This window comes from Podarcis bocagei (assembly GCF_964188305.1).
Source record: "Podarcis bocagei genome assembly, chromosome: 10".
In the NCBI taxonomy this organism is placed as follows: Eukaryota; Metazoa; Chordata; class Lepidosauria; order Squamata; family Lacertidae; genus Podarcis; species Podarcis bocagei.
Genome location: NC_138135.1, coordinates 31,905,002 through 32,187,808, shown reverse-complemented (window position 1 = coordinate 32,187,808; position 282,807 = coordinate 31,905,002). Strand labels below are relative to the sequence as shown.

General features: G+C 46.1%; 10 protein-coding genes, 4 long non-coding RNA genes and 2 pseudogenes across 20 annotated transcripts in view; 7 read left to right on the top strand and 9 right to left on the bottom strand.

Moving 5' to 3' along the window:
* Positions 1 to 19,730: 19,730 nt before the first annotated feature.
* On the bottom strand, positions 19,731 to 28,629 carry GALR3 (galanin receptor 3). 3 transcript variants are annotated; one of them, XM_081211133.1, is made up of 4 exons: positions 27,963 to 28,629; positions 24,766 to 24,809; positions 22,876 to 23,248; positions 19,731 to 21,665 (listed from the first exon to the last, which is right to left on the bottom strand). In XM_081211133.1, the coding sequence occupies exons 3-4, from the start codon at positions 23,223 to 23,225 to the stop codon at positions 20,795 to 20,797; spliced, it is 1,221 nt and encodes a 406-aa protein (XP_081067259.1). In that variant the 5' UTR covers positions 23,226 to 23,248; positions 24,766 to 24,809; positions 27,963 to 28,629; the 3' UTR covers positions 19,731 to 20,794. The 3 variants fall into 3 exon arrangements, with proteins under 3 accessions (XP_081067259.1, XP_081067260.1, XP_081067258.1); XM_081211134.1 differs by lacking the exon at positions 24,766 to 24,809 and having other exon boundaries at positions 22,876 to 22,997; positions 23,082 to 23,248; XM_081211132.1 differs by lacking the exon at positions 24,766 to 24,809.
* A 15,181-nt stretch (positions 28,630 to 43,810) lies between these two features.
* On the top strand, positions 43,811 to 44,885 carry LOC308596897 (noggin-like; annotated as a pseudogene). The gene is made up of 2 exons: positions 43,811 to 43,827; positions 43,935 to 44,885. The product of its transcript is annotated as a noggin-like (transcript).
* Positions 44,886 to 53,864: 8,979 nt separating this feature from the next.
* GCAT (glycine C-acetyltransferase) lies at positions 53,865 to 66,748 on the bottom strand. The gene is made up of 9 exons (XM_081211122.1): positions 66,516 to 66,748; positions 63,710 to 63,840; positions 61,688 to 61,789; positions 60,610 to 60,756; positions 60,319 to 60,473; positions 58,925 to 59,007; positions 57,358 to 57,529; positions 56,738 to 56,859; positions 53,865 to 54,299 (listed from the first exon to the last, which is right to left on the bottom strand). Exons 1-9 carry the CDS (start codon positions 66,715 to 66,717, stop codon positions 54,148 to 54,150), a joined length of 1,266 nt encoding a protein of 421 aa, XP_081067248.1. The 5' UTR covers positions 66,718 to 66,748; the 3' UTR covers positions 53,865 to 54,147.
* A 5,853-nt stretch (positions 66,749 to 72,601) lies between these two features.
* Positions 72,602 to 74,866, bottom strand: H1-0 (H1.0 linker histone). The gene has a single exon (XM_081211152.1). The coding sequence runs from the start codon at positions 74,414 to 74,416 to the stop codon at positions 73,838 to 73,840; it is 579 nt and encodes a 192-aa protein (XP_081067278.1). The 5' UTR covers positions 74,417 to 74,866; the 3' UTR covers positions 72,602 to 73,837.
* Positions 74,867 to 77,286: 2,420 nt separating this feature from the next.
* LOC308596276 lies at positions 77,287 to 79,858 on the top strand. The gene is made up of 3 exons (XR_014012432.1): positions 77,287 to 78,017; positions 78,585 to 78,837; positions 78,980 to 79,858. It is a non-coding gene; the product is annotated as an uncharacterized lncRNA (long non-coding RNA).
* Positions 79,630 to 145,346, bottom strand: TRIOBP (TRIO and F-actin binding protein). 3 transcript variants are annotated; one of them, XM_081211090.1, is made up of 21 exons: positions 145,309 to 145,346; positions 142,909 to 143,100; positions 135,372 to 135,508; positions 134,749 to 134,890; positions 133,379 to 133,553; positions 130,978 to 131,368; positions 130,170 to 130,302; positions 125,028 to 126,404; positions 102,287 to 102,343; positions 101,666 to 101,734; positions 100,480 to 100,569; positions 99,207 to 99,316; positions 96,436 to 96,994; positions 94,765 to 94,860; positions 93,343 to 93,490; positions 91,750 to 91,861; positions 90,401 to 90,560; positions 88,905 to 89,018; positions 88,006 to 88,092; positions 86,722 to 86,920; positions 79,630 to 80,418 (listed from the first exon to the last, which is right to left on the bottom strand). In XM_081211090.1, the coding sequence occupies exons 2-20, from the start codon at positions 143,020 to 143,022 to the stop codon at positions 86,759 to 86,761; spliced, it is 4,233 nt and encodes a 1,410-aa protein (XP_081067216.1). In that variant the 5' UTR covers positions 143,023 to 143,100; positions 145,309 to 145,346; the 3' UTR covers positions 79,630 to 80,418; positions 86,722 to 86,758. The 3 variants fall into 3 exon arrangements, with proteins under 3 accessions (XP_081067216.1, XP_081067215.1, XP_081067217.1); XM_081211089.1 differs by having other exon boundaries at positions 145,247 to 145,335; XM_081211091.1 differs by having other exon boundaries at positions 86,767 to 86,920; positions 145,247 to 145,333.
* An 8,583-nt stretch (positions 145,347 to 153,929) lies between these two features.
* LOC308596282 lies at positions 153,930 to 157,007 on the top strand. Its single transcript, XR_014012439.1, has 2 exons — positions 153,930 to 154,179; positions 154,375 to 157,007. It is a non-coding gene; the product is annotated as an uncharacterized lncRNA (long non-coding RNA).
* Positions 156,659 to 170,873, bottom strand: NOL12 (nucleolar protein 12). The gene is made up of 6 exons (XM_081211146.1): positions 170,716 to 170,873; positions 168,574 to 168,679; positions 161,707 to 161,755; positions 161,050 to 161,192; positions 159,804 to 159,901; positions 156,659 to 157,294 (listed from the first exon to the last, which is right to left on the bottom strand). The coding sequence occupies exons 1-6, from the start codon at positions 170,796 to 170,798 to the stop codon at positions 157,123 to 157,125; spliced, it is 651 nt and encodes a 216-aa protein (XP_081067272.1). The 5' UTR covers positions 170,799 to 170,873; the 3' UTR covers positions 156,659 to 157,122.
* Positions 170,874 to 171,624: 751 nt separating this feature from the next.
* LOC308596250 (arf-GAP with dual PH domain-containing protein 1-like) lies at positions 171,625 to 185,478 on the top strand. Its single transcript, XM_081211131.1, has 12 exons — positions 171,625 to 171,647; positions 172,795 to 172,961; positions 174,045 to 174,175; positions 176,220 to 176,311; positions 176,408 to 176,490; positions 178,441 to 178,553; positions 178,773 to 178,919; positions 179,935 to 180,018; positions 180,767 to 180,829; positions 181,631 to 181,702; positions 183,286 to 183,517; positions 184,917 to 185,478. Exons 1-12 carry the CDS (start codon positions 171,640 to 171,642, stop codon positions 184,943 to 184,945), a joined length of 1,221 nt encoding a protein of 406 aa, XP_081067257.1. The 5' UTR covers positions 171,625 to 171,639; the 3' UTR covers positions 184,946 to 185,478.
* A 1,768-nt stretch (positions 185,479 to 187,246) lies between these two features.
* On the top strand, positions 187,247 to 192,175 carry LOC308596253 (urotensin-2 receptor pseudogene; annotated as a pseudogene). Its single transcript, XR_014013363.1, has 2 exons — positions 187,247 to 188,731; positions 188,785 to 192,175. The product of XR_014013363.1 is annotated as a urotensin-2 receptor pseudogene (transcript).
* A 2,455-nt stretch (positions 192,176 to 194,630) lies between these two features.
* Positions 194,631 to 201,571, bottom strand: LGALS1 (galectin 1). Its single transcript, XM_081211147.1, has 4 exons — positions 201,323 to 201,571; positions 199,686 to 199,765; positions 195,782 to 195,953; positions 194,631 to 194,855 (listed from the first exon to the last, which is right to left on the bottom strand). The coding sequence occupies exons 1-4, from the start codon at positions 201,554 to 201,556 to the stop codon at positions 194,709 to 194,711; spliced, it is 633 nt and encodes a 210-aa protein (XP_081067273.1). The 5' UTR covers positions 201,557 to 201,571; the 3' UTR covers positions 194,631 to 194,708.
* A 14,978-nt stretch (positions 201,572 to 216,549) lies between these two features.
* Positions 216,550 to 221,083, bottom strand: PDXP (pyridoxal phosphatase). Its single transcript, XM_081211140.1, has 2 exons — positions 220,350 to 221,083; positions 216,550 to 218,308 (listed from the first exon to the last, which is right to left on the bottom strand). Exons 1-2 carry the CDS (start codon positions 220,969 to 220,971, stop codon positions 217,983 to 217,985), a joined length of 948 nt encoding a protein of 315 aa, XP_081067266.1. The 5' UTR covers positions 220,972 to 221,083; the 3' UTR covers positions 216,550 to 217,982.
* Positions 221,084 to 222,704: 1,621 nt separating this feature from the next.
* On the top strand, positions 222,705 to 224,025 carry LOC308596277. The gene is made up of 2 exons (XR_014012433.1): positions 222,705 to 223,340; positions 223,625 to 224,025. It is a non-coding gene; the product is annotated as an uncharacterized lncRNA (long non-coding RNA).
* A 21-nt stretch (positions 224,026 to 224,046) lies between these two features.
* SH3BP1 (SH3 domain binding protein 1) lies at positions 224,047 to 261,079 on the bottom strand. The gene is made up of 18 exons (XM_081211109.1): positions 260,383 to 261,079; positions 248,630 to 248,672; positions 246,478 to 246,582; positions 243,935 to 244,011; positions 242,283 to 242,394; positions 239,905 to 239,981; positions 238,039 to 238,174; positions 236,424 to 236,492; positions 235,718 to 235,808; positions 234,514 to 234,656; positions 234,329 to 234,440; positions 233,983 to 234,064; positions 232,100 to 232,180; positions 231,785 to 231,901; positions 229,266 to 229,363; positions 228,659 to 228,788; positions 227,897 to 228,009; positions 224,047 to 226,164 (listed from the first exon to the last, which is right to left on the bottom strand). The coding sequence occupies exons 1-18, from the start codon at positions 260,442 to 260,444 to the stop codon at positions 225,731 to 225,733; spliced, it is 2,082 nt and encodes a 693-aa protein (XP_081067235.1). The 5' UTR covers positions 260,445 to 261,079; the 3' UTR covers positions 224,047 to 225,730.
* Positions 260,761 to 265,060, top strand: LOC308596279. Its single transcript, XR_014012436.1, has 2 exons — positions 260,761 to 260,901; positions 264,473 to 265,060. It is a non-coding gene; the product is annotated as an uncharacterized lncRNA (long non-coding RNA).
* A 2,194-nt stretch (positions 265,061 to 267,254) lies between these two features.
* GGA1 (golgi associated, gamma adaptin ear containing, ARF binding protein 1) overlaps positions 267,255 to 282,807 on the bottom strand; it is an 18,088-nt gene continuing 2,535 nt past the window's right edge. The window contains exons 3-17 of the mRNA XM_081211110.1: positions 281,690 to 281,765; positions 278,845 to 278,943; positions 278,191 to 278,314; positions 277,609 to 277,709; positions 277,041 to 277,121; positions 276,235 to 276,372; positions 275,270 to 275,351; positions 274,778 to 274,885; positions 274,342 to 274,500; positions 273,459 to 273,523; positions 272,230 to 272,408; positions 271,823 to 272,109; positions 270,323 to 270,492; positions 269,122 to 269,232; positions 267,255 to 268,862 (exon numbers count right to left, since the gene is read on the bottom strand). Of these exons, the coding sequence (XP_081067236.1) occupies positions 268,752 to 268,862; positions 269,122 to 269,232; positions 270,323 to 270,492; positions 271,823 to 272,109; positions 272,230 to 272,408; positions 273,459 to 273,523; positions 274,342 to 274,500; positions 274,778 to 274,885; positions 275,270 to 275,351; positions 276,235 to 276,372; positions 277,041 to 277,121; positions 277,609 to 277,709; positions 278,191 to 278,314; positions 278,845 to 278,943; positions 281,690 to 281,765 (1,891 nt within the window). The 3' untranslated portion in view covers positions 267,255 to 268,751. The remainder of the gene's footprint in view (positions 268,863 to 269,121; positions 269,233 to 270,322; positions 270,493 to 271,822; positions 272,110 to 272,229; positions 272,409 to 273,458; positions 273,524 to 274,341; positions 274,501 to 274,777; positions 274,886 to 275,269; positions 275,352 to 276,234; positions 276,373 to 277,040; positions 277,122 to 277,608; positions 277,710 to 278,190; positions 278,315 to 278,844; positions 278,944 to 281,689; positions 281,766 to 282,807) is intronic.

Genomic DNA, 282,807 nt, shown 5'->3' with positions numbered 1-282,807 from the left:
GGCCACACCCACCACCCCTGGCTTTGCATCCTCCTTTATTTTTGCCTCGTTGAAATGTGCCTTTGAACTCTGATTATGGCTTGCTTGCTTGGATGGAGGACAGAATGTCTGTAGAAAGTAGCCCTAGTGCAGCGAGGCCAAATTTACATCCATTGCTCCACCCACTTTCACCTCTGGCGCCTCCTACCTCCTCAGGGTCACCCAGAAGGGGAGTGCAGTTGTCAGGCTGAAAAGCCATTTTCTAACCCCAGGCTATAGCTGCTGTCCTCCCTGAGCATTGGCTTTGCAAGAGCTGCAGCAAAGGCCACAGATCTCCCCTTTCCCTAGCGCAGCATTTCCCCATAGTTATTTGCAGGTTGCTTTGTTAGTGTGGGGCATGCATTTCTTAAGAGCTAGCGAATGAGAGCAGGGATTGTAGTTCTGTGGTGTAATCTATTCCCAGGGATTTAGAGGACACCTGCGTGAACTTCACACTCTGTGCTGGGCAATGATGATACGAAGAGGACCATTGACCCCACAGGGCCACAGGTTCTCCACCCCTTGCTATAGGCCATCAGCATTGTGATAGCTACAAAAATCCAGCTCTGCCGCACTGTTTATCTTCATCTGGGGTGCATCTGCTATCATGAAGAATTCATAAATTCCAGATACTGCGGCAGATGTAGCCATACAACCTAAAATGAGCACCACCAGCTCCTCAGCTACTGAAATATTTAAGCAAGGCCTAGAGACAACTGGCATTTCTAGAATCAAAATATACCTTTGTCTTCCCTTCCTGTTAATTTCATACTCCAATCATTTGTATTCATTATCCCTCATTGGACCTTTGATCCGACTTTTGGGATGACACGTTTCTCGCTACCCGTTCTTTGAACTCTCTTCTTTGTTTATTGCAGAACATGTTTGTAAAACAAGGTTCTTATTCACTGCAATGAGCAAGGCCACTGCGGGGAGAGAGCAGCCATGTCTGTGGAGGAGAAGCATTTGATGAACGTGTGGATAAGTAAGAACTGACAAAGTAGGCTTTCATAACGTCTTTTTAAAATTATTTTTAAGGCCCCTTACAATGATGCTGTTAGTAAAGGGTTCACCAAGCAGCCAACTGGGAAGGTATTACAAAAACATTGAAGACTGAAAAATGCTGATACATATATACATACACATTCTTCGAGGCAGTGGAGTAAACGAAGAGGCAGAATGTATTGCTCATCACATCCCTATGGTTTTAGTAACTACTGGAAGAGAGAATAAGAACTGCAGAACAACTGATACTAATGGCCAGTGAAACTGAACAAAATAAAAAGGTGTCTTTATTACAAACAGCTTTAGTTGGTGGTATAATGTTTTCAGTTCGGACCACGAAGCCCTGGATTCAAATCCCTTCTCAGTCTTCAAGTTTGCTGCATGATCTTGGGTCACTCACTGTTCATCCTCAAAGGGTTGTGAGGATAAAATATGTATCAGAGGTGAAGAGTTTTGCATTCTGAGCTCTTTGGAAGAGGGGAAACAAGTGCCTAAGAAATAATAAACATCTTTCATTGCAAGTTGGACTCAAATTTGATGGTAAAACCACAGGATATTCTATTAACTGAATTGCAAGCCATGTGAATCAACAGTTTTGCTGATAAGAATTGTATTACGACTACGTGGTCCTTTCTGGCTGACTCAGAACAAATCCAAGTTATCATCCGTAGCTATTATGCACAGTACATTTTCACAGTCCTAATGGCACTATGTTAGGTTGACAAACAGGTCAGTTTGACCCAGATTCTTGCTGTTCTTGTTTAAAGCATCCTCTGGTAACAAAGGGCAGGGTGGGGGTACTAGGAAATGGAGAATTATTCAGAGTGTGAATACCCTGCATCAAATATGGCAGTGGTGGTGGTGGTCCAATTCCTCAAGGGTGTTATAGTGATGAACCAGAGAACAAAGACTGCAAAGGACTTCCAGTGGCGAAAAGAGGATAGAGAGCTTGATAAGGCGCACTGGCAAAACATGAAGTCCCAGAAAAATGTTTTGCCCAGTGTCCTCACTGCCTGGCATTGGATTGTGAAAATAGTCAAAGTAAGTAATCTATTTTCACTGTTTAGAACTGTTTGTCGTTATTAGCACGATCCGTTCCATGTCTACTCAGAAGCAAGATCCACTGAGTTCAGTGGGACATACTCCCAGGCCAGCAGGATATAAATAAAATAACAACGACAATAATCCATATAGCTCAGTTGGCAGAGTGTGAGACTCTTAATCTCAGGGTTGTGGGTTCGAGCCCCACGTTGGGCAAAGGATTCCTGCATTGCAGGGGGTTGGACGAGATGAACCTCATGGTCTCTTCCAACTCTACAATTCTGTGATTCTATGCACTCATACAAAAAGGTTGCAGCATTTAAGGCTTTTTAGTTGAGATAAAGGGCAAGGTAGAAGTTTTTAAAGTGATGAACAGCATGGAGAAAGTATTTGTCCCTCATAACACTGGCACTCATAGACATCCAATGAATCCAAATGTTGGGAGATTCAGGACAGAGAAAATAAAGTTATTATTCGCACACCACATGGTGACACCAGGGAACCTACTTCCACAGGAGCCAGTAATGGCCACCAACTTAGATGACTTTAAAAGAGGGTTTGGCAGATTCATGGAGGACAATGCTATCAACAACTACTAGCCATGATTGTTTTGCTCTGTCTTCATGGTTGGAGGCATTATTCCTCCTTTTGCCACTTGTTGGGACTCCCAGATCGGCAGAGTTATGTGGTGCTCTGGTCCTACTTGAGAGTTTCCCATAGGCATCTGGTTGGCCACTGTGAGAACAGGATGCTGGACTACAGTGGACCAACAATCTTGTCTTCTGCTCCTACGTAACCCTGGCACCAGAGGACTCTGCACTGCCGCATTTTGTTGCAGGTCCCTTTTGTATAAGCTAATAGTGAATTCAATTCTCTCAGTGCCAGACCTTAATGCAACCAAAACAGCATCGCCCACACACGCAAAAGAGAGGTATCGGCAGGCTCAGGGAAATCCCCAAGGTTTGCAGGCTTAAAAATAAGATTTATAAAGCCTGTAAAGCTCTGCTATGACTTTCCTGAGTGAAATTTTCCATTCAGACAGATTCAGCAGAAAAGCAAGGTAAAACAACGCATTAAGAACTCCTTGCATTCATCTAGTAAGTGAGCAAACCTCAACCCACAAAGTAAATGATTTTAATTAAAAACAGTGCCCAAGAGCTGAAACTCCAAATTAATTCATTTGGAGGAACCAGCAGAGTTCTCCAGAAGCCAAAGGAAATATTAGAAATGTTCTTTTCCCTGTGAGCAGCTGTGGCAAAGGCAACAACAGCAAAATACCCTTGTGGCGCTTTTTTGCTCCTCTTCCAATGAAACTATCAGCAGCTCAGGAACATGGCTGCCCTTTGCTCGCTAATATTGATTCTCCTCAAATCAAATCCTGTGGGAGAGGGGAGCAGGTTGCATTTGCAGGAAGGGGAAAAAAGGCATCCACCATTTCCCTTTTCACTTCAGTAGTCCAGCTCCTTTTTCTCCACTGCGACCCCGTCTTCCAGTGACAGCCCAATATATTTTGTTGCCTGAAGCGAGGGACAAAATGGCTTCCCCTTCCTCTTCCACATACAGAAGCCAGCTAAACTGGCAGGTTACTTGGATGCTGGCAACAGGACTGTGCCCTCCTCTCACTACACCTGCAAGCAGGCTATATCACAGGCTATATACGAGATCTTATTCAGTACATCTCTGTCACTTCCTGCCACATCTTCTGCCTGAAGTGACTGTCTTAATTTGCCAGTGCAGGGATGGGGATCCTGTGGGCCTCCAGATGTTGGACTACAACTCCTGTCACCTCTGACTATTGGTCATGCTTGCTGCGACCGATGGAGTTGGAGTCCAGCAGTGTCTGGAGAGCATCACATTGACTATCCCAGGCCTAGGGCAAGCAGTGTCGGAAAACCTGAAGTGCATGGGAGATGGTGCTGGGTGATAACAAGAAGTATTGCAGAGGCCCAAGAGGATCCTTCCCCACTGTGGCTGGGACTGATGGGAGTTGTAGTCAAAAACTGTTGCCTGGGACTATACCCATTACACTGCATTGCTTCTCAGAGTAGGATTGTCAACACTGCTGCAGCTGCCAAGACTAGGCAAACAGTGTGCAGTGGGAACTAGAAGATTAGTTAAAGACCATAAACAGAGAACAGATGATGGTATTGGTTCCATAAGAAGCATTGGTGTCCACTGCAAGACAATACAAACATAATTACAGAATGCGAAACCCAATTATGAAGCTCCCAGAAGCTGCAGCAAACAGGAACAAAACAGCCCTGAAGTGACAAAAAAGCAAACAGCTACAGAACAGGGTCAACAAAAGTTCAAACGAACAGTGAACAAACAGGTACCCTATAGAGAATGGCATCCCTACTTGACAGGCTGCAATTGACTCCCACCTGTAAATACAGTGGTACCTTGGTTTACAAACTTAATGCGTTCTCGAAGTCTGTTCTTAAACCAAAACGTTCTTAAACCAAGGCATGCTTTCCCATAGCAGCAGGGGACTCAATTTACAAATGGAACACACTCAACAGGAAGTGGAACATGTTTTGTTTCCAAGGCAAAGTTCATAAACCAAAACACCCACTTCTAGGTTTGCAGTGTTCTTAATCCAAGTTGTTCATAAACTAAGCTGTTCTTAAACCAAGGTACCACTGTAGTGATATTCTAAAAGTGCCCATAGTCTTCCCCACTTTGGTGAGATACATTGTATTTATGTTTAAATTATAGTATTTATTTATAAATTGGCACCTGTACTTATTAATTAGCACGTGAAACCAGAGTACTTTTTTGCATTTCTTCTTTTTTTTGGCAGTGCATAAGTGTGGACACCTTAACTTAGTTGGGAGTAAGTCTCATTAAGTGCACTTCTGAGTAGATATGTATAGGATTGCACTCTAAAAACAATACGGTAATTATAGTGAAAGCACCAAGATTCTTCAGTTGTAATGCAAACTTCAGACCATGGGTCTTCAGCTCAGATGCTGCTGCTCCTGTCATCAGTTGCATAACCAGCTTATTAGTGGCTTTTGTGAAAGTGGGGGAAAAAACAATTGAGGCTGCAGGGGACCCCTTCAGAACATTAAATCCAGGCCACCTCCTTCCTACCAGTCTGCTCTGTGACTGAAAGGATGGTGCTCAGCAGACAAGAGCTGACTATGGGAGACAATGATGTGGGCTGCAATCCTATAATCATTTACCTGGGAGCAAGTTCCATTGAACCCAATGGATCTAGACACATACAGAATTGCACTGTTGGAATAATAACAACAATGGGTTTTATATGTGGCTCATCTGACTGGGTTCCCCAGGCACTCTGGACAACTTCCAACAAACACAGTAACACACCAAGCTTTAACAACTTCCCTAAGCAGGGCTGCCTTCAGATGTCTTCTAAAAGTCAGATATTCCTTGACATCTGATGGGAGGGCGTTCCACAGGGTGAGCGCCACTGCTGAGAAAGCCCTCTACCTAGTTCCCTACAACCTCACTTCTTGCAGTGAGGGAACTGCCAGAAGGCCCTCAGAGCTGGATCTCAGTGCCCAGGCTTAACGGTGGGGGTGGAGATGCTCCTTCAGGTATACAGGAAGCTTCAGGAAGCTTGATAAAAGTCCTGTCCTTCCTTCCTTTCTCAAGAGCTGCAGCCACAAACCTCCATGCTGGCGGCATGCATGTGTGAATAGAGCCATCAACAGCGACTGGGTTAGCATTCTGTTGTAAACAAATTGTGACATCCCTCCGTCAATATCTTTTCCCTCTTTAAAGCAGCAGGGGGCCTGGAGTACACTCTCTTTCAGACTCCTGTACGGAATATAATTTTCTTCTCTTTCTAATTACAGTCACTGCTTCTGCTCTCTATTGCATTAGCTGGAATTATAGATTCTAGCCTGCGGGATCAATGAATTATTCACATGCCCCCCCCCCCCATTTGGTTCCCCACGCTTCTGTTTGCTTACTCCTTGTCTTTGGCATTATTCATATCAAGGCTGGCAGTACAATGTGTGTGATTCCAAAAACCAGTCCTAGTCCTTGGGTAGGCTTTAAAAAAAGCCTATAATATCCACACACAACCCAGGGATTCTGATGTCAGCTCTGTTCTCCTCTCTGATACTCAGTTAATTAGCTGACTGGTGTGCCATCTTTACATAAAACCCAGAACAGTGCATGAACTTTTGCAGTTCTGCAGCTACCGAATTCTCCACAGTCATTTTCTTTGGTTCTCAAAAAAGGTAGAATTTTATTTTAACCAGTGAGGTACCTGGTAAAAAAGTCCAGGGGCTCAACACTGCGGAGTCCATAGCTATACCCCCAAGGTGTGTCCAAAAATGTTGGCAGTTCTGTTGATACATTATTTATACTAATACCCCCCTGAAAAAATCTTCCAGTAGTACATAGCATATTACCCATTTTATTAGGATCAGCTGACAGTTACAGAATTATGAGCTGGCAAAGGGTGATTTGTAGAGATGGGCAAACATGTCAATTTTTGTTACTCTCAGTTTCTCATTTTTCCAATTCAGTTTGCAATTTTTGCGAAAAAAGAAGTTCTCATGAAAATTCATCAGCAATTTTAGTGCAAATTTCTCCTAATAAACATATGCAATTTCCCCAACTATAAAGAATTTTTGCATGTTATTTTCACTAATTATTTTCACTAATATGTGCTTTTATATGTACACTTAACACTAATAAACACACACACTCATTCATATACAGTAAGCCTGCAAGAGTTACATTCCAGGAATCAAACCTAAACCAAAATCATGTATCGTCAAAACCCATTGGACTCAATAGTGGCTGGGATTGCCAAAGTTAGTTTCCCCAGATGCCTGCCCCCTTTCCACCCCCATCCATATATATATATATATATATATATATATATATGCAGGTTTTGGTGTCTTCGGGTGTCTTCCCGTGTAAGAGTTGGGGTGTCTAGGCGACGTTTCGACGTTTCGCCTAGACACCCCAACTCTTACACGGGAAGACACCCGAAGACACCAAAACCTGCATTCCTGTACCCGTGAAAATCTACGAAAGCAAATATATATATATATATATATATATATATATATATATATATATATGCTATACACATAATGCACACAAGTTGAATGCATGTAAGTTGCAGACTTAACTGTACAGTGGTACCTCGGGTTAAGTACTTAATTCATTCTGGAGGTTTGTTCTTAATCTGAAACTGTTCTTAACCTGAAGCACCACTTTAGCTAATGGGGCCTCCTGCTGCCGCCGCGCCGCCAGAGCACGATTTCTGTTCTCATCCTGAAGCAAAGATCTTAACCTGAGGTAATATTTCTGGGTTAGCAGAATCTGTAACCTGAAGCGTATGTAATCTGAAGCGTATGTAACCCAAGGTACCAATATACTGCAAACTCCAAATTAGCATGAATTTTGGAGGAGGGTGGTGTTTAGGTTCACATCTTGTTTTGGAAAGCAAGTTTGCCTTTACGTATGAACTGAATCGGATTTTGCCCCCACCTCTGGAGGTGTCAGGGTTTGCACGTTGGACTTAGGCCAGGTTCACACCCCAATCAACCCTGAAGCTCACTCAGTGACCCTGGATCAGGAGGAGCTGAAGAAGTAGAGCAGAGCTGAAGCAAGAGCCTCCTGGCAGGGATACCACTGCTGCTTACCAGGAAGCTGTGGGGTGAGGCAGCGTTGAGGTTGGGGCTGCCCCAGCAGAGCCAATCCAACATTTCCACTGCTGTGTCTGCACCTCCCTGACTTTTCTGCCACACTCCATCCCTCCACCTCCTGGCGAACATCAGTCACACCAATGTGGGAAGACTTACCACTGCAGCGGCACTCCCTTGCTCCTGGCTACCTGATGAACTTCAGGACTGACCGGGGGGGGGGGGGGAGGAAAACATGTTAAATGCAGCCGCACATACAGGGCCGGATTTAGGTTTGATGAGGCCCTAAGCTACTGGAGGTAATGGGGCCCTTTATATGTCCAGCTGTCCTTTGTCAACAACAAATTATCACTGTTTTTTTGTGTTGAATGTATGCTATATGGTAATTTATGGACCTAATAGGTATCTAAAGCCATTTACGTATGCTGCCATGCAACCAGTCCACGCAGAATGTAGGCACCCTATATATAGAAATGAGCAAACCAGTGATATTTTAGGGAGCAGGCTAGCAGGCGGGGCCCATTACTTATATCACAACACAAAACACTGTTGCTGTATGTAGGTTTTATTTTATTTGTTTTTTATCTTATATTTTGGAAATGTGCATCAAGATTTTTTTTTTCCTTTACATTTTTTGGGGGAGGCCCCAAGAGAGTGGGGCCCTATGCTATAGCTTGTTTAGCTTATGCATAAATCCGGCACTGCATGCATATAACGTATATATGTTTTGAAATTCAGGAAGTCAAAAAATCAGGTAAGACCATTTGTAATTTTACATAGAACCATATAATTGTAGAGTTGAAAGGGAGCCCACGGATCATGTGACCCAACCCCCTGCAGTGCAGGAATATCAGCTGAAGCATCCATGACAGGTGGCCATCCAAAATGGGTTGGGGGGTTTTTGGGGGTGTTTTTTTTTTTTGGTGCACCACTCTTATCTCCTTAGGGAGGAAAAGCACGATAGAAAATTGTAAATTGCAAAAAGTAATAAATGAAAAAGGGCTCGTTTATTCAAAGGGCTGCTGTGCATATCTTTGACCATCCTGGCAATAGCCATGAGTCATGGATAATACCTGTAATAAGATACTTTCTGCTTCTTCCCTTCCTTGCAATCTGAAAATGCTTCACCATGGTGACAACTAGCTACTTTGCAGTTCTGAGACATGTTCCTCCCCAAAGAATTCCATTTGGAGAATGTAAGCAACATTCAGCAACTGCTTTGATTAGGCAAGATCATTAGGAATTGATGATACAAAAGGGCATCTCTTCAGACTGGCAGCCGGATAGATTTAAATTGGTCCGTTTTCCACTTTTTGCCTTAGTTCTATCCAAATGCTAACCCATGCTGATTATTATTTTTATATAGAAAGAAAAACAGCATACATTGAAATGAACTGACATTTGCACATGAACAGGAGCCAGGATTTTTGTTTTGAGTTGCCTAGCTGGGAGGCTGCATATCATCACTGAAGACTTCACAGAGCAGGGAGGAACACATCTTTCCATGGTGGAACCATCACCTGCAAAATGACGTCTAGATCTAAGACCAAAACACTGTGCATGATAACTTGGGAGGACACCCCACGGAACTCAGTGGGGCTTATTTCCAAGTAAACATACAATGTACAGGGCTGTGCAAATCATATTGGCCACAGGATGTTGAAAAAATTGGCTGCAATTTAGAGGAAGACTAGAGGAAATTATTTATTATGGGAGAAGATGAAAGTCTATTTCACATAGGTCTGATAGTCAGAAGGGAAGACTGTACAATAAGTATTCAGAAGCCAAACCAAAACTATCAAAGCCCCTGAAAATAAACATAAATTCATAATTATGTATTTGGAGTAACACCCTTATGCCCAAAGGAGCTGTATACTGACAGGAAAATTGGGGATGAGTAAGGAAGATTCATAATTCATAATTTTGAATTATGGTGCTGGAGGAGACTCTTGAGAGTCCCCTGAACTGCAAGAAGATCAAACCTATCCATTCTTAAGGAAATCAGCCCTGAGTGCTCACTGGAAGGACAGATCCTGAAGCTGAGGCTCCAATACTCATGAGAAGAGAAGACTCCCTGGAAAAGACCCTGATGTTGGGAAAGATGGAGGGCACAAGAAGAAGGGGACAACAGAGGACGAGATGGTTGGACAGTGTTCGCGAAGCTATCAGCATGAGTTTCACCAAACTGTGGGAGGCAGTGGAAGACAGGAGCACCTGGCGTGCTCTGCTCCATGGGGTCACGAAGAGTCGGACACGACTAAATGACTAAACAACAAGGAAGAGCAGGGGGGAAATACATACAATAGGGTTGCACTGTATCTTATTTTGCAGAGTACAGACCTCTGTTTGAACAGCTGTCCAATTTGAAGATAAAGAGCACCAAAAAGCCCTGGAATTGTTTTATCAGCAGTCAGAGCCTGGACAACAGACAGAGGTAAATCCATCACGCGGGCACAGCCCACTACAGTGACAGCCATCTGGAATGAGAGGCAGACACAATCAGGACAGGAGGAGGGCTAGGAGAGAGAGATGCAGCAGGCTGCTGAAGAACCCAGGGAGTCTCTCCCTCTTGCTGTAACCAGTTCCCCTCTCCCCCTGGTCTCCCAGAATCCAAAGGGGTTCGAAGAGGGGAGAGCAACAAGATACAAGGCAACAGAGCTTTGGGTTGCTTGGGAAGGAACCGAGGTGGAATCTACACACATAAAAAAAATGCTGTGAAAATGCTTTAAAAAAATATTTTTTTTGAAAAATACATTGAATTTTGCATAGCTCACTGTCGCCATCTAGCGCCTCATTTGTATATCACACATTAAAACGTTTTATTTGCAGGTGTATAGCTGAGTCCCAGGAGAGGAGCCTTAGAGACCAGTGGGAAGGCAGGGACCTTCAGTCCTCACAACTGCCTCATTGGGGCCAAGGCCTATTGGGAAGAGTTGCTGTTCTCACTAGGCCTATGCTGTTTTGGTTTCTTTGAATAAAGTGTTAAATTCACTGACACTGTTGATTTTATTGCTACTCCTACTCCTGACAGTAATTATTTCTAAATATGCACATTTGCAATTGTGGTACCTATATGCAGGTAGGAACATAAAAATGTTATGCAAATATGAGTCTTCCTATGTTCTTTTAAAAAATATGCATTCCTCTTCTTTACTTCTGTTTCAAAATCTAAATCTATATCTTTGCATATGCAAATTTTAGGTTAATTTGTGTCCTTTTATGATGATTAATTTGTTATTTTTGGTGATATAGAGATAGCCACCCTAATATAAAATGATATGTGTCAGAGCTGCTCGAAGATCCTAGCTCACAGAGGATCACGCTAGCCAGCGATCATTAAGTAAAAGTCTTTATTGAATTACAGTTTCCATTTTCAAGCTGCTGCGTGCAACTCTACGTCTAGTAGCTAGATCGGCGAAGCTCCGTCTGATTCTCCGCCCCTTGTGCACCAACTTAATATCCTAGCCCTGCTCCACCTTTTCCGCCTGACTGTTCTCCTCTGGGTCCCTCTCCCCCCCGGGGTTTCTTCTTTCCGGGATTCTTCTGACGCTGACCCGGACCCTCCTGCCTCCTTGCGCCGGGCTTTAGGACCTGGCTCCCTTTCCGGGCTGCTTACTGCGCCGCCTTCCTCTGCATTTGAACTTGGCGCGCGCGCCCAACCTTCCACTTTCCGCTTAACCGTTTCTTCGCTCCCCGATGGAGGTGTGGCCACTCCTGACTCATGCCCTCCCTCCTGTGGTGAGCTGCCAGCGCTTGCCCCCTGGCTCCCTTCCTCCTCCCTGCTCCCTAGCGGTGACGCTGGTCCCGATTTCCAACTGCTCTCCTCTGAGTCCCCTCTGGCTCTATCTTCCTGGGGTGCCCCCCTAAACTCCCCCCTTGCCCTGGCCACTGGTGCTCCTTTCTGTGAATCCTCTGATTCACTGGAAAGACTCGGAGATCTCGGGTCGTCGTCATCACTCATCTTTTCTTCTGCCTCCTCCCCTTCGCTCTCTGTTTCCTCCCTTGCCCTTGCCTCTGCTCCTAAACCCCTGACAATATGCTACATTTTTCTTTAGCATGCTTGCCTACAAAATGGTGTTTGAACAACTGCACAGAGCCTGTTACCTTCATATGGCTATGCACATACTGTTCTCTGAATGATGAGAGGTCTTGGGGATCCAGTGTCTACCTTGGTTTTGGTTTCCCTGGAATTAAGGTCGCTGCACTGAAAACCAATACCATTTCTTAAGATGTAATGTTTGTTTACACAGACATATAGGCTTAGTGTGAGGTGGAAGGCTCCAGCCAAGAGGTCTTGCTCCTAATCATTTGGGGGGGAGGGGGGAGGAACCCAAGCCATAGCTTTGGTTTATCACGGAGAACAAGCTAAGCCTCTGTGTCACTTTCACTTCCAGTTACAATACTGAATCCCAGACAGCAGGCTGGCTTGCCCACCTCCCACTCCACATAGGCAGAGGATAGAACAGGGGTCGGCGAAGTTTTTGTGGCTTGGGCCAGTTCACGGTCCCGCAGACGCCGCGGTGGGCCAGAGTGTGTGTGCATGCATGCGCAAATGCTGTTTCTGGTGCTCCTTTTGGCGTAGAGGAGGCGTGCGCAGCTTCCCATTGGCTGCAGGAGCTTCTTGCAGCCAATGGGAAGCCAGCCAGCATCGTGGAAGGCGGTCCCCACTCTGCTCCATGCCGGTTTAGCACGGCGCACAGGAGGCGACTGAGCAGGTGTTGGGACTCCCCAATCAGGCGGCGGGGGTCCATGGGCCAGTTAAATGACCCCCATGGGCCTTAGGTTGCCGACCCCTGGGATAGAAGCATGAGTTATCCCTCACCTAGAACCCATCTGCACTGTATATTTAAAGCACTATGATACCACTTTAAACACTCATGGCTTCCCCCAAAGAATTATGGGGGCTGTTCTTTGTTAAGGGTGCTGGGAGCTGTTAGGGAACCCCTATTCCCCTATAGGGGTCCCTGAGGGGGTTTATCAATCAATTGCTCTTTACAAGGAATTCTGGGAATTATAGTCTCCTAACAGCTCCCAGCACCCTTAACAAAGAACAACTCCCACAATTTTGGGGGGGAAGCCACGAGTGTTTAAAGTGGTATCATAGTGCTTTCAAAGTATAGTATGAATGAGGGTCATAGAGGAAGCTCTTCAGTATGTCTAACTGACTTATTTGGTTTCCCTGCTCCTGAACACCTCCCACCAAACTCCTATTCACCTGCACATTGGTGTTTATTTGGGCATTTGCAACAGCTGTCTTAAATGTGCACACCTGGCTCAAATACAAAGCAAAAGAGGCTTAACTTTTCTAGGCAGAGTAATGCTGGTTTGAGGGGGGGGGATGTATCAAACAGCCGTATTTGTCAAGAAACTACAGGGGCAGATGCAGCTTGTCAACTTGGGAAGGTAGCCCATTTAGGAGAAGGAAAACTTTAATCCGAAACCTCCACTGCCTTGCAGGGTATCTTTGGGAGAAGAAAAGGCTAAGGGAGCAAACACTACAGAAATCCCGAGTGGAGTCCCTAAGATGGTTGGATGCTGCTTTGTACGCCTCCTTCCAGCAACTCCTACAAGCCAAGCTGGTGCCAAATGTATTTCTCTGCTTTCATTTAGACCACATCAGTGAGGCCGGGGGGGGGGCAGTTCTTGTCATCTGGGCAGCCCGTATACACCATCTAGGTTTGTGCCCCGGGGGGGGGGGGTCACTTCAGTGCTACTAATGCAGCAGTTTGACTTCACTTGTGGAGGTGCACTCCATTGTCTCTGAAGACAGATGTCAACAACAACAGGAAGAAGAGGTTTGACGTGGATTGTGGCTAACATCATGTGAATGCAACTCCAAAAACTAGCACTGGGAACACACCGGGATGTGGAGTAAGCCAGTGTTTCCCAACCTTTTTTGGGCAAAGGCACACTTGTTTGATGAAAAAAATCTCGAGGCACACCACCATTACAGCCCCGTGACGTCAGCGCGCAGCGTCACGCCGGGAGGGACGCACGAAAGTGTAAGTTTCAATTTTTTCCCCTCCCCCTTGCCGGGGAACCTCCAAGCTTTGGGGGTGGGGGGGGGGAGGAGGCAGCAAAGCGAGGCAGGAAGGAGAGCGCGGCTTGGCTGGGTGAGCTTTGGCAGGGGCAGGGAATGAGAGCCGCGAGGCGGGCGCTGCGGACGGAGGCGCTGCCCGCCGAGCTCGCAGGCAGCCAGGCAGGCAGACGGCGAGAGCCCCGCGCTGGGCGGCCTCTCCTCGCCGCCGCCGCCCCGCCTCTCGCCGCCCGACTCGCCCGCCTCCCTCCAGGCAACATCTCGCGGCACACCAGGCAACATCTCGCGGCACACTAGTGTGCCACGGAACAGTGGTTGGGAAACACTGGAGTAAGCAATATCGTGTGCACAGGAACAGGCTGGGGACATTAAAATGTAGGCAGAGGACAGATGATTACGTTTTCAGCAAACTGAAGGCAATTTGGAAAAGGGATTACAGTGGTACCTCAGGTTACATACGCTTCAGGTTACAGACTCCGCTAACCCAGAAATAGTGCTTCAGGTTAAGAACTTTGCTTCAGAATGAGAACAGAAATTGTACTCCGGCAGCGCGGCGGCAGCAGGAGGCCCCATTAGCTAAAATGGTGCTTCAGGTTAAGAACAGTTTCAGGTTAAGAACAGACCTCCGGAATGAATTAAGTACTTAACCCGAGGTACCACTGTACTTTTCATCCTGCTTTTGCCACAGCAGATTTGGAAAGCTTTTGCGTTGTTTCCAAAACCCGGACAACCTATTTGAACGGCGTCAACGGTGGGACAAAAGAACTAGATGTGTGCAGCTTCAGAACCAAAGTCTCAAGCAACTTCCATCTGACATAAAAATCTTGCCTGCCTCAACGCGGCCCTCAGAATGAATTTGAGCGGGGAGATGGCTGGCGGAAAGGTCAGCCTGATGAGTGATTAGACCTTTTCCGTCTGTAGCTTCTGTTTCCATCAACCAGCAGAGAGTTGGAATGGCAACAACAAAATGTAAGAAAAGCAGGAAGGTTTCCATATCCTCCCTTCCCCTCAAGCTTCAGTTATTCTGTTGAGCCATAGCTCCCGGGGTGAAAATGGAATAATAAGCTATTTATATGAGCTGCCAGCTTTCCTTCTGGTTAGGGCTTAGTAGGAACAGGATTGAAAATGAGGCCCTCCAATACAAAGCAGCAAAACAGAAGAGGCAAAGGATTAACCTCCAAATGAACCATGATCATGCTGCAGTTTTCAGAGAGAAGAGAGAGGAGGCAGGAACTGAATTGCAATGCATATCACTTGCACATATGAAAAGCCTTAGAATAATAGTATCAGAGCTGGAAGGGACCCCAAGGGTCATCTAGTCCAACCCTCTGCAATGCAGGAATCTCAACTAAAGCATCCATGACAGATGGTCATTGAACCTGTGCATGAAAACCTCCAAGGAAGGGAGAGTCCACCACCTCCCAAGGGAGTCTCTTCTACTGTCAAACAGCTCTTACAGTCAGAAAGTTCTTCCTGATATTGGAATCTCCTTTCTTGTAACTTGAAGCCATTGGCTTGTGTCTTACCCTCTTGAGCAGGAGAAAACAAGCTTCCTCCATCTTCCATGTGACTGCCCTTAAGATATTTTTGAAGATGGTTATTATATCAGCTCAATATGGAGGTCAACTGGCCGAAATATTGGGAAATTTTGGAACAAGATGGAGATAGATTGAAATTGCAGAGCTTTGAAAAACTAAAAAACAAAGTGTGTGATTGGCTTCATTATTATCAGATAATGGAGGCATACAATTTGGATAAGAAAATCGGCTTCCAGGTGGAAAAATCAAAATTAGAAACAGAATTGTTAGAACCCAAAACTAAGACTTTGTCAAAGATGTATAACTTGCTGTTGAAATGGAATGCTCAGGATGAAACGGTGAAATCTGCGATGATTAAATGGGCACAAGACGTTGGACATAACATAATGATGGCTGACTGGGAACAGTTATGGGCCACAGGTATGAAGTTTACGGCATGCAATGCCTTAAGAGAGAATATTATGAAAATGATATACAGGTGGTACATAACCCCAGTCAAGCTTGCAAAAATCTACCATTTGCCCGATAACAAATGTTGGAAATGTAAAGAAACTGAAGGTACATTCTTTCACCTTTGGTGGACGTGCCCAAGGATTAAGGCTTTCTGGGAGATGATATATAATGAATTGAAAAAGGTATATAAATATACCTTCTTGAAGAAACCAGAGGCCTTTCTCCTGGGCATAGTCAGCCAATCGGTGTTAAAGAAGGACAGAACTTTCTTTATGTATGCTACAACAGCAGCAAGAATACTTATTGCAAAGTATTGGAAGACACAAGACTTACCCACTCTGGAAGAATGGCAGATGAAAATGATGGACTACATGGAATTGGCGGAAATGACTAGCAGAATCCAAGACCAGGGAGAAGAGTCGGTGGAAGAAGATTGGAAGAAATTTAAAGACTATTTACAGAAATATTGCAAAATTAATGAATGTTAGAATGATGTTTGATTGAAGTTAAGTGGTTTCTAGCTGCAATGGTATAAAAGAATATGGAAAAATTGGATTTTTAATAGGTAAAAATTTAATGCTACAATATATTAAGATTAAAGATCAGGATAATAAGGAGGGAAAGGAATTGCTGAACTAATAAATTGAACTGGAATACAAAAAAGGGAGATATGAGGAGGTCCGGGAAACAAGTAAATGAAAGATAAGTGACGAAAAGATGGAATTATTTTTAACTGTTTTTATTTATTTATTTATTTATTTATTTATTTATCATGTAATACTGTGAAAACTTTAATAAATATTTATATATATATATAAAAGATGGTTATTATATCTCTTGGGACGCGGGTGGCGCTGTGGGTTAAACCACAGAGCCTAGGGCTTGTTGATCAGAAGGTCAGCATTTCAAATCCCTGTGACGGGGTGAGCTCCCGTTCCTCGGTCCCTGCTCCTGCCAACCTAGCAATTCAAAAGCATGTCAAAGTGCAAGTAGATAAATCGGTACTGCTCCAGCGGGAAGGTAAACGGCATTTCCGTGTGCTGCTCTGGTTCGCCAGAAGCGGCTTAGTCATGCTGGCCACATGACCCGGAAGCTGTACGTCGGCTCCCTCGGCCAATAAAGCGAGATGAGCGCCGTAACCCCAGAATCGTCTGCAACTGGACCTAAGGGTCAGGGGTCCCTTTACCTTCACCTTTATTATATCTCTCTGTCTCCTCTTTTCCAGGCTAAACATACCCAGCTCCTTCAACGGTTCCTCGTAAACCTTGGTTTCCAGACCCTTGATTATCTTGGCTGCCCTCCTCTGCACACATTCCAGCTTGTCAACATCCTTCTTAAATTGTGGCGCCCAGAACTGGACACAGCATTCCAGATTTGGTCTGACCAAGGCAGAACAGAGTGGTACTGTTACTTTCCTTGATCTGGATTCTGGACACTATACTTCTGTTGATGCAGCATAGAAAGCATTAGCTTTTTTTTTTTTTTTTTTTTTGCTATTGCATCACACTGTTGACTCATTACAAGTTTGCGGTCCACTAAAACCCCCAGATCCTTTTCACAAGTACTGCTAGTAAGCCAGGTGTCCCCCATCTTATATTTGTGCATCTGGTTCTTTTTGCCTAAGTGCACAACCTTACATTTGTCCCTACTGAAATTCATTTTGTTAGCTTGGGCCCAGTTCTCCAGTCTGTTGATGTCACTTTGAATTCTGATACTGTTTTCTGCGACATGAACTACCCCTCCTAGTTTGGTGTCATCTGCAAATTTTCCTTTGTCCAAGTCAATTATAAAGACGTTGAACAACAGGCCCAGGACAGAACCCTACGGCACCCCACATATCTCTTTTTTCCAGGATGACAAGGAACCATGACAAGTGAGTACTCTTTGGGTTCGATAAGTCAACCAGCTACAAATTCACCTAACAGTTATCTCGTTCAACCCACATTTTACCAGCTTCCTCACAAGAATACCATGGGAGACTTTGTCAAAAGTCAAGATACACTATGACCACAGCTTTCCCCTGATCTACCAATCTTGTTCTAACCATGTCTACTTGGAAGCCAGCTGCATTGATCTGAACCCAAAGCATGATTCTAAACATGCTTACCTAAATGCATACTCCTGAATCTGATAAAAGACTCTACTCCCAAGCAAACATGCTCAGCATGGTACATGCACACATACAGAAGCAAGAGTGGGGAAGACACACTTTCCTTTCCTGTTCCCCTGAAATTTCTCCTTGCCCCCCCCCTCAAATGTTCAAGCTCTGAGCCTGAATCCTTCAGCACCTCTGGGTCCCTCCTGATTGGTGTCTTTCTCGCAGGCTGCAATGCATCACTGGTGAGATAATATTACATTAGTGGTGGGTTTATACTGGACCATCCATCCATCATTCTGCTTTCATAGTTCTTCGGTGATGCTTTCCCCATGTTATTGCATTCTTGCGAACCTGACATTCTTACATTATAGTGCTGCAAAAACAGGACACACAAACCCAGAACGTTTGCAGTATGAAAAGTTACAGGATTTCAGCAGGAAACTATGGGACACAAATCATTTGGAAATGAAGCAGTGTGCCCACCTCAAAACTTTTGCAAGCGTAAACAGTTGGACAGTGGGATCACGTATAACCAGCTTGATTCTGTCATGAGCACAAATAATCACAAATGCACAAGAAAAAGGGCATATGGAGCCCATAGTAGACATATTCCTGTAAGGGACTGGGGGATGCACGCAATGACATTTTTTTGTGGGTCTGTGTTCTGGCTTTCAGCAGGAGCAAGATTTGTGCTATCAGCCATCCCCCGTGTCACTCTGAAAGCCAACTTCCTCACTTCTCAGAACAGCACAAACCTGGTGTTGCAGAGAGTCTTTAAAAATATAAAATAAAAGCACTGAACAAATTTTTGGTTCAATAGACATGTGGTCTCTTGTGGGGAGGGGAGGAAACAAAGCAGACATGTCTGAAGACAGAGGTGGTGGGGCAAAGAGGAAACAGCAGTCCACAGGATGCACATGTATCAGTGCAGGAAGGGGCTGATCAAACAAACAAAAACCTCAACAACCTCTTCTCTTTCCAGGTATTTTTGCTTTTATTATCATTATTTATTGAATTTATCAGTCACTTTCCACAGAACATCTCAAAAGCAACTTACAAAAATAGCAGCACACGGTACAAAAATGTTTAAAACCAGTTATAATACTTGTAGCAACATCAAAAAGTGTTGATGTTCCTCAACAACAACAACCACCCCAAAATAACAAATCCCGCCCCCACTCCATGCTCCCCACCAAAGAATTAACTAGCTAAAATACCATCAACTGCTGCAGAAATTAATACTGCCCAGGAGAAGAAAGACAGCTTCATCTGGCAATGAAAATACATTGGTGTTGATGCCAGGCAAGCCACTCTGGGGAAAGCACCTCACAGATGTGGGAGCCAGTACTGAGAAGACCTGTTCTTACCACTTTCTGGATAACACAGAATAAGGCCTCTGATGATGACCTCAGGCTCCAGTCAGGCTCGTATGGGAAGAGGGGTCTTGTAGAAAATGGGATCCCAATCTGTATAAGGTTTTACAAGTCAGAATCAGCACTTTGAATTGAACCAAGAAACACATTGGTATCCTCTGTAATCAAGCCAGAATTGGTGTTACATGTTCAAAGCACCTGGTCTCTACCAATAAACTGGCTGCTGAATTTTGCCCCAGCTGCAGTTTCCCCAAACCATTGTCAAAGGCAGCTCCACATATAATGCATTGCAGTAATCCAACCATAGGTCATAGCTGGGCTGACAGGTAGAGCTGAAAGAAGGCATTCTATGCCATTTGCATCTCCGGTCACAGCAATGGAACAAGGAGTATCCCCAATCTGCGCATCTGATTATACAGTGGGGAGATCCAGTTGCACATCACCTACCTGGACCAAGGAACCACCTAGTAGCAGTATCTCTGACTTAGCTGGATTGAGTTACAGGTAGGTAGCCATGTTGGTCTGCCATAGTCGGGGGGGGGGGGAATCCTTCCAGCAAAGTGGGTGTCACTGTTTTGCGGCGGTTCCTCTCCTGTTTGGGTGGTCCACTCCAAAAAGTGCACACAAAGGCTCATACCAATAACAAACTTAGTTGGTCTCTAAGGTGCTACTGGAAGGGGGGGAATTATTTTGTTTTAACTGGATTGAGTTTCAGTTGTTTTCCCTCATCCAGTTGTTTACTGCAATCAGGCACTGATTCAGTAAATCCATGGAGGGATATGATGAATCCCTGTGAAACCCCACAGTGAAGGCTCCACAGGACTGAACAATAATTCTAAGCATCACTTTTTGAAGTGGACCTCCCAAACAGGAGAGGAACCACCACAAAACAGTGACACCCACTTTCCATTCTGACAGAAGGTCCAGAAGGATACCATGCTCAATGGTATCAAAAGCAAACCAGAGATCAAGGGGAAGAACAGCATCACCCTTCTACTATCTCTCTCCTGATAAAGGGTAATCACACAGGGTGCCCAATGTTGTTTCAGTGCCTGAAACCTGACTGAATTGGATCCAGAAAAGCAGTCTCATCCAAGCATGCCTGGATTTGGTCAGCAACTACCCGCTGAAGAACTTTGCCGAGAAAGAGGTTGTTTGCCACCAGTTTGTAATTATTCAGCTAGATCTTCCAGATCTAGGGATGGCTTTTTCATGTTTTAGCGCCATCGCCATTAGCTAGTCTGGGACCATCCACTCTTGTCAAGAGACATTAATAAATTCTCTGACCCAACTGACCATCCCTTCACTGCTGGGTACATCTCTATGCACCCCTTATTTCTACAACCATTTGGTGGCTTCATTAATAGTTTTTGTAGCCATTACCCAAGGACAGGGTGTAAATGGAACCATTAAAATGCAGTCTCAGCTGGGAAACGTTGACATTCTCATTGAGAAATTCTGGGTAGTTTGTGTGTTTTGAGAAAAGCTATCTAAAGCCAACCCATTCCACATCTGATGCCGATGGGGATAAGACTGTGATGCTAAGAGGCACTGCCCTCCATTTAAATCATCTGCCATGGATAATTAGTAGGTTACAGTCCTTCGTGTGTTGTCACAGCTGGTAGATTGTTGTCAGTTGCCCCAGAACCTTCTTCATTCATTAGCTCTCTCTGATCCGAGATGGCCGTGTCTTCTAACTGATGAGACCATGCCTCAGGCACCCCCCCTTCAGTTTCTTTCAGCAACAGGCCCTGGTAGCATCGGATATTTTCCTCATGGAGTTGGGTTACCTCAGTGTTCCCTCCACAGAAGCCTGCCGTATGGTTGGCTAAACCATTGTTGACATTGGCTACGTGGACTTTGTTGCCTGCTCGCTTCTTCTTGTTCTTGTCCTGAATGAGGAGGCAGGTGAAGACCTGCTTGAATCTCTTGCGGAAGTGCTTGGAGATGAGAGCGTAGACAATTGGGTTGAGGCAAGAATTGGCGTAGGACAGGCAATGGGAAGCCAAGCGGCAGGCGTAGGTGGCCCGGTTAAAGGGGAAATAGCCAAACCAGAAGCACAAGATCACTAGGTGGTGGGGCAGCCAGCACAGGCAGAAGAGGACAGCCACTGCTATGATCATCTTGGTGACCCTGCGCTTGGCTTTACGGGACTCCGAGATCCTCTCAATGGGATCTACAGCGGTCCACAAGAACTTAATGGTCCTAGCGTAAGCCAGGCTGACGACAAAGACTGGGAGGACGTAGCCAAATACGAAGGTGAGGATGTCCAAGATCTTGCGGCGCTGGTCCTCCCAAATAGGGACACAGATGGGCACCTCCTGGTAGTGGACTATTTGGTAGTAACTGAGATACGGCCCCGCAAAAAGCAGCGACAGCGTCCAGATCATTACAATGGCAAGCGCTGCATTGCGAGAGGTCCGGAGATCCCGGGATTTCAGAGGGTAACGGATAGCCAGATACCTGGAAGCAGAGTGGGTGTGGGGTAAAGGGGTTAGTTTCTTCAACACAATAAATTTTGAGAAGCCCCACAAACATCACCTTCCCTTTCCTACGGTTGCTTCAGTGCCTCACCTCCTTATTCTCATTTCCACATATTATCTCGGGTCACAGCCATACCATATGTTGGGAAAGCACATGACTTCCCCCAAAGAATCTTGGGAAGTGTTGTTTATTGAGTGTGTTAGGAATTGTAGCTCCATGAGGGGGTAAACTACAGTTCCCATGATTCTTTGATGGAAGCTATGTGCTTTAAATGCCTGGTGAGGATGTGACCTTGGTGACAAGCCAACAGAGTTATTTTCTAGGCTCTTCCCAAAACATCTCAAGCTTAAACTGCCAGCGAAAACTCCAAATTGGGGCCCACAACAACTTGTGCAGATCTAGGAAGAGCTTCGATAATTCACAAAGATTTTCATATGTGTACAATGTGTTTCCTTCCTCCATCAATACAGAAAACTGAGTGCAGAAACACATATGCCTGAGGAATGCCAAAAATCCAAGTGAACTGGGAGACTGCATGTTCAGGCACGAGTTTATTAAGGTGCCCCCTATGCAGAAACAGCAAGAGGTGCTAAGTGGGATTAGGTTGCTAAGGACAAAGGAATGGAGAAAACTTGAGAAGGGTATTGAGAAAATGTATGTGGAGCAGGTTTGGAAGGACCTTTCATTTTTCCAGTCTTAAATTCAGCTCTCCACATTTTGTAGCAATTTAAGATTCATTCATTTATTTTAAATTATCATGAAAATTCATCAGCATTTTAGTGAAAATTTCTCCTGCTATAAATATTTTTCTATACAATCTTTTCTTATAACCAATCTTCCCTAATACAATCCATTTTTGTATGCTATTTTTGGTGATGTGTGTTAATAAACACTTTACTTTAGTATATGCATCTTTGTACACTGGAAAACTGACTGCAAAATTCAGAAAAGCGTGACTTTGGAAACAGAGCTGTGTTTCTGTTCCCAAGCGCAAATTTGGTAGGTTCCCCTTTAAATGCAAAGTGGATCAAATTTCTCTCCCATCCCTGAAAGGTATTCAAAGGAGCAACGTCCTTTGCCCTCTACTCCTTCCTATGGAAGAAGTAGGATCCTTCCATTGATCAAGCAATATATTGGTTTGGAGGACAGAGAGGGAGACATGCCAGAGAGGAGGAGTGCTTATATTTACCTGTCCACCGAGACAGCTGCCAGGGTGAAACTGCTGGCATACATGGTGAGGTAGATGAGAAAGTGCACTGCCTTGCAGGCAAAGGCACCAAAGAGCCACCCATCCAGCGTGTAGATGGTGGCCTGGAAGGGGACACAGAAGACAATGAAGCACAGGTCCGCCACCGCCAGGTTAAGGATGAAGAGGTTGGTGGTGTTGTATTTCACCTGTCCATTGCGCAGCAGCACAGCCAGCACCAAGCCGTTCCCTACTGTGCCCACGAAGAAGATGAGGGAGAAGACCACCGGCACAATAATGCCTGCAGTTCGTGCTTCTACGCTGTCTGAAGATGTGTTCCAGCTGTCGGGCATCTCCCCATCTGAGAGAAAGGGGCCTGGAGAAATAGGAAGAGATGAAATGAACAGAGGTAAAAGTAGGAAATCATGGGACAAGCCCTGCCTCAGATCCCTGCACTAGTTTCCTGTCCGCTCCCGGATCCTGCACATGCTTCTTGTCCCTTCAAAGCTCTCCAGGGCCTTGTCTTTCATTGTCTCTTGTATCCCAATTTATCCCTGCTCAGGATATTCACTCCTCCAGCTCTACCTTCTTCACCAGCACACACACACACACAGCAAACATACACATAATTTCATTTTTCTCTCGTATGCGTGCGCGCACACAGAAACACGCACTCATAAAGACACCATCATACCATCATAAAATTGTACCACACACACAAGATTGCTTTCAGTCACGTTTTATTAATAAGTGGGGAAATAGTCCAGATTTATCAATAAGTGAAAAAAGAGTAGCCAACCAAGAGGTTGATGTTGTTTCATATATCATCTGGACCTGTTGATTGCCCCTTCAGGAATACCAGGAGGCAGATATAGCTGCAAGTTATAGGAACCATTTTATAGGAACCTTTTGATGATGGTTAAAGACGGCCTTAAAATGGTTCTCCCAAACCCTGGCAGGTACATGGCAAATAGACCACTCACATTAAGGACTAAAATTCCCGAAGCTAATTGCCCAAAGTTTTCAGAATTTCAAGAATGGGAGGCCATTATCAGTTGATGCTATTAATACAGCCTGAACGGTGAGAATTATAAGGGTCTTGTACTTTTTTGTGGATCATAATAAGAGGTATCAAAAGACTTCTGTCATTCATATGATAATTTATATATCGGGTATGCGATTTACTCCTAAGAATCTCTTTATCAACCAAATCTTGTAAAAATAGCCATTTCGGAAAGCATGCACTGGATTGTCAATCTGAGCATATTTTAGGCACAATGGATTCAAGCCTTAATGTACCGTGCTCAAGTGAAGAGTCTACTATTATTCTGCCTAAGCACTTCTGTATCGTTTCTTGAGAACTGAATCCATATGCCAGCCACAGCTCCAATAAGCAGGGAAGATTACATTAGATCATGATGCATCAAACACAACCAATGTCCCCTCACACACCAATGCAACTCCAGTGAGGGTAAGATACTAGAGTTAGTTCCCAGTTCCTTACTTGCCCGTTAGCCTGGATTGGTCAAATTCTGTGCATTTGAAATTGTATTAAATGGAATATTCAGGAATGGGTTATGGCTGGCAACTTGCACTTATCAGACTCTGTTGGGTACCAGCATGAAACAAGTTAATTTAACAGTGACATCAGGATCTGTAAAGCTCCTCTGTGATGTAAATGGCTCAGATTACATTGGCATGAGACTGGATTAACTCTAGGTCACTCTGGGTGTCTGGGTTCAAGACCCCTTTCTCCTTCAGCAGGCACAAGCCTTAACCCTGACCGCCAATCCATCGTGGAGAAAGCCTCTGCCAAGCACTACTTGACCCTCTTTAGTTCATTACATCCCCAAAGCTCTTAAGCCTCTTGTTTTGGTGAATTAAAATGCCCACCTTTGTTTGACAGGACTCAGCTGCTGCAACCAGCCTGGAAAAAGCTGGAAGGAGGGAACAGAACATTTAAAGAGAATGGTGGTGAAAAGGGAGGGCAGGCCTGGACTGCATTTTGAAGTTGTTGATTAATCATAGACTGGAGTTGAAGTATCTCTTTTAAGGTTGTATTTCCTCCCTCTGCACTTTTAACAGTGCCAGTGTGGTGTAGTGGTTAAGAGCGGTAGTCACGTAATCTGGGTAACCGGGTTCGCGTCTCCGCTCCTCCACATGCAGCTGCTGGGTGACCTTGGGCCAGTCACACTTCTTTGAAGTCTCTCAGCCCCACTCACCTCACAGAGTGTTTGTTGTGGGGGAGGAAGGGAAAGGAGATTGTTAGCCGCTTTGAGACTCCTGAAGGGGAGTGAAAGGCGGGATATCAAATCCAAACTCTTCTTCTTCTTCAAACAGTGGCATGTTGAACAGATGCAAGTTTCCCCACCTGCAGACTGTATCTTCATCCAGGAAATCTGAACCTGCTGAATTCCTGCAGGGTAACCTGTGCTTCCAGGAATGGGATTGGTGGGGCGGGGGTCATGGCAGCCAGAGCGCTCCGTGCACCTAGTGCCTTTGCCTGCCCTCACATTCCATGGGGAAGCGAGTGCCAGACTGCCAGGCAAACTGCGATGAGAGCCTGGTTCCTCTTTCAACCAAAGAGGAATGCAGATAATGAAATTCCCCCATCATTATCTGATTATCTTGGTCTGTCTCGCTCCCGCAGTGTTGGGAGACTCTGTTCCTGGTGCACGGGAAACAGCAAGCCTCCTGCAGATACCATCTTATCAGGAGAACTATCCCACACAAAGTAGGAATTGGGACTTTAGCATGGTAGCACCTACCCTTTGGAATTCCTTCCTTTTGAATATGTTAAGTAGAATTGTTTAATTGTACATTGAAATGGAAAATGACTCTGAATATGTATTGCTAAAGGGAACATTGGGGAAATTCCACTGAAGAGCTTTCTGAGCAATAGGTTGATCATTAACTTAGGATGTATCTCTGCTGCTCTCTCTCGTGGTGTTTAACTGTAGATCACATGGGAGGTTTATTCAGTTACAAATCACCCTTTTGAGGGAGTCTGTGTTCTCAAGCCAAAGGTGAAGACAAAGGTGTTCTAATGTCTCCCCTGGAAAGAAAACAGCCTCCAGGTTAATGGATGTGGGAGAGACAGAGCTCTGTGCGTCAGCTCTGATTATAAATAGTATTTCATATTTGTAAGAAGCTGAACATGTGCTTTTATGTAACTATTTGGATGTATCATTATTTGTTTTTGTGACTGTTTGAACAGAGTTCTGTTAGTAAAGCTTTAAAACCATATTTTGGGTCTGGACAATTTTTATTCCAAGAGTTTTTATTCATCGTATTGCTTCAAGCTGCACAATATTAATATTTGCAATAGAATACTAGATTTGCACCAATTTTGTTGTCTTTTTGATGCCTATAGACCTTCCTTTTTCAGCAAGCTTTTTAAGTTGAAATCTTTCCCAGTCTGCCTCTGTATTGGAATTGTTTTAAAGATATTTTTACTCTTCCCCCCACCTATTGTTTGCTGTCCTGGGCAGGATATAAAATTAATAAATAATAAACAATAAACAAAACGTTATAATCTATTTCCAATCTTAGCATCATTAGGCTGTGGTAGTAAATCATTTACTCTGGACTAGTTTTGGGACTAAAGCTGCACCCCATGCCAGCAGGGGCTGATGGGAATTCTAGTCCAAAACACCTGGAAGGAACAAGTTTGGCAAAGGTTGCAGTATGATCTGATGCACACAACTGCCTTGCCTGTAGCAGCTGCTTTTATATTGCTTTTCCCTGCTCATGTTGAATGAATAATTTTATTTGCTGCAAGCAGAAGCGAATTATTTGAACACTACCAATCAACCCACATGTAAGTGGCTTATGGTGGTGTGCAATATTCCAGGTGCTCTTTGTGACAAAATGAGTCCCACCACCCCATTTGTTGCGAATGTGGGGTTGCACACAAATGGGTGCCCTTGTCCCTAGCTGGGTTGAGTATGGCAGCTTTCTTGAACAGAACACACACAGCTTGGAGATGTGAAGTTTGATCCATCCGAGCAGCCAATAAAATCACATATGTTTTAGTAGTGGATTCAGAATCAGAAAGACTTTGCAATGTTAAGATGCCATTTTCGGAATTTGGGAGGGGGTGGGAATCACTCAGAGCTGGGGTTGGGTGGAACTCACATGGTTTTATAGCATGCTGAAGATTAACATTGAACATGGCTTTTAATTTCTACTGTAGCGCTTGTGTCATGCATCAGCTACACTCATAATTAAAATATAAAACATTAGCAAGCTCTACAAAACTGAGAGTGGGTAGGGGGAAAGGATAGATCATTGCTACAGAAGGAAGAATGCTGTTTTGTTTCAGCTGTGATTTGCTTCTTTAGCCTTTAAGCCTTTCCGCATGTATACCAGAAAGATTGCTGTGTGAGCAAGGTTTGTGCCTTTGCCCCTCCTTCCCAGAATTCTCTTGAGCCCCCTACCCCCGCTTGCTTCCAGGCTGCACTCGTTCTCTCCACAAGATCATTCTTTCTTTAAAAGAATAGTCATTTCCTTATTGCAAAGGGTTGCATACATAATAACCCTTGTAAGCCAAGTATCACAATGAAGAAAATCTATATTTATAAATCATATGGCAGAGCTTATAAAATAGAAGCTACAATATAGCTATAGAACACTCAACATTCAAATACATCGTTAAAGTAAAGCCATAACATATCCACGGCTGTTCATCGCTTGCCCAAAGAGAAGATGCTCAGACTCTGTCCCATTGTGGAAGGTGTCATTTCCCCCCCCCCCCGCCTCCCGTTCCAGCCCATCTGCCTCACACTGAACAGAACTGTCTCTGAGCTGGAATAAAGACGCAGCCCTTTCCAATCTCTTACTTCCCTGCCTCTGAAGAATACAAGAGAGTGAAGCAGCATCTGCTGAAATTCTCCCCTCGGTACAGCGATTAAAAGCAGGCAGGAGCCTTGCCTATTGAATTTGATCACTCTAGGAGGAACTCCACACACACACACACACCCTCCTGAAAAACTCCCTTTGAGCCACATTGGGGGGGAGACAGGGAACCCTCCTCTTGTTTCGATACCATTTCTATTTTTTGTTTTACTTCTCAAAAGCTATGTACTCACTTGTTAGGAAAGAGGCGAGATCCTCCTGGCCTCCTCTGAGTCTTCGCTATCTGGCACCGATGCTTGGGCAACACGAAGAAGCCCTTGCCCTGCTTCTCTCCAGTGCCAAGGGAAAAGAAACTGCCCGGAGGGGACTCTGCAAGTTGAGGTGCTCAGCAGGTCTTCCCTGTGCCTCTTCCTCTAGCTACTTCTCAGTGCATCCACCTTGCTGCATCTGCTTTCTTCTTTCTCTCTCTCTCTCCTCCCTTGATCTCTCTCTCTCTAGATCTCTGCTCCCCCTCTCCTGCTCTTGCTGTGCCAAGCCCATTGATCCTTTTTTTCTTTCCTTGAGGTTTGGTTGGGTGTTAACCCTCCTATGGCCAGATCTCCAGTACTATCTAGCTGCCTATCGATCCACCTACTTACCTTCCTAATCTAAATGTCTATCTGCTTATCTACCTACCTAACCTATTTTATCTGCCTATCTATCTGCCTATCTATCTGCCTATCTATCTGCCTATCTATCTATCTATCTATCTATCTATCTATCTATCTATCTGATCTCTCTGCTAGCCTCCTTTCCTGACACAGCTGGTTCTATTCTTCAGGGATCCACAGGCATGAAGATGCGAATATATATCCATATATCACGGGTTGCCCTCCACACCCTCTCTACAAGCGCTGCATATTTTACCGCCGGCTTTTAAGTGGCAAGATCACTTTTGCAGCTACAGCCAAAAAACGTATTTACAAAACCATCTTGATAGCCAATAGGGAAAGAGCATATTCTGCCCCCCTCCGTCTCTCCCAAGCTGTACAAAAAATGCAGGCATGCCAAGGATCAGGCTGCTAGCAAGCACTGGGGACATCTAAGTTTCTGAGTACTTCTTGGGGTGTGCTGTGTTTCTGCACGTGGCATTGAAAGCCACCAGCTCCCCTTGGACTTAGCATCACCGCACAAAGGCTTTCCCAGAGCTTTTCTCACAGCCTACATGAGCCTGACCGTTGTGTTTCGTTTCTGCCAGGCTCACTGGATCCAGGTGCTGATGGAAGTCATAATCTAAAACATCTGGAAGGCACTAGCTTGGCAAAGGCTGGCATAAATCCTGCAGGGCCCGTTACCAGATTCTGAAATGTGTAGTCTGGAACATCTGGAAGGCACCAGCTTGGCAAAGGCCGACTTCTACAACAGTAGAGCAAACATTTTGCATGCAAAAGATCCCAGATTAAACTCCTGGCACTCTCATTTTAAAAAAGGAATGGGTCGTAGATCCCATTCTACACATCAAGGAGAAAGAGAGCAGTGCATTTGCTACCCAGTGAAACAGATCACATTTTCCCAGGGACACCCCACTCCCACCCAAAAACACACATTTTGAATGCTGGGGAAATGTGACATGTAATAGCTTGAGGAAAGATTCCCAGATCCCTCCTTGTAATTAAGTGATTTATGCACTTATACCATAGCAAAAGCTGATGGGCATGAGTCAGCCAACGATCAATACTATGAAGTCCCATTAACTGCAAGATGGGGATGTTAAGCACATTCTTAATGCTTCCATGGAAATGTATGGTGAAAAGTAGGCATGGCAACCTAAAATCGTACCCTGTGTCCAGAAGGGTCTTGTCTCTCTCATATTGTGAGCTCTCTTTGTTTGTGTGCTGCACATATATACGCATGTACGTACATTTGTAGACTGACTGGAGAGAAACATACCCCTCCAGGTGCAAAAGGCTTTCCTCACCATCTCTATTAACAACTAACTTCCAGCCATCTGAGACTAGGCAGTGTACAGCTTCGAACTAGGCCTCATCAGTTACGGCGCTTCGCTTTCCACAGATTGAACACATCAATATCCCCACTTTAAATCTAAGGTGCTGAAACGAAAAGTAGGCCAATAAAAATTGTGCTGTAAGTCTGCAGCAGGGTTTTTAAACACAGTTCTCCATGTTGCACTGCAATGTACTCTGCAATGCACTCGTGCTCAAAGATGTGCCGCGCGGCTCAGCGACTTGCAAAACTTGCTCGTGGCAGCGGGTAGCAGATGGGGACATATTTCTCTACGTTTTATTTCACAGAATCTGTATACCACTTAATTGTAAATTAAACCTCTAAGCAGTTTACAAGAATGCTAAAAAATACATTCAAACTGTCCATAAAAGTAAAAAAAAAAACAAGTTTAAGAATCAAAACATAAATAAAGTCAACAGATTTAAAGTATACACAATAAGCTTAAAATTTCAGATTAAAGTACTTGCATGTCTGGGTAAGCTTGCTTAATTTTTTTTAATTTTTTTTTAGTAGATGCTGAAAATAATACTGTTTAGTGAAGGCACCTGCCTCATGTCAATAGGCAGGGAGTTCCATAGTGTGGGAGCTGTCACACTAAAAGATGGATTTGTTAACAAGTGCAGAATGAATGGAGCTTGTGAAAGTAGCAGACTCATTAACAAGTAAACAAAGCAAGTGAAGTAGCAGCTATGCCCATAGCCCTGCCCACTAACTTCTCCCAAACACACCCTTAGCAATGCTTCACATACAAGCCTCATTCTCAAACCTTCCAATTATCCACAAAGATAACACTGCTAATCCCCTGCCAACCAGCAAGCATCTGGTCTACAAAAATAGAGCAGCACTAAGCAATATAGTGTCATACAAACAGCAACATATCAACTCTCTATGGGGGGGACACCACTAAAACAAATTGTCCCCGAAGAAGGATCAGCGGCAGTTTTTCCCTTATCACTGTAAAGTTAAGGATATAAAAACCCTACCATACTGCATCAAAATGGTATCGGATATCCATTTACTGCTGTCATGAACTGGTAGGACACTGGGGAGGAGGAAGATCCCAGCAAGGACTGGGACACACTGGGGCAAGCAGGGGAAAGAAGTACAGTGGTACCTTGGGTTACAGGTGCTTCAGGTTACAGACTCCACTAACCCAGAAATAGTACCTCGGGTTAAGAACTTTGCTTCAGGATGAGAACAGAAATCGTGCGGCAGTGGCACGGCGGCAGCAGGAGGCCCCATTAGCTAAAGTGGTACCTCAGGTTAAGAACAGTTTCAGGTCAAGAACGGACCTCCAGAACGAATTAGGTTCTTAACCCGAGGTACCACTGTACTCACAGGGTGACGGAGCATAGTGAGGAGATGGAGGTCAGGACACAGGAACCAGAGCAGCAGGACCCATCACCAGAGTCAGAGAGTCCCCTCTTTTCATGAGCACGGAGGGCTCTGAGGTGTAGGGAGCAGCAGGCTGGGCACTGCAGGAGGCTGAGGCAAGCAAGGGCCCACAGCCCAGCTCCCTAGTTGGCCAGGTGGGTCTTGCTAGCTGTGAGAAGAGGTGTGTGATTCCTCAGCTGGAGGAGGCTTGGAGCAAGTGAGGGTCACATGTCTCATCAAGCCCAGATGCTGCAATCAGCAGGCAAAGTACGGTACAAAAGGGCAGCAGAGCTGCGGGGCTGTGTCTGCTCAACTGCCCATGTTGGTGGACTGTGGCTTGGTTGTTTCTGGAACTCTATGGGACTGTGCTTCTGGTTTGACTCTGGACTGTATCCTGACTGCTGGACTTTAGACTTGGCTACTTGGATTGACCCTGGAATGTGTTTCCTGACCTTTGGACTTTGGATTCGGCATACCGACTTGCTGCCAGGTAGGCCAGGGGTGCAGGACAACAGCAGGTATGGGGAACCCATGGGCTCCCAAGGGATGCTAGGAATTTCTGATGGAAAAGGAAGTGGAAATTGCCACAGTTTGCATGTTCATCTGTGGTCAGGAGCAGAAATCAGTCAAGCAAATATGATCAATATTCACATTGTTCTTGGTGTTTTTTTTTAACCCGCAGAAAGTAATTTGCTTTTTGGTTTTTTCCTTTGCTTGAAATGTGGGTTAGCTGCATAACATAAAGGCAGACAACAAGGCAAATGTAGTATTTGGAGGAAACCGAACTGCAGCAGAATGTAAATAGAGCTGATTGTAATGAGGACAGGTCAGAACAGAACTCACTGCCTTCTTACTCCCCAAGCCCTCCAGATGTTGCTGTGCTCACTTCCATCAGTCCCTGCACCCCGAACCAGCATGCCCAATGGTCATCGACATGTAGACCAACATCTAGAGAGCCACAGATTCCTTATGCCCACTTTACTATCAGCCTTTACCAGCACATCTTCTCCGATATCTTAATGTCAATATTTTCCCAACTTTTAACTGGAGAGAATCAAGACGATCCAATGTGCAATATTTCTGTGGGCCTAAAAGAAATGGGATAGGTGAATCCCATTACATATTGTGAAACCCTCTTAGCTCAACAAAGCAGATAGTCAGTTAGACTTGGGGTGGCAATGCGGAGAAATAGATGTAGCAATGAAGCTAAGCATTATTTAGTTCTGGAGTGAGAAACCTGTGGCCCTCCAGATATCATTAGGCCCAGCCATCATTGCCAATGGTCAGGGATGATGTGAGTTGTGAAGCCCAAACATATTCGGAGAGCCACGGCTTCCCAATGCTTGATTTACTTAATATGTTTTATTACTACAACATTTGTTTTTCCATTTCACCTTGTGCTGAAGGTAGCTTATCTGCTGGTGTGACCCAGCCACGTAGCCAGCTGACTTACAGAAGCATCGTGTGAGTAGGTCTAAGGGTATGACTGTGTAAGATTTTTTTTACAAGGATGATTTGCTGTGGAGGTTTCTTGGACCACTGGGGGAATTAGACATTCTCATGGCTGGGCTCAAGGACTCGTTACATGCGCTTCCAGTGAGGTGGCAGCCTCTAAGGCTCAAACCCAGGTAAGGAGGGAAGACATTGGCAGAAAGAAATGTTCTGGGCCGGGACTTCCGGGTTAGCGCCTCTGGTAATGGCGGATTTCCTCCGATCGGGAGGAACCCGCTCTGTGGAAAACAGGGTCTGAACCACCACGGCGAGGCGGAGACCCATCAAAAACCACAGGCGGGAGAAGCCTGTGGACGTGGGATTCAGCTAGCACCTTTGCGCCCCCTCCACTTGCGGGGAAACCCAGTTTTGGGGATCCGGAGCGACGTGGGGTGAGTGGCGCGGTGCTTTGAATTGACTGCTTTCACGGAGTGAAGCCGCATTGCTGTTGCCAGAGAGCACTGACTTTTTCCTGTGGACAATTGGATTTCAAACAACTGCCCGTGAGTAGAACGGAAAATTGGACTGTGAAATTTCTTAATTAGGCACCGAAAGCGGGAAGGTCTAAACAGGAAGTCCGCCTTCCGCTTTTTGTAGATAGATTGAAGGAAAGACACAGCAAGCTGGAGTTCAGAAAGTCGTTTGTAAAGGACTAAATTTTCATCATTTAAAACTACTGAACCCCCCTTGGAAGCAGGAGAAGAGGGGGGGGGAATCTTTTTTAGACTGTTTAAACCTGCAGAAGAGAGAGTAAAGAAAGGTAATTTTCCACCGTCTTGAACCTGGGAGTGGGGTGTCAAGACAGACATTTTGGAGAAGCCCATTGACTATGGACAAACGTCTTTGACAGATAGTTAAAAGAACAGAAACATATTGATTCCATTGCTCCCTTTCACTTTTAAAAGGAACAAAATATTGACAAAATATCCGAAAAAGGAAAACTTTGTTGCTAAATCTGCTTTAAAAAAAAAAGGAAAAAAAGATGGATACAAATAGAAATTGTTTCCCCTAGAGGGAGCTTGTGAAACTGTTATTAAAGTCGAACTGGGGTGTTTTTGCAGCTGTAAAAGATTAAGATCGTGGGACCAGACTTCGACCTTGAACAAGAATGTGCTCAGAGGCTCTGGTGCTTGCCTTTTGCAAGACAAGTGCTTTATTGGAACAGTTACATGAGAAAATGGATTTAATGACAGTTGCGATAGGAAATTTTGGACAGGCAGTGGGTACCTATATAGAACCCACTCAGGAATTAACCCAGGAATGTGCTTTGACAGATGAGATGAGGAAGGAGGCTGTTGCTGGACCTCGGGTGGCAGAGATGGAGGGAGCTGTGGCCCAGCAGGAACATGAGTCGTTGGATTTGATGAATGAACCTGGAAAAAGTCAGATTTGGAGAGACGGAGATCTGCTTGGTTTGGAGATGGGGAGCTGGATGGACCCCCCTATGCAGAGATGTTTTGATTTTTCTAGTCTGGCTTTAGGCCGGGGGGAGCTCGGAGTTGTGGGGGCCCCAAATTTTGGAGGGGCCTTGAAACATGCTTTTAAATACCACATGAATTTCAGTGTTGACTATGGAAAAGGGGCTGACTTGTCGAGAAGGGACAAAAATATTGTCAAGTTGGAGTCTCCCAGAGTGAAAGGAGCAGAAGACAAAGTAAAGTACAGGTATAAATACGAAGAAGACCTGCGGAAGGGACATGGAAAAGACTTAAGAGCCTCGGATATAAGGTCACCAGGTTGATGGACTAGATGGATGGGATAGAAAGAACTGACAAAACCCGAGACCAGGAGAAGAGACGATGGATGAAGATTGGAAGAAAGTTTTAAAAATTTATTTAGAAAAGTATCTCAAAATTAATGAGTATCAGAAAAATGTTGGAATGAAATTAATTGGCTTTAGCAGAAATGTTAAAAAGAATTATGTAAGAATATGTTATGGTTAAAAGAATTCGGTATAAATAAGTTTTAAGTTTTAAGGTTTTTTATGGTAAGATAAGGTTAAAATAGATCAAGGTAATTTAATGACAGAATATTGTGAAAGATGGAAAGGATTTGCTGAGATAATTAACAACTAGAATACAAAAAAGGTGTGAGGAGGCCGATGAAATAAGTTAATGAAAGTTAAGGATTTGGGAATATTGGATTTGTTTTTAAATTTGTTGTATATTTTTGTTTTTTTATTGTGTTGCATTGTGTGTTTTGTTTTTTCTTTTTGATTTTGGTTTGTATTGATTTGTATTGTTTAATTGTTATTTTTATCTATTCTTTTCTTTCTTTTTCTCTCTTTCTTATTTTTTCCTTCTTTTCTCTTTGTAACTTTAAAATGCTCAATAAATATCTTTTTTTTAAAAAAAAAAAATGTTCTGGGCCAACGTAACGACATCCTTGGATTTTGTTGTTGAGTTCACATTCTGGATCGTTTATGATAGGCTGCTTAGGGCACCAGAAATGATGCATGATTGCTGTGCAAACACAGTTGCTAATCCCTAAGGACAGGTTTCTGTCTGATCATTTCTGGTGCTGGTGATTTTTAAGGGCAATGGGACACACGGAAGGAGCTTTTTCAATTGAGATTCTCAAAGTGAACCAAACCTGCTGTGAGACAGGATCCACAAGGCATCACCCACTCAATGGCTGAGCGCAGACTGTCCCACATACTTTACCTCCGACCAAGGGACCTCCTGTTGCTCTAACCCAGCCTTCTTCATGCTGTGGGCCCACCAGATGTTGTTGTGTTCCAGCTCCCACCAGCCCCAGCCAGCATGACCAACAGACAGTGATGAGAGTTGCAGTCCATCAACATCTGGAAGGCAGCAGTTTGAGGAAGGATGTTCTAGCACAAAATGCTGATGTTTCTGTTATGTGTGAGCTACAGTACAGATATCTATTTTAGTTGCACACCGAGTTACTGACTGATGAAGCTGAAAGGGGGGGGGGAGTGCTCACATCCTCTTGTAAGTGCTTTGTTGCCTTGGAAACAGGAGCATCTAGAGGTATTTGGCCTTGTCAGTGTGCACTGCAAGTGAAGGATTTCTCTCTATTTTTTACTGCCCAATGTGCTTTTCTGATTAAGAGAAATCAATACGTTTTGGATGAAAGTAGGAATGTTTTTCCCCTCATCATGCTCGAAACTGGAAAAAGTATACCTTGCCAGGCAATACCAGTAGTGTAGCACCCTGCTTGTGGTTAACACTTAGCTGGAATGAAATATTCAACGCAGCAACAGAGAAATTAAAATAATAATTTATTTGTCAGACAAATAAATGAGAGGCACAGTGGTATATGGTTACCAAGCTCTGGCCCCTGCCTCCTGCCATTATGGCCAGCCCTTATATTTCCTTAATCCACCCCCCTTTGCTGCTCCTGTGGCTGCCTCTGTTCAATCAGCCTGCTTGAATTTCCTATTGGCTGATTGCTATATCCAATTCTAAAAGATACACTCATATCCTCCTGTCCTTATATGGAACACAAAGAGCTATATATTGTTACATCTATAAATGACAAATAAGTAGTAATATATCTTACATGTGTCTCAACAAGGAATCTTAATTACCAGCTCACCTCTTGCCTTCCTTGCCCTCCAAAACAGATGGTTAATAATTTTAAAATTTTATCTTGAACAGATGTCAGAGACCTTGGGTTCACATAAACATTGAAAGATCTCCTTCATTTGAAGGTTTCTAAACAAATGTTTGACAGCCATATATCAGGATAGCTCGGATGGCGTCTCCTTGTCTAGGAGGAAAACACTGTCAAGGTTCTCTAAGCAGCTGGTCTTGTGCCTGGCATGAAACTTTTGAAAGTCTAAGCCCATTTACCTGATCAAGATATAAGCCAATATATGCCTTGATTAAAAATGCAGTCTATATTCAGATGCCACATTCCCCCCTTTCAAGCTCAAGGACCAAGCGTCCTTGATAGCTTGATCTGCATCATATTCTGAGTTAAAGCTCTGTATAGGGCCATGACATGAGGTAGAGTTTCATTCGAAATCATCTTGCTAATTGTACTTCTAAAACATGAAATGATACATGGCATCATACATAAAACCATCACTACTACTGTCAAGAAAAACAAGCAAGACAATAATATCCCTTTGAGTCCTGTGACATTAGGTAACCATCCCATATCCCATCCTTCCCATGTTTGTACTGGGACATGTGCTATACTCTCCATCTTTGTGGCCAACACACGGATTGCCTCACCATTATCAGAAATGTTAAAGCAACAGGCATTCCCTGTCAAGTTCAAGACTCCACATAGGCAAGTACATAATCCATTCCCATTTTCAGCTGCAAAATGCGGCTCTACTTTCATCCAACTGTTGTGCAATAAGTCTCAAACTCTGGGCCGTTACATTGGTTACAAGTTCCACTACTGCTTGCAATCGAATTATTCTGTTTAGATTATAAATAGGATCCTGTGCCCCTTGTATGAGCTCACCAGGATTCCAGGAGGCAGGATCATAATAGGCTATAATGCGCTCTGGTGGCCAATCATCAGTATCGCTCCAACTTTGGGTACTTCCTCCTGCTATATGAGAAATATCAGCGTTTCTTCGTGTTCGCTTGGCCAAATTAGTGGGCAAAATCCAAATTGGTGGTAATACCCATCCCAGGAAACAAGTCCCACTCCATTTGGAAGGGAGTTTCTTGTATGCCCATTCTCCACATATCCACCACAACCATCGGGTCTGAGGTTTTTGGTACGTGGAGTACAGAAGGCGAAATATCACAAGAGGTAGAGAGTTCACAGTGCAGTATGTTAGATTGCCTTTCTCTGTCACAGTTATGTTCCATACCACTTTCCATGCATGAATAAAAGGGGTTGCACAGGGCAAGGTATTCCGAGTTCGATAGGTAGTACCGTTTGCCCAGGTATGACTATTCTTAATATAATCCCAAGTATAGTGACAATGAGAAGAGCCTATCATGGTAGAATCAGCTGCATCTGATGATTTATGTACACAGAATTCCCCTTGTACAGGTATAACTCGTAATGTTTAGTTGAGTTCCATCCGGGGAAATTCTGTATTTCTGTTTGGTGTAGCATTTCGCTTACCATACCAATGGCATTTATTGGTATCGGTAATAAGGGCACACCTCCCTCTGAATCATCTGGCCCAAGACAGCAAACAAGGCAATTGGTCCTATTTGCACATTGGCTACCATCTCAGCTAAACCTACCCACATATTGTGGTCATAGCGGAATCCATATTTAGCAAATTTGGTCAGATTCAAGGACCCTCCCCTTCCCAAGGGATCAGGATTAATAATAAAATCATGTTGATGTCTAGCATATGCATTCCTTCCACAAAAGATTACCGTATTGTGATAGCATATAAATATTAGTCCCTATATAATTCCCCCAGTGACAGAAATGGGGAACCACCAAGACCAAAACATATATCCCAAGGATCCCCAATGTGTAATATCTCTGATAATTGTTCCACAAGGGGGCAGTCAATCAATTGTATAAGAGAATCTTCCCGCTCACAGTCTCTGGTTCAGACGCTCCTCAAGCTTCAGGCGTGCGCAGGTCAGCCAGCTTCCAGGTTTGTGGCTGCAGCAGGCCGGTCGTCTAATGTTGCCCGAGACCTAGCCCGTTCCCGGTAGGGCTAGATACAGGGGTTTTTGGAGAGAGTCAGTTTAAGAGGATTAGAGGGGTCACCTTTGCACGTCCAACTGCCTTCGGACTTCTTCAAACGGGAGTGATGAATCCAGGGGGGTCACCTCAGCTACCTTCACCGCTGTTGGAGTAGAGAGCAAGACGGTGTAAGGTCCACGCCACTTAGGTGCAAGTGGATCACGTTTCCACTCTTTCACCCATATGCTATGCCAGCCTGAAGCTGATGAATCGGCACGGCAATGCTGCACGGCGTGCGCTCGAGGGCCCACCTGTTAAGATAAAAAGCAAACAAACAAACACGGGAGAGAGACAAAAACACGGGAGAGAGACTGCACTTGTCCCTGTGTCACATGGTCTCTTATTTGTTTGAGGTCAGTTGGACTATCCTGAACAAAGGAGGGCGGCCTCCCATACAGGAGCTCAAAAGGTGACAACTTAAGTCTTTTTGTGGGTGTGCACCGAACACGAAACAGTGTTATGGGTAACACGTCTACCCTCCTGAGACTTTAGACATATTAGTGGGCTTCTGGCATGCCCTGCAGATACCTTGCACAAGCGTCTGGCGATAGGTGGTAAGCCTGGCCAGGTGAATTGCATTGTTTGGATCCCAATTAGGATCTTCCAAGGGAAAGTTGTAAATATTTCCCACTCTGGCCTGCTCACGCAAATATATCTGTGCCTTTTCAATTATGTCTCTCCTTTCCTCAGTGGTGAACAGAGTATTCAGGAGCTGGCGGCAATCTGTCCAAGTAGGACTATGAGTATTTATTATTGAAGTCACCAAGTCCATCATAGCCTGAGGTGGCTGTATTGCTTGCTGACCGATCAAGGTCTCCCTGTAACTTCTGTAATAATTCTCTAGGACTTGGATGTACAGGGGTTTGGGGTGGGCAATTAGTTGTTCCACTAAAGGAGACTGTAGATGGAGTTCTACTGGGACTCACAGGTGGAATAACCACTTCTGCTTGGGCTTCATTATAGAACTTCAATGCCTCCTGAAGATATTTATCATAATCTATCAAGGAATCAAGTTCTGTGACTCCACCCCCATTATTCATTCCACTTTCTTGCCTTGGGGTTACAACTGGTGGAGTGTTTGGATTTATTTGGCAAGATTCCTTTCCTAGCTTTGGCTTTTACAGCCAATAATTTGCATCGTTGGACTTTGCATTCCCTTATCCATGGAGGATTTTTATTTAATGTGCTCAGCCAGGAATCTATATGTGAAAATTGTTCTGGGCACCCTCCAGTCTCTTTGGCGATGTTAGACGAAAGTTTGCTTACTAAATTTATATCAAAGGTTCCTTGAGATGGCCATTCAATATTTTGATTCGGCCACTCTAATTCACATAACGTTCTCAGGCGCTCTGGCGTCAGTTTGACTCCATATGCCCCTGAGAAGGCTTTCTTAAAATTATTTAACATACATTCAAAAGGTGTATTTCCCCCCTTTGAACCCCCAACTCCCATTGTATGGCCCTGTGAAGTATCCACTCAGTCACTCACACACACACCTTACTGGGAAACGAAGTAGTACTCACTCCACACTTAGGTCAGCTACACATTGTACTTTCTCACACATGCAATGCGCCAGATACTTCACCACACACTACCTCCCATTCTTCCCTTTCCCCCCACCAGATCACCATCTGATATACCCAGCCACCTAGCGTACTCAGTTCCCCTTTACTGAGACGCAGAAGTTTGATCAGGACTTCTCTTCCTCCCAATTAATTGGAGGGCCAAAACCCCTTAGTGCACTTACCCTTAGCTGGTTCCCTGTTTATTTCTCTGGTCCCCCCCGGTCCGTCGCCGTCGGTGGGCAGGGTATCAGACAGACGAGACTGCTGCGTTCCCCTGGAAAAAATTTTTCCAGTGCGCGCTGGGTAGGCACAGTTGTCCTCTCTCTTGTACCCCGTCCAGTGAGGCGAAGGCGCTGCGTTCCAGCAGACCACTTATCCGAGTCGCAGGCACCATAAAATGTAGCACCCTGCTTGTGGTTAACACTTAGCTGGAATGAAATATTCAACGCAGCAACAGAGAAATTAAAATAATAATTTATTTGTCAGACAAATAAATGAGAGGCACAGTGGTATATGGTTACCAAGCTCTGGCCCCTGCCTCCTGCCATTATGGCCAGCCCTTATATTTCCTTAATCCACCCCCCTTTGCTGCTCCTGTGGCTGCCTCTGTTCAATCAGCCTGCTTGAATTTCCTATTGGCTGATTGCTATATCCAATTCTAAAAGATACACTCATATCCTCCTGTCCTTATATGGAACACAAAGAGCTATATATTGTTACATCTATAAATGACAAATAAGTAGTAATATATCTTACATGTGTCTCAACAATGAATCTTAATTACCAGCTCACCTCTTGCCTTCCTTGCCCTCCAAAACAGATGGTTAATAATTTTAAAATTTTATCTTGAACAGATGTCAGAGACCTTGGGTTCACATAAACATTGAAAGATCTCCTTCATTTGAAGGTTTCTAAACAAATGTTTGACAGCCATATATCAGGATAGCTCGGATGGCGTCTCCTTGTCTAGGAGGAAAACACTGTCAAGGTTCTCTAAGCAGCTGGTCTTGTGCCTGGCATGAAACTTTTGAAAGTCTAAGCCCATTTACCTGATCAAGATATAAGCCAATATATGCCTTGATTAAAAATGCAGTCTATATTCAGATGCCACATTAGAGGCTTACGGAAGGTCTTATAAATGTTCTTCTGCTTCTGTTGACCTCCTCTATTGCTTTCTCACAAAAACATGCTCTATTGAGATGATACAGGAGCGGAGCCATCCCTGTCTTGAGGCAGATTGAGGCAACCACCTCAGGCAGCAAATGGTGAAGGGCAGGGAATGGAAGCAGCTGCATGTGTCACATGGTCTGACTTGTCCTACCTAAGCAAGCCTGCTGCCCTCAGAGTGGAGTATGCTCCCATTGCCAGTGTCAAAATAAGATCCAACTGCTGTCAATCTGATCAGCTTTTGTACATGAAAAGGGGAAAGTGTCCTTAGGTGGTAAAATGTATTTGGTTGGCCCTGCACAAGAGGTTTAAATGCAATCCAGCTTTCCTGAGTGGGCTGGAGAAGTGCAATTTATTATGCTTGGGAGCTGGGATGGTGGAGAATGTTTACTGGAAACTTGTTTTACTTGAAAATTCAGAGATGCAGAATACTTTTCTTAGTTCTAAGCTTCAACCAAGGGCATTACTAGCTACTTAAGACTCCAGACTAGGGATGTAAGGAGGCCTTGTTTTCCGTTCTGCCCTGTATTTGTCACACGCAGCACTATTCCCATTCTGCTGTATTTAATCTTCTGCCAAAAACTTTGTTTTTCATCTATGTATCTGCTGTGGTAGGCTGTATATTGTCTCCCTGCTTATTTAACTTATATGCAGAATTCATCATGCGAAAGGCTGGGCTGGATGAATCCCAAGCCAGAATTAAGATTGCCGGAAGAAATATCAACAACCTCAGATATGCAGATGACACAACCTTGATGGCAGAAAGTGAGGAGGAATTAAAGAACCTTTTAATGAGGGTGAAAGAGGAGAGCGCAAAAAGTTGTCTAAAGCTCAACATAAAAAAACTAAGGCCACTGGTCCCATCACCTCCTGGCAAATAGAAGGGGAAGAAATGGAGGCAGTGAGTGATTTTACTTTCTTGGGCTCCATGATCACTGCAGATGGTGAGAGCAGTCACAAAATTAAAAGACACCTGCTTCTTGGGAGAAAAGCAATGACAAACCTAGACAGTATCTTCAGTGGCGTAGCGTGGGTTGTCAGCACCCGGGGCAAGGCAAGTAATTTGCGCCCCCTAACCCATGGATTTGCGCCCCCTAACCCGTGGATTTGCGCCCCCTAACCCTAACCCCCAGATGTTGCGCCCGGTGCGGCCGGCCCCCCCTGCACCCCCCACACTACGCCACTGTGTATCTTAAAAAGCAGAGACATCACCTTGCGACAAAGGTCTGTATAGTTAAAGCTATGGTTTTCCCAGTAGTCATGTATGGAAGTAAGAGCTGGACCATAAAGAAGGCTGATCGCCAAAGAATTGATGCTTTTGAATTATGGTGCTGGAGGAGACTCTTGAGAGTCCCATGGACTGCAAGAAGATCAAACCTATCCATTCTTAAGGAAATGAGCCCTGAGTGCTCACTGGAAGGACATATCATGAAGCTAAGGCTCCAATACTTTGGCCACCTCATGAGAAGAGAAGACTCCCTGGAAAAGACCCTGATGTTGGGAAAGATGGAGGGCACAAGGAGAAGGGGACGACAGAGGATGAGATGGTTGGACAGTGTTCTTGAAGCTACCAGCATGAGTTTGACCAAACTGCGGGAGGCAGTGGAAGACAAGAGTGCCTGGCATGCTCTGGTCCATGGGGCCATGAAGAATTGGACATGACTAAATGACTAAACAACAACAATCTGCTGTGGTAAAATTAGGTAACTTATATATTTTATGTACCAGGAATTAGTTATGTAAGTTATATTTTGGGAGGTCAGTTTGGGAGGTCAGTTTGAATGATATCCTTGGATCCCTTCCAGACCTGTGATCCTATATCCAGTAAGAGTTGGAATCTAGTTGAAGCGGCTGTGGAACCTGCCAAACTGGTTCCTTTGTTATGGTAATGGTTTTATCTGGCCACTGAAATGGCCTTATTAGCATCTCAAAGAATGAACTAGATCGCAGCAGCTAAGTCACAGAATCATAGAATTGTAGGGTTAGAAGGAGTCTAACCCTCTGCAATGGAAGGCAAGCCACCCTGGCTTTTAGGCAGAACAACAATAGCCAGAGCTGTGGTGTATGTGAGCGGAAACAGAGTGGGAAACAGAGACATGTGCTGCTCTGGTTTGGACCACCCCCAAACAATGCCCCTGGCTTCAACCCCACAGTTCAACAACTTGTTTTGCAGTTAGGGAAGTGAGAGAATTGCACTGTGTGATGAACAAATCATTGACTACATAAGCAACCCAGGATGGCTGCAGGATGAATGCTCACTGCCACATAATATCCCCACAATCAAATCAGAACAAATGCTCCAGAAGAACTGGACATAATCTAACCTCCATGTAAGCTTTGTGCAGGCAAACCAGGATGAACTCTTAATAAGATGCTGAGTTTGAGATTTTAAACAAAGGTTGGATGGCCATCTGTCAGGGATTCTTTAGCTGTGATGCCTGCATTGCAGGCGGTTGGAATAGACCATTTGGTTCCCTTCCAACTCTCCAATTCTATGATCTGGAGAAGGCCTAAGGTAGACAATAGCATAACATAGAAAAGCATGGGGCCCAGATAGACACTCACTCTAGATATTCATTATTGGCCTCTGCTCATGGTAAAAAAATATTTTAAAAGCCCCCTTCTTGGTTTCTTTTCATCTTTATAATTGTTTGTGTCTGGGAGCAACAGTGCAATCTGATATCAAAGTCTGTAGCAGGGAGAAAGGGAAGCTAGGAGGTTCTTAGCCCAAAGGATCTGCTGATTTAAAAGGGGGGTGGGTTGAGAGACGCATCCCGCATACTTTGTTTGCTGCAGCTGAGAGGCACACAAGTCTTGAAGGCTCTGCGGCAGGCATGGGTGTCAAAGCTTGGTTCATCTGTCTCCTGCTTCTGGAGCCCTGGTCCAGAGAACCGGAGCAATTTCCTCCTCTCAGGAAAGAGACTTTCCCCTTGGAGAAGCTCCCCTGCTTCCTGATAGGATCGGCGAGCAGCACAACCCTGACGTCCATTTCATCTGGAGCGAGCTGGGTGCTCAGGCGAGGCCCTACAGCCTCTCCCTCTCCCTGGATGACTACAACCGCTATTTGCCCAAGCCCAAGCTCCTGCGTGCCACACGGCTGATGAAACTGCTGGGCTCTTTCTACAACCCCTTCTGGATGTCTCTCAAGGACCCCCGAGTATCAACACAAGCCTAAAAGAAGTGGGCGTCCTCAGCCAGGACTTGGGCAAGTGTACAGCACGCTTTAGGAAGAAGCTTCTGCAGCAGGCAAAGGGTTTAGATCTTTCCTAGCGGCTGCCTGTTGTGGGTGGGATCTCCCTCGGCCTGAGCAAAACCCTCCTCCACCGCTTCCATCAGTGGCTTGTAGGTAGTGCTACCTGCTGCCTGACCTCTTCCTGGGTGGACATGGGACCCATCTTCTGGCTACGCTGGGTACGCCATACGGACTACAACCAGACTCGCGTTGGGTGTTCTTGGCCTCCAGGCATGACTTGCCAGCCTGCCCAAGTCACCCAGATCAAACTCCTAGTGTGGCACTGCTGGGCAAGGAAAGACCACATGCTGAGGCCGGGGAAGTCCTCACAGCAATACACTTGGAGGCAAGTCCCTTACCCTGTGGTGGCTACGTGCAAATGTTCCTGCTGATGACAAGGTGATGTGGGTTTCGCATTGCCATGCTACGGATTTCTCAAGGAGTTTGCTGCTGTTTGCTGATGAGTTGAAATCTGCAGAGCTGGTGGTCACCCATAGTCTCAATGGGTCTCTGAACCAGAGGGTAACGGTAGCAAGAGATGCCAGAAAGCAGTGAAGATATTAAAGACTGCGTCTCAGTGAGATGTTTACAGCAAGCAAAGAAAACTAGACTTTGGGGTATTGCTGCCGTCTTTCAGGAAAGGAAGTCAAGGCAGTGGTATCTCGTGGGAAGCAGAGACGGCCAACATCTTTTGTGGACTGACAGGCGTGATGACAAACTGACAGCAGAAATGGAAAGCATTTCACCATTGACCTCCTGGGAGGCAATGTACTTTGGAAAGTCAAGGAATTGTGCTCATCATCACTGTTGGTGAAACCTGTTTTTTTTTTTTTTTTTTGTGGAGAAATAAATGGTTTTAATAAGTGTTTGGAATACTTAGCCTCATTTAATTTTTATCTGGGCAAGAGTAATTGCTATGCTGTTGGGTGTAGAGGGCTGCAGTTTTGCTTGAACATAATTTAGTAAGGTGGGTTTTCTACACTTCCTGTTTTCCATGAGACTTATGCTAGTGAATTGTGCCCCATGATAATCTAGCTGGGTAGCTATAAAGATGGGAAAATATTGGTTTAGTTGACTTTGACCTAGGTCTTTGATTCTAAAGGGTTGCTGTGCAGTTTACTTTTCTCTCCATTAGTTTTTAATATCCATTTGTGGCAGGCATGGGGAACCTGTGGCTTTCCAGATGTTGTTGAACGCCAAGTCCCATCATCCATTACCATTAGCCGTGCTTGTTGGGGCTGACTGGGAGGTCAACAACATTTGGAGGACTTCCTCATCCTTGATTTAAGAAAGTGGATAGAAGACGGCTGCATATGTAAGTTAAATCTAGATAGGGCATGGGTCTCGCAACACTCATTTTGCAACCTCCAAAGAAGCCCACTAGACTCTGAGATACACACCTGGCAACTTCCAAGTTACAAAAACGCCCAATTTCTACTCCCTTTGCACCTCTTGCCTTGTTGTTATTTAGTCGTTTAGTCGTGTCCGACTCTTCGTGACCCCATGGACCAGAGCACGCCAGGCACTTCTGTCCTCCACTGCCTCCTGCAGTTTGATCAAACTTATGCTGGAAGCTTCAAGAACACCATCCAACCATCTCATCCTCTGTCGTCCCCTTCTCCTTGTGCCCTCCATCTTTCCCAACATCAGGGTCTTTTCCAGGGAGTCTTCTCTTCTCATGAGGTGGCCAAAGTATTGGAGCCTCAGCTTCACGATCTGTCCTTCCAGTGACCACTCAGGGCTGATTTCCTTCAGAATGGATAGGTTTGATCTTCTTGCAGTCCATGGGACTCTCAAGAGTCTCCTCCAGCACCATAATTCAAAAGCATCAATTCTTCGGCGATCAGCCTTCTTTATGGTCCAGCTCTCACTTTCATACATCACTACTGGAAAAACCATAGCTTTTATTATACGGACCTTTGTTGGCAAGGTGATGTCTCTCCTTTTTAAGATACTGTCTAGGTTTGTCATTGCTTTTCTCCCAAGAAGCAGGCGTCTTTTAATTTTGTGACTGCTCTCACCATCTGCAGTGATCATGGAGCCCAAGAAAGTAAAATCACTCACTGCCTCCATTTCTTCCCCTTCTATTTGCCAGGAGGTGATGGGACCAGTGGCCTTAGTTTTTTTATGTTGAGCTTTAGACAACTTTTTGCGCTCTCCTCTTTCACCCTCATTAAAAGGTTCTTTAATTCCTCCTCACTTTCTGCCATCAAGGTTGTGTCATCTGCATATCTGAGGTTGTTGATATTTCTTCCGGCAATCTTAATTCTGGCTTGGGATTCATCCAGCCCAGCCTTTCGCATGATGAATTCTGCATATAAGTTAAATAAGCAGGGAGACAATATACAGCCTTGTCGTACTCCTTTCCCAATTTTGAACCAATCAGTTGTTCCATATCCAGTTCTAACTGTAGCTTCTTGTCCCACATAGAGATTTCTCAGGAGACAGATGAGGTGATCAGGCACTCCCATTTCTTTAAGAACTTGCCATAGTTTGCTGTGGTCGACACAGTCAAAGGCTTTTGCATAGTCAATGAAGCAGAAGTAGATGTCTTTCTGGAACTCTCTAGCTTTCTCCATAATCCAGCGCATGTTTGCAATTTGGTCTCTGGTTCCTCTGCCTCTTCTAAATCCAGCTTGCACTTCTGGGAGTTCTCGGTCCACATACTGCTTGAGCCTTCCTTGTAGAATTTTAAGCATAACCTTGCTAGCGTGTGAAATGAGTGAAATTGTGCGGTAGTCGGAGCATTCTTTGGCACTGCCCTTCTTTGGGATTGGGATGTAGACTGATCTTCTCCAATCCTCTGGCCACTGCTGAGTTTTCCAAACTTGCTGGCATATTGAGTGTAGCACCTTAACAGCATCATCTTTTAAAATTTTAAATAGTTCAGCTGGAATACCATCACTTCCACTGGCTTTGTTATTTGCAGTGCTTTCTAAGGCCCATTTGACTTCACTCTCCAGGATGTCTGGCTCAAGGTCAGCAACCACACTACCTGGGGTGTACGAGACATCCATATCTTTCTGGTATAATTCCTCTGTGTATTCTTGCCACCTCTTCTTGATGTCTTCTGCTTCTGTTAGGTCCTTACCACTTTTGTCCTTTATTATGGTAATCTTTGTACGAAATGTTCCTTTCATATTTCCGATTTTCTTGAACAGATCTCTGGTTCTTCCCATTCTGTTGTTTTCCTCTATTTCTTTGCATTGCTTGTTTAAGAAGGCCTTCTTGTCTCTCCTTGCTATTCTTTGGAAATCTGCATTCAATTTCCTGTATCTTTCACTATCTCCCTAGCATTTTGCTTGCCTTCTCTCCCCCACTATTTGTAAGGCCTCGTTGGACAGCCACTTTGCTTTCTTGCATTTCTTTTTCATTGGGATGGTTTTAGTTGCTGCCTCCTGTATAATGTTGCGAGCCTCCACCCATAGTTCTTCAGGTACTCTGTCCAGCAAATCTAAATCCTTAAACCTGTTCCTCACTTTCACTGTATATTCATAAGGGATTTGGTTTAGATTGTATCTTACCGGCCCAGTGGTTTTTCCTACTTTCTTCAGTTTAAGCTTGAATTTTGCTATAAGAAGCTGATGATCTGAGCCACAGTCAGCTCCAGGTCTTGTTTTTGCTGACTGTATAGAGCTTCTCCATCTTTGGCTGCAGAGAATATAATCAATCTGATTTCGATGTTGCCCATCTGGTGATGTCCATGTGTAGAGTCGTCTCTTGTGTTGTTGGAAAAGCGTGTTTGTGATGACCAGCTTGTTCTCTTGACAGAACTCTATTAGTCTTTGCCCTGCTTCGTTTTGATCTCCAAGGCCAAACTTGCCAGTTGTTCCTTTTATCTCTTGATTCCCTACTTTAGCATTCCAATCCCCTATAATGAGAAGATCATCCTTCTTTGGTGTCACGTCTATAAGGTCTTGTAAGTCTTCATAGAATTGGTCAATTTCAGTTTCTTCAGCACCAGTAGTTGGTGCATAAACTTGGATTACTGTGATGTTAAAAGGTCTGCCTTGGATTCGTATAGAGATCATTCTATCATTTTTGAGATTGCATCCCAGTACAGCTTTCGCCACTCTTTTGTTGACTATGAGGGCCACTCCATTTCTTTTACGGGTTTCTTGCCCACAGTAGTAGATATGATAGTCATCCGAACTGAATTCGCCCATTCCCGTCCATTTTAGTTCACTGATGCCCAGGATGTCAATATTTATTCTTGCCATCTCATTTTTGACCACATCCAACTTACCCAGGTTCATGGTTCTTACATTCCAGGTTCCTATGCAATATTTTTCTTTACAGCATTGGACTTTCCTTTTGCTTCCATGCATATCCGCAACTGAGCGTCCTTTCGGCTTTGACCCAGCCGCTTCATCAGCTCTGAATCTACTTGTGCTTGTCCTCCGCTCTTCCCCAGTAGCATGTTGGACACCTTCCGACCTGAGGGGCTCATCTTCCAGCGTCATAACTTTTATATGCCTGTTGTCTTTGTCCATGGAGTTTTCTTGGCAGGGATACTGGAGTGGCTTGCCGGTTCCTCCTCCAGGTGGATCACGTTTGGTCAAAGCTCTCCACTATGACCTGTTCATCTTGGGTGCCCTGCTCGGCATACTTCATAGCTTCTCTGAGTTATTCAAGCCCCTTGGCCACGGCAAGGCAGTGATCCATGAAGGGGCCTCTTGCCTTAGTATTATTAAATTTGTATCCCACCTTTCTTCAATAGAACCCCAGGCAATCCCTATCCAGGTACTGATCAGACCTAGAACGTTTAAGCAAGTGCAAGGCTTCTGCTGCATTTTGTACCTTCATCCCATAACTTCTCTTAAAGATGTGTGCAGGGAAATATTACAAAAGACAACTCAAGGACCTGCTACTTAGTGATAAAATGTGACCTTCCCAAAACAGAATACTTCCTGTACTTCTGTATTTGAGTATATCCACACTACAGGCTTGAACTTGTTCAACAGTTCCTTTTTTCCTGGGACTCCCAGGATTCATAATTTTCCCAGGGACCCCCAGGAACAGTAGTCTTTTGAGGGAGCCCTAGGAACTGATGTTTGGTGAAGGGAGGATGCTAGGAAACCTCTAAGGTCTTAGAATCCAAACCAAACTGAAATTCTTAGCATTGTCTGCTGGAAGTGATGACTGGGGGTATTGATTTAGGTGTGGATGTATGGGATCAGAGTGCTAGTCCTGGGTTCAACTTCTTCCTACTATCGATAGCAAGTCTGAAAGTAAGGTCAGGTCCTGATTTGCACAACTATTGTTTACCTTGCCTGGTTCAGGCAGACTTTTTAATCAAAAGAGCCCCAGGATTTTGTAAAACAATGAGCACCAATTTCTAAATGGAGGCCCGCTAGAGGAGAGCAGGTATGTTGGAAATATAAACAGGACAGCGATGCTTTTAAAGTATTGCTACCTTGAACTCCTTTGTCCTTGCAATTTCAAGGCTGCAATTTGTTTCCATGTTACAACAGGATAAATTGCAGATGAGAGCAACTCTATTGATGGCTCATAATCTCTAAGACAGGAATCATCGGTGACAGGAATGAGACAGGAATTTAGTAATTAAGGAAATTGCAGCCCTGGGATGCACTGATGGATCTGAAAGTGACCGAACCAGAGTAGCAGAAAAGCTGTGGCTGGAGCAACAAAAGGTGTGTGTGTGTGTTGCTTTTGGCAGTGCATTGTGATGGATGGCAAGACAGACGCTGCATATGAATGTGGCAGGTTACATTAAAAGGAAGGGCTGTGGTTCAGTGCTAGAAAACATGCTTTCAACCTGGGCCTCTTTGCATGGAGTCTCTACCACCATCAGGTAAGGATGGGAAAGAGCCACTATTTGTTACTATAGAGAATTGGTGCATCTAGCTCTGTATTATGTGACTTGGTAATCTAGAAGCTATCTTCCTTTGTCCCAGTGTGGTTCAGCTGCAGACCGGCAGCCTGCCGTACATCATGGATGCCGACAAATCAGAAACTAGCCATGACCTTTTTATAAACATGAACATTTTGATCGAAACCAATTGCATTATTCATCTTTCCCCTCTGCCAAATCTTTTGATACTGCAGCCCTTTTTATTTCCCAGCATGCCTCTTGCTGCAGGCCAGTGCAGCACTTGGCTGCCAAAAAATGTGGGAGGTGGGAGCAGAGAAAAGGTGGACAGAGATAAAATATTTGGAAGCAGAAAGTGGAGAAGGGCCATCTATCCTTTTGGAAACCAACGGAATCACTGGAAACTGAGCAACCTTTATTTGAGTGATTTAACCAACCCAAAAAAACACAACAGTTGTTGAATTTCTTGAAGGGCAAACCTGATTGTGAGGTATGGCAGAAACGATATGGTTTGTTTTCAGTAAGGAAATGGAAGGGAACAGCAGCAGTGGGGTTTGCTGGAAGTACCAAGACATTGTTTGCCAGGGCAAATTAGAATTTCCCGAAGTAGCATTTCTGAAACGGGTTCCCCTTGTAAAAAAAATACCCAATTTTGTACCCAGGGCTAGCCCAAGACTTTTTGCTGCTTGAGGCAAAAGATAAGCTGACATTTCACTTGCTTCCCATTCCCTTTACAAGCATGGAGCAGGCAAGCCGTTGAATTTCACTTCAACATTGTAAACAGGGCAGTCCTCCACTCCAATGATCCTGAGAGCAGCAGCTATCTCACGGCAAGCTGCATGGCACACATAGGTCAACATCTTCCCTGTTTGAAGTATGAGTATGCAGAGATCCACACATGCTGTCATATGTACGTGCACAGCCTGTTCTTGTGTATGAGTATCTCTGGACTGGGAAATTAATCCAGCAATCGAAATACAAGGGGGGCTGGGAGAGAAAGAAAAAGCACCCTTGTGTTCCTCTCCCAAAGTTTGTTTATAGTGTAGAATCACAAAACCAGATTGCTGATGGAGGGTTTTTTGTTTGTTTTTTGTTTAGCATTCTGTAGTGCATCATGATGAACACATCAAAATGATGGGTTTTTTACAATGCATTATCATTGACCTCTTGAGACAGTTCTTCCCTTATGCAAGAGCAACTCATTTGGGATTGTTACAAGGATGCCCTCTAGTGAGCAGGCTGAAGCAGCTGTTTAAATAAAGATGACATCTTTTGCTAGTTCATCAATGCATGGCAGGAGAAAGAACAAAGAAACTCGTTGCTAACTCCCCATATTTTTAATAAATTATTATTATTATTATTATTTTATTAATACCCCACCCATCTGGCTGAGTTTCCCCAGACACTCTGGACAGCTCCCAATTGATTATTAAAAACAATGCAGCATTAAATATTAAAAACTTCCCTGAACAGGGCTGCCTTCAGATGTCTTTTAAAGATAAGTAGCTATCTTCTTTCCTTGACATCCGATGGGAGGGTGTTCCACAGGGTGGGCGCCACTACCGAGAAGGCCCTCTGTCTGGTTCCCTGTAACCTCACTTTTCGCAATGAGGGAACCGCCAGAAGGCTCTCGGCACTAGATCTTGGTGTCCAGGCTGAACGATGGGGGTGGAGATGCTCCTTCAGGTATACTGGGCTGAGGCCGTTTAGGGCTTTAAAGGTCAGTACCAACACTTTGAATTGTGCTTGGAAATGTACTGGGAGCCAATGCAGATCTCTCAGGACCGGTGTTACCATGGTCTTGGCAGCCCCTCCCAGTCACCAGTCTAGCTACTGCATTCTGGATTAATTGTAGTTTCCAGTTCAAAGGTAGCCCCACGTAGAGCGCATTGCAGTAGTCCAAACGGGAGATAACTAGAGCATGCACCACTCTGGCAAGACAGTCTATGGGCAGGTAGGGTCTCAGCCTACGTACCAGATGGAGCTGGTAGACAGCTGCCCTGGACACAGAATTGACCTGCGCCTCCATGGACAGCTGAGTCCAAATGACTCCCAGGCTGCTCACCTGGCCCTTCAGGGGCACAGTTACCCCATGCAGGACCAGGGAGTCCCCAACACCTGCCTGCCCCCTGTCCCCCAAAAACAGTACTTCTGTCTTGTCATGATTCAACCTCAATCTGTTAGCCGCCATCTATCCTCCATTTATATCTCAACAATCCTGAAAGGTACGTTATGCTGAGAAAGTGACTGGCCCATGGTCAGCTAGTGAGCTGCATCTATACACACACAAAAGTGTGTATAGATTAGGTATGAACTGCATTGGTAGCAATCACACACATGCCTAACTGTCCAGCTACACAGTAGTTAATTCTGTTTCCCCAGCGTTTCCCTGTTCTATTTTACATTGTGTGAAAACTCAGATAGAATGCAAACATCAGCCTCGCTTTAAGGCATTCGCAATGGCATTCCTAGCCCTGGAAATCTTGCTGAGCCGTGTTCTGACTTCTGAAACTGTGTCGGGTATTCCTTTCACTTGCCCAAAGCTATCCTTGAAGCCCTAAGGCTAAAATCCATGCTTTAAAGAACTTTAAAGAAGAAGCAGAAATCCTCAGTTTCTGCAACCAGTACCAAATGCCAGGCTTGTGTAGCTCAGCCACAGGATCCTACGATATCAGAGAATAAACCATGTCATCTAGGGCAATTGGTCAGGTACTAGGTGCAGCAAAGAAAAAGAAGAGGGCACTAGGACAGGAAAGGAGGTAGTAGCTGGGCCCACATATAAAGCAGTCCAAGGAATGTTTAATCAGGAGTGAGTCCCACTATGATCAGTGGCTCTAGATCCTGGAGATGAGCCTACTGGGTAGTACGACAGACTGTTCTCTCCGGAGAAATGAGGCACAAAATCAGCTACAGGGCCTAGTTAAAGGCATAAAAAAAGCCTGGCTGCAAAGGCCCATCTAGTGAGCCAGTGGTATAGTGGTTAAGAGCAGTGGACTCGTAATCTGGTGAAATGGGATTGCTTCCCCGCTCCTCCACATGCAGCTGCTTGGTGACCTTGGGCTAGTCACACTTCTCTGAAGTCTCTCAGCCCCACTCACCTCACAGAGTGTTTGTTGTGGGGGAGGAAGGGAAAGGAGAATGTTAGCCGCTTTGAGACTCCTTTGGGTAGTGATAAAGCGGGATATCAAATCCAAACTCTTCTTCTTCTAGTCTAGCATCCTGGGTCCCACATCAGACAACCAAATGCTCATGAGAAGCAGGACCTGAAAACAGCACTCTCCCCAGTTATGTTCTCCTGCAACTGGTATTCAGAGCCACACTGCCTCTTATGGCTTTAGCAGAGGAACAGATTCGTGATAGATGGGCTCTCAATAGCTACTAGCCTCCAGAGTTGGAGGGGCTGAACAGCAGCTGCTGGAAACCATGAGAGAGCGGGATGCTCTTCAGCTCAGGACCTGCCTGAGGATTTCTCACAAGCATCTGGCTGGCCACAATGAGAAGAGGATGCTGGAGTAGATGGGCCACTGGCCTGATCCTGCAGCCTCTTCTTAAATTCTTATTCTGGAGGGAGTATATAGTCATCATAACTAATAGCTGTGAATAAGTTCCTCCTCCATGAATTTGTACAATCGCCTTTCAAAGCTACCCAAGTAGGTGGACTTTTGACACTACGGAAATTGGTCCGAAGCCAACTCTTTTCATTGTATTACCCATTCCTGCCTTTAGCGTCATTTCAGGGCAGGGGAGGGGGAAATATCAGCAGATCAAGATATATACAAAGGCAAATATGCATCATTGATGCACAAGATAAAAGTACCAGCACTGTCTCTCCATGAGCAAATTTATTTCAGCAGATGTGTTGTACCAACAAAAAGCTTCCTTCAGACTAGGGTCAGTATCACCTTTATTACTCTCCTCCAGGCACATTGCGGTCCTCCTTAAGCAGAGGTAGAATGCACAGGTTCTAGAGTCTGGCAACAGAGCACCAAAAGTGATGTGAGCAACGCCTCTTTTCAAAGCCACTACCACCTCTCTGAAAAGCAGCACGGTCCACCTGCAGGTTTCAGGGTTCGAAAGGCACCCTACAGCTCACAATCTTCAGCCATTCAAGGCAAGGCTCCATGCTTACGGCCAACTTCCACAAAGGCCTCCACACACCGATCAATATCCTCGTCACTGTGAACAGCCGAGATCTGCACCCGGATGCGAGCTTTTCCCTTGGGCACCACGGGGTAGCTGAATCCAATGACGTAGATGCCTGACAGGTGAGAAAGGGGGGGGGGGAGAGATGAGTGTAGCAGAGGCAGCAGATCAACTGCATAAGCAAGACCTTGTTTTGTTTCTTTAATAAATGAGTAAAATAAATAATAAACAAAGATTCATAAATAAAACTCTTTCACAAGGCAGCACACAAAAATGCATAAATAAATATATCACAAGAATATAAGATTACACAATTTAGGAAAATAATACATTAAAATATCATCATCCATCCCTGTAACTCATATGGGGGCATGCCACATTTGACTAACTTCCACAGTTTCATGAACTTCGCTGCCAGGCTGACCTAGAGAATCTACAACATTTGATGCGGATTGTTAAGCATCACTCGGGAGAAAACCCAACACTGTATCAATGGACTGGTTAAATTCCATCTCCATTGTGCAGATATTTCTGTACAACAGCACATGCAAGCTTCTTGCCAGGCAACTTGCAGGAAGCAGGCGACAGATCCCCACTCCCTGAATCTCTTATTTATGTTCTTAGTGTTTTGCTGAGAATAGCAAATCTCCACATGCTCAGAAACTGCACCAGGGTCCCCAACCCTATTATTATTATTATTATTATTATTATTATTATTATTATTATTATTATTATTACTATTATTATTATTGGAAGTTTTTAATATTTGATGTTTTACCATGTTGGACGCACCCAGAGTCAGAGAAAATAAAGATATCCACATGGTGGCAGAGGGAAAGCTAAGAAGTAAGAGGACTTGGTTTGGCTGCCTTCACTACCCTCTCGCACTGCAGACTATCACCCTAGCTGTCATACAGCCCAGGAGGACCAAAAAGGCAGTTGGCAAGGTGACAATGCTATACTGCTCTGAACTAGCCAGCCACTTCTTGGGTTGCAGACTGTTGTTTAGTACTGCCCAAGATTTATTCCAGTGTGGCAGATGGCGCACCTCTTGGATCAGGTCTTGTCTTAGGCCAGCTCTGGATTGCGACCAAGAGTACAATAAGGGGTGTGTGTTTACCAGTGTCAAACTTCCAGGATGGTTTTCTGGAGACAATGCTGCCCTCTACAGAGCTGCCAGGGAAATTCCTGTTGGAAGATGCAGGAGTGGCTCTGTGACAGCTTAGAGGGACTTCTGCTGCTGTTAAGGTGTGATTGAAACCAAAGCAGAAAGGCAGCTCTGGAGGGACGTCACTTGACTGAGCAAATCTGGGTTGAAGAGGGGGAGAGTAGCACTGAATCAAGGAGCAGGAATCTGCAGGAGGGGAGAGCGCTGGTTGGTCACTGTGAGAACAGTATGCCAGCAGGCTGTTCTTATCCATAATGTTTTTGGATGTGTAGCAAACATCGTTTTAGGAACTTGAGAGAAAAGCAGAAATGCCTCTTAAGACTGGCCAACTGGAGTTTTTTAAAATTGCAATTACTTAGTATTTTTATATGCTTATTTTCAGATGGCAGATTATTATTATTTTTTTAAAAAATGGATCAAACAGATTTGATTCAATGCTGCAGCTTTATGCTGTCCTTGTCAGTCAGCACTATGATGCCCTTCTTATACTTAACAGTGTACAACAAGCAAAAAGTTCGACAAATGGCATTCAACACAGCTTCCGCCCAGGGTGGAGGCACAAGTGGGTATATTGAATTTCTGCCTGTTCTGGAGTAACCCCTCAGAACAGGAAGAGCAAGAAGCAACAGGGGTTGGAGGCATGAGGTCTAGTCTCTACATGTGGCCCATTCTCAAAACAGTCTCTGAAATGAAAGTAGCAGGAGCAGCAACACATATTGGCAGGCAGATTATGGTTCATGACCACTGGTATAGGGGATCGGGGATAATGCCACTGCCAAATCATTAAGAGAAATGCAGGAACACTTAAGAGTCAAGACAGGGAGGAGAAAAACAAAGGAGGTTTAAATAAGTGTCCCATGCTGTGTCTATGGTAAAGCAACTGGTACACAGCATGGAGGTTAGGGATCTGAAGACAGAATTGCCATGCCTTAACCAGGAATAGGGTCTGTATTATTAAATACCTATTTTACAAGAAGTGCTGAGAATGCTAGTTAGTATAGCATAATGCACAATATAAAGCAAAACAAAAAACAGCCCAGCCAATTTTATTAGCTCTGAAATGCAAAACAATATATATATAAAGATGCACTCAGTGTCTTAAAGCAAGAATTAGCTCATCAGCTTTTCCTCCTTTTGTCCTCAGAGGCTGCCTGGGAGTTCCCCTTACTTGCTTCCCTGAGTTACTTGCTGTGCAGAATTGGCTTCACATGAAATGGGGATACAAGGAGAGCCACACCGATTGTGACAGCTTCCAAAGCAAAGAAGAGTCTCTGGGTTTTTCCTCCCAACTCAAAAGTTCTTAAAGCCATCCCAGGGCTTTTCAGGCAGTAACACCCAAAGATATCATAAGCTACGCGAAGAATCCCCTGTCCCACATTGATTACCTCTCTTCAGCATGTCATCAGCCATCAAGGACGCCAGCCGGGCATCACCCAACATCACAGGGCAAATAGGGTGGTCATTCCCTGAAATGGTGAATCCAGCTGCCGCCATCTTGCTTCGGAAACTGCAAGGAAGAGGAACGCCTTCAGCGTGGGACCTGCTTTGCCTGTCCCCTCTACGGAGCACTCCCTCCCTCTCCCATTTACGTCTGTGGAAGGGACTGTGTACTATTTTGCTTCCATTCTGACACAGAAACTCTTCTGACAGCAGAAAACATAACACCCTCTAATAAAGCACTGGTGTGTAGAGTGCCGACAGCTATAAGTCAAAATGTGACCAGTGACAAATGAAAGGAAGACGACAGTATATTTGGAGGAACCAAAAGATGTACAAAAGTACAAATAGTACTTTCGGGGGGAACGGGACTAGCTGAGCAAACTCCCCCCCCAAAAAAAGCCCAATGAGGGTTCAGCATGTTCAGTGGCCAAAGAAGGTGGAAAACCAGGAAGGAAAATGGAGTATCCTAAGAAGGGGCGCGCACTGTGGGTTGTAAACCATCTTGAGGACAATTTGAACAAAAGGTGGGGTATAAATGCTCTAGATAAATGACGGGCTCCCTTACCGTGTGGTCTTGGCAGCCATGGACTGTGCAATGGCATTGCTCTCCATGAGGAGATCCAGAGCCTTGGAGGCACAGCCCACCACGGCAGGAGGCAAACTATTGGAAAAGAGGTAAGGGCGCGAACGTTGGCGCAGAAGGTCAATGAGCGCTTTGGGGCCGGTTGTGTAGCCACCTGCAAAGAGAAGCAAGACAAGGTTAGTTCAAGGCCCCAATGGGCCACCATAGATGACTGTGCTCTTCAAGGGGGCGGAGGGAGACGCTCATTTGTTGTGCTCATCTGCTCTACCCAACGGAGGTGTGGGAAACCTTTGACCCTCCAGAAGTTGCTGCCCTACAACTGCCATCATCCCTGCTTGCTGGGGGTGATGGGAGCTGTCGTTCAGCAATGACGGGAGGGCCAATAGGTCCTCACACCAGCTCTAGAGCAATCCCTTCTAGATTGTAAAATGGATTTTGTCAATGGTAGACGCACAGAACTGAACCACTCTTCCTTTAAGGCAGGGGCAGGGAGAGGGACGAAAGTGGGCAGAGCCAAGGATGTGCTTTTACCTTTACACAGCAGGCTGCATTCCAGCCACACACACACACACACACACACACACACACACACACACACACACAGGTTTTCTACACACACAAACACACACCTCTCTCTTCTCCATCCAAGCAAGTGAAATACATTATCACAGTTCAAGGGTATATTCCAGCCAGGCAAAAGCATTTGAGCACAGAGCAGAGACAGTAAGGGCTGTGGTCTACGGAGAAGGGGGCTGGCCAGACGAGGGGCATTGCCTCCGAAGAGTTCCAGGGGCCAGGCAGAGAAGCCTGGAGGGCCACATTCTGCCCCAATGCCTGAGATTCCCAATCTGCGCTTTAAGGTATCAGGTGCTGCCAAAGTCAAGGCAGAATTGGGGCCTGGGGACTTTGCTGCTCTCCAATTTTTACTTGAAACGGCTTCCTTCAACTCAGTGGTTTCTCTTGACTCTACAGTGGTGCCTCGCAAGACGAAATTAATCCGTTCTGCGAGTCTCTTCGTCTTGCCGTTTTTTCGTCTTGTGAAGCACGGCTATTAGCGGCTTAGCGGCTATTAGCGGCTATTAACGGCTTAGGGGCTTTAAGAAAAAGGAAACAAACTCGCAAGAACTCGCAAGACGTTTCGTCTTGCAAAGCAAGCCCATAGGGAAATTCGTCTTGCGGAACGACTCAAAAAATTGAAAACTCTTTCCTCTTGCACGTTTTTCATCTTGCGAGGCATTCGTCTTGCGATGTACCACTGTATTCACTTTCCCTGCCCCCATATTCAAGGATGTTCCTTGTGTCTAACCTCTCTAGCTTTGGCTCAAAGATGACATAACCAACCTGCCTCTCAAACCATCTCTGTGAAAGAGAAGTGAGAAGAAGAATAATGAACAGGGGGAGCTCTGGGAAATGGATGGTGGTGAAGAAGATGTCAGCTGTGCTGAGTTTGGAAAGACAAGCAGGGCAGAAGTTATTAATACAATAAATAAATAAATGTATTTTTCTCCCCTACACTTCTAATTAGGGTACTACAAGTTAACAACTGCACCTGCTGCTCCCCCAAGCGCCTTCCCAAGTGTGGAGTTGATTATAGTGACTTGGTCCATCACTCCCAAGAGTTCGTCAGTGCCCCTGCAAGGAGAAAATAACTGTTATTAGCTTAGGCTTCAGAATTCTCCCATTCGTCTGTGCCAGAGCTGGGGAAGCTTTCTCCTCCAGTGCTGCTGGACTACAACTCCCATCATCCCCAGCAACTGGAAATGCTGTGACGGCCTGCACGTCGTCTGGGAAACAGCTAAGAATATAAATGTAGGCCAGTCACCAACTCTCAGCCTAACCTACCTAAATAGTAAGGCAGGTTGGTGAGACAGTGCCCCATTCACTCTAATGGAACAGACTCCACAGCTGGTTTGTTTCCCTTCTAAGAAGCCCGAATTGCTAGCCAGGATTAAACCATGGTTTGTTGTTTGCTTACAGACTGTGGTTTGTTACAGAACAGCAAACCATAATCTTGAGTTCAAACTGAAGACAAAGCAATCTCCTTCCTGATTTTTTGCCCTCTTTCCATTAATATTATTATTTATCCAATTTGTATACAGCCCTTACATCACAAGATTACAAGGAGGTCCACAACATAGGCCAGTTAATGGGGCTTCCATAAAAGCCATAAAAAAGTACAGTGTGGTTTATTAAGCTTCCTGTTTGACTGCTATGAGCTAACTTAGCCAGGGCATAAAAGATATCACTCTTCTTCAACCATCCCATTGGTCTTTTGTTCTCGCCCCAGAGTCTGCTTTATATTCTGCTATTTTAAGTCATTATTATCATTGTCACTATCATCTTATAATGCAACGCTGGGTTTTATATAGTGTGTTTGATACTGTATTTTCACTGGTGTGCCACTTTGGGAGCTAAAAAGCAGCACAAAATTAATCCTGACTAATTATTCTCAGGGCTGCTACCCTTGCTCACTTCGTTTGCCAACCTCCCTCCCCGCTTCCTATGCTTGACCAACCCCCCTCCCTTTACACTTGGCCAACCTTGCCAAACCCACCCTTACAGGTCACTCAAACCCCAGTACAGGTAAGCTACAGAGCAAGAGGCAGGACAGGCTGGGGCAACTCTCCAGCAACCATCTGGCTCTGTGATTATTTCCCTCCTCCTCGGTCTCTGACCCTGCTGAGGCCAAAATAGCAGCATCAGTATGGTGTCCTGGTGTTCCTCTGTGGTTTGCCATGACCACCTGTTCATTCACCTGCCTGCCTGGGCTGCCCACATGCTATTCGCTGCCTTGCTGCAGCTCACATGGCTGCAGCAAACTGCACCTTGACAACATCCTTACAATTTTATTATATAGTTAGAAATCACTTGCGATAATTTTTCTTTGCTAAAAACAACAGCAACAAAGAATGCGACAAAATAGAATAATTTGATATTTTTTACCGTCCGTTGGGCCCAAGAAATCCAGTGGCATGACATTCATCAACAAAAACAATGGCTTTGTATTTCTGGGAAAGTCTACAGATTTCCTGCAAGGGAGCAATGTCACCATCCATGGAGAAAGCACCATCCGTAGCCACCATCCTCAAACGATATTTCTGCGTAGGAGAGCGAGCAGGGATGTGGTCAATGGAGACCAAGTAAGCAAGAACCTAAGGAAAATTGCTCATGGGGAGGTGGACACTTGGGAAAGCAGCAATCTGACATTGCTTTGGAGCCACAGCACCAACTTACTTGGGCATCCTGCAACTTGGCTTCCAGGTCCTGCATGTCCATGTGCTTGTAGCGATATTTGTTGGCTTTACACAGCCGGATCCCATCAATGATCGAGGCATGATTCAGCTCATCTGAAAGTATTGCATCTTCAGGGGTCAGTAGAGCCTGTAGGTGCCGGAAGGCAGAGAGAATAGTTACAGCAAGCACCTGCTTAAGATACATCACTTAACAACTGATGTTTCATACTTCCCTAAAATAACAGGCTACTCCACATACTATTAAAAAATGCCCACAAGGGTCCTGTGGCATTTTTCTTTCCCAATACAAGGGATATCTAACTTAAGCCAGTGTTGTATAATGGTTAGACCTGGGAGACCAGGGTTTGAATCCCCACCCATGCATGAAGCTCACTGGGTGATCTTGGGCCAGTCACCATCTCTTAGCCTAACCTACTTCACAGGGTTGATGTGAGGATGAAATGGGGAGGACAAGAACCATGTACACTACCTTGAGCCCCTTTGAAGAAAAAGGTGGTATATAAACTAATAAATAAAATAACTATGTTGTGACGCTTGTGTTATCCATTATGGCCATTGTGAATGCTCTGTGTGATTTTTTGGATACATAGAAGTTTAACACAGGGGTTGCTAACCTGTGGCCCAGATGTTACTCCACCCAGTGTGGCTAATAGTCAGGGATATTGGGATCTGTAGCCCAGCAGAATCTGAAGAGCCATAACTTCCCCAAGTCCACTTTAACAAAATTGTCATGAACTATGTGTATTGCACGCTCTTTCCTTTTGTCCTCACTGACACACACACACACACCTCCCAGTATGTGGCTGTGCATGTCTGCCAACTGAAGATAACCATGCATATTATGAAGTAAACCTTAGTCCACAAAAACTTATGCTATAATAAAGTTGCTTAGTTTCTAAGTGCCGTGAGATTCTTAGTTCCCTGTTGGTGCAACATATTAACATGGCTACCCCTCCAGAAATATGTCACAAAGAAAGTTGCTCTGGGATTTTGATGCTTTCCACTGACCACCCCCCAACCATCAACACCCAACTTCCTACACACAAAGTGCTATGAACCTCAAAGATCCCAGCATTGGCATCAAAGCAGCTGGCGTAGAGAATGGTGTCTTCTCTCTGATGGAAACGGGCAATCTTCTCCTCCAGATCCTTGTGTATATTCTAATGAGAAAGCACAGAAGATTCCAATGGTTATCCTGTTATGTTGCTTTGAGACATGTTCTTTTCCTCATTAAGCAACTAACAAATTTAATACATTATATATTATTGTCATCATTAATGCTATAGCCAGACATTCTAGATCACTTATTTATAAACACTGAAAGTTAAATTGGGATCCTCTTTTGTTCCAGGGTTCCATCCCTGCTAAGATTTGTAGAAGTACCTTGGTTGTTGAATGGCCTGGCTCCTGAACAAATCGGCTCCTGAACGCCACAAACCTGGAAGTGTGTGTTCAGGTTTGCAAATGTTTTTTGGAAGCCGAACAACCAACATGGCTTCTGATTAAGTGTAGGAAGCTCCTGCAGCCAATTGGAAGCCGTGGCTCGGTTTTCAAATGGTTCTGGGAGTCGAATGGACTCCCGGAATGGATTAAGTTCAACAACCAAGGTACCACTGTACTCCAGTCCTCTTTAGCCAGTCTGCTTGCCCCCAGGGCCCAGCACTGAAAAATCTACATGACTATACCTTTTATTCTGTAGGATCTACCTTGACTGAAACAGGCATATGGGAAAGGCTATTACTTCCCTCCATCCAAAACAGGCCCAGCTTTCTTGCCAGAAACATCTTGATGACTGTGGAAATACCACCATAAGGAGAGTCATGCTGGATCAGGCCAAAAGCACATTTATTCCAGCATCCTGTTCCCCCAATGGTCAAACAGATGCCTATGGGGAGACAGCAAGAAGGACCTGAACGCAACAGCACTCTCTCTACTTGCGCTTCCCAGCAAATGGGAAGCAGAGACATACCGCTTCCAGCTATGAAATTTAACATATAAATTCATTTCCCCCGAGGTTGTATCTTGGCAAATTGATATACAGTGGTACCTCGGGTTACATATGCTTCAGGTTATAGATGCTTCAGGTTACAGACTCCGCTAACCCAGAAATAATACCTCGGGTTAAGAACTTTGTTTCAGGATGAGAACAGAAATTGCGCAGCGGCAGCACAGCAGCCCCCATTAGCTAAAGTGGTGCTTCAGGTTAAGAACAGTTTCAGGTTAAGAACGAACCTCCGGAATGAATTAAGTACATAACCAGAGGTACCACTGTACCGATAAGTTTGGCAGCTCTGTGTGTGTGGTGGTGGATAGGCATGTACAGTGATCCTTCCCATTATTATTTTTTCTTGGGGAGTGGGTGATGGAAGGTGTATGTGTCCGCACTCAATTCAAAGGCTGATTCCTATGTATGGTGACAGGTTCTTCATCAATGAAGGTGCACTGAAGCCTTAGAAAGATGTCTTTTGTTGTTCAGGGCCACTTCTGAGACACATGAGAAAATTCCCCCGAGAGGAGCTGCATCGTCATTCTATCGGGATAGTTTTAGGTGGGGCTGTGTAGCTGCCTAGGGGCAGAAATTGTTAACTTGCGCATCGTGGGAATCTTTTCCCTTAAAGTGATGTTTCTAGCCTGTACATGTTGAGAGTGTGTGGGTAACATCTGATAATATCAAATAGTCAGCTATGGGGTGGAGACAGGGTGCCCTGTGTGGTTTCTTCTTACTGCTTCTTCCCACAACCATAAGAAGTGTAAAATTATGCATAGCATGCAAATACATGTAAATATGCTTATTCTGCATCATTACTGCTACACACTTTCATTGTTTTCTTCATGCAGAACTTTGAATTTCCTTCTCCCCTCCCCCCCCACAAAAATGCAAAGTCCTTGGATTACAGCTGCTTGTGAATTAATAAAAAAGCATCAATGCAGCCAGAGCTTTTCCTTAATTGCTAAAACAATAGCAGTTTTAATCAAGAAGCTTGCCCTCAAAGCAATTACTTGAAGCAGGCCAGTGGCATTTTCAGACGCTTGCACTGCAAATATGGTTAGGTCTTTGCAACACTCCTGCTCATCCCTACTTGTGTTCCACAGATGAAGCGGACGGAACTGAGGCCAGCTCCATACTTCTCCAGGGCCTCCAGTCCAGAACGGATCACCTTGGGATGGCTGGACAATCCTAGGTAATTGTTGGCACAAAAATTCAGGATATCTGCAACAACGAGAAGAAGGTTGAAACAAACGAGCGATGCACACACACTCTTACCTTATTCATCTTCTTAAGTAGTTGCACATTTCTCACTTTGATTCTAGGAACATAGGAAGTCGCCTTGGACCACGCCAGGCTATTTAGCTCTCTACTGTCTTCAGTGATGCTCTTTAGGATCTCCAGCAGGTGTTTTCTCTACCACCCACTATCTGATCCCTTTAACTGGAGATGGTGGGGGCTGAAACTGGAGCCTTCTACATGCAAACCATGAGTTCCCCCATCAAGCCGGCCTCCCCCCCCCCCACCTGGCGATACCCAGATATTTTGCACTGCAACTCCCATCATCTCTCACCATTCACTATTCCTTCTTGGGCAGATGGGAGTTGTAGTCCAAAATATACAGAAGGCACCTGGTTAGAGAAGACTGCACCCAGTTATAGTCTCTTCCCTATAGTTGGAGCTAGAGGTCAGGTGGTGTTCATAGCATAATGCTTCTGTAGAGGGAAATGAGAAAAGAAGTCACTGCTGTTGCAATACTCATATGCCATGTCCACCCTACCTTACCCAGCTTAAGGAAATTTGGGGTGGAGAGGGTTGGCTGGCTGGCTGGCTAGGGAGAGAGATTTTATTACAAATCAAGCAGCAAATTTTATTAAACGAAACAAACAATTTACTGGTAGCTTTGGACATGTTTGTAAAACCGAGGATATTAAATGCCTACTTTGTGACGAAGCACTATGCCCACTTGAAATGCTAGGAATTTAAAGTTAAAATCCCAAATCAAACTTTCTAGCCCATTTTTGATGCTGAGAATTTGCGCTTATGTAACGCACTGTATTTTTAGCCACTTGAAATGTACAGATAACTTGAAAGAACTGGCTGCTTGAAATCTTTGGAGGAGGAGAATTTGATTCATGAGAAATTACAGTTCAAAGCAGAGCTCCACAAAGTTCCCCCCACCCCAGCTTGTGTGAGCAGCAGCTACATAGTTCAAACACAGGTCAAGTATCTGTGGCCTCCAGATGTCGTTGGACAGTCATCAACTCCAGCCACCATGACTAATCTTCCTTATTAAGGGTGGTGCAAACTGTGTCAAACCACATTGGGAGGGCCACAGATTCCTCATCCCTGATGAATTAAATGGAAAGGATACAGCTTTTTCTCAAAAATGACAGCTCAACTCAAAAGACATTAGGCAATAAGTCAAAATTCTGGAGTTTACACAAAAAGATCTGCCAATTGGTAAGAAAAGCAGAACTGAAACTCTCTCTCCATTTGTTTAACAACGCTACTTGGAACCAGGTCAACTAATCAAGCCTCCATGAGCTAAAGAGCTAAAACAAACACACCAAGAGTACTGAGCACAGGATCAGAACTATGGAAACAGTCCAGTTAAGGAATGTTCCATCAAACATATGCTAAGTTTCTACTGGCTATATCAATTACAACAATATATATTCTCACAATTGTGGCTCATTTTGTAAGAATAAATAATACTTAGTAATCTATATAATAGGCTATTATAGACATGATTAGTTTTCATATCAAGTCAGTTTTAAGGAAATCGCTTTACGTTTGGGGGAAAAAAATCAGTTCAGTGTTATTAGTCTAGCCGTGGCTGAAGTTAGAGAATGGTAACTCATATTGATGGAAGGGAGGGCTTTTACAGTGCCTGAAGAGTGTGAAAACATGGATTGGGGCACAGGAAAAGAGGTAGTTGTAGGGGATGAGTGTATTGTTTAAAAGGTTGGATCCAGCTGATCCATCAGTTTCACAAGGCAGATGAATAGCAAAACAGAAACAAGCTTAATCCACAGCATTCAGGCCCTGTGTCAGTTTTTCCTTCCTCCTTTTTGTTTGTGAGCAGGCTATTAGCCAACACCTGTTTGCAAATATACTTTTCGTTCTGCATAGCTCAGTGGAACTGCAGCACTCACTAGATAAATTACATTGCTGAGGGTAATAGGAGCCATGATGCTTTTCCTTATAACCAGCACCTAAGTTCAACAAGTTTAACAGGCCAAGGAACCCTGATGGAAGGGGGAAGAAAGGCGGCCATGTTCTCTTGGAGCTGTCAAAAGGAATCCTATTTGCCTAAGGCAAAAACTTTCCCCCGTAACCAGGCCTTTAACTACCGGTACCTGTTTCCTTTTAGAAGTGAGTGCAATGTTTTAATCTCTTTCCTCTTGGTTTTAATGTATCTATGCAGGCAGTGCTTTTTTCTGGGGGGAAGCATACCCCTAAACATTTTGCAAATTTAAGTTTGGCCTCATTGAGGGGCAGTATTTCAATATGAGTAGGAAAATGAGAGTATCCTTGAACATTTTTTGTATCAGATGGGTTGAGGGAAGTCAACAAGGAGAAATGGGATGTAACTAAGTTGTATGGACTTTATAATTTTGTATTGGAAAGTGAATAAAAATATTATGAAAAAGAAAACAAAACCTTTTTTTTAGGAAAAAAAGCACTGTATTTAGGGTTTATTGTCTGTCTGTTTTGGTTGTTAAGTCGCTTTAGGTTGCCCTGGGCATGATAAAGCGACTGGCAAAATTCAATTCATTAATTTAATATAATAATAAGGCAACTCCAGCCGAAGCTCTCTTTTTCCTATCCAAGTCCCCGCCCCGGGATTTTGCCTCCAGCGGGATGCCTTCCCGCCTGCCCACCACCCCACCTACCTCCGCGGCTGCCTTCCACCTGGATGCGCGGTCCTTGCCTCGAGGTGATCACCCTCTCGTCCTTCCAGGTGCCCGCGCCGCGTATGCCCTCGAGCTCCCCCTCCAGCACCTGCTGCAGCTGCGCCAGGGCAGACTGGGCCCGGGAGGGGCTGCCCAGGCCCGGAGGAAGCGGGGTCCTCAAGAGGTGCCTGCACCACCACATCGCCGAGCTCCGCGTGCAAAGCAAAAGAGAGGAGGAAGAAGAAGAGGCGAGAGGCAGGTCGCTGGAGGCGTAGGCCGAGCCAGCCAATCAGGCCTCCGCGGAAGCACGACCAATGGGCGGCGCAGCTCATTTAAAGGGGCAGAAAAGAAGACGCGGGCTGCGGGAAGAGGTGCCAATTGCAGGATGCTCTCAGCTTCGTGGATATGACTTTCACGGCTTTGCTTTTTTCTTTGTAAGTTTCCATGATTTTTAACGCAAGCTTCCAGTGGAGCGGGACCTTACGGTGGTGTATTCGGACTAACCCTTTTCTCCACCCTTATCTATCAGCTCCACACCCTGCTTCAATTTATACTTGGGGGAGGATTGTCATTCGCTTCCATGGGACATTTCCCCCGTATGCGAACCGCGGGCATGGATCCGGGTCGGGACCGTTTTGTGTGCAGAAGACAAATGCTTATTACCGCCTCCCGCCTCCCACGCTCTTTTTTTTTGTTTAAACCGGATCTAAAATTTTAAAATAAATTAATAGTTGTTCGGTCTTAAGTTCCATACCGGCGGCAAAGCAGGTGCTTTGGAAGGAAAAAGGTTTCCAGTTTCACTCCGTTCTCTCGTATGAAGCCCAGGAGAGCCGCTGCTGCCGGTCAGTGTCCGCAGTACTGAGCTTAGATGGGCCACTGAACTGGCCTGACTTCCTACGGCCCGGTCAGCAGGACCTGCGGCAGAAAAGGTGTTGCGCCGATGTCTAGAAGCGGCCTAGGGCTGGATGAGGGACAAAAAGAGCGTGGCTAAGATTGGAGGTTTCGACCGGAGAGATTTCATGGAGCTAAGAGGGCTGCTTACATGGGTTTGGCTTGGCTAGGAAACACCAGGAAGGTCCTGAAAGGGGCATATGTCTTTCTGACCCCCTGCCACCTGCACCCTAGCTAAGGATGACGTGCTTTAGGTCTGTGAAAAAGAAAGTAAGCTAGAGAGGGAGAGATCTGAGGCTCTGTTCTGGGGCAGTAGGCTTTAGCTGTTTGTTGGAATGTTTAAGCTGTTCCTCCACCTATTACCAACCTACAGTATATATTAATATATAATATGTATACTTCTAGGTTAGAGCGCATTTGATTTATACTGTGTCCATTCATTATGAATTAATTTTAATGAAACAATGCACTTCTAAAAGGGGAATTTCCTCCCATGGAAAGAGAGATTACTGGAAGCCAGGTTGCACTGCTGGCCCCACCTTCAGATATCCACAGTTAGGCTAGACTGTGTGCATATGGAAAGGTTCACATTCCTGTTCAGTGACAAAAATTTGCTTGGAAATATTGGTCACCATTATCTCTCAGCCTAACCTACCACAAGTGGTTGAGAAGGTGAAATGGGAAGGAAGAAACCCTGAGCTTGCAGGGTTGGATAGAAATAAATGAGAACTACAGTATAAGGAGGACAGGGAGGTTTGGTGGACAAGTTTGACGCTTTCAGATGTGGGTTCCATAGAAACTGAAGTGCCTAGTTCAGCACATAAAATAATAGGGGGGGTGTGCACTCATGACACATGCATTAGTGCTTAAGAAAGTGCAGAGCATAAGCATATAAGAATAGCTCTGCAGGATGAGACCAAAGGCCCATTTATTTCAGCATCCTGTCCGTAGAGAGGGCAACTTGATACCCCAAGGGTGCTCCCAAGCAGGCCCTGAGTGCAAGAGCACTCTCTCCACTTGTGATTCCTCGCAATTGGCAGGCAGAGGCATACTGCCTTTGACAGTAGAGGGAGAACATAGCCAACATGGGTAGTAGCCATTGATAGCCTTATCCTCCATGAATTTGTCTAATCCTCTTTTAAAGACACCCAAATTAGTGGTCATCGCATCATCTTGTGGGAGCTTTCTCCATAGTTTGACTATGTGCCTTTCCTCTGTCTGTTTTGTCCTGAATCTTTCAGTATTCAACTTCAGTGGATGGACAGGTCCCTGCCACAAGGAGCTTACATTTTTTAAAAAAAGCTAATCAAAGGAGGCACTTGGGTCAGTAAGGGACAAAAAGCAGTCTTTGAAGTGTGCTGGAAAGCTGTGGATGGTGGTCAATGTGGAGGAGGAGGGCTGGAGAAGTGAAGACCACAGGGCAGGGATTTATTGGAACATAAAAGCAGAGAGAGAGGCAAGGAGGACATAGATGGCTTTGACGAGAAGGACAAGGAACTTGTGTTGGATGCAGAAACAGACCGAAAGCCAATGAGGGAATTTTAAAAATTGTGTCACATGATCAGAACAATGAGAGGTGAATGCTGTTGGTGACAGAGTACTGAATAATTGATGTGATTGGCATCAGTGGCAGGGCAATGAAAATTATCCTTAATTTTATAAAATTTGTATGTCTGGAAGAAATTTATGGAGTCAACTGACTTGAAGCTTAGCCTGGGATCTTCAGCACCTTCTTCCCATCTTTTAAATTTGATAATGAATGATCTAGCTGTTTGTTCTCCCACCTTTCACAGAAGCATTGGCAGAATGTTTTTCCCTACTCTGTAGTTACACAACCTCACATTTGCTTGCCTCTTTCCTTCTTCATTCTTTTAAAAGTGCTCAGAGAGTCTGAGTCCTTGTCTGCGACTATTCCCAGAAGATTCCGGCATCACACCTATGTGGATGTTGTTTGTATAAATGTGTGCAATGTGCTGGCAAAGTATTGCAGTGGTTTAATTTGCAATGCAATCCTAACCACATCTGCTCAGAAGTAAGTCCTATTGGATTTAATGGGGTTCAGTCCCCAGTGAATAGGGTTAAGACTGCAGCCTAAATCCAATTTATCCCCGTTCATTAAAAAATAATAATTGCAGTTCCTTATAAACCTTTGCTACTTTTAATATACTCTTTATAGGTTTTAATTGTTTAAATTCTGTTTTAAGTGTGCTTCTGTAAGTCAACCTAGGAGCTTGCATGAAGGCAAAAAACATTTTAATAGTAACACCACCACCACTGTCACTCTGGATTTTGCTCACAAAATTATGTTACTAGACAATGAAATAATGGATTAATAACTCATTATAAAAGGTAGCAGCACAAACTGAAACCAATCCAATCTCTGTATATTTAGAGTACGCAGTGGCCTTTACTAGTTAAGCCATAGATTTGTGTTGAAAATGCAAGCATTGGAAATCTCAAAAATCTCAAACTGGATTAGGATTTGGGCAGAGAGCTGGGGGAGAGGCAACAGAATTCTTCATCAGAGATACATATACTGAATTTTCTTTTTGGATCATCTGTTTTCCACAGCTACCAGCTGTGCTTTAGAACAAAGCTTTCTTTTATATTCCACACTGGCTTACCCTGAGCTTTACCCACTACCCAACCCAACCTGTGCTACAAGCTATCTATCTACTCAGCCAGAATCTGCTCACTTTGTCTGTCTCTGGCTGCCCTAGCCATAAACACTTGCTACAGGAGAGACAGCTGCCTGCAGTTTCTTCCTTGTCATAGAGTAGGGTTTCTCGTGCCTTTTCCAGGCACAGCCTGGGCACCCAACTTTCGAAACTCAACTTATAAAATGACACTAAGAACGTTATCGGAATAGAGCCCCAAATTGAAACTATCTTTTGTGTTCTGTCCGCAGGCTTGCATTCTGCTTGGTGACACTGGGACCTTCAACATGGCAGTATAGTGTGGACTCAGAGCTGTTCATGCATGCAAATTTTGTTCAGTGTCTGCACGTCAGCCTCATCAAAACAGTGCCCCATACACCTACTCACAATTCAAGACAGATTTATCATTCCCTTGGTTGTTTTCACTTATCAAATTTTCTGGAGAAAATGTGGAATGAACAGAAAACAGCATGGGATGGCATTTTTATGAGGGCGCTGTCATGTGAGTGTTGCACAAAACTTGCACCATGATCAGCACCCATTGGCCCTGATGTTGCACATAACAGTGCACTACAAAGACTAGCAAAATGCAGTTAACAAGCGCACTGGCCTGAGGCAGTGGTTTTACATGGACGTACCTGATCTGCATCACAAGCAGATGAGAAAATGTGCATTACGAGATTGTGGTGGATGCACTACACAACATGCAGACACACATCAGCATCCAACATATTCCACAGGGTGGGTCCTGCATGGAACCCCACATTGGAAACCACGTGAAGCTCCTAACCCTGCATGTAGGATATCAGTGTGGAGAACTCTGCATGTTGAAGGTCTCAAGGTTTAGTTCTCAGCCTCTCCAACTAGGGATGGGAAAAGACCCCTTTATGAAAACTTGACAAGTCTGTATTGGTCAGGGTAGACAATACTAAGGCTATGTACACCAGTTTACTGAGCATCCAGTGCTCCCATCACCGACTGGAGAAATGGTGTACGCACAGCATTAACCACAATCCACATGTAACCTGTAATTTGTTAAAATCAAGTACCTTTAGATGCCTTTCCCCACAAACCAGCTTCAATCCCAATTGAAATAACAGTTTAGCTGCAGTTTAAGCCAGTAATGTGTAGACAGCCAAAGTTAAATGGACCAAAATTCTGAATTTGGATAGGACCTAGTTTTACATGGGGGAAGTGGTAATATGGTGATCAGCAGAGAAGTCCCTTTCCCACCTAAAATTTCCATCTATAAGCATGCCACACATATTTCATTGATTTTAATTTCATAGAACTTCACGGGCATTTCAAGGGATCCGATGCATTCATTCTGTAAATCTGTTTCCTGCATTCCCATGTATGCTGTCCTTTATTCTTACTCGAAACAGTAATTGTAGACCAGCATGGGCCTTGGGGCATCTCACTGTGTTACTATGCAACAGAAAAGTAACTGCTCCCCTCCCCCACAATTATCTTCAGTGAAGTGGGCAAGTATAAGAACACCACATAGTGGCAAACCAGTGTTTGGATGGGAAGTGTATTTGCCATGTGGACTTTAGAATGAAGCACTGTTTTAAACACATAATGGACACACCTCAAGGAGCAAAGTTGGGTAGGGAGGGGAGAGAAATTCAATTCCTTTAACGTTAAAAGTGTAATCTACTGAACTGACACTTTACAAAATGATACAAGAACTGAAATACAGCCATCCTTCAAAATTCATACTTATCTGAATTTTGTAATGTAGTTCTCCAAGCAAACTGTTTGCAAAAATGCATATATTAGGGGAAAGTGTGGATAAAAATGAACATATCCATGGAAGTAACATACAAAATTGCATATGACCAATTCATTGCAAAAAAGAAAAGTGTACATTGGTTAAAGCTGAATACAAAAATGTGATTAGGAGAAATTAAAAATGCTGGTGGCTTTTCATGAGGTTTTTTTTTAAAAAAACAACAACAACAACACCAAACTGCTGCAGAAATGTGGAGAATTTAAGATTGAAAAAATTAAAAAGTAGAACTGAAATTGACAGTTGTATTTTCATGCACGTGTCTATTGTGCTCACAAATACATTTACATTCCATAGCACTTAATCACTGCATTTGCTGAAACATGCTTGCCACATATTGTGGATCAGTTTGCATAGGACTAAGGAACCTACTTGCAAATTGGTTGGCCTTTTCCTTGTGAAACACACAACTATTTCTTAACTGCCTTTTTTCCATTGTAAAGTGAGATCATGCCTTGCTAGGCTGCCACCTAGTGGCTAATTATGTGGAGGTTTTCATGGTGAAACTTTCCATTCATCCAGATTCTTCACAATAACCCAAGAAAGTGTTCCCATAGTTTAGACACCAACAGAAGTTTGTTTCCTTCCATTGCACTTTCACTGATGCAGAACTCTCCCCCCTTCAAACTTTACAGAATCAACCGCGCATGGTCCCATTTTGAGAATGTACAGCTGAGCCTGAATTTTCAATGTTGTTTTATATAGCTGTATTGCAAAAGACAGTACACCGTGGGAAACCTAAGCCATTATGCTGTTTACATTTTATTTTTAACTCTAAAATTACAAAGACAGCTAAATCCTTCTTGCACAAAATTACACATACAAAATAAAATGGACAATCAGCTATCAGTCCTATGAGAATCTTCCGTTGTTTAAACAAGCATATCTTTTTAAAATAAAAATAAAAATGGGAGTACTGAAAATTATCCTTTCCATTCCCCCTCCTCATGGGGAAAAACCCCAATCCCAAACCTAAGCAATGGTAACACAGCTTTATAAAGTTACCTCAATAACAAGTCTGCCCCCTCTACATTCATTCTTCCCTCCCTCCCCCATTCAAGATCCACAATTGAAAAAAATAAAGATTGCTGGAGGTGTAGGATGCACTGCAGACACAAGACTTTAAACACAAAAAGCTGTGGATAGGCACTGAAGGGTTGGGAAGAATGGAGCTTCTGTTAACACCTGGAAGTTGGCAGGGACCAAGACAGTGGTCAGACTTGTTCGGAAAGAGACAGGAAATTAAATTTTCACTCTATCCCCACTTTGTTGTGGTCAAACTATCATGATTTTAAATAGAGAATCTCCCCCCTGCCCCATGATTCATTTTAATTCCTTGTCTCCAACTCTACCACCCACTCCAGACAACAGCACAGTCCTCCCCTTGAAAGAGCAGTGAAAAGCTTATCTCAGTCCATCCCAGGGCTAGAAAGACATCATCCTACATGTATGCAGTTACATTAGAATCTTATCCACCATGAAATTTTGAAGTTCTGTAAAAAATGAAGTTACCCTATTCCATTTTAGGTGGCTTCCACTATTAGTTACTTTTCTTAATCCCACCATTTCAGGGCCTTGGCTAAGAAAGTCATCCAATGCAAGTCCCTTTCATAATTCAAATATTTCTAAAAATCATCTCCAAGCAATAGGAACACTAAAACATTCCCTTATCTGACCTGGTCTTCCCTCATGCTCAAAACACAAACAAGTATTGCATACCTTTAAGAGGGAGGAGAAGAAAGATGAACACAGAAATCTATTTTAAAAATTCTAATTGGGGGGGAAAATTCAAACCAAAAAAGGGGGGGACTTTCATATTGATGAGTGTCATTTAAAAAAGCTATCGATTGAAAGCATTATAGGCAGAATAGTTCAGTCTTTTATAAAGCTGCAATAGAAAGGAGTAGAGAACAAAGAAGGAATCTATTTACAGAGTAGAGGTCAAGAAGAAAGTCCAAGAAAGAAGGTCCCAAGCTTGCACTTCACTTTTTCTTGGCCGACTTCTTTGCACTGGACTTTGCTTTGGGTTTCGACGCTTTTGCCTTTTTAGGCTTTGACGCCTTCACTGGCTTAGCCTTGACAGTCTTTGGCTTCTTGGCTTTCTTTGGAGCAGGCGCTGGCTTCTTTTTGGCTTTTTTGGGCGCAGGTTTGGGCTTCTTGGCCGGCGACTTGGCAGCAGCCTTCTTGGGCTTGGCTGCTTTCTTGGGTGTTGCGGCCTTCTTGACTTCCTTCTTGGCCTTCTTCACGGGCGCTTTCTTGGGCTCATCCCCCTTGGCCAGGCGGAAGGACCCCGAGGCACCGACGCCTTTTGTCTGCTTGAGAACACCTGTCGTCACCAACCTCTTGATGGACAACTTGATCTGGGAGTCGGCGTTCTCCCCCACTTTGTAGTGGCTCTTGATGTATTTCTGGATGGACTGGCGCGAGGAGCCAGCTCGGCTCTTTTCGGCTTGGATGGCGGCCACTATCATGTCCGAGTACTTAGGGTGGTCCGTCGACTTCTTGGCGGCCTTGGCCCGCTTGGGCTTGGCAGCAGGTGCCGTGGACGAGTTCTCGGTCATCCTCGCTTTGGAAGTTTCCCTTCAGGAAAACTGGCTCTTCGCCTCTGCCACGGGTGCACGTGGGACTCCTCCCTTGTTGATGAGGGGAGCAACACTTTTCACCCCCCTCAAAGAGTCTCCTCGTGGCTTAAAACAACACCACGCGCGAGTGTGGCTGTCGCCCCCCTTAAGGCTCCTGCGGGCGGGGTGTGGTCTGGGCAGCCGTCCCAGCGAATGCCCCCCACGGAAACTTAAGGAGCTCCCGGCTCAGGCTTCTGCTGTGCACCTGACCAGCTTCTTCCGCGGGCAAGCGGCCACGGTCAGCCCTCGCTGGCGTAGCTCTGTCCAGCGGCCCAGGCCCTGCTCGCCCCCCTCTTTCCCCGCTTCTCTCTCCGGGGCGCCACTGGACACCTCCTTCCTCCGCCGCCGCTGCTGCCTGTGCCTCCCGCTCTGCGTCTGGCTCTCTAGGCAGCAGCCGGCGCATCCGGGTATTTAGCGCTCAGGCGCGGACCGCGGTGAGGACAGGGCTGCTGGCTGCCTGTTCAGGCCCCGAATGGCGCCGCGCCGCTGACATCTGTGTTTCTTCCGCCGCCTAAAGCGGCTTTTTCCCGCGTCCCCCGGCGCCTCCTGGGCCCCGCACCGCGGCCGCCGGCTGCTCCGGTCCTTGAGCTCTTCGGCCCCGCCGCCGGCTCGCTCTCCCGCCGTCCCGCGCCTCCTCAGGGCGCCCCAAACGGCGCTGGGTGCGAGTGGGGCGCGGCGACATTTCCCCTTTGCGCCCCCATAGCCGAGCAGCCGAGGGGAGCCCCGGCAGGGGGAAAGGCGAGGACCAAGGGGCACCCCTGGGCCACCGGGGGACCCCCGTCCCGGCCCTCTGAGCGCCCCGAGAGCCGCGCAGGGGCCCCGGGAGCAGACCCCAACTAACACAGGGAGCCCCGAGCCAGGCGAGGCTCAGCTCAGACCTGGCCGGGGAGGGGGGAGGAGTGACTCCCCCAAGGGTGGGGGGTCTTTAGGGGGACCCTTGCCCCCCATCCCGTGGACCCCCTCCTCCAGACGCCCCCTCCCCGAAGCCCTAGCGCTGCGAAAACTTTCCTTTTTGTCGGATGGGAAGTTTGCAGCCATCCCCTCCCCCAAGGAGCACCTGGCAGCCCCCTGCTTGGACTTGGGGGTCTGTGGCCAGGGTGGGGGGCACAGGCCTGCCTTGCTTGACCTAAGGGGTAGAAAGGGACGGAGGGGGAGTTTGCCTCGCTAACTCTTGTTCCCCCAAAAAGTATTTCACTGGCCGCAGTGGTTTTCTAAATAATAACAAGTATGCCTATATAGGAAAGGATTGGGGAGGGGAGACGCGAAGCCCCCATATCTTAGTCAACCTAGGGTCGGCGCCTTTTCAGAAACTCCCCCCTATTCGTGCACTACACGTGTCCCCCCGCCCCCGGATCACTTTGAACCCCCACAAAAATGTTATCGAGATTTACATAGGAGGAACAAAACAGCCTTGGATTTTCAAGGTTGAGTCGATCCTATTACTTAAAAATACTTTCTCGACAAAAGTTATTGGGGAGGGGGGAAAGGTAGGTGACGAATTGGGGTGCAGGGCAGTTTCTTTAAATGTGTTAACCCTAATTTGCCAGTCCTGTGGGAGTGCTTAACTGTTGTTAGGAGATTAAATGTACGTGCCATCGCCATCTTGCTGGAAGAACTGAGGTTGTTTTTCCCCCATCTCCCCTCTTCAGATTTTTTTCTTCCTTAATAAAGATATTAATTAAAAGCGTTGTGGATGCAAAATTGAAGATGCGGAGCTGCAATCTGACGGCTTGTGGTATTGAGTAACTCCGGGGTGGGAAAGTAAAAAGCACCTCTAGAATACTTTTTAAGAATTATAAAAACAACCTGGGATCCTAGCAACACGGAGAGCACACTAGCAACAAATATATGTATATATAATCGGGCACTTTGGTACCTCTGTCTCCACCTCCCCCCATCCTCATAGGATCACCCCCCAACCCCATTGCAGCTCAATTTAAGACTTTTAAATGTGCGCTTTGCCTTTAGCTTTATTTAAAAATGATCATGGGGATTGCAGTTCTATGGCTGTGGCAGGCGAATAAACGTCAATATCTTTGAAATGCTCGTATCTTTTCTAGTGTTTTTATCTAGTAGAGTTCTTCCTCCAAAAGCAATCGGACTGATGTTTGTCTACTTGGAATAAGTGCAAACACTAATTTACATATTTTAAAAGGAGTCTTGTGTCCGGATATGATTCTGCTCAGTGAGGGAGAGCTACAGACTTGCGTGGTAGTGTTAACCCACCACTAAACACGGTTAAGTTGCTTAGGGAGTTCCAAAGTGAAATGATAGCAGGGGACGGTCGGGGAGACCCGTCCGTACACACCTAGCCCCTTTCCATTGTTTGGATTCCCGGTCTGGATAAGGGTGTGGGGCTTTTTTGCCAAGATACAGAGTTCCGGGATCGTCTTCCTTCAAGTAGCCTCCACCCTTTACCACTATCTTGATGAGTGCATGTATATAAACTGTATATATAAGTTTTTGCATCTAAGTTAAGAGAGTTAACACTTGGGTGCGAGGATGGAGCGGCGGGTAGATAACGTGCTGTTTTGAAACTCTTTTTTTAAGGTGTCTTTCCTCTTGACTTGCTGATAACGTATCAGAAACGTTGTTAACAGGGGAGAGGATTGCATTAATGTAAATTCTACATGCCCCGCTAACCAGTGGCGTGGCGTGGGGGGTGCAGGGGGGGCCGGCCGCACCATCTGGGGGTTAGGGTTAGGGGGCGCAAATCCACGGGTTAGGGGGCGCATATTACTTGCCTTGCCCCGGGTGCTGACAACCCACGCTACGCCACTGCCGCTAACCAATTTTTTTTTGGGGGGGCGTGGATTTTTCTGTAGGAACAAAGTTATCGATGCAGCAGATAGAGTAAAAAGGCAAAACTGCAATAGGTGTTTTTCGAAAAAGGCAAAGATGGAGTGTTTTCAGTGAAATAATGACAACGACAGAAGGTGACATCGCGCTTTTAAAAAAAAATTGTGGGCTGAGAAAATTGTTCTCATGGAAGTGGCTTTATGAGGGCTGGGCGAGTGTTTAGTGAAGAGTTGAGAATGATCCTGAAAAAGGACCATGGAAGAAGCAGCCCCGTGCACAATAGCCCATTGACAGCCCTCTGTTGACAGTAGTCATAGCTGCTTTGAAGAGCCTCTCATCAGTCAGCTGGTTAATTCTTAAAGAGGGTACAGCCGAGGCGAAAGCTCGCGTCGCTCTGGGCCACCGTAGGATGCCCGAGCCGTGGCTTGTGGGAAATGTAGTCTGCACGCTGCTGGGTGCCCTCTGATGGGCAGCAGCAAATGTAGAGCTCTCAAAAATGCGACGGGATAGGATTGCCGTAAGCAGCCGCTGGCTGGCCAATGCACGGCGCCTGTCGAGAACTCGCCTTCTTGCACTGTGCAAGGAGTGCCCCTTCCTGCTCTCCACATTACGCGCACACACAATACAACAATTTTTTTTTTTTTGCAGATTTCGTTCTCCTCAACCGTAAGCAAGATTTCGCTGCCTTTGTTGTAACCGCTGATCGAAGCCACTACAGTGGTTTTCTTTTTGATTTCTCGCGGTAGGTATACTTCCCTTTTTGTGGTTTGCCACAGAACTAGTGGCTTCCTCTCGTATCTCCCCCGATGCATCAGGCGTTTTTTGGAGCGCACCTCGGTGACAGAAATAAGATCGGAAACGGCTTTTTAATGGGTTGTTGTTCTACATGCGTTAGAAAGGCTGTTGAGCTCAGTTTCTTACTTCCGAGTAGGCATGCCTAAGACTGCACTGACAGCCATTTTGAAGAACAAATTTGCATTCTTAAAAAGAAACTTCGATTGAAAAGGGAATTTTAAGCAGTAGGTTTACATACAAACCTGTGACAATTACTAATAGCGATTCATATTTAAGATAATTCTATTTTAAAACTCAGGATTTTAATGCCTAGCCCCATCACAAATCTTATTACTAAGGCAAGAGGTGGAGATAAGCAATGGTGTATGATTTATTTTAAAAAAACATATAAATGCAGGGCACTAGCTTTCTGCCACGCTAGACAAGAGTGGCATTTCCTTTGCGAGTTACCTCATTACCAGGTACTGAAGATACCCATCCCCAGTTTTGTCTATCTTTATTTCACCCACTGCAGATGCTCCACCTGTCAGTCATCTGGCAGGTGACTGGCAGGTAGATGGCCCCATTCACCTGTCAATGATGGCAAGTGGGAAATGACGACCAAGCAGAATTGAACCCTGTCACCCATCAGCTGAGCAGTGGGGGTTCAATCCCGCTTTCTGCAAGGATCTACTGTTAATGTCACCAGCCCACTGGGGTGATTGACAGGTGAGCATGGTTTCAGAAAAACTGATGTGGGCCAAACTGCAGCCTCTGACAGGCTAGCAGTGTTTCCCAACCTTGGGCCTCCAGCTGTTTTTGGACTACAACTCCCATCATCCCTAGCTAGCAAGACCAGTGGTCAGGGATGATGGGAATTGTAGTTCAAAAACAGCTGGAGGCCCAAGGTTGGGAAACACTGGGCTAGAGGTCCCCCACCCCCTCCTTCAGGACTTTTGTCACAATGCAACGAAGGCCATGGGTGAGGCATGAGGTTACCATATTATTGAAGCTAAGATGATCTGGGTAAATTCTGAAGTACTGGTGCTTTTTGTGACCACTCTCATAGCCATGCTGCTTCCAAGGATTAACTTTGGGCCAATGGATGCATTATATGTAACTTTAATGTCAAGCCAGCTGTTTCTCACAAACCAACTCACTGTGCTCAACATCCAGATTGATGAATAATTTTTGTGAACTCAGAACCACATTTACATCACCTTGGGTTCCACAATGGAAGAAAACCAGGAAACTAATTAAGAAATAAAATTAAATGAGCACCATAAGGACTGCTGTGGTCCTTTCTGGGTCTATGATGATAGCCTTGGGTGGGGGAAATCTCAAGACTGGTGCTTGTGAGGTTTATAAATGCACAGATGGATCTGCAAGAACTATTGTTTCTTGGTTTACAATATGTACTTAACAGTCAAACAAGCTACAGATAAGTGCCGATTATGACGATACTAGAGAAGTAGACATCGCTCTTCTGCGAATGCAGAAGTCGAATATTTACCAGGGCTTAAGTTACTGTAAAGAATTCATGTTAACTTCTTTTGCCCATGCCAAAAAGCAACACCATCTTTGGTATTTGAGGATTTTTATTAAGTTAGTTTATAATTGTGCAGAAAGAAAGAAAATTCAGCCACCTTCATCATTTGGCTCTGGCGACATTAGCAGTGACATCCCTCCCCACAGGAACACACAGGTGGAAGACTAGCTTCTGGAATGTGGCCGGTGCTGACTTTGCAGTAGGATGCATAGACGTTTCATCGGCATAAGGGGAGAAACAACTGCCTTTGCTTTTAGTACGTGAAAACAAACGGCTGGTCCCAAACAAAAAACAAACCAACCCATATTCTTGGAACAAAACCATTTTCGTCTGAAGAATATCCTCCTCCTCCTGGCACAGTGCATCTCAAAACATGGATCACTGTGGATCAACACTGTCCGTCCAAGGAGACTTGCCATAAACTTGGAACATGTGTAAATTTTGTCTCTTTGCTTGGAAGAGAATTGGAAGTAAGAGGTCATGTGTGGTTTCAGATATATTCAAGGACCTGGAACAAGGATTCTGTTGTGACTAAAAGAAGGCTGGGGAGAATCTCTGGCTCACTTCTCTTGTCAACTGCTGGTTAAAAACGTAATACAGGATTTTAAAATATAACACCCCACCCCCATATAAAATATATTTTAATGTATAAAATCCCAAAGAAGGTGCAAGTAGTAGGATCCAGCCCCAAACACGCAGAGTTATGTAGGTGCACGTGATGGATAGTCTGATGGAGGCTTGGTCCATTTCCTGGAGGGGGGATGCTGGTTGCTAGGATACAGCTTTGTCCTCCAAAGCAAGGTACACAAAGCTGACTAACCTATGGAACAAACAGACGAAGTTAGGGAAATTGACTTACACCTGAAACGTACCAAAATGTGCAAGGCTTAGGAGATGGCAGTCATCATACCACAGGTTTAACAGTTCTTGTTTATAAACTTTTTTTAGTCCCAGAACCATTTTAAGGAAGCACAGGCCTGAATTCAGGCCTATATAACTGTTTCAGGATATTTACCATATTGGCCTGAATACAAGACGCACGTGCAAATAAGCCACACCTTTAAAATTCAAGGCTTATTTGCGGGTGCGGCCCGCCTTCTGGCTCTACCGCCATGAATGGGGGGGTGGGGGTGACGGCGGCTGGCACTCACTTCTGAGCGTGCTGTGCGCCCACCTGGCACTACCTCCCCAAGCCAGCGCCTGGTGGGGGTGGGGCTTGGGCCCCCATGACCCTGTGGGCAGCTGTTTCAGCAGCGATACCGTAAGGTCGTGAATACAAGCCGCACTTAAACTTTTCACAATCGGAATTTGGGGGGGAAATGCGGCATATATTCCAGCCAATACAGTAGATCCTGTAGAGCAGAGATAGCACTGTGGAATACAGCTCCCATCATCCATGCATGTTGGCTGGGGCTGATAGCAGTTGGAGTCCAAAGGAAAACGAGAGAGGGGAAAACATTGTGCTACTCTTCCTGCCGAGAACAAAGGAAGTGTTCACTGTTAGGATATTTCCGTTCCACCTTAAAAGGGAGCAGGCTTTCTGTAAGAGTCTGCGCATGTCCTGATCACAGGATGTTTTTGTTCTGATATTCCTTTCGATTTCAGTCGGCTCAGAGACGCTGACAGAATGGATGTGTTTTCTTTGTTCTGTTCATGTCCTAAATAAAGTCTGTAAATATGCTCTTTTGCTCTTCTGCGGTGCAAGCTTTTGGCTGTGCTTTTATCTGCTGATAAACAGTGTGCACCAAGCCTAGGAATGTGGCTAGGAATTTCCAGAGGCTTCGTGTCGCTAACTGTTGGATCTGCGTGACTACGGGAGACCGATGGACGTCCAGGACTCCGGCTTGGGGGCTCAGATGGGCGTTATCTCCCTGGCAGTTTCCCAACAACAAGGTTATGGGCCCAGATTCACGGCACCTACAGGAGAGTAAAGCTGCAACAGACTGCGTTTGAGAGGTATGAAGGGGGGAAAAGCGAAAGGGACGGACGCTTTTTCTGTTCTACCTCGCAAAGAGCCTTTGATCTCCGGCAAGGCTAAATTGGCCTGGGAGCTGAGCCAAAAAGGCTTCGTGATTAATAGCTGCCAAGATAAGGAGTCTTTCAAGTTAAAATAGACTCACGGCTCAAGTAAAAAGCTGAGATGGATCTCTTACAGACCTCAGAAACTGCTCCGTGCCCTAAGTTGGATGGGCAGAATTATGAAACTTGGGCAAAATGGTGTGAGAGTTTGCTACGTCAGTTTGGGGTGTGGCATGTTGTTTCTGAAGCCCCCCCCCCAGTTCCTCTGACAGAGAGATGGAAATCGCAGAATTCGAAAGCGATTGACGTAATAGTCTTATCCGTATCTCTTGAGGAAATTAAGACGCTGGCTGGCAACACCACTGCACGTGGAATGTGGTCTGCTTTGAAAAAAGCTCATTTGCCAATAATCCCAGCCCAGAGTTTGACTGCATCGGAGGTCCTAGCTGTTTCCCAGAATGCGATTGAGTGCAGGGATGCTGAGGGCACCGGTTGCAAGCTGCAGGGGGAGCTGACCGTCACGTCATCCCAGACAGCATTCCAGCCTCCAGGGGGAGCCAAGGAGTCGGCAGCTGAGAGCTCTGTTTCTCATGGGAACCAAGGCCATCGCCTTTGCAGAGGCCGGAAAGGCAAAGGTAAACAGAGCCACAGGCAGACACCTGCAGATGGCCAGGAGCAGAGGGAGGGTGAAGAGCCCGCGTCAGAGAAAAATAAAGCGTTGTTTGCTGGCACTGCTTCACCAAAGGCTAAAGGCACGTCTGCTGACCAGAAGCAGGGGGGCAAGCTGCAAAAGCCCACGCCAGTGGAAAGCAAGGTTTTGCTTGCTGGCACAGCTTCACCAAAGGCTAAAGGCACGTCTGCTGGCCAGGAGCAGCAGGGGGGCAAGCTGCAAAAGCCCACGCCGATGAAAAACAAGGGTTTGCTTGCTGTAAGGACTGCTCCAACAGCCAAAGGCAGATTTATTGTGGATTCAGGTGCCACCCGCCACGTTTCCAAGGACAGGCATCTCTTTATCTCCTTCAAGCCTCAGGAAGGTGAGATCCACCTGGCTGATGGAAGGACGTTGCAAATTGCAGGAGAAGGGACTGTGAAACTTGCAAGTCTGCACACTACCATCAGTAATGTACTTTACGTTCCAGGAGCGGCGAGCAACTTGCTGAGCGTCCCACAGCTTACTGGGCGTGGTTTTCAGATTTCCTTCAAGAGGAGCGTCTGTGTCATCAGTAAAGGCAAAGAGGACTATTTGCATGCAAAGTTTATGGATGGTTTGTTCCATATAACTTATGTTGACACTGCTGTTGTGAATAATGCTGATTCTTGTTGTGTTGCACAAACTAACAAAGTTCTTCATGCAGGTTGCATTCACGATGCGCATCGAAGGTTTGGTCACCTCTCTTGGAAGGCACTGGCCAAGATGCCAGAGGTGGTTGAAGGTTTGAACATCAAACCCTGTAAATTTCACATGAAATGTGTATCTTGTGCAGAGAACAAAGTGAAGGTTGCTCCAAAAGGCAAGGAGTCTAGCAGGCAGGCTTCCAAACCCTACCAGCTAGTGCATGCGGACCTGGTTGGTCCACTTGCGCCCTCTATAGGTGGAGCAAGGTACTTCATGATTCTGATTGATTCTTTTTCTAGGTACATTCATGTGTATTTGCTCGAACAGAAATCGCAAGCGTTTCCAAAGTTTAAGGCATTCTGTGCTTGGTTGGAGAATGTGCACGGTAAACGTATTTCTTGTTTTTTTACTGATCGGGGCGGGGAGTTTACTTCTCAGCAGTTTGAAGCTTTCCTGACTGAGAAGGGAATCCAGCATGACATGTCAACGCCCAGATCGCCATGGATGAATGGGCTTGCGGAGAGAGCAAATCAAACATTGCTGCAAGGAATCAAAACCTTGTTGCATGATGCCAATCTCCCTGATAAGTTTTGGGGGGAGGCTTTGGGGAATTTGGTTTACACCTTTAATCGCAGATTGTCATCACCAATTGGTTGTACCCCCTATGAGAAGATGTTTGGCAAGAAACCCAACACCAAACACATGAGAATCTTTGGTTCGGACATGTGGGTACGCACACAACAAACCAACAAGCTTGGGAAGCGTGGGGCACATGGTTTGTTCATGGGGTACGAAAAAGGTGCATACAGGGTATGGATGACTGACTCTAAGTCCATTAAATTCACAAGGAGTGTTGAGTACAATCCCAAGTGGGGGGAAAATGTGGGAATTTTCCAGAGTTACCCAGAGGAGGATGAAGGTGATGTCAAGCAAGCAGCTAAAGATGAGAAAGCTGCTGCTGCTGCTGCTGATGATGATGATGATGATGAGGATGATGATGATGATCAGAGTTCGGATTCCAGTTCAGTGGGCGGCGCTGCTGCTGCTGGTGTCAGTGACAGTGATGACACAGCAGACTACAAGAGCGCACAGGCCTCAGTCAGACCATCTGAAGCGTCTGACAATGAACTGGAAGAACCACTGTTCACCATTGGTCATTTTTCTCCTAAGAAAGAGGAGATGAGTCCAGAAGACTTGCGTCTAGTACGTAGGTCTGAAAGGGCGACCAAAGGCAGACCTCCAAAGAGGTATGCTGATGAGTTTGCTAAGACAGCAACTGCTGTTCTTAGTAGCTCAGAGAAGGTATGGGAACCTTCAAGCTTCAAAGAGGTTCAGGAGTTAACCTCTAAAGATGCTGAGCCTTGGCTTAATGCCATGAAGGCTGAAGTTGATTCCTTGAACAGGAACCAAACTTGGGAATTGGTACCGGTAGTCCCAGGAATGAGACTGGTTGGCAGCAAATGGGTCTTCAAGGCCAAGACAGACCAGAATGGCAAGGTAGTCAGACACAAAGCCAGATTGGTTGCCAGAGGTTTTTCACAGGTACCAGGACAGGATTACCACGAGACCTATTCTCCCACAGTCAAATATGAGAGCATTCGGCTGATGCTCAAGATTGCTGCGGAGGAGAAACTGCATGTTTCCCATCATGACATTAATACAGCTTTTTTTTGTACGGGGTTTTGGGGGAGGAGCTGTTCATGCTTCCACCTGATGGGATGCAGATACAGAAGGGAATGGTCTGTAAACTGCGGAAATCCTTATATGGTCTCAAGCAGAGTGCCAGGTGTTGGAACACAAAACTCACTGAGACATTGCTTTCTCTAGGTTTTCACCAGGGCAAAGCTGATCCATGTGTGTTTGTCAAAGAGGAGGGGCAAAACAAACTGTATTGTTTATGTTTTGTTGATGATCTTCTGATGTTTTGGAAGAATCAGGCTTTCTACCAAAGCACCCTAGCTCAGCTGAAGGAGCACTTTGACATGAAGGATCTTGGTGAGGTATCCAACTATCTTTCTCTGCAGGTGGAGAAAGACCAAGCAGGTAATTTTCTGGTACACCAAACACAGAAAATTGCTGATGTATTAACCAGGTTGAATTTGGTTGATGCAAACCCAGCAGACACACTGATGGTGACAGGTTACCAGGTAGACAGTACTGCTGAAGCGTTTTCTGACACAACGCTGTACAGATGCATTCTAGGCAAGATGAATTTCATTGCCAGATGTTCAAGACCTGACATAGCTGTAAGCTGTAATCTGCTTAGCAGACATGCCAACAATCCTACGGTTCAGGATTGGAAAGCTTTGAAGCGCATAGCCCGCTATTTGAAAGGGACTATGCACTACAGGCTGAGGTTCACCAGTCAGAAGACTGGAGGTCTTGAAATCTTTGCAGATGCAAGTTTTGGAAGTGACACCACGGATGGTACAAGCACTTCTGGAGTATGCTACATGTACAACCACTGCCTGTTTGACTGGTTGTGCAAGAAGCAGACAACAGTGAGCCTAAGTTCCTGTGAAGCAGAACTCAATGCTCTGTCATTTTCACTCATGGATTGTGAATGGTTGATGCAACTGTTTAAGGACATCAGGGTGTCTGTGAAATGTCCTATACAAGTGTATCAAGACAATAGATCTTGTTTAGCTTTGCTGAACTCTGAGAGTTGCAAGCAGAGAACCAAGTACTTGCAGATTAAGCTACATCGTGCAAGGGAGTGTATTCAGAAAGGACTTATTCAGGTGTCCTACATGCCAGGAAATGAAATTCCTGCTGATCTGTTGTCGAAGGTTGTTAACAAAGAACAACATAAGGTTTATGTACAAAGGTTGCAATTGGGTGAACCACAGGTACAACAGGTTACACGGAAAGGGGGAGGATGTTAGGATATTTCCGTTCCACCTTAAAAGGGAGCAGGCTTTCTGTAAGAGTCTGCGCATGTCCTGATCACAGGATGTTTTTGTTCTGATATTCCTTTCGATTTCAGTCGGCTCAGAGACGCTGACAGAATGGATGTGTTTTCTTTGTTCTGTTCATGTCCTAAATAAAGTCTGTAAATATGCTCTTTTGCTCTTCTGCGGTGCAAGCTTTTGGCTGTGCTTTTATCTGCTGATAAACAGTGTGCACCAAGCCTAGGAATGTGGCTAGGAATTTCCAGAGGCTTCGTGTCGCTAACTGTTGGATCTGCGTGACTACGGGAGACCGATGGACGTCCAGGACTCCGGCTTGGGGGCTCAGATGGGCGTTATCTCCCTGGCAGTTTCCCAACATTCACATCTTAATGTTGGTATTTTTAGATACTTGGGTCACCAGAAGAATTCTACAGGCCCATTCTGAGCTTATGCAGGGAGGGCAGCCTGCTGTTCTAGGCCTAGCTTCAAAAATACAGGGAAAGTTGGCAATTCAGACCTGTGGCAAGTGAAATTTGTCCCTTCCCCTGGAGCCTGTTGGGCAACATGGAAAAGGGGGAGAGAAAAAAGGAATGGCCCCATCCATTTTGGGGTATGAACCACCCCACTCACCTCTAGCATGTGTGCTGCCACATGCTACACCTACACCCACGCATGAGAATGGAGGCAAGAAAATAGCAGCCCCTAAAACACTATTCTTGAAGGAATAGCTTCACGTTGTTTTATGTTAAGACTAGTTTTGATCATTGACAAGCAGAAGGCAGAAATGCCATGTCCAATATAAGTGCCATCCTGGAAGCAAAGGTGGCCTCTCAAATCCTGTCCCTGCCTCTGCACCCTTGCTCATTCATAGCTATACCCGACGTTCTCTTGTCAGGCCTGATAGCTGCTCTCCTCTACTTGCCGATACTGTTGTGCAGCATCTCCTTCTCTTGCAGGGCTGCCATGGCCAGGCGCAGGTGTTCCTTCAGCTGCTCAATCTCTCGCTCTGACCGCTGTTTGATGTGGTTCAGCTCCATGTAGACATCCTGGTATTTCCCCGAGGCAAACCTCTTATCCTGCAGGGCAAAAGGAATCCACACACTGATAACTGGTATCCAACCCAGAGTTGAGACTCAGTTCAAATCCTATTCTCCAGGATCTCCTGCAGTCTACACACCAGGGATGTGGAACCTGTGGCTCACCAGATGATGTTCAGACTCCAGCCCCCAGCTAGCAAGGCTAACCAACAGGGATAATGGGAGATGGAGTTCAACAACATCTGTCTGTGCTGTCCTCTGCAACAGTCTCATTAGCTGATAAACAGAAGTAGAAGATTTGGAACAGGGGCAGGGGACCTCAGACCTGAGGGCCAAATGTGGCCCTCAATACTTTCCCCAGGAAACACCTTCCACTCAAGTGCTCTTTACCCAGCTCTGCATTCAAATGCTTTTGACCTGGCTGGAACGTGTCCTTGAAATATGATAATGCTTTTTGCTTGCCAGGATGTAAGCGTGTGTTTCTCCCTGTATAAACCTCTGACATGTACATGGCAGGAACACAGCCTACTGTTCAGAGTTGAAAATCTCCTCCGTTGCTCTACCTACTTTTTGCCTCTGGCCCTGCCTACCATCTGGTTAACCACTGTGAGAAGATGGGCCGCTGTCTGGTCCAGCAGGGCTATTCTTCTGAAGATCTGCCGTTCTTTCCCATTTTCCCAAAGTCTATGCCTTCAGCTTCCTCTGGCCCTCGATGGTCCAGAAAGGATGGAAGCAAGGAAATGAGTGCAGGGGAGACTTACTCTGACCTAACTTAAGAAGCTGCCTTATACCAAGCCAGACCATGGGTCCATCTAGCTTAGTAGTGTCTGTACTGAGGGGCAGTGCATCTCCAAAATTTCAAATGGGACTCTTCCAGCCCTCCTTGGAGATGCCAAGAATTGAACCTGGAACTTTCTGCATGAAAGCAGATGCTCTACAGGGCAGATTGATGTTGCAGGTGGGAATCGCAGAGTGACATCAGCATCAGGGTACCAAACGACACCACACAGAAGTCAGCGTACAGAATACAACTAACCCTGGCCCTGCCTGCAGGACCTGAGCTAAGGAAGGGCTCTGCCTTTTCCCTGCTGACGAGCGAACCTGACTTGCTCCTAGGAATCTACCTTTTGCATCATTTGGAGTTCATCCCTAAGACACCGGATTTCTTGCTTCAGGTACAGAAGTTCGTTCTCTTTCACTCGCAGCAGCACCTGCAGGAGAAGAGCAGAAGGGGAGAGGTAAGGAAATGGGTTGAAAACTTGCTGAGGGCACAGGTAAAATAGGTTTCCTAATCCCCTTGGGAGAATAAGCAACAATAGCTAGGTTGCTCAAGTGTCCCATATAGCATATTTGCAAAATGGCTTCTGGTACGAAGCAGAAGATCAGAACACACACACACACATTTTCATGAATGGGCCAAGTGGTCGTCTAAGAGTGCAGCTACATTCAGCAAGTCATCCATCTTGACCAACAACAATTGGGCCTCATCACAAGCTTCTTCAAATAACTACTTCACAGCCTATGGCAGCTTTCCTATTGCAAACTGCTTTGAGTTTTTTAATGATGTGGTATATAAATGTTTTTATAAATAAAACATATAACTCTTTGCTACTTCATCATGGCATTGCTTGAGTATGAAAAGCTTCACCGTCTTTACGGTGCTCACAACCGCCATCTTTTTACAGACTGGGCTGCCCTAAGATTACTCAGGAAGCCCAAAGCCAAGGGTCACTCACACAAAGTCAGACAATATCCACTGTCCTCCATATCAAAATCACTCTCTTTAGTTGCTGTACTCTGTGTTTTATCTGCTTTACAACCATTCCAAGCACAGTTCTCACAGGCAACTGCACAAACGTTTCCCCTTTCCAGCCTTTGATATCTACTCCTTTCCAAACTGATTACTCTTCTCCTGACACTTTGAAAGCAGCAAGCTCTCAGATATAAGCAGCATTTCATATCTGAGACACTTGGCACACAATGGGCATTGAACCAGGTTATAAAAAGAAACAAGAGTCCTTACCTCCAGCTCACAAGAGTTCCTCTCGTTGTTGTGTGAAGCACCATCACGTGAGCCTTGGGCTGCAATGAATGCTCGTAGTTGCCCAATTTCCTCCGATAGGCGCCTCTGTAACTCCTGGGGACAAGGAGCCGAAGAGTCAGGCTTCATTTATCTGTTGCTCTTAAACAGGCAGATACTTGGCATCTTACAAAGCCTGTTTTCCAGGGATCCTCAATGGAAATGGTCAAATCCTAAATGCCTCCAGCTTTAAAATATGCCTCCTGCACAAGAATCCTATGAATTGGCCATCATCATAATCACAGCTGTTGCCAACACCAGTCAGTAGCATGAACCACCACCAGCAGCTCAGTAGGAATTTTAGGTCATCGCTGTAAGCTTGACTATCATGGCTACCAATTTGTTTCTGGTCTCCACCCAAAGTGCTGGTTTTGACCTATAAAGCCTTAGGACCCTAAAACCTCAAGGACTGCCCCTCCCCACATGAATGAGCCCAGATCCTGTGGATAGTCATCAGAGGCCCTTTTCCGTGTGTCTCATCTAAGGGAAGGGCAGAGAATGGCCACAAAAAATTGTGCCTTTTTGGTGGTCTTCCCACCAATATTTGTGGAACACTCTCCCCAGGGAAACTTGCCTAGTACTATCATTGTCAGTTTTTAGGTGCCAGACTAAGGGGTTGGTTAGTTATTTTTGTATAGGGAAATTATTTAATGTTTGATGTTTTATTGTGTCTTTATATTTTATTGGAAGCAAAAAAAAATTATCATCATCATCCCAGGCCTTTGGGAATGAAGTTAGCTTCTACTGCAGCACTCATATTTTTGTGTGGTGACAGTCTTCCTCATGTTGCTGGATGCCCATTTTAGGGCTTTTTTCTTTTGGCTTTTAATTAATTGATTTTAACTGTTTATATTGTATATTGTGCAGTTGCTTTGATACCCTTTCATATAAAGCAATTAATAAATGCAATTAATGAAAATACAGTAATGAAATTAATGAAAATCACCATCGTTATTATAATTTATCATTTATACCCCACCCATCTGGCTGGGTTTTCCCAACCACTCTGGGCAGCTTCCAACAAAATATTTAAAATACAATAGAACATCAGACATTAATAAAATTCCCTAAACAGGACTGCCTTCAGATGTCTTCTAAAAGTCAGATAGTTGTTTATTTCCTTGACATCTGGTGGGAGGGCGTTCCACAGGGCGGCTGCCACTACTGAGAAGGTCCTCTGCCTGGTTCCCTGTAACTTCGCTTCTCGCGGTGAAGGTAAATAATGATGAAGATGAAGAAGATATTCTCTTCCACACCAACTTTCTTCTTCCCAATTCCCACCCTTGGATCAGGTGTGGGAAACCTTTGGCCTTTCCAATGTTGCTGAGCAATAATTCCCATCATTCCCCAGCAACTGCTAGGTCTGATGGAAGTTGTAGTTCAGCAACATCTGGCGGTCCAAAGGTCCTCCACTCCTGTCTACGCAGAAAGCCACTCGCCTGGTTTTGCCGCAGCAACTCCTTTCCCTCCTGTTGGCAGTGCTGCAGCATAAGCTCCTGCTCTTCTGCCTTCTGCACAAGGCCCCCAATCTCCAGGCACTTCTGGGAATACTGCTCTGAAAGCACCTGCAGCTCCCTCTTCAGGGACTCGACGTCAGACCTGCAGCAGAGGTAAAAAAAAAAAAAAATGCTGTTGCCAAGAGCTATCACCCCATCCCAGGGCTCTTCCACAAACACAGCTGACCTCCCCGTCTCTGATGGTCTCTTCTGCCATCACTGGTATCCCAGGGTTCCCCTTGTGGGCTGCACAAGCTGCCCCTTGACCAGAGAACAAAGGTGCTAGATGACAGGTGGGGTTGGTCACGACTCTGCACAAATGACCATTGATGACAAGATCATTGTAATCCAGTGAAAACTGATAGCATCTATTATACAACAGCACTTTGGCTTAAGATAGCTGCATGCTCAGAAACACTAAAAGCTGGACAGAGACAGTATTCAGGGCACTTTCCTAACCTAATCTGATTCCCAGTGTATCTTGGGATAAGAGAGTGTCCCAAACCGAGCCGTATGTGTTGCTTCAGGAGAAGGGCTCTTATCGACTTCCCTGAATCACTTTTTGCTTAGTGGGGATATGGTAGTTAAAAGAAAAGACACCGACAGTTTTAGGTGGTAGTTTTGTATCCCAAGCCAAATTCAAATGTGCCTCCAGGTGGGAAAATGTCCCAAAATAAAACCATTTGTGGTGTGTCAGATGAAGGGTTCTAATCTGTTTTTCCTGGATTGGTTTTTCTTGGAGAAACCACATGGGACTTTAAAAAACAAACAAACAAGCAAAAGCCAACCAAAAAACTACAACCCAGTACATTAATATTGATCAGAGCAAAAAGCACCCCAATAGTAAACATCAAAAGTCTTCATTATTATTTTCTTCTCCAGATGTTTTTCATTTACATAACCAAAATGCTAAATTGTTAAGGGTCCGGAACTTCGGGACAGTGTTTACTACCAGGGAGGTAACAATTATTTCTGGAGACTTATTTCTATGTAAATTCTGCAATGTAAAGTGATCCCAGGCTGGATTTCCACCCACACTTATGCAGAAGAGCTGCATGTTGGACAAAAGATCCTGGCATTGGATTAGATGACCCTCCCTTTCAACTCTACAATTCTATGATTCTGTGATTAGTTATCAGGATCCCACAGTCCACCCCCCATCCCTCCTTTTTATCAGACCCAACGATGTCCCAAGCTGCACTTGGGAACAGACAACCCTTCCCTCCTCTCTAAACTCAGGGACACAATTCCAAGTTCAGAATGGAAGCCAAAGAGCCATTTAAGTTACTTACTGATGCTGCCGCCGGAGTGTGTCGGTGTCTAAACCACCCTTCTGGAAGCTGCGGGTCCTGCCCAGTTCTTTATTCAGCTCTTCCCTGTGTGCCTTCTTCAGTGCTTCAATTGCTAGAGGGAAAGAAAATTTGAAAAATGGGCAAAAGAAACAGAAGCCGGGGAAGACACGCGAGATGTGCTGAAGTAGAAACTGCAATGCATTTTAATGCTTCCTAGCTAAATGGGAGAAGCCAAGCCTTCTTGGGGAAGGGACAGAGCTCAGTGGGGACACAGCACAAGCGTTAAATTCAATCTCTGCCATCTCGCCAGTTTAAACAACAGCAGCAACTGAGAAGGCAGCAGGAAACAAGGAAGATCCTTTGTGCAGGAACCTGAAGAGATTCTGCCAGTCAAAGTAGACAACAGTGGGTTAGATAGACCAATGGTCTGTCTCAGTAGAAGTAAGCCTCAAATGCACACAAAACACCCATTATTCTATTCCATGTATTAGAGAAGATGCTTGAAGATGTCTGTACAATATGCATAAACGCACATACACATATGTATATAGACATGGCATGTGTCCTGGTGATATCAAATTATGTCCCACCTTTCTAAAGGTAAAGGTACCCCTGCCCGAACGGGCCAGTCTTGACAGACTCTGGGGTTTGTGCGCCCATCTCACTCTATAGGCCGTGGGCCAGCGCTGTCCGGAGACACTTCCGGGTCACGTGGCCAGCGTGACAAAGCTGCATCTGGCGAGCCAGCGCAGCACACGGAACGCTGTTTACCTTCCCGCTGGTAAGCGGTACCTATTTATCTACTTGCACCCAGGGGTGCTTTCGAACTGCTAGGTTGGCAGGCGCTGGGACCGAGCAGCGGGAGCGCACCCCGCCGCGGGGATTCGAACCGCCGACCTTTCGATCGGCAAGCCCTAGGCGCTGAGGCTTTTACCCACAGCGCCACCCGCGTCCCACCTTTCTAAGGAGCTTTAAAAGACGGAAAAGACAGTCATCCCCCAGCCTGCATTCTACTATGCTGTGCAGTAGGTTAGATTGAGGGTGGCTGGCTGGCCCAAACTCATCCAATGGGCTTCATATCCAAGCAGGGATTTAGAACTGGATTTCCCCAACGCTGGGGCAGGAAATGGAAGGACAGATCCTGAAGCTGAGACTCCAATACTTTGGCCACCTCATGAGAAGAGAAGACTCCCTGGAAAAGACCCTGATGTTGGGAAAGACTGAGGGCACAAGGAGAAGGGGACGACAGAGGATGAGATGGCTGGACAGTGTTCTTGAAGCTACCAGCATGAGTTTGACCAAACTGCGGGAGGCAGTGGAAGACAGGAGTGCCTGGCGTGCTCTGGTCCATGGGGTCACGAAGAGTCGGACATGACTAAACAACAACAACAACAAGGGTCGGTCTGCACCACACATTTAAAGCAGTATCATGCCACTTGAAACAGTCACGGTTTCTCCCAAAGAATCCTGCTAGCTGTAGTCTGTTAAAGCTGCCAGGAATTGTTAGGAGACCGAAGGGACCGCTCTAATGACCATATCTTAGCTAGGCAAAGGGGCACATCCAGCAACCCAAGAACACACAGTAGCTCCTACCTGCTGCTGTAGCAGCTGCCTCCTCAGACAGAAGCCGCTCCTTCTCTTGCCGCAACCGCTCCATCTCCTGCTGGTGATGCCGCTGCAGTTCCGTCATAACCTGTTGATGGGAAGTCTCCATTTCTGCTAAACTGCGCTCACATGCTTCCTGCCAAAGAGATCGGGAGTTGGGGGTGGCAGGGGCGAGAGGAGAGGAGAAGAGAAGAGAATGAAATGCTGCAGGCAGCCTGACTGCAAGACTTAAGTGGGGGGAAATCTAGGGTGAACAAAGGCTAAGCTTGGCAAACCAAGCCATGGACCCCGATTCAAGAGAGATTTCAGGTGCTTAAAAGACAGCTGGCTCACTGGCCATGTATACCCAACTTTTTCCTATAAGTAGCAGCAGCAGCTGTAGTCATCATGATGTCATCCTACAGCTCTCCCCATTGTTCAGGGATGGGGAACTTGTAGCCCTGCAGATGATGTCGGGCTCCAAGTCCCTTCAGCCCAAGCCATCATGGCCAAAGATCAGGGATGATGGGAGTTGTAGTTCAGTGGCATCTGGAGGACAATAAGGTTCTCCGCTCCGGCCAGAGCTGGTTGCATGTCTTGAAAACACACACACACACACACACATATGGTGAAATGGAAATATTCAGAAGTGCCTTTCCCTCTCATGCTTATATCTTGGGTTGCCACATGGGGGCATACGAAGAGCAAATGGTCGCAAAAGAATGGTAGAGATCCACCACCACAGACACTGTACACTAGATGGAGTCGTATGACCGTTCGTTTATAAAAACCACATCGCAAATGGAAAGAAACGTATAAAAAACACAAAAGCGGAGCAAAACTGAGCCTTTATAAGGCTTACAGTTCATTACATGAAGACTGCAAACCAGTTCTCAATTTCTTCCCGCGGCTTTAATTTATGTACCAACAATTTTAAAAATGTAGTGTGCAAATATACGTATTTTACACTTGTTTCTAGACTGTGATTCAGCAGATGGCTGCAGTCATATGGCAACTTGCTTCAGGGGCCAAGAGTGCAATAAACACTTTCAGTGTTAGCTAAACTTGCCGCTCTTCCCTCCAGACCTACGCTTTGCTTATTTTTGGTGCATAAATAGACCAACGAAGGTGACGCATAAGGGCAGGCCAGGATCAGGCTCCCTTCTGATCTTTCCTAAAGCAGACTGCCCTGGCCATGCATTAGGCAGGGAGGTCTTTGCATACAACAGTTACAAATAATTAGCATTGATTACAGATGGGTCTGATTGTGGTTGCTATGGCAGCAATAAGCTATATTAAGTGCAAGCAAATGAGGTTGACTCCACACACCCCCAGTCCTTGCTTCCCTGCCCTTATGGCATGGGCTTGGTGGGGAGGAGAGAAAATGAAAAGCTGGCAGATTCAGATCACCACACCAGGCTATATTGTTACCTGAGAGATGTAGCCTCGGGGTGCATGCCCATCTCGGTGAGATTTTGCTTCACTGTGGGCACGCAAGGACTCTAGCTGTGACCTCAGAACCTGGACCTGTGTAGGGGGAAAAAACGAGGTCTAACCATACTGAAGGATTTCTTCCAATCAACATGCTGCACTAACCTCTGTCTGCCCTTATCCAGTCCCCACCTGCCTGCCATTTTGCCAGTTTAAGGGGTGGGCACTGCCTGGCAGCTTTTCCCTCCTCCTTAGTCTCCATGGTGGTCCTTGCAGGACCTAGCAGGGAGGAGGAGGGAGGATAAAGCTGGAATCAGTGGGTTCTGCCTGTCGTGGGCTTTGGCTCCCCCTACTGCCCGTCTCCCTGCCTGCCACCCTACCAATCTCAAGGGGCACCAGCCACCACTGCTCTTTGCAACAAGGCAATATACACTCAGAACAGAGAGAGGCCGAGGCACCCAGAGCAGGGTCAGAAATGAGCCAAGCGCTTTTTGCGACTGGCGAGGGTCCAACTGCGACGGTGTGGAGATCTCTGGATTCTGGGTTGGCAACTGACATCTGGCTGGCCTCTCCAGCTTTCCTAAGCAGGCAAACCAAAGAGCTAATTTACTGCATTTAAATCCCACCTTTTTCTCCAAGGAATACATGGTCCAACCCGTTCCTCAGTTAATCCCTACAACAGGCATGCCCAAAATTAGTTTCGGGGGCCTAATCCGGCCTGCCGGTCGGTTTAATCCGGCCCCTGGGGCAGTTGTTTTTTTCCTGAGGTAAAATCCTAAAAAAAGCTCAACAACTACTTCGGCCGGCCCTCACACATGTTCACTTCATCAAATCTGGCCCTCTTTGGAAAAAGTCTGGACACCCCTGTTAAGAGGCTGTGAGTTGCCCAAGGTCACCTAGTGAGCTTCATAACTGAGTGGGGAATTGAACCCTGATCTCCCAGGTCTTAGTCTTGACACGCTTAAACACTACACCACCATGGCTTCCTACAGTACTTCTGCTATGGAGCAGCTATATAAAATAAGTAGGAAAATTAACATGGGGAAAAGCCACATGTCATTTAGAGAAGGATCTGAAAGATTTTCCTGGAAGCTTGAATTTGTTTTATTCTGGATTGTTTTATTTGATGTTTTAATGTGTTGTAAAACCGCTTTGAGATTCCACCCCCCTTTAAAATATAAAGCAATATAGAAATGAAATGAAGAATAATAACAGCAATTAAAAAAAAATCTCATTTTACGAGATCACTGTAAGCAGATGAAAACATTAGCAGGATTTTAATCTCACTTGTAATGTGACAAACACTATGGATAATATGGATAGATACAAAATATAGATTATGAAATAATACGCAGTTGAAAATGTTAACAATAGGACCCATGGAGGGGATGGGGGGGGGGGGGAAATCTTGAGATTCAGAGAAATCTCTTTATATGGATATGTATTTGGTATTGTTATAAATTTATATTTGTAAAATCAAATAAAAGCGATTAAAACAAATAAATAAATAAAATCTCATTGCAAAAAAGGCACCTAGACATACCAAGGGTTAAGGTGCCATTGGGCGATTAGTTTTTAACACTGACACAAAATATGAAACAAGCTTGTGAAAAAAAGGAACCAGTACTCTCTTCCTGAAAACGATTAAGGCCACGCCATGACTAACCATACCTCTTTCTCCAGCGCCTCGCTTGCCCCCTCGTGGGCTCCTTTGCCCTGGTTCAGCAGCGCCATCAGGGGCACCCGCTTGGATTCCTTCAGGGGCAAGCGCTCCAGCTCCTGCCACTTCTTCTCTATCTCTTCGCTCAGCCGAGTCCTCTGGGCTTCGGAGAGGGGGCCCCCCGGAGCCTCGTGGCCTCCTGCTTTAGGGCAGACGTCCCCTGCCAGGCCATCTGTCTGCAGGACCCCCGTGGCCGGAGACTCAAACCACTTCCGCCTTTCCTCGGAGCGGAGAGCCAGGTCCCTCTCCAGCTCCTCGCGCTTGGCCACGCCCTCTGTGGCTCTCACACTCCCTCTTGTCCATTGTGGAGATCCGTGGCCCGTGGGCCCCTGCTGCAAGGGGGACAGCTCCACGTAGTCAAAAGCGTGGCGCGGCCCATCTGCTCTCCTGCTGCTGCCACTCCTGGTTACCGCCTCAGATCCTGTGCTTGGCCGCTGCTCCTCTGTCCTGACGGAGCTCTTGGGGGATCCGTAGCTGCGGAAGGAATTCTCCTTATTGCTGTCAGATAGCCTAAAATCAGGAGGAAAGGTGGGAATGGCGCAGGCAAGCATTGCGAAAGCGGGCCATACAAAATTCTCCCCAATTCTGTTATGTGGTCACGCCCAGATCTGAGAACAGCCCAAGTGCAGTCAGCCCTGCTACGTCACGTGGCGACACAAAAGGAAATTTTGTGTGTGGCTGCAGCATCAGGCCAAAGACCCATCGACCCCAGCATCCTGCCTAGGCCTGGGAAATGTATTGATATACAGTGGTACCTCTGGTTGTGAACAGGATCCATTCCGGAGGCCCGCTTGCAACCTGAACAGAACGCAACCCGCGTCTGCGCAGGTCACGACTTGCCACTTCTGCGCATGCATGTGACGTCATTTTGCGCGTCTGCGCATGCGCAGAAACCCGGAAGTAACCCGTTCCGTTACTTCTGGGTTGCCATGGGATGCAACCTGAAAACGCTTAACCTGAAGCAAACGTAACATGAGGTATGACTGTATCGCCCAGGACAGGTATGAGGGGCAGACCATGACAGAGGCTTCACCTGGCAGTATATTGGCAGCTGTTATAACTTGTTCCTCCCTCGGCTACTTTAAACTGCTCTGTGGAAGCACGGACAGCTACGTGCTTCTCAGCAGAGCAATTGAAAGAAGCCTCTGGCTTGTGCAAGCCAGAGGTGGGGTGAGAGCAGTTTAATGCTCAGCTGGGGGGTCGGGAGCCTTCGTGCCTCCTGGCTGAGCAGTGCAAGTTCCCTCCATGCCAAGTGCTGGGGATGGAGGAAATCCCTCCGCCCACAGCGCCGGTTACAAGTTGCATCGTCCCCGGCCCCACGAGGCGCTGAAGTGAAACTGCCTTAGCTCCCTCGGACAGCAGCAGTTTCAACCTGGCGCCTCGAGGACTGGGGTCAATGCAGCTTATTGTGTCAACATCGCAGTGTATCGCCAGATCGTGATGTTTGGTGGGTGATAACATCGTGATGTTGAACACCCGGCATCGCCCAACCCTAATCCTGTTCTTACAGAGGCCCACCAGATTGCACAGGCTTGGCATGTAGGAAGTCTCAGATTCAATCTCCTGCATCTCCAATCAGGACTGCGAAAGACCCCTGCCTGATACCCTGGAGAGTGACTGATGGTTACTATAGACAACACTGAGCAAGATCAGTGGGCCGGCTCATACCTGCTGGGAGAGCTCCGTTGGTAGAGCATGAAACTCTTAATCTCAGAGTTGTGGGTTCAAGGCTTACACTGGGCAAAAGGTTCCTACATTGCAGGGTGTTGGGCTAGATGCCAGCTGTTACAGCTTGGTCCCTTCCAGCTCTACAATTTTATGATTCTAGGTGGGCAGAGTGACATCAGACGACTGTTGTTTTTTTGGCTGCCAGGGTCTTGCAGAGCACTTTGCAATGCGTGCTGAAAGACGCGCTTTGACCGTCAGCAGACAACAAGCTGATGGGTGGTGCCTGCAAACCCCCTTTTCAGGTGAGCCTGGGTTTTTACCCACCTCACCTGATGCTCAGGTATAGGGCAGGTGGGTCTGCCATGGCTCCAATGGCCAGCAGGGCCAAATGGGGAGGTCTGGCCCATGGGCTGGAGAGTCCCTAATCTCAAGCTAAATAGATGCAGCTTCCTTACTGTAAAAACTCTCTGTCAGACTCACAGTTCTACCACGTTTGTTCTGAACATGGCCTCCAGAACTCCCCACCCAAAGGATATGAGTATTAACCTACCATCAGAACTACCAAAAGAGAACTTGTGTGTCTTTGCTTATTTGGCTAAGAGGTCATTACTGCCCACCTGCCCTTAAGCAGCAGCTAATGATTTGCTGCAGCAAGCAACTGTCTTTAATCACAGGAGTAATATCAGATAGCTTATCTGTGACATAGGATAACACACTGAGCAACTGCAATGGCCAAAGGAACAAAACCAGATTTACTGAAACAAGTGTTCTTGGCTTGTTCTCATGTATTTTTGGAGAGAGAGAGAAATGGTGAGCATTTGTTTCTTGCCTAATGCCAAGCCAGTGCTCTGATCCATTTCCTCCCAGTGTGGCAGGAGGAGGAGAGGACCCATTTGAGCACCACACACCAACCCCCTCAATCATCCCCAGTAAGCCACAGTTTGTTTAACTTTGGCTTACTGTTTCATACAAATCAGGCCAATTAATAAATCAGGAAAACGGATCAAAATTGCTGTGCTGTCAGACAAGGGGGGAAATATCAGAAGGTGCCTACTTTGTGACATCTGGCACACTGGCAGGGCGTATACTTTTCCTCAGAGCTTCTATCCAGTTCCGCCGGATTCCCGATGTCATTGCAGACAACGTAAAGACGCCATCTTTAGTCTGAAAGGGGAAAACCGGACACAGACATGTATTCTCCTTCCGATACAGCAAAGAGATCTGAAGATGCAATGCAAGGCTTCATTGCCACTGAACCCTTCAAGCATATCTGGCAAACATATCTATTTCCACAGAGCCTAAAAATGTGGGGCTTGGCTAAACAGGGCCTCGTATATGCTCATCCCAATAGCAACTGCCAAGCCCCCCCTGAGCTCCCCTCCCCCACCACATTATTATTGTTTTCAATTGAGTTGTTTTGGATTTAGGAGGGTTGCCTAATTTTTTGGCCTGGTGCCATTGGTGATTCATGCATTTTGCCTGTTTGGAGGCCCTGAGTACGACCAGTTTTTCTTCTGTGAAATGGGTATTTCTTATATTTCCAAAGTCTAAAGAGGAGAGCCTTTTGAATTAAGTGAGACTTGAGTCCAAGACTCTTTGGTCCAAACCAAACTCTTTATTTACTGGGTCTCACTTTCTACATGTAAATTACAGACACGTTTTGCAGACACTTAATAAGATGATGGTCCTTGACTCCGCTCCCCCTTCTCCTTTCTGGCTGCAGGTGCTCCTGTTCCACGGGATTGAAGCCAAGTTACAGGGAACCAGGCAGAGGGCCTTCTCGGTAGTGGCACCCGCCCTCCCAACAGATGTCAAAGAGAAAAATAACTACCAAACGTTTAGAAGACATCTGAAGGCAGCCCTGTTCAGGGAAGCTTTTAACGTTTAATAGGTTATTGTATTTTAGTGTTCTGTTGGAAGCTGCCCAGAGTGGCTGGGGAAATGCAGCCAGATGGGCGGGGTATAATAATAATAATCCATTAGAAAAGAGAGCTCACTGAAGCTGGCAGCAGACAGCCCTCTCCAAGCATCCCCAGGGGCGCTTGCCACCTGGAAGTGTGTCCATGGGCTGTGGTACCTCTTCCTTACTTCGAGGAACAATGTTATCAATCAAGAATTGGGTCCCTTGCCACTCAACCACCCAACATATGTGCCCTGGTGTTAGAATGAAGAACTTGTACACTATATAATCAAGGACTGAAGTGAACTGCAGGCAGAAATATCTACCCCACCTCCGCACTTCAAACAGCATGGTTATTGCAGCAGTATCTAATAATCTAAAATACGCATAGGCTCCATCCAGACTCTAACGGGTTCTAAGCACTCACGTGTATCTGGAAGCCATAGTTCCGCTGCACTGCATATTCTGTCACGTCGGTGCAAGAGCGAAGGTCAATCTCTCCATCCAGTTCATCGGCCTGAAATAACCACCAGACCATCAGCTTAAACAAGGAACCTCACTTAATAGCATCACCACCACCAACAACAAGCATGCATGTACACACACACACACACACACACACACACACACTGCACTTGTCTATCACATCCTATCTACTTTCCTCCAATATTTTCCCCCATACCCCACAGACCTGACATTATTAAACTTCTAGTTTACTATTCCTCCTCAGTTAATAGAAAATAGGATATAGGATTCCCATAGTTTCCACTCTGCCCTTACAAGCTGTGTCCCATGTACACTTTTGCTTGTCCCCCCCCCCACAAATAATAATGCCCAACAAGCAGAAACTGTAACAAAGTGTTGCAGTGTGATGTGTTCAGGATTCCAGCCATTCCCACTCCCACCCCTCCAGTTTTCTGTTTTTAGACCAACAGTCAGCATTGGGGTGAGCACTGAGCATGCTCAGTCCTCCTTGAGCTGGTTTGGGTTCCACCCCCTCAAAGATTCTTGCACGTTTGCAAAATTGATTTCCCCCAAGCCTGCCAATGCCTCCCCTGCGTACATCTGCACCATACATTGAAAGCAAGTTCCCAAGGAAGGGGGATTCATTGTTCAACCACTCTATTAATATCAGGCAGACGTTCAGGTTCCAAAGAACGTTTGCAAACCAGAACATTTAATTCCAGGTTTGCGGCGTTTGGGAGCCAAAACATTTGATTCACAAGGCTTTCAGGATCTAAGGTACGACTGTATCTGACTTTTAGAAGACATCTGGAGGCAGTCCTGTTTAGGGAGGTTTTTAAGGATTGATGTTTTTAGATATGTTGTAAGCCGCCCAGAGTGGCTGAGGAAATAATTTTTTATTTATTATTATTATTATTATTATTATTATTATTATTATTATACAAACACATGGTGCAGCCAGGACCTGTGCTTGTGTGGTGCTGTGTGGGCTACACAAGGAACGACACTCACAACCTGAAAATTGGAAACAAGAGGTAATAATGGCATGCTGTGCTTTTAACAAAGAACACTTGTAAATTTCTCTCCATCGCTGTGCAAGTTCTCCCCCCGTGCAGGAGAGGTCATGAAGACCAGGAAGCTTTTCTTACCTCCTCAGCATTGGAGTCCCTGTAATACCTCAGGCTCGAGTCTGTCAACACAAACCAATGCTTCGTCCACTGCAGACAGAACCATTAAAAAGGGAAGGAAAAGGGGGAGGGCAAGACAAGAGGGGAGAGCTAAATTAAAACATCGACGGAAGTGCACAGCGTTCATTGACCTTTCAAACTTGCACTCAATAAAAAAAGAAGAAGGTGCCAAACTCAACTCCGACCACTCCATCTGCTCAGGAGACACCTCCCTCCCAGCATTTATTCAATGAGATGTAGGGCAGAGATTGACAGGAAACGTGCAACAGGAGTTGTGGAATACACAAAGCATGCTAGGTAAAAGTAGCAGTAAGAAGGCCTAGTCTTGGGATTCCCAGGTTCTCAGCTGTGCATCCATTTCATTCCAAAAAGGAATTCTGCAAGGTTGCTCCAGAGAGGTTCGTTTTCTGTACATTTATTGGCTTGTTTTTTAAATCCGGAGAGATTTTCACGCACCAGGCACAAGAAAAGCTTCCAAGAAACAGAACATTCAGCCATGAAGGGAAGTCAAAAGCAGCAGTCGTCCCTGCTGCTTGTTGGGGAGGAGGGAGAAGAGGAATACACTTATTTCTTTGGACTTACCTCTCCTGGCTCCTCCAATATGGACATCCATCCCTTCTTGAAATTGAGAAGATCCGGCTGGAAAGAGGGAGGGGAAAACACACATTTATGAAATCGCATGAGATCGAAGACAAATGTAGACGTCTACAAGAAATCTGTATGTCTGAGATCTAACAATACCTGAACAAAAAAAGGAAGACTTTCTTTTTATTCTAGCAGGTGTTATCACTGAATTCTGATTTTATAGTCTGTATATGATGAAAATAATGGGCTGAGTTTCTGTATACCATGCATACACAATTGTAATTAAGATGGATTAAATGGTTGAAATAAATATCTGGAAAAGTGGAGCGTAGAAAGATGACACTTGTGGCAATTAGAAGAATCAAGTTCTACGCTTACTTGTAACGAGCAGAGGAGGTGTCTGGCTAGTCTCTGGTTGTGCAAAAATGAAAATGATACATTTCCCCAACCTGCCGGCCTGCAGAAGGTTTGAAGTAGAATTCCCTGGTCCCTGACTACTGAGCCTGCTGGCTGGGGCTGATGCGAGGCCAAAACATCTGCAGATCAAGGAAAGCAGGACCAGACAGTCCCTTAAGCTGATTCAGAAAGTTTATTTTAAAAAAGAGAGGCACCCCAGACTTTTTACTATGCCCCTGGTTAAAGCACTCCAAGAGAGAAAATTCGAGCTAGATCTAATTTGCCTAGCTCCAATAACTATTACAGCACTCCAGGGATTTCTGTTCTTTGGAGAGGAGCAATTATCCCCAGCAAACATGGTGCAATGGTTAGAGTGTCTGACGAGGACCTGGGAGATCAGGGTTCAAATCTCCACTCAGCCATGAAGCTCACTGGGTGACCTTGGGCCAGTCACTGTTTCGCAGCCTAAGCTACCTAACAGGGTTGTTGTGAAAACCATATGTGCCAACTTAAAGCTCACAGGGGGAAAAGTGGGATATAAATGCAATAATAAATAATTGCACGATCTTAAGCTTACCATTAATTGATGCTACTGTGAGCTTTTTTGTGTGTGTTAAGCATTTTAATTTTAAATGCACTGTATTTTCCTGACGCCAAAACATAATATATATTTATCTGGTTCTTTGGTTTTTGTTTAAAAAACCCACAATGCTGAGTGTATATACAAATACATAAACAGTGAATGAGCTTCCTGATTCAATCAGATAGCACACAGCATCTAACAATTTCTTTTGTAAGCAGCACACCAGGAACAGAGAAACAGGAGATACCAGATTTAAATTACATATTCATTAGGGATGCTGCTAAATTATTTCAGTTCAGATTTTGAGTAACACTTACAGCATCACTGTAGTACCGAATCATAGCATCTTAGAGTTGAAAGGGATGCCAGGGGTCATCTAGTCCACCCCCCTTCAATAGGGGAATCTCAACTAAAGCATCCCTGACATATGGCCATCCAACCTCTGCTTAAAAACCTCTAAGAAAGGAGAGTCCACAACTTCTCGAGGGAGTCCACTCCACTGTTGAATAGTATAAAAATTCATAGCCGCTCATTTCTGCAAGTAATTCTGGCCCTCCCCCAATGATTTCCTCACCCATAATGAATATTGTGTCAAGGTGAGAGAAATGATTTGAAAAAATGGACAGACCACTTCCTATCATTAGCTTTCCTTCAGAAATTGCATCTTTTCATTATTAACTAGAATCATGACCATGAAGTAGAAAGACTGGGTTCTGTTTTGTTTGTGAAAATGAAAAAAGAATCCAAAGCGTATTTTCACCAGCTTTCGTTTGAACAAGCAAACAAGCATTCGTTTTGTCATGTCCACACAAGAGAGGAGTAAACATAAAATATATTAAAATTACTTGCCCAAGGCTATGGAACAAGTCAGATCTGAGATTAAAAGCACTTTTCTTGAAGCGCAAGGGAGGTTCAACCTGCCCCCCCCCCACTTTCCACCATCACCCCACCTGCTGGCAAAGGCCTTGTGCACAGTCAACAGAAACAGGGTGGATGCCATGCGAAATCAAAGCCAAAATGCCACACACTCACTCACTCTCTCACCAAACGGCTGCTACAGCTGAACCAGTTTTGCCTCCCAGTTCAGAACAGCTGACATAGAGCAACATTCATCCCTCTTGCTTCACAAAATCAAACATGGGCATAGCTCCCACCCACACAGCACACACACAATAAAAATCCGGAGAAAACAATTAAATATTTGGACGCACCGCTTACTATAAATATCAAGGGGGAATGGAGGGACAAATAAAGGTATCAAAAGCAGCAAGCTAGATACACCCCCATTCACAAGCAAAATGTACCCCCACTACACACAAAAACCTTTCTATCTTGCCTCTCCTCCGATTCTCTTGGATTTCGGTACTTTTCAGAACCGTTTCAACTTTGCTAATGACGCAGCCTGCCTTGCAGAGGTTTCATTTACTCTGCTTCCCCACATAGCTCCACATAGATCCGTTCCTGGTGAGGCAGGGAAGATCTGCTTTTCCTCAAAAAGGAATTGGGGGTGCCTCAGGCCCAGCCTGAACACAAGTCAGTAGGTGTATATCTGGATTCTACAATCCTGAGACTTCAAGATGGGTTTCCATGCCATAGCGAGACCAGACAGGTGCCTCTCTCCGCCCCTGAAATGGGAAAAGCAGAAGGGGACCTATCCATACCAGAGAGTCATCTGCATCAAGATGGCCATTCACAGGAAAGCTGTCCAGCCACCGTGCCACATCCTGCCACATCCTCCACACCTGGGAAGAAGGTAAGAGTGGGAAGCAGCTCCTTCCAGGTGGGTGCTCAGAGTTCCCTGCAGTTTTCCTACGAAAGCATCCGTAAGGGTGGCCAGGTGATTTTGCAAACCCAGCTCAGCGAAACTTTCCCTGCTTTCATCTCCCAAGGCTGAGTTATTGGGTTACACCCAAGGTTATGGCAGGCAGGCTCAAAGCACAGAGGAGTCCCGGCCCGCCGCAAACGGTACAACCGGATTGGACACGGGGCAGGGCCACCTGTTGCTACAACTGCCATTCCCAGCCTATCGCTGCCTGGGCTGGGCTGGGGTGTCCGATTGCAGGGACTGGATGTCAACAGGAAGGAGGGGAAAGAAAAGCCACATGGAAACCAGAGCCAGGTGCCCCAGGCTCCTTCACTCTGCACCTCCAGGATTGCTAAACACCCCAGGGAGGAGGCAGGGGACGCAAAGTCAACAAATGGGACTGTGCGGTCCTCACGTCCTCACTGCTTCATGCTCAAACCACCCTTTCTCTGCCGAGGTACAGTTGCACCTCTGCCCATCCGTACAGAAGGATTTAAAACTCTCAAACCCAGAAGAACGTTTAACTTTTAAAAGGGATTGGACGTTGTTTGTTCCACTTTATTGTTTTGCAACTTGTTAAGTTGCCACGGAATGATCCCTACCTTTTAGAAATCAGGATTATTATTATTAACATTTTAATGTCATTCTGTTATTGTTACGTTATCCTGTGTCTTCTTTTGTTTCTTCCCTCCCCCAATTCCTATTTACTTTACTGTAAAATTCTATAATAAAATTTTAAATTTTAAAATAAAAGAGTTGTTATTATTTAACAACAACAACAGTAACAACAATGCACCCACGATGACGACAAAAAGTGGAGCATACATGAAATTTGGCAGATCCTTTCTCCTGGAGCAAGTGTAGAAGCAACACTTGCATTCAATAGTGACGTTTTTAATTTTGTCTTGGATGCATACAGTAGTTCTTGTTCAGGTATGCAGCCAGTCTCCAAGAGAGATCTCGTTGCATTGTCTTTTACCCATTTCCAGGCACCCCTTTAAGGCCACATTCAAACCATACATTTAAAGCACTATGATACCACTTTAAACAGTTGTGGCTTCCTCCAAATAATTCTGGGGACTGTAGTTTGTTAAGGGTGCTGAGAGTTGTTAGAAGACCCTTATTTTACTCACAGAGCTACAAATTCCCAGAGTGGTGTAAATCAATCCCTCTTCATAGCGAACTCTGGGAATTGTAGCTTTGGGAGGGGAATAGGGTTCTCCTAACAACTCTCAGGAGGTGGTTGGAGGATGGATGGCAGCTAACAGATTGAGGTTGAATCCTGACAAGACAGAAGTACTGTTTTTGGGGGACAGGAGGCGGGCAGGTGTGGAGGACTCCCTGGTCCTGAATGGGGTAACTGTGCCCCTGAAGGACCAGGTGCACAGCCTGGGAGTCATTTTGGACTCACAGCTGTCCATGGAGGCACAGGTCATATCTGTGTCCAGGGCAGCTGTTTACCAGCTCCATCTGGTACGTAGGCTGAGACCCTATCTGCCTGCGGACTGTCTCGCCAGAGTGGTGCATGCTCTGGTTATCTCCCGCTTGGACTACTGCAATGCACTCTATGTGGGGCTACCTTTGAAGGTGACCCGGAAACTGCAATTAATCCAGAATGTGGCAGTTAGACTGGTGACTGGGAGTGGCCCCCAAGACCATATAACACCGGTCTTGAAAGACCTACATTGGCTCCCAGTATGTTTCCGAGCACAATTCAAAGTGTTGGTGCTGAACTTTAAAGCCCTAAACGGCCTCGATCCAGTATATCTGAAGGAGCTTCTCCACCCCCATCGTTCTATCTGGACACTGAGGTCCAGTGCCGAGGGCCTTCTGGCGGTTCCCTCACTGCGAGAAGCCAAGTTACAGGGAACCAGGCAGAGGGCCTTCTTGGTAGTGGCGCCCTCCCTGTGGAACGCCCTCCCACCAGATGTCAAAGAGAACAACAACTATCAGACTTTTAGAAGACATCTGAAGGCAGCCCTGTTTAGGGAAGCTTTTAATGTTTGATGTATTACAGTATTTTAATATTTTTTTGGAAGCCGCCCCATGGGCGGGATATAAATAAATTATTATTATTATTATTATTATTATTATTATTATTATTATTATTATTATTATTATCATCATCATCATCATCATCATCATCATCTCAGCACCCTTAATATACAGTTCCCAGAAATATTCAGGGGAAGCAACAACTGTTTAAAACGGGATCATAGTGCTTTAAATGTATCGCATGAATATGGCCTAGAAGTCTAGTGCGGGAGTCAAGTGTTTTTAGCAAATTTGGAAAAAAAACCACAGAATTGTCCTGTCCAACCCAGACATACATACGCCCCAATGGTCTTTTTGTTGCCTCAGATCAACAGAGACGTCACGTTACAAATCAACTCGGAAGTGGAGTGATGAGCCATCCGGTTGAAACCAAAAGGCCTCCCTTGGCCGGCAACGAGGCAAGAATGAAAAAGTCACAGGAAGCCAAGGAACTCATGCTGACAATTGGGATGTGATAAAAAAATGACCGCAGTCTAAACATTGCTAGAGCATGAAGACCGAAACAATTGCTTGGGCAGCACATTGGGGGAGGGAGGAAGGGAAAGGAGTGAAGAGCCACTGAAGAACACTGTCAGAATGTGCTGAGTTAGGAAGCCAGTGCCCATTCTGCTTCTCAGAAAGGCAACTAGAAATCACGGCGGAAGGTAGAAAATGGTGCAAACAGCAGCAAGCAACAGCAGTTAGAATCATAGAATTGGAAGGGATCTCAAACAACATCAAGCCCAACCATTTGCCAATGCAGAAAATCTGTTGCTACAGCATCTCCAATTAGCTGAGGCCTAAAAATATCGAACCAAGTAAAGCCCACAACTTTCTGAGGCAGTCTGCTTTCCCTGCAAAATGGCTCATACTTTCACAAAGTTCTTCCTGACGTTCTTTCTCGTAATTTAAACCAGCTGGTCCAGGTCCTAGGACTGTGTATGCACCATACATTTCCCGCTCCATCCAAAGAATCCTGGGAACTGTAGTTTAAAGGTACTGGGAACTGTGTGGGGTTAACTACAGTTCCCAGAATTATTTGGGAGAAGTCGTGTATTTTAAATGTATGCAGATTCCATTCAACAACAATTTAAGATGGCTATGCTAAAAAATGTGCAATTAACCATGAGCTTCAATTTTACTCCATTGCCCACCCGCCCCTGGGTCACAACAAGCAATGCTAAATTCAAGTAACACTAGCAGCACTGTGCAAGGCAACAACAAAACTAGATCATCTCCAATGACTTCAGATTCGTTAGGATTGCTGTTCTAGCTTCGTTAAGAGTCAGTCCCATTTGATCCCAGAATACCACATATGTTGTACAGTACTACAGTGGTGCCTCGCAAGACGAAAAGAATTCGTTCCGCGAGTCTTTTCGTCTTGCGATGTTTTTCGTCTTGCAAAGCACGGTCCGTCGCAACTGCGCCTCTTCAAGCGGCTTTTAAAAAAAAGCGCAAGACGTTTTCGTCTTGCAAAGCAAGCCCATAGGGAAATTCGTCTAGCGAAGCAACGCAAAACCGAAAAACCCTTTGGTCTAGCAAGTTTTTCGTCTTGCGGGGCACCACTGTAAAACATTTGATGCACCAGAAGCATCATTGCATCATTTACCAAACCAGAGAACCATGCTCTTATCCACTTCCTAGTTTCCTCCATCTCATTCCAGATTAACCACCAATGTCTGTGTTGCTAGCTCCCAGAAGAAGAAATACACAAGGAGTTTTGCAAGAAAATCCCTAGGTATTTAGATGGTTACAGAAACATGAACAATAAACAGCAAGCGATTATAATGGATCACTCGAGCCAGTTACACCCAGGTTTCAAAAGGGGCCAAAGGAATGCAGCATGTGTAATATATTTGCATTTTTGCAGCCAAATGTTGTACTGCGTCTCCATGGCATTTTAAGTCCAAATAGACTGGGCCATCACGCAGATTAGAAGCAAGATAGCACACAAGTAGTAGCCGCAACAAACATCAAAGTAATGAGATGGAGCACATTTATCTAAGAAAGATGCATGGTGTGCCAGGCATTTTCCCCAGTGGAAAAAGCGCAAGGATAAAATTTAACCCTGTATGATGGCAACACTAAAATGATGGAGAGCTGCAGGCTTCAGCTTGTGGATCTTCCATATTATACAGTGTGAACCTGTGATATTGCTGGACTCTGAACTCTCTGTCAAGTTCAAACCAGCCAGCATGGCTAATGGTCAGGGCTGATGGGAGTGGTAGGCTAAGCACATCTGGAGGATCAGCAGGAAATGCCAATTTTAAAGATGACCGTTGCATGATTCTGCAGGAAACAGCCAAAGCAATTTAGCAGCACTGCCATGTGTTGTGTTTCGTCTTAGGACACCATGCCATTTGACACAGAAACAAAGCCAAACTGATCGGAGGGATGAATCGGCTGCATTGCATGAAAAGATTAAAGGGAATTAAATATGCTGAGCCGGCAAAAGCAGGTCTACATGGGGGAGCATGATAATAGAGAGCAAAGAACGCAAGCACCAAAAGAAGGAAAGGAATTGCATAGGATGGCCCAAACGGGTAAAGGAGGAACAAGAAAGAAAGCTCAAAAGGCTTGTATGGAGATAATTCGGTCCAGTGGTGAGCATGCAACTAGCCTGAATAAAAAGGCAGTCCATAATTTCCTGAGAGTATGGAAGATATTTAACCTCCTGAGGGTGAAAGCTCAATTCATGGCTGGTTACATCCTCACCACAGAGTCTATCTGGTCCTGGAACAAACCAGAAGGCCGAGCTGGAAAAGGATGCTGGAGAAAGCCAGTCCCGAGACTGACAAGAGAGAGAAGGGTAGTTGGGTGGGTTTGGCACATACAGTGGTGCCCCGCAAGACGAATGCCTCGCAAGACGAAAAACTCGCTAGACGAAAGGGTTTTTCGGTTTTGTGTTGCTTCGCTAGACGAATTTCCCTATGGGCTTGCTTCGCAAGACAAAAACGTCTTGCGTTTTTTTCTTAAAGCCGCTTGAAGAGGCGCAGTTGCGACGGACCGTGCTTCGCAAGACGAAAAACATCGCAAGACGAAAAGACTCGCGGAACGAATTCTTTTCGTCTTGCGAGGCACCACTGTAATAGCAACTGACCCACGCTTGGTGCAAAAGAGGAGAATTCTGCTGTGAGGAATCAGATTTTAATCCCTGTTCACTCGCAAATCTTACTGGCTGTTCTGGCAAAGTTACTATGTATTGACCCTCTTCAACAGACTGTTATGATGATTAAAGTGGCACAAAGTTTTCAAACATGCTTTGGACCCCAACAGAAATGATATGGCAATTTGTAACAGAATCACTAAGACACCCCAGCACCGCATTTCCTCTCCTTGTCTATTTTCCATTGGGGCAACTGAAAAAGGAAGTAGATATTGTCAAAATGGCAGATCTTTTCGATGTGTAAATCACACACTAAAAATAGTGAAAACCAGTCTAGAAAATTTAAGTGGACAAAAGTTAAGGCAAGCAGAAGGGCTCACCCAAACCACTACCCAAAAGCTCGGTGAGAGGACATCTGGTAACAGAGGGCCAATGAACAGAGAGCTGGATCTGATCTGCAGGAAGACCTAAGTTTGGCTGCATCCGCACTACACATTAGAAGCACCATACCACTTTAAAGAGTCATGGGTTGCCCCCAAGGAATCCTGGGAACTTGCAGAAAAGTCCCACTTCCAGCCAAGATCAACCTCTAAACCACCTGAACTGCACATCCCTTTCCCTACACACCAAAAGCTGGCATTAAAAAACCCTGTTTACGTTGATAACATGGAAAGAGTCCACATCCCAATCAAAATTATTCAGGATTCAAACTCCATCAAGTCAGTTGACCAGCTCACCCCAGCTGAAGGCCCCCATTAAAGTAAACAGTGCATGGTATCCAGGGCAAGGAAAAACAAACACACACTTTATTAAAAATAGGTTGTGTGACAGATAGGGATGAGATAAGGAGGACACAATATGGGCTACAAGGAAAAAAACCCAAACACAGCATGCTGTTCCTTTGCTTAGGGTCTTTTAACCCATTCCACATCTGGTTTTCACTAATGAAGTTTGACCAGCAATAAGAAAGGTCTTACGCTTAGTGTTGCATTATCCTGCTGTGGAGTCTGGCTCCCGCTTCCACTCTGGATAATCATTTTATGGAGCTCAGAGTCTTATCTAGCAGTGTAGTGGCAAATTCAGAGGTGTGGGGTCCCCTCATGACAGTCACAGCTATGCGCCTTCTAAGATTATACAATAATCCTATAATTATGCAATAATAATTAGGGATGCATTCCTGCAAATCTTCATGCACTGCCTTTCAGCTAGATCTGTGCGCATCTATCGTGTAAAGCCAGCCGTGCGGGTTCAAGCAAAGGAGGAATTGTAACGAGTTAAGATCTATGCAAACAACTTGCTGCAGGAACCAAAGCAGCGTCAAAAGCAGCATTGCCAGTAGCTACTTTGAATGTAAGTAGAAAAGCAGCAAATATTTTTTTTATTTAAATAAAAATAAAGTGGTGCAGATAGTAGTGGCTAAATACCAGAAACACAATATTCCACAACCAGGATATTAATGGATCTTCATCACTACCACACAGAAGCAGTTAGCATCACTGTACCATGTGCCCAGTTTGCCAACAAACTAGATTTGTTGTGGGGCAATTCAGGTGACTGTAGATGTAAAAAAAACCCACAACAACCCACAGAAACAGTTAAGCAAGGGAGGGTGGAATGGAAGGGAAGGGAGAAAACGATGTCCTCTGCTTTCTTTAAAAGCTTTAATGTGTCTCTACTTCCTAATTTTTAAATGCAAACCCTTCTGCTGGGTGCACAATTAATCTATGCTTTACAACATTGTCCTGGTTCACAACACTAGTAATATGATCTTTCAAGTAGCACGGTCATGTGTTTTTTAAACAGGCATTCAGCTAGTTGCTTACCTGGAGTAAAAAATCAACCTTAGGTGACAGAGCAGGAACACTTTTGTAAACTCCGTGTTAGGTCTCTCCCGCCTCACCCAACAAAACAGGCTATTACCATGTCACAAATTACTTTTTTTTAAAAAAGGTATGTGCATGCAGGCTAGCTAGTAACTTTCCAAACATACTTGAGGGCAAAAAAAGCTGCCGGCAATCCCTGCTAGAAACCCTTCCCTAGCTAGAACAACTCCTCACAGGGCTATCAAAATAGTCAGGATACTTCCATATGATCTTTCAAGATTAATTGTGGGACACACAGCTGAAAGAACTCCGATTTTGAATAAAAGTTGAGGACAGAACATTTGCAAATCTCTTCCCTGAACGTGAGTGGGGAGATGAACTGTATGCCTAAATAGTTAAGTGATTTCAAACCCACCTGTAAAGCGTACATTGAACAGACAACTCAGCCCTATTTGGGTGTTCACTTTCCACACGTAATCAGAATAGTGTAAGGGAGAACGAGGAAGAGGCCTGCTGCCTCTATCATGGACCCTTTGTGTGGCCATGCTGCCTTCCATGTGTAAGTGCCCCTAGCAGGAAGCCTGCTGCCCACGAGAAGATATGCCACACAGTTTGGACTCCTAATTGTTCAGGGTTCTAGACTGCACAAGGAGCTTCTCAGCAGATGCTTGGCTGGAAATGTGTAGAGGGATTGGCATCTGGGCACAACTGGGGTGCAGGTTAGCACATTTTCACATATGAGAAGAATGCATGAGCAGCTTATTATCAACAATGGAAAACTGTGAAAGGAAAATAAAAGATGAAACTAATAGTCAAGACCCAAGACAAAGGTTTATCTTGATTGGGACTCAGATTGGTTAGGGAAGCAGCCAGGAACATGCATTTAGGCTGGCACAACTCCTGCTTTCCTAAGATATTCCAAGCCAGTAAATGGCCCTAACCTGAAAGCTTTGCTCCTTGGGAACTGCTGGAACAGCCTAGCTCTAGAGAATGTGTGGAGAGCAGACAATTAAAGGAGGTGGTACATCACTACCCAATGCCCCCCTGCGAAGCCACATGGGCCATTATAGGCCTCCCCAATCCAGTTTAGGACGGTGGGGAGAGAATGGAGAGGCATGATCTGAGTAGCCTCAGATGGGTCATGATAAAAGCTACTTTACTCTGGGCTTGTTCAGACATATCACTAAACCATGGTTTGGTCTCATCAACCCTGTCCTCATAAGTTCTCTTTTCCCCTGATCTATGGCACTTAGAGGCAGCCAAACTTTGCTTTGCAGCAAGCCGTAATTTGGTGTTTCATCTCACCGGGTAGACGATGGTTTGAATCAGGATCCCAAATATGTTTGGCTTTGCAGCCCATTGCAAACCAGAGTTTGCCCAGCAGGACAAAAGGGCAGAGTATGGCTCAATACAATACATGGATCAGATGTTTCCAATTGCCATGAGCACAAAGAATGAGCCGAATGCTCATTACATTCTCAACATACCCTACATGGGCAAAAGCTACAGCTGACTGGTTCTCCGTGTATTTCTATAAATATTGCTCTAGGTATGCGCCTGTTAAACTTCTGCCTTCTCACCCTTTTTGGTGAAACTCTGAGGATCAGGAGGCACGTCTTTCCAACCAATCCTTACATGAGCACCGATTACAATCTCCTTTCTGCCCAGATTTGTCCTGGGGTGAGTCTATCTAGTTAACCATGTTCTATGCTCGGAAAAGCAGTGAGAAGGTTAATCAGATAACAAAGCGCCATGAAATGATCTGGAGGAGGAGGCACCCAATAGATGCTGAACTGGGAACAAGACCACGCCGGCAGAGGAAAATGGGTGGCGGTGCCTACTTCAGTATTGCGTATCTGATGAGATGGAATCCAACCCTCCTAGAGATTAAAAACAGCTCCCTTTCTGCTAGGCTTGGCTGTCGACCAAAGACACCCACTCCCTCCCCTCCCCAGCCTCCCCCAACAAAAGGCAGGGGGGATGCAAAACAAACAGGGCGAGCTTGGTTAGGATTTATGCCACTGTTAGGCAAAAGGGTTAAGGGGGGAGGAAGTTATTACAATTCTACCCTTCAGGCCTCAATGGGGGGGGGGAGAGCATTTTCACATGTCAGTTTCTTCCTCTCCCACTCCATTAGCAATTATGCTTGGTTTGGGTGCCAGAGGGTGTGGAGGGAGAGGAAAAGGAGCGGTGTCTCCAGGAAGGATAGGAAGGGCTGCAGGATGTTGTGAGGCTGTAGGAAGCACAGGCCAAGAGAACTCACCGCCGAGCTCAGAGCTGTGGGTCATTGCCTTCCCCTAATATAGATGTGCACGGAGGCATCTTTCCCCACGCAGCCAGCCATAGCTAATTGCCATCACATACACACATACACCTCATTTGCACCGGGCCTTTTTTTCACACACAAACTACAATGCCAATGGCTACAGAGGTGGGGAGAGGAAGGGAAAGGAGCCAAGGTGCTCATTCATTTTTGCCTCCTCTTGATTTCAGGAGTTTTCACGTAGGAGTCTCCTGACAAATCTCCCATTAGACCAGGGCTGGCAGCAAAAGCAGCAGCCTTCCTCATCCTTGGGTCCCCAGATGTTGCTGGGTGATCATTTCCATCATCCCCTAATCATTGGAAATTCTGGCTGGAGGCATTGCGGGGTGGAATGTTTATAGCTGCTCAGCCATGTCTGGTTGGTGGACATTGGTCCCCAACAGAGCCAGGGAACCTTTGGCTCTCCAGCTGTTGCTGAACCGCATCCAGTGTTAGAAATTAGCCAGGCACCAGGTGCGTTTTGCGGCTGGTGCAAGTCCAATTGCGACCACACGGAGATCCTCTGGATGCCAGGTTGGTGACTGGGGAAAGCAAAAGGCCACTTAGAGAAGGACCTGAACTATTTTCATGAAAGCTTGAATTTGTTTTATCTGATGTTTTAATGTGTTGTAAAGTGCTGTGAGATTTGTTCTTTAAAATATAAAGCAATATAGAAATAGAATTATTATTAATAATAATAAACTCAATTGCAAAAAAGCACCTAGGCATTCCATTGTGGCAACTGTAATCCAAGTTTAAGGTGCTGTTTGGCAATCAGATTATATATAGCTGCATTTCTAACATGGACCACAACTCCCATCAGCCCCAGCTGGCATGGCCAAGGGTGATGGGAATTGTAGTTCAGCAACATCTGGAGGGCCAGAGATATTCTCCACACCTGCTCTACAAGAACAGAAAGTGAGCTATGCAGCGACCTATAGCCAACATTTGCAAGAAGCAGCCATGACTTCTTGCTCTCCCCATCAGGAACGCACACCACACTTATCTGTCCCAGTTGTGATCAGCAATCCCATTAAATGCTCACTCAGGTAGAATAGGAAACTCATTCTCAGGGTTGTGGGTTCAAGCCCCACGTTAGGCAAAAGATTCCTGCATTGCAGGTGGATGGCCTAGAATGACCCTCATGATCCCTTCAAACTCTGTGATTCTGTGACACTGTCTGCAATGAGCCATGGAGATGGGGACTGGACCCTTAAAAAACCTCTGCAGGAGGAGAAGCAGGGAGGAAGAGATAGGAGAGTTAGAAGAGAACAGGAAGGCCAAAAGGTGAGGCAGGCCCAGAGCTTTCTAAATCCTTTGGCTGCTTTGTAATGTTTTCTGACATTGCAAAAGAAAGCAAAAAGACACAGGCCAAAACAAGGGAAATAATCGGGGCTTTTCCAAAAACAGCATAATGATCATGTCCAAAACAGAGAGTGAATCCATTCCATGATTGCAGCACACCCACCCACTCCCAGGAGGCCAGGGTGGGGGAGGAAAGTGGCTGGAGGAAGGACTGCAGTTGTGCAAACTGGCTCCTGGAGCACCTCCGAAGGCCAGGACGGGAAGCAGCTTCCCAGAGGCAACGATCCCTCCTCGGACAGGGAAACATTTCAATAACCCGGCCGCAGAGACAGCAGTTCTTCCTGGTTACATACACGCCTGCTCTCCAGAGGCGATTTTAGGGGTGGGAACATAGTCCATCGAGGAAGATCGCTTGCTTCCTAACCCCGCTTTTTGGAATGGAGAGAATATATAATATTAAAATAAAAATGGAGACCTATGTATGCTGGCTTTCCCGTTAACACAGAACTCTTTCCGCAGTCGCCCTGTTTTGAACTCGGAACTGGCACGCGCCTAGCCAAGCGGAAGGTGACCTTAAAAAAAATAAAAATGTATCGTGCTCTCTCTATAGTCTCTAACGGCCCTGGAACACGGCGACACTTCGTCCTCCACGCCCGTGTTCGAACGTGTGAATCCTGCCAGCCTCGGCACAACAGCAGCGTTGAGGAAACTCTGGGCCTAGGAAGGGGCACGTTAGCTCCGGGGGTGTGATGGAGGTCTAGCCCGGAAACCTTTACGAATGGGAGGGTGGACGGAAAAAAGGGGCGGCAGACTGGCACGGAATCCAGCACCCCTCTTCTGCCGCAAGAGGAAGCCCCCCCCCGCCCCAAGCAGGAATCCGGATCTTGTGGCCGAGGAGTAGCTGCCTACCTGTCCTTGCCCTCCAGCCCCTTAACAGAAACAACTGCACGAATACGGTGGAAGGAAACCAAGCCAGAAAGTGGCAACTCACCGTCATGCTGCCGGCTGCGCTCAAAGCGGTTAGAGAAGTTCGCTGGTTACTTTTCAAAACCCAGCAAGGCAAAATCGAAATCACCTCCAAGCAGTAGCGGCGGCAGCCTCGATGTCCATTTCCCCACCTTCCCCCTTTCTCTCCCTCCGCTCTCCGCGCTCCCAATCTCTTCTATCCGCCCAGAATAAACTTTTTTTCCTCTCTTTCTCTTTCTTTAAAACTTCCTGGGAGGACCCTTCCTAGCCAATGGGAGGAGATCAAATTTGCAACTTTTGCAGAGCGCAAGTCGCGGGCAGCCAATGAGCAGGCGAGGAGGAGGAGGCGGGGGCGGAGCCCGGCTGCCCGAATGCAAAGAGAGAGAGAGAGAGAGAGAGAGAGAGAGAGAGAGAGAGAGAGAGAGAGAGAAGCGCCAATGAGGAAGCGGAGGGGCAAGGCTTCAGCCATAATAATGGAAAAAAGAGAGATACAGGCTAAATGTTAAGAGAGGCGCCCGTGAGTCCCCTTTGCCTTGCCAGAGGACAGAGAGAGCGTGCCAGGCAGCGCTGCCAAGGGTCAGTGGCAAGCCGTTGATGGTGGCTGGGGGGGGGGGGGGAGTGCTGTCTGGTTGCAGGCAGGCTGGACAAAGCTACCGCATCATTTATGCAAAGCCACAATATTTTGCACCCCACCCTGGTTATAATTCGAGCAAAGCTGCAGAGGACAAGATCTGAGCCTTAAAGTTCTGCTAGTTTCTTCGTGCTTTTCCCCAACGCTGGAATTGGGGGTTGGGGACCGGCATCTGGTTGCAATTTACAGAAAGGAAAGGAGCCCGTTTGACCTACTGCGAAGGCCTTACACCTCTGCATTCCTGGCTTCCGAATGTTCAACTTGTGTAAAGACGCCCCAGCATCGCAGTAAGAAGCAGTGGGGCTGAGGGGGCAACAGAAAGATGGGGAATTGAGAGGAGGTGATGTTTAACTGGATTTCACGATGGTTTAACTGGGAACTTTTTCCTTGCACAAGTGGCAGTCTGATGATCCTAGTGCCCCCAAACTAAAGCAAACAAGCACATTGGCTGTATTTTAACACCAGGTTAAAATCAATGGGGCTTACTTCTGAGCTGCAAGGTCACCTTTAAACTGTCAATATTTTTGCAGGAGGATCATAGCAAATACCTGGAAATTTAGGTCAATACTCTTTGTCTTCCTAGTGTAAAATATCCACTTTAAAAAAAGAAACTTTTGCTGTCAGGAAAGTGACTGTGAAATGCACTGAAAAATGTGGGATGAACTAATTATTAATGGGGAAATGTACGAACACAGTGCAAGCAAATCACAGCGAATGCTCAATAGACAGGTCATCTGAGTGTGGTTACTCATAAATATTCAGTCAGAATAAAAATGTTCAGCTTTCCCTTACACCAGAGATCTAACAATTACACACATATTGGACTCAGAAATCAGAATGATACTGAATGGTAACAGCTCACATATGAATTTTGTTTCCATGAAGTTCCTAAAATTAAAATTAATGCCACTTAAAACAATCAAGGTTCAAGTTCCTTTGCTGGCAATTCACACACGCACACCTCAACATACAAAGACATTTAAGGTCGAAAAGGACCCCCATGAAGTCCACAAAACGCAGTAACCAAAAAAGAAACTAATATTGACCGGTACATAGTAGCTCCCTTGCCTACTCCAAGCACTAGAAAATTGTCTACCTCCACTGCACAGATGCACACAAGGGCACAGAACAACTTGACCCGTAAAAACTCACATTCAAATAGAGTGCGTGCACATAGAGACACACATGCCTCCGCCTGCTTGAACCATCTTAGGGAAGCCTGCCTCACAGCAAGACTCATACCACTGAGAGAATGTTAGGAATGCCATAAAGAATTTGTAAATATAAGGAGTAGGAACTGCACAGAACATACCTTCCAATGTTTCTTCTCCGTTATCCTTATTATTATAGAGAACTGCAATTATGTTAGGCGCTTTGGAGTGTTTGGTAGGTTATATCTGCCAGCTGTGTTTATTCCAGCAAACAGCACTGGGGACAGACGGAAGAAGACTCTCCTGTGCTTTGCCTACAAGCCCTCTGAATATTACAAGGTTAGCAAGTTGCCTTTCCTTCTTTCTCCCACAGTCCTTTACAAACCAGGCTCTCATGCCTGCAGTTCAGCCTGGAGTGTATCATGTAAGCAGGCGATTCTCCTTTCCAATCATGCTCAACTGAAATTCAATCTAACAGCTGAACTTCACACTCTCTTAGCTGTGCCGTCCTGCATTTGAAGGAAGGTCCCGTTCACCTGCGGCAAGCACTAGGGAGTTGCCACACACCCACCGCCTCATCTGTTATGATTCCTATCACATCTCTGGTTGCATAAGTGAGTAGCAGCACAATAGCAAGCTATAACTGAACACAGATACCCGGCTCCAGTATTCAGTAATTCAATGCGTTAAACCAGCATTCAGAGATCTCAGGGCCAATTCCTGCTGGAGGTGAATGGCTTCGCATTGCCATCTGCTTCCCTGGAGAACCAGGGCACTGAAGTTTTCGGGGCATGAAGCAGCCCTCTGCCCTTGCAACAAGCTGAAGACAAGCCAGGAGCAAGCTCACTTTCCATGTGTGTGTATCAGCAATGATGGGGAACCTCTCTCAGAAATTTATTTTTCTTGCCCATACAGTGGTACCTCGGGTTAATAACTTAATTCGTTCTGGAGGTCTGTTCTTAACCTGAAACTGTTCTTAACCTGAAGCACCACTTTAGCTAATGGGGCCTCCTGCTGCTGCCGCGCCACCAGAGCACGATTTCTGTTCTTATCCTGAAGCAAAGTTCTTAACCCAAAGTACTATTTCTGGTTACAGATGGGTAGCCGTGTTGGTCTGCCATAGTCAAAATAAAAAAAATTCCTTCCTGTAGCACCTTAAAGACCAACTAAGTTAGTTCTTGGTATAAGCTTTCGTGTGCATGCACACTTCTTCAGATACACAGAAGAATGTGTGTGTATCTGAAGAAGTGTGCATGCACACGAAAGCTTATACCAAGAACTAACTTAGTTGGTCTTTAAGGTGCTACAGGAAAGTACTATTTCTGGGTTAGCGGAGTCTGTAACCTGAAGCGTCTGTAACCTGAGGTACCACTGTATTTTATAACATCACTTATAAACTATACATTGTGTTAAGAAGGCAGTGTGGGAGTTTCCTGAGCCTTGAAAAAGAATATCAATCCTATTCCAAGGGTAACGTAGCATGGGTTTGACTTGGGTCAAAGTTACTTAAAGGACCCTATCACTGTATGCACCTAACAGTACAACAGGAGTGGGGAACCTCCAGCCCTCAGGCAAGATTTGATCCACCCATTTGGCCTGTAAGGCTGTTTCCCCTAAACCACACTCAACTGCCCACACCAGACAAAATGACATGGCTACAAAAGAACAATCTATCAGAAGCTTAAAATCAGTGCCCAATTGTTCATTTGCTGGAGCAAGGCACGACTGATGCATAGGGGAAGTGCACCTTGCTCCAATAGTACCAAGCAATTGCCATTTAAATTTCTGCTAAAAATGAGGCTTCCACCTCTGTTTTGGCAGTAGCTTTAATGCAAACCATTCGGTGCAGCAAAACCCCTTGTGCTGTGGTACCTAAGTGACTAACAAGCAAGTTAGGTGCTGGGCACCTGGGAAGCACCGGGCAGCAGATTTCTGACCGGTGGGCTGGACGACCCAGCTGTCAGACAGAGGACATCAGCTGATCGGCAGGTGGGTTGTCAACTTTGGTCCCCTACACCAAAAAGGTTCTTCACCCCTGCAGTGCAATCACATATTCAGTGGAGTCGAGGACCTTCTTAGTGGTGGTGCCCCAGTTATGGAACGCTCTCCCTAGAGCAGTTTGCCTGGCACCTACTTTATTTTAGTGCCCTTTTTATTTTTCTGAACTTTTTAGATACAATTTGAATATTGACTGTTTTATGTCACTTTTACCATTTTGTGGCTCATGTTTACATTTTGTCTCATTCTTTTTGTAGCCCATGCTATAAGAGTAAGCCAAAGCACTATAAAACCAACCTCATCTTGCTAAGCATCAAGGATCCCCAAATATTGTTCTTGCAGCCTATGTAAAGTTTGGCATCTCTAAAGCCAGTTAAGTAATCCAGCATAGGAGCAAGCTGTCAGCTGTAAGGTCAAGGCCACTCTAGAGCAGAATTAACACATCATCCTATGCTTGTACCCAGAAGTTAGTTCCACTGAATTCTACAGAGCTTCCTCTCAGTTAAGTGTGCATAAGACTGTAGCTTTAAACAGGTTGTGGAGCAAAAGGAAACAATTGGGAGACAGTTACCTGATTACTTTACATCCTAGTAGTAAAAAAACCCTACATTTTTAAAGAGTTTCACTTGGATCAAGAAGCCACTGAAATGAAGTCATTCTTTGGCTGATCTTCTTTCAGTAGATTCCGAAAGGATGCAGGAGAAAGAAGACTCACATCAAGAATGCACACCTCCAGAGAAAGCAAGATAGGCTAGCTATCACCTGTACACTATATCCAAGGTGTTGAGCGACTGCCTCTGCCTCCCATCTGTCTGTCTTACTCAGGAATACATCTGTTGTAGCAAATTATTGCCCTGCTCCTTCTTAAGCTTAAGTTACACAGCTCACCTTGACAGGGGGCTTTCAGACAGGGGGTTTAATATTGCAGAGAGGCCATTCAGCTATCCCAAATAGGGCATTGGCAACAGGTTTTGTTTTGTGTCTAATGTAATCTATTTCGCTCAGAAAGGGTAAATTTGGACTTAAATGGGGAAGTGGGGATAGAGGCTGGCATTTTGATGCTGATGCCATCGTGTGAACACCCTTCTAGAAGCAGGCATAATTTTTTCCTTTTGCATTTTTACAGGTCACCTAGCATAATGCACATGCTTTCAAAGCAAATATCAGGAGCCATTAGCTGGGAGCCTGTATTTAACATCACTCTGTTCCCAGCGTTCAGGGTGTGAGGTGCTGTTTCTTGTGTAGCCAAAACAGCACCACACAGGGAGGTATCAACAGGCATGGGAGAAGGCCAAGGTTTGCAGAAGTACAAAAATATTTTGAGAAAAATACCCAGGGGGTAGGAGCCCACACACGCCAAACAATCCAATGGAGGACCACCAAATTCTTGGATGTTTTGGGGTAGGGAAATGAACAGGGGGAAAAGAAGAAATGGAACAGAATAGCTGAACTCCTGAACAGCAGCAATCTATGCTACCACATTTTCTTGCAGGCCTTGCTTATGAATTGTATATTTGTGCAGATGCCTCAAATGTCTCTACAAATATCACCCACCTTGTGATGATGAATATAGTCTGAGCACATGGTGAGAAATGTTTCTAGCCTGGGCCTTTGCCAAAGGCACTGTGGCCTTGGGATACTTCACTCAATTCACCTCTGAATAGGAATTAATTGAACTCTTGGGCTATTTGCTTTACTGCTCTTACAATTAAGGTGTGTTGCATGCTCAGCAGCAGAGAGGCAATGTCTGGAAAAGAGATGAGATGCAAGTGCTAGGCTTGCCCAAGGCGTACAGGTAGACACATATCATTCCATTTCAGCTGCATTTCGAGCAGAGGCTTGTTCAGAAGGGGGGGGGGCATTGTGTAAAAGGTACGTGCCGATGCACAGGGGCAGCAAGCAGTGGGGAGGATCCCTGCCTAACAGCCGCTGCCAGACAGAGTAGACAAATCTTGAGCTCATATAAGGCTGCTTCTAATGTTACCTGGATAGGTCTCAAATCCATTTCCCCAGGATATCATTGCTTCCACTCAGTGGCTAGGTGCTCCAGCACCCGGAGCGGGGCTAGCCGCCTGCGGGGATGCTCTGGAGGCAGGAGCCTCCCAGGCTGCGCCCCCCCCCCCCCGGTGGCTTCCCCTGGCAGCCGCCGGGTGTATTTGCACGATCAGTGGTCAGATTTTCGCAACGACAGTTGGGCCAATCACAAAAATCCACCTGCCAAGGATGCCAGTGCCACCACGCCGATCCGCCCAGGGGGGGATTTGTCACACACACACCCCAGGCATGACACCTGGGGTGGACTGCACCCCCCTTGCGACGCCCCTGCTTCCACTGTCCTAGAACTGTCCTTTCCTTAACTGAAGAAACCAGGGACTGAACATGAGGCCAAGCCTGCCCTCCTACCACCAAACTACAGCCTTACAGAGAAAATATCCACTGCTCTATTGATCCTCGCCTGTATTACCAGCATACATTACGGTGGCCCATTTGGACATTCATCATGGCTTCTCTGGTTTCATGTCCACATCTCATGGACACAGCTAAATTGAAATCCTTCCATTTCATAAACTATTGACCTTTATGAACAATAGCTTCTTGGAGCCCAGAGATGAACATCAGGGCTATGTTCTCCTCCCTTAATGTACTGCCTTCAGAGCTATGATCCTGGTTTGCTTTAAACCTTACTTCCCCATTTCAGACACAGAGTAGAACCCAGGTTCAAAAGATTAACTAACTAACCAGGGTATTATTTCCTTCGGTTTACATCTGCCCTTCCTTCTGAAAGTGTGCACAGGGCGCTTGACAATGTAGAATCTGAAAGAACTACACTTATGGCTAAACTGACAGTTATTAAAACTACAGTGCCTCCATGTATCTATCCCTTTCCAAAGGACTGGGCAAATAAAATGTTCTGTCTGAACACAGTTGGAAAAGGGAATGGATTTCACTTGAGAGGGAGTTCCTGAGACAGGGTGCCACTATGAAGAAAGCCCCGTCTCGCAGTCACACCCTCCTTGCCACCCACAGTGATGTTACTGCGAGAAGAGTCCCTCCCTCATGAGTTGCATGTGAGAGACAGATGGAGAAAGGTGCTCCTTCAACTATATAGTTCAAATGTATTTAAGTATATGCAAGTATATTTAGACTAAATCTAATCCCGCTTTAATATCCTGCTTAGCTTTTAGCCCAATAAATATTTGTTGCTTGCAGCCATAGGTCACTGCAAATACAGTATAATGCCTATTGGCACAGACATAAAACATGAATAAATATATCAAAATCACCCTTAAATCTTCCAGGGGTTACTCTTAAGACTTAGCTTGCTCAAGTTAACATGTAACCTTTACAAACCACTGACATTCGGATTGAGATTCTCACTCAGATTTTCTTTGTTGAAATTGCAAACAGTGCTACTTGATAACATATATACTCATTTTCATCAGATAACAATTACTATCTCCTGTATCGGACACCCACTGCATCGTGACACAAGATAACAGTTTCCCTTTCTAGGATAGGCATACCGTGGTCTATCGCCACACAACTTTTTCCATAGGATGCACAATCTGTTTCTTACAATGCCTGTCATCCAAATAAGTGGGTGGCATCTGTTTAACTGTTAATCTGCAAAAGCTTTTCTCAACTGCAGGTAGTTAGTGTAAAATAAACACCTTTAGATTTGATTTATCTTTTTTAAAGTGCAGCGTACCAGTGAGAGGAGCGATTATTATTAATCACTTCCCTATCCCAGGACAGATGGAATGTTCCCATTTAAAGTGGGCTGAACGCCAAGGATGGCTGGCTCTGTAGGAACTGATTACAGATTAATTCTGTCCCGGGTGATCTTCCTTCCCCCTAGCTCTCAGGTGCTCATATTAACACATCTTTTGTAACCCTGAACCAGCCATTTCATGGCATGCATATCTATCCTGGATCATGCTTTCATTAACTCTCAATCCCAGTTTAATATCCTGGTTAGTTGCCAACATTAAACCCAAGCTTTCCTTTTGGGGCAAAATGGGGAACACTGGTTTAATGCAAACCAGGTTTGCAACACCAAAGACGTTGCACAAGAGGAGCATGCATTAGGGGGAAGGTGTGCATGCAAATGAAGATACTCATGAAAATAAGATACAAATGCATCATGTTAGGGGAAAATGCTTGCAAAAATATGTACATTGGGTCAAAACTGCGTATAAATATGTGTCTACTAGGAGAAAATTACACTAAAATGCTGATGAATTTTCATGCTGTTTTTACCATATTGTTAGCAGCCTCAAGTGTCCTTGGACAAAAAGGTGGGAGAGAAACTGATTAAAGACCAGCTAAACACTCCATTCCTTGTGCAACTTGATTTGTTGTATGCCATTATGAGGAAACCTTCGTGACCCAAGTTTTGAATATTAGGCGCAACAAATTTAGTCTCTGTTTAGTCCAGAGGACAAAGAGCAAGCAATCCTGACTAAAGGATGGGAGAAGTGTAAGAGTTGGTGGGTGCTCCTTTGCAAGCAGTATTTAACATTTGAAGGTGGCTGATATATGAGCATACTGATGCCAGGGAGATGCTGGGGATTGAACCTGTGACCTTCTGCACGCTAAGCAGATGCTCTACCACTGTGCTATATGGTCACCTTCTTACCTGATACAAGAGCTTCTCTTTATTGCTCCGGTCACTCTCCGGCCGACTCTCTGGCCTTGCAGGACTTGGACACCTTCCCTGATTCGTACGTTCATCCTCTATCTGTTCCATTGGGCTCCCTTGATTTCTCCAGTGACCCTCCAATTGCTGCTGCTGCTGCTGCCCAGGCTTTGCCGAATGAGGACATTCTCCTTGGCTCATCCAATCTCTCTCCAAGAGCTGCATTGGATGCACGTGGCACAAGGACCCTTCATGGCTCTTTGGGCTAGCCTCCGGCCTCGCGGGGCAAGAGGGGTCTCCTGGGCCAGCCCTCTTCAGCTCAGCCACCGGCAGGCTGGCGAGGCACAGGGATGTGCTGCTATCCTCCCAGTTGTCCTGTCTCCTGGGATCAAAAGGGTTGACCGGCTCTTCTTCACCCGGCCAGTCAGTGTCTAGACTTGTCCGTAGGGTCCTGCTGCAGGCCTCCCTTGGGCTTTTCCAACTGCCCTCTGCGTGCTGCTTGCTCACAGCGCAACACCTCGCCTGCTGTGGATATGCGCGGCTACTCTCTGCCAGCCGCCCAGGACTGGGAGACTGCCTGACCTCCCCAGAGCTATGCCGGCCACTTTCTCTGCAGCTCCCCGGGCTCAGGGAGCGCCTGGTCTCCCTCTGGCTACCCCCAGGACTAAATAGACCCCCAACCTCCCCACGGTTTTTCAAACCAATCCCTGCATCTCTCCCTGGGCCGAGAGACCGCCTGGCCTCTCCTTGAGCCCCTCGGCCATCTTCCCTGGGCCTCGGTGGACTCAGGGTCTGCCCTCGGCCTGCCATGGCCCTCCCTGGGCTGAAATCGCACACAGCTCCCCGGTAGTCTCTCAGCTCCTTCCTCGGGTGCTCGCCCGTGTCAAAGGGGAGCAAAGGCTTGCCCCGTGCCTTCCGGTCACTCTCCTTGTACCTCTCCAGCTGCCTCACTTGACCCTTGTCCAAGCTCCTCCTGGAGTGGGCTGTGCTCACGGCGCCCAGGCAGCTTTTCCACTTGGTCTCCGTGCTTTTCCCAGAGCTGTGCGAGAGCTGCGGTTGGCTTTTCCTCCCATCACCCGTTGGCTTCCCGTGACTCGTGGGACTGCGGAGAGGAGCCCTGTCCCTGTCACCTTTCGGATGGGGCACGGGGTCTGCCCATTTCCGCCGCTCCGCCGGCTGCTGAGGTACCACCAAGTGTGGAGACACAGCCCTGCTCCTGCTGTCTCTCTCCAGGCGCTGAGGGGAGCTCCCAGAGCGACTGGGCTCCCCTTGGCTCCTGCTGCTTCGCTCAGGGCGCTGCTCTGGTCTACCTAGGCGCTGGGGGCCTCCTCTGCTCCTGCTGGGCTGCTCTGGCTCCCAGGGAAGTCTTTTGCTAACCTGAAAAATAAGAAGGAAATAAGTAGCCTTGTGACAGCAAAAGGCTAACACTCTGGTCGTGTGTTGGGAATTAAAATTGCCTTGGATCACATCCATCTTTTTCTCCAACTCAATAACTGTCTCCCGACTGACAGTGTGGAAGCAGACTAAATCAAATCAGCTGCTGCTGCTTCAACTGTGTCCAAAACGCATCACTTCTTTTGGGAATTATAGGGACAGAATTACCTAAACTGTATAGAAACTTATTCATGTATGCTACTACAGCGGCAAGAATGTTACTTGCCCCAAAATGGAAAACAGTAGATGTCCCAGCAAAAGAAGACTGGATACAAAAACTTATGGAATATGCAGAAGTGGCGGAACTTACCAGAAGAATAAGAAATCAAGATAACAAACTTTTTTATATATAAAAGAATGGAAATGATTTATTGAATATTTACAGATAAATTTTGAACAGATAAGAACGTTGGCAGGATTATTGTAATAACCTGCAGTTTCATAAGAGTATATATTTAAAGTAGATGAATAAACGAGCAAATTAAGTTAATTTGGATTTGCAGAAGGTATTTAAAATAAATTTAAGGAACCGCAGAAAAAGGGAGAAGGAAGTCAAGTTCTGAAATGTCAAAATGATTGTAGTATCAGTGAAATGTATAAACCTGAAAAGTGTGTGTGTGTGTGTGTGTGTGTGTGTGTGTAATGCATCACTTCATCCCACACCATGAGAGAGTCAGTCTTACTTATGCTCAAGACCCACTGGGCTTGAACGCCACCTCCTTCCTGGGCTACCGTGATCTTTCGGCCTAACACCGCACAGCATTAGACCTATTTTTATTTCAATGCCTGAAGTAACCAAGTAACAGAGCCATTTGCATCCAGGCAGTGCTTGGAAAATAAAGCCCAACTGCAGAAAAGTCTCACCAATTGCCCAGTGCACAGATGGGGAACCTGATCTGGACAGTGGTCCCCCACAGGCAGAAAGTGAGAGGTGGGCAGGGCCGCTCACCTGTCAATCACCTGACGTCAGAACAACATCAATGATTGCTGGGACTTCAAAGCACCATGTAGGGTTTGCAAACAGCTAACCAGGTGCTTCAAAGTGCTGCTGATCAACAGGCTTGAAGCCACCACCTACCAGCTGACGGGTGTCAATGCCAAGACTGCTTTCTGCAGGGATTGGCTGCATGACTGAGCTCCCCATTTCCTCGGGCCCCTCACATCAGATGTCACGCGAGACTTCAGATGCGGGGCAGGAGGGAGTGGTTTGGGGAAAACATCCTTGTGGGCCAAATTGGGGCTCGCACTGGCCTGCGGGATGGAGCTTATCACCAGTACTCAGGAAGCCTCATAAAAGATCAAAGTGCTCCTTCCTCTTTTCATCCATCCACCAGCTGTTCCCAATGGTTCTCAATGGGGCCAGGAAGGCATCAAAGTTGGGAGCTGCCATTTCAAGGTGTGCATGCATGTGTGCAACCTGGGTATGTGAAAAAGAAAACTCAGCCCTTGGGCTGGGAAAGGTTTTCCACCCCTGCTGTATATGTTAGGGAAATTAAGCAAGATTGGTGATTTATTTTCCATAGTTTGGCATTAATTTGTTGTGTAAGCAGCCATGCAAGCCACTTTAAGACCAGCTTCCTGGAGATGCCCCCAAAGTTCAGGATGCTTGGCCTTCTTTGGATCCAAACACCCAAACAGCTGCCAGAGGTTAACGCTACATAGCTATGCTGCCACCTCTATCATTACTGACCACGAATTGCTTTAGGCATCTTTTGAAGACCTGCTTTCTTCCCCACTAGCTTTCCCCAGTTGTTAAAACTGTCTTCTGGATGTTACAAGGCTTGACTGCATTTCTGTACTTTTTAAATTGCTGTCCTTGGTAGTTTGTACCAATGCTTTTATTGCATGTTTTTTGTAATATTTGTGGTCTTTTGGTTTGCTCTAAACCACTTGAGGTATTTTATACAATAAGCCACATAGAAATGATCTTAAATAAACACCACTCAGCCCCTTTCTTACAGCCTCAGAAATTTCACTAGCCATTGGCAACACAAGCCTTCTTCGTAGTAGCAGAGGCTGGGAACTAGGGTGTGTGTTTACTTGTCATAAAGAAAGCCAAGTCAGTGAGGATGCTGGACTTGACACTGGTAAAGAATTGCAAAACATGCAGAATGTGTTGATCATCCACAGAAAGCAAACATGGCACAGGCCAAACTGGTCAGCATTGGACTAACTTGTCCAACAGGCTGTCCCCAGCTGATGACTTCTGATCCCAGGCATATCACCTGTGCTCTGTACCCCTTCGTCATATTCTTTCCCTTTTTAAAGGATCACTAGGTGGAAATACAGTTGTACCTTGGAAGTCGAACGGAATCCAGAAGTCCGTTTGACTTCCAAAACATTCAGAAACAAAAGCATGGCTTCTGATTGGCTGCAGGAAGCTCCAGCAGCCAATCAGAAGCCACAGAAGCCGCGCCCGGATGTTCAGCTTCCAAAAATCATTCGAAAACTGGAACACTCACTTCTGCGTTTTGATCGTTCGGGAGCCAAGGCGTTTGAGATCCAACGTACAACTGTACAAACTGAACAGCCGCGCTCCCTCCCATTTATGTATAGTGCTAGTATTTTAAAAGACTATGCATGCATGTGCATGCCTAGCACCACAAAAGGAGAGGGGAACCCCACAGAAACTGGGACTGTGGCATTGGCAGACACAAATAGCAAAAAGTAGTAGGGAAGTACAAGCAGTCTGCAGCAATTTTGGTCACCCAGCTGTACCGCTGCCACCCTTTGGCAAACGCAATGAGTGACCAGACTTCCTTCCAACGCAGATATGGCAGAGCTGGGTGGGGAACATCTGAATATCAGTGTGGTGATCCCTTCCCCAATCTAAGGATGCAAGAAAGGCTCGAGGCAGAAGCTTCGAAGCTCAGCCATCCTGATTTTCGGCTTGGCTGGCAATGCACGTCAAAATGGTCCACAAACACACAGAGACACATACTAGTGGTGCTAGGAGGGAGCAGAACCAGTTCAAGCGGCTTTGAGTAGGGATGGAGAACCGGCATCCTTCCAGAAATGGCTGGGCTTCAGCTTCCCATCAGCTCTGGCCAACATGAGCCCATAATGATGTCTCCCAGTGGTGCAATGGGTCAGTGCGGCTGGCTGTTAGCTAGAAGGTTGGTGGTTTGAGCCTACCCAGGGACGGCTGTGGGTAGGGTGGAGCCCAAAAACATCTGGCTGACCCCCAGATTCCCCAATACTGGCTTTGAGGATCTGGTGCGGCCAGAGGCTGCCAATTGAGGGAAAGGGAAGCTGGTTAATTGTGTGCCAGGAGGGGGCAGCAAAGGAGGCACAATGCAACAAGGTAGTCGACTCTCAAACCAGTGCACCTTCTGAGGTGGTGCAGTCTTCTGTTAAGACGGTACCCTGGGCGGACCTGAACAGCCTCATTCTCTTCAGCAGGCATCCCCAACCTGAGGCCCTCCAGATGTTTTGGCCTACAACTCCCATGATCCCTAGCTAACAGGACCAGTGGTCAGGGATGATGGGAATTGTAGTCCAAAACATCTGGAGGGCCGAAGGTTGGGGGTGCCTGCTCTGGAGTAAAGATTAGAAAGCAAGAGCTTTGCCCTTTGAGGAGGAGTGTTGTAAATACATGGAGACAAAATGAGGAAAATAAAGGCCAAGAGAGAATACAATTTAAGCAGGCCCCATTCTCCTCCCCCTTAGAACCGCACTGCCATTCCTCACTACGGATTAGCCACTCACATCTCTGCGCAGACTGGGGCTTGATTGCCTCCTGACTAATCGCCCTTCCTTTGCCAGCTTCAGGGTCTTACTATCCAGTCGCTCCAAGAGTCCCTCTTCCAGGGCTTGGAATGCCCCCAGCGTCTCCGACTTCCTAAACATCAGAAAAGGGGGAAAGGTGGCGGTGGGGGAGAACAGATAGTTACGAGGTGCTGAATTAACAGCTGACCTTCAAAAAAAAGCACATGACAAGGGGCTTTGGGCCCGTTATCGGATCTTGGAGGGTGGTGTTACCTTCCCCACACTGGCATTGTTGAGGCTTAGCTGGGTAAAAAAAAATATGTAAAGGTAAAGGACCCCTGGACTGCTAAGTCCAGTCAAAGGCAACTATGGGGTGCGGCGCTCATCTCACTTTCAGGCCGACGGAGTTGGTGTTTGTCCACAGACAGCTTTCCAGGTCATATGGCCAGCATGACTAAACCGCTTCTGGTGCAACGGAACACTGTGATCGAAACCAGAGCGCACAGAAATACCGTTTAGCTTCCCAACACAGTGGTACCTATTTATCTACTTGCACTGGCATGCTTTCGAACTGCTAGGCTAGCAGGAGCTGGGACAGAGGAACAGGAACTTGCCCCGTTGCTGGGTACGTCAGGGTGGTAGCCAGGTCAGAGATGTGCAGGTGCCCTTCTGAAAAAACTGGATTGGTTCTGCTGGCGCACTGACTCTGCCTTACCCCTACTGCCAGGGCAGTGGTGCTTGTTTCAGGAGACCAGCTCCACACAAAAAGACAAGGCGCGAATCTCCCAGGGCTGCCCCATTTCCTCACCTGCGCTCGTGGCCAAAGATCCGTTCCACCTCCGCCCGGCCAGGACTTCTGGTGCGGCTGCGCTCTTTTTCAAAAGCTTGCCGGTGGTCCAGCCGCTTCACCTTGGGCAGGTCGGCCAGCATGCTGTACTCCTGCTTCATCAGGCCGTGGCGACCCTCACTGCTGCCGCTCGTGCGCCAGCTCTGGTCCGAGTCAGCGGAGCTGATGGAGGAAGCAGGCCACCTGCCGGGGCCAGAGGCATCGCCACGGGCAGGCAAAGCGCCACGGCCCGCACGGGGAGGGGAAGGGGCCCGGCTCGGCTCGGACTTGCGTCGCTCTAGAGAGAAATAGCCACTCTCGGCTTGATGCTTCCTCCTGCCGTCCCCTTGGTCCTGGCTCACAGCCCTGGAAACTGGGAGGGGGGGAAAGATCTTGCAGCAATTCCTCCCATGCTCAAAGTGTGTGCACAGGCAGGAAAAGAGCACAAACCAGCAGCAAACTTGATGTGCCAAATGGAAATGGGTATTAGCTCAGGACACCCAGTTGCCTCTCCAAGCAGAAGAGATTTATTTTTGGCTAGAAGTGGGCAGCACAGGAGCCATAGAAAGGGAAGCTGTGACCCTCCAGATGTTGTGGGACTCCAATAATCATCAGCTCCAGCCAGCATGGCTGATGGTCAGGGTTGATGGGAGCTGTTGTTGGCATCTGTCTGTCTCAAGAGACAATGGCGTGCGCCCCCGGGGGTGAAGTCAAACTACTGTAACAGCAGCACAGAAGTGACCTTTCCAGGGCACAAGCCTGGGCAGGGTGTATGGAGGTCCAGGGCTGCCCAGATTACAAGACACCCCTCTCGACGGCTTCACTGATGTGGTCCAAGGGAAAGCAGGGCAATACATTTGGCACCAGCTTGGCTGCAGAAGTTGCTGGAAGGAGGCGCACAAGGCGCCATCCAACCGCCTTAGGGACTCCACCCTGGATTTATGTAAGGTTTACTCTATAGCCTTTTCTTCTCCCAAGATATCCTGCAAGGTAGTGGAGGTGTAGGATCAGAGTTTTCTCTCTCCTACATGGGCTACCTTCCCAGGTAATTCCTTCTACAGCACGTGCAGAAACCACCTTCTTGACTGTTGAACCCACTATTGGTCTTGTCCACACAATCCGCCAGAGCCTACCCTCACATGCAGGGGAAGCCCCTAATTCACCGAGGCTTTGAAACCCATCGGCTACTCTCACCTGTTTTAGCCAGACAGTCAAAGCCATTTCCTGGGGCATGGTCACTGTCGTATGTTGACAGCATCTAGGAGCCACAAGTGAGAGCTGAGTGCAGGGTGGGAACCAAAAGAGGGCAAACTGCCCCAGAAGGAGCATGACATGTCCCCCATCATGAGAGCCAGTGTGGTGTAGTGGTTAAGAGCGGTGGACTCGTAATCTGGTGAACTGGGTTCGATTCCCCGCTCCTCCACATTCAGCTGCTGGGTGACCTTGGGCTAGTCATACTTCTCTGAAGTCTCTCAGCCTCACTCACCTCACAGAGTGTTTGTTGTGGGGGAGGAAGGGAAAGGAGAATGTTAGCTGCTTTAGACGCCTTAGGGTAGTGATAAAGCGGGATATCAAATCCAAACTCCATCAGAGCTAATATCCATCCCCTAACCGCGAGGACTGCAGGTTCTCCGTCCCTGCCCTGTTGCATAATGAAATGGCTGGTCCCCTAAGCTCAGCCCTTTTGGAATATCCAGAGGGCCACGTCCTCAACCACACTAGGGGTACGTGTGCATTATAAAGATGATGACATCTACATTTATTATAAGCACTTCACCAGCAGGTCCCAGGTCAGGTAATAACAATTATAAACTACATCCTTCCATTAGGTTATTGTACTGTGGGCAGAATCCAGTTTCTGGCATTTCCAGATTGACTTTTCAATGTAAAAGCTCCCCACTGTTAATAGCCCTCCTGGTCAAGGAACAAAGGGAGGGATCCGAGTAGCACGTCTCATCAGACAAGGATTTCTGATTGTGCAATGGGACTTTTGCTCTTCTCCCCACTGCATGCCAAATCTGCCCCGAAAGGCTGGGGGAACCCCATAACAGATTTAGGGGGTATGTTTAGGAAGTCCCATCAAACAAGTGGAAATTATTGCAGGGACAGGATGCTTGACTCAGCACATTTTGCCCTTTGCCATCTCAGAATCCCGCTAAAAGTTGCTTGAGATCCTAATCAGTGGGAGAACTGATTATGCAAATGTATTCCTGTTTATTAAATCCAGGCACAGGATTTGGGTTCCTAGTGCAACGCTGCAGTTACAGTTCTTTCCTTTGGGATGGTGTGTTCCCACCCTCGGAAGAAACAAGATCTACGGAAAGATCTGTGCTGGCAGGAGGTGGGGAGAGGTCAGGAGACTGAGGAGGGGGATGACACATACCTGCTTTTGGGCAATTCCAGGACTCTGTTCTCCCAGAGGATGCTGGGTCCGCCCACCTGGGTCTATCAGCATGCAGTTTTTCGGGTCGTGCCTCTTGCTTCTGGCCTGCATAGTACATTGTGCTGTCTTTGTCAGGCTCCAAAATGCTCTCAAGCAGCCTGGTCATTTCCCAGTCCTATGTAAAGGGGAGGCAGGGAACACACAGAAAAAGAGAGGCTGTTTCCTACACTGCCCTGCTGCCTCTGTCCGTCAGCAGGAAAGCCTATGTGTCAGAGATACCAAACATCAGGTCCCTAGGAGAAGGGCCCCAGATGCTTTAAGTCAGGAACGGGGTGTGTGTGTCTTTTTTCAAAGTGAGGGCCACATTCCCACCTAGGCAAACACCTGGAGGCCACATGCCACTGGTAGGCAGGCCATGCAAATTTCACCTTTGTACAGTAGGCTAGTTTTGACCCTCCATTCAGGCATGCAGGATGCCATATCAGAGCCCAAGGGCACATTCCAGCTGAGCCAAAACACTCAAGGAAGGTGTGAAGTGGGGGGTAGCCTGCAGAAAGCTCCAAGGGCCAGATTTGGGGCCAAGAGGGCCGCATTTGGCATATGGTCTGAGCACTGGTGCCAACTCTATAGGGCCAAGGTGTTTTTGCCACCCCTCTTCCCCCTGTATCTGTGGGGTGTGGGCCAGGCCCTCTCAATGTTGAGGGGGCAAAGGAGGCCAAGTGCGCTGTGGCTTCAGTGGCCGGCTCCTCCTGAGAGTGAAAGAGAAGGAGCTGCTGGCCACTGAAGCAGTGCCACACTGGGCTCCGCACTTGGTCTTCTCCTGATGATGCGACATTGCACATGCAATATGCACCGGCTTTCTCGATCTCGGGCGCAAGTCGGTGCCTCTGAATCTGAGGTTCCCCAAGTTACTGTACATATAGAGCACGTGGCTTCCCCCAAAGTCTCTCAGAAACTGTAGTTTACCCCTCACAAAGCTACTGTTCCCTTAAACTACGGTTCCCAGGACTTTTATTTTAGGGAGAACTGCAGAGTTGGAAAGGACCACAAGGGTCACCGAGTTCAACCCCCTGCAATGCAGGAATCGTTTGCCCCATGTGGGGCTCGAACCCATGGCCCTGAGGTTAAGAGTCTCGTGCTCTACCAGCTGAGCTATCCGGGAGGCAGCCCTGTGCTTGAAATGCATGGTGTAAAGGTGACCTTAAACTGCAAGGCAATGTATAAGGATCTGCTCTGCCTCCCTTTGCTTGGTGAGCAGGGATGCAGTGGTGCCTCAGCAGGGATCTAAAGAGGCTCAGAAATAAGGAATATTACAAAGGGAACATGAGGCTGCCAAGAGACGTGTGCACATACACACAGTTCCATCTCACCTCGAGCGTGGCACGGGCATCTGTGTCAACAACATCCGCTTCTGCATCAAGGACGGTGCTGGTGCTGGGACAGGTACTAACTTCGGTGGGTTCTTCCTCAGCTCTGCAGCTCAGCTGGGTGTACTCCAAGCTTTCCTGCCAGCTGTAGGGCGGCAAAAACACACACAAATGGTCGACAACCACCCAGCAGGTGAGGGCTAAAGCCAAGCGCTGGGCCCATGGCAGAAAGTTGCTCAAGATGGCCGAGCATTGCCAGTGTAAAGGTAGCCAACGCCAAGAGCCAAGGAAGGCCTCAGCGGCCACCTTATTGTTACCCCAGCAGACAATCTGAACCTGGGGCTTCCTCAGAAATTGCTAGACTACCCTTTCCCACATTCCTTACCCCCTGCCAACGCTGGTTGGGGCTGATGGGAATTGGAGTCCCAACACAGCTCCCATGCTCTAAAAAAATTGTGCTAGCTGTGCATGCACTACCAAGCCAGGTTCAAGGTTCCTCTATTAATCTACAAGGCCCTGAATCATTTGGGCCTAGGATACCTCCCTAATCACTCATATTCCTGTCACCAACAGGAATCACCGTGGGGGGGGGGGTTCCCCCCTCCCGGCACAATCAGAACACTTACGTCTCATCTTTGTCCTCAGAGCCCACACAGACATAGAGTTCACACTGGGGCACTAAAATGCACAAGGGGTCACAGGGACTGGCCACGTTGTCACCATCGAGGGAATTGGGAGTTTTCGCCGCGTGTTCCTTCAATTCCTGTCAGAAAGAAATGGGAGTCGGCGGGAGATATTTCAGGGGCACCATGGTGCTCCTTCTGTACTCTTCAGGGCACAGAAAATGTCTTCCTTGCACAGCAGAGAGCAATAAAGAACGTTGCCACATTCCATACACCCACACCCCAGTTGCCTTCTCAGTCTGCTTGATGAAGAGTTCTGTGTAAGCTTTAAAGACTGCAGTGTCCTTTACATAAAAAAGCCCTTTGAGACACTGTGTACCACTTGTATAGGAAAGTAATAGGTGGATCCTCTTTTTGTTTTTATCCTCCCCTTATTTAGGCAACAGAACTTTTTTTTTTAACAATCTGATCCTTGGTTATTTCACTCCAACCCAAGCCCATTGTGCAATTTCCCAAGATAAATAGAAAGATCAAATTCAAATACAGCACAGCCTCCTTGATGGTGGCTCCTCAACTGTGGCACTCCCTCCTAGCATATTTTGATGGGTTCATCTAGCAACCCTATTAAAACAGCGACTTGTGTCGGATTTACGCACAATGGTACGTCAGGTTACATACGCTTCAGGTTACATACGCTTCAGGTTACAGACTCCGCTAACCCAGAAATAGTACCTCGGGTTAAGAACTTTGCTTCAGGATGAGAACAGAAATTGTGCTCCGGCGGCGCAGGGGCAGCAGAAAGCCCCATTAGCCAAAGTGGAGCTTCAGGTTAAGAACAGTTTCAGGTTAAGTACGGACCTCCGGAACAAATTAAGTACTTAACCTGAGGTACCACTGTATAAGCTAAACAAGCTATAGTTTAGGACCCCACTCTCTTGGGGGCCCCAAAAAATTTTAAAGGAAAAAAACCTGGATGTACATTTCCAAAATATAAGATTAAAAACAAATACAATAAAACCTATATACAGCAACAGTGTTTTTGTGTTGTGTAGGCTCCTATGATGTAAATAATGGGCACCGCCTGCTAGCCTGCTCCCTAAAATATCACTGCTTTGCTCTTTTCTGTATACAGGGTGCCTACATTCTGCATGGACCTGATGCATTGCAACATGTGCAAATGGCTTTACAGTAGATACCTGTTACGTCCATCAATTACCATATATTCGACACAAAAAACAGCGACAATTTGTTTTTGACAAAGGACAGCTGGACATATAAAGGGCCCCATTACCTTCAGTAGCTTAGGGCCTCATCAAACCTAAATCCGGCCCTGTTTGAAAAGAGGGTTGAGGAACCACATGACCAAGAACCAAATATCTCCCTCTGTCTTTTGTACATCCCAGCCACACAAAGGTACAACTCTCATTCAACATTCATTGCTACGCCCACATTTATCTCTGCCCCCCCCTCACATAGCCCCCAGACTTTTGTCCACAAACTCTGGACTAAAAAACAAAAGGCTCCCCCCTCCGCAAAAAAAAATAAAAAAAAATCCCTGGCTGAAAAGGCTATTTTGCTTCACATTGTTGCAAAAATTTATTATTGTATTTTGTAATCATTGGCTTGGGTCCTAAGTGAGCACAAGGGAGTTCACAGAAGGAAGGGTCTGTCTCCTCCAAACTCCAGCAGACTCCTGTACCCGGCACCACAAGGTTTTCTTGAGAAAATCAGGAAGAACTTCCTGACCAATGATATATGGGGAGCAGGGAGCAGCTGCAGAAAAGCACTGATGGGGTGGGGAAGCACATCCTGCCTCTTTCACAGCAGAACCTGGAACTCCTAACACTGAAAAGCTAACACACAAGTTACGACTGGCAAGAGGAATATAACTTTAGGGCCACTTTTGCCGGAGACTGCAGGAACTTTATTGTCTTTACAGGAACACCAGAAAGTGGAAGACCGGTCCCTAGGGTTTAAACCAACATATGGATTTTATGACAACCAAATTTCACATAGATATACAGACACACGCAAACATATATATTCCTATTTATAGAAATGTCTGCTATTATTGTGTGGGAATTGTTTTTATCACAACAGTGACGGTTTCTCCAGAGCGAATAGTTGCAGCTTTTTGGTTTTGCCGACTGTGGTTATGTAAGACAACTATAAAATGACAATAAAAAGTTAATTCCCCCCTCTTTTTAAACTTTTAACAGTATCTGGGTTCTCTGCAAAGCACATCTGGTGAGAACCCAGCCCAGCCACCCAAATTTTCCACAGCAATCTATACATCTAAATTAGCACTGGCAATTTTTTTTTTTGTAAATTTGGACCACAGGCCTTTGCTCTGAGTCCTTCAAGTGCCTAGCAACACCTTGCGGGTGGGGGGTGGGAGAGAGAGAGAATCAACCCAGATTAGTCTTGGATCTTAAATTAACTTTAATTTAAGGAAGGAAAACTCCATCACTTCCTTCCAGTACAGCTCCCCATGCCCCATTGTTCTGGAGGGGGTCCTGATCCCCCAGAGAGCCTTTTTTTGAGGGGGTCACAGATGCTTTCAGGGAAGGGAGGGATGGGCAAACTTTGCTTTTGTGAACTTGCTTAAGGCCACTTATGAGATCCAGGCTTTTGGCTTGCAGCTATAATTCGCTCTGAGGACAGTGGCTTAAAGAGCAAGTTACGGGTTCCTAAAGAGAGAGAAAACATTCTCAGACTCTAGCATGCTTAGCGACTGAAAATCTGAGAGTCATTTGTTAAGACGAAGTATTCTTTGTGTTAAGGCTCAACCAGGGTCTGAACCAAAAAGCTTGCAAACCAAAAATATAAATAGCATATGCCAAACGCCGTTCTGCCAATTGATCAACCGTGGCAATCAATAGCCGGCAAAGGGCACGCTGTCTCCTGCACTACATTAACTGGAAGGTGTAGACTGGATGGGCAACGCTTGCCTTGCGCTGTCACAAACGTAAACAGAGCGCTCCTCTCTTGAAAACCATCCTCTCATGGAGCCCTGCTCTAAAAAGGTGCCTGCAGCATCTCTAAAGCCGAGGAGACTTCCTTGTTTCTTCAGGCATGGCACCGGGTCACCTAGATGTCACAGGCTAATCGGGCAGAGATATAGAAAATCTTCCTGCCTTGTGCAGGAGGTTGAGCTAGATCATCACCCAATCCTATGGTTCAGGAAGTCTCCACTCCATCCCTCCTACTCAGCCCCACAAGCAAGGCAGGGAAGCACCCCGGAAGCACAGGCGTGCTCAGCAACATAGGAAGCACTCCTTATTGCTTGACCTCCAGTGCTTGGGAGAGGGGATTTCACAAGGCTCCAGAAGCAAAGACAAACAGCATGTCCTTCCCTGCTCAGATCCAGAGTTCCATTTCAAGCGCGCCTGTCCCTTTAAGAGCTTCCTCGCTGCCCTAGCCAGCTGGAGAGTCATCCCACCCACCCCCGCCTTCACCCCAGCCCAGTTACCTTAGCAGGTTATGATCTCCAAAAGGGAGGGTCCCTAGCAGGCTGGTTGTCAGCACCACTTCCCCTCCATTGTCCTGATCAAGTGGGGGGGGGGGTTGAGCAGGGATGGCTCTGAGCAGATCGCAGGCGAGCCAGGAGGAAATTCTAGAGGGCCAGGACTGGGGAGAGAGGGAACCTCATTACTATTTCATAACCCCAGGCTGATCCAGCACAGCAAACAATGAACAACACGAAACCCTTTGTTAACAGGACACCAGCTGGCACCCCATAGGGAGGGATGGAGTTTACACCTGGCCAGCCAGCGAATGGGCCAGGAGCTGACAGGTGACTCAGGCTGCCTGGCCTTTTAATCCAGGGCTGCAGTTAAAGACCAACACTTGCTAAACAGTCCCTTGTCAGGTTGGCATCTCTATCCCAGAGCAGGGACAGGGAAGGTGCAGAGCTGCACATCCTGCTGGATTACCGCCCTGTCATTCCTAACCCCTGACCATGGTGTCTAGGGCTGGTGGGAGCTGGAGTTCAGAAACATCTGCAGAACCACAGGCTCCCCACCCCGATCCTGGAAGGAACTTATAAACTCTGGGCAGTAGAAGCAAAAGCATGACTTGCCAAAGTGAAGCGAGATTCACAGGTTGCAGTTATTTCTAATGTGGAGTGGAGGAATTAAGGTGCCTCTCTCTCCCCGTTATCCACACCTGTGAAATGTCGTTCTGCGGGGAGATTCGGGAGCTTTTAGAATGGCCTGTATGAATTTCTTGCTGAAACCAAGACAGGAACGCAGGTTTCAAGCCAGATCAATGTTTATAGTGTAGAAGTCGCTTCGGTACTTTCCTGAGCGGAGGAGAGGGGTGTAACTTTGACCACGACCAGTTCAGGCTTCCTCTTAAAACTGCAAGGAAGATTAAAAAGTGGGGGCTTGACACTCCACTGTTAGAAATATCACAGCTGATCCACTTTTCCTAGGTGTGGACTCCTAGTGCGGCAATTAAACTGTTTTATTTAGCACAGAAGAGCCTGTGTTAGTCCTGAGAAACTTAGGAAAGTCAATCATTTAAAGCACTGCAGGTGACCCCTAAATTTGTAGCAGCTTCTCCTCTACTCCAATTAAACAATTGGTGAGTGTTAATGCTGTGGCATCCATACTCCTTTATTCGTTGCAAGAGATCAGTTCCTGAATTTATTTGTTTTTAAATGCTGGAATGCCTATCTACTAGGCAAGGTCAAATGTAGGCAGGAGATGCATGATCTGTAGTTTCTTCGGCCAATGAGCATTGCATTTTTTGTGCCCATGGGAAAACATGACCAGATTCAACCGCTGGCATCTTCAGGTGCAGCTGGGAAAGGGCTGCCAGTCAGTAAATAGATAATACTGAGCTGAAGGGAACAATAGTCTGACTCAAATTAAAGGTAAATCAGACGAGCAATCCTGACCGCAGCATTTCAGGATTGCAAGCTCCTTGAAGAACAGCCTCTTAAAGCACCAAGCCCATTGATAAGTGTGTTTATCAAACAATACTGGGGAAGTTTTTCATGCTGAACTACTCCCTGCCCCACAGTTGTTAAAAATACAGAGCCCATCTCCATTAAAACAAGGAGACCACTAACTACACTGCCCAGCAGCCATTGAGACTTCATTTGCAGCCTTTTACACCTCTTGTCGGAACCCTTAGTATCTCATTAACACATAATCTAGCAGCCTCTGTGGTCTCATTCAAAGTCCACATTCACAAACAGCACTCAGATGCCTTTCCTTTCTTGCTGCTTGTCAGCAGGGGAAGCCCCTGCTTCCCTCCAATAGCTGCTCGGATTACAGAGCCAGTTCCCGACACTGCCCCCCTCCCCCCAAAAGTTGCTCTAAGATATGAAAATGGATGAGCTGGGCAAAGGCCAGATCCATTTCCTGCTCTGTGGCAGGGCTGCTCAGTCGTCACATCGCAACAGGGCAAGGGGAAGAAAAAGGACATTTCAGCAGGTGGAGCTCGTCACATCGCAACAGGGCAAGGGGAAGAAAAAGTGGAATTTACCAACATTCCCTCTTCTACCCAGCTCTTAAAGGTATAAGAACCCCAATGTTGGAAGTTTGGTGCTCCTCACTTTCTGGGTCCAGCCTTGATTACAGCCTGCAGATACATTCAAGCCAAAGGAATTACAATGAGGATGTGGGAAGGGCTATAGCTCAGTGGCAGAGCGTCTGATTTGCCTGTAGAAGGTTGCAGGTTCAATCCCTGGCCTCTCCAAGGCCCCTGTCTGAAGAGCTGCTGCCAGAAAGGGCAGACAGTCCTCAGCTAGATGGAGCAACCCGTCTCAACTCTGCATGAGCTGGCTTTCTATGTTGAGAGAAACTGATGTGATGAATCTGGGAAGAGAGACCAAGCGTGAGCATAGGCAGCAATTCCAAACAATGAAGGGGGGGGCTGATCCATTGAGGAGGCAGAGTTCCATCCCCAGGCTGCCCTTAGAACAGGGGTAGGCAACCTAAGGCCCGTGGGCCGAATGCGGCCCAATCGCCTTCTAAATCTGGCCCGCGTACGGTTCGGGACTCAGTGTGTTTTAACATGAGTAGAATGTGTCCTTTTATTTAAAATGCATCTCTGGGTTATCTGTGGGGCATAGGAATTTGTTCATATTTTATTCCCCAAAATATAGTCCAGCCCACCACATGGTCTGAGGGACGGTGGACCAGCCCATGGCTGGAAAAGGTTGCTGACCCCTGCCTTAGAACAACCCAGTATAAAAGACCATGATGAAAGGACCGGAATTGGAAGAGAGGATGGCAAGCAGAGGCTGGAAGGCAGCAGTTTACTCCAAGACAACCTGTGAGTCCGTGACTGAGATATTAACCCAGTTCTCCAGATCACAGTCAAAACATTAAACCACTAAACCACATGGGCAATCGTCATGAAAGAGCTAACATCTAAGGAAAATATTATGAACACCCAAGCTGTGGCGATGGTCACACTCAGTGATCTCTGTGTGTTGCTGCAAATTTAAAGGCACCAGCCTCTCTCGTGATCCTGCACATGCCTCAGTCCTTGGCTACCGAATCATTTCACAGTTATGCTTCAGTCCCATTCACTCAGCTCTGCCTATAACTCACGCCACACCATTTTCTTATTTTCCCAGCCTTTAAAAAAAAACTTACCCCTCCCTATAATGCACATGCCATGCTGCTCTGGCAATTGTCATGCTCTGTCACCTGTCAAATTGCCAACTTTGGGGAAGGTTTAAAGTTATTTATTAAAGAGATCTATCGACTGCTTTTCAGGCCTCATTGTCCTCACTGGGCAATTTTACCAAAAAAAAAAAAAAAAAGGGAAAGAGAAAAGATTAAGGCATGCAGCATAACCACCACAATTACGTGCGCCAAATAGCCTACTAAGTTAGAAACAGCAGCAAGAAACATTTCAAAGCACAGCACATTGAAACTAACTGAACACAGACTGGAATGAAAATGTCTCTGACGTTTTCTTCAAGACAGCAGTTATGGGTCCCATTCCTATTTCCCAAGGAAAGATATTCTAAACGGGTGGAGCCACAACCAAAAAGGCCCTGTTCATGGTAGGAGAAGGCCTACTCTCAAGGGCAGAGCGTCTGCTTTACATGTACAAGGTCCCAGGTTCAATTCCTGGCATCTCCAGGTAGGGCTTTTGGGGTGGGCTACTGCTTTGATGCAGTATAAGGCAGCTTCCTATGATGCCCAACAAGTCAATGGCTCAGTGCACCTGGCTGTTAACCAAAAAAAAGTTGGTGGTTTGAGGCCACCCAGGGATGGTTGTGGATAGGATTTCTGCATTGCAGGGGGCTGGGCGAGATCACCCTTAGAATTGTAGAGTTGGAAGAGATCCCATGATTTTTTTTATCAACAGAGCAGTGCATCTTATGCAGATCATAAATCTTGGAAAGCCTTATACAACTGCTCGTTTAGGAATATTGCCTCTTAACATTACTTCGCCATGGAATGTTCTGCTTCCTACATTTCCTTGGGAACAGCTGCCCCCCCAAAAAAACATGCAATAGAGGATACTCTCCCCCTCTGCCCACAATAACCAAGGTCAAATATAAGCTCACCTGGTTACCACGCTTGTGAGCAGTGACAGTTCGAAAGCAGTTCTGGCACCGGGTCTTGGCAAATACATTGGCCTCGAATTTCTCACACAGAGTGCTCTCTGACATTTCTGACATGGTCCATGCAGGGAAGGGAAGATTCCCCCAGGCATGCAGTTTTAGGGAATTAGCTTCAGGGTAGGGGTGGGGAAACAGCTGCAACGAAAGGATCATAAGACATAAGACACAATACATCAGTACACCCCCCCCAGTTTTCTCCAGCCTTATCAAAGAGAAAATGTTCTGTAGAGCCTGGTGCTCATTGGCACCAAGCAGCAGGAAGTGTCTCGTGCTCCAAGAACATCAGAGGAGAAGGAGGAATCTTCAAAGAGCATCAAAGTCTGCAGGCCAAAAACAGACCCGTCCCATATGTGGGGCAGTGTGGTGTAATAGTTAGCGATAAGAAGTGGGGAGACAGCAGCTCAGATCCCTGCTCAAAACATGAAGCTCACTCAGACAAGCATTATCATTCAGCCTCACCTACTTCACAGGACTGTCGTGAGGATAAGACTATTGGGTCATGTAGCTCAGCTGGTTATAGTGAGGTGCTGACAACGCCAAGGTTGCAGGTTCGATCCCCATATGGGACAGCTGCATATTCCTGCACTGCAGGGGGTTGGACTAGATGATCATCAGGGTCCCTTCCAGCTCTACAATTCTGGAAGCCTCATTTTAAAATTATACAGGACAAGTCAGACATGTAATAAATCTGTGGAGTGCTCTTGCTCAGCATACTCTATTCCAGAGGAAGCCAATACCCTCTACAGAGGTTGTTGAGCTACAACTCCCATCAGATCTAACTGGCCATATTGACCAAGAGATGTCGAACTCCACAACATCTGGAGAGCACAACTTCAGTTATGTCTGCCTTGTTCCATTCCTCTCCCCACCCTACTTTTCGATTTTACACACACATCTAGCAAACAGTTACATCAGCATTCTAGGGCCATTGAGCTTGCTGAATTCTCATTGGGCTTTTTCTTGGGGGGGGGGGTTCAATTTTTTTGGTACTTTTACAAGCTTCATGGTTTTTCTGAGCCAGCAGCTACTGCTCTCTTATGTTGGGGCGGTGACATTTTAGCTATATTAGCAAGGGTACTCATAGTCTGAACATTAGCATGAGAAAGAATAGCATTTAGCATGCAGTAAGATTATCACATTCACCCCTTCACCAGGTGGGTTAGGTAAGCAACTTTAATTTGACAGACACTGGAAATGGAAAGGGCCAAGTTCATGCCGAAGGGACAACTTGGGGGAGGGAGAAGAGGAGAAACAGAAACACATGCTTGGTCACCAGATTAATTTTAACAGTGAGGCATCAATCAATGGGTGTTTCCATAAGCATTATGTCTGGATTAATAACCATTGGCACCTACCCTTGCTTTTAATCTATTCGTGCTCATGAGGACATAAGGAAAGATGAATAAAATGAGGTTACTTGAACCAAGCATGAAACAAAATTGCCTTTGCAATTTCGCAACTTTAAAATAAATGTAGGCCTAATTTGTTTCCCACCACCAACAGGATATTTCTTCAGAGTTTCAACACATACTATTTCTGTGTGCTGGATTTTATGAGCCACCACAGTAATTTTATTTCTTTGAAAGAGGTTGCTGTGCTCTTCTTTTAAGAAATAATCCATCCATATCAAACACCACTGTGGGAAGCAAAAGGCTGTGAAGAACAGACCAAACCACCATACAATTATCACGTGCACACCTCACAAAGCACCATATCTAGTCTGGCTAAACAATCAAAAGACCATTTTAGTATTAATCAGAACTACCATAATATTTTTGGTTAAAGCCAGTTAAAATGAATTTATCCTACTGCCAGTGGCGTAGCGTGGCTTGTCAGCACCCGGGGCAAGGCAAGTAATTTGCACCCCCTAACCCGTGGATTTGCGCCCCCTAACCCTAACCCCCAGATGTTGCGCCTGGTGCGGCCGCCCCCCCTGCACCCCCCACGCTACGCCACTGCCTACTGCAGAAGACAAACTCTCACAATTAACACATGCTCTCCAAAGCTTCTTCACTTCTCAGCCTTGCAGGACTTCAAATTTCTTTTTTTGGCCCCCATTTGCAACCCCTCTGCAGCAATAAAACCAGGTTTATCATATCACCCGGGGAAGCCACAAACACCTGACAATCCACTTTCTGCCTTTAAACGAGAGTGGGGCGGGGGCGCGTTAGGTAGTTTCAGGCGTGTTTATCAAAATTCGGAAGATACTACTAAAATACTTCCGTGTTGCTTCCCCCAATTAAGTTTATCAACATGCTCGCAACTTATCAATAAAACATACCGACAGAAAACAGCAGAAACGCGCGCACCCTTCAAAATGCAATCCTAGATATATATACACACGCGACTACAGCTGGAGCCCTTCCGCCGCTGTCTTCTCTCGCTCTCTCTCTTTTTTTTAACAATGAATACAAACGGGGAGGTGGACCGAGAATACAAGCACCGGCCCCTTTCCCATTGGCTGAACGAATCACCTTCATTTGAATACTACGTTTTAAGTGGCTGTTTGGGAGAGGGGGGTGGGCTAATTCGGTAGCGAATCAAAACCGCCGGAATGCTGATCAGTGCTTGGAACTTTCGGAGTCGAAACTTTTGTTTTGTTGCGTTGTTTTATACATAATTAGCTCGGCGCCTCTTCATGTTTTGCGAGCCACGTTGCAGCGGCGCTGGGGATGTGATCGATTTCTTCCTCCCTCCTTCCCTCCCTTTGCAGCGTGAGCTCGCTTGGCCTTCGTGCCAAACCAGCGTCTCGCTGATGCTCCGAGTATTTTAAGTAATGGGAAAAGAAACGTGGAATCTACGCAAACGCAGCCACATGTGTTTTTGAGTCCCTGCGGAGTTCTCTGCCTCTGCTTTCGCCGTCACGGAAGCCTCTGCCTCGCTCTCTCGGCTTAGCACTCTTCAAAGGGTCGGCGCAATGTGTTTTGCAGATTGTTCAGGGAGCAGCAGCAAATGACGCCGCCTCTCCAGCCCCGCTCCGCCCCCCAACAAGGTGCATCTTAGTACCTTGGGGCAGTTAATTTATTTTGGCACCTTAAGCAGAAAAACAAAAATCCCATAAACACCTCTTCGCTTACCTGGCAGTAAAAACAAACGTCAAATTAAATAGCTAAACCATTTGCTGACCTTTCCCTGACACTCAAAATCAGCTGCCTTAGGCAACCGCCTCACTGTTTAATAATGGAAGGGCCAGCCATGATTATTCGTCTCCCCTGATCGCCTCCTTCCATCTTGCTCAGGCATCTAGTTCATGATCATCACCATCATGATCATCATCATTGCAAGAATGCTGTCCTCAGTCATTTTACATATTACCGTCTGGGGAGCTTATTATAAAACAGCAGTCCTAAAAATGCCACAAGGCTCTGGATTGTGTTTGCTGTTGTTGAGTGCACTATGATTGGAACACAGGAAGTAGTGTTATGCCTGGTGGTCAAACCACTGGTTCACCTAAGCTCAAGTATTGCCTCGGGGACTTGGGGTCCTCCTGATGTTGCCAGATTACAACTCTCTTCATCCCAGACGATTGACCATGCTGGCTGGAGCTGATGGGATTTGGAGTCCAACTGTATCTGGAGGGCCAGAGGTTTCCCATCCCAGTTCTAGCCTGACTGACAGCAGGTACAGGGGTTCAGATAATATTATTTACCGGCCTTATCTGAAAATGCTGGATCTACCAACTGAGAACATTCATATGCAAAGCATGTGAACTTCCCCTGCCTCTATGAGTTACCTGTGCATTGGTGTAGTTTTGACTCTGGACTAGGGTTTGTAAAACTCTGTATCCTGAAGAAGCTTATTGGGGATTTATTAAGAAGATGATAATCAGAATGGAGGACTAGATTTCCTTAATGGCTGCTGGCCAACTGCAGCTGATGTTCCCTTCAAAGGTGCAGCAGCAAGGGTGGCTGTGGTCCAAGGTGCCCTCTGAGCAGTGGCGTAGCGTGGGTTGTCAGCACCCGGGGCAAGGCAAGTAATTTGCGCCCCCTAACCCGTGGATTTGCGCCCCCTAACCCTAACCCCCAGATGTTGCGCCCGGTGCGGCCGGCCCCCCCCTGCACCCCCCACGCTACGCCACTGCCTCTGAGTTCAAGACGGGTGACAATAAGGCCCAAGAGACCCAGCTTATCATGCACCATGCAAACTGAGTATGCACACAAGAACACACATCAGAATTTGGTGTAGCTTTGGTTTTGCAGCAGACAGTCCAATCTGGAAATGAATCCCCAGAAGGTAGAGTTTCAAAGCCGCTGTCCTTATGTACAGACCAAGTAAGCTCTACAGCATAGAACTGAGACTATAAGGTTATATCCAAGGATAGTCATGCTCAGAACAGACCCATTGAAGTTCTATGCACAGCCAGGCTCAGAGGCTAACCTGTTCCTGTCCAGACCTGCAAAAACTTCCATTACCTGTGCCACACACCTATGCAGTAAAAGGCTGGGTGCAAACCAACTCAAACTACATCTGTCTCCCTTTGTTCCATTCATTTCCATTTCTCCTTGTTGCACCCAGTTGTTGTTTTGGCCTAGTGCAGTCTAATCCCAGCTTCACTTGTGGAAATGGTGCACCTGTCATTTCTAAACACACCCTTCGAGGGGGGAAAGGGGTCAACAGAAGACCCAGATTAGCCTTTCAAAATAGCAAATTACTAGCCCAATCAGAGCAGATGAGTGGAACAAACTGGGGCCTGCACCTGTGTGAGAGACTAAACAAAGTCACATTTGCAAAGGGAGGCCAGCACTTCCAGCCGCAGCCCCACATTCCTGCTCTCTCCAAGCTACCCTCTAAGGATGCTCAGAGGTATTTCTCACTAGCTTTCAAGCTGCAGCATTGGGCACCACATGCTAGAAGCAGTTTCTGAGATCTTGGTCACAGGCAGAAGATGTGAGTGTGGGTACCCTCAGTCCTGGGGGCCAAATCCTGCCCTCTGGTCCTCTCTGTCTGGCCCTTGCAACTCTTCCAAAACCACATCTGCTTTCACATATCCCCAAGTGTTGTTGTTTTTTTTGGCCTGATTGGAATGTGACCTTCAACTCTGATAAACCCCTCTTGCTTGTCTGGACGGAGGATAGAGAAGGGTGTGTGAGTGTGCACAGAATATAGCCTACTGTACAGAAGTAATGATAACAACAATAGCTTTCATTGCTTGACCCGTTTCTGCCTCTGGCCTCACCCACCACTGGCACGTGGCTTCCTGGAGGTTGCCCAGAAAGGAATGCAATCTTCTTATTGAAAAAAAATCTCCACAATTATATTACATAGATAATATGTTTGGTGCCAGTGAGATGGTGTTGAACTTCAAGCATGATCAGGGATGATAGGAGTTATGGTCCAACGACCTCTGGTGAGCACCCTGTTGGCTAGTCCGGGTGTGGACTATCTGCATAGAGTTGGAATATGAGGTCCTGGCATCCCCTTCCCAGGATGGAGAACCTGTAGTCACCCTTCAGGTGTTATGGGACTCCAAGTCCCATCATATCCCCACTCAGCATGGGCAATCAATGATCAGGGAGAATGGGAGTTGTATAGAATCATAGAATTGTAGAGTTGGAAGGGACCACAAGGGTCTTCTAGGCCAACTCCCTGCAATGCAGGAATCTCATCTAAAGCATCCATGACAGATGGCCATCCAACTTCTGCTTAAAAACCTCCAAGGAAGGAGAATTTGCCACCTTCCGAGGGAGACCATTGTAGCAATACCCAAAGGGACAAGCTTTCATGAATACTTGCATGGGCTGCATCCACTGAAATTAGACCTTTTCAATTTTCATAAAATCTGGGGTCCCTGCAAGCATGTCTGGAGCCTCCTTTCTCTCTTGCTCAGTCTACCTGCCCCCCAAGGTGGGACGATAGCCTCATGGAAGCTTTGGCTTCAATACTCTTGGCCATGTTGTTCTCGCTCTCCACATGGGGAAACTCACTAGAGCAAAGCCTGCGCATCTCTTCATTAGACCACCCAGCCACTGAAAGCTGCTCTTCCGCCCATCAAGAGGAAGGCTAATTCATTGCACATTCAAGCACATTTCTAATTGTGGGCGATTCCCAGATGGAGGCAGCCAACTGCAGACAGGCCTTTCAATCCTATGGTGTGGCTAAGTTGGCAACTGCTACACAAGAGGCAACGGTGACGTTGCTAGCTGGGGTCCTGCACTCCTGCAGCATCACTTGGACACACTGCGGCACAGACAGAGGGGCAGGGTGGGGGAAGTACAACCCTGGGACTACCAGAGGAAGAAGCGCACCCCCCTCCTGTCCCTGAGACCACCGGTGCCAAAGGCTTCAGGTCCAATACGAAGAGTGAAAACACAGTATGCATCTTTGGACCCAGAGATATTGGTCTAGTAGAGAGTAAGGGGTCTACTCATGAGTAAGCAATCCCTGATACTCCACTGCCAGCAGCTGTGGTTAGGGTGTGGTTTAGGAGGCCAGAGTATAAGCCTTCTTTGCAGGATCAGGCCCATGATCCATCTAGTCCAGGGGTAGGCAACCTAAGGCCCAGGGGCCGAATGCGGCCCAATCGCCTTCTGAATCTGGCCCACAGAGGGTCCGGGAATCAGCGTGTTTTTACATGAGTAGAATGTGTCCTTTTCTTTAAAATGCAACTCTGGGTTATTTGTGGGGCATAGGAATTCGTTCATTCCCTCCCCCCAAATATAGCACAGCCCCCCACAAGGTCTGAGGGACAGTGGACCGGCCCACATCTGAAAAAGGTTGCTGACCCCTGATCTAGTCCAGCATCCTGTTCTGGACAGTGGCCAACTAGATGTCTGTAGGGCATGCTATGTTCATGGCAGTTTGGCTGCCTGTATACTCATCTCACTCCTTGGGGGCTTCAGAAGAGGGAGTGCAGGAGACACATCTTTTTCCATAACCTCCTTCCACTATTTAACTTCTGGTGGAGAACTGCAATGAGCTCTGGATTAGCTAGAATCCGATTCTCCAGTGAGGTGGGAATAAGACTGACATCTTCAGCTCCCCATCAACTACAGCGGGTGCCTATTCAACTCAGGAATTATTTTGCTAGTGTAATTTCACATACAAGAGAGCAGCAGACTTTGGGCTCTCAAATATCAGCAGTGCCCTGCGAAACGCTAACATTTGGTACTCCCCCCTTCTACAACATCACTGCAGTGCCCAGTGCAGCTGAACTGGCCATGCTACCCTAAAACTGCCTCTGGAGGGACCCAGTCATGTAGAAGACCAGGATCTGAACTGAGGGTGCTCAACATGCCCTTAACTTTGCCCCCGCCTCTCTGCACCATTATAATTATGAGGGGCATTTAGAACAGTAGAGCTACAATATTGTCCGAAATTCACTAGGCTTTTGGCTAGGTCATCTAGCTTGAAGGAGTGATGTCATCTTCTGACCACTCATGTAACCCTGATACTGCTTTGTACTGTTGCCCTGTTTTGTTTTTATTGTTTGGAATAAAAATGATATTTTATATAAGAACTTCATTAGGCTGGCACGAGGAATCGAGTGAATAGCTCTCTTATCTTCATCCAGCTGCTGCAACTCAGGGCTAGGACTGCTTTCCCCCCGCAAACACTGGCATTTGACAGGAATCCTTTTAAGAATCGACATTTGAAATTTTCACCCCAATCTTGTATGATTCCAACAGAGGCAATGGCAAGCTAATGCCCTCCGGTTTCAGAGGATTATACACGGTTAAATAAAACAGTGAAAAAATAGGAGCACTGAGCTGTGGAATGTGACAGAACCAGACCATTACGAGTTACTCAGAAGTAGGGCAAACCCATTGATATTTCTTCATTTACCACCAAAACATCAGGCCTTTTTCCAACTCTGTTTCCATTCTCTTTGCTAGTTAACAACTTTGGGGTACAGAAAACACTTCAGAGGCTGTCCAAGAGCCAAACACTGCTGCTTTGCAGCAGCCAATAGCCAATAAGAAAAATATAAAAGACATCATTTACACCCCCCTATTAAAAGAAATAAACAGAGCAAGGGTTCTATAGCAACCTAGAAAGCAGATGTACTATAATTAAAAAGCAGAAATACTTCTGATTGTCACGAAAATGGTGCTTTTTGCATTTATCCATGCACCAGGAGTGGCCTAAATATTTAATCCTATGAGCTGCATACCAAAAATCCTCATATGATCGGGAGTCACAAGACACACACACAACTATGCCTCTTCACAGTCGGATGCAGTAATGCTTCTTAACACCAGTTGCTGAAAACCCCAGGAGGAGTGAGGGCGCTTGTGCCTGGATTCTGCTTGCAACTTTCTCACTGGCATCTGATTGGCCCCTGTGAGAACAGGATGCTGGAGTAGATGGACCACTGGTCTGATGCAACAGGCTCTTCTTATGTTCTCTCCTCTTCCCATCCCCACACTTATCCAAGAATCCCAAATATCTCACCAAAGAAGACGAAAAACAAGCTGCTTTAACAGTCAGACATTCCTACAGGCCTCCTGTGAGGGGCATTTTGGATACTTATGCTTGCTGTTTACAAATGTCTACGTACTATATCTTGCTTACATGAGTAAATTACTCCCCCAGTTCCTTGGTGCACTGTTTGTTACTTCTACAATACAACTCATAATTAAAAATGGCACAAGACCAAATGGGACAGATTAAGACAATCCAGCATGAACATGAAGGCTAGGTCTCTTGACTGATGTCAAAAAGGTATGAAACTTGGGGCAAGAATCCTGCACAAGGTATTCCACAACTGAAAAGCCTCTCTGACCTATTAAAAACTGATGTCTGAGTTTGCTTTTTTCCTCCTCCCTCTCATCTCCTTTTCCTTTTATGTTGGACCTTTTAAGCCCAAGCACAGGGATTTGTCTTGTGTAACTGATCTGAAAGCAGAGACTTTTTTTGTCCAAAAAGAGGTGGTGGTGCGTGCTTTAAAATAAGTAAATTATAACCACAGAAGGCAGGAGGACTCAGTTGATGAATACAGTGGTGCCCCGCAAGACGAATGCCTCGCAAGACGGAAAACCCGCTAGACGAAAGGGTTTTCCGTTTTTGAGCTGCTTCGCAAGACGATTTTCCCTATGGGCTTGCTTTGCAAGACGAAAACGTCTTGCGAGTGTTCCGATTTTTTTCCGCTCCCCCCCCCCTTTTCTAAGCCGCTAAGCCACTAATAGCCTTTTAGCCGCTAATCCGCTAAACCTTTAATAGCCGCTAAGCCTTTAATAGCGCTAATCCGCTAATCGGGTTGCTTCGCAAGACGAAAAAACCACTAGACGAAGAGACTCGCGGAACGGATTAATTTCGTCTTGCGAGGCACCACTGTATAAGGTTCACAGTCTCATATGGGAGAAGACTGTCCTTACATACCGTATTTTTCGCCCCATAAGACGCACCGGCCCATAAGACGCACCTAGTTTTTTGGGGGGAAATAAAGGAAAAATTTTTTATTTCCCCCCCCAGGTGTGCTGCGCTACACCAGGAGCTTGGGGCGTGCGGAGCTCAGCGCGCCCCAAGCTTCTGCGTGCAGGCAAGGTCTCCGCTAGCGTGGGAGAGCTGGGCGCCTCTCCCAGGGCTAGCGGACCCCTGCGCTAATCCAGAAGCTTGGGACGAGCTGAGGTCAGCGCGCCCCAAGCTTCTGCGTGCGCGCAAGCAGTCCGCTATCCTTGGGATAGCCGCGGGGCTCTCCCAGGGCTAGCGGATTGCTGCGCTACACCAGGAGCTTGGGGCGTGCTGAGCTCAGCGCGCCCCAAGCTTCTGCGTGCGCGCAAGCAGTCCGCTATCCTTGGGATAGCCGCGGGGCTCTCCCAGGGCTAGCGGATCGCTGCGCTACACCAGGAGCTTGGGGCGTGCTGAGCTCAGCGCGCCCCAAGCTTCTAGGTGCGCGCAAGCAGTCCGCTGCCGCCCTAAGCCTCGCGCACCCGGTGGGACCTCCTGCCGGGTGCGCGAGGCTTGCAGACACTCGCCCGAAGCAGGGAGAGCCCTCCGGAGGGCTCCCCGTGCTTCGGGCGACAGGCTGCCTCCCCAAGCCTCGCGCACCGGGCGGGACCTCCTGCCGGGTGCGCGAGGCTTGCAGACACTCGCCCGAAGCAGGGAGAGCCCTCCGGAGGGCTCCCCGTGCTTCGGGCGACGGGCTGCCGCCCCAAGCCTCGCGCACCGGGCGGGACCTCCTGCCGGGCGCGCGAGGCTTGCAGGCATTCGCCCGAAGCAGGGAGAGCCCTCCGGAGGGCTCCCCGTGCTTCGGGCGACGGGCTGCCGCCCCAAGCCTCGCGCACCGGGCGGGACCTCCTGCCGGGCGCGCGAGGCTTGCAGGCATTCGCCCGAAGCAGGGAAAGCCCTCCGGAGGGCTCCCCGTGCTTCGGGCGACGGGCTGCCGCCCCAAGCCTCGCGCACCGGGCGGGACCTCCTGCCGGGTGCACGAGGCTTGCAGACACTCGCCCGAAGCAGGGAGAGCCCTCCGGAGGGCTCCCCGTGCTTCGGGCGATGGGCTGCCTCCCCAAGCCTCGCGCACCGGGCGGGACCTCCTGCCGGGTGCGCGAGGCTTGCAGACACTCGCCCGAAGCAGGGAGAGCCCTCCGGAGGGCTCCCCGTGCTTCGGGCGACAGGCTGCCGCCCCAAGCCTCGCGCACCGGGCGGGACCTCCTGCCGGGCGCGCGAGGCTTGCAGGCATTCGCCCGAAGCAGGGAGAGCCCTCCGGAGGGCTCCCCGTGCTTCGGGCGACGGGCTGCCGCCCCAAGCCTCGCGCACCGGGTGGGACCTCCTGCCGGGCGCGCGAGGCTTGCAGGCATTCGCCCGAAGCAGGGAGAGCCCTCCGGAGGGCTCCCCGTGCTTCGGGCGACAGGCTGCCGCCCCAAGCCTTGCGCACCCGGTGGGACCTCCTGCCAGGCGCGCGAGGATTGCAGGCATTCGCCCCATAAGACGCACCCCGATTTCCCCTTCATTTTTGGAGGGGAAAAAGTGCGTCTTATGGGGCGAAAAATACGGTACCTGAGTGTCTCAGGTTTTAAAATGTGCGAAACCAGGACTTTTGAATTGTGCACAGAAACAGACCAGCACCCACTGCAGCAATTTAAAAACATGTTTCTTGAAGCCCTTTCCAGTTAGCGGCCAAGCAGCTGCATTTGAACTAAGCGAATCAAAGAATTGTGGAGTTGGAAGGGACCCTGAGGGTCATCTAGCCGAACCACCTTTAATGCAGGAATCTGAAGTCTCTGGACAGTCAAAGGCAGCTTTGTGTTTAATATATTGCAACCGTCTAATCTTGACGTTTTCATCCCCCCAAAAGTTTTTGATTTGAGTTTCCATTGAAATGAGGCTGTATTTTAATGTTGTATTTTAATCTTGTTTTTAAGTTGCATTTCAATCAATTTTATATTGGGTGTTAGCTGCCCTGAGCCTGGTCTTGGCTGGGGAGGGCGGGGTATAAATAAAATTTATTTTTATTATTATTATTATCAATAGGTTGCCAGAACACAGATAAGTGCAGTCAACCTTTCTATCTACATCTCATCCCACACTTAGGGCTCCAATGACAATGCCCGATCTATCAGTGGACCAAGAATGAACGCAATTCTTTAGAAGTGCTATTCCCACTAGAACAGGTTAAATATCGCCTCACCATTATGGGGGGGAGGGTTCATACGGAAGTCAGTCAGTGGGCAATGCAATGTTGCTGGCCCTTTCTAGCCCTGGCTCAATTAAAAAAACCACACGTCCCTTGTGAAAACTACTGCTGCAAATCTGGCTTCTATGATTTCAAAACATGCACGCTATATAAGCAATGAATTATCCTGCAATATTTAGACAGGCCTGTGAGGGTTGTCTTCAGCACATCCTTCTCTACGCACCATTATTTTTAAAAAATTGGTGCCTCCTCCAATTGAGAAACAGTGCTAATGAATACCAGCTACCACGTAGACTCGTAGTATCCAAAAAGCAAAGTAGAGCCTGATTTTTAACATGTTCAATGAACAGCTGTTTTGAGAATAACCTCCAAGGCAGTTCTAAAAGTTCAAAGGGGGAGACCCCAGTCTGTGCTGCTGCTACTCCACAAGAGGCAGACAACAGACGTCTGAGGGGCTCTGTCTGTATTGGTGGAGTGGACATATTGAAGCAAATGCCAGGTCATGACACATGAAATCCCAGCCTTTAGTAGCTGAAGAGATTACTTTCCTCCTAACACCACCCAGCTCCAGATAAGCAAGAAGCACTGTCCAGGATCTGAAGAACTATGCTACAAGATCTACAGACAGAAAAACATGGGCCTCGTGTTTTCCAGAAATCCTCCACCCCCATCAATGCATAGATATTCCATTTTTGAAATTCAGGGGAGATTCTGTAACTTTTTACATAACAGCACAGGGCCCGTTGTTAGGGGGAAAAAAGACTAAGAAAGGCAGTGTGGCGTTGCAGTTTTGAGCGCTGGATTAGGGCCTGGCCGACCAGGGATAGACTCCCCATTTAGCTATGAGGCTCACAGCGTGACTTTGGGCTGGTCAGTTTCTAAGCCTAACCTACCTCACAGGGTTCTTGCGAGGATAAAATGCGGAGGGGGATAAGATGTGTGTACACCATCTGGAGCTCCTTGGAGAAACGCTAAGATATAAATGTAGTGGTAGTAGTAATAGTAATAACAGCAGCAGCTGGAATACCCAAACTTACCCTCTTTGCCCTCCCCAGCACTTTCCTTTTGCTGCTACTGCTAGCTTCCTTTGGCTACCCCATTGATAAGATCCCCAGCCCCCTTGGCACTGCATTTAAGACAAGTTAAATAGCCACCTGTCATGGATACTTTAGTTGGAATTTCTGAATTGCAGGGGGTTGGACTAGAAGACCCTTGGGGTCCCTTCAAACTCTATGTTTCTAGGACTCTTAAGTTTCTGGTCACTTGGAGGACAGCAGGACTAGCTTTTTGTTGCATGGGTTAGCTTTAGTGGGTGTGAGTGTCTGTGCACGCTAAGTTTGATTTTGCTCTGCATTTACATATTAAGTCTAGATTTACAGTGGTACCTCGGGTTACATACACTTCAGGTTCCAGACTCCGCTAACCCAGAAATAGTACCTCTGGTTAAGAACTTTGCTTCAGGATGAGAACAGAAATTATGCTCCGGCGGCAGCAGGAGGCCCCATTAGCTAAAGCAGTGCTTCAGGTTAAGAATAGACCTCCGGAACGAATTAAGTACTTAACCCGGGGTACACTGTATTTCTTTAATAAATCCTATTTGAATTTATTAAGATGTTCTGTAATAATTTTTCCCCTCCAAATGTCTTGTATTTTGACCGTCACTGTTGTTTTATTAATTAAGCAAGATTTATATACCACTTAATCAAAAATATCTATCTCAGTGGTTTGCATGATGCTAATGCTGTGAGTGGCTTTGGGCATTGTGGGAAATGACACCAAAAATATCTTTGAAAAATCCCATCAGGTAAATGCAAACCCAGGGATGCAACTAAGCTAAAGTAGCGCTTGGATCCTGGCCATGCTATTTGTTTGGATGGAGCAACAGCCTTTGATCTGGGAGACCTGCTTTCCATCCCCTTCTCTGCTGTAGACTCACTGTCTGTGACCACAAGGAACTGTGTGTTTTCACATCTAAAATGAGAATAGCACAAATCTTTTATGAGGGTAAAGCAGAGAGTTACAAAGCCCTTTGTCGCAGATGCTCTATAAATAATAGTAGCCAGCAGATTCTCCTACAATCCAAGTGTCAGAAGAGTTCGTGAGAAATAAAGGCATACAAAGTTTCCTCCCAACAGACATTTATATAACAAAATAAAAAAATGATGCAGGCAGAAGAAAGAAGTTTGCCTGGGGCCTATGTGGTCACTCACTAAGCATTCATAGCACCAGAACTCCCAGTGAGGAAGGACACAGACCCTGGACTTCTATGCAGAAGTAACCATTTAACAGTTTAGCTGTTATCAATACTTGGGAAAAGTGCATCTGCTCTTTCTTTCTTTTGTGTGGGGAGTTACAGAGCAATGGGCCTACACACAACAATCACACTTGCTTAGTCAAAGTAGGCTGTTGTGCACAAAAATAATTTTACTTTTCCACAAAACAGGCCCAACACTCCTTGGCTCACGAACTAGTTTCAAGAAAGTTTTGCACTTCCACTGAAGCTCTGAATGAAACAGACATCGCTGACACAAAATGAGCTTTCCAAGTAAGCCAGAGCTCTCAAAACGTAGCAGGCTGTTTTCACTTCAGTCTTGGAAATGCCTCCCTTTGCCCGTCATTCTTCGGCGCAGGGTCTTGCTCGTCCGCCCTGTACTTGGCTTCTGGGCTTTCTTCCTTGATCCTTGGCTGTGTCTGGTCTGCCTTCCTTTGGTCTTTTTCTGGCTACGGGAATGCAGTGTGGCCGTGAGCGAAGAAATCCTGTAACGGGGAGGAGAACAAATAAATGAATTCCAGAGGCAAACCAGTTCCCAGTCTTCATTTATAAAACGCTTCAGCCCCAGCTACATTTCCCACACCCATTTCTTGCTTCAGCTGAAGTTAGGCAGTTAGGTTATTGCTGAAGTTAGGCAGATCTGGCCCTGTATGCTACCTAGATGGGGGATCACCTGGGAGAAGGCATAGCTCAGCGGTATGAGCATACAGCTGGCATGTGGAGGGTTGTGGGTTCAATTCCTGGCATCTCCAGGGATCTCAGCAGGTAAGACCCACACTCGAGACATGCTGCCACTGTAGATTGTACAAGGACCAACTGGCCTGACTCGATACATGGGATACATCATATGCTCTGAATGCCATATTCTAGCCACTCCTTGTAGAAAGAAAAGGGATAGCCAATGTGGCGCCCTCCAGTTGTTGTTGGAGCCCCAACCAACATAACCAATAGTCAAAGGTGACAGGAATAGGCAGTCCAACAACATTAAACCTCATCAGATGTCTCCCTTCTCTCTGCAACCTGCCAGAGTTTCCCCCTGTACCAGGAATATTAATCAGTCCTCTTTTCTCTCCTTAAGACCCTCCCCTTTCCCCCCAACCTCAGTCTAGGTAACTCTGACCTGCATAACCAGAGGCCTGTTGGACCAGGCCAAAGGCTCGTCTAGTCTTGCATCCTGCTTCCCCACAGTGGCAGCCCAACCAGATGCCCCTGGAAGACCGCAAGCAGGGCATGAGGGCAACAATCTTCTCTTGCTATTGCTTCCTGCTTACTGGTATCCAGACACATGCTGTGTCTGGTTCTGGAGGTGGTATAGAGGCATTACTAACAGCCACTGATAGCCTTGTTCTCTGTGAATTGCTCTTATTGCATTTGAAAGCCATCTAAGTAGGTGGCCATTGCCACATCTCATGCAAGCCATTTCTGCAGGCTAACCCAAACTTTGCCAAGCTGGTCCTCTCGATATGTTTTGGACTGCAACTCCCATCAGCCCCAGCAGCATCTGATGTCATAGGACAGCGGCCCAGTCAACAGCCTGGGTCAAAAGGCTTGGCTAGATCCAGTCCCCCACCTTGACAACCTCTTTCGTCGAGTGCTAATCCTAAGGAAACCCATTGCAATGTGACAGCAAATTGATGCAGGAATGGAAAAGGTCTTCAGAGGAACCAAAACCTAACCAAACAAACATACACACATGTTCGGGATAAAGGCAAAACTCCAAAACAACAACAACACCCATTCCCAATGAAGAATGAGCATGATCAGTGGGCACAGAACATTGGCTGACTATTTTGGACAGGATGTGGGAGAGGGAGGAATGTGAACCAGGCTTCCTGGAACCCTGAACTGGAGCTCTGCACACAGCAAGACCTTTTAAACATGCACTTGCTAACATACAGTATTTCAAAAGGATAGATTACAACACAAACGATGTCATTAATGGTGGAATAAAAACATTCTCATATGAACACGTGTGATGCAGATAGCTGCTTGGACAACAATAGTTTTTTCCTTGCCTCCTAAAAATTTAGAAAGCGAGTGAATGGTGCTGAGACAAGGCAGAGAATGCCCTCTTGTGGTGCAGCATGGTTATCAACCCTTTTTGCTACGTAATGGTATTTCAGCATTGAACCCATGTTGCATTTAACAACACAGTAGCCACTGGTGACCAGGAATTCCATGCAGGTGAGTGAGTGGGATGGTTGAGGAGAGGCAAATCTCTCCATTCCTCCTCCAGCACTCTGCTTGGTTTCTGGGCTGGTTGCAGAGGAAGGCAAGACAGTACATTTGCATTGTCCTCTCTGCACCACTGTTTGCTAGAAGGCTTTGCTTTCCTTTTTTCTTAACCAGGCTGTGAAAAGTTACAACCTTGCACTTCCACAGCGGCCCCAGAAGCTGGCATTTCTCCTCTGTGCCCACCAGCATGGAGGCAGTTTTGGGTAACTAACAGTGCAAACCTAACTATTTCTACCCAGGAGTAAGTCGTATCTAGCTCAATGGGGCTCAAATCCAAGGTAAGTAGGATTGCAACGTAACTTATTTACAAGGCTGTCCTTAAGACTCAAGGTCCTTGGCACACCGCTGACATTCAAGATAGTTTGTTCACAGATCGGCTTGTGAGTGGGCGAAAAAGAGCAAGGGGGAGGGTCTCTTCCAACCCCAGAATTATCTCTCTGAGGGAGAGCAAACCCCTATAGCCCTGCAGTTATGTAAGAGGAGTCCTGGTGGATGAGAATTAAAGCCCATCTAGTCCAGCATCTGATTCTCACAGAAGCAAACCAGATCCCTATGGGAAGCCCATCAGCAAGGCATGAGTGCAATTAACTAGAATACAGAGGCATGGGGCCTCTGATACTGAGCTCACATCAGCCCCAACCAGCATAGCTAATGGTCAGGGATGAAATGAGTTGCATTCCAGCAGCACTTGGGAGAGCCACAGATGTTCTGAACTTGGTTTTGAAGGTTAAAAGGTGAGGGTTAACCAATCATAACTACCTCTGAGACAGGAAAGGATCTCTAGATTTCTTAGGAAAGATGCATGTAGGTTTGCTTGAAGCATCTTCGTCTTTTTTTTCCATTCCAGCATCTTCTCCCTAAAAAAAATAAAAAAGAGGCATATGAGCCACACAGAAATCTAGGCACAGCTAGTGTAAACATATATGAACCCGGGTCAATTTGACAAGTAACTTACTTACTAAGCTAGTTTCAAAATCAGCTATTGCATCAGACTTGTCTTCTTTTGTAGGGTAAATCGCACATATTCATGAAGTGTGGTGGCTATCAGTGTGACCTATGACTCAGGAAGTCTCAGCTTAAATCAAGGATACCATGTGCAGTTATGCAAGCTCCCATCACCATCTCTAATACTGGCCTGTCATACAGTGCTATTGTGGGTATTAATGAGATCTAGGATGTTAAATCCTTCAAATACACGGAGCACCGTATGTGACAGTCAGGATGCAGGACCAGGGAGATCCAGGAACAGATCCTCACTCCATCATTTTATTCTAGCCTACATTAGAGAATGTGAAGCCATGTGTTTAAATAAAGATCTATTTTTTTATTTTGAAGAAACAATTCTGATCAAAAGCAGATTTGACTGAACAGCACAGAGCTTGTGCTGGGCTTTGAAAAAGCAGCTTGTGGGAATCTGGCTGATACCAAAAGAGGCAAGGACTCAGCACAGAAAATGCTCCTCCCTCCAGCTGTTCACGTTTATCCCAAGTGACTAATATTGAGGATTTCCCTTGTCAAGCACTGCAGGAGTTGCAAAGCATATGGCAAGAGACGCTTATATTGAACTTCTCCAAGTACCACTTTGAACAGAGACACGGTTCCTACTTAGCAATAGCATATTCTCTTGAGAAACGGTCGGCCCTGAAAAATGCTTAGATGGCTTTTCTATCTTACAAGACGTCTCATGAAATGAAACATTTTCAAATTTGGCTGGTTCAGAGGTTCAGTCTTCAAAAACGCAAATGTGAAGCTCCATGGAAATTAAGTCCAACTACAAGGTCCAAACTGAATGCATATTCTTCCACCCTAATGCCTTCTCTATGCTGAATTTTAGGCTGCAGGCTCCTTGGGGCAGCAACCTTTTTTCGTGGCACACACATGGGATTGTTAAATAATTTAAGAGAGATGCCAGACCTAAACTCCAGTAGTTAGTTAATCAACAAATATACACCTGTAGAAAAAAATAGAATTGGGCTGAACATACAAGCTTGCAGAGAGGAATTACCTCGTTGGTGCTTAGTCCCACCAGACGTGCTCCTGAGAGGTCCAAGTCACTGATTGTAGTAACAGTGACTGTGTGGTTTGGGTGGTCATAGCTCACAGACTCCGTTTGGGATGTTACCAGTTGCTCTAGTTCATCAGCTTCCTCTGGGAAGATTAAATAAGGAACCCAAAGAAATCACAAGTGTCAAAACAGTTTCTTCAACGTAAAGGATGGAGAATTTAGGGCAGAAACTCTTCTGAGTTTGAACTTCTCAGACAAACTGCTACATATTCTATTTCTTCATACACACAGGCGCTTGAGACTCCCAACTACTTTTTGTTGTAACTAGATGATTTCTGCCATGGTTTTTAGAATTCTAATGAACTATACCAATACGCTCCAGGTGATTTGAACCACAAATCCCATCAGCCACTCAAGAGGGCTGATCTTTGCTAGCATTCCTGCAACGTCATACAATAACTATCCTTCTAAATGTGGAGGAGAGGGAAAGTCCATCAGTAACACATAACCAAAAAGATGCACAAAATGAGCCGCTATCTCCACAGTCTTGACATTTGTAAATTCCCTTGCGACAGATGTAAAAGGGGATTAAATAACAATACATTAAATAACAACACAGACAACTTTAACAGTTACACCTTCAGAAAGGACACGTACCCAAGGCTTCTTCTCTCTCTTTCAACATCTTCATGTATTCTTTGTGCCTCTAAAAACAAAGAAATGCCCCAAATAATTAGAATGCTTTCAGATAAACAGTTGCTTGGTCTCATCCGAGACATCGGCCAAAATCCCAGAAGCCAGAACTTGCACACTGTGAGGGTTTGATTAGCTGCTTGTGCGTGAAAACGTGCTCCCTCAGAGTTTGTGCGCCCCCACAAACCTCCGTGTGTGACGGAGCTCCTCAGACATGTCTGCTCTAGTCACTAGTAGAGTCCGACAGTGGCTGTCTGCGGAAGCGTTTCCAACAAAGAAGTTCCTTAACGGAAACGCGTCTCCTGGACTCACGGCGTGACAGTTTCCTGCGAGGTATGGGTCTCCCTATGGGAGACTCCGATACCTCCCCACTGTTTTCGCTGGAAGCCTCCCTGAGCCCTCCCTCCTGCTCGCATTCCCTCAGAGACCCACTCCTCCCCCTGCTGGTCCCTGCTTCAGCAGTTGAGTCTCTTTCATCCTGCCTGAGTCCCTCCACCACCTGATGCTCTGATGGCAGTTCCCTGACATCCACCTCCCCTCCAGGGCCCCCCTCACCCCCTCCCAATTCCTCCCCCCTGGGAGGTGAAGGGCTAAAACCCCGAAACGAATCTTCCTCATCTTCTGACGTCTCGAACAATTCTCTCCATCGATCGTCGTCCTGGCCAGCTGAATCCTCCTCCTCTTCAGAATCTGGGAACCCCTCCAACTCCTCTTCCTCGTCGGTGGTGGCAAAGTATTCCCTTCGGAACCTCGCTACAGGCTGAGGTTTACGTGGGAACCTCTGATGAAAAGTCTCTATTAAAACCTCGTCATTGACATCCTCTGCCCTAACCCAGGTGTTTTCCGACTCCGGTTCCCCTTCCCACATTACCAAATACTCTACTTGATCTCCCTTCCACCTGGAATCGAGGATCTCCGCTACATGGTAGCTGTGTTCCTTCTCCTCCATTGCTGGTCCCCTAGTGACCCTCCCCTCACTGTCTCCTCTATACGGTGACAGCAACGACCTGTGAAAAACTGGGTGCAGCTTCATGTGGTTCGGTAACCGGAGCCTGAAAGCCACTGGATTGACCTGCTGTATGACTTCAAACGGACCCAGCCTTTTGGGTCTTAATTTCTTACAACCTCCTTTGAATGGCAACCCTTGGGTTGACAGCCACACCTGGTCCCCCACCCTGATGCTTTCACCTTCCCTTCTGTTTTTGTCTGCTTGCCTCTTATATTCCTCCTTAGCCCTGTTTAAGTTGAGTTGGAGCTGGCGATGGATCGCTTCCATTTCTTCCACGAACTGTTCTGCAGCTGGAACGCTCCAGTTCTCCCCCTCCCCCCCTGGGAAGGCTCTGGGATGGCACCCGTGATTAGCCAAAAAGGGGCTCATCCCCGTGGACACGTTCTCTGCATTGTTGTAGGCAAATTCTGCCAACGCCAGCTTCTCCACCCAATCATTCTCTCTGTCATTAACATAACACCTCAAATATTGTTGGAGAACCCCATTTGCTCTTTCCGCCTGCCCGTTGGTTTCAGGATGACGGGCCGTCGAGAAATTAACCTCTACATGCAGTAAGCTCATGAGCTTCCTCCAGAACCTGGAAGTAAATTGTTTCCCTCGGTCTGAAACCACCCTCAAGGGGGCGCCATGCAACCTAAACACATTCTCTACAAACAATTTGGCGGTTTCTTCTGCTGTAACCGCATGTGAGCAGGCTATGAAGTGGGCCATTTTAGTTAACAGGTCTACTACAACCATGATGGCTGTTTTCCCTCTAGACCTTGGCAGATCAGTCATGAAATCTATTGCCACTGCTTCCCACGGTCTCTCAGGTGTGGGCAGTGGTTCTAATAAACCAGCCGGCGCCTGCCTCTCCCCCTTGGCTCTTTGGCATTGTTCACACCCTCTCACATACTCCCGCACATCTTCCCTGACCTTGGGCCACCAAAATTCCCTGGTAACCAGCCACATGGTTTTGTGTTGCCCAAAGTGCCCTGCTGTGGGGCTATCGTGCAGCTGCTTGAGTACTTTCTCCCTCAATTCCCCTTCAGGTATATATAACGCTCCCTTATAATACAATGCCCCATTTCTCTCCTCAAAACCACCGGGTTTGTCTTCCTCCCCTCTGAGATCCCTGAGTTTCCCCTGGGCGTATGCATCCTGCACCGTACCCTCTACCAATTCCCTTTGCCCCACCAAAGTCGCCCCACACACCCAGCGGTCCTCTGGAATGATATGGGTTTCTTCGGGTGCTCCCTCCCCCTCCAAATATTCAGGCTTGCGTGAGAGAGCGTCCGCCCTAACATTCTCTGGGCCTGGCACATAACAAATCTCAAAGTTAAATTTGGAGAACTCTTGGGCCCATCTCAACTGCCTTTGGTTGAGCACTCGCGCCGTTCTCCAGTACTCTAGATTTTTATGGTCCGTGCACACTTGCACTTTATGTTGTGCACCAACTAGCAGATGCCTCCATCTCCGGAACGCCTCATGAATAGCAAGCAGTTCTCGGTCGTACACCGTGTAGTTCCTCTCGGATTTGTTCAGCTTCCGCGAGAAGAAGGCACACGGACGCCACTCCGACTCCTCCTTCCCCGGCTGCAGAAGAAGCACCGCCCCTATGGCTCTGTCAGATGCGTCTGTTTCAACCCTTAGCTTCTTTCGTAAATCCACATGCAGAAGTTGTTCTTCAGAGGCGAAGGCCCTTTTCAGTTCCTCAAACGCTCGCCCCGCCTCCGCCGTCCATACAAACTTCTTCTTACTGCTGAGACAGTCAGTGATGGGCGCCGTCAGATGGGCGAAGTTGCGGATGAACTTACGATAAAAGTTTCCAAACCCTAGGAACCTCTGCACATCCTTCTTGGTTTTGGGTGTTTTCCATTCCAGCACTGCCTGTACCTTGCCGGGATCCATGGCCAATCCCTTGTCTGACAGGCGGTACCCCAGGAATTCCACCTCCTTGGTATGGAACCGACACTTCTCCAGTTTGACCCACAGCCTGTTGGCTTGCAGTCTGCTCAACACTTCTCTGACGTCTCTCACATGTTGCTCCTCATTCTCAGAATACACCAACACATCATCTAGAAAGGCAACGCAATTCTTGTAGAGCAAAGGGCCCAGCACGTGGTTCATAAAAGATTGAAAACACGCGGAGCCTGCTTGTAATCCAAATGGCATAACGAGGTATTCAAACGCCCCCAAAGGGGTAAACATGGTGGTTTTCCATTCATCCCCTTTCCTTATGCGTATCAGGTTGTACGCCCCCCTTAGATCCAGCTTTGTGAAAATCTTTCCCTTCCTCACCATGGTCAAAATATCATCAATTCTGGGCATAGGGAACGCCACCGGTTCAGTCACTGCATTCAGCCGCCTAAAATCACATACAAGTCTCGGCTTGTCCGCATTTTTTTTGTCCACAAAGAACACTGGGCTCCCCCCTGCTGCTTTGGACTCTCTGATGAAGCCTCTCTTCAGGTTCTTGTCAATGAACCCTCGCAACTCCTGCATTTCCCTGTCTGACATGGCATACAACTTGCCCACGGGAAGCTGTGCTCCAGGGAGTAAATTGATCTGACAATCAAAGGGTCTATGAGGTGGTAGTTGGTCAGCTTCCTTCTCGCTGAACACGTCGCTGAGATCTGCATACTGTGGTGGTACCTTCACCTTTCCCATTACTTCAGTCCCTGCTAGGGTGGCTTGGGCCCCTACTGAACCCTTCTCCCCTTTGCAGTGTTCTAGGCAATGTGCTGAACCAAAGGACACCACTCTTTGATGCCAGCCAACCAGCGGATCATGTAGAGCTAGCCAGCTCATTCCCAAAATAATGGGAGCGCCTCCCAGGGTGGCCACATTAAACGCTATCAGTTCTGTGTGCCTTGCCACCCTCATTATCATTGGGACAGTCTGCAAGCGGACTCCTCCTCCCAACAACTCCCTGCCATCAATCGTGGTCACCTGCAGGGGGTTGCTTAAAGGGATGGTCTGTATCTGGTGTTCAGCAACAAACTCCTTGCTCATAAAATTGCAGGAGCTGCCTGAGTCCAATAGCGCCTTTATTTTTAGGGGGTGCCCATTCTGCAGCTCTAGCGACACTTCAATCACTAGAGCAGGTCGAGGAGCTTCTGGCACGGGCACTTTCACTGCTCTTTGGCCTGGCTGCAGTGCCCCAATTGTGGCAACCAGGCGTTGGCTTTTACCTGCTCCGCTCCCCCTTCTTCTCCCCCCTCAACAGCTCCCACCATCCCTTGCCATTCCTTCCTCTGGGGGCAGACTCTGGCAAAGTGGCCTGGCTGTTGGCAGAGATAGCATTTCCGGGGGCCCTTTCCCTCCTTCTTAGCTCCCTCGCTGGTTTTTGAAAATGCGCGCGCGCGCGCTGTTCCGATTTCCATCGGCTCTGCCGGCGGGAAAGCTGGCTCAGGAATGTCTGGAATGCGGAACTCCTTCCAACGTTCCCCTCTCCCTTCCCGCCTCTCCAAGGCTCTTGCCTCCTGCCGCGCTCCTATGGTCAGCGCAGATTTGGTCAGCTGATCCATAGACTCCGCCCTGGGGCTCCGTGCCAGCTCGTCTTTCACCCCCGAAGAAAGACCTTCTTCAAATAGCATTTGAACGGGTGCCGCCGATAAATCCCAACTCAGTCTGTGAATCAGCATGGTAAACTCAGTCCAATATTCACGGACAGATCGACTCCCCTGCTTACAAGCCATTAGCTGTCTGCGCACCACCCCTTCCTCAATATCGCTGGAAAACATGATATCCATTGCACGAAAGAACTTCATTGTGTCCTTTAGTATGTCATTGTGCGTTGCCATTAGGGGTCGCACCCAGTCTCTAGCCCCTTTCTCAAGATGCCCAATTACAAAAGCAACTCGCGATTCCTCATCAGGGAACTCATCGAACTGCACATTAAGGGCATATTGCATCTCTGTCCTAAAAGCATGGTAGTCCTTGGGGTCCCCCCCAAATTTCTGCACCAATCCTGGTACCTTTCTGGGGAATTGAGTGGCTCTCCCCTTCTTGTCTGCATCCTGAGCCCTTCTCTCCTCCAGCCTCGCCGTCTGCAGGGCCAGTTGAACCTCCAACGCTCGGTATCTATCTTCCAAGCTTGGACCAGCTCCAGCCCCTGCTCCTCCGGTTCCGGTTGGTTCGCTCATGATGCCTTCTCTTGCACAGGCAGCGTACAAAGACTGTCGGACTGCTGTGAGGGTTTGATTAGCTGCTTGTGCGTGAAAACGTGCTCCCTCAGAGTTTGTGCGCCCCCACAAACCTCCGTGTGTGACGGAGCTCCTCAGACATGTCTGCTCTAGTCACTAGTAGAGTCCGACAGTGGCTGTCTGCGGAAGCGTTTCCAACAAAGAAGTTCCTTAACGGAAACGCGTCTCCTGGACTCACGGCGTGACAGTTTCCTGCGAGGTATGGGTCTCCCTATGGGAGACTCCGATACCTCCCCACTGTTTTCGCTGGAAGCCTCCCTGAGCCCTCCCTCCTGCTCGCATTCCCTCAGAGACCCACTCCTCCCCCTGCTGGTCCCTGCTTCAGCAGTTGAGTCTCTTTCATCCTGCCTGAGTCCCTCCACCACCTGATGCTCTGATGGCAGTTCCCTGACACACACCTTCTCCTTTGGAGCCAAGTAGTAAGTCAGCAGCTACCTGGGGAAATTCCAGCATTTAGTTTCTCAGATAACAACACTGTGTCCATCAAGCCTGCAATCCCAGGGTTGTTGCTTTTTTTACTGTGGAGTAAACAAACACAACCTAGCTGTTCGAAAGCACGTCAAAGTGCAAGTAAATAGGTACCGCTCTGGTGGGAAGGTAAACGGCGTTTCCGTGGGCTGCTCTGGTTAGCCAGAAGCGGCTTAGTCATGCTGGCCACAGGACCCGGAAGCTGTATGCCGGCTCCCTCGGCCAATAAAGAGAGATGAGCACTGCAACCCCAGAGTCGGTCACGACTGGACCTAATGGTCAGGGGTCCCTTTACCTTTACCTTTAAACAAACACAGGTCTGGGCTGCATGTCTAGAATGAGATGATGAGTAGGAAAGACAGGGAGGAATAGGTTGTCAGGATAGTGAACAAGTGCAATTTTGCATACTCTTGTGTGGTGTTAAAGGGCACGAAGGGAAAATGGAAGGCAGGCTTCTGAGAAGTAGGACTGAAAGGAGACTCGAGGTTATGACCAAGTCAAAATAGAAGGAGAGCAAGCCTAGAAAGAGACCTTTGGAAGAGCCATGAGGATCAGGGTGCGATAAACAACAAGGGATGTAGCCCAGTTGCAGAGTATCTGCTTTACATGCTGACGTTCCCATGTGCAATCCTGGGCATCTTCAGATAAGGATGGGACAGAACCCTATTCTGAAACCCTCAAGAGCTGCTACCAGTCCATGTAGACAATACTGACCTAACCGGACCAATAGTCTGGCTCAGTATTAGGCAGCTCCCTAAATGATCTTTTGGGGGCCAAACCACTCATTGAGAAATCCTGTTTGTCAGGCTATTCTGTTGGTCATAGGCTCCCAGCAGGGATAGGAAACCTGGGGCCCCCAAACAATGCTGGACTCCAACTCCCATCAGGTCTGGCCATCAGTCAGGGATGATGGGAGTTGTAGCCTGGCAACATCTAGAGGGCCACAAATTTCTTGGCAAAAACCGTTTCTGACCAGGAGGAAACTCTAAGGAAACTCATTCAATAGTTCCTAAGCAACCATTGCTTCACTGTAGCTTCACGAACCATGCAGCATTACTTAATACAGTGACACTTCATCAGATAATTGGAAAAGCTGACAAAGGTCTGATATTTTATTATGTTTGCTTTTTGCTTTGAAAATACACCCCCCCCCCCGGGAATATATACCTCTTCCTTCATCTTCTTTTGCTCATCTTTCAGTTTGCGTTTTATCTCCTCCACAGCCGCTTTCCTCCTTTCAACCTTACGCTTGTGGAACCCGGTCAAGTAATCCCTGGGAAGAGTAAATATACCAAAAAGCAAGTTAGAGACAGTGGAAGAACAACTATCCCCTAGCAGCTCAAAAGCCATCTTTCTCAATCACAACCACCTCATAAAGCCACAAACAGCAAAAAACCATCAGCATCATGGGCTAAGCTCCTTTTGTAGGGTTTGGCGCACACATGCAGCAGAATAAGGAGCTACAATCTGGACAGGGATAGCCTAACTTCTGTTATCTACGCTCTGGTAACCTCTAGGTTAGATTACTGCAACACATTATACATAGGGCTGCCCCTGAAGGTGGGTAGTTATTCACAGGGACAAGACGGTTTGAGCATATTACAGTGGTACCTCAGGTTACTGATGCTTCAGGTTACAGACTCCACTAACCCAGAAATAGTACCTCGGGTTAAGAACTTTGCTTCAGGATGAGAACAGAAATCGTGCAGCGGCAGGCCCCATTAGCTAAAGTGGTATCTCAGGTTAAGAACGGACCTCCAGAATGAATTAAGTTCTTAACCCAAGGTACCACTGTACACTGCTCCTGGGTCGACAGCACTGGCTGCCAATTTGTTTCTGGGCCCAATTCAAAGGGCTGGTTTTGACCTATACAACCTTGAAACGACTCAGGACCACCTCTCCCAATATGAACTGACTGTATGCGGCCCTTCTTCGTATGCTTCCTCCCAGAGAGGTCTGGAGGGTGGCAACACAAGAGTGGGCCTTTTCTGCTGTGGCTCCCCATTTGGGGAACGCTCTCCCCAGGGAGGCTTGCCTGGCACATTCATTAAAAAACATTTAGGCGCCAGGCAAAAACATTCCTCTTCTCCCAGGCCTTTGGCTAATTACACAACCTATGACCTTTCAAACTGTATGAGAGGATTAATGTTTTGTTTGTTTGTTACTCTGGTATGCTTGTGGTTTTATGTTGTACACTGGGGAATCTGAGCAGTATAGAAATTCAGTAAATACATAAAATAGGCAGAATGGACTTTACAGTATTATAAAACTCAGTCCAGCTATCTGCCGGTTATACACCTTTAGGAACCAGGCAAACCCGTTGCTTTTTAACTAGGCCTTTGGTTGATCTTATTGACACCCAACACCCTTTTAGAACGTGGCTGGGGATGGGGTATTGGGTTACTGCTTTTGGTTTGATTTTTATATGTTATGGTTTTGTTGTGAACTGCCCTGAGACCTCCGGGTATAGGGCAGTGTATAAGTTGAATAAATAATAATAATTATACTTGTTTGCCGAACATGCTCCATTTTGAGTGCCACACTTCCGATTTGAGTGTTACGCTGAGGTCTGTTTTTGCTATTTGTTTTTGCAGCTTTTTTGTTTTGTTTTTGTGACTGTGTGGAATCCAGATTAATTGATTGTGTGACTGCAGTACATTGTTTATTGCTTTAATTTTATGGATCAATGGTCTCGTTAGATAGTAAAATTCATGTTAAATTGCTGCTTTAGGTTCAGGTGGTAGCCGTGTTGGTCTGATGCAGTCGAAATATATATATATAAAAAATAAAAATTATTCAGTAGCACCTTAGAGACCAACTAAGTTTGCTCTTGGTATAAGCTTTCGTGTGCATGCATTAGAGTTGGTCTCTAAGGTGATGCTGGACAGTTCTGCTGCTTTAGGGTTTGTTTTTAAAAGTCTGGAATGGATTAATCCATTTTGCATTACTTTCTATGGGAAAGCGCGCCTTAGTTTGGGAACGCTTTGGTCTTGGAACGGATTTCTGGAACGGATTAAGTTTGAGAACCAAGGTACCGCTGTATATGTATGTGTTTCCCTCGCCCCGTTGAAGCACACGCCACTGCATCCCCGTCCCGCTGCACGTGTGAACAAGACCCTCGGATCGCAGTGCTCGCGCGGTTTGCTTCCGAGGGTTTCGCAGCTGCCCTCCGGGCGCGAAACCCCGCTGCCTCCCGCGGCGAGAGGCACTTCTGGATGGGAGACCTCGTGCAGGGAAGCCGCGCCCGTCGCCTCGCGCGGGGAGGGAGAAGCAGCTTGCCGCCCGGCCGCCCGCTTCGCCTGCACTCACCGCCGGTTCTCCTCGTCGAAAGTGACGACCCTGCGAAGCGCCGCCGCGCGACACTCCCGCTTCTGCTTCTTCTTGCGGCCCATGCTGGGCTCCGGAGGCCGAGGCGCGCTTCTTCCGGGGCCGGAGCCTCGACGCCGCCTCTTCCGCCTGGGTCTTGCTGCTGGGCCCTTCCTCCAGCGAGCACAACCGACTGGCGGCGCCCGGCTGCCTCTTCAGGAGGCGTGTCGCTCCCCAAGCCTTGCATTAAGAGAAAGAAAGAAAAAGCAATGCAGACTGTGTGCACGCGGCATATTCGAATTACGTCCCCCTCTCCACCGCTTCAAAGAATTCTGGGCGCTGATATTAATATTGGACTAAGTTTAGTTATGATTTGTGTTTGTTTGTTTGTTTGTTTGTTTAAAAATGTGTAAAATTAATAAAAAAATTGGAAAAAAAGAATTCTGGGCGCTGTAGTTTGATAGGTAGAGCAGCTGGAGACTCTTCATTTTAGGGTTATGGGTTTGAGCCTCATAGGTTGACTAAAAGATTCCTGCACAGCTAGGGGTTGGACTAGATGGCCCACGGGGTCCCTTGCAACTCTACCATTCTAGGATTCTAAGGGGCAAACTATATAGTGTCCAGAATTGTCTTGAAGGGGAAAATGCACCGAGAATCTGCTCTCAAGAGTTACAGTGCAGTTTGGTGGCGCCATAAAACTGCACTGGTGGCGCCCGGTTTATTGTTGCAAGAGGCAAGCTTTTCCCTCTGGAAATTGCTTCATGCATCTAACGGAGTGGATCTGTATGCCGTAACAAATTGGTCGAAGGTGCTCCGTTTTTTGTTTTTTTAAGACATGGCTGCTGACCTGGGAAAGGTTTTAGTTCTGTGGTTAACTGCAGTCCTGTGCATGTCTACTCAGAAGAAAGACCCATTGAGTTCAACAGGATGTACTTGTAACTGTGTACTGGACTGCAGCCTAAAAGAAACCATCAGCTACAATTGCCAACCACTGTACAGTGGTACCTCGGGTTACAGACTCCACTAACCCAGAAATAGTACCTCGGGTTAAGAACTTTGCTTCAGGATGAGAACAGAAATCGTGCAGCGGCGGCACAGCGGCAGTGGGAGGCCCCATTAGCTAAACTGGTGCTTCAGGTTAAGAACAGTTTCAGGTTAAGAACGGACATCTGGAACGAATTAAGTTCTTAACCCGAGGTACCACTGTATTGCTATGCATCTCCTCTCATTCAGTAAGCTGATGTTTTCTATTTCTATTATTATTATTATTATTAAAATTTGTATACTACCCTATACAGATCTCAGGGCAGTTTGCAACACAAAATTACAATATGAAAGGCAAAAAATATGGTACATAATAAAAATAAGAACAAAAACCAATAATCCCCACTTCCACAACACATTTAAGTGGGCATCTATAGAGTCCAGTGGGCCTTATTCCCAAGTAAGGGTGCATACGATTGCAGCCTAAGCTTTAAAGGGGGCTTGTATGCGTGCAATACTGTCAGCTTAACATTTTTAGATGATAGCATTGCTGGTGGGAGATGAGAGTCCCAAAAGCATCTCGGGGGCACCAGGTTGGCAAAGGTTGCTGCAGGGAGACTTCTAGCCTTTGCCACTGCTTTGTTGTGTGGGCTTGGTCAAGCTACAATCTCTTGTTTCTTAGATAAGACCAATACCAGCTGCAAAGGGAGTGTTAGTGTAAGCTTAGGAGTGCTCTTAAGAATCTTTTTAACAAACAAGGGCATAGTAACGAATGTGGGTTGTGCTGCATTTTATCACTTTGCGTGCTGCTTGAGTTCCTTTTTCTGGGGCTTGGCCTTTAGCGCTGTGAGATGTGGAAAAACCGGTTTTTATGTTTAATAGCTGCACTTCCCTTAATACCCACAGGCGCAGCCTCCTTTGCCACGACTGCTGCCTCGCCTGCAGCTAACACCTCTGCCTGTGCTGCTTTCCCTTGCAAGCATTTTCTTACCACCCCAGCTGCCTCACACAGAGGCAGCTGTGTCTCTGCCTCTCCCTCCTTTAAAAGGAAAACAAAAAAACCCTCTAAAAGTTCTCTAAATCTACCTCTTGTGCAAGGTGGACGTGTGATCACAGGTACCAAGGAAGCAGACTTCCGCTCTGCCCCAGAGGGTTCCAAGGCATTCCAGAGATGATGGCTACAGAAGATGGCAGGAATGTGAACAGCCTCAAGGAAGTGTGGAGCAGAGAAGAGAATGCCTTGTGTGCAGATTGCGGGGAACCTGGTAAATCAATTTTTGAGGCTTCAGGGCAGAAGTGGAGGGCAAATGTGATGGACGTCTGAGGCAGTCAAAGAAATGACCGTTCCTTGGAAGGTGTGGCGGGTTGTGGGGAATTAATGAAGGAGAAGCAGTGCTAGCACGTTTGGCCATTGTGTTTTTAATCTAGCCTGGAGCTCCTCCAGATAACTTATGCCTTGCGCAAAGCTTCCATGGAGATTAGATTATATCTGGTATTTGGTGAGTGTTCGTTCTGATTTGTTTGCGGGTATGTTATGTGACAAGGAGCATTCATCCTAAAGTGTGCGCAGGGCATTCATGTATATTTCCATTAATCACTCGTTCATTCATTGCTGTTTTAAAAGTGAATTTGTTGTGCTAGGGCAGAGGTTTGGGGACCTCAAGCCCGGGAGGCCAAATGTGGCCCTCTGTACCTCTCTGTTTGGCCCTTGCACCCTTCTCAGGCCACACCCATGGCTTCACCCCCTCAAGTGTTTCTGGCTGATTGGAAAGTGTTCTTGGATTCTAATAATGGTCCTTGGGTTGTTATTTTTACGAACCGCCATGTGACATAAAATCCCAGGGTGGGCCACAACAAAGTGAAATACGGCATTTAGAATTAAACAAATTTCAGTCAGTGGGGCCTAAAATTAATGCCTCTCAAGGGTCAATGGCCTTGGTGAAGGGCTGCATCTTCCAACCCTTGAAGAAAGCTTGACAATGAAGGTGACAGAAACATCTTTGTGGTGAGGGAATTCCACCACTTGGGGGCCGCTGCAGAAAATGCCCTCTCACTAGCCTTGAGTTTGGGGCTGTCAAGATGGCGGATAGAGAGTGGACCTTAGAAGATTGCCCTGGAATGATTGTGGCAAACCTAAACTGTGCTCCTGTCCTGCTTGTGGGATTACCACAGGCATCTGGCTGGTTACTAAGAACAGGCTGATGAAGGGCCTTTGTCTTCATCCAGCAGGACTCCTCTTATATATTAGTCAAACAAGGCCTATCAAGAACTTTGGGGTGGGTTAGAACCTGTTTATTAAATAAATATAATACCCAGTCCAACCACTGATACACTTTTATTCCCCTTAGACCCTGACTGGGCCTCCTATACTTTGGGCGTCTTCCTCTGCTTAAACTGCTCAGGGATTCATCGCAACATCTCTGACATCAGCAAAGTCAAGTCACTCAGGATGGACCACTGGGATGAAGGTCAGGTGCAGGTGAGTCTTGTGTCCCCAAGAAGCTACTCACTCAATAATATATTTGCATAGGAGATGCAAACAATTCGCCCCTCTTTTCTCTCAAGAATGCTGGGAGTAAAGAGGGAAGGGAAGAAAAGAAAAGAAAAGAAAAGAGAGCACCAAGCTTCAGAAATGTAAGACTGGTAATCATGGAGGATGAGAAAAGGTTGAGTTCTCCTGAGGTTGCTGTGTCAGGGAAGGAGGGGACCCCGGGGCCTTGTAGAGGTCAAATGTCATGGTGATGTGGCTGGTGCATAAGTGTGGAATAGGGAAGATAGGGATTTGTGTTAGATGAGGAGTCACTCAGGTGGCTTCTTCCTCTCCTCCCACCAAAGCCTGGATTGCTTTGTGAGTGTAGCAAAAGGGTTTGAATTGTTTGTCACAAATCTGAAACAGTGAGCTGGGGCATCGCCACAGATCTCATTAGCGGGGAGTTTAATAGTGGCAGGATTTTGTGATCAAGAACGAAGCTTGCCAACTGCCTGAAAGTGACTGGTCCATGCTCAAGAATGAAAACATTTGGGTGCCAGTCTAATAGACATGCAATTTTATTATGTGTACTTGTTTTTAATTTTTGTTGATTTCATCTGTATTTTTGGATGAGCATTTTATACTGGGCTGCACATAAATCATACATTTTAAACACCCCCAAATAATCATGCAAACGGCATTTTTTTTCAGGGTGCTGAGAACTGTAGCTTTGTGATGGGGTAAACTACAGTTCCCATGATTATTTTGGAGGGGGGTGCATGCTTTATATGTGCTTTAAATCAGTGGTTCTGAAACTATTTCAGGCCACTGCCCTCTTGGTTCCATAAACTCATCCCCAGTACCCCCTACCCTAGAAAAAGCATCATTCAGAATAGTGGTTTACCTGACCCACCAAGGACGATAATAGAACAATAAAATTCAAAACAGTAACAGTTAATTCAAAATCCAATTGAAACAGTTTAGTTTAACTAATTCAACAAAATTGATGAACTGGATCGAGTGTTACCAGCTTTTGAAAGTCATTTAACAAGAGGCTTAGATACATTTAGTAACTATTTCACTGTTCAGCAAATTCTTAATGTGTTGGATGGGCTTGATGAAGTGATACCAGTATCCCAGTGTCTGGTTTAAAGTCACGTAGCAAGAGTCTTAAATCACCTACTTTAGTAATCTGAAGTCTGTTTCATTGCTTGGAGAGAAGTTGGATGACCACACTAAAACCACGTTCCACCGAATATGTTGTTGGAAATGCAACACGGAGCTTTTTGACCACTGTGTTCAGAAATTTCCTTCTGTAAACAAACCTCTTGGTACAATTTCTTAAGCTTTGGCTTCAGCTCAATGCCATTTTGTAGCTCAGGGCTTGTCCACCTGTTAGATGACTGCTGTCCAAGTTGACCTGTGTGGGGTACAGGCTGGAGGGGTCAGTGGAGAATTCAGTCCTGCTGGCTGCAGGGGTCTCCTTTGTCAGTATGTTTCCCACTTGGAATACACTGGGAAAACTGCACCCAGCAGGAATGAACCCTGCCCATCCGCTGATATCACCCAGTAACATCAGATGATTGACTGGTGGATGTGGTTTGGAGAAATTGCCTTGCAGGCCAACTTGGACCCTTCGGCAGCCCAAGACTGGCATTCAGCCTGGAGGTTTTCTCCTCCCCACCAACCCACTATAGCGTATAGTTGGAGGACAGCTTTGCAATGTGTAAAATGGCCCTGATTCCATTGATAACAGAATCCCAGAATGTGATTTCAGCCTAATCTCCCCATTTCACTGTGTTCTGATTTTGGGAGACAATTAGCTGCACAGACAATGGATATTGCACAGAGTTGTAGGTGGCAAGGCTTTTGAAAATTTATGGGGTGGTACGTAAAAGTAGGACTACCCAGGAGAGCATCTCTGCCAGCTGATCCTGGCTAGCTGGAGCTGATGGGAGTTGGAGTCCAAAACATGTCAAGGGCACCAGGTTGAGGAAGGGTGGCTTACATGAAAAGGGTATGAGCATTAACTTGTCCATCTTCCCCTTTTTAGTTTTTGATGCAGCATGGGAATGCAGTGGCCAAGGCAATGTATGAGGCCCATGTTCCTATGTACTATTACCGCCCAGTCCACACTGATTGCCAGTAAGTGCCGAATCTCCATCGGGGAAGGGAGAAAGGGTTGTGCATTGTGAGATTTCTCTTACCTGTCACCATATCATCTCTCTCGACTTCCCACAGAGTTCTGAGAGAGCAGTGGGTACGAGCCAAATACGAACGGAAAGAATTCACAGAGCCAGGAAAACATCCGCCATATTCCAATGGTAATCCTTCTGCAGTGGAATCAATCCCTCTGAAAAGCTAGCAGCCTTGTGACCAGTGCCAGATTTACATATAAGCTAAACAAGCTATAGCTTAGGGCCCCACTCTCTTGGGGGCCCCAAAAAAATTTAAAGGGGAAAAACCCCTGACATTTTCAAAATATAAGATAAAAAACAAATAAAATAAAACCAGTGTACATACAGCAACAGTGTTTTGTGTTGTGTAGGCTCCTATGATGAAGTAATGGGCCCCGCCTGCTAGCCTGCTCCCTAAATTATCACTGGTTTGCTCATTTCTATATATAGGGTGCCTACATTCTGCGTGGACTGGTTGCATGGCAATATGTGCAAATGGCTTTAGATCCCTATTGGGTCCATAAATTACCTTATAGCATACATTCAACACAAAAAACAGCGACAATTTGTTGTTGACAAAGGACAGCTGGACATATAAAGGGCAAAATTACCTCCAGTAGTTTAGGGCCTCATCAAACCTAATCCGGCCCTGTATGTGACAAGTGTTTTTAGGGTGGCCTGTCAAGATCCTGGGGTTCTGGTGGCTGCCCCGGGATGCCAGGTGCAGCCTCCAAGAGTTTTAAAGAAGAAGACAATTTGGCACATTGTTTTCCCTCCTTCAAACTCCCAGAGTGGGTCATGAAATAACATAATCAGGGCTGCTCACCAGAGGAAATGGTTTACCTGTGAAACAGGAAGAATTATAATTCAGTGCTTGTGGCCTGTATGTAGCAAAGGGTGTGAAAACAGAGTGGAAGACTATCTCTGCGTGTGAATGCTTCCTCAGTGGGGGCAGGCAGAGCAGTTTTCAGGTCTACCGTCCACCCTTTTAGAACTGAAGTACTTACAGCATGGCTGCTACTTTTTCTTATTGCAAAGCCTCCCCTCCAAAAAAGAAAAGAAAAGAAGACTTCAGAAATTCAACTATGCTTTTTCCAGCAGCATTGGAGGAAAGTGCTACCTGCTGAATTGTTGCTGTCACACAGCTGTAAAAAGACACAAGGAACGGTCAGAGGAAAAGTGGAAGCTAGAACTTAAGTAGCTAGTCCTTAATAACCACAGATCAAATAATTCCTCGGTCATCTCTCATCTAGGATGTCTCTCACCCTGATGGCATGGAGGAGAACGCACTGTGCTAAAATATGTAGACTTTTGGAGTAGAATGATGGAGGGGGTTGGTCTCTGTAGGTCAGTATGTATCTGCTGTACAGAAACCTCAATGGTCAGTGCGCAGGGGTCATAGCTTAGTGGCAGAGCCCCCCCTGTTGCATGCAGAAGGCCCCAGGTTCAGTCCTCTTGAGATCTCCAATTAAAAGATGAGGGAGACCCTGAATGACTGCTGCCAACCAAAACAGAGAATATTGGGCTAGATGGACAAATAGCCTGGTATAATCTGTTTACAAATGCACTAGGTAAGTGAGGTGCAGGAGCAACTACACAGACCTCTTCCAGACAACCTTTTCATTGAGCATTAATTCTTATTTGCTTGCATAAAGCCTATGCAGAGGTTAGGCAATGTCTGGTCTTTATTGAGTATTTGTTGTGATTTGCTTGCAAGGAGGTTATGTGACTGAGCATTCATCCTCCCGTTCTTGCTTCTTCCCCTTAATCATTTGTTCATTCCACACTTTTCAGTGCATTCCCCCATTGCTTTCCTAACTGCAAAAAGTCTCTCTCTCTTTCTCTCTCTCTCTCTCTCTCTCTCTCTCTCTCTCTCTCTCTCTCTCTCTCTCTGTGTGTGTGTTTAAGTGGATTTTTTGCGTTAGGATGACAGGGCACTTTAATCCACTTCAGTTGCATGAACCTAAATTCCCAGTATATGCTGGAATTTCTCCCACAACATACTGGCAGTCTGTAGGCAACCCTGATACATGGCAGCTTCCTGTGTGTCTTGTGCTGGCCAGGGCATGTAATCTCCAGCTTGCATTTTCCTCCTAGGATTGAAGGAAGGGATTCTGTGGAAGCGAGGCAGAGACAACGGGCAGTATCTTCCTCGCAGGTTTCTGCTGTCCGAGAGAGAGGGCTGTCTCAAGTATTTTGTCAAACAGGATGTGAGTAGCAATCTACTTGTGTGAGTGCGTCCCAACCCGGAATGGGCAACCTTTCCTACAGTCTTCAGAAGGATGCTGCAGAATTTTACCGTCATCTCCCATCTCTTCACACTTTAAACTGTTAAGGGCCTGCCTGTTTTTATTTTTGCTTATGAAGCTCTGCAAGATCCCTTGTGCACCAGTGGTGTTGTATAAATACCAACATTATTTTCTTTTCAGGCCAAAGAACCAAAAGTAGTTGTTAAAATTGACACTATCAATGCCACGTTCCAGCCGGAGAAGACAGGGAACCCAAATGGCCTGCAGATCACCTACCTGAAAGAGAACAAGACTCGCAACATCTTCCTTTATCATGAGGATGGGAAGGTACAGGGGCCGTGGCTAGCAGTATGGTGTGGCACTCTGTAGGAAATTGTGGAGAAAGTCTGGATTTGACAGAGTCTTCTATCAGAAGATGGTCTAGATAAGGAGAACAAGCATTGCCTGCAACAGCTGCAAATTAAATACAAGTCCTTAGCACTGCTAGGAAATATGGCCATGGTAGGAAACCATCGTGGGGCAGGATGCTGTTTGGATTATTATGAATTCTAGCTGTGGGAGATGTTCACTGATGCTGCCCAGGAACTTTCTCCAATTGGACTTTGAGTTCCTCAGACGCATGCTGCAAACTTACCAGGAAGAAAGTTCCATAGGCATAGGGGATTAGACAAATTCATGGAGGATAAGGCTATCAGTGTTTACTTGTCACAATGGCTAAGTTCTGCCTACATTGTCGGAGGCAGTGTGCCTCTAAATACCAGCTGCTGGGGATCACAAGTGGAGAGAGTGCTGTTGCATTTACATTCTGCAGGTGGGCTTCCCATGGGTTGGCCGCTATAAGAGCCGGAAGCTGGTCTAGATTGGCTTTTAGCCTTGTCCAACAGGTTTCTTAGAAACCAACAAGATTTGCTTCTGAGTAGACCTGAGGGACGCAGGTGGCGCTGTGGGTTAAACCACAGAGCCTAGGACTTGCTGATCAGAAGCTTGGCAGTTCGAATCCCTGCGAGGGGGTGAGCTCCCGTTGCTCTGTCCCTGCTCCTGCCAACCTAGCAGTTCGAAAGCATGTCAAAGTGCAAGTAGATAAATAGGTATCGCTCCGGCGGGAAGGTAAACGGCGTTTCCGTGTGCTGCTCTGGTTTGCCAGAAGCGGCTTAGTCATGCTTGCCGCATGACCCAGAAGCTGCACGCCAGCTCCCTTGGCCAATAAAGCGAGATGAGCACCGCAACCCCAGAGTCGGTCACTACTGGACCTAATGGTCAGGGGTCCCTTTACCTTTACCTAGACATACTTAGGGTCAAGCTTCCGGTTCATTGTTCTTTTGTGTGCCATTCCTCTATCTAGGAAATTGTGGACTGGTTCAATGCAATCCGCGCAGTACAATTCCACTATTTGAAGGTGGCCTTTCCTGTTGCCAGTGATCAAGAGGTGAGGAAGTCATGGAACAAGATTGGGCTCCTTCAGGCAACCTGTTTATCCAACATTCATCCTGATTTTCTTGCACAAAGTTTGTGCAGAGAATAGACTATGGCTGGTCTTTATTCATTTTGATTTCTTTGCAGGAAAGTTATGTGACAGCAGCATTCATCCTGATTGTCATGTCAGGTGTTTGTTTGGTGTTTACACATTGCCTTGTCAACCACTTGTTTATCCCACACTTTTCAGTGCATTCGATTTATTAGCTGCATTATCTTTTTAAAGTTGGTTTGATTTCTTTAAAAGTGGATCTCTTGTGCTGGGGCAACAGAGCACTTGAATCCACTTTGACTGCACAAACCTAAATTTCTGGCATGTGCTTGCATTCCTTCTGCATAGCCTGCTTGCAAGGCTGCACTACAGACTTAACTGGCTTCCTAGTGTCATTGCAAATCTAATTACTTTCAGCTCTTTGGCCATCTTTGACTCAAAGTGAAATTGGGTAGAGTGTGTGTGTTTGGTTGGGCCAGCATTAGGCATTTTGTGTGTGGGGGGGGGGGTGTCTGTGGAGCTGGCATGTTTGGGTTTGGCTGGACAGAACTAGTTGTTTTGATACCTTGGGTAAAAAGACGTTTCCCCCCTACCCTACCCCACCCCACCCCATTTCCAGTTTCAGTCTATCCAAACCTTTGATTATGCATAGTATTTGAGTGTCTTCCCAGCCATTTCTGATAAGTCAAAAGCTGTCCTTCTGTTGCAGCTCAAAAGCCGGCTGACTCGGAATTTCCTGAAAGAAGGCTACATGGAAAAGACTGGGCCCAGGGTATATCAATTTATTTATTTAGGTTTCTATATTTATTTTAAATCTCTGTTCATCTCAGAAGCTATTGCAAGGTGACAATATGTTTTGTTGTTGTTGTTTTTAAAATCCCCTGCCCCAAGGTTTAGCCAAGAGTAAACTATCAGCAAAATGAAAACAGCAAGAAGGCATCTTGTGAGATTAAGGTTGAGGCAGTCACACTGCTTCACTTCCAATCAGTACATATCCCATAATGTTTTATACCACAAGTGTTCTGGTATATTTTTGTCCTGCTTTGGTATCCTCTAACACCCTCCCCCCACTCCCCAGACAGCGTTAATGTGGTAGCACTGGGGAAGCACTGTAGAACAAATCAAAGTAGGAAAAAAATCCACTACAGTGGTACCTCGGGTTACATACGCTTCAGGTTACAGACGCTTTAGGTTACAGACTCTGCTAACCCAGAAATAGTACCTCAGGTTAAGAACTTTGCTTCAGGATGAGAACAGAAATCATGCTCCGGCGGCAGCAGGAGGCCCCATTAGCTAAAGTAGTGCTTCAGGTTAAGAACAGTTTCAGGTTAAGAACGGACCTCTGGAACAAATTAAGTACTTAACCCGAGGTACCACTGTACTAATGCATTATTATTGTGTTAAGAACTTGTTGTGGAATACCTGCAATAAACAACCGTCTGGGTGGGCCCTCTTAACTCTGTGCTACTAGGGCAGATGTGATATAGGAATTGAATGCACTTCTAAAGCCACTATCGAAGATTGACCAGGAGAGGGCTCCCTCCTCTTGTAAACATCTCTGGTTCTTCTGCAGCAAAAGGAGTCTTTCAAGAAGCGCTGGTTCACTCTGGACCACCGAAGGCTGATGTACTTCAAGGATCCTATGGTAAGCCAGCAATCGGATTGCCCCTTATCCCCTCCCACCTCACTCTGCTCTCAGTTCTTTACTATGTTACACTGTCTTCCAGCAGATGAATAGCCGTCTTGCGTTGCTTGAAACAGGAGCAGAGTTGCTGACTATCAAACCTGCTCCTGTTGCCATGCTGATTTAGGAACCTAAAGTTTTAGTGCTTGCTTTCTGCCCGTCAGACTTTCGTTAAAGCTGGGTTTCCCCCTTCTCTGACCAGTGGCAAGCTCAAAACAGGTGCAAAGAGACAGCTCCTGAAACCTTGAACTGTGGGACTTATTCCCCACAGGATGGCCCCCAACTTGGACGGCTTTAAGAGACGGTGGGAGAAATTCATGGAGCAGATGGCGATCGGTGGCTACTAGCCTGATGGCTGTCCTCTGCATCCATGGTTGGAGGCCTCTGAATATCAGCTGCTGGAAACCACAGGGCATGAGGGAGTGGTCTTGTGTTCAAGTCCTGCAGGCACTTGGCTGGCCATTGTGAAAACAAGACACTGGAATAGATGAGCCATTGGCAGGAACGGGGAACCAGGTTTCCTTGGACTGTAGCCCCCATCACTCCTGACCGCTGGCCATGCTGGCTGGGGCTGATGGGACTTGGAGCCCAACAGCATGTCAGGCCATCTGTCAGGGATGCTTTATTTGAGATCCCTGCATCACAGGGGCTTGGGCGAGATGACCCTTGCGGTCCCTGTCAACTTCATTATTCTACAATTCTATGATTACCTTCTAGAGGCCCGTAGGTTTCTTATCCCTGTTATGGAGGGAACAATGGTGGGAAATGTCCACTCCCCCAGGCTGCTGCTTCAACTGTCTCAGCTCCTTCTGCTCCTTCTAGCATTAAAGGGTGGGGGTTAAGATAGTGGCACATCATCAAGCCTTACTCCCTCCCCATTGTGCCGCCACACACCCTGGGAAACTGTTTTGATGACCCCATCAGAGTTTTCTCCCCACCCCAAATCTTTTTTATTAAGTTTTACATTGCAAATTTAAATTCAAACATTAAACACCAACACCATCATTTAGGATTCCCTGAATCCTTCGACTCCCCTCCACCCTTCCATAGTTACCACTATCAATCTTTTTTCAACTGCTTCTCTTATTTTTTCTATTTTTCTTAAATAATCCATTTTTACCATAATTTTTAGTACATTACAAGTACCCCTCAAATCCTGCCAAAGTTTTTAGTTGCTTACAGAGTTCTCTTAAATACATTGTAAATTTTTCCCATTCCTTCTTAAAGTTCTTCTCTTCCTGGTTTCTGATTTTCCCAGTCAATTTTGCCATTTCGGCATAGTCCATCATCTTCATCAACCATTCATCTCTGGTCAGGACTTTGTCTACTTTCCACCTCTGGGCCTGTAGTATCCGCGCTGCTGTCATTACATACATAAATAATTGTTTCTGCTCCTTTGGTATATCTGCGCCTAAAATTCCTAATAAAAAAGCCTCTGGTTGACGACCCCATCAGAGTTTTCATCCTGGTCCAGTGTGTGCTCTCGGTCGCTAACATGGACCGGAATCCTAAGGCACGTCTCCTATTTCTCTCCTACCTTGCAGGATGCTTTTGCGAAAGGTGAAGTGTTCATAGGTAGTGATGGGCATGGATATGGTGTCCGGCAAGGGCTGCCGACCGGCACGCAGGGCACCTTCACCTGGCCGTACGGCATCACCATTATCACACCTGACCGGGAGTACCTCTTCACCTGTGAGACTGAGAGGGAGCAGCAAGAGTGGATTGCAGCCTTCAGGCACGTTATAGAGCAGCCCATGACACCCCAGGAATATGCAAGTAAGTGCCAGAAAGACTTTCTTCTTGGGCACTTGAGTCTGAGGGGTGTGTGTGGCAGGGATCTATATTGAGAAGTAAAGTGCTGTCATTCATATATATATATTTTTCTAATTTACATTTCAAAATATTCATTTAAACATCCTTGAATCAATGACTTCCTTTCTTCTCTTTCCGTGGTCCATTTTGCATACCATACATCCCTGCATGTTTCACATGAACTAAACCATTCTGTAATCCATTGTTACATCCATCAAAACTTATTTACACTGTTGAATTTATCTTAATGCTACCAGCGTTTTTAAATGCACACAATTTTCACCCATATCTTCAGTAAACATTTTTCAGTCTTCTTTAAATGTACATTCTTCTTGTTCTCTTATTCTGTATGTTAAATCTGCAAGCTGTGCATATTCCATCAGTTTAAGTTGCCATTTTTCTTTAGTTGGGACCTTGCTTGTTTTCCATTTCTGGGCTAAAAAAACACGGGGCGCAGTAGTAACATACATAAATAGTCTTTTTTGACACCTGGGAATTTCCCTCTAAATTATCCCCAACAGAAAGGACTCTGGGTTTTTTTGGAAAGGTACTTTAAAACAATTTTTTCAGTTCATTATATATCATTTCCCAATACCCCTTTACCCTTTTACAAGTCCACCACATATCATATCATATCATATCATATCATATCATATCATATCATATCATATCATATCATCACACCACAACACTTTCTCCTTCCCACCTCCAGAAAACACATGTACATATTCAGGAGGCTCAGATGAACAGCTTTCATACATGCTCACATACATTGTAGCATTTTTGCTCTTAAAGCAGCACTGGGGAGCGGGGGTCTCCTACACCAGAACTGGCCTGGAGAAGCAAAAATTCATCTTCCCTGCCTCTCTATCTTCTTCTTTCTAACTTACCTGTTGCAGCTAACTGTTCTTTTTACAGTGAGTGTGCTGCTGCATTCGGAGCAAACAGTTGTTCCCATTCTCTCCAGTGCTCAAACTGCCCCACACCTGTTTGCTTTGCTTGCAGCAGTGCCTCGACTGTAAAAAGATTTTTTTAAAAAGATGCTGGAGACTGCCAACTATTGTGCAGACATTGTTTTAGGAAACCCAGAGGCTGCAGGGCCTCTGACCTGTGCCCCAGAAACTGGTCTTGTTGGTGCTTCTGTGGCTGACATCTGGAAACCCCACCCTGACTTCTGTGATTTTACCAGGCACTGTCCACATCCTTGAAAGCTTGTCTCTGCATCCTTGAGAACTAGAAACTTAAATTATGAGATAAAACAAAAGCTGCATTCCGTGTGCCCAACACTAAATTCTGTTTGAGAATATACGTAATTGCAGAACTCGTCCATCCCTGCTCTGATGCCTCCTCTGTTTTCCTACAGTTGAAGCTTATTTCAAGCTGAAGCCCTAACATCTTTGAAGGAGAGAGACTTGCTGCTTTTCTACTTGTTGGTCTGCCCTCTTGGGAAACACAGGGTTAAAGAAGGCACCCTTTCTCAAAGAAGCTGCTATGCTATATTCCAGTGCCTCGTGGTTGGGATCCATTTGGACAGCAGAGCTTTCTGCCATTTTGATCAGCAACGGATCCAGATGGAAAGCGCAGGAGCTGATCAACCGAGGCATTATTTGTCCTGTCCCACCATAGGCCTGGCAGACTTGCTTTCTATTGGTCACACTATATGTGGGGGCCCTCCTCAGTGGCTTACTACTGCTTGCTGCTGATTGGCTGCTGTCTATTCAAGGCTTCAACAGGAAGATAGAAAACAACCACTCATCAAAACAGCTGTGTGTATATGTACCAAACTGATGACTATTTTATTTTGCTCCTGTTTCTGCTGCTGCCCCATGTCTCTTACTCTCTGATTATTCTGATGTCCCGGCTGCCAGGTTTCCCCACTTTGCTATCTATTCAAAACCATGATAAACCTGCTATCTTTCTCTTGACTTCAAGTTCCTGGCAGCCTGCAGCAGTACTTGTCTTTTGAGTTCATATTGTTGCCTCCAGTAGAAAAACGAGGACTGTCCTGAGTGCTGAGGCTGCTCTGGGTGGTCCAGCCATGCATGCCACTCCACTGCCTGCAACTTCTGTGTTTTCCATTCAAATGTAATGAAATTTCTACTTATTTCCCCAAAGCATCGGACCAGCCAAATAATTTCAGGAAGATTGGTCAAAGGGTATCAGTTTTATAAGGCATTGAAAATATCATTGCATATCCTCCAAGGTACTCCTAATTTTTGATGGAGAACCAACCGCCTATTCCTCTGCTTGTAACTTGGCATGATAATTTTGGTGTGCCTTTTTAATAGACCCCATTTTATACCTGACAGATGCATTGATCTCTCTGCCTCTTGTCCTCTCCACATCAACTTTCTGTGACCTGTATAGGCTGCTCCAGACTGTTTCTGTTTCTTCATCTCAGCGGAAATGAGGGAAAAATAATCAAATGAAAGATGTTTTTGTTGTTGTTCAGAACTCTTCAATTTGAATTCACATATGTTATCCTAACTAAAAGAAACTAATGAGGCTTCTTCCTTTCATTTTCCATTCATTTCCCACAATGAACGTGGAGATAGCTATAACAACACAACTTGCTCTTCTTTATAGACAAGCTCTTGAGGATTCTTGCCAGCCTGCTTAGCCCTCTTCTCTGATCCAATGGGCTTCTCCTTATATCAATTAGCCCTCTCTGCCAGATAAAGAACTCGAATTCAGGTTTCTCTGTCTGCCCAGTTATTTAATGTAGGCAGAGGAAAGGCAAGGGTTAAAGGTCCATCAGGCATAGGAGCCAACTCCTAGGGGCTGAGGTCAAAAGATATGAGGGGGCTATCCTCCCCCTCCTAAGTTGATGGGCATTGCGATTCAAATACTGTGTGTGTGCTGTGTCATGTGATTGATTATCACATGACAGGCCAAATGCGTGGCTAAGTATGAGCTGAGACATTGATCCAACAAGTGACACACTCCCTCCCACTCCTTTCTTTTGAAGAGCAGGGAGGGCACAAGCCTTAGCCCACCTGAACCTACTCCAGGCTACCTGCTCCCCTGACGCTCCTCTGTCTCAGACATTTTGCCTCCCTCACCCTGTTCAGACCCTCTGCCAGGTCATCCAGCTCCCTGATCTCTTCCTCTTCAGGATGATTCAACTGTCCCCTCTGTGACATCCCTGAGGGGCTGATGACAGTGGAGAGGGCAGCTTTGCAAATTGTCTCAAGTCCCAGAAGCAGAGGCAGATTTATGGGAGCACATCCAGAATGCCTAAATTGAGCTCCGAGCCGAGAGGGTGTCACAGGGAGTTCTGCAATAATGACAAGTGATGGAAGGCAGGCAGGAGGGGGCACCAAATTTTGGCATTGCACTGGGCACCACTGCACTGCCAGAAGTGGGGGGGGGGTAGATTTTTTTCTGTTTCATGAAATGCCTTGCAGAAAATGACTAGAGATGTATCAGGTTGCATGTGAGCAAGGATGTTGTGTGTGTGTTTTGGGTTCAAGAAGATGAGTTCTGAGTGGCTCAGTAGGAATGCTGGAAATGTTTGTAGGGGTATTATTTTATTAAACTGACTCCAGAAAGAGCACTGAAACAATCGGTTATGCTGCCAAACCCTTTGCAGTCATGCTTTCCTCTCGGCCGATCAAGCTGGGCTGATGGAATGGCTCATCTAGCACCAAATTGCCAAGGCAGCTGTTTGCAGCTGGATTCCCCCCTAACTGCGTTTGTGGAGCTTAAGAGGAGGGAAAATGGCTAGCTAGAGAATTCCACTTAGTGCTATCGGAGATCCCTGGCATTAGCATTACTGCTGACTACATGGCATAAACGAAGGGTATTGTTCCAAGCCATGACATGCAAGCAAAAACCTCACTGCAAGCGTGTGCATGCCTCCTTACACGTTACTGGTAAGCAACGGCCAACAGGATAGAGTTTTGTCATTTCTATGCTGTAGGGAATCTCAGGTCCAGGAAACAAATGCAACCTTCCAGGCCTCTCAAGTCTGGTCACCTCAGAAGGCTCCCTTGGCCACTCAATGCACTGGCCTCCCTTCACATCCTGAAAGTTTTTGCCTGACCGGAATGTGCCCTTGAACTCTGACAATGCTGCAAGCCTATCTGGACAGAGGATGGAGAAGGGTTTGTGTTAAACTATCCTAGAGGTCAAAGATGAAATGTACATTCATTGGGCCACCCACTTTTGCTTCTGGCCTTGCCTGCCACTGGTATGTGGTCCTTGGACAGTGGTCAAAAAGGGTCAAATAAAGGGCTAAGATAGGTTGCCCACCCCTCCTGCATGCCTGTTGTGTAGAATTGAGAAATGTCCTGATTTTGATCAAGATAGGGAAATTTGCAGGGGCAAGGTAATATCCAGAATGTTTAAAACAAAACTACAAGCAAGCAGCTGTGTTGGTCCTTCATTAAAAACAAAAAAAAATAACAATAACATTTGAGGACCTATTAATGTTGTAAACAGCTTTTATAAAGCTGTGTATGTGCTTAATCTTTAAAGCCCATTTGAAATTCGTACTCCAAAGAGTCCTGGGCACTGTAGTTTGTCAAGGGTTGTTCAGAATTGTAACTCTGTGATCCTAAAAGTAAAATTAAAAATGAGATGCTGTCCTTTGGGTTTTTGACTGCCAGGCTTAGTTGACTTGATGCATGTTAAATGCAGCCGGCTGTGCACCATCCATGCGCCATCCAGCTATGATGACATCCTTGTGTGTGGTTTCTACTGCAACAGGCAGATATTTGCACTGAATACAGCTACCCCTCTGCAGCATGTTCATTGCTCCGCTTCCCAAAAATATTTTTAAAAAGGAACTTATCTCAGAGAATTGTTCTCTTTCCCAGTCCCTATTTGATCCAGTTCCTTAACCACATCTGTATTAATTCAGGACCTTCCATTCCTCTCTTTACGGGGTTGAGGGCAGAGAAAGGAAGCAAGCAGAGGCAAGGTTAAAAATAAAGGAAATACAGACAGAAACAGGAATGTTGAAGAGAAAAGTATTCTGCAATCTGCTGGGTGGTCGCACTACAGTGCCATTAGCTATTGCTGAGTGTGTTTGCACTTGAGTGTGAAGCCATGAGTCAGAGATGCTCCGCCACTCAGCGCGAATGATGTTTTTGAGGGGGGGCTGCCGTTGGGAAAGCACAACTGCCCTGCATCTCTTGGGGAGAAGAAGACGAGGAAGAAAGCATCTTGGTTGCCGTGGGGCTAGTTTTATTTGTGTCAACAAATGCTTGATGACAGAAGTCGTGGAGGGCCGGCTGGAGAGAGTATGAGAACTCTGCAGCAACAGAAAGCAGCAAGAGGATGCCATGCCATCAAATCTGTAAGCGTGGAACGGATGTGCCTTCAAGAATGGTAAGATGAGCATGGGATGCAATGAGGACATCCATCCCAATAGCCTATGAAGCTCACACCCACCCACACCTAAGTGATTTTAGTTTCTTCCCATCATCCTTTGCCTCCCTGCCCAGCAAAGGCTATCAAAAACACACTGTGTGTGGTTGGTCGTTCCTCTTAGAACCAGAGTGCCTCAGCTATCCAATGACGACGGAACTAATTGAAGAAGCTTCGCTGGGCAATTTCTCCTATGATGTTGAGCGTGGAGAAGAAAGTCCTGTCACCAGGGCCTTGGGCGCAGTCCTCCTCCTCATGTGTCTCTTTGGGACGATGGGCAATATCTATACGCTGGTGGTAGCATTTGGTGGCATGTCTGTTCGCTCGGCGGGTTCTTTGCGCATCTACGTGGTCAACCTGGCCTTAGCCGATCTGCTGTACCTTTCCACCATCCCCTTTGTGGTGTGCACATATTTCGCCCAGGACTGGTTCTTTGGGGACGTGGGCTGCCGGTTTCTCCTCAGCTTGGACCTGCTGACGATGCACGCCAGCATATTCCTGTTGACGGCCATGAGCGTGGAGCGTTATTGGGCCGTGACCAGACCACTAAGGGCCAGGCAGGCCAAAAGCAGCTACCGCAGGCTTGCTTGCGTTGCCGTGTGGCTAATCTCGTCTTTGCTTACGGTACCCATGATGGTCATGATCCAGCAGCGGGAGGGCAGGAGCGGAAAGCTCATCTGCTTCCCCACGTGGACGCCTGGTGCTTTCCAAGTGTACCTCACGGTTTTGTTTGGCACGAGCGTCCTCGGGCCTGGTTTGGTTCTGGGGGTCGTGTACTCCCGGCTTGTGCAGGCCTATTGGGCTTCCACAAAAGTCATGTGGTCGCCTGTGGCGAGCAGGGCCCTGAAGCAGAAGCTGTTTCCCAGGATCTTCAGCATCATCGTAGCCTACTGGGCCTGTTTCGTACCGTTCTGGGCCTGGCAACTCACCAAGCTATACTGGCCAGAGGACTTGGAGATTGGGCCGACCGCCCAGGCTTACCTCAACTTTGGCGTTACCTGCTTGACCTATGGCAACAGCTGCGTCAACCCTTTCCTGTATACCTTGCTCACCAGGAATTACCGCGAGTACATGGCTGCTCAGGGCGGAGAAAGGCCACGTAGGAGGCATGCTTTCTTTAAGAAGAAAGCACATGAAATGCCTCAAGCAGAACGTGTGTCTGTGGCAGAGGGAGGAGGGCTTGGATAAAGGAGGCAAAGAGTGGCCATCAATAATCTACCCCAAGGATGCCTTTGCCTCTGCCTGCACAGCTGGTCTTAGCCTTGGAGAGCAGCAGCAGCAAGATGGGGAACAGTGACTGCAGACTTCGCTCTGGGAACCTGCATGTTTGTTTGTTCACACTAAACCGTTTTTGGCTTAGTGTTGTTTTGTAACTGGGCCATAGTGTATACCAGAGGTAGGAAACCTCTGCCCCATGGGGCAGATTTGGCACACCAGGCCATTTCCCCCAAACCACACTGACCCGACCTATAGCTGCTGTTTGGCCTGGCTTCTAATTTTTCTATGCAATTCTGTTTAACCTTCTTCTTTTCTGCAGATTAGTTTTCCCTAATGTACAGTTCTGTATGTTATTTTCACTAATACAGTGGTACCTCGGGTTAAGTACTTAATTCGTTCTGGAGGTCCGTTCTTAACCTGAAACTGTTCTTAACCTGAAGCACCACTTTAGCTAATGGGGCCTCCTGCTGCTGCCACGCTGCTGGAGCACGATTTCTGTTCTCATCCTGAAGCAATGTTCTTAACCCGAGGTATTATTTCTGGGTTAGTGGAGTCTGTAACCGGAAGCATATGTAACCTGACGCGTATGTAACCCGAGGTACCACTGTATATGTATTTTTATGCACACTTTACCCGAGTACATACGTTATGGCTGGAGAAGTGCCTTGCAAGATTTGAAGCAGTGTAAATTTCCAAGTTTGGCTGTGTCTCGATGTTTGTGTTGTTTCAGAAATTTCAAATTGGGTAGGTTTGCCTTTAAATGTGAACTGAACTGAATTTCTCCCCATTCCTACCTATGGCTCCCAATCGAGACAGTGAATGCCATTTGGAAGTCTTTGCGTTGCAGCTGTCCTGTAATAAGTACAGCCAGATCCGTAGATGCAGTAATCACATATCCTTCCCCTGTTGGCTCCTGTTTTCATTTCTCTCTCCTTCATCTGTTGCCTTCCTTGTGTTGACAGCTAGACTGTAAGCCCTTTGAGGGCAGGGACCTCTCCTTTGATTCTTCAGTTAATTTAAATGGAGGATGCTTTAATAATAGTAGCAACAAACATTCTGTTCTCCACCCCACCCCCAAATAAGCATGTATTGTGATCCATTTGCTAATACAAGCAGCTTTAGTAGGCAGTGTAGGACAAATTATTGAGGACTAAATGAATGCAGCATACAGGAGGCAGAAAAGAGATTTCAGCAACAATGTTAAGTGAGAGTGCGGAGGAAGGAGTCCAGTGATGATCTTTGGTGCAAGAATAGATGTTTCAAATACACAAATGTCTCTGGTTTCATCTGTGAAATATTGGCACGGCATGAGACCAGCTTAGCAGCAGCCAAAGAAGGAATGTCTTATGTGGCTGTAACATACCTCATAGCAGGAGAACTTCAGAAGGCAGGAAAATATGTGGGGAGAGAGGGGTTGGGAGGTCACATTTTCCTGTGACTAACGGAGTAGTTTGTAGAATATAACAAGGCCTTTAAAAAGTTGGTACGTAGTTGATCCACAGCAAGGTGAATTTTTTCTACTGCACACATATAAGTGCTTGTTGCACCAGATCAATCTACATACAGGAGTTAATAAGTTTTTAGTGCTTTATAAACATTAAGAATAGTCGTCAGTAAAATCCTGCTGAATGAAGAACAGCAGAATCCTTTGCAACTGTCTCAGCTGCAGACTGTCACTGTTTTGTGAGAGGGACTCAATAACTTGTAGGTTCCTGAAATCAGAATGGATTAAAGAGGTCTGCCACTCTGGTGCAACAATGCCAGCTTTTTAAAATAAAATAAAAACCCTGACTTTTTGTGGTTTGGCAAGCAACACCCCTGCTGTAACGGTTTTGCAGAGGATGTGGTCTTGTCTGGCATGCCTTTTCTAAGCTCAGCAGCACAGTGGCAGGGCAAGCACCACCAGACGCATTCCCCTCCAAAATGATTCTGCTTGCCCTTTGAGATCTGTGGAGGAGGTCTCTGTGGTGCATATGGGCAGGGCCTTTTCTGTCATGGTGCCCAGACTTCAGAACGTCCTCCCTCAGGGTGCCTGTGAAGAAGAAGAAGAAGAAGAAGAAGAAGAAGAAGAAGAAGAAGAAGAAGAAGAAGAAGAAGAAGAAGAAGAAGAAGAAGAAGAAGTAGTAGTAGTAGTAGTAGTAGTAGTTTGGATTTGATACCCCGCTTTATCACTAGCCTAAGGAGTCTCAAAGTGGCTAACAATCTCCTTTCCCTTCCTCCCCCACAACAAACACTCTGTGATGTGAGTGAGGCTGAGAGACTTCAGAGAAGTGTGACTGGCCCAGGTCACCCAGCAGCTGCATGTGGAGGAGCAGGGAAGCGAACACGGTTCACCAGATTACGAGTCCACCACTCTTAACTACTGCACCAAAGACTGCATTGTCTGCAGTCATTTGCGTATTCTGAGGCTGCAAACATCCTATACATTTAAAACACACAAGTTCCCTGTGGAACTTTGCTCAGCATGCTGGGAATTGTAGTTTTGCAAGGGGTAAACTCCAGTTCCAGGATTTGTTGGGGGAAGTCATGTGCTTTAAGTGTATGGTGTGTATGATGAATTCAGCAATGCAGTGGGGAATTCAAGAGTGCAGAGTCCCTTCATGATAGCCACGCCCTCTGACAGCCACACCCCTTCCAAGATTATACAATAATCTTAAAACAATACATTAATAATAATTAGGGATGTTTTGCAATGATCAATGGTCTATCTCAATATGTTGCCTTTCAACTGCATCTACTATTTTCTGTGTGCGTGTATCAGCAAATGATTTGGAATGCTCTGTCTCCTTTTGGAGTGACTTAAGTTGCGTCTCCCTTGACATTCCATTGCGCATAACAGATCCTGCACACCATTCAAGAACCTGTGTTTTCGGTGTTCCTAAATGCTTAGCTTTGGAGCATACAGGACAACTTCTCCCTGGCGATCTTCCCTAGGAGCCAGTCCTCCATAGCTGACTCACCTCCTTTCACTCTGGCTGACTCTTAAGCATCATAAAAGCTAAGCAGTTCCCCTTTCGTGCTGATTGTGTAGTTCTAGGATGCTGGAGACATGGTCCCTTCTGCAGAAATAGTAAAGGGTCCCTGACACCCCACCTCCCACGACCCCAAATCACTACACATCTGAATGAATTTGACTGGGCTTTACTCCTCACTTTATTTCCAGAAGGGTCCATGCTCTGCTTTTTGTTATATTTTTCTTGAGGCTTTTATTGTGTTCTAAAATACAATTGCATGCCACTTCAGGAGACCTCTCCTTAAAAAGCATGCATGCATATAAATATGTAAAATAAACCAACTATTCAAGGGATTGTCTCCCACCAATGCATTCTCAACTGATCCACTGACATTAATAGACGTAAGATAGTCATTAACTCCAATGGATCTACTCAGAGTATGACTACCATTGGCTACAGCCCAAGGTAAATAAAACAACTATCCGCTCTTGCACTTGATGACCCCAGTAGGTTTATGTGTATTTGTGTGTTGTGCACACCTATGATACAGCGACGGTGCCTAAGAACATGTGAGCAGCACCTGATGGAGGAGCCTCATCAATTGGCCAAGCAGGCAGTGTTGGCTGGTGCCCATTGGTACCAGTAGGGCAGAAAGCAGGGAGATCAGCAGTAGGTGGCGCTAGAGCCAATGGGCTATTCTAGTTTTGTCCCTATCATCCTACAAGGGCAACATGGAGACTAAGGAGGAGGAAGATACCAGGCATGGCCACCCCTTGGACTTGCTATAAGAAGACAGGCAGATGATGCTGTGTGCAGACTTAGGTTGGAGGGATGGTGCCCCATTCCACCCTACCCCCTGCTCAGTCTCCACTGCTTCCAGTTGCTAGAGAGATCAGACTTCAGTGTTCTGCTTAACTCCTTGCCCCTCTCTATGGTTACTGGACGCAGGCCACCTTAAAACAATAAAATAAAGAAATGAAATGTGCACCTGCACACAGTGGTGCCTCGCAAGACGAAATTAATCCGTTCCGCAAGTCTCTTCGTCTAGCGGTTTTTTCGTCTTGCGAAACAACCCTATTAGCGGATTAGCGCTATTAGCGGTTTAGCGGCTATTAAAGGCTTAGTGGCTATTAAAGGCTTAGCAGATTAGCGGCTAAAAGGCTATTAGCGGATTAGCGGCTTAGATAAAGGGGGGGGAGCGAAAAAAAATCAGAACACTCGCAAGACGTTTTCGTCTTGCAAAGCAAGCCCATAGGGAAAATCGTCTTGCGAAGCAGCTCAAAAACAGAAAACCCTTTCGTCTAGCGGGTTTTCCGTCTTGCGAGGCATTCGTCTTGCGGGGCACCACTGTATTATTATTTTTTAAAAAATTCAGAATTGTAGTTAGATGTGTCAGAAGTGTTGGCTCTTAGTCCCCCCCCCCCATATTCCACAAGCATCTACTACTACTGACCACAAACATCATCTGTCTCCATGGCAATGATGGCCCTGGAAGAACCATGTGGCAAAGACTCAGAAAGACACATCACCAGTTTACACCAGAATTCAGCTGTGTTTATTTTGCTGCCTTATTAAGCAGGAGAGGTGAGCAAGACAAGACCGGGAGAGGCTTAACCGAGAGATATGCCTTTGAAGTTAAAGTCGCCTTCTACGCAGACATATTCAATGCCTTCCAAGTGAGCGCTGTTGGGGATCTTGAACTGATGGTTGCCAGGCAATGTGATGGTCACCTCGTTTTTGTCATGAGCGAAGAGCACCTGAAGGAGGGGGGGGGAAAGGGGGGTTCAGCATGAGAAGAGCACCATCCCTCCAACTGCTGGGAGGGATAGCTCACTTGGTAGAGCATGAGACTCTTAAATCACAGGGTCATGTGTTCGAGCCACACGGTGGGCAAAATATCCCTGCATTGTTTTTTTTTTGGGGGGTGGACTAGATGATCCTTGTGTTCCCTTCCAACTCTTCTATGATTCTAGTTATCAAGCGACTGGACTGGAGTTATAGCTGCTAGTGGAAGATGCACATCTATCCTGGGCTTGCTGGCTTTTGACAGAATTCCTGGGCCTTTTTAGAACAGCAGAAGAGGCAGGAGTTCAGCAGGTAGTGTTTCCTTTCCATACTAACAGGATTGAGATCCTGTCCGTCCCCCCCACACACTGAGGGCTGTTTTCCTTCCTGGGCAACTGTCTGGGGGCCACAGGCCAGTGTTGGGTGGGGCCAAACAGGTGACACAAAACAGGTAAATGTCACCTTTGGACAGCAGGCTAGTTACTACGCACACACTTAACACACCTGTCCCTAGCACCCATCCAGGCAAGGAAAAGGCAATGTCAGCATTTGAGGAAACATTTAGCCAGGCCAAAGCGCACAAGGAGGGTGTCAAGGGTTGTGGCCTTGGGAGAGCCTCAAAAGCCTGAGGATCTCTATCATCTGCATTCCAAGGCAGCTCAACCTGTTGAATGTTTGCTTCTCCGTCAGCTGCTAAGTGCACAGACAGGAAGCTGGAATAGGGGTGGGCAGGGAAGCATCACCTCAGTTTGGATCAGTTGCATAGGAACTGGGCCTCCAGTCCAAACCTCAGCAGCACCTTCACCCCATATTCATGCATTACAGAGTCCTTTCCCACTCAAACCCACATGCGGTCCCTCCTTTCCCCTGCCACAACCTGTGCAGATCAGAGTCTCACCTCCGCGCTGCTGCCCTCTTGGAAGGGGAAGTTGGTCTCCCTGTGTTCTTGGCCCCATTTCCCGTTGATCTTGGAGTTGCAGACAATGGTTCGGATGTCCCCGTGAGCATCGAAGCGTGCGTTGAAATGCAGCATGATGTCATTTTGGCCTTTGCCCAGGTTGATGACCCAACTGAAACAGGCAGCAGACAGTTAACTGCAAAGCCCTCACATCTCAGAGATCCACTGCTACACTCTTCAAATGCTCAATGAAGACTGGATGCAATCTAAATGCATATAAGCACACATACCCTGCAATCTTTGTGCTAGCAAATCAGGAGAGATGCTCAATAAACAGATCGTGTGGAGGAGCCCTTAGTGTCTCCACATTTACTTCAGAGTTGCCCAGAGAACCACAGTGGCAGCTGCTCCGCGTTCAGAAATTATTTCACAGACTCATAGAATTAGGCTACGTAGACGTTGCCCACTTAAAACTCAGCAAGGTCATTTCCCTCCCCTCACTGTGTTTCAAGGCGCATCAGTACGCTTGGATTTGTTTCCAAGTTGTCTGTCCACACATAGAAGCCAACTCCTAGGGGCTGAGGTCCCTTCAGCCCTCCCTCCAAAGTATTTGAGGGTGCCAGCCTCCCCCCATTGATGGGCATTGCAATTCAAATGGTGTGTGTGCACCACATCTTGTGATTATGTGGGGCAGGGCCTACCTGCCCCCCACCATATTTTACTCAAGTTGGCACCTTTGCAAGGGGGGTGGGACTGCCTCTGTCCGATGGATTATGGTTTATGTTTTCAAATTGGGTTGAAGCTGGCTTTAGTGGGGAACACATCAAGCCACAGTATTTCACAAGAAGCTACTCTGTCGTGGGTATCATTGTGTGTACAGGGATTCAAAAACCAGCAGTGGGAGAACAATGGAGCCACAGTACATGGCCATATGTACACAACTGCGGAGATCATCTTGTAGCAGCAACCAACAGTTCACCAGATGTTGGACGGCAACTCCCAGCCAGCATGGCAAATGGCCAGGGGTAATGGGAGTTGCAATCCAGCAACATCTTGAGGGCTACAAGTTAAGCTTCCTTGATCTAGGACCATCCCTCTGTTCAGTTTCTATTCATGGAAAAATGCAAGCTGCTTCTACCTGTCCTAGAGGCAAGTTGAAGCAATCCCACAACACTTCTCCTTATCGAAGAATATTATCTGCCTCTTTTGAGTGACCCTCCCTACCCTTGAGGCGTCACCATGTAGGTGCAAGCCAGGGAGGTTTGGGGAATGAAAAACTAGGAAGCTTCACTGATGGTATCACAAGGAGATGGGAAGAGTTTGGGCATGTTCACCTTCAAGCGTTCCCAGTGATGGAGCCAAAATCCCTCTGATTTGGCCCTGAGGCCCCCTGCTGTCCAACCACAGACCTCTTGCATTGCTGGAATTTCCCAACATTTGCTCATTAAGCCCTCTCTTTGAACAGTTACAGTTCCTCATATAATGAGAATTCAGAAGAAACAAAGGCAGCTCCAACCCTTGTCTTCTGGAAGCACTACAACCACCTCCAGTGGCTAGATTTCACTGCTGTAGCATGTGATCGTGCAGCAGACAGAAAGGGGTGTGGTGCTGTCTCCCCGCTACTGTCTTTTTGGCAAAAGAAATCTGTCAGCCAGCAGAACTACTCAGCTGGGCCTTTGATGGAGCTGGTTTCTGGCCTATGCAATTGCAGCCTCCTTCAGTTTGCTGCTTTATGAGAGCCCTTATTCCCCACCCCTGATTCCTAAACTCTTCTCCTTCCATCTCAATCCAATCCCCACAAGCTAAATTTTGCTCAGGATTGAATCCAACCTGGTGCGGATTAGGGGGGGTGTCTCAAACATGCAGATTCTTTTGGCAAATGTTCCGTCTTCTTCCTGTCCCAGTTTGCGCTCCATCACTCTGTGAGATCTAGAAGCGGCTTGGCGTGCATTTTTAAGTATTTCAGAGGTATACGTAGGTCAATGTGGGAAAGGCGGTGGCTCTGCAGCAGAAAATCTCCTTCAGATGCAGAAAGTTCCAGGTTCGATCCCTGGTATCTCCAGAAAGGGCTGGGAGAGACCCTTTCCCGAAATCTTGGGAGAGCTGTTGCCAGTCACTGCAGGCGGTTTAGAGCTAGATGAAGCAACAGTCTGACTTAGCTCTGGCATTAAGTCCTGGGCTGGCATGCCAGTACCCACGCAGGTGCCGAGGTTGCCATACCTGCTCAGGACATTTTGCCGCTTGAGGCAAAAAGGGAAAATGGCGGAGGGAGGCACCGCCTTTTCTCTGCTGCCGCCTCACGTGATGAGGCTGCCCAGTGAAGCCCTAGCGTGGTGAAGGTGGCGGCGGAGAGAAAAAGAAGGCTGGAGAGGAGCAGGTGGCAGTGGTGGGAGTATTGGAGGAAGCGTGGTGGTGGCTGAGTTGGAGGCAGCAACAGTGGAGGCGGCAGGGAGTGGTCCAGATCTGATGCCACTCCTAACTCCGCCCAGCCTGCCACCCGAGGTGACTGCCTCACCGAGCCTCATGAGTGTGCTGGCTTTGGACCCTGGACTTTGGTTCCAATGGCCAGCCCCAGATGCTCCACTGCTGCTAAGTGAAGCCCCCCATTGGCTGCTATTTGCATCTCCAACCTCCCACACATTCATTGCTCTTACACAACTGTGGCTGCTCCTTGAAAGTAGGCAAAGTTCTGTGCTCTCCTTTAAATGCTTACCCTGATTGCTGTGGGATGGATTGTACAGCTTGCCCTACAAAAACGAGACGCTTGTAAATCTGGGACAGGGGAGGGACTCCCAAGCGGAAAACCACAATGAGGAAAGAGAAAAAGCAGTGCGTTCGTCTGGAGAAGTTGTACATTCTTCCTGGCAACAGCACCAAGCGGGTCTTGACTGTGTACAGTGGGCATTCAGGGGAGAAAGGCTTTGCAAGAGGAGACTGAAGGGGCGGATGTGGGGGGGGGGGGAAAGGGAGAAGGATGGTTGCTTCCAACATCTGGTTCTGTTTAGGCTCTTGGCAGGAGCAGCACAAGCATGGGGGGGGGGGCGAGGCCACGAGCTGGTCTAAGTTCCGATGTAACGCACTGGAAAATACTGCTGGGGGTGGGCATTACTCCTTCCCCTTCTTGGCAATTTTCACCAAAGCAAGGTTTTCTCCACAATGGAGAAAAATGTGCCTCTTTAAATGCGGGTGTGTCCCCCCCCCAATCCTTAGAATGTCTGACATGGCTAGTATCAGAAAATAATAATCCACATTTAAGGAGGGAGATTTGGAGACAACCTGCGATGGGGTCCACCTTTTGTTCTGGTGTGGACACACCCTAAGACCAAGGGAAATGGGCTTCCTCTCTGTAGCTTAATGGGGAGCAGTTTTACCCCTAGGTCTCCCTCCTCCCTCCCATGCCACCAAGAGCATACCTACGGACTCATCCATAAGGTGGGCAGTAAGTTTCCTGAGTCTTCATTAATTCCCTCTTGTGTATATGAAGTTTTCTTCCAACCACTGCCTTTTCATGCTTCCTTCTCTCTCCTTAATCCAGACTTTCTCATATCGAGGATACTCCAGAAAGGAGAGGGAATGAGAAAATCTGGATTAAGAGCAGGGAAAGGGGTGGGCAGCCAGTGATTTTGAGGAGAATGTCATACAGGGAGCATCATTACTGTCAAACGACAATGGAGATGAGCCCTAGCGCTCCACACTAGTTTAACCGTCATTCCGATGAATCCCTTGGAGTTTGGATATATGGAAGACGAGGGGCAGTGCAGGTCTGCAACCGAGTTCTCAGTATGTTGTGAACGATGCCCAGGATTCTTTGGGGGAAGCCATGAGAGCCAAAGCTTCCAAGGCCCATGCAAGTTTGGAATGTCTGCGTGCCCAAAGGTAATCTCTCCCTATGAAACCAGCTTACCTCTTAGCTCCTGCTGGGATATCACCTTTCACAGCAAGACGGGCGCCGGGGGCCACATGCAGGCTGGTGCAAGTAATTCCCTAGAGAAGGAATTGAGAGAGGAGTGATTTGTTCTCTCCCTTTGCCAAGCAGCAGTAAATTCTGGTCTGATTATATTATTGCAGATGAACTGCCCTCAGGAAACTTGCCCCCGTTTTCCTGCTTAACTAAGAGGGGGACAGGGAATCTGCGGCCCTCCAGATATCACTAGACTCCAGTTCCCATCAGCCCCAGCTGGCATGGGTAGCGGTCAGAGATGATGGGAGTTGTAGTCAACAGCACCCAGAGGGCCACCTCTAATGAAAGAAGATGTCATGTTATTCATCACCCACCAAAAAGAATCTGAAACAAAAATGTGGGCATGTAGCACATTTGATTCCTAAGCTTCAAAGGAGGTTAATATTTTTAAAAAATCACCTAGTCTTGAAATAACTAAAGATCTGGCAATTTTTGTGGCATTAGGTTTGGCAGGCAAGAGTCTGTTTTCATCAGATGAATTAAATCAACCAGGACACTCTTAAGCACCAGCTTGTCGGGCGGTGATGGGGAACCTGTGGATGTTGGAACTACAACTCCCATCAGCCCAGACTATTGGGCATGTGGCTCTGAGTGTCCTGCCTCCAGACTCCCTGATACCCCATGCAAGAGAGTATGGTCCTTACCTCTCCTGCTTCAGATGAACAGAGAAGTTAGTGCACCACTTGTAACCTCAGCCATCCAATCAGTAAAATGGGTATAAAACCTTGCTCCTTTTAAGCAGCAGCCTGAATTAAACAATTGGGCTTTTCCTGCCACAGAGAAAGAGCTGGAGGAAAAGCACCCTCATCTTAGTTCCTGTGTTGGGAGCAGGGCCAGCAACAAGAAGGTAGCAGCCTAAGTTACAAAACTTCCCTAGAAAGAAGTGAAAATGATATCTATTTTTTCCTCCTAGCAAGAAGAGAAAGGCTTAACTGGCGAAGGCCGCCGGCAGATGTTCTGAGCCACGCCCAGCTGCCTTTGAACATTCCCATCTCTCACATCCAACAGGTGCCTTTAAGTGCTTATAATTCATTTATTATTACTCCAGGCTCCGAGCAAGTTTCAAAAATGGGATTAGAGAGTCTGGGCACAAGATAGGGTGGCGCCAGAAGTAGCTAGTTCCAGCAACTTTCCCTATCTGGTGCATGTCTCTGTGTGCGGTGGGAAGCTTGTAGGCTGAAGACTAGGAGAAATGAATCATTGCAAATGCAGATCTAAGCAGAACTCCAATCTTCGCTTTGCTACAAACATGCCCTTCTGAGAAAGAGAGGGTTGCAGGATCCCCATTGCTATGGGGTTCTCCCCTGACCACATCCCTCCTCCTGATTGCAGCATGTGAGGAGAACGCACAGTCTAATAGCCAAACATCCTCTTGCACTACAGATGAATCAGCACAACTCCTGAAAAAAGCATCATCAATCGATAGCAGGACTCTCTCCCTTCAGCCTCCCTGACATGCCTGCAGATTTCCAGCACTAAGAGAGGCTGGAACTCCAGTGCCCTTGGTGCATTGGAACGCCTGCCCCTGTGGGCAGTTAGTGATACCCACCAGCTGCCCCCCACCTTCTCCCCAGACTCACAGGCATGATGCTGTCCTTCCAAGCTGTTTGTAGCTCACTTGGGTCCTTGCTCAAAGTTGTGGGGGACGAGAGTGCCACTCCCTTGCCCTTATATAGGCTAGCAGCTGAGGAGTCACAAGCTCCAACGACCAATCCAAAGGCAGCAGCAGAAGATGGGCGGAGAAGGGGGCGGCGGCAGCTATTTGTGGGGGATGTGGCACAGCCTTCCTTGTGGATGCTGAAGGCGGCTTTCATGATGCGTCCCAGCCATTTGCTGGGAGAGGGAACATCCAGCTAAGTGTGGCAGTGACGAAGCCAGTGGAAAAATAGTTTTACAATGAGAGGGTTTTATTGTCCGGGATCTTTTTAAAAATTAAACATGGCAGTTGGCAGGAACAGTCCTGGGCCTCTTTGTTTTAAAAAAGCCGAGAGCAGTTAGAAGTACCAAAGCCAAAAGATGCAGAGAGATATTGGAATAAATGGCCTTTATAGAAGAAGGCAAAAGAATAAAATCAGAAAGAAACAGCGTGTATTTATGTAACACAGATATGAAAATGTTTGGAAACTTTACAGACAGTTAAGTCTGTGGCCTGTGGCCAAACCCTCTAATGTGGCTTCACAGCTCTGAAATGCAGGGGAAAAACAGGATTTACTGAGCTGGAAGTGTCTTGACTATTTAAGCCATTATCCATGCTCAAATCAACTTATCACACGTTTGTCCAACAAGCAGTGATGGACACTCAACAACATCTTCTAATAATTGGTTCTGCCGCCCAACTCTTCTCCCACTTTGAGATTGTAACCTAAAGATTTGCTCCTTTTTGCCATTATCTCCAGAATTGGAGTGGGGAGAGAAAGAGAAGCCTAGTCCTCTTTAGTTTTTGCACATCTTGGCGTGCATGGCTTCTTCTGTCCCAAAGCCACCACTAGGGGCTCACCTGCATGACACATATGAAGAACCACACCCCTGTTCTCCACATTTATCCATCTGAAATAGCTACCACACCCTAGTCCCATGCTTTTAGCTACCATATTGGAAGATCAACCTCGTTACCAGCCAATTGTTACCAGCTAGGTGGATGTTAAACACAACCAGGGTAAGGTTGGGAAACCCAAAGGTAGCAGCCCCACCCAATGAAGGATCAATTTCCTTGCCCATTCCAAGAATGTAGAAAATACTGGCATCAAAATATACACACACCCTGTAGTTGAGAAGACCTATGGAGGGCCAAAGATTCCTCACACCTTCATTAAAGACATTATATGACAGGGTTACTTTATAAGTCTATAGTGACACTAAGCGCTTCAAACTGTGGCTGGCTTGTTCCCACGGAACATCTCAAGTCTCCAGACTGCCAGCTTTTCCATTTGTAGTACACGACAGAATAAATGTACTACAGACAGGCAGCATCATATACCCCAACAGGTGTGATTAAGAACAAATTCAGTAGAAGCCAACAACCAGTACCACAACTTCCAATATCCGAGGGAAGGATATCACTGCACTTATTCCATATTGCAAGAACAAAGGGTTATTGCTGAAAATTCCAACCTTTGCTTGGTTTGTGCTCACATTGTCCAGTGAGAATGTTCACACGCTGTTCTTGTGCTGGATATGTGCCGCCAAACAGAGGGACAGTCTTCTCAAATGTTACAGCAAGGAACATTGGCTTGTGGATGTGGGTTTCAAACCGAGGCATCTTCCTCACCCCTTCCACGCTAGCAGCCAGTCAGTGCTTGATAGCATTGACTTGACTCTTGGTTTGGTGATTCCTTCTTTGCAGAAATACAGGAGAATACATGTTGCATGCAAGGATCTCTGGTTCAGCTCCCCACCGAGAAGATAAGTGTTACAACTTTTCAGCAACTATCAGCCTGCTGGATGGATGTGATGGTGGGGGCAAGTATCATTTGTGACCATTCTAATAAGTACAGCGGGAATGCATGTAACAAGAAACAAAGATCTGTCTTGCTTTTCTGCTAAAGCACCCAGCACAGAATGGAATCCAGCATGCTGGCTGGGGCTGATGGGATTTGTAGTCCAGAACATCTGAAGGGCATCAGGTTGGCGAAGCTTGGTGCATCTCGGTCGATCCCTGTTGTTAATCCGCACCTGCACTCAAGCACCTGAGAAAGCCACCAGGTGGGGATGACTCATGCATGGCTGCTAAAAGGGGAAGAGGGTGAAGCTTGCTGGCTTGGGGTCTCAGGGTTTGTTCGGCTGGTGACCAAACCTCCCATCCATCCTTGGCTGGGCGTGTCTTGAGGCAGCCCTAATGCTTCTTTCAAAAAGAGCGAGCAAACCGTTTGGTGCAAAAGGCCCTTCCAGAAAATTCCGCATCTTTTGAAATCTACCCACATTTGGTAGACCAGACCAATTGTGACTCATTCTAAACGGAAAATGCTTTTTTTTTTTTTTTTTGAAGGGGGGACGAAATAACTTCTCTGCAAGAGCAGCATCTGTATAATTAAATCTGTAGAGCAGCGCAGAACCAGGCTGCAGGCCAAACGTCTGCTTTTGTGGTTTGTGTGGCTTTGCTCGCCTTGTGTTCTTCCACCCCTCCCCTCATCACAAGATAGGCTGAAGCTCTTCCAAGAGAGTCAGAACAAATCTTTCTTTCTTCCTCTACTAGGTTCGTTTCTCTATGCTTATGGCAACAGCATTAATGGTTCAGATATCATTTTAGCCCTCTAGCATAAATTCCAGAGTTTAATAACACTTTGATGGTGTGTAGTAGAAAAGACAGGAGGCACTGCAGAACTTTGGTGGGTGGTGGTAGCACAGGACAGGAAAAAAGGAAATCTTGTGGGGAGGGATAATTCTCAACTCTTGTTCAGCAACAGAGTGACTTCCCTATTACCATTGCACTAGCCCCGATTTTGAATTTGCAGCTTGATAACTGTATGCTGGTAACAAGGCCTCTGAATTGCAGCCATCTATGTCAACAATTCCATCCAAGTCAACAGAATCATGAAATTGACTGTGGCAGCTGACAAGCTGTTTCTGGCCTGGTGTCAATTTCGTGCCCACCCGAAAGTGTTTTGGAGATGGGGAAGAGGAGTGGGGAAAGAAAAAAAAGTGCTTTTGAATGACAGATCACTGCTGAGAGTGAGAAACGGCTTTGCACTGCTGCTTCTCCCTTTTGAAAAGTCTGCATCGGTGCATGTGTGGAAAATCAGGCACACAGAGTTCAAGTGGGGTGGGGTGGGAGGTGTATGGGTGGGTGTGTCCCGCTTTCCCAACCAGAAACATTGGAAGGCTTGCAATGAACATCACTGTCCAACCTGGGATAATCAGGGAAGTAACTACAGAGAGGGCAGTCAAGGAAGCCTCTTTACAGATGAGTGAGTCCAATGCTATTCTCTCACCTGGACAAAAGCTTCTGGTTCTCACCTGCTGGTCTCAGCTACTAGCTCTGTTCTTGCTGGCTATAAACTGTTTCCACCCTCAGCTTCACAGAAGCTGAGTTAGACATGTGAGAAGTCTGCAGACCAGAAGAGAGATATTATCTATCAATTTGGGGAAGAGGAAGGAAACAGAGAGAATTAAATAGATCAAAAGTCACTCCTTGCAACTCCCCCCTCAACAGAAGCAATTCTGTTATATTCCTCTTTTAGCATTGAGTTCCCCATCAGTCTCCAACCTTCCCTTGCCTACAGGATATCTTGCATCAGAAACATGTACTGAAACCCAGTGCTTGCTAGCTAGGCTGCCACACCTTTGTGTGAGTCATTCCTAAGACATTGGCCCCCAAAGCACCTGGCAACATCTGCCCGGCACCTGAGAGAGATTTTAATTATGATGAACGGTGGCAAGACCAGAAAGAGTGTTAACAAGTATATTAAGTCAATGGAATGCTTTCTATGCAACTTGGACTGAGAAGGCCCATTCACACATCAAAACATCCCTGGATGTTGCAGTAATCAAAGAATGGACATACAGGCGTGAACTAGGCTTGATACAGGCACCCAGTGGTGACTGGTGGTCTTTGGTGCTGACAGGAAGGGCCATCGTAAAGATTATCACACACTGCCCTGTCTTCCTCAAGCCAATCCAAGAGGGACACTCCTGCTCTGGAGCAGGTCGGCAGGAATAGAGAACATTAGTTCAAGCTGAGGGCTGCCTCCCCTTCACGACACATCTTCTGGAGGGGTTCCATGGCAGTGGTGGGAAGGGCTGGAGCCAAATGTGGGTGGGGCCAGAGCCACATTCTCTTTTCCTTATACGCATACAGATTCTAAGCATTAGAAATAATAGTAAAATACAATAGCGGCCTATGTACTGTGGACCTGCCCTGACACTGAGGTTGATTCTACACAGTGGTTGCTCCCCGTCTCCATGACACTGAAATCAGTAATAAGGTCAAGTCTACACCATACATGGTCCACCTCCCCCAAAGAATCCTCAGAACTGTCACTTGTTAAGAGTGATGGGAATCATAGCTCTGTAAGGAGTAAACTACAGTGCCCAGAATTCTTTTGGGGAAGCCATGGACTTAAAATATATAGTGTGGTGTGAAGTAGAACTGCTTTAGGGGAGTAACCACATCATCTAATTCTCCCTTGTCATGACCAGAAAGAAGTGGCAACAGAACATCACAGGGTTTTTTTTAAAAAGCAGCCCAAATTTCAAAGTTACAATCATGAATACTCCCTTTTTTATGCAGATTGGTTGTTAACAGTCCAGGCTAATCCACTGAAATTTCATCAGTGGGAACTAACCATTAAGACATTTTTTTGGGGGGGTGGGGGGGGGTGGAATCCCTAATATGGAATGAGAATCTTTCTTATGTGCCAACATGGGCTTTTCCTGTGACTTGGAAAATGCCAAATTTAGCCATTCAACAAGGGAGGATAATAAACTGGAGGAAGAGGGTTTTATGCCACCAGAAAATGGGACTCCATTCTCTGAGGGAACAGTTCCCTCTGACAGCTGGGTGAAGCTACCCAATTTGTCATCTATTGACTTATTGTCTAGCACGCCACCAAAAATTAATCTCCACCTTTGCTGGTAGAAACACTGCCTGGTTTCTTTGGATTCCTGTTCTCTGCTTATCAAGGAGCTTATGCATTTTGCCTACGGATGGAGACGGACCTGGGCAGAAGCCAGTTCTTGTGTCTGATGGGGAAATCAAACTATTGTTCTGCTTCTTCTTCCCAGCAGGCCTTGCTGCAACTACCTGAAACCTGTCTAGCACCTTAAAGAGCTTCATCTGAATGTCTGCCACCTTCTTGCCCCATTCTGCCTTAAGGCCAAGACCAGATGCAGACTCCATGGCTTCTGTGTTAGCTCAATCCATTTCCCCCCTCCCTCCCCCAGTTTATTTCCTTACCATCTTGTCTGGTGAAGCGATCCACACCATGGATTTGAAAATTCTAAAGCACATCGAGTGCACATTTAAACTCCATGGGTTTCTGAAAAGAACCATGAGAACAGTAGTTTCTTAAAGAGTGCTGGGAATTGATGTTTGAGGGGATGGGAAGACAACGGTTGGAAGTCTTGTGGTTAAATGTGCATTGAATGTGCTTTAAATGTATAGTGTGGAAGGTAAAGGTAAAGGACGCAGGTGGTGCTGTGGTCTAAACCACTGAGCCTCTTGGGCTTGCTGATCAGAAAGTCAGCGGTTCAAATCCCCGTGACTGGGTGAGCTCCCATTGCTCTGTCCCAGCACCTGCCAACTAGCAGTTCGAAAGCACACCAGTGCAAGTAGATAAACAGGTACCGCTGCAGCGGGAAGATGAACGGCATTTCCGTGTGCTCTGGTTTCCAACAAAGTGCTCCATTGCACCAGAAGCAGTTTAGTCATGCTGGCCACGTGATCTGGAAAGCTGTCTGTGGACAAACACCAGCTCCCTTGGCCTGAAATCGAGATGAACGCCACACCCCATAGTCGCCTTTTACTGGACTTAACTGTCCAAGGGTTCTTTACCTTTTTTTAATAGTGTAGACCTAGCTTGAAAGCAGGTACAATATTTTGTGCTGTTTTGATTGGCCTGATAAATGGATTTTTGAACTGTTCTTAGGAGCCAACAGGGCCACTTTTACTTTCAGAGTTTATGGAAGATGCAAGAAGTAGAGAGCGATCCCTAAACAGTCTTTTTTGGAGCTAACAGTAACTGGAGTACAGTTATGGGGTCTACACATGTATGTTGCTGGGAAATCTGCCTTGTAAGAGGAGCTGTTTGCATCCCCTTGCTTTGTTTGGGTGTTAATAAATATAGCAAATATTTATTAATATATGCTGTAAGTCACCTCCAACATCCAAATAAAACTAAGCCTGGTAGTTCTGCACTTAGGGTTTCTCACCACTCTGGGAAGTCAGGTTCAATGTTAGTGCAATATAGCGGATCATAGTGCAACTATTTGTTTGTGTCATATTTTATGATGCTTTAATTCATTGTAGTTCATGGATACATTGCAGTGTATTGTTCACAATTTTAAGGCACAATTGAGGCGCCCTGAGGGGACTTTTGAGTCAAGTTGGTGGAATACAAGGTCGTGCATTGCTTATAAAACACCTACAATTTACTAAGCACTGTACAGTGTCTCAAAGATAAGACAGTCGCTGGTCGCAGGCTTACAACTTAATAGACCCAATACAGAATATAAATCCAATGAATGAAAGAATGACAGTCACTAGGCATGAAGACCAAAGCTTCAGGCTTGAAGGTGTGGCCTTCTCAAATGAAAATCCCCAATCTATGGGCCACACAAAAAAAGAACAAAAGAGCAGATATCCCCTATAGCAGGGCTGTCCAACTTCCAAGAGACTGTGATCTACTCCCACTATAAAAAACTAGCAGTGATCCACCCATTGGATTGACCAAAGTTATTGAGCTTTTTTAGGGAGCCAGAGTTGCTGAGCTTCCACCTCTTTCTACTTTAGAACTGGTTGGTTCTCTGTGTGTATTTGTGGCCAAGATAAACTTCCATTGCTGTGTAATTACCAGGGAGATGGTGCTCTCACTGCAAAGCTACGTGGGTAGTCCACACCCTCTCCCTGATTTTCGTGGCCACAGTGATGTTGCCTGCAGCTTTGCAAGCCCACGCAAACACTTAATTCTCAGGCTTCCAGGCTGAGCTCAGAGCTTGCAAAATGGGACTAACCTGTTGGGTCTGATATCTTGCCGCCTGTTTCGTGTATGGGACAAGTCGTAACTATGTAAACGTCCCACACATGCTTTCTTGGACTTCTCTTGGGAAAAAGAAATGAATGATTCTGAAACAGCTTAAAATAAATATTGTTTAACACAAAGTGGAAAAGTTCCTCTTTAGCATTTATTTATTTATTCATTGTTAATGTGTCCTTTGCTTTATCTTTCTCTGTGTTTCCTCTCTTTATTTCTATTGCCCTTTTCTTGTCTTCTGTTTTCCTCTTTTGTTTTGTATTTTCTGCACCTGCAATTTTACTGTATTGTGTGAAAATCTCAATAAAAAAATTCAATAACTGAGTACCATCCATTCTGATGGGCAGCAGCTATCCAAGATCTCAGATAGAGGTATTTCCCACCTGCTGGCCGATAACCATTTCACGTGGAGATGCCAATGATCTTCGGCATACAAGCTGTTATGAACTGAAGTTCTCATCCTGGGCCAGCAGGCGGATACTGTAGATAGTTATGCAAATGAAGGATCGAAAGTGACGTTCAGTGATTGGATAGTTTGTATGCAAATGAAGGATCGAAAGTGACGTTCAGTGATTGGATAGTTTTAGAAAATGGCAACAGTTACATTGTTCTGGAGCTCTATTTTAGCAGGCTAACTGAGCTCCTAAACTCAGTTCTGTTCCAGCTTACAAATAAAGAGCTGCTTTGGAAGAATCGCTGTGTCGTCTGATATGTTCGCCCACAACTTAACACAAGCCATCTGCTCATTCTTTGAACATCACCTGCTTATCTCTAGCTAAGAACGTAAGAGCAATTTTGCTGGATCCACCTAAAGGCCTATCTAGCTCAACATCCTTCTTCCCATTATGGCCAACGAGATTCCTGTTTGACACCCACAAGCAGGTCACGAGGGCCAAGAGCACTCACTCCCTGATCATGTTTTCCAGAGATTGGTATTCAGATGTTGATGCCTCTAATTCTGAAATTAGCACATCAATAATGACCACTGGTAGGGGTCAGTGTAGCTGGGATCCTGAGCATGCCGCTTAACTCCTGGGCTTACTGCAATGCAAGCCTCATGCAGAACACAGACTACTTGTCCTAATGAAACATTAGATTTTAAAAGCAGGAGTCAAATAAACCAAGCAGCAGGCAATCTAATTCAAAACCAAAAGCCCACCAGAATAGAAAAATCTTTGCTTTTATTTTCAGAGCTGCAGGAATGTTTGCTGCAGGAAAGGCTGTAGGAATATCTTTGCTGCAGGAAAGGCTATATGCTGCCTTCATACACACCTAAATATTGCACCCAACATTCTGCTGTGGTTCTCTGTTGATGGTCAATCACCATATAACATAGTGCTATGTGTTTGTGGGTGCTAGACCACTGTAATCTCTGAATCAAGCAAATGTTAGAATTTAATCAATGCTTGGAGTGTTAAGACATGGATGCCAGACTCATACACATTAATCCAGACCCATGTGTATTAAGTTGTGTGGAAGACAATGCCAATCCCCCAGAATCAACAAGTCTTAAATACAGTCATACCTCATGTTATGTTTCTGTCAGGTTGAGCGTTTTCAGGTTGCATCCCGTGGTGACCTGGCAGTACCGGAAAGGGTTACTTCCGGGTTTCGCTGCTTGCGCATGGCTAGATGTGCAAAATGACGTCACACGCATGCGCAGAAGTGACAAATCGTGACCCGCGCAAGCACAGATGCAGGTTGCATTCTGCTCATGTTGCGAACGGGCCTCCAGAACGGATCCCATTTGCAACCAGAGGTACCACTGTACTAATTAAGCAAGGGTAACTTCCTCTTCAGGTGATAGACTGGGGGATGAGCCATTAGGACTACGAAGGACCAAAGGAACTCAAGTGTGAGATGGAAAATGGTTGGGGCCTCTCCCTCAACTCAGAGTTAGTAGAAGATCAAGCTTAGAGAGGTTGGAGGGAGGAGTGATGTCACCGGGAAGAAAGGCGGCAAGGTGAGGAGACAGAAGCAGAGCACAATGCTTGATATCTGTGCCCATGGAGGAAGAAGGGCCCTCTTGGGGTGCTGATGCTGTGAGCTCCTCCATCATAGGCTCAGGTGGTATATATGTGTAAATAAACCATACACCATAAAGTCACCCCAGTCTCTGCTGTGCCACATGATATTTCAGCTTTCCATATCATGTGGAAGGATTTCTGTGGTAACCCCATGAGTCATTATGAGTCATTCAGCAACTGAGGCTCAACGGTTTTGATACAGCTAGGATGGGATCCATAGAGCTGTGCAACAGACAGATGCTTTATAGGCCACACAGCAGCCACTTCTGAAATGGAGGGGGACTTCCCATACTAGCGTGTGATATGGCCTGGGAGTCTGCTGACCAAAGAAGTGGAGAAGAAAAAGAAGGAGGCAGCAAAAGTTCAGCCTGCTAACCACATCTGGGTCCTTGAGTTTGCCTAATGCAGCTCTTTGGCTCCTTGCCTATATTGCTTAATTTCGGAGCATGTGAAATCCTTCCAGAAAAATGAGCTCGAGGGTTAAACCCTGGCAAACTCTGGTTTACATTATGATAATGCACAGAACACTTTGGCCCATGCATGTTGCCAATGTGGTTCTTAATAGGTGCTTCCTAATGTCGCTCTACTCAGCCATTGCCATGGAATCAGGGCACACAATTCCTGGAAGTAAGATGGGTCATTCTCCCCCGTCACTGCATTTAATCAAGAAGCACAACTGGTGTCTGTTGGGTCTTATCAGCCATAATCTATTACTTCTCCTGAAATATGTCTTTTTTATATATAAAAGGGCTCTGGCATGATGTTGGCTGTGGAGTGTGGGAAACTTTTACTGTCACACCCTTTTTATTGTCACACACCAGCATCTTAATTTGGGTGGAGAGGGCAATAAAAAAAAGGATCCATACGGGTCTAGATAAGATTGCTTGCTAGCAATCTAGCGGAACGGAGGGGAGAAAATCTTTGTGGTTTGAATGAATGGAGCAAGACTAGTATAAATCGACGCCCACGTTTTCTTGAGAAAAATTGCATCGCTGCACCTGCAATTCTTCAGAAACTAGTATATCTTGTGTGTCCAACTATGGTTTCTGGAACATTTTTGAATCCAATATGCAGGAGCACATGCTGCCCTTCTCTTGCAGGGCAGCCTTGGGATCAGGTCTGCCTAACCACCTTCTTCACACGGGTAACGCTTTCCCCCAAAGCTTGTGGCATTGCCACCTAGGTGCCAACAGGAATCACAAGTGGCACAGCCAATAGAAGTTTCTTGTGCACCTGAGCTGGAAGGCCCCAATGCCCCCAGTGCCTGTCTATGGTACAGTTTGGCTTGTGGTGCCCACTCCCTGCCAGGGTGGACTAGAAACAAAACTACCGTAGCTCAATGTTTCATGAGTGCTGCACACAATACCTCAGAGCACCAGATGCTCATATTTAGGACTTGGCCTGTGGCTTTTTCCTTCCTCTCCCTCCCCCAATCAATTTGCCTCGAAGGATATCTTTGGGGGAAGAAAAGGCTAAGGGGTAAACGCTACACAAATCCAGAGCGGAGTCCCTAAGATGGTTGGATGGTGCCTTGTGCAGCTCCTTCCAGCAATTCCTGCAGCCAAGCTGGTGCCAAACATATTGCTCTGCTTTCCTTTGGACCAGCTACACCTAGTCAATGGAAAAGATAAGGCCGAGCAAGGCAGACCAATGGCAATACTGCTTACTCCCAATTCCAAGACAAGCTGCTCAGCATTGTTCCCAATACAGATCCTTGGAGGACCCCGCTGCCTACTTCCCTCCCCTGGAAAAGCTGTCTGTTTATTTATATATTCTGCTTCTGCTTTTTAAACTGGTTACCAGTTCATATGACAACACTCGCTTTTTTCTGCTGACTGCTGATGTTACATGGCTGCTTTGGGGATGTGGAATTAGGAAATCCATCTATGGATCATCAGCTCTTTCTAGATTATTGTGGATTCTCTCACATGATTCTACTTTGAAATCTTTAAGATAATATTTTCGTTTCCGGTTAATTAAGATGTTTTTAATGTATACTTTGACTTTCTTCCGTAATGTTTTATTCTGGCTTATTTTATTTTGTGTTTTAATGTGTTGTAAACTGCTTTGAGACACCCCTCCTTAAAAATATAAAGCAGTATAGAAATGAAATTAATAACAATACAGTTGAGATATTTTTGTGTGAGAATGAGCAAAAGTTCTCATATCCTAGGCATGGAGACAATACAAATCAATAGTGAGGTACAGCAGAGAAGACCTCAAGACTGCTGGATTACAGTGAAAAATACTACCAATGCCTCCATGCTTCACAAAGAAACAGGATCAAGCCCTCCTTTTAAAAGGTTGCAAAGTTGGGAAGTATAGACTTCTTGAGGTTTTGCATCAAAGACTCCAGGTGTTCTAGGCACCCTGGTGTCTTTAGGATGGAGGTGGTCACAGTATTAACACCCCAAAAGAACTTGCTTCTCCATTCATTGCAGCTTTCAATCCAGCACAGAGTAAGCAGGTCTCTGTGTTTCCAGATTCCAGCCTGCTTCCAGCTCTCACATACAACTCTGGCTACTCTTCTCATACCTAGCAGCTAGGTGTGGGAAGGTCCACCAATTTGTTCAGTGGCACAGAGCAACTTCTTTGGTTATGCTAATGGTGGTGCTTAGCTAGCCACCCAAAGCAATTTACCTAGTCCTAGATGAAGGGACTGGTTGGGCAAGCTTGCTCTCATACATTCTACCCCTACAGATACAGGATCCCAAGAATGGGAAACGACTCAGGGCACCAACCAGAAACTCATAACAATACTATTTCTAAACTAGCAAGGGCAGAAATAGAATCCCAGTTTGATCAAACATATAATAATTTGTGCTTGAAGGCCATACACCGATCCTGGAGAAGACAGCTGAATCACTCCATGGAAAGAATGAATGGGAGTAAGTTATGCTAACTAGCAGCCAAAGAGTTAGTAAAAGCTGTTATTTGAGTATGTGAATCAGAACTTAGGACTCTCACTTCTTCCTTCTGCTTTCTTGTGGTTCAAGCTGAGCCCCAAGCTTTCCTATGGTTAGCTTTTCTGTTTCTCCCTTTAATTGGTACCTTACGAGTTCTTTGTAAATGTTTAAATAGGCTTAGACTTGCTCATCCGTTTGCATTTTGGTGGCCAGTACATGTTTTGATTATTTTAGGACTCTCACTTGGCAAGTAGACCACTTAGTGGGGAACAGGAGGAAGGGGCAGCCCAGCACTTGCTGCCTTGGGTGTATGTGTGTCCAGGGCAGGGTGGGGCAGATTATGGGATGAGAGAAGAGGCCATGCCATTGCCCTCTAATCCCATGAAATTCAGAAGGCTGAGAAAGGGAAGAGTTTAATTCATGCCCCACGGAAGGCAACTGGTTGCTAACTTTTATTGTAGGAATATAGAATCTACTGAATAAATATACTTGCTTCATACGCAAGGAATCAGCACATCTTACAACAAACTATTCTGCACTTTAAGCCGAATGTTCGTTGCATCAGCTGCTGCACTCGGGAGCCCTCTGCTGGATGAAACGTTGATTTGAAAGGTTTGGTACTTGCGACGACTTTCAGGACTGGGCAAGCTTGACAGTTTTAAAGCGTAACAAATGTTGTGGGGAATCAAACCCTTCAAGTGCTTCCACTTGAAGAAAATGGAGATATCCCAAAACCTAACAGGGGAAATGCATTTTTCCCTATAGCTACCAGGATTCTCCCCTGCCCATGTATAAGCTAGAATGCCCCACCATTCATCAGGTATTAAGAAAGGGACAGGTTTTCAGCAGCAACCCTCTCAGAACAAAACTACCCTCCAATCCATTACAGTCCTTTATTTCCACATTTACCAGCCTTTCACTTCTGAAGCGGATCAGTTCCCGCAATGCAACATGCAGGGATGGAAGCTTTAAACTGATTGTGTGAATAAGCCTGCAATGCCTTATTATCCATAGTTGAGTTTAATCTCTCTCTTATTATCTCATTGTTACTTGGGCTTCTTTATTTTGCAACCCTGGATAGTAAGTCAAATATTCCACTGAAGATCACTCCACATCCACCCACAGAAGCCAGATAATGACAGCTTCTCGCTTATTCATCACCTTGTGTTTATAACCACAATTAGAGCAACATTTTTAAAAAATGCAGCACGTTACAGCCCAACTATAGTTTTGCACAGCAAACACACAGGATAATACATACCATTTTGTTGCCAAGGGAATTTCATTTGGACCAGGAACGTCCGTCCGCTTGACTCTTGTAGGGCTGGGATGGGGAACCCATGAAAGACTACAGTTCCCATCATCCTAGTCAGGTTATGCTGGCTTGAGGGGCAAGGGAGCCACAGCTGTGTTGCCAGGCTCATCATGTTATATGTACAGTGAAGCCCAATGAAAATGAATAATCACCTGTAACATACCATGCCCTCTTTGTTTTCTGTGCACCACTTCTCACTTTTCAAGGCTGTTGTGGTGAAACAATGTGTGCTATATCTCTAAAGCATGACCAGAACAGCCAGGCAAGAGCAGCAGCAGCTAACTTACTCATTGCCCTTGGGACTGGCTTAAATGCAGCATCTCCCAGCTCTGACAAAATTAGCTGCAGGCTCCGTAGTACCTCAAAAGAGCTGAACTAAAAGGTCAAGTCTGCATCCTGTTTCCCCATCGTGAAAGGACATATGAAAGATGAATTTAATAAGAGCAAACAAGCTTGCTCTGGTGATATTTAGACTTGAGTTGAAAGAGGTATCCCATAGGTGGGGTTTGTTTTGCAAATAAGAGCAAAGCAGGAATGGGGCACCTGTGTCCCTCCAGATGTTGCTGGACTCCAAGGCCCATCAGCCCCAGCAAGGCTGGCCAATGGGCAGGGATCGTGGGAGTCAGAATCCAGCAACATCGGGGTAAAAGGATGGTAGTGTTTGTGGAGAAGGGATGCAAAAAGAGGCTGCAAACACCCACAACAGCAGTGTACAGAAAGATGTATTGAATCACCTGTTCTCTGAACCTGCCCAAGCCCCAAGATCAAACGGAGGGACCTCTCTTTCTCCCCATCAGTAAAGGGCTTTTTCAGAACTGAAGCATCTAACACAGTGGAACAGAACACCTCAATGATCTCAGTGATTGGGATAATAGATCTATAACTGTTGTGACACAAGCCTGAATTTCAGAGCTTAGGCTTGAACTGAATGGCTTTCACATGAACTAAAAGATTGCCAAGCGATCTTTCAGTTCATCTGACACAACTTCTCTGCTCACCTTCCTCTTTGGCACTTTCTTCTACGTATGAACTCAGTGGCTGCTCAACAGTTATATAGTTCTTGGATAAGACTCAAAACAGAATATTTTTATGACCTAGTTTGGTCTGGCTTTTAATGAGTCTCAGAAGTATCAAGTAATGGATTTTTGTGTATTACAAGGTACCCTTTGGCTTCATGATTAAGCTTTTAAAAAATGTGTATCCTCTCGTGAAATATATCAGCTTTGCTCCATTGATTAGGGATAAACCTCTGTAGAATTACTGTCTCTCCTAAAGCTTTCAAAGCTGAAGAGTTCAATTCTTCTTCCATTTTTTCTGGTAAACATCCAAGCAGGACACTTTCAAGCAACTGAACAGGACTGAATTCACTCGCCTGAGTTGCACTATGTCACCACGTTCACTTGGCCCAGACTTAATTTCTTAGCATTTGGATATTGTCTGGAAGGAATTTTAATTAGAAATCAGGAAGAGCGGTAAGTTAACACACAACAAGAATCTTAGCAAAGTCACAGCAAGTATTCGAAGGGCTTCACTGCCAAAAAACAAACCACCTTCCAGTTCACACCGACTCCAAAACTTGAGTGATGTTTTGTATTTGCCTCAATTCAGTTTCTCAGCTATTATGTCAGGCAGATTATTTGCATTTCTAAAATGAAACAGAGCTCATCAGCAAGTATACCCTTGCTTGGTAAGAAGTTGTGTCCAATTTCAGCACCTTCCATTTAGGCTTCTTTTGCCCCCCCCCCCCCAAATTTGAAAAGATAATGTGTGTTAAGATAATCAACTAATTTATTCAGTCATTATACACAGCTATCTCTGATTTGATATATTTCTATCATGCCACTGAGTAGATTAATGGGGAAAAAAGCCAGATTCCATCTTGTGCCTGCATTTTATTATGTGCAGAATGACAGCGAATGTCAGAGAACCACAACAACATGGAGGTACAGGTAAGTGAGTGGGCCCAGAGGCTACATGCCCACTTTGGCACAACTCATCAGCATAATTTATACAAACACTTTAATAAATACATAATAAACCATAAAAAGACAAGCAAGGACTTATTTTGGGATGCTGTGGCACATTGACAGCACTGGAAATGCCAACGTTATCCCACAAATCAAAGAACACCACAGCAGGTCAGAGGGCGGATCAAGGTTCACCCCCCACCTAGGAGAGTGGTGAATCCTATCAGGCACAGACAGGAGTGAATTAATTTACTGACATGTTTCATTGGTCCACCCAGTCAGAGAGAAGGGGGTGGGGGAAAACACATTGTGTTCCTACCTCAATACAGGCAGGAATATCTGGAGGCTGTTATTACTGAAGGATTACCAAGACGAAGTGACAGCCAATTTAGAACTTCATGGGCACAAAAAATTGTTCTATGCATTTCATTCCTTACAGCAGCAATCCCAAAATTAAACTGGAGTGATAAAAATTCTGTCACCTGAGAAAACTCTCAAGACAGAAAAAAACCCACCTTCATATTTAATTCACAGTTAAAAGAGTTTTACATATTCCAGATTTACCACACTTATATGCTTTCTGACTGAGCTAGTTGGCAATTTCTCCCCACCTGCACAACACAGCACTTTGGGAGTAATTCCTGTGGATGAAAATGCCAGACAAAGTTTGAATGGATCAAACATGTAACGTGCATCAGAAACCTACCCTCAGCCCTTATCACTTCAGAGCAAGTTGTAGTGTTATGATAAGCTTGTATATACACCCACAGGAATTATTTTCCCCGAAGAGCCGTTCTGTAGAAGAACTGTGTTACTTCTGAACTGGATTTTGAATGCTCCCCTTTTCACAGCAAGAGTTCTGGGATAAACCCCGCTACCCCAACACTGGCATGGAATGACAGTGGCTATAGAAGAGAGATAAATAGTACCGGTACAAACGTTGCTTCATTCAAGCTTGGGAACAGAAAACATCACAGCAAGCACATTGCTGTGTTTCAAAGGGGAAAAAAAGCCGAGGACAACAGTAAGAAGGCCACTAGTGGCAACAGTAAAACCAAGATAATTTAAATAAATAACTACTTCATGCCAAGAGGAGGGGGAAATAAATAAATAATGGTTCGGCCTATAAATAACCCACTTTCACATAAGATTCTCTGTTCCCTTATAGCTGGCTAAAGTAAAACAAAAGGACCTCAAATAATGAACTAACACCCCTCTCTTCATTCTTGAAGAAACACTGGAATGTGATGAGCCCAGAATCAAGGAGAGAGGGAGCAGAAGTAGGAAAGGGCGGCAATCAGGAATGGGACTAGGAACTCTGCCCACCCACATCTCCCCTTACTCATCCAGGCCGGGTATTAAGTCTGCAATACTGTCCACATAATAATGAGGCACCAGGTCCTTTGCAGCAGGGCTGTCGCTGGCCATGTATGCCTGTGCCTCCTCTAGGTTTGAGACTCCTGTCAGGGTCAAGACCGTTTCAAGGCCACAGTTCTTGCCAAACAGGATATCTGTCTCCAGCCGGTCACCCACCATGAGCATGCGGGATGGATCCACACCAAAGCGCTCCACAATGCACTCAAACATATACGTGTTGGGCTTCCCAATTACCATTGCCTTGCGCCCAGATGCTGTTTCAACTGCAGCAGTGAGACTCCCTGTTCCTGAGAGAGAAAAGACAACAAGACACCCTCATGTGAAAAGATTGGTCTCCAATTCATTAAGCAACTTAAGCATAGCCTACATATTTATGCAATCAAGCTAGATTGGGTTGACAAAGGATGTGCAAAAGAGCAACTTTTTAAGCCTCCAAATGGTGAGACTGAACAGGCCTAGTTGTCTCAATGAGGTGGTAACTCTGCAACTGTCCCTTTAGGAGACAGGGACATGCCACACTGAATGCTCCTCCAATTGCATGGAGGAGAATTCAACCATGCAGTCCCCACCTGCAGCCAACCTGTGCAGCCCAACACACTATGACCTCAGCCTCAGTGTTGGAGATAAGCACTTGCTTGGTAGCCAAATGCAACAAGGAATTGAATGCATGTGATCTAGCAGAAAGGCGAAGGAGAGGCATAGCACTCCATCCCTCCTATGTGCCAGGCATAGAAACCAAGCAGACTGCAAGACAAGGGAAGGTCCCACCTCCATCCCCAGGATAGAAATGCAGTGAGCTGGTGGAGGAAGGACAGAGGTCTTTATCTCTCCTTTGAGAGTCTCCAGCAGGCTAGTAACTTTTGTGGGCTTATTACAAGGCTGCTACACATCTTAAACCCTAGTCCGAGAACTTAAATCCTAATCCAAGGATAAAAGCACAAACTCTATCCAGGATGAGAGCGCTGACTCCAAGGCCTTGATGAAAAGAAATTCTACTCCACTCCCTGCTGGTGTGTTAGTTCATGGAAAGAACACATTTCTAGCATTAGGCTAGATATTTGAATTTCCTTTCATTGTGTCATGTAACTTACACATTGTCCTGTATGACTAACAGTAAGCTTCCCCTTTGATTGATTAGCACTGGCATAAAGTGGGATGTAAACTGGTCACATTTGGGATACTGTTGAGGTTAACAGTGAATATTTCCAAATAAAGAATGAACAGACACGTCAGCTGCCTCACAAGTGTGGCACTAGAAGTCTAGGGAAATAAAATCAGGAACCTGAAGCCAGCTAATGGAATTGTAGCACTTTTTTTAGTTCTCTTACAATCCTTAATAGATTCTAGGTTTGGGATTCCCCAAGGTACAGAAAAGACCGCCTGCACTGTCACACAGAGCCTGATGCACAGGTGAAGGAAAGTGGATGGCTACTCATGATGGTTTGAGGAACTGTATGGCTAACTCACAATACTGATCAATGTAAGGCACCGTAATAATGCAGATCTAGCTAACAACCCAAACAGCCTACCAAGAATATTGGGTACCTGGGATGTACCATGTATCACATAGCTTTACAGGACCCCATACTTGGCAGACATAGTATTTTAGCATCCGATGAGCAGGATACAGGAATGGGCTCCCAAACTAATAGTGCTTGACCACTGACGACATAATACATGGCCAGGAGTTCCTCCCAGACCCAGAGGGGAATACCATCCTTAGTCCAGGATGCTCCTAAGAGGCTCCACAGATGCCAGCAATGGGACACAAGGGTAGTGTTCCTTTAACTGGTATTTTAGGAAAAAGGACACCTGATCCTTTTGGAGAACCATCCTTAACCCTTGACCCAAGAAGGGTGGTCTATGGACTTAGATTCAAACCCTAGCTCAACTCATGAGGTGTCTAAGTAAGCCATAAGAGTTTGGCCTCAGCTTGCGCATCTATGGTAAAAATACTACAAGCGAGACGGCGTATTGTTCCGTTTGAACCACAGCAACATGGGAACAAGCCCCATAAGGCTTAAGAAGCACTACCCCAATTCTAAGATTTTCCAGGTATCCATTACCAGTCACGAGTGCTTACCATCTGAACCCAGGGCACACCCTAAAGTTCGCCAGCTGAGGTTCCAGACCTTACTTTAAAAACCCTGGGCTCCTTGTCCTGTCGGTTTGGAAATCCCTCTCCAAAGCTAAGGAACGCGAGGGCGGAGGGGAGGGAACAGGGCAAACTACAGTCACTCGGCCATGAGCGGAAGGGGAGCTCTGCTCATGCTCAGGAACCAGGCGCCGCAGAGGCTCCGTGTTGGAGCCCCGCTCCCCGTCACTCACCCGGGGTGCGCTGCCCGCTGCTCAGCGGGTGCCAAGGGTCCGGGTCGGTGGCCACCAGCAGGCACTGCGGGTCTCGCAGGTAGGCGCAGGCCTCGGTCAGCTTGGCGAACGTGAACTGGTCGTCGTAGCCGACGACGACGGCGCGCACCGGCAGCCTCTCGTGGCCGGCCGGGTCCTCCTCCTGGTCGTCCCCGCCTGCTCCTCCTCCTTCGCCGACCAGGCGCAGCCCGGCGTCCCGCAGCTCCCCGCGCAGCCCTTCCCCGCCCAGCACGAAGACGCAGCCGGCCGGGGGCGAGTCTCCGGAGCCGCTCTCGCCGCCCAGCAGGCGCTGCCGGAGGTAGAGCGCGGAGCAGAGCGCGGAGCTGAAGACCTGCTCGGCGCGGACGCCGCGGAAGCCCAGGCGGGAGAAGCGGCGCTCCAGCTCGGGCACCGAGCGGCGGCTGTTGTTGGAGACGAAGAGGGCGGCCTTGCCGTTGCGGCTGAGGCGCTCCAGCAGCTCCGGGGCGCCGGGCACCGCCCGCTCGCCCGTCCACAGGACCCCGTCGCAGTCGAAGAGGACGCCCTGCGCCTCGCCCAGCACCTCGCGCAGGCACGAGCCGCTTAGCCGCCTGCAGCCCGCCATGCTGGGACCGGCCGCTCTCACCGCCGCCGCCACCCCCGCACCGCCTCTTTCTCCTCCTCCTCCGCTCCCGCCCGGGCCAATCAGGAGCGCAGCGCCGCCATGACGGACGGAGGGGAGGCGGCGGCGCGGGAGCACCAATCGAGGGGCTCGGCGACTAGGCGCGTCGGGCGAAACAGAAGCGGGCCCTGGCTCAGCGGCCAACCGCGTTGCAGAAAGACCCGTGACTGGCAGGTTCGAGGGACGAGGCGGATGTTACCAGCCATGGTGATAGGGGCGGGGCGGGGAGGACGGGGACTGTGTTGCCATGGCAACCCGTTACAGTGATTGGGAAGGGAAGAGGATCCAGATGTGAGCGCGCTGGATGGGCTTTCGGAGCGGGCGGGGGGAAGGATGGAACCGAGGACTTGAAAAGCCCGCCCCTTCCCGCCGTAGCCTATGGGAAGAAAGCGGCATGGAGGCCCGGAGCAAAGTGACAGCTGCTGTAAGCCTATCAGGTAGAAGAATAGAGGTTAGTAGCCTATAAAATACGGCGAACGAAAACAACAGCGTTAGCGAAAAGTGGGCGTCACACCCTTATCTACCTATCGTAATTAAAGAGCGGAGGCGGGACTAAAAAAGAAAAAGGAAGTAGACTATTTAAAAAAAATACATCAGATGGTAAACAAACCAGGGCGGTCGGGGAAAGAATGAGAGGCGGTTGTTGACGCCAATTGGCGGTTTCAGAATGAAAAAAGAAGGCGGAGCAAAAAAAGGCCAGCCAATGACTGTCTTGGAAAGGCCTTGCTTACACACGGTTCTTTTACAGCAACTGGTACCAAATAACCCCGGGAACTGTAGTTTACCCTTCACAGAGTACCAATTCCCAGTAGATTTCATGAACTACAGTTCTCAGGATTACAGGGAAATGGAACCGTTACATATTCTGTGGTCTGTGTTTGCCTGAGTTTGAGTCTGGACTAAGGAATCTGAGCTCATGTGTTCTGATTTGATACATGACTTCCAATCACAGAACACTTCAGGATTTGGGTCTCTGCCATTGGTCCTTGAATTCTGAGTCGTGATTCGCAGCTTGGAAGTTTAGACAGCCAATCATGTTGGGAGTGGGAGTGGCCCAGACTTTCAGGAATGTATATAAGCAGCTGCTTTGCCCCTGTTCCCCAGTTATGTAGTCCAGTAAAGGTTCTTGCTGTCATCACTGCGTCTTGCCTGTGGGAACCCGCCTACACTTCAGGAATGTGCCTGAGAAGTGTGGCATGGGCTCAAGTCGAAGGGTGGCTGCGAGGTCCTTCAGAACTTCCCCTTCGTCCTCCTCCTGGCAGAACTGAAGTCCTGTGGATGCCTACCTGGCTTTCGCCCTCTATAAGCAAAGGACAAATAAATGGCTTTTCACTAGCAGCTGGGTGGAAGAAAAGGAATTGGCCCATCTACTCACCCTGACTATGGCTGACTTGTGGTCCCACGACAAATTGAAATATCGGGAAATGCAGCCTCCACCATAAAACAGATTCACCGCTCCTATTAAGAGGGCATCTGAATTTTATCCAGCTGCAATTGAATAAGCATGACTATATCTAAAGTAGCAGCATTAAGGATAAATAAAACATGATGCTGGCCAACCACTCTTGGGTCTGTAATTTATGGAGATTTAATGAAAACCAAGCACAATAGATCTTGTCTGTTCGGAGCACTAAAGAGAAGTTAGCAACACTGAGAATACAATCATATTCATGTCTGAAGTACTTAACTTCTTGAATTAAATGAGACTTACTACTAGGTAAGAGAGTATAGCTGGGGTGGTGAACTTTTTTCCAGCCAGAGGGCTGCAGTCCCTCAGGAGAACCACATGCCATGGGTTCTAGCCACACAAAAGCCAGCAGTTCCTATTTACCTACACACCCACACCCACACCCACACCCACCCACAACCTTCCATACACACAGAAAAGATGCATTATTCACATTTCAACTATACATTCCAGCTAGGCAAAAGCACTAAAGAGGGTTGTGGGGGGTGTCTTTTGGGGAGTGTCCCCAAGGATCACAGTTAGCCTTGGCCCTGGAGGTTTCCTATCCTTGCTGTATAAGATTGCAGCTTGATTTACAAATTCTGCTATTAACCACTGGTTTCATCTGGCCTCTTAAAAAATCCAAATCTTAGCTGATCTTCCCTGCATATCTAAACAACATAGCACAAAGTTAAATCCAGTGTGGGAACTGCTTCCTTGTCCCTGTTCCTGCACCCCTGAGATCCATTCAGATTGATCATGTGGACAATTATTTTGTGCAGAATGCCCTTCAGCCTGTTTGCCTTTATCATGTGACAGAATGCAAAGTGATTTTCTGGAAAAGCGTGCACATGACTGCAGCTTGGTGAGTGAGCTGACTGGATTATTTATACACAGAAACAGCTGTGTGCTTGCTCGTGGTTTGCTGGGTTCTGCAACTAACAACACCTGCAGTGGTGTGCGTCCTTTTTGTCCTATCAATTTATAAATAAATTGATTTTAACGGAGTCATCATTGTAAGACTCTGATGCTCTCTTCTCTGCAGAAAGGTGACACGTCTCTGCTCAGTGAATATGGGGGGGGGAATACCTCTCTCACAAGTGTCAATATGATTTGCATTGTAGAAGATTCAATGTTTTTAAATTTCAGAGAAATAATGGGGAATTACACCATCAAAGAAGGCAAATACTCCTGGTTTTTTGCACAACAGAAGTAATGCTGTTGTGGGAATTTGCAGAGGGTTAGTATCTCTGTCAGCTTGCTGTAGGAAAAACTATGAAGAGACTTGTGGTCACCTTGAAGGCTAAAAAGTATGGCAATCATCCCCAAAGCTGAAGTCTACTCCATGAGAAGCATCTTATGAAATTGACTTTATCCCACAAAAGCTTATGCCGAATACATTTAAAGCAACACAAGACAATAGTAAGAGACTCTACAGTATTTGATAATACAAACAAAACTCTTATGTGTGAAGGTATGAGAAAGAGCTGCACATCTCTAATGACAAAAAGCAATAAAAATAATGTATTTAATAAATTGCATCTGGTGAATAGGACTCTGGACCATGAAAATGCATGCTGCAATATATTTATTAAATCCTTAAGATGCCACAGATAACTATTGCCATTTTACAGGATTTTCTCAAGAACTATCCAGGAGTTCAGTTTGTCTCTGACACAAGCAAAGCAGACACATTCTTTAAAAAATGAAGGAACGTGCTCCTTCTCTCAGCCATAAATATGACCGTACAGTTAAAAAATAATTTACCAGCTATGTATAAAAATAAGTGGTCACCTTTCCAATCCTAAGGAAACCCATGTGAAGAGTTTATTAGGTCATGTCTGCATTGCAAATGTAAATGAGCTTAATTGTCCTCTCCCAAAAGATCCTGAGAATTGTAGTTCCTTAAGTGGGGGTACTACACATCTCTTTCAAAGTCTTATTACAAAACTACTGCTATACACTTTCTTGGAGAAGCCAAGGTTAAAGCTTCAGGGCAGGTGTGCCTGCAGCAAAAAGCTCATCCAGAATATAAGGTGGGAAGTCCACTATCCTTCACTCATCCATCTTCAAACTCAGGAGTGGTTCAAATACACATTTGCACTTGAATACTTGCATGTGCGAGTGTGGCGTTGTGTGGCAAAGTCCAGACAAATTTTCAGATCAGCTCAAACAAAATGGGCATTAGTTAAGGTGCTCACGCATTTATCTTCCAATCATTGCATAGAGAAACAAAGCAATGTGCTTGCATACGTGAACAAGCCCTGTATCTAGGCTCTCCACAGTGAGAATACATACACTGACTGTAACTAGGATCCAGCCTCTACCTTTAAAGAGCGGCCAAAAGGGGGAGTCTATTGCTGACAGCTTCTAGCGTTATACTACAGTTCTATGATGGGAAAAGCTGCACGTAAAATTAGTTCCATTAGTTCCTCAAGGTCCAAGATCCTTTTTGGGGTCCACAGCTGACAATTGTGTTTTGGCCTGCACTTCTGATTTTTATTGTGCTGCACCTGCTGCCCTTATAAAAATAACTACAAATATCGCATATAACCTGGATATACATAGGGTTGATTTTCAATTGGCCCACCCTCTCTACCAATCACATCCCTACCAATCACTGTAAAAGGACAGAATAATCCCTGAGACTGAGCTAAGGTGGGATGTAGGGCAACTGGAATGGAATCAAGTGGACACACCCTGTTAGGATTTGTTGAGGTTCTGAATTCTCTTCAAGGGGGGAAAAAAAGCAAAGACATTAGAAGCATAAAAAAGCAGATCTGCACATTATACAGAATGGAGCATTAGACGGAATGGAAGAATTCTGGACAGTACCACATCACACAGCAGTGCGGGGAAGTGAATCATATGCTTGAATGCTCTCAGCTTGGAATGAACTATGGCATCAAGAACAAGGTTATACAGTGCAACTTAACTACATGCTGGAAGGATTTTTTTTTTTTAATGTCTCTGGCTCTGCATCTGAATGCTGCTTGGGAAAGGTCAGAGGAGTACCAGGAGGAGAGTTCAAAATAATACAAAGTAGGAAAAGAGCCATTCACGAATAGTGGAAAAGGCAGCAAGAAGCAGAGGCACATGGAAGAAGAGAGATTGTTTTTGAGGTTGCAGACGCGAGTGCTGGTTTCCAAGCTACAATAATGACAGATGTCAATATGGCACCTCTATGTCCCCACAAGAGCTGCCAGCCTGTGTGATGTGCTCAGGGTCACACCTGATCTTGCACCTTTTCCTTCCTTACGCTGCAGCTCCTTCTTCATTATTCTCCAGAGCATCAGCCTCCAGATCCGGTGCAGATGGAGAGCTGCTTCTTTCTACAGGTGGGGGTTCACTGGGCTCTGTTGTCACAGGGAGGGATTCCTTGGATGTTTCTAGGCTGCTGTCGCCAGGAAGAGAAAGAGGTGCTTCATCTGCCTCGCTGGTCCTGCTTTCTGAAGGAGGCTTCGGGGATGGGGACGCATTGCGACTCTGGCGCCTGACCGGCTGGGGTGGAAGTGGTGGAGGGACAGAGGGAGCTCGCATGCTTCCTCCGACGGTTCTTCGAGGCATTGCTTTAGGGATAGAAGGAGAGTCTGGGGCAGGAGGCTGGGTCTGAAGCTGCACAGGAGGTGGGGTTCGAGGCTGGGCTATGGGCGGAGGCACTGTGGGTCGGGGTGGAGCAACTCGCTTTGCTGCAAAGCAAAACAATGAAACAAAATCCAGGTTCTGAGAATTTTCGCCTTGTGGATGTCACCTGTTATCTGTATGGTCTCTCCGCACAGCAGCTCTGCACCTCACACCCCTCCAAATTTCTTCTCCTACCAGTGCTTGTCCTCAAGTGTATTTTTGCAAGTTTGGAAGAAAGATTCCCTTCTAAGGATTCTCTCCCATTCCTCTGAAAAGCTATGATTTCCTTACAAGCAGGCTGTAGATCAAGTCCCCAAAACCACTTGTGGAGGCAACAGACACCCAGAGGCATAGGCTGCTTCCACACTACGGCCTTGCAACACTGCACAAATAATGCTTTTCTCTGGTCATCTGAAAGTGGGAACTGTGGATCCACACAGTGAGTTATTTCCTCCACTAACAGCATTCCCATCCACACTACAAATGCATAATTTGGCAATGGGAGAAGCTGTGGCTCTCCATCGCCCATTGTCCCTGGCTATTGGTGAGGCTGGCTGTGGCTGATGGGAGTCCAATACCTCCCCCATCCCTGGCATAAACAAAAACGCAACACAGGTGGCTGGATCTCAACTCTGGTACATTGCTGCAGGAACAAGCCAGGCACAAGAGTTCCACTGCACAATGTAGCTCTTCACAATTAATGGTGATGATTATGAAAAAGAAGTAGATTAAAATGGTGCAAAGCATAACTAAAACCTGAGAAGTTTATTGAAACCTGGATTATGTCCAGCTGTCCCCAACTGCACTACAAATTTGTGATGTATGCAGCCATTGTTTCCAGCCATGTTGATAAAAAGAGCTACAACAATTAATCACTGTTGCAAAACTTTGTCATTTAGAATCACAAGTTTCCTGACAGTAGGGAAAAGGCTTTGTAAGCTGTGCCGATTTTCAGTCATTCTTTAACACATTCATAATAAAACATTATGATTTATATGTTTTGAAGAGCTATTGCTCTTCTGTGCCAAAGGAAAAAAAGTGGGAAAATGTTAAAAGGGACCGTGTTGCAGGAAAGCAAATGACAGATATGCTAACAAGCAATGCAATGTGTGGGAAAAGAGTGTGGGAAAAGTAAGGTGTGGAAAAAGAGACTGGGTGCTTCCAGTGGGGGTGGTCAGTATTGCAAAGGGGTCATTCAGAGATCACAAATCACAGATTTTTCCTGGGAAAGGGCAATTTGGATTTAATGGGGGGAAATATGGATTGGCATTTTTGATTCCTACAACTGTTGTGTGGACTATGTTAAAAAAATCAGATTGCTGCCAGATGTTGGTTTATTAGGGGATGGAGTCTCTTCATGCATGCAAGTTTTTTTTTGCAGTGGGTCCACATGACACCATTAGCACCACTGGGAATCAAATTTACCCTTTCCAGGGAAAACCCAAAGCTTGTTGCCAATGGTGTGCTTGCAAATTAAGCCCCTTTCTGGAAGCACCCTAGAATGCATGAGCAGTGCCTATCCCTAAACCACCACCCACCTGGAAGCACCCAGTCCCCAGGCAATGATACTACTTGTTTCACAGAATATTCTCCTTCAAAAAGGAGCTCAACTCGTGTAAGGATAGTGCTGCAATCGCATTTGATGCCAAGTGTGTGTATGGGCCTGGCAGGGGGAGAGCACACAAATACAGCTTGAGAGCAATGTTATCTGGATTCCCCAGAAGAGCTGCACAAGCTGACAGAGCCTATTCTGGAGCAAACAGTTCCTACAGAAGCACCCATAAGAACAAGACTTACACTTCCTCGAAGCATCTTCAGCAGGAACAGGAGTAGGCAAAGAGACTGCAGCTTCAGTAGAAGGTTGGGTCACCTTTGAGAGGACTGTTCCAGGGGTCGCCTCAAAATTTTTCCTGTCAGTTGGTAAAAAGCTTGTAAGCTGTTTGTAGTCTGATCTCTTGGCTCAAAAAGACACGTGTGTGTGTGTGTGTGTGTGTGTGTGTGTGTGTGTGTGTAGGCTGGATTTCTCAAACGGATTTGAGCAGCTGAGCAAACTCTTCCACTATAGGCTTCTCTTTATGTTGAGCCCTCTAGTTTGGTGGTGCTGTTACTGGATGCCATGTCAATCCATAATAAGACGATGCTTATCCACAGCTTGATCCTGGATGAAGGGGTTGACATGTACTATTAAGACTTGGTTGGGTGAGCTGAATGGCCCCAAGCGGACTCAGCTGTGTCCATCTGGCTACTCAGTCTAGCACCAGGCTAGATGGGCTGTGTGTTTCAAGAGCTATATGCCCAACCACATGCCTTCTTGACCCCTGTCCCTCCCAGCTTACTAAATCTAGCAGAGGGTAGGGCATTGACAGGTTGGAGCCAGAGCATGATTAATGCTTCTGTGTGTTACTAAAGCTGCTTCTGTATCATAGAATTGTAGGCTCCTTGAAGTAGAGACCTGCCAGATCTTTGTAAAGCACGTTGTGCCTGGGTGGCTCTATATAAACAAATGTATCTCACAGTTCCTGGAAAAACTGTGACAAAACATATGCTTATACTACTTGCCTTTCTCCGGGCCGTGGTGAAGCTGGTTCAGCAGAGAGAAGCAAAGATGCGGGTTCTTCTGCTGCGGAGACATCGCTATCTTTAATGTCTGATGGGGGAGTGAACAGGCCAGATACGTCAAAGTCAATATCTTTAAAAAAGGGGAGAAAGACAAAGTTATTGAGACGATCTGAAGTACTGAATCATACCCATTATGAAATGTAGTCTTCCCTTGCAGGAGGAAGTTCAAATTTTGGTATCTTCTATCTCTTATGGCTCATGATCTTTATGACCCAGGAGATGTGGCTCGCTCATAGACAATAAGAGATGCCTTGGCCCAGAGATCCTTATAACTAGGTGGTTATTTATGTATTTTTGGTGGGGTTGCAGTCAAACATAACCACCAAGCTGAGGGCAAGTTAATGCATAAAGGGGTTAAGATCGTATAATTGTATTCCTAGACTTGGCCAGTTCTGTGAGGGCAGGGACAAGGAACCCGTGACCCTCTGGATGTTGCTGGACTCCAGCTCCCACCATCATGGTCAGCCAGTGGTCAGGGATGATGGAAGCTGTAATGCAGCTCCTCACCAGGGTAAAGAAAAATTCAGGCCAACAGATGATGGACTACCTCCTGGGAAGAGGATGTCAGCATTTTGTATCAGGGGTTCCACAACTCCCACAACTTGGATGGAGGATACAGAAGCCATATCTAGTTGCACCTGGCACCTGGGGGAGACAGCAACAAGAACTATGTTAAGCAAAGGCTGTTCATCCTAACTTTTCCTCTACAGTTTCTGATGGGAGAGAGTGAAGTCAGTGAAATTCCTCTTTCCGTGCAGCTCATAAAAGTTATACAAGGCTTTTTAAAGGCTAGAGGTGACAAATCTAGGACTGTTTTAATTAAGATATTAGCTCTTTAAAGTTCATGGAGGAACCAGACAGAGTGTTTCCCCTTCTGTTAGAGCATCGCAACCTGTTTTTTTCCTCCATTTGAGGAGAAGGAAAGGACGTGTGCTTTAATAACATAACTGAAAGTTACTTCTAGACTTGCCATATCCTATCTGGGACAAGTCTTCAGTTTCTCCCAGAACCTCAGAGGAAAGCAGACGTTCCACAGGTTGGACTTCTCCCATCAATCTGTTGTAGTGACAAGGAAAATGGCACCTTTGAGTTCACAGGGGAGGAACTGGATCTGGCTGGTGGAAGGGATCCTTACCTCCCCCATCTCCCACAAGTCCATCTACTGATTAATCACCTGAGGTCTATACATAATAATGCCAGGGGACAGCTTAAAAGGAGCTCACTCTCAGAGCCAACCTAGTGATTGACACTGACAGCTCACCGTCAAAGGACCCATTTGCATTCAAACCACTCTTGCAAACAGGGAGGGAAAACATCTCTTTGCATATGTGATTTGAATCCAAACAAAGTCTGCAAACAGAGTCTGAAAGCCTGCTGTGAGGCAGGGGTTTGCAGGCACCCCTGGTCAGCTGATTGGCAGTGTCTGCAAACCCCACTTTGCCACGTCTTTTTTTAAAAAATAATTTTTATTGAATGATTTTATGTTACAAAAAACAATACAGCCATACTACCACTAAATATAATTAAGAAATAAAAATTACATACATTAATATTTAGTTTATTTTTTACCGTCTTATTTCCTCCCAAATATTCCATACAAAAACACACATATGTGCAGACACCCGCACACAAAATGATAATAATGAAAGTAAATATTTCCCCCCTTTTATCTTCCAAAATCTTTTCTTCAACTTTGACTTCCTGTCAAGTCCTTTTGCATATATTTTATCTTACAATCGAATGTACACAAAACAATAAAGCTTTCTATATAAATTTTCCAATACATTCTAAAAACATAATAAATCCTTAATTGTTGTCCACCTCCTTTTAGTTCCTTTATCACTCGAATGCTAGCATGGAGTCAAAACTATTATTGTTTTGTTGAACATATCTTCTATAACCATCCTATTTTTCTGCAAATTTTTGCTTTGAGTTTCCTCTGAGTTTACTAGTCAGTTGAGCCGTCTCCACCAATTCCTGTAATTTGATTTGCCAATCTGTTATTTTTGGAGCCTTGTGATCTTTCCATCCCTTGGCCACAAGTATACGAGCTGCTGCGGTTGCATACAAGAATACCTCTCTTAGATTTCTGGGGATCTCTTTATCTAAAATACTTAATAGAAATGCCTCCGTTTTTTTAGTAAAAGTTATCCCCATCATCTTTTTTAATTCATCATATATTTTCCCAAAAAAAGTCTTTTTACTGTCCCATAACTGGGGACAGGTGTGACTTCTGGCATGGGTAGGCTGAGCTTAGTAAAAACAGCACCATGGACCAAATGGGGAAGCCCGTGGGGCCTAATTAGACCTGAGGGTCAGCAGTTCTCCACATGTATTCTAGACGTTTTCAAGTTCTAGATAAGCTGCCTTGAATGGCCTCTGGAATTCTTGGTATGATAAGGTTCTGGTGGGTGTACACAGCACCATTCTCAATTACAATTGATACATGTATATTTCTAAAGAGTTGAATTACTGAATACATGCTAAGCCAAAAAGTGGAGAATGTTGTTGTTGGCATCTGTCTGTCACAAGAGACAATGGAGTGTGCCTCCATGGGTGAAGTAAAACTGCTGCCAAAGTGACCTCCCCAGAATGCAAGCCTGGGCAATGTGTATGGAGGTCCTAGGCTACCCAGACAATAACACACACACACACCGGCCTCACTGATGCTGTCCAAAAGAAAGCAAAATAAAAAAATTCCTTCCAGTACCACCTTAAAGACCAACTAAGTTAGTTCTTGGTATGAGCTTTCGTGTACATGCACACTTCTTCAGAAAGGAAAGCAGAGCAATATGTTTGACATGAGCTTGGCTGCAGGCGTTGCCGGAAGGAGGTGTACAAGGCGCCATCCACCTGCCTTGGGGACTCCAGTCTGGATTTGTGTTGGGTTTAATCCTTAGCCTTTTCTTCTTCTGAAGATGTCCCGCAAGGCAGTGGAGGTTTAGGATCAGAGTTTTCCTTCTCCTAGATGGGCTACCTTCCCAGGTTGACGAACCCCATCTGCCCCTCACTTCCCCTCCCCTGTACCCCAGAGGAGAATGTATTCTGGCAGTTTTATACAGTTACCCTTCAGTCTGCTGGGGCCACAAGAGGTTGGGTCCTAGGACAATGGCAATGTTGCTGGGGGTCATCTTATTCACTTCCTGCTGTTCAGCCAGCTTGGCTAAAAAACGAATCAGATACCTGTTGGGAAAAGGCAAGTACTGTAGTGAAAACCAGGAAAACCACTGTCTTGACATTTCAGGTGGGGCTCTTTTGCCTGTCCGTTGAGTAACAACAGAAATGCAGCAGGCTTTTCCAGCACTGAGAGACAGTGATGGTATAAGCGCCACCTACGAAGCTTCGTCTTAAAGCCCCTTAATACTAACAGGTGTGCCACACCTCATGTTGTTGTAGTTGTCCTTGGGGAGACGGCTGCAAGTGTCCCGAAGATGCTCCAGTCGATTCTCTGGCTCTTTGATACTGAAAGGGAGAGGTGAGGAGGGCTACAACAAGCTTCAAAAGCAAAGGGATCCATCTACTATGATAATTGCTTATATGGAGTCTTATCTTTATTTTCTCATGGGCATTTCGACCACTGTCTGGCTGCCAGTCTGCTGCTGCAGCTCCACATGTGTAAATCCTATCCTTCTTCCTATCAGCTCAGAGTGGCAACCCTGGATGGGACTACTCTGCTTAAATTCACAACAGCCCTGTATTGTATGTTAGGGTGTCAGTGATAGCAACATGTTGAAGGTCCTGCAGCTAGCCTTATGGCTTGATCAGGGATCAGAGCCAAGGTTTCCCAGATCAAGGGCAGATCTACACCATCCATTTCAAGCACTTTTAAAGCACATGACTGCCTCCAAAGAATCGTAGGAGCTGCAGTTTATTAAAGCTGCTGGAACTGTAGCTCTTTCATTGGGGAAACTACAGTTCCCAGAATTCTTTGGGGGAAGTAATGTGCTTTGGGTGTGAATGGCCATCATTCTAACTATTGTGCCACCTGGTATTTCAAGTGGCAGTCCAACATCACTTGTTGGGGGGAAAATCTTATTTCACCTAGTTCCTGAGAGACATAATACCCAATGAATATTTACTTGGGACCAAACAACTTAAGATGCAGAAGATCAGCACAAGCATTTCCTGACATTCATATTTTTATTTTAAAGCAGAGTGGGTGAGAACTCCAAATTTGATGGGAGCTGTGGGGCTGGAGGACAGTGTTAAACCCACTTTCCTTTCATATCGTTTTCTTCAACTAAATTACCGTATTTTTCGTTCTATAACACGCACCAGACCATAACATGCATGTAGTTTTTAGAAGAGGAAAACAAGAAAAAAAAATTCTAAACGAAATAGTGGATATATGATTTTTGTGGTTCATGCTGTGGCCACAGACATGTGATCTGACAGTGAGTTTGGAGTAGCCCAATGCAAAAATCCTGAGGATCCATGTGGATCCATACTTTGTAACCACGGAGGAGGGAAGGAAGGGGAACCATGGATCCTCTGCTCACGACTGCAGCAGATCCCCCCCGCCACCCGCAGGCATTCGCTCCATAACACACACAGACATTTCCCCTTACTTTCTAGGAGGAAAAAAGTGAGTGTTATGGTGCAAAAAATACGGTAAATCCCCCATCCCCAACCTCAAGCTGCTGTTTTCTCCTCTGGGGAAAAAGCACATGTCGTTTACTCCATTGAGGCAGACAACAGCTTTAGGTGGGGATTAAGATGGGGAAAATAGATTTTAGAGACTTCACCCCAGTGCCAATGCTCTGAACTTGATTTTCTGGGACAGCCAGTGGCAGACCTTCTACATTTCATCTACTTTGGCCCTGGAACTAAGTCTCACTTTTTCCAAAGGGATTTATGCTGAGGAGCAGCAAACCCAATAGTCAGGGATTGTGGGAATTCTGGGCCAGAAACATCCACAGGGTTCCATGCTGGCCAACTCTGCCTTAAGCCGAGTATGTTACTATTCATAACACTTTTCATGGTGTTTTTTAAAAACCCAGCTGGAAGGGGCCATTCTTCTTAACCCCCCCCACCTTGCTAGATTTGTAATGAGACCCTCTGCTCCTCTTCAACTCCGTGTGCACCCTGACACATGCAATTTTAATTTCTAGTAGGATTTGCAACAGGTTTCAGTCATTCCCAGAGTAGGCAATAATACAAGCAATTTCCATTGCTAGTCAAGTTAACCTAATCTTAGCATTGAGGTGAAATCACAAACTGTGTGAGCTGTAAGAAGGCAGCCCATCTTCCTAGTCCCAATGTACCTTGCAGTTTTAAGCCAATCATCATAGAGTTCAAAGGTCATCAAGGGCTGTGGCAGCTCTCGCAGGTAACATTTCAGTGCACCTGAGATGGAAGCAAAGAGATGCTGTTTTAGAGGTAGAACATGCCTCTCCCTCTCTCCCGGATCACGATACTCCCTGCTGCTTAATTATCTGATACCTCTAATCAGGGCTGGGGAAATCTGTGGACTCTAGATGTTACTGCACTCCAACTCCTAATGAAACCCCTGACCACTGGGTGGTACTAGCTAGGACTAACAGAAGATGGAGTCCAACAAGATCTGGAGGGCCACAGGTTCCCCAGCCCTGCATTAATTTAATATCCTACCTGCCACAGCATGAGGATCTGCATAGAATTCACCCAGGGCACCTGAGCCACAGGCAAGGCTGTACTTTAACTTCTTCAGCACAGATGCTCCAGCTGCCAACCGGAAGAGCCCCTGCAGAGTGGAAGAAAGGTGAGGCAAGGAAATTGGTGGCAAAAGGAGGGCTGGGCAGGTGAGTGGCACCTACCTCTTCCTTCATCCCTGATGCCAGCAGCATCATGACACAAGCTTCAATGGGGACGGCAATCTCCCGGCCAGAAGCCTTCAGGTGAGTCTCCAGCGGCATCCCATACACCCCTACCACAGCTGCATCTCTTGGGAATGGGGAGTCTGAAAAACAGCAGGAAGGAAGGGAGAGGGAGAGAATAAAGCCCACTGTGCATATGGGATGGGAAGTTTCCAAAATTCATCACCATCTAACTGCTGAGCCTGGTTTTCAGGAGCCAACTCAGCCCAGCAGTGGTCCATACCAAAAGCTCCTGAGGACCCCAGGCAGAGCAAAGGCATTTTGCTGCCTGAGGCAAGCAGCAAATGATGCTCTGTCTCCATACACCCAAGCCAAGTTACATATTAGAACTCACAGCCAACCAAGTTCTTTGGATGTCTAAAGCAGAAAATCTCCCTGACAGTAAAAATACAATAAATGAAACAATTAACACTTTGCTCTGCTTTCACGACACCCACAACTGCCTGACACCGTCACCTCACTCTGTCTAATGGTCGAGCCGGCCCTGCTTCTCAGTTCTGGTCTATGCAAGCAGCAGAATTTTTTGCCTAACCCTCTTCTTGGTGTGTCATTTTTCCTCACAGGAAGTGGGTTTTTTTTAAAGTCTATTTCAGGGACTGAAATACACACACTGCTCTGCAGAATCAACTCTCTTTCAGTCCCAGTGGGTCTCAGAGACTCTTTGTTTGTTGTCTATCTTTTTAGGCCAACTTTCAACTGATGTTTTCAGAGTGGTGTATAAGAAATACAGTAACATGCAATACAAAATAAATTTGAAAAAGTACCAATCTCACTGTCCAGCTACAAAAATAGCAGCACTGTAGCGTCAGAGGCGCTTCAGAATTTGTGCTTTGCATGTTACCTGTTGTCTTTCCCATGTCCCTGGCTAACATCACTAAAGCTGCCCTGAAAATGACTAATGAAGGCCGCTCTCCGTAAGCAATAGCAGGGGCCCTACTTTCAATGAGCTGTGTACGTAGTGTCACACTGGGAAGCTACACTACGTGTAGACATTTGGGAACACAATAAAATACAGTGACGTACATACAGGGAAAGCCACCAACAAAACAGCAACAATAAACTGCATCACCCAAGCTCTAGGTGACCCAGCATGAACAAACTTATCTCCAGTGTGGCAAATAAAAAGACGCAGCTCAACTAATACCTGGCTGGTTGTGAGTCTCTTTCACCTCTGCCAAAGTAGTATCCAGAGATTCCAGGGACTTCCGGTGATACTCTGCTTGAATTTCCATCAACTGCCAGACAGAAAAATAAATAATTTTTTTCCCTGATTGGTGTTTTTTTCCTGCAAGTCCTATTAAACCTGTAGCATTGGCACAGGGAATTCTGTAGCCCTCCAGATGTTGCTGGACTTCAACTCCCATCATCTCTGACCAATGGCCATGTTGGCTGGGGCTGATGGAAGCACAGCAACATCTGGAGGGCTACAGAATTCCCATCCCTGCCCTAGAAAGAGTAAAGAGGAATTAGGGAGGTGATGATAATGATGGTGGGTTTCTTTACAGAGATGCAGAGATGACTGTGGGGGATGGGTCTTAAGGGAAGACCAAGGTAGACATTTGAGGGGGGGGGAGGTCTCAGAAAACAGCATCCTTTCCCAGCAGAATTTTTCTCTTCTGATAAATGCAGAAGTCCCTGATTTGGAGGCCCATAGAAAACAGAGCAAAGGGAAGTAGTTGGGGAAGGAAAATATACATTCACAAAACAGGAAGAAGAAAACCGAGAGGTGCAATTATAGAACTCCAACAAAACACCTCTTTAGACTTTGAGAATTATCCAAAGATATGCAAAACCATCGTACAATGAAGGATGGAGCAAAGGAAAGGAGAGAGATAAGGGAACTGACTTACTTTGATAAAGTACTTAGCATAGCTGTCTTCCTTGGTTGAAAAGTGATATAGGTCTGCCATGTACTCATCCTAGAAAATGAGATGGGGGAAGCATTGTACTTTGTTCCCTTCACAAAGAGCAAACCACAGAAATATATCAGCCTCCTTTCTTGTTAACTGCACCATCCCAGCTCCCTGCAATATCCTCACCGTGACACAGTTAGATGGTGACTAGAGATCTATGAATCTGTCAGTTTCAGTGACTGTCAGTTTCTCATTTTTCCATTCTCGGTTCTCTACATTTCTGCCTCATTTTGCAGAAAGTCTTCATGTATTTTTTAATCTTTGTTGGAAGCTGCCCAGAGTGGCTGGGGAAACCCAGCCAGATGGACGGGGTACAAATAATAAATTATTAATATTATTATTATTCATCAGCATTTTACATATGCAATTTTGTCTTATATACACAATTTAGCAGGCAAATCTATGTAATATAAGACATTACTGTAAGTTCCTTTCACCAGCATATGCATTTTAATGGACACTTCCCCCTAATATATGCCTAGTTGTAAATATTATCTGGTTGGAGAAGTGCATTGCAAAAATTTGAGAAGTGCGGTTTTCAAAGGATAGCTGTGTTTTGGTTCACAAATAGTTTCAGGAAGTGTGCATTAGGTGGATTCATATTAACATGTGAAGTAAAATGGTTTTCTCCCTCTTCCAAAGTGGTGGCCTGTTTCCAGGAGACACAGCATAAATACATCTCAGGACACACAAAAAGCTACAAGTGGGATCTAAGAAATCATTAGGCTGTGTGTCTATACCTCCTACTCCAACCTGGTAAATATTGCAGGGTTCTTTATACCTTATGAAGTAGGAAGAATATGATGCAATGTGACTTAGCACACACTGACTCCACTCTAAATCTCATGCAGCTTCTGGGATAATAATCACATCAATAACTAGGGATGGGTGAATCTGTCAGTTTCAGTTTCTCTTGGCTTCTCATTTTTCCATGCTTAACTTTGGTCCTCTGCATTTTCCACATCAGTTTGTGATTTTTAAAAGAAACATCCTCTTCAGCATTTTAGTGCAAATGTCTCATATATACACATTTTCATATGCTATTTCACTGAACAGACACATTTTTGCAGAACAAATTTCCTTACTATAATGCATTTTTGTTTTCCATTTTCATGAACATGAACATTTTTATGAACACTTTACTTGAGAACATGCATTTTTATACACATTGCTTGGTTGGAGAACGGCACTGCAAAATTCAGAGAAAGGCGAAATTTGAAAAAATGGCAGTGTTTCAGTTTGTGCATTGTTTCAGAAAGTGTAAATTGGGGAGGTTCGCTTTTAAATGTGAACCAAATCACATTTCTCCTCCACCAATATCAACAACTGCTCTAGTTTGCCATTTGGATCTCCTTTGTGGGATCTAAACAATGACCCACAGCACAGCGTAGCACAATCAATGGGAGTTCTGCATGGTCATGTCTGCACCAACACTCTTGTCATGTTTCTCTCTCCACCCCTCTTCCTTGGGCATTTCCTATACAAACATGCTTCCTTCTAACTGAGAAGGGGAATGTCAATCCCCAGCACCCCAGCCACATTTCACACCTACCTTACTCTGTTCAACCCTCCTCTTCATCTCTTCTTCCTCTTCCTTCAGATTTTCTAGTTTGATGGCAGCAGATGAAGGGCCTGGGCCAGCGGCACCACTGGTATTATTGCCGGAGTTCTTGGCAGCTTGGTTCAGACTTCAGATTCCCAAAGAAGAGCCAGAGGCAAGAGTTGAGTTGATGGCATTCAAAAATTATACAACAATGTGTTAGACATAGAGATTGATGCATGCAGCTAACCTCACATTGCAGGCGTCTGCTCAAGGATGGTGAGGAGAAGGCTTAACCATGAGCCCAGTTTCAGACAGCATGCTAATCAAGAAACTGCTGTGTTAGCTTCCCGGCAGGTGGGTCACTGTTGTTTACTGGGAAGGGAAGGGGTGAAGCAGTGGGGAGGTCAGTGTGATGTAAACGCACCAGAAGGAATGCTGGGTGGTCTCTGCTGGTGCGTTCACACTGACCTGACTTGCTCAACACTACAACACCCCTTCCCCTCTCTCCCATGGTAAGCAGCAGTGAGTCAACAACCAGAGAACTAGCAAAGTGACTCTCCTTCTGGCTTAATCCTTGGTGAAGTCACAATGAAGTACTTTGCTGCTGAATGTGGAAATAAAAACAATAACAGCTAAAAAGGTAGGTATCACTGCATGTGATCAGAGTCTTTGCGTATGTGTGTTTTTATACAGACCAGCAAGGAAAACAGAGTGTGTGCTGTGGTGCAGGCTCCCATCACAGGGGAGACCAACTTGTTGACACACAGCTAAACGGGCAAAGAGGTGGAGATAGCCATTAGAGACATGGCTAGGGTAGGAAAAGGTAAAAGGTAAAGAAGAAGAAGAAGAGTTTGAATTTGATATCCCGCTTTATCACTACCCAAAGGAGTCTCAAAGCAGCTAACATTCTCCTTTCCCTTCCTCCCCCACAACAAACACTCTGTGAGGTGAGTGGGGCTGAGAGACTTCAAAGAAGTGTGACTGGCCCAAGGTCACCCAGAAGCTGCATGTGGAGGAGCAGAGACACGAACCCGGTTCCCCAGATTAGGAGTCTACCGCTCTCAACCACTATACCACACTGGCTCTCAGGACACCTGGATGTTTAAGTCCAGTCAAAGGCGACTATGGGGTGCAGCACTCATCTCGTTTCAGGCCAAGGGAGCTGGCGCTTGTCCACAGACAGCTTTCCAGGTCATGTGGCGAAGATGATTAAATCGCTACTGGTGCACAGAGGATTGTGACGGAAGCCAGAATGCACGGAAATACCATTTACCTTCCTGCCACAGCGGTACCTATTTATCTACTTGCGCTGGTATGCTTTCAAACTGCTAGGTTGGCAGGAGCTGGGACCGAGCAACGGGAGCTCACCCCATCGAGAGGATTTGAACTGCCAACCTTCCAATCAGCAAGCCCAAGAGGCTCAGTGGATAGGGTGTATATCAGTTCAGTGTCCATGTTGATCTAACACTGAAAGATTGATGCTTCTGCCACCCCCATGTCCCCATCTTCCCCAGCCTTTTCCTTTTTTGGTTTGTTTGTTTTAGAAAAGGATGATGACTAAAGTAGAGTCAGAAGCTTCATCAGCTGGCCCTGTGCAGAACCATCTGTGTCAGCCTACAATCCCCTTTACAAATAAGTTACTCAGTTATTTCACTGCCTTTGAACAGCACAGAGAGTGTTTAAAGCAGAGCTGATGTAACAGAAAATGACTTCCCAAACATGATGATGGACCCGTGGCTGAGGAAGGGCCACATTTCAAGGACTTAGTCCTGTTTCTGCTCTTGGGCAAAAGCAGCCAGATCCCAATGGATCTCTTTTGCCAAATTAGTCAAGCTTTCCTGCACCATCTCTCCCCTTCCCTCCCCCTCTCAGTACCGGCTCTTGATGGCATTCCAGTCTGAAATATGTTTCTGAAGGTTCTTTTTGTGCTTCAGGATGGTGGGCAGCTCTTCCTGGAAGAGATGGGGATGGGGAAGGATGAGTCACACACCAGTAGCACTTGCCCATTGGTTAGGAATCACCACCAGTACTTCCACACTAGGCTTTTACTGCGAAGAAAGGAAGCTGCATTATACCAAGTCAGATCGTTCATCTATCTAGCTCAGTATTGTCCACAGCTCTCCAGGGTTTCAAACAGGCATCCTTCCTGGTCCTACCTAAAGATGGCAGGGATTGAAGCTTGCACCTCCTATATGAAAAGCAGGTGCCCTTTCCCTAAGGTGAAGCCCTTCCATACATGTGGAATCACTGTACTTCATTCACTTCCATTCCCCCCACCAGCCACACTCCACCTTAGAACCTTTAGTGCTAAGTGCATCTACATCGCCAATCATAGCCATCCTGTGTTTTTCCCTGTTGTTCCTCCAGCTTTTCCCAGACTGCAAAAAAGCCTGACTTTTGTACAGAATGGAAGAGCAGTGCAATCTCCACAGGTGTAGATGCAAAGCAGGGCTTTGATGTGGGTAGTGACATATAGTGCAGGTGAGCCGACCACAACACGGCACACTTGCGCAATATGTCACTTTTGTAAATGTGTGCCGGCTTGTGGTAGGCTCACCTACGCAATATGTCATTATCACAAGTCAGCATGCATTTACAAAAAAATGGCACCCCTGGCCACACAGGTTATCACTAAACACCAGAAGTCATCGGATAATGCCATGGTTTTTTTTTAAAGTGGATTTGTTGTGCTTGGGCAACAGAGTGCTTTAATCCACTTTAAATGCACAAACCCAAAGCATGAACTTGAAAAATACTGACGTTCTCCGGAGCCACCCTAAGTTTCTATGCAAGCTTTTTTTGGCTGAAGAGGATGATAACAATTCCTTAAATATATAAAAGAGTGTTCCATAGAGCTCATACCCTACCATGCTCATCTTTAACAGATGAAGAAATAAATATGACGGAAACCTTTAACCATCTTGCTAAAACTGCAGGGTCTGAAAAGGATTCCTCCCCTTCATGACTGATTAAATATAGCATTATTACATATAAAAGGGTATCAAAATCCAAATAATTTAGAAAATAACATACAAAGATGCAGTATTATGGGGAAATTGGTCTGCAAAAATGTGTATATTAGGGGAAATGGCATAGAAAATGTGTACAATAGGAGAAAGTCACAGTAAAATGTTCATGGATGTTCATGAGGGCTTTTTTAAAAAACAAACCACAAAGTGATGTGGAAATGTGAAAAACTGAACTTAAAAATGGAAAAACGAGAAAGTGTGAAAAACCAAAACTGACAGATTTGTTCATCCCTACATTTCACTATGCAAATTTCTTTTTAAAGCATTTTAGCGCTTATTCAAAATTGATGGGTAGTAAAAATGTCAGTCACCACTGTAAAGATTGTAGTGAATATGTGTTTAGCTTCAAATGGCAGTTAAGGGGAACTGGATCTTTGCTTTCCTCACCTCCAGCAGCTACCGTATTTTTCGTCCCATAGGACGCTCCGTCCCATAGGACGCACCTAGTTTTTTGGGGGGGAAATAAAGGGAAAAAAATTCCTTTTATTTCCCCCCCAAAAGCAGGTCGGGGAAACAGAACCAGGTCGAGGAACAGCGGGATGGCGGCGCTGCGCCTCCCTGCTGAACCTCGAGCTTGTGGGGCTGGCCGATGTCTGCCCCGTGCAAGGGGCGCTCTGCATCAGGGCGCCCCCCCCATCCGCAGGGGAACTCCTGCAAGGCTCCCCACGCTGCGGATGTCTGCCTGGCGCGGGGGGCGCTCTGCTTCAGGGCGCTCCTCGCGCTGGGCAGCAGGCTGCTATCCGCAGCCTAGACATCCCTGCCGGACCTCCCGTAGGGCTGCCTAGGCTGCGGGTGTGTTCCTGAAGCCTGGAGAGTGAGAGGGGTTGGTGCGCACCGACCCCTCTCGCTCTCCAAGCTTCAGCAAAAGCCTGCATTCGCTCCATAGGACGCACCCAGATTTCCCCTTCATTTTTGGAGGGGAAAAAGTGCGTCCTATAGGGCGAAAAATACGGTATATCACCCCCCTTGGTTTGGACAGAACAACACTGTAGAATGTACACATAGAAAAAGCTTGAGCTTCCCAAGAATGTGGAAAGTGGATTGCAGTTCTTCTTGTGGCTTACAGTGGAAGAGCAATGATTGGTCGGTGCCAGGAGACACCCATCTGGAGGCAGCTTTTTACATGCAGCAGTAAGGGGTGGGGTGGGGTGGGGGGAGGAGAGAGGGAACAACCAGAAGACCAGGGAGGGAGAGAGGGAGAGGAGAGAGGGAGATGAAGTATACCTCGCTCAGTTTATTGAGGGGTTGCAGGACGTCTCGCTCGAGGGCCATTTCAAACTCAGCAAGGATCCTAGCTAGCATAGTCTGAATGAAGCAACTCATTTCTAGAGCTTTCCTGTAAGCAAAAAAGGAAGAAGAGTTACATGGTGCATATAACCAGAGCCAATACCTCTCCAACAACCTGAAAAATGAGGAGTATGAGTCCTCAGTGAGCTCTCTCTCTCTTTCTCTCTCTGGGGCTCCATCTGGCAGAACTAAACCATCACTGTAAAGGAGATTGCAGGGTGTGGGAGGGAAATGTTATTGTGTATGTGAAAACATCAATATACTAGCAGTAAAAAAAAAAGGTGGGTTAAAACCTCTCTTCCCCCTCCCCTGTGGTGCCATTTTATATACCCAGCAGCTATTTACTAAACCAAAAAGCAACCAGTTACCATTCCATCTAGTCTGGCCCCAGTTCTGAATCGCTGCACTTGGGGGTTATAGAACTTATGCAGGCTTTAATCTGAGCACCAGGGCCTGATCCATGGCCCTTCCTAAAAACGCACATCCCAGATGTCATGTTTTGTGTTCAGCGCTGATGCGGCATCTATCCGATGAAAGGTAGATCAAATGGATCTAGCAGGAGATCAGCCTGTGTGGCACAATATCAGTCAGTGGTTGCTTCCAGACTGTCAATATTTTGTGGGGGGAACTGAGGCGCAGACCAGGTTAAAGCGCAAACAATTTCAATTTGGGGAAAAGTGGACTTCTTGCGGTTAGGAAAGTAACGGAAACGGACTGAAAGGTGTAGGAGGAATGGTTATCACTGAGAAGACATATAACCACCATGGAAACTAATCGGGATGAATGCAAATTGTCAATATAACTTCTCTGCAAACAGATCAGAACGGATACTCAGCAAAAACTGTACATTGCCTAACCTTCACAGAAGCTTTGGGCAAGCAAATCAGGATGGATGCTCAATAAGCAGGTCATCTAGAATAACCTAGTGACCCTCATTCTTCCTGGTGCCTTTTCTATGAGGTGTCCTCCTGCCCTCCACTTGGGTTTAACACCACAGTTCCCAAAGACAGCTGCCATCCATTCTGTCTATAGTGTTGCACAGCTGAAGAAGGAAGGGATAACAGCATGACATATATTGCCTGTTAAACCGGGGGGGGGGGGGGAATGTGGCATAGGACAGGGTTCCCTACTGAAGCTGACCTCCTATTTTCTGTGCAGAGGTATTGCCCAGCAGCTTAATGGTGTGTAATGCAGATTTTATACCTGAGAAGCACCTTAAAGCACACAGCCATAACCCAAACCAAGGCATGGTAAACAGACAGGGCAAACACAGTCCGTGATATAACACCAATGCAGGAGTCCCTCAGTTTGCTGTTCTACTTCTGCAGAAAGGTTTCTAGATCAATGTCAGCCACATTTTAAGTAGAAAGGGTATTGCCTTTTAAGAAATACACTGCATTTTTTTTAAAAAGCACAGTTCTATCCTGCAAAGAAGATCCCTGTTTTAGATTTGGTGGTGATTTTTCATACCATCATGACAAAATAAGGGCATCCTTCCTGTGAGCAACTTGGGATATATGTTGCTTGCTTATGTTCTACAGATCAACAGTTTGTGTACACCTTAATCTATAAAACACACTGATTCTTACCCAAGGCTGGAATCAGTGTCCAGCTCTTTGAAGCTTTCTGCCATGGTCATCGATAGCGCCATCAAAGGCAATTTTTTCTGCAGAAAGAATTGGAAAGTGAGAAGATACAATGAGCAAACAAGATAAATACACAGCCTTTTCCTGAAACAGTGTGAAGCTCTCCAACATCTGCCAATATATAATTCATAATTCATAATTACAGCAGCTACCCCATGTCCCATACAAGTAAATGGGGTGGTGAAATTAGCTAGACCAGATCAAGTAGTTTGTATCCTGGTCCGTTTTGTTGTCAAGAAAAATGTACTTGGAAGAGATGGAAATTTAAAGACCAATTTAAAGGAAAACAGAGTTTAAACAAAATATGAAAATATTCTTGAAATGCAGGTATGGGAGCATGTAGAACACATTATTTACCTAACTAAAAACCAATTAAGAAAAAAATACAAACTGCTTTAGTGGAATGTTCAAATATTGGGTGCACTATATTGTTTGGAAGGTGGAGAAAACTTGGGATGCTAAGTAGCTTGCTTTAATGCCAATTGAAAGCAATTAGGAGGGGGGAAATAGCAAGTTGCCTATTATCAACGTGGGCACAGTGGTAATATGATGCAAATTTGGAACAAAATTTTAAAAGCTCCAGTAACTGGGGAGCAGCAGCAGAACCAATACTGGACATCAGAAACAGCGTCCAGGCGCAAATTGCGAATTTTGGCAAATTTCACTAAAAACAGCTGGAAAAGCTCAGCATGTTTCGTGTCCAGATTTTCATTTCTTGAAATAGGGCAATCCTATGTATGTCTACTACTTTGATGAGATACAGACAGGTTTAGTGTCAGTTGTTGGCAGTACCAGACACTTGCCAAGGCCTAAAACTCAGCAAGGGCAGGCACAGTGCTGAAGGAACAGCAGCTGTCACTGCCTGCTCATACATCTGCACGTTCCTTTCTGGAGGGTTGTACAGTGGTACCTTGGTTCCCGAACGGCTTAGATGCCGAATGAATCAGCTCCCGAATGCCGCAAACCCGGAAGTAAGTGTTCCGGTTTGCAAACATTTTCCGGAAGCCGAGCATCCGACGCGGCTTCCTCTTGAGTGCAAGAAGCTCCTGCAGCCAATTTGAAGCTGCGCCTTGGTTGTGAACGGTTTAGGCAGTTGAACGGACTCCCGGAATGGATTAAGTTTGAGAACCAAAGTACCACTGTACTAGGGATTTAGTCCAGAGCAAACGCAAGCAAGCAGATGATTGTGGAAAGGAAAAACAGGGCTGTCTTGCCTGAGCTGCTACCCCTCTGCCCCCACCCCCACAAAAATATCTGAGCACAAGCACACGTTACGAAACCCACAAAGGGAACGCTAGCCAAAGATGACAGATCATAGGATGTGTTGTTACTTAGTGCCAGTTATCAACAGAAAGTTACACAACGTCCAACAATCTGGATATACCTGTAGAGATTAAATTTTATGCCCAGCCCTGGAACAGATCAAGGAAGCCTGTTTAGATCCCCTCCTATGAAAGACAAAATCTTACAGAGCAGGCTGAATTAGATCTGCAGGGGTTTTTAAAATCAACCCACGTGCGCATTCAGCCCCTAGTGTGTGGACACAGCCTATATAAATGTATATATTGGAAAGTTGCCTGTCCATTCACTATGCATTCAAACACCTCTTAAGACATGGCAACCAATTTCTGTTAGATAGTTCCTGAGATCAAGGGCAGGTTTTCGTCTCTGTTTGGGTACAACTGGATACCATTTTGAATCAAGATAGCAGAATGAACCTTTGGGAGATTCCCAAGAGAGACTGCTAGGTCTAAATAAACTTGGAGGTCTGTGATTAGAAATCTCAATGTCTTTCTTTCTTTTTCATATAAAACAGCCATAGAAGGTAAGGTAGAAATTAGGGTCAGGGCAAAGGCAGTAGTACTGTGGACAGGAGGATCTTACTCTTTGCCGCTGTGCTGCAGTCACAATCCAAAATCCCCACCATTCAAAGCAGCTATGAGCTGCAGAAAGAGGAATTTGTATTGGGGAACTGGCCCAGGGCAAAGATTAAGGGTTGTGTTCATACACCCTTTACTGTGCATTCACTGAGTTTCCAGTGCGGGTTTTTAAATATGTGTTCACACAACGTTATCCAAAATGACTCTTGGTGTGTACACAAACAGAAATGAATCTGACGCTAATGAAGTTGTGCTGATGTGAAGAGCTGTGAAATGCACCAGGGGCTGGGGGGGGGGACTTCACTGCTTGGAGGCAGTAATGTGAACACAACCCAGAAACCAAGGGAAGACAACCTGATGCCTTCCAAACATTGCTGGACTGCAGCTTCCATCATCCCTGACCCTTGTGGCCAAACTGGGGTTGATGGGAGTTGTAGTCCAGGACACCTGATGGGCACCAGGTTGCCTATTCCTGGGTTAGACCCTCTTCCTCTGTGCTATGACCCTAAGCCACTTTTAAGGAAGAAGAAAAATATGCCAACCACTGAACTCCCATATAACCATTGGTTTACTTGACGCTGAAAGAAGAGAGGCAAACACTCTTACCACCCGTTTGTCCATGTCTGCCCCATATTGGCCTTGGAGACAAGCCAGGAGCCTCTTCTGGACATTGTGAGCAGCACGCTTGGCTGGTTCAATCCTCTGTTCAATCTGGAAAAAAGGAGAGTGAAAGAAAATGAGGGGAAAGATTCCCTCACTGCATCTGTCCCTGTTTGAGAGTGTCTCTCTCCTTCCAAGATCTCCTGCAACACCGTAGAGGGAAGCGTCTTGTTCTGTTCATCTTCCACAAGATTCCATGCAGATTTTGGCATTAGGGACAACATTTGGGTTTCTGATTTCTCAGTTTTTCTGGCTCTCAACAATGTAAAGATATTTGAAAGCAGAAAGGGTGGTATTCAACCGACTTTTAGGCAGGGTAAAAAGGTAAAGGTACCCCTGCCCGAACGGGCCAGTCTTGACAGACTCTGGGGTTTGTGCGCCCATCTCACATCTATTGGCCGGGGGCCAGCGCTGTCCGGAGACACTTCCGGGTCACGTGGCCAGCGTGACAAAGCTGCATCTGGCGAGCCAGCGCAGCACACGGAACGCCGTTTACCTTCCCGCTGGTAAGCGGTCCCTATTTATCTACTTGCACCCGGGGGTGCTTTCGAACTGCTAGGTTGGCAGGCGCTGGGACCGAGCAGCGGGAGCGCACCCCGCCGTGGGGATTCGAACCGCCGACCTTTCGATCGGCAAGCCCTAGGCGCTGAGGCTTTAGCCCACAGCGCCACCCGCGTCCCTTTAGGCAGGGTAGACACACTGAAATGAATGGAACTAATGTTAACAGTCTGCTTTGAGTAAAAATTGGTTGGCTACCACCCATTGACCTGTCAATGGTATGCACCCCACCCTGAGGTTGTTTACAGGTGAACTGTCAAAGTCACAGAGGTTTTGCAGCCCATAAAGACTACACAATTAATTTAAGTAAACAGAGACAATCTATACACACATTTATAGGAACATGTGTGCAGATCAAGAATGAAAGAGGAAGCTTGAGTGCCCAAGTAAATGATGTGTTTAGATCTTCAGATTAAGGGTGAATGTTTGCCAATGGACTTAAAGAGCTGAGTTGTTCTGCACCACACCATTCTTTCATCCATTCCTGTCTATTCAGCTCTTCTGCCTCTCAGTTGTCCATCTCTAGTCTTCTATAACACACCTTGTCAATTATGCCTGGAGAAGGACAGTGGCACATTCAGAGAGTATCTGCCTTGCATGCAGAAGGTCTAAGGTTCAATCCTGGGTGTCTCCCAGCAGGGCTGGGAAAAACTCCTGCCTGAATCCCTGGAGAGCCACTGGCAGTCAGGGTAGACAGTACTCATCTAGATGGACTAAAGGCTTGACTCAGTATAAGGCAGCTCCTGGGAACTCTGAATTATGCGACTCCTCAAATATTAGATTAACTGGTGGTGGGCTCTCATTTGCTTGAGATCTTTAAGGAGAAGATGGATGTGTTGGCACCTGTCAAGGCCACATGATTCTGCCATGAGTTGGACTTGATGGCTCTTTGCAACTCTTAACATTCTATGGAGAGAGATGCAATCAGATTCCATGATCTGGTTTCACTCTACTTTACTACTTTACTCTCCTGCTCCTGGCCAGGGATACTAATAACTCCTGCAACCCTGGGCTAGTTATGGCATCATGCTGCAGAATGCACCCCAATTGAATAAATTGAAGAACAAATAGGCAAGAATATGTTTGCTGTGGAATACTTTCTTCTACATAACTTACTGTCTATTAGCAGCCTGCTTTTATCTCATAGGCTTAGTACTACAGACATTAGAAATATCACAGAAGTGCAGATTTTGTGGTACAGAATAGGGGTGTGTGTGTGCCTGTGTGTACATGAAACCATTCTTTTGCAAATTAGTTGCGCTAGCAGCTTTCAAATCTGCCCCTTGCTCTGAGTTGTTGAGATCTCCTGGGACCCACTCTAACAGTAATGTTTGTTGCTCTTTGAAGCTTAAAAGTCACCTCTCCCACTGGAACATCTGGATCATTCTTCAGGGAGTGGGTAAAAACCCAGAGCAAAACTGTCCTGTGACTCAGGCATAAGCAGAGAGCAAATAAATTACACATGAAGACAAGAGACTCTTTCTCTCCATGCCTGCAGGTACAGGTAAGCACATGCCCACTGATCAGACCCACGCCTCACCTGGAGCAAGTCTTCTGTCAAGTATTCTGCTGTTTCTTGGGCTCTAGGAAGAGGCAGCAAAAAACAAGAGTCAAAGAAACAAACTATACATTAATGCTATATCTTTTAGCACGTTCTTCATTTGTGGCTGCAGAGGGAGAAATCAGAAGAAAGTTCTTTCAAAGTAATAGATACTGGCAAACTTGTCTTTGATATCAGGACTCACTTATTTTATCTGCCGCCTGTTTTGTACAATAAGGCAGAACACTCTGGCTAAAAGAAATACTGTGTTTATTAGGCTTTTACAGTGCTTTTTTTCTGGAGGGACGCAGGGGTACGCATACCCCTAAACATTTTGTGAATCTAAGTTTGGCCTCATTGAGGGGCAGGATTTCAGTATGAGTAGGAAAATGAGAATACCCCTAAACAATTTTTTTTAGAAGAAAAAAAAGCACTGGGCTTTTATATTTTGACATTTTCAAACACATCAGTGTTGGACAGTAGGAAAAGCTTGTCTGCATCTCTGTTGCGTTATTTATCACATTTGTACCAGGTCATTTTATTGAGGAGTTGTGAGCAGCATATATGTTGGAGATCCCGTTTAATCCTTCCCTGGAAAAGAGAGAATGGCTGGCCTAAGGTCCTCTGGTGAACTTCACAACTGAGTAGCACTTCCATTTCCAAATCCATCAACTCTATCAACTGCAGTGGTACCTCGGGTTACATACGCTTCAGGTTACATACGCTTCAGGTTACAGACTCCGCTAACCCTGAAATAGTACCTCGGGTTAAGAACTTTGCTTCAGGATGAGAACAGAAATCGTGCTCCGGCGGCGCGGCAGCAGCAGGAGGCCCCATTAGCTAAAGTGGTGCTTCAGGTTAAGAACAGTTTCAGGTTAAGAACAGACCTCTGGAACAAATTAAGTACTTAACCCGAGGTACCACTGTACCTGCTTAGAATGTCCAGAATTATTTTTACATGATTGAACATAGGACAGCGCTCCATGAAGTGATTCTGTTGGCACAAAGATTTCTGCTTGCACAATGAAACTTTTCCTTCCTCTCTTCTCCCCATGCAACCTCCCAAATCTGCTCTGGAGAATTGAGGTAACCTTGAGAATGGGCTTTAGGGGACACACGTGAAGAAAAGAGAGGAGGAAAGTTTCGCTGGCCATGCAGTGCTAACAACTACTTTACGGACTACAGCCCTTAGCCTTATTATTCTGTCTCTCACATTAAACCTCTTCTCTTTTTCATGCCATATACTTCATGAAAAGAATTCTGATTTCTGCTAGAATGTTGCTGCCTTTGCCTGCCCAGGAGTTTCAGAAAGATAGAGGGGCATGTTGGATTATGATTTCTGTTGTTGGTTGCGTATAACAAGGGAAAGTATCCCTGAAAAAAAATCGGAGCATTTAGCACAAAACCCCTGACCCAAAACACCCATAAAACAAAATGGAAGATTATAATGCTACAGAATGTTAGACTGGATGACCCTAATGCACCAGGGGTCCTGAACCAGGTACTGGGTGGCTGCCAGACCCAGGCATTTGACTCTCTGTGCCAGTGCCATACCAGTTTGCCAAAAGAGGGAGCTACTGGCTGCACTTTGTGGCCAAAGAAAAATAAGTACTGGGGGGTGTTTATACTCCAAAAATTAAGGAAATTGTTTACTCTAAATTGTCGTCAATTGGTTAAAAAAGTAAAGAAAATAATTAGGAGGTGCTGAGGGGGAGGGGATTGTCCTAATTAAGGAGGATTGCAGTGATCCAGATGAAAGTACCGTATGTTTCCGCCTATAAGACGCACCCATGTATAAGACACCCCCTATTTTGGGGGGCTCCGTTTTAAGAAAATGGGGGAAGATCTATCCGTGTATAAGACCCCCCCCCCAATTTTGGTCATTATTTTTAAGGGAAAAAACCTAGTCTTATACACAAAAAATATGGTAATTCCAATGTTTCTGTATTTCAGGTTTTCTCCATCTCCCGCAACTTGAATGTATGAAAACACTGGCACATACTTCTGAATGACTGTCTTTCAAGGCAAGAAATCTAGACTGCTGCTGAGACAGACTGAATGGAGACAGACTGCTGTATGACAGACTGAATGGAGATGGATGGGGATTATCCCATCTTTCTCATTATGATGAAATATACTGTATTTCTATTTAAATTGTAGTAATTAGTTCTATATACTGTATATACTGTATTTCTATTTAAATTGTAGTAATTAGTTCTAGTCTGGCTTGCTTTCCTGCTTTCCTTCAGACTGTCAGCTGAATCCTTCATGCTAAAGGCTGGGTATTCCCAGTGGCTAGTATACCTTTGAACTTGCCTTGAGATGAGAACCACATCCATACACTTAAACGCTATTGCACCATTTTAACAATCATGGCTTCCCCCAAAGAATCCTGGGAATCATGTAGTTTGTCAACTGTGCTGACCTCACAGAGCTACAATGCCCAGCACCCTCAATGAGCTACAGTCCCCGGGTCCATGACTGTTTAAGCAGTATGTTTTAAATGTATGGTGTGGTTGTCACCCATTCTTAGACCCTAGAAAGCACTGCAGCCTAAAAACAGAGGAACTATAAATCAGTTGTCTCCAAGGGCAGATTATTCAGCATCACTTGTCAACAGAGGAAATCTCAGACATGTAGCTCCGCCTCTACCACCTACTACTTAAATCTGTCATAGGGTTACACTTACACAGGGGGGGAAAATGCAATTCAGGTTCTTCTCCTTTCAGGAACAAGGCTGCACCCAGAATGAAGGGTAGGGGAAGAGGAACTCTCAGCAATACTGAGGTGTGTGACACAGTTCAAAGAGGGTTTGCATAGAGACTCCAGGATAAAGTTAAAGAGAATGGCTGGGGCAAGCCAGTCAGATGGGTGGGGTACAAAGAACAAATTATTATTATTATTATGACATTGATGAAGAAGCTGCTGAGGCAGCGGAAAGGGTGATAAGGAGACAAAAGCTCCCAGGATTTAAATGTTTACAAGGCCCTTCCTTCCCACCATGGGAATCCTGCATTCGCAGCAGAGGAAATAATTCCTGCGGTTTGTAACTTAACATTAAACCTGCTCTCTTAACCACCTCACTTTCCACTTCTGAGACAATTACAGATCTAAAACACTTCATTTGCATCCTATTCCACATATTAAATGAAGGCTTGTTGAAAACCTGTTGCTTCAGACATGGAGACAGGGAGATAAATAAGGGTGTTTATAGAAAGGGGATTAATATTGTAATCAGGCCATTGGCAACAGCGCTGCTGGTTTGGTTTGTTTGATAATGATGATGATGATTTCTTATTGGATTACTCCTAGGCAGGGTAAATCTGGATGAAATGGACAAAAAAATATGCTAGAATTTCATGTGGAAACTTCAGAAGCTTGCATATGTAAGGAACACCAATTGCACCATAAACTTCTCTCTAGAAGCACTTACATGATGTAAAGGGACCCTTGACCATTAGGTCCAGTCGTGACCAACTCTGGGGTTGCGGCGCTCATCTTGCTTTATTGACCGAGGGAGCCGGCATACAGCTTCCGATTCATGTGGCCAGCATGACTAAGCTGCTTCTGGCGAACCATTGCAGCGCATGGAAACGCTGTTTACCTTCCCGCTGGAGTGGTACCTATTTATCTACTTGCACTTTGACGTGATTTCGAACTGCTAGGTTGGCAGGAGCAGGGACTGAGCAACGGGAGCTGACCCCATCGCAGGGATTCAAACTGCCGACCTTCTGATCGGCAAGTCCTAGGCTCTGTGGTTTAACCCACAGCGCCACCCACGTCCCTACATGATGTACATAGGAGCAAAAATTCCTAACATCACGCACGTGCTAATGAAAACTCAGCTGGTGGTAAGAGAACATGAGGTTTTGATAGCTAAGAACAGAAATGCAAATGTCAACCCTGGGTGCAGCAGCTGCTGAAAAGGTGAATTCCACGCTAGTGATTATTAGAAAAGTGACCCAACACTGGTGTGCCTTTAGAAATATGGTTTAATGACACATATTTACACCCTTAATTTATGGAGAGGGAGTACAGATCTTACAGCATGGTCATCTCGAGAGGGGCTTGTTCCCCACAGAAGTGAAGCATCTCTCCCCACCTGCCTCCAGCCAGCCAGCCAATATTGTTTTGCCATTTTCTTAGTTGTGCCAAAGGCCCCCAAGTCTTCCTGTGACATCACACGGTTACCATGGCAACCTTCCAAATCTCCTGTCTCCGTTCACACCTCAGGACAGGGGGGAAGGACCGTTCTTCAAAATGGTCTTGGGTTGTTTCTTAATGGCCCTAGCGTGGCCAGATCATTTTGCATAGGCTAACCTAGGAATTCCTCTGCAGTTTGAATTTCTCCTTTCACATCCCATTCTACTGTTCACTAACAGAAAAAAATATTTTTTTTGTGGAGAATTTGCCAAAGAAGCTCAACAACTTTGGCCAAAACTAAAAAAACAAACAAACCCTAAAAAACTATTGTGTCGCATTTTGAAATATGGCAACCCTATTATACAGATACTTTATGTGTTTGGTGTGTTCACATTCTGGTTGCCACAAATAAAAAAGGGTTTGGAAGAACTGGGAAGGGGCAGAACTGGGCATCCAACTGATCATCTATGAGGAGAATTTAATCCATGTGGGGCTTTTAAATTTGGGGAGGGGGCATTAAGGAAAGAGGGACATGATCAAGGTTGATAAAATTCTGCCTAGTGTTGGGAAATATAGTAAGACCGAGCTAGAAATATAGAAATTTAGAAGTCTCTCGCTGAATCTCCTACCCAGGTTTCCTGAGGAGAAGGAGTGACTGTTAAACCAGTGTTGTCTGTGGTGTGTAGATAAACCCTTAATGTTAAGCAACTGCAGAGCAGATCCAGCTTTAGCTGAAGGACCCAAGCGCACCAGAGGATGTGAAGAGTGGAGCAGGCCTTGAAATGCTTTCTGCTGTGAAAGAACAGGAAACCATCAATTGAGGCAGGGGGAGGGAGACAGAAGCTGTGCATACAGGCACCATGCATATATTTCAAGTACATTCCCTCTCTCCAAAGAATACTGGGAAACATAGTTTGTTAAGAAAGTTGTGAATTGTAGCTCTGTCAGGGAGGGTAAACTACAGTTCCCATTATTCTTTTTGGGGGTCTGTGTGCTTTAAATGTATGGTATGCATGCAGCCAGGGAACAGAAGGAACTGTTGTAGCAATGAATTTAGCAAGGACTATATCACTTGCAGAGACATCACCTTGCCAACAAAGGTCCGTATAGTTAAAGCCATGGTTTTCCCAGTAGTGATGTATGGAAGTGAGAGCTGGACCATAAAGAAAGCTGACCGCCGAAGAATTGATGCTTTTGAATTATGGTGCTGGAGGAGACTCTTAAGAGTACCATTGACAGATTAGAGAACTGGGCCAAAACAAACAAGATGAACTTTAACAGGGAGAAATGTAAAGTATTGCACTTGGGCAGAAAAATGAGAGGCACAAATACAAGATGGGTGACACCTGGCTTGAGAGCAGTACATGTGAAAAGGATCTAGGAGTCTTGGTTGACCACAAACTTGACATGAGCCAACAGTGTGACGCGGCAGCTAAAAAAGCCAATGCAATTCTGGGCTGCATCAATAGGAGTATAGCATCTAGATCAAGGGAAGTAATAGTGCCACTGTATTCTGCTCTGGTCAGACCTCACTTGGAGTACTGTGTCCAGTTCTGGGCACCACAGTTCAAGAAGGACACTGACAAACTGGAACGTGTCCAGAGGAGGGCAACCAAAATGGTCAAAGGCCTGGAAACGATGCCTTATGAGGAACAGCTAAGGGAGCTGGGCATGTTTAGCCTGGAGAAGAGGAGGTTAAGGGGTGATATGATAGCCATGTTCAAATATATAAAAGGATGTCATATAGAGGAGGGAGAAAGGTTGTTTTCTGCTGCTCCAGAGAAGCAGACACGGAGCAATGGATCCAAACTACAAGAAAGAAGATTCCACCTAAACATTAGGAAGAACTTCCTGACAGTAAGAGCTGTTTGACAGTGGAATTTGCTGCCAAGGAGTGTGGTGGAGTCTCCTTCTTTGGAGGTCTTTAAGCAGAGGCTTGACAACCATATGTCAGGAGTGCTCTGATGGTGTTTCCTGCTTGGCAGGGGGTTGGACTCGATGGCCCTTGTGGTCTATTCCAACTCTATGATTCTATGATTCTATGACTGCAAGAAGATCAAACGCATCCATTCTTAAGGAAATTAGCCCTGAGTGCTCACTGGAAGGACAGATCCTGAAGCTGAGACTCCAGTACTTTGGCCGCCTCATGAAAAGAGAAGACTCCCTGGAAAAGACCCTGATGTTGGGAAAGATTGAGGGCACAAGGAGAAGGGGACGACAGAGGACGAGATGGTTGGGCAGTGTTCTCGAAGCTACAAACATGAGTCTGACCAAACTGCGGGAGACAGTGGAAGACAGAAGTGCCTGGCGTGCTCTGGTCCATGGGGTCACGAAGAGTCGGACACGACTAAACGACTAAACAACAACAATATCACTTGTTTGGGGGTTAATGTATACTTATTTGGATTATATGTAATATGCACACATTGACAGGATACAAGTGTATCAAAATCTATTCAAATACAGCACTTGTGAGCGAATGTTTTTAAAGTGGGTTAAAAAGTAGGAAGGAGCCATTAAAAACAGTTAAATTGATAGACACTTGATCAAAAAACACAATTTGTTTTTGTTTTTTAACGGTGAGGTGTGTAGTTGGTAATTATTCTAATTTAATGTTGCCAATCTAGACTGACTTTTTCTTACAAGTATACAGAGATATCGCCGTGGATCTCAGATGGCCCCAACGTTTTAAAGCATAGATATAAGGAACTATATTTGTACATTAAAAAAAAACTAAAAAGCTCTGGAGATATTAATTTAGGCTGCAGAGTTTAAGGGGGAGTGGAGTTTTACATGCTAGGTTGTGCTTAGGCTCCACTGAAATTGAACGTGGAAAGTTAGTAATCATGCCTTAAATCCTGTTGATTTAATCCAAGTCTGCATCTACCCTACTGTCCTCACTCTGAGGGTTCTTCTTACTCTTTCACTGATATATAGGAGGGTTAAAACAGAAAGCACAATGTAGTAAGTGTAGGTTTTCCCCTATGCAGCAATGTATTTAAATCTCTCTTGCGAAAATGGCTGGTGTGAGTAACTACTTGCTCTGCAAAAGATTCTCCTCCTCACCCAGCCTGGAGTGAGATGAGTAACAACTAAATTCAACCTTCACATCACAACAGCTAGACAGGGAAGACGGGAAAATCAGCTCTGGAACACCCAAGTGCCCAGCCCTGCCGCTTATGTCATTCCTTGTGCTTTCAAAAGTAGAGCAGGAGATGGTAGAGGCTGGGCAAGACCAGGTGGAAAAATACAGTAAAACAGAGAAAGGATCTTCTACTCGTTGAGAAACTTCCTGCCTCCATCAAACCATTTTTTGGTCTGTTTAGTTAAGGTGGGCAACTCTTTCAATTTCGGTTTCTCCAGTCGTAAGCTCAGTTCTCCAAATTTTCATATCAGTTTGGATTTAAAACAAAACAACAACAAAAACCCCCTCGTGAAAATTCACCAGCGTTTTAGTGTGAATTTCTCCAAATATACATTTTTTTTTTGTATGTAGTTCTTCCTAATAAACACATTTTTGCAAAGCAATTTTAATGTTAGTTTCACTAACAGATGCATTTTTGTGCACACTGTAAGCTAGTATGTGCATTTTTATACACATTTCTTGGCTGGAGAATGGCACTGCAAAATTCAGAGAAGTGTGAATTTTGAAGGACAGCTGTGTTTAGGTTCTCAGATTGTTTCAGAAAGCTCTGATTAGGAAGGTTTGCCTTTAAATGAGAAGTGAACCAAATTTCTCCCCATCCCTACTGACTAGCGGAGTACATACTTTTCTCAGCACTGGGATTTCAGAGTATTAATCCCATCCAGCTGTGGGTTGTGCACACACTGCCAATGACTCACCACCCAGTGGTTCGGGAAGTGGTGTACACACAACCTTCGCCACAATCCATATCTATCCTTTCGTTTCTTGTGAAATCCTGCATTTGATGTGTTTCCCGCCAAACAAGCTTCAGTCAGAATTGAGAAAAGAATGTCCTTGCTGCATTTTAAGCTAGCGATAGACTCACTGAGTGGGGTCAGTCAGGCAACTCAAAAACACAACAAAAGAGTCAAGCCTCAGGTTTCAGGATGGGGAACCTGTGGCCCTCTAGATTAGCATCATCCAGAAATTACAATTTCCATCATCCCTGATCACTGTGGTCATGCTGGATAGGACTGATGGGAGTCCAGCAACATCTGGAGGGAGACATGTTAGCCATACCTGATCAAGTCAATACTATTTTTTTAAATGTTATTTACAGATCATGAAAAGCTCAATATGTTTGATTAAGGTATCTGTAATAGCTATGTATGTATGTATGTATGTATGTATGTATGTATGTATGTATGTATTGCATTTATATTCTACCTTTCATCCAAGGAGCTCAAAGTGGAATACATAGTTCTCCTGCTCCCTGTTTTATCCTCACAGCAACCCTGTGAGGGAGGGATGAAAGTTAGGCTTTGGCTAATTCAACAATCCATGGCCTTTTAAACTAAGGGGGAGGGTTGTTGTTTCGCTTGCATCATGTCATGTATTTTTGTGGGGGGGTTTTGTGATCCACGGATGAAAGGCGGAATATAAATTTAATAAGTAAATAAATGAATGACTGACCCAAGGTCACCCAGTGAACTTTGTGGTTGAGTGGGGATTTGAACCCTGGTCTTCCAGATCCATGTCCAACACTCTAACCAGTACACTGTACAGATTAATGATACTGGTAATGATAACTTATAGGGCCTTTGAACCTTCTGCTCCACAAAGTGGTTAGCTGAAACAGCAACAGCTATTGATCCCTTTCTTATCAACCTACAGTTAGAGACCCTCCAAGTGTCCCTATTTTCCAGGGACATCCCTAATTTAGAGAAGCCATCCTGGTTTCTGATTTGATCCTGCAATGTCTCACTTTTCCTTGAGATGTGCCTATTTTCTCTGGAGAAATGTTGGAAGGTATGGAGTTATCCATCCCCCAAGCTGTCATAAGGCAATCCTGTATTGGGAAGTTTTTAAATGTTTAATGTTTTATTGTGTTTTTATATATGCTGGAAGCTAGCTAGAGTGGCTGGGGCAACCCAGTAAGATGTGTGGGGTATAAATAGTAAAATTATCATTATGGGACGTTGGAGAGTTAGAGCAGCCTGGTCTAAAGGCTTCATATCTACAGATCCCCACCCCCAGATATACTTGATATCCAACACCACGAAGCAAAATGGAAGACATGGGCCTTCCATTGACACCAGGTACTTAATGGCCTGAGGGAGTTGCTAAAAAGCAAATCCCTACAGCTCTCTGCTTCTTTCTCATAGACAGGGATATATGAATTGCTGGAATTCCACACAAGAGAAGAACCCATCCGAGAACCTCAGATTTCATTGAAAAGAACATGTTTGCATATTAAATTTATAGCCTGCCCTTCCTCCCAAAAGAGCCTAGAGCTGCATGTATTGTAAAAATAGGGTTAGATGGGGTTAGAAGTATCTGGATAATCTAAAAAACCCCCCCAAAAAAATCCAAGAAACAAGAAAACAAAACCCAGAGGGCTTGCTGAGTTGCACCAGTGAACATGGCTGTTACTATTTTTCTTCCTCTGGTGAGTTGAGCATGGCATTCGTGGATGTGGATTACCTCACTTTATCCTCTGTGCAGCAGGTTAGGCATGAGTATGTGTGAGTGGCCCAAGGTCACCCAAGGGGCAAATGTGGCTGAGAACTCAGATCTCACCCCCCCCCCAGCTGAAGTCCAGTGCTCTAGTGCCTTACATAGCTTCCTTGCGCCCATTTGCCTCAGAAATAAGCACACCTTGCGGAGTACACACAGTACCCTCTGATCTCAGGGACATAGCACTTGTTCCACATGCTGGCTGGGGCGGATGGGAGCGGCAGTTCAGATCATCTGGAAGACACCAAGGTGGGGAAGACTAGTCTAGGGCCATAAATTTCCCTGATAATCCTGTTGCGTGGTCAAGTTCTCTTTACCACTTGGCAAGAAGATACAGACAAATATGCCTGCCAGAGGGGTGCATGGGGATGGCAGGGTGATGCAGCAGAGAATAAAAGCAGGAGAGGCTGGGTTATTGACTGACCCTGAACACGCACCTGGGGCCTCAGTTCCATAGCATTTGATGCTTTGGGGTGAGGGGCTGGAGTCTCACCTGGGCTCTCATGTTCTGGTTCCTTAGTGATTTTTAAGTGGTTACAGGCACAGTTTGTTGAGTGGCCTGGTCACTGGTTATATGCTCATCTATCCTGCCACTGGTGGCCCACTGGTTGTGAAAGTGGTGGCCCTTTACTTTGGCTGTGTACTCACTTTAAGGCACGTTCAAAACACATTTCCCTGCCTCAAAGAATTCTGAGTTTGTTTGTTTGTTTTTTTAAATGATATTTATTAAAGTTTCAAAAAAGGTTACAAAAATAAGAGAAAGAAAAGGGAAAAAAAAATACAAAATACAGAAAAATAAAAACACTTAAAAACAAATCAATCTTTCCATGTCTTGTCTTTCATTTACTTGTTTCCCTGACCTCCTCACACCTCCCTTTTTTGTATTCCAGTTCAATTAGTTAATTCAGCAAATCCTTTCCCTCTTTGTTTTTATCCTAATCCTTTAACTTAATATATTGTAACTTTGAATTCTCACCTGTTAACAAACCATTTTTACGTACTCCTTTGTAACATTGCTGCTAAAACCACTTAATTTCATTCTGACATCATTCTAACATTCATTAATTTTGCAGTATTGATGCTTTGGGGTGAGGGGTTGGAGTCTCACCTGGGCTCTCATGTTCTGGTTCCTTAGTGATTTTTAAGTGGTTACAGGCACAGTTTGTTGAGTGGCCTGGTCACTGGTTATATGCTCATCTATCCTGCCACTGGTGGCCCACTGGTTGTGAAAGTGGTGGCCCTTTACTTTGGCTGTGTACTCACTTCAAGGCACGTTCAAAACACATTTCCCTGCCTCAAAGAATTCTGAGTTTGTTGAGGGTTGCTGGGAATTCCAGTTTCCCAAAAATGCAGCGCCCAGAATTTTTCTGAGGGAATTACATGTGCTTTGAATGAGTTCTGTAGGCAGCCTTATATGGAACCTGTGCCCACCCCCCTCCAGATGCTGGACTACAGTTCCCATAGTTCCCTGACCTTTGGGCCATGCTGGCTGGGGTTGGTAGGAGCTGGAGCCCGATAGTATTAAGAGAAGACCACTGGTTCTCCATCCCTGACAAAGGAAGATTCAGGCAAGGGTAGGGTTGAGCTTTTTAAAGGAAAACCCAAAAGGTATTGAACACACACACACCAACAATGGTTCCAGATAGTGGCATGGAAATGTGGTCGCCTCTAGTCTGCTAAATAAACTCCCTGATAAACTGAATTCAGGAAAGGAGGGGGTAGGAGTTAGAATTAGCACCTGGCGGTGCTGGGACTAGAGACGAGCAAGCATGTCTCCACGCACTCACAGCTCTCCAGCAGTCAAGTTTTCAGAAGCAGTTACTGCCCAGTTAGGCACCATCTGAGCCCAACTTACAAGTTTTCATCTGGACGACTCAGGTTCTTGTGCAAAGTCCAGAGGGCCTAACCTGCATACTGCCTAAAGGGTGGGTCCTGTCAATTATCAAGCCAAGAAGCTAGTCCTCCTTACCTTCCGCCAATGCTGGGGTGACTGAGCTGCTGCCGCATCCGATTGAACTGTCTCTTCATCATCTTGAGGGAAAGATAACGCAGTCCCACCACAACGACCAAAAACCAGCTGGGTTTCTTTCCCTCCTCCTCTTCAGCACAAGCCACTGGCACTTGTTGCCATCGATGATTCTCTCCTCCTCCTCCTCCTCCTGTCAGCAGGCTTATTCCTGTCACTTCCTTGTCATTCTCTGGTCTTATTTTATTCTCTCTCTCTCTCTCTCTCTCTCTCTCTCTCTCTCTCTCTGACTTCACCCTTCTCTTCCCATTTCTACTTCCTCCTCCTCCTCAACCCTCACTGATTTCCTCTTATTTCCCTTTCTTCCGATATCCTTCCCTCACAATCTTCAGCGTGTTTCTCCACCTCCTTTTCCTCCCTAAGTTTCAAGTCCTTCCCGTTTCTCTCACACTTTCTCTGCAGCAACTTGCCGCTTTCTCTCTTGCCTCCGCCACCACCACCTCTCGCAGATGCTGAGATCAGGTAAGATCTGCTGCTGCCTCTCTCAGTTCCTGTCACCACCCAGCCAAAAGAGAAAAAAAATAAAAATAACTTCAGCCAAGCCTTAAAGGGGAAATATTATTACAGCAAACATGCAACAAGGCAGAACAAGCCTTTACGCTGCAAGGGCTCGCGCTGTAGCACTTCCTACACTCTCTCTCTCTCTCTCTCTCTCTCTCTCTCTCTCTCTCTCTCTCTCTCTCTCTCTCTCTCTCTTTCTCTCTGGCTCAGCTTACGCTTGACAGCGTGGGGGTGACGCTGAAACGAAGCTTGAGGTTTGGGGTGAGGAAGACGGTTGGCTGATAAAGTTGCATGAACTCAGGAGGACGGGGGTGTAGCTTTTGCAGCAGAGGCCCAGAGAGGGTCTTTCTCAGGTTGGCCCAACCAGCATTACTGGCAAGGTGAAGTAAACAATGGATTTTGGGATAGCAAAGCTAGCAGTGTGCAACAGCTCCTGCTAGTTCAGCCCTGGGCACCATACATTACTACCTGCAATTATAAATACTAATACTCTGTCCTGCCTGTCTCTGAAGTATCTAATTGCATACTGCAAGCACAATACTGCAGACCAACTTCTTAAGACTGTGTGCTCTTCCATAAAACACGCACAACGTTCAACACCAATTTCCCTGGAGCAAAGGAAAACTGCAATGTGAAATTGCTGAATTATAACACATGTAGCCTTTGGAATGCACAAGGGTCATTTTCCCACAGTACTACAGAGTGGTTTGGAACTGTACACACCTTCACATGATTTCATTTACCATCTGTGTTGTCTGTGCACATAAGTGGGAATGTTTTCACGTGCAACAGTGTTCTCTATTCCCCTCCCCTCAAAAAACATTTCCATAGCTTCCTTGCCTTAAAAAACAAAACAAAAAACATTTCGCACATTTTGTTTTCGAAAGAGAAGGGCTGAAAACTGGTGTGTTTCTGCATATGTACTGAAGAATGCAGAAGATCTACAGTCGTACCTTGGTTCTTGAACAGAATGTGTTTCGGGAGTTCGCCTGACTCCCGAAACCATTCGAAAACCAAGGTGTGGCTTCTGATTGGCCCCAGGAGCATCCTGCAGCCAATTGGAAGCCTCACCAGATGTTCGGCTTCTGAAAATCATTTGAAAACCGGAACACTCACTTCCGGGTTTCAATTGTTTGGGAGCCAATTTTTTGGGGAGCCAAGGCATTTGAGATCCAAGGTACAACTATATTGTTATACAGAGGTGACTTAAGTCACTGTGCAGCTTCCTATTTTGCCTGTTACATTTATACCCAAGTTAAGCATGGTGAGGAGGAATGGCCCAGCCCTGGGAAATCTCTGCGCATGTATGTAGGCAGGAAGCTCTTGAGAAGAACATTCTCAGTACTAAACGGATTATAATTGTTCCAGCAGAAGGTGCTTTATATTTATTTCTTTTTATTTCTTACATGTATATACAATGGTACTTTGGTTTAAGAACAGCTTACTTTATGAACAACTTGGATTAAGAACGCTGCAAACCCGGAAGTAGGTGTTTTGGTTTGTGAACTTTGCCTTGGAAGCAGAACATGTTGAGTGTGTTCCATTTGTAAATTGAGTCCCCTGCTGCTATGGGAAAGCGCACCTTGGTTTAAGAACGCTTTGGTTTAAGAATGGACTTTCAGAACAGATTAAGTTCATAAACCAAGGTACCACTGTACCACCTTTACCTCCAAGGAGCTTAAGGCGGGATAAATGGTTCGCCCTTCACGATTTTATCCTCACAACCACCCTGTGAGGTAGGTTAGGCTGAGAGACAGTGGCTAGCCCAGCGCCACCCAGTGTGCTTCATGGCTGGCTTGGGATCCAAACCCTGGTTTCCCAGGTCCTAGTCCAACACTCCAACCAATACTCCAGTGACTCTATTGACAATATGGGGTTGTGTCATGTGACTGGCACCCAGCATTGAATGCCTATTATCACGTAGTGTGCACACACCTTTAAATGGTAATGTGCATTAGTTCAAAATGTGGGAAGCCAGCCCTGATGCATTTAGGGACCATCTTGCTGCTTTTGCTGAGTGGAGTCCTGGGCATCTGCCCCAAAGTCCTGACATCACTGCCTCAAACAATTCCCCCCCCCAAAAAATATATTATTGAACACCTATTGCTTTGTCCATCGAGGCAGTTCACATGATCGTTTGGGAGCTGGACCACAGCCACATGGTATGATGAGATCTGGAGCGATGATGCTGGGAGCAGTGCTCAACAAGGTGACATTAAGCCTTCTGAAATATGCAGTAACCTTCCTAGGCACACTCTGGATGGAAAGGACTGTTGTGTTCTAAACCCCCAACACTCCCCCCCCCAACTCTGTCAGCAATCTCTCAATTTGCAGCCGTTTGCAAGCCACTCGTTGCAGAGAAAGCCCAGGCAGGCAAAGAATTATGGGGGCAAAGTGCATGAAGTTACTGAGAAGTGGGAAAATTAAGGTGAGGAAGTGGTCAGAGTGCGCACATCGAGAGATAAAGTTCTATAATTGTAAATGAGAAAGGAAAGGAGGAAAGAACTGCCTCAGGCCGGCTACTAAAAAGGTTGCATTCTCATGCCTGCTAAATTTATCTATTAGCTGGGCTAGGTTAGAACTGCTATCAGTGTTTTGTTTTCATCTTGTACAAATTACTGGTACCCAACTGTTGAGCTAGGGCTATGCAGGCTTTGAGGTTACCTAGTTACCTTTATCAAGCACACATGAATGTGATGGCCTAAATTATTATTCACTCGTCATCATCATCATCATCATCAATTATTATTATTATTATTTTTATTTTTATTATTATTATTATTATTATTATTATTATTATTATTATTATTATTAAGCTTTAAGGGCAAGGATCGAGAGCCTGTAGCCCTCCAGCACTCAGTTTCTGGGGCTTAGTCTTGATTCTCTCCAGTCAAATATATTTCCTGTAGCAATTCTACCACAAAGTATAAACAACTACTACTACTACTACTATGACCACTTCATTGCACATACTTTGGCAAAAGCCCCTATGTTGCAGCTGAGAGCTCAAATTTTAGATTCATTGCAAGCGTGCATATAGAATGCAGCCTGCATCAGCTGATTTATCTGACACGGAGACAAGATGGAAAGTAGTGTTGCCTGTGATGTAAAGGGGCTGCTGAAGTTAAATTTATTACTCAACAGGCTGTAATGGACAGAGCCTGGAGCCAATTTGCCTCCTGCTGCCCATGAACTGCAGCTGGGCTGTTCCAAAGTGCTTGCCCCCCTTCTTGGACCTGGTGAGCATTAAATGTCCCCAACCCCTATAGTTATAATTTGTGGGCTGCCATTGGATTTTATTTTGATTTTAATGTGATTTTAATTTGCATTTTAATTGTTTGATTTTATGTTTTTAACGTTTTATACATCTTGATGTTAGCTGCCCTGAGCCTGGTCTTGGCTGGGGAGAGCGGGGTATAAATTTTATTATTATATCATAATCATCTCAGGTCCCCTCCCCACCCCTTTTAGTTAGGACTTCTCAGGGGCATGAATACCAAACATCATTTAAAAAAGGATCTGCTTTCCCTAGTGTGCTTCTCTTCAGGTGCTACTGCAGACAAGAGAGATCATAGAATTATCGAGTTGGAAGGGACCCTGAGTGTCATCTAGTCCAACCCCCTGGCATGCAGGAATCTCAATTAAAGCATCCATGACAGATGGGCATCCAGTGGGATGAGGAGGGAAGACGCCATTTAGATGCCACTTTTGGGTTCCATGGGGAGGATCAAGCTTCGCCTACTCAGGAGAGACCAGGCCACTAGGACAGAAATGGGATCTAAGCCCCAACAAAATAAACAAGCACAGAATTTATTGTTGCGGGACTGTGCCTACCATCTCAGAAGCTGCAGTGCAGATAGAAGAATTGCCTATATGTTACGTCTATCAGAGAGGAAGCTGGAAACAACCTTCCTGATTCTTATCTGGACATATCAATGCTCAGTGACTTATCCTCAATGCCACTGCTGTAGTCCATCACACCACAATTCCTCATCATTTGGAGAAGCCACGCAAGTCATTTCATTAGGCTCCTTTGGGAGGAAGGTTGGGATGCAAGTTGAAATAATAATAAACATTGTAAAAAATGAATGACCATAATAAATTACTACTACTACAAAAATGCAAATGATGATTAATTTCCAGCTTCCTTTTTTTGTAACTCAACCTGTTTCTACTAAGATATGTGTGGGAAGTCTACCTTACTGCAGAGGATTCAAGCTGTCAATAGTAGTGCCATTTTGCTTAGAGGGCCGTTGCAAGGAATGGAACGCGAGATTTGTGCTCTCTAGAGACTGTATCAGATTTTGGACTCTTTTTTAAAGAGTTTGCAAGACAAGATCTTCAAGACAGCTCCTAAGCTGGAGATGGGAGCAGTATTATGTTCCCAAACAAGACATCCAGCTGCACGCTGTTAAGTAGCTACCTTTTGGCCTCCACAACCACTACGACACACAGCAGCAATTATTGCTGCAGAGGCCTCTGCAAAAGGAGTGGGAAGTGGGGAAGAAGAGGAAGTGTGAGCTCTTCGCATGCACACAGCAGACCCAGCCACAAACGACAAGCCCACAAGTTTGAGCTGAGACCAAGCTTGCCGGCAGGAGGAGGAGGAGGAGGAGGAAGAGGTGACATTTTCCAGAGTTAATGCCTTGGTTAGCTTTGGTAGCAATTCCACGCCTCCACAAATGCAGAAATAGTCTGACTCTTGAGGAGATTATCGCACCATTGCAACGCACCATCGCAACCCTAACAAAAACAAGGAGCCAACGGTGGTTGCCATATTCGTATCTTAATGTCACATGGATGTTCCTGGCACTGAAACAGGAATTGAGATAGAGGAACAGAAGCTGGGATGACTGGAAATGGTTGCTGGGGCTCAGAGTCCTCTAATAAGATAAATGGCCCCTCTAATCCAGTCTTCTGACCTCACAGTGGCCAATTAGATGCTTGTAGAATGCCAGCAGCAGCACTCCATCCACCTGTGATTGTCAGCAACTGGTATTCAGAACTTTAGCGTTGGGACCACAAGGGCCATCTAGTCCAACCCCCTGCAATGCAGGTATGTGGGACTCAAACCCACAACCCTGAGATTAAGAGTCCCATGCTCTACCAACAGCACCTCCAATATGGTAAGTGGAATACAGCCATCATGGCTGGTCGCCATCAATAACCTCATCCTCCATGGATTTGTCTAATCCTCTTTTAAAGACATCCCAGTTGGTGACCATCACTACCTTTTGTGGGAGCGAATGCTGTAGTTTAACTACGTGTTGCATTTCAATCTTTCAGCAACATTCAGCTTCATTGGATGTCCCTGAGTTCGAGCATTATGAGAGGGAGAAAACTTCTTCTTATCCACTTCCCCCCACTTTGCATAGTCTTATACACCTCTATCATGTCCCCTTGCCTTTTTTTCTAACCTTAAGAAGGTCCAAATATCATCTCCTTTCCTATAGGAGAGTTGCTTCAGCCCCTCAAGTTACTTGGTTGCCCTTAAATTTTGAACCTTCCCAGCTCTACAAGGATCCTTTTTAAGGTGAGGCAACCAGAATGTAGATTTCTACAATAACATTATTAGCAGGGGCTTTTTTTTGCAAATGGTTCAACATTTACATCCTGCACCAGGTCTTGGATGCCCCTTAAGTTAAGGGTTGCATCCCCTCTAGTCAGTTTCATGACCAAATGTTCCAGGGCACAGTCATTGCAGGCATCTAAAACTTCTACCTCTTTGTCCTGACCGGAACATATGCAATTATCCAGTCTAAACAATTAAAACACCTGAAGTCACTGATTATTGCAGCACTTCCTCGACTGCAAAACGTAACAGAAAAAGTGGTCTCATTTTCCATTTCTGAGATGAACAGGGTTAATATGGGGGGGGGGTGTTACTAGGTGATGTGCAATTTTTACTTCCATCAACTTCCGGAGTATTTCTTGAAATCGACCATTTACAGGTGTGGAACTACAGACTGAGCTGTGCGTATTCCGTGCTTACACACCCAAGTCTTGAATTGGGAACTGGGCGTGCATTATAGTATCTTGAGAATTTCTACTTTTTTAAAAAGCAATTTCCTAGCCCTCAAGACAAAACATTTAGAATTAGGCAGACAGTGCTGCCAAAGCAGAGTAAAACTGCAGTGCCCTTACAACTAGGAGGGGTAGAGTAAAACAAATGAAAAACAAGCGTATTTGCATAATATAGAGCACAGAATTCAGCTTTTCTCAAAATAGTATTTTGATGGGCAGAGGCCTGCAAGTTGGAGATAGGCAGAGCATGGGATCCTGGTGCCCTTCCAATCAAGTCCTGACTGATGCGCTTCAGGAAAGAAATTGTTTTATTTCCCATTAATACAGCAGATTTCACACAGAGTCTATTTTAAAGTCCTTTTCTATAGGCAGAATTTTCACCAAAAATATATATACAAGCCTGTTTCAAGAACCAAACCAAACTGAATCTAGAAAGGGGTCAAAGAGAACCCTGAAAGAGAGACCAGAAAGTAAAAGTATCCAGTCACAGCCGAACCCCACTTCAGAAAGGCTTTCCTACCAAAAGGAGACAATTGTCAGAAACAGGGGCGTAAGCCCCCTGGGCAAAACATCGTTCTTCACAGCCCCACCCACTGCTCTCAACCGTAAAGCTCAAGTCCACCTGCCGGGGAGCAGCCTGTTCAGTAACTTGCTGAGGCTTCACTCCCACCCAGGCCTGAGGAGAACTCAAGTCAGTCAGAGTGGGTGCTTCCTAGCTCAAATCCTGTGAGCACACCAGTTGGTAGGCGGGAGAAGAGGGGCAGCTTCAGCTGGCAAAGGTCTGTGGGGAACCAGACATTGTTATGGCAACTCTTTCCTCCTCAGCGCCCTCCTCCCGAGTACCAGGCCTGTGCCATATTTAGCTGCGAAATGCAGGAGCTCCATAGTGCCACACAGGCAATATAGTGGGCCCCTCTTCACCCTGTAGGCAGCCTCTTGGTATTGTCGGCTTCCTCTCCCAGAAAGGAGAGGAGAGTGTGGACTACGACCCCTCCCTTGCAGCTGCACAACAGGCCGCAACTACCAACCCTTTGAACGTAAGGCATAATAGACGAGGCACGCTACCCGCTTTCCTCCTCGCCCATCCCATTAGCTGAGTCAGACTCAGCTCACTGGTGGCTCATTCAGCATGGGGAGCGTTAGCCCACAGCCATGATCCAGCCCAGGGTGAAGGAAAGGCCTCATGAGCAAAACAGACCCAAACACCCTCCTGTTGTGTCAAGGCTGTTTTGCCAGCAGAGTCGTGAACTAGGCCTCCGGTGGCAGAATGGTGGTACCTTTTGCCCCATCTGAGACCCCAGCCCAGCTTTGTGTTGCGACACAGGGAAGCAGAGCGAGGGGCATCGCTCCCAAGTATCAAGCTTGTGTGTGGACAGGGTGGAGTGTGAAAAGAGCTGAAGGTTGGGAAGGGGGGGTCAGGTCCAACATAACCTTAAGCAGGAAAGAGGAGGAGAAACGGTTCCAGGAGTCTCTCCCCGGACTTCTCGGAGCTGATCATGACTGCCCTCTTCCGTGGGGGGAAAAGCAAGAGCCGGGAGAGCAAGGTGAGAGGAGGGGGCTCAGAAACCAAGTTAGAAGAACGGAGAACAACTCACTCAACCAGCCCTGCCCCCGCCAACCCCAGCAGGCCTCCCCTCGGCCCACTGTCCTCCACACACAGCCTACGGCCAGCTGCCAGCCATTCCAGTCTGAGAGCTTGGTCTGAGGGCCAGCCAGCTCTGGGAAAGCTCTTGTCCTAGAGGCGGCAGGATCCTTTGAAGCCAGACGCAGTGCAGCGGCGGCAGCAACTAAAGGTCGCCCCATGACTCTGGAGGGGGGAACTGGTCCACGTCGCCCATTTCATTGTAGGTTCGGTCGGCCATGGTGAAGGTCAGCTTGTATCGTAGTCTTACTTTCTCCTGGATAGAGGGAAAGATGAGCAACAGATGAGGTTTCCCTTCTTAGGGGGTGGCTCTTGCGCTCAGGGGGTCCTGATTGAGGGTTTCCTACAGGCATCTGGGGAAAAGGTGGCGGACTCAAAGCGCAACTGCCCTGATCCCGCAGGGCTCTTAATAAAGGAGGGAGGGGGAAGAAATAATGCTGGCAGGGCATTAGCAGTTTGACGCTGATAGGACAAGAAATGCCGCCCACCCTACCCCTTTGCTGAGGTGCCATTACCTTCTGTGGGTTAGCAAGCAGGAGGACCTGGGTGATTGCAGTGGGGGGCACAATAGGGTTGAATGCCGGGAGCTCTGTCCCCGAGGGTGGCTGCAGCTTCACTTTCATCACCTACAGAAACAAAAGCGCATTAGGAGGATTCAGTGACTGACCTGAAGCTGTTAAAGAGCACAAACTGGAGAATCTAAGCAGCGAAGATGGAAAGATCACCTGGTTAGTCTTCCACGCTCCATCTCCATCTATGCTGCTGTGAAAACAGCTCCCCCTAGTGCCAGAACCTTGATTTAATGCAATAATCTGGGTGCTTTGGGCTCATGATTTAAGAAACCTGGCTCTTTCTTTTTCACAGTGGACGGCAGGAAATGTAAACCGGACCAATACTTTTCCCGATCTTTGACTGTTTTAGGGGGCAGGGCCCTCACATTTGGTGTTCCAAATACAGCTAGTCTTTACAATACAAGTGAGTACAACTGTACAGTTGAATGGGACACAACCCCCTGCAATGCAAATAATCTTTTTGCCCAGTGTGGGTCTCAGACCCACAACCCTTGAGATGATGCTGGACTACAAATTCCTGCCATCCGCATTCCTGACCACTGGCCATGCTGGCTGAGGATGATGGGAATTGAAGTCCAACACTGGTCCCACACCGCTGGCATGGGGATTGGCAGCAAATGACCGCTGGGCAAACGTTTGAAATGGTCTTGTATAAAACCAGATCACTGGTAGACAAAGCCCATGGACATCTTTTTTCAACTGGCAGCAGGACTCCAAGGTCTCAGGCAGGATCTTCCCCGTTTTAGCTCTGATATTTCCAAGATCCTTTTAACAGGAGATGCCAGGGGAATGACCCTGAGACCTTCTGAAAATAAAGCATGGTTATTACCACAGAGCTACACCGCCTCCCACTCCTAAGTTATCAAAAACGGAGGCAAGAGGAATGTATGAAGATTGCACAGGTAGTGTTCATGGGGCCCTGGGAAGGGTTGCAGGCCTGATGTCTTCCTCTACCTTCTCAAAGCAGTGTGGAGTAGTGGTTAGTGTGTTGCACTAGAACCTGCTTATAATAAGTTACTTTTTAAAATTGCTTTTAGTTATATTTGTGGTTTTGGTTGCATCTGTTTTAATTCATGCTGTGAGTTGCTTTGGATCCTGCACCAAAAGGAAGTCAGGATATGAATGAAGTAAGTCAATAAAATACCTTGGGGACGGCAGACTGAAAGATGATGTTCCTAATGGGCAAGGGGGCTGTGCTGAGCATGGAGATGACCACTACTAGCACATCAGGCCGGTCAGGCAGAGAGTCCTTGGCAAAGTGGAAAAGGACACGGAATCCATGCTGGTCATACACTGTCACCGGCAGGATGTTGCCTGGAGCAAAGAAATACCAGGAGAACCACAAAACAGAAGAGGGAGGATTGGTTCATTCCGCAGAGGCAAACAATTCACTCGCTGGCTAAATGCAATTACACGCTGGGCATTAAAACATTTGAATCACAGAATTGTAGAGTTGGAAGGGACCCCGAGGGTCTTCTAATCCATCCCCCTGCAATGCAGGAATTCTGCCCCCAGTTGTCCCTGGGCGGGGTCAAGCCACCAACCTTCTGGTTAGCTGTCAGACGCACTGACCCATTGTGCTGCCACAGGCGCCCTCTGGAGCCCTAACAAGGCTAAGAACAGCTTGTAACTCAATCTCCTTGTTTAATGCTGTTTAAGTTAATAGCGCATCCTTTCTCAGATACAGCAAATGCTGGCAACAACAGGTGTGTAAAGAGGCAAAGACACGTCAATTTCAATACTGAAAAGCAGATCATAAGTCCTTCCCCACAATCTCCTCCCAGCCAGGGCCATCTTTACCCCGGGGTGCAAGGGGTGCAGGGCGCCCAGGTGCCGAATTCTGGGGGGCAGCAGGTGCCCGCCACTGGAGCCGCCTAAGCCCTTAACCATTTACCTGTTATGAAATAATAAATAATTTTGAGCAAGCTAGAAAAACGAAATACATATATACCTAGGTATTACCGAAATGTATACCTACCATGTCACTAAAGGACTTTCGGCTTTGTGCGCTCATTTACTAAAGACACGTTGCACTAGCTGCGGTGCCTATCATTCACAACAGCGGTGCTTGTCAGACTCAATGATGGCGCTTGTCATTCACAACAGTGCCGTGCATGCGAAATGAACTCTTACATCAAAATATTATGTTCCGTATTGTATTGAGCTGCTGTGCAGCGGCACCTTTGACACGATTGATGTTTCGCTAAACTAAATTTGGGGGTGCTGGGCGGATCTTTGCACCCCGGCGGCACATGTGCTAAAGATGGCCCTGCTCCCAGCTAACACTTAGCCACTAAAAGTCAGGGCAAGTGAAGATGCTTCGAAACAGGTGCAGAAGACCTTCTTGGGCTGAGACTTATTTACAAGAAGGGTTTCAACACATGGCGGCCTCCTGCATATGTGCTCTTTCCTACCAGTCCATCAGAGAGCTGAGAAGAACTAGGAGAGCCACCACCCTGAATCCTGGAGTCCAACACCTTGCTGGGAGGTAAGATTCATCAACCCACCCTGGCGAAGATCAAGCCCGTTCCACCCATCTGAGAGAAAAGGTGCTTGCAGAATGAATAGCCCCAAGTATCTCAAGCAGCTGAGCCAAGCCACATGTCCCAGGGTAAGGCCACCCTCCACCTCTGCCCAGACTCACTTGGTTTGATGGATTCCAGAGGCACCGTGACGTTTGTCAGTGAGATTTCCAGGGGGGATGTGGAAGCAGGGAGACCTGCTGTGGGGGGCGTGGCTCCAGAAGGTGTTGGGGGCCCCCGAGGGACTGCGACAGGTGCTGGCTGCTCGGAGGACAGGGGCAAGGGGGCAGGAGGGTTTGAAGAGAGGCTCGGGAAGAGAGGCAGGGCGCTGCTGGTGCTCACAGCTGGGCTGGAAGTGCTCTTGTTTTGGAGGTCGCGCAGTGTCAACCGTGGCGGGGGCTGCTTCTCCCTGCAAAGTGGACAAGAGAGACACAAGCTGTTGAGAGAAGGAGCAGGAAGGCGGGCTTCCACTTCAGCCAGAAGCTGCTCTCCCTCCTCGCAGCCCACCCTTCCCCACCTTGCTTCCTACCATCTGACTTGCAGAGACTCTGGGGGAAGAGACTGTTGCATCAAAGTCTTGCCCAGCAGATCCAGGTCATCCATACCGCTGGCGGCAGCTGGAGGTGTCGTAGCAGGTGGTCCAGCATCAGCTTTCCCCACTGGGGTGGGTGGGACTGGGGGCGCGCCAAGTTCAGGGCTGTCAGAAGACTGCAGTGGAAAGAGAAGAACTAACAGCAATGCAACCAAGAGCAAGCAAACTGAAGCAAAACCCCTTGGCAGGGAGATCAGCGATATTACCACCCAGTACAAAGAACACAGTTCAACACACGGCCTTCGACACACGATGACAGCTCTGGCAAACTACTGTGATCCTGCTTCAGAACACAGCTGGAAGGACTGCAGTGGTTTGCAAGTTTGTACATTTCCACAGAGCAGACTTGCACAAGCCCCACACTGACAGCACCACTCAAGGAATGATGGGGATGTTATTACTACAAGGTTTGGCGCTGAGGCATGGAGCTAAAAAGGGGGTCCAATACATACCAACAATGCAGCAGTCAGAGATTAATGTGCACTCTCAAGAAATAGGGGGAAATGCCTGTTCACCCACAAAAATAAGAGGCAACTCTCCATTTGCTGGAGACTTAGCCTTCATATGGTGAAGGGAAGCTGCAGCCTCAAGCTACTTCCATCCTTTTCTCTCCACTCCAAGAAAGCAGGACTTTCCCTTCCTCTCACAAAGACCACTAGGAGCAGGGAGATTGGTTTTCATGTGCAATGGAGCTTTGTTCTAGTCCGACTGAAAGTTCTCCCCATTCCCAGTTGAAGAGCCAACATCCTGAAGTGGTAGTAGATGATGAGAACTACCTCAGAATTTACAGCATTTCCTTCATATGTTACTTCTACGTAGAAACCACATACACACACAAATTGCCATATTCAATGACTGCACGTACGTACGCATGTTTTCCCCCACCCCACCCCTTGTACACATGCCGTGGGAATATAGCCAATTTCAGTTTGTCAGAATATGCACTCCGAGCAAAAATACAAGCATACAATCTTCAGTTGTGATCATCCACGTGCAGGTTTCAGAGGACAAATTCAATGGAGAAAATGAATACAGTTTGGCCTTACAGCTGACCTTCTTTCCTCCTTGAAAAAGCTGCAGCATCAGCTGCAGTTCTTCTCCCATCCCAAAAGGGTTCTGAATTCTCTTAAAAAGAAATTAATATTTTCTAAAAACCAAGCCCTTACCTGAAAATTGTTCCAGCCACTGTTATCTGTACCCTGGGCTGAGGGAGTTGCTGGATCATTAAGCCCTAGAGAGGAGAAGAAAAAGATAAAGGAGATCCCATGATGCCAGAATGGAGAATCCAAAGAGCGTAGGACCAGGCAGAGGTTTGTAAACTGTATCTTGCCTTTGGAACACCCTTCCAGGGAAGGCCACTCCTCATCTTCCTTAATGGCCTTCTGCAAACTGGCAGAGCCTTCCTTGGGCTCTGAGTTGCTCTCTTACAGAATGGTGGTGGTGGTGTATGTGTGTGTGTTTAAAGATTACTGTTGTATTCTGTTATTTCCTTCTCCTGTTTCATTGTTACCCTGTAATAGTTTTAGATTGTTAATACAGTGGTACCTCGGGATGTGAACGGGATCCGTTCCGGAGTCCCGTTTGCATCCTGAATGGAACGTAAGACATGATAGCACGTCTGCGCGGGTCACGTTTTGCCGCTTCTGCGCATGCACGTGATGTCATTTTGAGTGTCTGCGCATGCGTGAGCGGCGAAACCCGGAAGTAACACACTCCGTTACTTCCGGGTTGCCGCAGAGCGCAACCCGAAAGCGCTCAACCTGAAGCACATTCAACCCGAGGTATGACTGTATGTGGTTTTGTCCTTGTCTTTAGAGATGCTGAGCTCTATGGAGGGCAGGAGGGGGAGTGTAAGTGTTTTAAATAAATATGTACAGCAGAGAAACTGGAGAAGGAAGTTCTCCAGGTTTGGTGGAGAAACTAACCAGTTCCTCCCTTACATTTCATGATCACAAACATCTTCCCATTTTGCCCACCACCATTCTGTGTCTTGCTTGAATGCCAGACATTTTCCATTTCCTAGTGGCTTCAAAGTTTCCCTGGACCCACCTAATGACATGAGCTCATCATCCAGCAGAGAGACGGAGCTGGTCTGCTCTGGCACAGAAGTTGCTGAGCCACCACTTGAGAAGCTTGGTAAGGCTGGGTAGGAGGGGCTCGTGGTTGGCATGTCGAGTCCGGATAGATCCAGAAGTGCTGAAGTGCTGCCTATGAGAAGAAGCAAGCGAGTCAATTATGCTAGTTAGATGCTTGTTCCACAATCCCCCGTTTCCCATATTTTCTGCTTGACTGACCCAGCTCTAGGTCTGCTGGCTGCAAAGTCACCTAAGAGAGCAGCCAAGACCGTCTTCTTTCTACTCCCTTAATTGCAAGTTTGGATGCCCAACCAATTTCACTCGGCAATATTTCGTGGTCAGCGTCTTGCTTTGGAAAGGACAAAGCAAAACCTTCCCTTTAGGGCAGTCCGTTCCTTGGGCTTCCTTACCTGGGAGACAACCAGCCGCAGTCTCACCATTGATCTCCTCTCCTTTCACAAGCTGCTTGTACAGGTTGATCACTTGCGTCAGGTTGTCATTGGCTTGCAAAATTTCCGCTGCAACAGGAGGACAAAGATGATGATCACAGGGTGCCCCAGAACCCCATTATTCAACAAGAATGTATGTGAATGTTGAAGCCTAAAATTTGATTTTCCGCAGCAAGAATGTACCGCACCACTAAAAGCATGTAGATGGCTACTGAGAGTTAGATTACCATCCTGGTGGGTCTACTGATGCAATTAAAGTACAGTCTTAGCTGAAACGGTCCCAGTTATCCAGTTTTGAAATTTGGAATATTTTCTCAAGGACCTCCACCCACCCATCCAAGTAGCCTGTCCTGAACAGCTCAGCGTGAGGTGGAAGTAGGGAACCGGGGGGGGGGGGAATGGGTAAGAATAGGAAGGCCCTTGTCACCATCTAGGGTGGCAGGCTGCATTTACCTAGTGCTTCATCGTTGTCCTCTGTATCACTAGCAAGCCGAAAAAGCATGGGCCTCATGCGCTCACAACGCTGGTACAGCTCCTGCAATGGGGAAAGAGTCGGTTTCATAATATGCTCTCTTGGGGTTACAAGTTCGTTTCCCCCCCAAGTCTCACACACCTGCCCACACCTGATATCACAGGCGATGTCACGTGTGGGTCAGGTAGAGAAACGACACGTAGAACACCTGGGAACCTTAAAAAATGCTTCTGGCTGCTCCTTGACAAAGGAGACTTGCTGTCAGTGGAAATCACCAGACTGGCCCTGGACAGCAAGCCCGGCTGAGATCAACAGTTAGAGCAAGATCCAAAGCAGGGCTTGCTTTCAGTACAAATATTCCTTTGCACTGCCAACCTGAATTCAAGCCAGCAACGCAAAGGATCTTCCCCAGCAGGTGGAACTCAATTCATGCCCACAAAGGAAATCTGTTACATTGGATCACCTGATGTCATTGTGACGCCAGGATTGACAGGTCCTGCCCACTTGTCAAAATGGCCTGCGAAGGTGGGGGGTGGTCAGGATCTAGACCTCCAGCTGGAACCTAATCCCCACTCCCGATATACAGTCTAAAAACACAATTGTTTGGTATTTGGGGAGGTTTCTGAAATTTCTGTAATGATATTTATGGTTTGTGTCAATCTGAAATCATCATTAACTTCACCAAGACCAGCTGAAGGAACTACAGTTGTACCTTGGATCCTGAACACCTTGTGAGTCAAACATTTTGGCTCCCTAACATTGCAAACCCAGGTGGTGTTTCGGTTTGTGAACGTTCTTTGGAACCCAAACGTCTGACACAACTTCCATGGCTTCCGATTGGTTTCCGAAAGTTTTGGAAGTTGAACGGACTTCCAGAACGGATTCCGTTTAACTTCCGAGGTACCACTGTAAAAAGCTCCCACAACTAGGACAGCTCTTTTCTTACTTTCATGAGGTCCTCGCTGCTCTCGGTCGTCTCCCCTTTGCTGTAGTTATTCACCATCTCGGTCAGGAGCTTCACATTGTTGTTCACCTCCTCGATGGCGTTCACCCTCTTGGAGATCTTCTCCATTCGCTTTTGGTCCTGGAAGAAGTGGAAGGGTGAGAGCAGCCTGGGTTTCTTCCTTACCCCTCTGGAAAACTCAGAATGAGTGGCCCACTTTCTGGAATGCCACCTGGAAGGGACTCTGGTTTGGACAGTGATTTGAGACCCTCCCATTTTATACCACCAACACTGCTGCATGCTGGGAGAATGCCACAACACCCTGGAGACTGGGGAACATTACCCAGCTGCATTGTAGAGAACTATTACAGCTCCTTTTACAACAGCAAACTGTACTTCTGAAGCTCAAGAATCTCTTTCCCCCTCCACCCCTCAGCGCAACAGCAAAGGACAACCTAGGAACAGGCAAAAACACACCACCCATTTTCTTGCTCTGCTCCAGCCATGTATTTTACTGCTCCTCCCCTCAACCCAATGTTGACGGAGGGACAAGAGTAGAGCTATGAAGGACCCTCCCATCTCCCCACCAGACACCTACACATCTCCAGGCAAGAGGGCTTGACACAGAATGGAATCCGGGTTTGAATCCCTGCACAGATATGCAACTCACTACCTGAACTATGACACAGGGTTGCCGTGGGGATACGACTCTGCTCTAAGATCCCTTGGAAAAGAGCAGAATGGCACAAAACGGCACAAACCTGGTTGGCAGCTGGAGGTGGAAATTGTTCTCAGTGGGGAAAGCTTACCTCCTGAACCATCTCTTTGATAAGTTTGTTGGCAGCCCGGAGGTCCTCAGGGTGGGAGCTTTTGAGCAGGCGAGCCAGCATCTGCAAAGGCACATAGATCAGAGGAAAGCAGGCCTGAGGGGCAAACAGGCTGCTCTGGGAGCATTTCTGTACCCCTGCCTTACAGCTTGTAACCACTTAGCCCAACAACTATATACTGGGACCTGCCAGAACCCTAGTTTGGTAGTTCCAGGCAGGCAGCAAAAACAAGAGGTCTCTTGAACCCACCACACATGGTTGGTAGCTTACATTTAACTTGGTAGCCTGCTATAACATTCTTCTCTCTTAGCAACAAAGTAGGAAATTAAGATGTTTAAAGGGAATACAGAGGGAAATTCCACCATTTTGGCAGGAGACTTTTGCCTGTTACTGCAGGGGAAACAAACTGCAGCTGGTAAGAAACTGAGAAAATTTAAAGGGGCCGATAGAGGCTCCTTCTGCACCTGGAAGTATTTCCCCCAGTGGAAAACTCTATCTTGGATGGACAAGAAAAATGAGAAAAGTTTAAAGTCATCTATTTAGTGCTTACCTTGGACTTCTCTTCATCATCAAAGATGACATTCTTTGGCCTGGGAGGAGGCAGCGGGAAGGGGGCATCGTCCGGCAACTTGGGATCACATTTTACAATCCCTGCAAGCAAACAGCAGTTTTTACCAACTTAAAGGTCTCTGCATTTCTCATGGTTTTTGTTATGGAATAACGACGACAGGGGAATGTTCAGTTCTTAATACTATCCTTCCAGTGCTGCTGATGTGCAGTTCATGATTTTTTTTTAAATGCCAAAACGTTAACCAATATGGTGTAGTGGTTAGAGAGGGTTGGACTAGCCCCAGGGTTCAAACTCCTAATCAGACCTAAAGCTCACTAAGTGACATTGGGCAAGTCACAATTTTTCAACCTAACCTACTTCACAGGGCTGCTGTGAAGGTGACATTGGGGGGGGGGAGAACCAGGTATACCACCTTGAGTTCCCTGGAGGCAAAGTTGGGAAATAAAATGTAAAAAACAAATAAATAAAGCTTGACAAGCTACATTCTTCTGCATCAGAACACATAGCTGGGGGGGGGGCAGAAAAGCCATGGATTCTCTGGGCTCAGAAAGGGTCTCTCACCTTGTTTTTTCAGCATCTGATAGGCCTCTGTAATCTTCACTTCATGAGGCAGACCCAATGTCCAACTATACAACAGCTCCAAGATCTTGGATTTCACTTTCTCTGGGGTCCGGCTTCCTAGATACTGAGGGAAACAAGCACACACCCACATCAAACATGACGGGACTTAGAGGAGGAATTTATATTGGGAGAAAGGCTTGCACCGTGGTCCCAGGGAGCTTTGTAACAAGCTCAAGGTGACATTTTGTGTGCTTGGTTGGAGTGGAAAGTGAGGATTTACCCCTTTGCTGTATTTTGAAAGTTAAGGAGTCCAGACCAAACCATCTGTAGCTGCTGGCAGAATGGAATCTGATCTCTACTTCAGCATTTCCACAAAAGGAGAAGGGGGATTCAAAAGCCCACCTGAGGCTTTTTGTAAGCATGAGTGAGGACACAAATCAAAGGAACAAATAAAAGACATATTCTGTCAAGCAGCTCTGGATTTCCCACGCTATTGCCATAAAGCCAACATATATCCCTAAATTGCCTTCTACTGCTCTGGAATCGAAGTCTGCTTAAAAGTCTGCATGGCGCAAAACAGCTCCTTCTTTGCTGTTTCAATGAAGCCTATGTCGCCACCCCTCTTGTTCCTGCCACACCACTGACGAGACTCACCTTGGGCGACACCACCTTGATGAGCTCGTTAAGGAAGCGGAACTTGCCTACTTCGTCATGGAAGCGTTTGCCACAGCTTTTCATACAGGCCTCCAGCACCTGTGCATGGGCAAGACAGCAGGGAGTGAGCATGGATATCTAACCCCCAGGAGGCCCTAATCCCATTCCCTGCTTCAGGGTGCAATAGAACAGAGGACTGGGAAGCTATTTAGAACAGGGCACAAACAGCACCCTATGAAATATATGTACCAGAAGACACCACACGTTTCTCCCCATTTTAAAAAAAATGTACTACCGTGTTTATCATTTTGTCCTCCTGATGCCCATACTCACAGCAGTAAACCTCATCATTGTGCTTTACATTGATGTTTGGCTGAATCCAGCCAGTAAATCTACTCCAGCTATTAATAGGGTCCCTTGGAGACCTATTTTAAGCTCCCACGTGGCTCCCTGCACAAGTTACCTTCCCTATCTCACAGGGCTGGAAATAATCAAAGGGAATCCCATCTGAACTCAATGCAGAATTGGCCACCACTTCCTGACACCTCTGGGGTACACCTCTGAGTAGGGGCTGAATCTCCTTATCCCAGGCATAGGGAACCCACAGCCCTCCAGGTGTTTGTTCCCATCATCCTTGACCACTGTTCACGCATAATGACATAACCAGTCAATGACATGTGTTGACCAATGTTTGCTGTTCCCAGAAACTCAAAAGATCCTGCCCTCCTCCGCTGCTGTGTGCACAGGTGAGTAGAATTCATTAGACACACTGAATGCTGCAAGAGTATCCTTATTAGGCACCTGATCCTATATTTCACATGTCAATAGTCAGATGAGTTTACTCTTTCCCAAGCTCTTATGTGCCAACTGCATTTACTCTTGCTAGAATCTGAAAGCTTCTATCACATCAGCAGAAGGCTGGTCAGAGTCCCCTCAATTCATGATGCAAGATGAATGTAAGGAGTTGGGCCGGAAGGAATAACAGGGATTTTCCATTTGTGACTATAAATTTCATTTTAAATAGAACACCATTTGAGGCATTTTTATTCAGATGTTTTTAAATTGATAGTTTATGAATTTCTTTTTTAATATGATATTGCTAAGTAGCCTAATTCTTGTTTGGCAATTCATTTAGCATTTCCGCTCATTTAATTATAAGCACTTTTATTGTTCCTAACCATCTAAAGCAACTGTTTTATGTGGATGGGGAAGAAATCCCTTATGCCATAACCGTAATGCACAATTGCCACAGGCAAGGCAACTTCCTAGTCGTCATGGCTGTAAAGAAGCATTCAACAAGAGAAATGCAGTTTCTCAAAGGAGCTCAGATATTTTGAAAGAAAGTAATCCCATGACTTCAAGGAGCTGGCTCATGACTCTGAAGAGGTGGTATGAAGAGGAGCAGGACTAGAATAATCGGGCTTGTGAAAAAGTACTTGTCTCACTCGCCATCATGCCAAAATTACTCACTGAAGATAAAATTCAAAAGATGGGATGGTTTGTGAGACATCACAGAAGTGGAGAAAAAATATATATTGGCTATGAATCACTTTTTCATCATGCAACTATTTACATAAGACAACTGTTTACATCTCAATAACTACGACTTAAAACAACTCTTCTACAATGCTTCAATGTGTGTCCAAGAAAAGTACCATTACTAGCCCATTGTATGCACTGTTTTCAATTTATTTACTTCTTAAATAGTCCAAGAGCCACTGTCAAGAAAATATCAGTTCAAAAAATTGAGATTGAAGTCAGGTTTCATGGTGTAAAATAATGGAAGAGAATACTTAAGTCATGGATGAAAAGACCTTCATTAGGGTGGAAAACATAACTGGCTAGAAAATTTCCTAAATAATATGTAAGGGTAGGGGGATCCTCTTCCACTTTATATAGGACAGTGGGAAGTGCTGTGTATGAAAGACTGTGATAGAAGAGCCAAGACAAAAAACATGTGTGGCATAAGCAAATGATTTGTTATTCACGATCTACGTTTGTCCACCTGAGGATCAGAAATTAGCCTAGGAAATCTATTTGTTCTTAATCTCTTTGGAGGCAGTAGTGGGAGGACTGGGAAAACTCTCACTGCAATGTGAGAGTTGGTTCACTTGTTTCACTTATCTGATTTTTCATTGACATGTACATAGTGTACATAATCATCAGGTCCATTCAAGCCCCAATTCTATACTGATCCTGTGTCTAGAATTACACAGATCAGTTGTAACTTGCCAAAGTGTTTCAATGGAGGTTGTTGGCTTGAGCAAGTTTTTCAACACTCCTCAGGGCCAACACTCCCCACATCATCCCTGAACATAGATGTCAACTTTTCCCTTTTCTTGTAAGGAATCCTATTCGGAATGAGGGAATTTCCCTTAAAAAAGGGAAAAGTTGACAGCTATGTCCCTGAAGTGCTGAAAACAATGGGACTAGAATGCCTTTTCCGAAATACTGAGAATCCCATGAGAAAACAAAGGCATCTGGCAAAACTATCCGACCTGCTGCTATACAGTGGGGGGACTCACCAACCCTCCTGATCCAACTGCCTCAGCCTTCGAATAGATTCGTGTTAAGCTTTGGTCAACTCCTGCCCAAGGCTGCATCCAAAACGTAAAGTTATGACACCCCAGACTGAGATATTCACACAGAAACTTCACCTCCCTCCCTCCAGCCTTTAGTCCAGGTGTGGGGAACTAAAACTGAACTAAAACTCCACAACATCCCTGACCATTGGCCATTCTTGCTGGGGCTGACTGGAGTTGTGGTTCATCAACATTGGGAGGGCCAACCGTTCCACACACCTGCTTTAGTTAAAACTGGCAGGTAATGGTTCACAACCTCTTACCGTAAGAGCCTGAATGGCTTCCCATTCTTGTGGTGACTGGATCTTGTGGGCTAGAAGTCGAGTGGCAAGCGGTGGGCTGAATGATAAGACACAGGAATGGTTACTGAAGGACTTGCTGCTGTGATAAAGATATTGCTGTGAAAACACTTGGGGTAAATGGTCTGGCCTTAACTCCTGTGTGTGCTGCAGTTTGTAGGACCTGTTGGATGCCTTCTTTTACTCCCGTGTTCATTTTATTTCACAGTCCAATTAGCTCCAGCAACCTCAGCACACTTTTGATGCAGTTTGGTTTACAGCACTCTCCAGCTACAGCAGAATTGGGCTTGCAGCCAAGACACCCAGCCACTGCCTCTGCCTGTCCCTCCTAGCTCAGCTGATCCCATTAGCAGTTGTTGTTAGGCAGCCCCCAGAGGCCAGGCAGCAGCAGCAGCATCTGAAGCAACTGAGGTTGCCTAGGTTTCTGAAATGGAATTGCCCCTGACAGATCAGCGGTTCTGGCATTTTATTGAAAGGCTTTATGTAATTTACTGTGGTTTCCCAGACCATAATTTCAAGGTCTCAGGTTTGGAAGATATGTAGCAGCAGTAATTTGAAATACATTAGAAGTAATTTGAAATAGTAGTAATTTGAGCAGATTAGAGGTCAAATTTGTTTTCTGTTGCTCCAGAAGTAGGTGTAGCCAACATGGTGCCCTCTAAGTGATGCTGGACTACAAATCTCATCATCCCTTTCCATGCTGGCTGGGGTCTGAATAGTCTATCCCATGATGAATTCATAATCCTAATTCAAGACCTTAGTCAAAGATTCCAGTAACCCAAAATGGACACACTGTGAAACCTGACTCACTACAGACAAAGAGAGGTGTGCCATGTTCCCATTTCCTTATACACTATCTATTTATTATAGCCCACCCACACAGCACAGCAATTCTTTTTTGCAATCTGCTAAATCCCCATAGCATTTAAACAGGTTTACACCACACAATGTATTTCTCTAACTCTGCATTCATACTGTGCCAACAAACCTTTTTAGATCTGATTTTGTGCATACCCATCCAATAAACCATGTCTTCTTTAACTAATTCCTTTTTCTATTTGTCTTTCCATCAGTACCCAACT

What these genes read in the sequence shown, in the direction of transcription:
- SH3BP1 (XM_081211109.1), bottom strand. Translation starts at nt 260,444, where the DNA reads ATGATGAAGAGACAGTTCAATCGGATGCGGCAGCAGCTCAGTCACCCC. An exon ending in CACCCCAGCATTGGCGGAAG is followed by an intron (nt 248,673 to 260,382) that starts GTAAGGAGGACT and finishes GCCTCTTCCTAG; the next exon opens with AGCCCAAGAAACAGCAGAAT. An exon ending in GACACTGATTCCAGCCTTGG is followed by an intron (nt 242,395 to 243,934) that starts GTAAGAATCAGT and finishes TTTTGCTTACAG; the next exon opens with GAAAGCTCTAGAAATGAGTT.
- GALR3 (XM_081211133.1), bottom strand. Translation starts at nt 23,225, where the DNA reads ATGCCCGACAGCTGGAACACATCTTCAGACAGCGTAGAAGCACGAACT. An exon ending in GCAGCTGTCTCGGTGGACAG is followed by an intron (nt 21,666 to 22,875) that starts GTAAATATAAGC and finishes CTCTGCTTCCAG; the next exon opens with GTATCTGGCTATCCGTTACC.
- LGALS1 (XM_081211147.1), bottom strand. Translation starts at nt 201,556, where the DNA reads ATGAAAGCCGCCTTCAGCATCCACAAGGAAGGCTGTGCCACATCCCCC. An exon ending in ATCCCAGCAGGAGCTAAGAG is followed by an intron (nt 195,954 to 199,685) that starts GTAAGCTGGTTT and finishes TGCCTGTTTCAG; the next exon opens with TTGGGTCATCAACCTGGGCA. An exon ending in AAGAGGGCAGCAGCGCGGAG is followed by an intron (nt 194,856 to 195,781) that starts GTGAGACTCTGA and finishes CCCCTCCTTCAG; the next exon opens with GTGCTCTTCGCTCATGACAA.
- TRIOBP (XM_081211090.1), bottom strand. Translation starts at nt 143,022, where the DNA reads ATGTCAGAAATGTCAGAGAGCACTCTGTGTGAGAAATTCGAGGCCAAT. An exon ending in GGCAGCTGCTACAGCAGCAG is followed by an intron (nt 91,862 to 93,342) that starts GTAGGAGCTACT and finishes CTTTCCCTCTAG; the next exon opens with CAATTGAAGCACTGAAGAAG. An exon ending in AGTTGCTGCGGCAAAACCAG is followed by an intron (nt 89,019 to 90,400) that starts GCGAGTGGCTTT and finishes CCTTGTCCCCAG; the next exon opens with GAGTTACAGAGGCGCCTATC.
- H1-0 (XM_081211152.1), bottom strand. Translation starts at nt 74,416, where the DNA reads ATGACCGAGAACTCGTCCACGGCACCTGCTGCCAAGCCCAAGCGGGCC.
- PDXP (XM_081211140.1), bottom strand. Translation starts at nt 220,971, where the DNA reads ATGGCGGGCTGCAGGCGGCTAAGCGGCTCGTGCCTGCGCGAGGTGCTG. An exon ending in CAGCGGGCAGCGCACCCCGG is followed by an intron (nt 218,309 to 220,349) that starts GTGAGTGACGGG and finishes TTTCTCTCTCAG; the next exon opens with GAACAGGGAGTCTCACTGCT.
- GCAT (XM_081211122.1), bottom strand. Translation starts at nt 66,717, where the DNA reads ATGTGGTGGTGCAGGCACCTCTTGAGGACCCCGCTTCCTCCGGGCCTG. An exon ending in GGTGGAAGGCAGCCGCGGAG is followed by an intron (nt 63,841 to 66,515) that starts GTAGGTGGGGTG and finishes TCGTTGTTGCAG; the next exon opens with ATATCCTGAATTTTTGTGCC. An exon ending in CCAATGCTGGGATCTTTGAG is followed by an intron (nt 60,757 to 61,687) that starts GTTCATAGCACT and finishes CGGCACCTACAG; the next exon opens with GCTCTACTGACCCCTGAAGA.
- NOL12 (XM_081211146.1), bottom strand. Translation starts at nt 170,798, where the DNA reads ATGGGCCGCAAGAAGAAGCAGAAGCGGGAGTGTCGCGCGGCGGCGCTT. An exon ending in AGAGAGAGAAGAAGCCTTGG is followed by an intron (nt 161,193 to 161,706) that starts GTACGTGTCCTT and finishes TAATCTTCCCAG; the next exon opens with AGGAAGCTGATGAACTAGAG. An exon ending in GATCCTTTCCTGTCTCAGAG is followed by an intron (nt 157,295 to 159,803) that starts GTAGTTATGATT and finishes TCCCCGTTACAG; the next exon opens with GATTTCTTCGCTCACGGCCA.
- LOC308596250 (XM_081211131.1), top strand. An exon ending in GGGATGAAGGTCAGGTGCAG is followed by an intron (nt 174,176 to 176,219) that starts GTGAGTCTTGTG and finishes TCCCCTTTTTAG; the next exon opens with TTTTTGATGCAGCATGGGAA. An exon ending in ACATCCGCCATATTCCAATG is followed by an intron (nt 176,491 to 178,440) that starts GTAATCCTTCTG and finishes TTTTCCTCCTAG; the next exon opens with GATTGAAGGAAGGGATTCTG.